Source organism: Rissa tridactyla, chromosome 1, assembly GCF_028500815.1.
Source record: "Rissa tridactyla isolate bRisTri1 chromosome 1, bRisTri1.patW.cur.20221130, whole genome shotgun sequence".
Classification (NCBI taxonomy): domain Eukaryota; kingdom Metazoa; phylum Chordata; class Aves; order Charadriiformes; family Laridae; genus Rissa; species Rissa tridactyla.
Genome location: NC_071466.1, coordinates 30,616,211 through 30,904,568, shown reverse-complemented (window position 1 = coordinate 30,904,568; position 288,358 = coordinate 30,616,211). Strand labels below are relative to the sequence as shown.

At 40.4% G+C, this 288,358-nt stretch overlaps 5 protein-coding genes across 14 annotated transcripts; 2 read left to right on the top strand and 3 right to left on the bottom strand.

Annotated features, from left to right (window-relative positions):
• Positions 1 to 7,737: 7,737 nt before the first annotated feature.
• On the bottom strand, positions 7,738 to 16,705 carry NHLRC3 (NHL repeat containing 3). Of its 2 annotated transcripts, none has more exons than XM_054194521.1 (7): positions 16,583 to 16,705; positions 15,319 to 15,471; positions 14,654 to 14,801; positions 13,883 to 14,083; positions 12,630 to 12,721; positions 10,952 to 11,064; positions 7,738 to 10,453 (listed from the first exon to the last, which is right to left on the bottom strand). In XM_054194521.1, exons 1-7 carry the CDS (start codon positions 16,664 to 16,666, stop codon positions 10,225 to 10,227), a joined length of 1,020 nt encoding a protein of 339 aa, XP_054050496.1. In that variant the 5' UTR covers positions 16,667 to 16,705; the 3' UTR covers positions 7,738 to 10,224. The 2 variants fall into 2 exon arrangements, with proteins under 2 accessions (XP_054050496.1, XP_054050505.1); XM_054194530.1 differs by lacking the exon at positions 16,583 to 16,705 and adding an exon at positions 16,287 to 16,427.
• Positions 16,706 to 16,755: 50 nt separating this feature from the next.
• On the top strand, positions 16,756 to 40,346 carry PROSER1 (proline and serine rich 1). Of its 9 annotated transcripts, XR_008465299.1 has the most exons (14): positions 16,756 to 17,682; positions 20,910 to 20,975; positions 21,723 to 21,791; positions 22,258 to 22,352; positions 24,209 to 24,302; positions 24,820 to 24,930; positions 25,648 to 25,731; positions 26,668 to 26,746; positions 29,057 to 29,152; positions 29,274 to 29,318; positions 31,622 to 33,383; positions 34,048 to 34,195; positions 35,474 to 38,448; positions 38,782 to 40,344. XR_008465299.1 is itself a non-coding variant. In XM_054194471.1 (13 exons), exons 1-13 carry the CDS (start codon positions 17,638 to 17,640, stop codon positions 38,839 to 38,841), a joined length of 2,727 nt encoding a protein of 908 aa, XP_054050446.1. In that variant the 5' UTR covers positions 16,756 to 17,637; the 3' UTR covers positions 38,842 to 40,342. The 9 variants fall into 9 exon arrangements, 4 of the variants coding, with proteins under 4 accessions (XP_054050446.1, XP_054050455.1, XP_054050436.1 ...); XM_054194471.1 differs by lacking the exon at positions 35,474 to 38,448 and having other exon boundaries at positions 38,809 to 40,342; XM_054194480.1 differs by lacking the exon at positions 35,474 to 38,448 and having other exon boundaries at positions 38,782 to 40,341.
• Positions 40,347 to 43,670: 3,324 nt separating this feature from the next.
• On the top strand, positions 43,671 to 54,004 carry STOML3 (stomatin like 3). Its single transcript, XM_054221982.1, has 7 exons — positions 43,671 to 44,124; positions 47,867 to 47,970; positions 48,862 to 48,934; positions 50,142 to 50,224; positions 51,834 to 52,037; positions 53,083 to 53,217; positions 53,365 to 54,004. Exons 1-7 carry the CDS (start codon positions 44,073 to 44,075, stop codon positions 53,563 to 53,565), a joined length of 852 nt encoding a protein of 283 aa, XP_054077957.1. The 5' UTR covers positions 43,671 to 44,072; the 3' UTR covers positions 53,566 to 54,004.
• Positions 54,005 to 54,188: 184 nt separating this feature from the next.
• On the bottom strand, positions 54,189 to 105,446 carry LOC128918091 (complement C4-like). The gene is made up of 41 exons (XM_054221974.1): positions 105,297 to 105,446; positions 101,949 to 102,141; positions 100,695 to 100,878; positions 99,884 to 99,954; positions 99,489 to 99,574; positions 98,014 to 98,096; positions 96,836 to 96,923; positions 91,839 to 91,944; positions 91,560 to 91,683; positions 89,148 to 89,263; positions 88,221 to 88,388; positions 87,328 to 87,525; positions 84,804 to 84,995; positions 83,310 to 83,459; positions 82,752 to 82,878; positions 82,315 to 82,386; positions 81,340 to 81,540; positions 80,446 to 80,557; positions 80,149 to 80,219; positions 79,219 to 79,358; positions 77,818 to 78,030; positions 76,779 to 76,830; positions 76,195 to 76,275; positions 74,920 to 75,123; positions 73,654 to 73,729; positions 73,088 to 73,244; positions 71,459 to 71,554; positions 70,981 to 71,149; positions 69,808 to 69,974; positions 69,200 to 69,358; positions 68,522 to 68,581; positions 67,959 to 68,052; positions 67,036 to 67,204; positions 65,538 to 65,625; positions 64,829 to 64,903; positions 62,220 to 62,328; positions 61,120 to 61,209; positions 60,635 to 60,727; positions 59,784 to 59,867; positions 55,984 to 56,116; positions 54,189 to 54,802 (listed from the first exon to the last, which is right to left on the bottom strand). Exons 1-41 carry the CDS (start codon positions 105,377 to 105,379, stop codon positions 54,664 to 54,666), a joined length of 5,073 nt encoding a protein of 1,690 aa, XP_054077949.1. The 5' UTR covers positions 105,380 to 105,446; the 3' UTR covers positions 54,189 to 54,663.
• Positions 105,447 to 125,262: 19,816 nt separating this feature from the next.
• Positions 125,263 to 263,958, bottom strand: FREM2 (FRAS1 related extracellular matrix 2). Its single transcript, XM_054181857.1, has 24 exons — positions 258,709 to 263,958; positions 255,238 to 255,327; positions 189,466 to 189,612; positions 186,223 to 186,453; positions 183,374 to 183,499; positions 182,252 to 182,503; positions 165,528 to 165,677; positions 163,269 to 163,478; positions 162,822 to 163,019; positions 160,668 to 160,832; positions 160,408 to 160,590; positions 157,908 to 158,038; positions 157,202 to 157,360; positions 156,013 to 156,316; positions 153,263 to 153,394; positions 152,354 to 152,685; positions 142,618 to 142,810; positions 140,141 to 140,245; positions 138,869 to 138,996; positions 138,647 to 138,781; positions 133,725 to 133,851; positions 131,914 to 132,101; positions 130,850 to 130,996; positions 125,263 to 129,196 (listed from the first exon to the last, which is right to left on the bottom strand). Exons 1-24 carry the CDS (start codon positions 263,855 to 263,857, stop codon positions 128,684 to 128,686), a joined length of 9,495 nt encoding a protein of 3,164 aa, XP_054037832.1. The 5' UTR covers positions 263,858 to 263,958; the 3' UTR covers positions 125,263 to 128,683.
• Positions 263,959 to 288,358: the final 24,400 nt, after the last annotated feature.

The following is a 288,358-nucleotide window of genomic DNA, read 5'->3' as shown; positions in this document are numbered from 1 at the left end:
CAAAAGCCTCTCGGGGCTGCAGAGGGGCAGCCGCGCTGCCGGCAGGCACAGGAGCAGCGGCCAGCTTCCCGTGCTGTTTCAGTCCCTTCCCTTGTGAAGCGAGTGGGAAAACAAAAAGTAAAGGACCAACACAAGGTTCCGGGTTTGCTTCCACCCACTTAAAAAACTAAGGCCAGGCAATTAAACCAACTGCAGCAGATAAAATAGTCTTATCCTGTGACAAGAATGAAGCGACCCAATCCCATTTGTCCCAGTTTCTGGGTTGCCAGTGTTGCTTCAATTTTACTTTCACTGCGCCTGATTATCTATATAAAAAGCTAATAAATTCTCTGCTGAATTTAAAAAGGCGGCAGCATTTGCATTTTGAACACCCGGCCATTCTGGATTCAGCCCATTTAATTATTACGCTTCAAAGGATGTACCCAGTTTTGCCACTCGCCCCCGCCAAGGAGGCACGGGCTGGCGAGGGATGAGCAGTGGGATTACTGGCCACTTGGCCTGCTGGTGTTTATTTAAATATCACCAATTGCCATTCCTTATTTGGAGCCTAATCTACACTTCAGATTTAAAACCACTATCTCAGGGATAGCTCTATCCCGGCTCTAGCTCTTTAAATGTATGCACTGGTGATCACATTTAATTTGACTAGGCTTGCATAAAGCTTTGTCTAAGAAAAAGGATATGTTTCCAGCCTGTCTCATGGACTCGTACTTTCATTAAATTCCACTGTGGTCTACTTAATTTTTGACTGCTTTGTTTACTTGGATTCACTTCTAACCACATTACAGTGAAAAATAAATCCTTCCACAGGCTAACAAATACGTTTATAATAAAACTTCTTAGAAGGTGCTCAGAATTTCCTATCTCTTAATTTTTCCACTGTTTCCATTATCTGTAATGTGCTTATGTCAAGCTCTCTTGGCAAGGCGCAGGCTTTCATCTCATGTATTGCATAGTGCCAAGCACTTTTTCTTCCTTTGAAATAATTATGGCATTTGAGATTTTTAGATCAAGCTGCAAATGTTTCTTCTCTGATAAAGATTTTGGGTCAAGCAGCTATTATTCCTTTCTTATCTCAGATGAAATTTCCCCCAAGCAGAACAATGAGAACTGAGGATGTCATAAAATCCATTAAAATTCATACACTGGAATTAACGCAGTGAGTTAGGACAAATGCAATAGCACTTCTTGGGACACCTGGGCTGATCTAACGGATCCCTCACACCAGAGTGAACCTCCTTTTGAAAGCACGAAGGTTTCAGGTTGGCTCATTTGTGTTACTGAAACATGTATTGCTTTTCTTCGACACCGGCCCATTTCCTTGGCAGTGGCCTCCAGGGCAGGGGCTTTGTTGCCTGTATGTACAGTGCAAACAGAGCAGGGAACCACTGCTGATACTGGGTGGCTTAGGCAGTTTCATTACAGCAGCATTTGCTACCACTCTTCTCTCCCAGCGTGCCTGTGACCCAGACTACATCAATAAAAATTAAATAAAAATAACAGGAAGATATATGAATGTTAGATTATATACACTGCATCTACTACATACACCTCGCCTGATATATTTATCTGTATACGTCTGTGTTCATGTTTAGGAGATGCAATACATACAACCTGAAATTTGTTACGTGACTCCTGTTTCTTGAGCCAGTCGAGATTTGCTGGGGGGAGGTGATATCCTTTTTTTATATCTAGTAAGACAGTTGTTTTAAAAAAAAAATAAATTACAGATAGCTTTGCATACCCAAAAGCTTGTCTCCCATTTTAAACTGCCACAATTGTGCTAACAAGAGATGCTATTTTTTCCCTTGCAAATGTTGCTGTGCTTGTGTCTGCAGATAGTTATGGGTTTTACAACGGCAGGGTGATTGCTTCCTCTGTTGGAGAAGGAAGGTGGTGCTCAGATAGCAGCCGTCAGGACTGAAGGGCCCTCGGGTTTGCTGCAGAACAGGAAGGGCACAGGGAGAAGAACAGGTGATGCACCAGACCTTAGGTGCTCTGGAGAGCTGCAGGGCTTTCACAGCACTTGGCAGCCTTCCTGGGACAGCCAGGTGGTCGGCTCCGCTTTAGAGGTGGCCTCTCCAAGATTGCCAGCAAGTCTGCCTTTTCAGATAAGCTGTGCCTTTCTTTGCAACGCTTGGTGAAGAAAAGAGACTTTTTTAACATAAGCCACTCCAGCGCTGTCAGGGTTTCCTGACTTGAGACCCATCCTCATCTCTGCCGGGGAGCTCTGTGCAGGGATGAAGGCTTGTGTGTTCCTCAGAACTGTGTGGGGATGGAGAAACAGTAACCAGAAAGCAGCAGGCCAGAGGGAAGATGAGTATGTGCTGGGGACTGCGTGTGGCAGCTCCCTGCAGCTGGGTGAGCTCTGGAGGTGGCTCCACACGGGGTGGCTGGGGACAGGGCTGACCAGCCATGGCTGGAGTCAGCAGTGGCCATGCCAGCTGGCCCCATCCAGGAGGCGGTGGCTGCCCTGCGCACGCAGGAACCGCAGGGGATGTCGGTACCGCACTAAGCGCTGGACCCCCACAAGGGGCTTCCTCGTCACCAGCACACCAGGGTGACCCTTCTCTCCTGGAAGAGCTGGGGTGTGCTTCCCAAACGGTGCTCCGGTGGGACAGTTGCCTGCCCGAGTGCCGGGAGCAGGGAGGTGGAGGCGCTGTAAAGTACTTATCTGCTATTAATAACAACAGCTTGACTGTTAACAGAAGCAGCTTGATTAATAAAAGGTGTTTAGTAAATATTGGCTGTGACCTGTTTTTCCTCCTGGCTCAATTGTCTGTGAGAAAGACACTTAGAACAACGAGACAGTGCAAAATGAAAATCAGGAGCGCTCTGCTGGGCCGTGCCTCCCCATAACAGCACAGGCCAGCGTTTTCAAAGGTGCCACCTTAAAAGTGATTCCAAATATTTTTAATTCCACCAGCTTGTTATCTGTTTTAGAGTTGATTCAAACTTTCTTTCTCCTGGTTTTGTTTGGTAGCATCATCCATCACAAAGTCCCATTAAGGCACCACCCTGGAGGCATGTCCTAGTAACCCTTAGGTATTGTATAATCTCCCACTCTTACAACATTTTTCTAGAGTTTTCATTCCCAAAAGCTCTGAAATTAGACTGAGCATGAAGTAAGATACTACAAGCCTTATTACAGAGCTGGTGTGGAATACACTAGGTAGAATCACTCCCCCCTCCTCCCCCTGACCTCCAGGTCTCCTCCTTAATTGATTAAATACACATTTCCACTGTAAGATTTATACACATGTTGAAGCACACGTCCCTGATATGATGATATCTTCCTTCCTTTCTCTTTTACAGCATCCCTGTAGAGATAAATATGGGTATTCACTTGCAGACGAGTCACCCACTACTATGAACATTGCAGCTGGGGCATATAAGGAGGCCCCATTGGGCAGCTAACAGTCACCTTTTGCACGTGAGAATGAACCAGCACAACTATGGGCATTGTGTCTTGGCTGGAAATTATTAAAACATTTGAAAGAGCACCCTCATTTTAATTCCAAGATTTTTCAAGTGGTCCGATCTTTGAACAAAAATTAGCCTGCGTTTGTGCTACTTCACATTTGTGTCAGACCCTGGGTGATGATGTGTTAGAAAAAATGTGTATTTTTTGCAATTTTGCTACCTGGTACAGCGAGTATACTGCTTTTCATCTTTGAGACAGAGGACAGGTGGCACAGGCCACCAGGGCATGCACCTTGGGGAGAACATCAAAGCTGGCCAAACTTTGGAAATAAAGGCAACGCCGGCCTCCTTTGCTGACACGTTTGATTTTCGGTAAGACCAGTGAACTGACTTGGTGACTGTATGTTCTATTCAAAAAAGCACCTTCTACACTAAAACCTTAGGATATTTGCAAACCCTTATCTTCCTTCCAAGCTAACTTCTCCTGGGTAAGATACCACACATCTCTGCCTATCTTTATTCTCCACCCTACCTTTGCACGCCAGCAGCCTCCACGTCCTCACCGCGTTCTGAAGCCATAGAGAAAAAGGCACGTTCATGCAGATGCTTGAAATGATAAAATGCTGCTGAGATAGCTGGATACAGTCAAGGATTTTTAACAGACTCTTCTTCCCCTTCTCTCTATTATTTCTAGTTCCACTGTAGCCTTCCTGAGGTTAGAAGAGGGAAGAAGAGCCAGAATTGCCTGCAGTATTCAAAATGAGCATGCATCAGAAATTCACATAATTACATTGCAATGCTTTCTGTTTGATCACCTGGTGCCTTCCCAGTACCTCCCATTATTCTCTTTGTTTTCTGACTGCTGCTGAGTTTGGAACCTCGTATTTTCATGGAACCATCTTTTATGAGCCTGAGATCACTTCCTAAATGGCAATATATATCAAAGCTATCATTGTGTATATAAAATTAGACTTCCTTTTACTAATTGTACCTGATTTTATACTTATCAATGTTATATTCCATTTGCCATTTTATTGCCCGTTCAATCTCATTGTATCCTTCTGCAACTCTTTGCAGCTTTTGTCTTTACTAGCCTGAGGAGCGCGGTGGTGTTGGTAAATTCTGTCCCTGACCTCCCAAGTCCATTCCCAGATTGTTTATCAATATATTGAGCAGCACAGAACTAGTTTTTAATCTACTTAATTTATAATATTTTAGTTAGTAATCCATTAATTCTTTCTTCTTCTACCAAATTTCTTTATGGACACTTGGCGAGAGATGCTGTTGAAAGCTTTTTGAAAATTTAAGTAAATTTATTAGCCAGATCATCCTAAATACATGGTTAGGGATTCTTCCAAAGACCTGTAATAGATTTAATGATTGTGTATCCAATACATATATTTTTTCATTAATGTTTATGTCAATTCACAAGGTACAGTCATCAGTTCTACTGATCTCTCCAGAATCCTCACACACAGGTGTGGGTTTGTGGGTTTTTTTGTTTGTTTTTTTTCTTTCTTTAAAGCATATTTGCCACTTTTTCTTTCCTCCTCTGCTAAGGCAGTTCTAAGCAAACGTTAGTATTTCAGAAGTCTTCTGAAAATACTGAATTACCTTAATGAAATGACCACCCTGCTAGCAACTTCTCCGTTTGTTTTAATAAGCCATTTACTGACACTTCAATTTCAGCCAGATCTTCTGATTAAGACCCTGTGAAAAAAAAACGTTAACAGCATGGAATGTTTGCTAAGGACTTTAACAGCAAGCACAGATTTTGAAAAGAAAGCAGTACCTGTTCTGGTCTTTTCTTCCAGAGGGGTTCCTTTACACCTTGACCACCTAGTCACCCAAATCCTTTGACAACTGTCAGAGACAGGACTGTACTGACAGTTAGGATCAGAAACAAATTCAGCCACATCAAATCACGGGGAGATGGTATCACCCCTGTACAGCACACAGATAGGTTTAGTGCTGGCAGTTCTAATAGCCAGACTTCCTGTCATGCCGTGAACATTCTTTTGGATTTGTTTGTTATTAATAATAAACGCAACGAAAACATTTTGAAATTAAAGCCTTACCAGTTTTCCACTGCAAGGCAAGTTTTCCGATCTTTACAGTTTAGATAAGGAGTGGAGCAAGAGATGAGTCAGTCATCATCTGTGAATGACTCCACGGGGGATAGGAAAAAAAATTCCCACATTAGACAGATCTCTAAGCTGTCTGAAAACATGAGGTTGAAGGCAAACAAATCCAGAGTGAACGTAAAGCCTTCCCTTTATAATGATGTTTATTGACTACTAAGAAGGATTAAAATATATAGACCTTAGTCATTCAAGAGTTAGATTTCTTCAGTCTTAATTTGTTTCTAAGAGATCCCGTCATAGCTCAGACAGAAATAATAGGTTAATTCCTGGTGTAACTGGGCAAAGGTTTTTACGTCTGTTTTGCAGATCCAGTTACACAATCAAATTTGTTTTGAGGCTGAGGAAAACATGCGATGATAAAGTGTGTCTATTCATATCTCATTTGTATCGGTGTTACTTTGGCTTTAATGCAGTAACAAATCATCCTCTGTGCCTAAATTAACGTGCTTCTACTTTCAAATTTCATACAAGCAATCCCCCAAAAGTAGAATAAAATAATAATACAAAAATCAGAGCAACGTTTTTAGACAAAGGCTGAGAAAGGAGAGGTGGAATAAAACTGGTGAATGAGATCCAGTAAACTTAGATCTAATCTCACTCTGGGTCACCTCTGTAGGGAAATATTACTCTTTTGGTATAATTATGCGGCTACAGTTATGCTATTATAAATTATTATGTTTCCAAAGCAACATATCAGGAGTAATTCCATTGCAATCAATGACATAAGGAATAGAAGAATCAATTCACCATACCCAGTTGTCTCTGGACACAGAATTACTGATTTTTTCTAGGAAAAACAATGGAAATAAAGAAAAGATGGACATAAATCCAGTAGTAATAAGCCAAAATGACTATAATACAATTATATGCTTATGTTTAAAGCAATCTATTTTGAAAAGAAAAAGAAAGGCTGCAGCAATTCATTATCTTTGTAGACATACTCCAAACGTTGAGAAATTACCAGCTGTTTATGTGTGGTAGTATATCACTACACTGAGCATGCCAAGCATCAGCAGGGGTTTGGTGCCCTCTCATGTTTTATACAAGCAACTTCAGTGACTGCGAACACTTCTTGGTGATAAATCGCTTATGAAGGCTTCTCAGGTAACAAATTGTTAAGAAAGTGTCAACTAAGATAAATAACTAATTAATGCTTCAAAAAAAGGTTAATAACCACTTTAAAGCCGTGAACTTACTAACAGTAATGAGCAGACCCACAGACATACCAGTACACCTTCCCCCTCAGCTTTTATTGAGGCAGTTCAGCCTCACTAAACTAATCTTGCAGGGCACAAACATGATTCAGGCTTCTTTTGTTTTGGCCAGACGGATATTGTTAATCAATTGCTCACTACAATAACACAAAAAAAAAATTAAAAAAAAAAAAAAAAGGCTGCTTAGCATCACAGCAAAGTCAAGAAGAACTACACTAATAGACCTGGTCTTATATCCTGGGAACGTCACCCTGTTAACAAGGTACTTAACCAAAGAAAAAGACGAATTAAAAAAAAAAAAAAAAAAGTAAAAGTCTGCGAAGTTGGAGACATCAAAACATGGAACATTGCTATTTCCTTGGCTTGGATACTCCAATGATTACTTCTCGCTCTTGGAAGTTGGCACCTGTTAACTAAAATCAGATTTTTGGGGGGTTCTAGCAACGACCTTACATTTTCTTTCTTGTCAAGTTAACACTGTAGTATGTTATTTTTCTTCTTGTGCAAGTATTTCTAACCCATAGAGAAATCCCTTCTTGATCTTCTAAAAACTAAACAGATTGCTTGGTAAATCTTTTCTGGAAATAAAACCTGATTCTACATTAAGAAGTGTTTTGTTAGTGTGTTTTTAATTTCCCTATTAGCGTCAAAAGGGTATACAGTTTAAATACCTTTTTTTATATGTGGCACTTATATAGCTCATCATCCCATTTTACTAATTACTCAGAGGAAAATATCTGGGAGACATTTATGTGTCTTTATGGATACATAAATTAGAATGCATGAGATGGGCCACAAAATAGTAATGTATAAAGATAACATGGAATTTTAGATTATAGTTGAATGTTGGTATCAGAAATTATTAAATACCTTATTAAAGTGCTGAGGACCCCATATTTAGAGAAGTAATCCAATGGAATGTATTGATATTAGTACAGAAATAAAGCACCTAAGCCTTTCATAATGGGAAATTCTCGATTTATTTTATCAAATTATCCTATTATGTGATTTTTCAGAAATCAGTTTCAAGATAATACATAAGAAAACCTTCAGAGAATTAGTAAGTTAGTGCACAAATCAATCATTTTCTCAGTCTAGCCATTAACACGGAGGTAAAAAGGAGTCTAAGCATCTCATACTAGTTAATAATGAGCATCCCTTCTTATCACAGATACCCAAATGCCGAGAGGCAAGGCACATTTTGGCTCCATGGCCTACTTCAGTAAAGCCAGACAAAACTGGATGAATGCTCCCCATTCCTAGGGGCTGCAAAAGCCCACGTAAGGAGAATTAAGAGCAGATCCAGGCAGTAAACAGAACCTCGTAGCAATAACTTATTCATCAACATCCAAAAGTGCACTACTCCTTTACTGAACACAGAAGCATGTTCCCAGAGAGCTTTGAGTCCAGTTTCAAATGGATGTGACAAAGGAAAAATAAATAGAGGATGCAGTGAGGGAGGATGGACATGTCTGGACCCCTTACACCACCAAGATAATATCATTAACTATGTTTGAGCGTAATTTTTTTTTTAAAGAAATACACCTCGTGTAAGTGAGAAGTAGCTAAATTGCACACAGAGCAGAGATCCCTGAGCTAGTGGAGACCTGGGTAGAAAATCCACACAACACACTGCAAAGCAATGTGGACCTATCCATCTAGGTCTAGAGGAAGTACTGCTACTTTTTCAGCTAATAAATATTGCTTACTGCCTCCCATTCAAAACCATGTGAATGATGGATCATACTTGTTAGTGTATAACCCTGAAGTCCTGGTTCTAAGGCTTGCACGAGGGCAGCCAAGTTAGATCCACTTTTGTTGTTGTGGATGTAGCCAACAACAAAACATTCATATTTAGTGTATTCATTTCAAACAGTACTGAAATCAGGCCATCAGGCTCCACAGCCCAGTTACTTTCCACAGAACATATGAATCTGACTTTTCTAGACAGTTTTCCCATCTGCTGACCCAGAAATTTGTGATCATAGGTTAAAGTCTGCCAAATTAAGATGCATTTGCTTTTGGTAACATTCACTGAAATGGGTATTTCCCATCAGAATAATTCAATTTCCCATATTCCCTTTCTAAGGAAGTTGAAAAAAAATTGCCTCTCTTAGCTGGTAATTAGCATTAAAATAGTCCACACAGTAGAATGAGTCTGTGGAAACAGCAAAGATCCTCCCAAATGTTTTGGAGAGCTAGGAGATAAATATGGAATGTGGGTCCGCAGCTTTACAGAGATAAACAGTTATTCACTGTCATTTCTGCTGTGCTGTTTTCCCCATGCCATTTTCCTATACCCACTTCCCTCTGTGCTAGGAAGTGAACTAATTTAAAAATCTTGTAGCAACATGTAAAGAAAACAGAACCACCCTGGACTGGGAATGGAAAGAGACAGCATTTTTTAAGGACAGAGCTTGGAGACAGCTGCTAGGATATAGCATAAGAAACTTAGTTCTAGACATTAACAGAGTTGATGATGTCTAAGTGCTGGATATAAAACGATTAAAAATCCCCAAATCAAAACAGATGCACTGCTGTTAACTGACAGAGTTTCAGTAAAAGTGGGAGAAGAATCATGTGTCTCCCAGTCCCTAATGCTGATTAAGACTTTCGTAGCAAACTGCAATTTGTTCATCTTGAGGAACTTAAATGAGTTGAACTTCAGTATGTTGCACTATGAAATCTTACAGAACAGAAAACTTACGCTGATGTAAACCAAATTAGGCTAAAAATTGATTTAGTTAAGAATCAGTACTTGGCTGCTGTGCACATACTTTTAATTTAGTTTGAAGTACCTGGTATCAATTTAACTTAAGCTCATTTGTCTTATTGACTTTACCACTTTAGCTAGAGCTGAAAACTTAGATTTCAATGCTTATGTCATTAAGCACCTAAGGCAGATGCCAGTATTGGCACTGACACCAGTATCCAGCAGCATCTCATTCAACATCATAACGCATCTTTGTATTCAGTGTTAGGCAGTATCAGCACAATGATTCTGAAAATCAAGTGAAGAAACATTAAAATGAAGTGCTCGCTTCCCAGGAAATCGTTTATACACCTCTTTCAGACAGTTCTGACCTTCATTTAACAACACACAGGCTAAGTAGAGGAGCCCCAAGATGACCCTATACATTTAAGAACAGCAGCTGTGTTTGTAGAGTTTTATATAATAAAATGAAGATGCATATCAAAGTCATTTTACAATTCCCAGCAACAAAAGCAAAAGTCACCATAGCATTACTAAAATGAGTAATGCCTCAAGACCAAGTACTTCTCCAGGACTGCAGAACAGCTAGGACAGATTCCTGGCTCTACAGTTCTGGGAGCACAATGTTCTGTGCTTGTCTAAGGAAAAACAAGCTACAGAAAACTCAAGAAAACGTGGTTGTAGGTCTTATATGTCACATAGCTTGTGCCACAGCAGTTGTGAGGAACCATCAGCTTAGGGGTATGTATTTTTGTACTTGCTGGGCTCCAATCTCTGCAACATAGACTGCTCCACTCTTCATGTCTACATCCACAAGGTGCGGTTTGGTTTCATCTGCCAGCTGGACTGTGTTGACCATAATACAGTCCCCAATGGAGCCAACCGGTGGTGCTGCCAAGATTGCTAACCGGTTGATATTCAGCTGAGCTACAATCAGGTATTTGTAATTGGCAGTAAATCTGTGAAAGACAGAAATATATTTTTTCAATTATGAACTCCATATGACATCTCATTTTAACACAACGGTGCACTTTAAAACAAACAAAACCTCCTTAATAGTCAAGGTTTTGCAGGCTACAAGAGAATAAAGGCAGTGAAACATTAAGAATTAACTTGTAAGCCTTGCTCTACATGTTGCTGTTCCTTGAGACAGATTATGCTACAGAAAACTCATTCAAGACAATCTGTCTTCCTGTAAAAGCTGCAACAGTAAGGTCAACAACACGCAACAACTTTAAAATGAAGTTTCCAGTTCTGCACTTAAATCCATGGGGCTCATTATAAAGCCAGGATTTCCCTGTCAAGATATAACTGTGCAGATCTTTTGGGTAGGGCCCAGCACCCTATTAGTTGAACTGGTTAACTCCTTGTTATCAGGCATTAAATACAACATTTTAATTCACCAGTACATGTTATTTATGTAATTGAGTGCTTCTAGAAGAACTGTTTAATAATACCTGACAGAATAGGGTCCATCTTCTGAAAAACAGCTGCTCCAAGACCCCAGCCATTCCCCTGTGACTTTATCAAAAACTTGGATTCTTTTGTTGTCTCTGTCTGCAACCCATACCTGTTAAGAACAAAAACCATGGCTGTTCACAAACAGAACAAATCAAACGCATTAGTTTCTTACACAAGCAACGTCTCCTGTAGTAAAAAAGTACACCTTGGAAGCACGTACCTCCACATTCAAAACCAAATAAGTAGATATGACTTCCAGATATAAAATAAAACCGCCACACAGTTAAGATACACAAATTATTTTATACAACTTCAAGAGAAATCAGTGCCTTCTCTTGATTTTTGCGGCCATGATATGGATATATTTAGTAGGACTCCCCTCCTTCCACCCCCCTCCCTCAGTGAGGACATGTTCCCATCTATTCAATTCTAAAGAAACTGGTCTGTCACCCGCTAACAATTTGGTTTTCAACAGTCGCCTCATTTCATGATCCAGGCCTATGATGACTGCATCTGCAAACACTCTGGTATGCCTAATACTACTATAAATATTGAGCAACTTAAACACTAAGAGCATTTTCAGTATGTTTAGTCTAATAAGTTTTGTGCTTATCTCTGTTCCATCCTGTGCTAACTGGGTTCACAAACACTGCAAGCTAACAATTTCCAGTGAAGGCCTCTCTTGTATAACAATCATTGAAATTTTACCTGGTAACAACTCAGTCTGATAAATGAACTTCATGACTATTCTGGGATATCACCCATAAGGGAGCAATAAACAAGCTGACCTGAGATCTTTCATCCTTATTTTTAAATGGAACGCTACTACACCAGTCTCTTATATTTCTTAGGAACTGACAATTATTTCTAACCTAGACTGATGATCAACACCATGTTGGCAATAAAATCGTAGCCCATCACAATTGCTGTCTTTGAATGTATATGCTCATAGTTACCCTTCAACACAAAGTGGCCATGTCCCTCCTCTTCTCCCTCCCACCCTGTCAGTTTTGGCAGAGAAGTGATTTTCATATACGCTTCTTATTCTGGTTCAGACGGCAGCAGCAAAATTAGCTCAAACCAGTGATTTAAGATGTCTTAGTCAAGTAATCTTATTTTCCCTGAAACGGATTAAGGAGCAACCGCACAATTCCTCTATAAGAGCAGAAGGACAAAAGCCAGACTACGATTAACATCTGGCAGAAGGAGACCCTTGAATGCCTTGAACTGCACGTAGAAAAGGACTTGACATTCACAGCTTAGCCAAAGCCTTACTATCACCTTAAACTTATTTGGAATTTCCAAGTAAGAAATTAAATTAAAGTCCCCTGAAGAAACTTAAGTGCTTGGGTAGATATTTATTACAGAACATAATTCTCCTGCACTTTCACAATGGCAATGTGTTAGAAACTGCAGGAGGAACAGTCTGTTGTTGCATGGACATTGATAATGTAACTGGTCAGAACCCTTGTGTTAACCTTGCAGCCAGCTACTTTAGTAGGATCTGCAGTGTGAAACTTCAGCTTATCACCACTACCATGCCGAAAACAGTAACCCATGTAAAAATGACCCACATCACAACAGTTCAATTAAAAAGAAATACAATTTGTTTTGTTCAAATACATGTAAACAAGTCTGTTGGAAGATTAAAAAAGTTCTCCGTTTATTCTTTACCCGTCCAAAAGGATCCACTGTTACACTGTGAGGAATATTGAACTGACCAATGCCGGTCCCATTTGTTCCAGTCAGCCATATCTCTTTGTAATCTAAACAGTGAGCACCATGAAAAATAAAAGTAAAAAAAGAAAAAATCAGAGTAAGAAAAACAACAAATAAAATAGCTCTACGTCATTCCCTTGAAAAGTTACTTTTCGTAATTTTTAAAAGGTGGAATTTCTAAACCCAAGTTTTTTAAACACAGTACTACTGATTCAAAAACCCAAGAAATACTGGAACTACTACAGTAACGACTGGATTTTTATTAGAGGATTCAGGATTATGGTTACAGAAATGTAGCCACACAAAAGCCATAGTCCAAGGCTCTGTTAAGCACGGTATTAAAAAAAAAAAAAAATAAAAAATATAGAAACAGTTGGCTAATTATGATATTCATTTGTTTACTAAATTGATTCTTTATGTTTGTTACCTGGCAGTTTTGAGTTTTAACAATTTACCATTTTGCAAATTAAATATTAGCAAACTGATTGTTTTATGACAGCACAAAGGAGAAATGGTAGCTCCTCCACTTTTCCCCAACTGCAGATGTGTGCAGACCCCTCACTCACTGCCCTAACCAACACTGACCATCTAACTGGGGAGTATGAGCAAGCTCATTAGAATAATGGAATATTTTAAGTATAAAATATCTCCAGACACCATTGGGTCCAACCTCCTTCTCAAAGCAGCACTAGCCTTAATAACAAATACAACTCTGAAGTTAAATCAGGTTGTTCATAACTCACCAAATTTTGAGCATCTCCAGGAGTGGAGAATGCACACCCTCTCTGGGAAAACTATTCACTGTCTGATCACCCTCACTGTGAAACTTTCCCCCCCCAAAATGAACTGGAATTCCCCCCTCTTGCATCTTTTGCTCAATGTTGCTCGTTCTTCACTGTGCATCTCCAAGAAATACACGGCTCGGTCTTCTCTATACCCTCCCATTACTGACTTGAAGACAGCAGTAAGAATCCTCCCTATCCTTCTCTCTTGAAGACTGAACAAACTCATTCTCTCAGTCTCTTGTCATAAATGATTAGGTTTCTCCTGAAGTGACAAGCAGTAAAACAGGACCTGATCCAAAAAAGTCTTCAAACTGACATTAAATGACAGCTCTACCTAGTCCTCGCATAAAAGCATTCTCAAGCTGTGTTATTTAAAATTCAATTTTCAATAGTCAACTACAGCAGAAGTTCATTTTTCCATACCGTTGGATAGTTTGAGCAATCTGTTATTCATTCCTCCGTCTCCATCCACAATATAGATATCTCCACTTTCCTCTACAAAGACCTCTGCTGGTTGATCAAATTGCAGGGGAATCAAACTTGAACCAGCATTACCTGGTGTGCCCAAGACCTGCATAAGTTTACCCGAAGGGCTGTATTGTTTCACGGTGTGACCATATTTCCCTGAATTAAGAAAAAAAAAGTGCAAAAACATCTTAACAAAACAAAACTTAAGTATTACAACTGATTACAAAGATTAAAAAAGAAAATCTCCTGATACTTACAAGTGATATTAATAAATCAAACAGACAAAATTCTATAGTAAGAATATGACTGTGGGTTAGTAAATCCAGAAGCTACAACAATATTCATCCATTGTATTAAGGCCACCAAACCTAGGACAGAAGATAAGTCTAGCCAGAAGATTTTTTTTCTCCCTGATACTTCTCCTGGGGAAAAAAAGGCAAAACAAACAAAAAGCTTTTTTTGTTTATTAACTTTTGTTTTACCATTGTTTTTTTTTGTTTTACTTTTGTTTACTAAGTTCAGAAGTTACAAGCAGATACACAGCTTAAATGATGAACCTTCAGAGTATTCAACGCAGCACCTGAGAAGTTTGTTCATGGCAGGAAAGGCACAAATCTGTCTCAGAATTGTTTGAGAGACTTAAATACATGAGTTGTTTAAAGTAATATCTGCAGTATTAGCATTTTCTTCCCCCCCTAATACGTCTCATATCAGCACCATGCATACCTGTTCCGACATCTGTGATCCATACTGAACTATCTGTTGCGGTGTTCAATACAAAGATACCATGAGGCATTTCAACTGTATTATTCCAGGAGTAAAGAAAATAGCCTTCCTCTGAGAATACAAGTACCTTCGGTACATTATCTCCCCTCTGAAAAGGCAAAAAAGGGTCTATTAAGAAAGCACATTAAGCAAGTAATCATATTTTTGAAAATTCCCGTTTGTAAGGTTCTTGCACTGTTTCATGAATCACGAGTCTCCTGAGACTGTCTGCTAGACCTCATTTTTTCCAGATAGAAAAGAGAGACAATGATCTAAGTTTAGCATGCAAAACCTTCCACTCGTTCTAGACTTTCAACTTAAATCACGTGAAATCCAATTTTAAAAGCAGCCAAGCTCCGGCAGCTATCTTGGTCTTCGTTTTCTATCACATTTTTATGTTCTTGCTGAAAAATACGCATAGCATAACACAAACATGAAAAACTACAACTGTACTTATTAGCTGCATGGCACTCAAGTACTCATATTGTGCTTTATAATTAAATCCCATCACTTTTCATGGAAAGAATGTCACACACAAACATATATAGGTCTTAATCTAAAACAGACACTTTAAAGGCAAAAATACACTAGGTTAACAAGGAGAGAAATATAGTATTCTCACTCACTTGTCCCACATAGACCAAACGATGAAGAGAGTCAACAGCAACACAAAATGTTTGACCAGTGAAGTATTCTGGAATTTTAGGCCAGCCTATGTCCAACTTGTACATCTGTTGCTGTCCCTTCCATGGAGAGGAGTAATCAAATGCTTTTAAAACCTGAAAGTACAAAAATAAATACCCCTTGGCAGTTAAATCCCATGATGGTGGGATCAGAAGAATCAGCAGTAGAAATTAACCTTTTTCTGAAACATCATAAATTGATTTATTCAGTTCAAATTAAGATAGATAAACACAAATAGGCTAGTAGCTAGGGCTTTGGGGTGCAAATGGGAAAATTTCAACAAACTGTAAACTAGCTAATGAAGTCCTTTGGATCGGGGAGTTCTGGATTTACACGGCAAAAAACACACTCTGAAATTTCTTACATTGAAGTTGCTATTACTATCTGTAAGTCACACTCCAAAATCAGGAAAACAGTAGAGAAGGTTCCAAATGCAAAACATAAATAACCACTTAAAGAAAATATGAAAATAAGAAAAAGAATAAAGGGAAAATACAGGTCAAGAAAGAAAACTACATCTTAGAAATGGGGAAATGTAAGATACCAGGCATGGCAAAATTCATGTCAATGTACACATTTTAAAGGATAGTGGAAGAAAATTATCTTCCATCTTTTTGTTCTAGTTTTCCAGCAAAAAAATGGAAGCTAAGCACAGCTACGCTGCAGCAAGTACTGGATGGAGATCTAAGCACTAAAACGGAAAAGATCAGGCTAGAACTAAGAAGTAACAAGTGGTAGCCCTGAAGGACCAGGGCCATCTAACATTTCTGTTAATTGCGTCACCAGAAGTAGGGGTTAAGTTGGTGACAGGGAAGTACAAACAGCGTAAGAAAGACTAGACTATCATGAAGGAAAAGTAACTAAGCAGGGCGAAAATCCGACAGTAAAAAGCGCAAAGTTATTGACCTACAGATTACGAAGTTTTTCCTCGTTTAAGCAGAGGGTATTGCTTGGAAACCCCTCAAAAAGAATCCCCCAGCGCCCGCGTTTATCTCAGCAGGGCGGTGAAGCCACATCACCAGACCTCCACCCGGAACGACCTGAGCCAGAGGAGGCGCGGGAAGGCACCAGGACGCACCGCCTGCCCGCCGACAGGCCGGCCCCGCCGCCCCCCTCCCCCGGTATCTGCCTTCGGGCGGGAAACCGTAACGGGAGGGTTTGCACAGAGGTCCCGCGCGTCGCCCCCTCCCTCAGACCACCGCCCACCTGGGCGCCCCAGAGCAGGGCGAGCAGGGCGAGCAGGCCGCCGGCCATCACTAGCCACGGCCCCTCCGGCCGCTTCCGCCTCATGGAGGCCGGAACGGGCGGGCCGCGTTGCCATGACAGCCACGTGACCCGCACTCCCCCCCCCCCCCCCCCCCCCACCCCTCAGTGTGGACCAGGGAACGGGGGCGATCTCGTCCCCCGTCACCGCCTCTCCCTGCGCCGGGCTGCCCTCAACCGTGCCGGCTCCGACCCGAGCGGTGGCAGCGCAGAGGCAGGCCAGACAGGGCGCGACAGCTTTGGGACAACACTGCAGCATCGCTCAGCATTTCAGCGCGACACCTGAGAACTGGAAGAGGGGCGAGTCTTTCTCGAGTTTCCGCTACTTCTGTTCAGGCACCTTTGTTGGCGACCAGCATGGGAAAGGGGCCTTCGGCTCCGCTCTTCTCTGTCACAGGAGCGCGACGGCAGAGAGGTAGGGCCGGCGGTGCCCTGTCGGTGGCTCCGGGCTGCTCGCCGCGCTCTCGTCTCCCGGCTCGCCTCGGCCCCGCCGCCCCGGCGGCCGCTCGGAAGCGCGCCGGCCTCTGACCGCCGGGATCAAAGCGGGTGGCGGCGCAGCGAGCTATGGGGTGCGGGAGCGCCCCGCGGGCGGGCGCGGGCCGGCCGGGCCTCGGCGCCGCGTGTTGAGGGGAGCGGAGCGGAGCGGCTCGGCGGGGTCGTTGGGTGGCCGCCCTCTCCCTGGCACTGCCTCCTCTTCTCTCTCTGCCGCGGACCCTTCTTTCTGCGCTAGGAGGAGAGCCGCGCAGTGAGCGGGCGCGGGTCCGCTCCGCGCCCGGCGGCCTGCCTTTGTCTCTTGCGCCCTGTCCGGCATTGCAGAGACGTCAGCCCTGAATTCCCAGTGGCCGAGAGAATCCCAGGCTGCCTTTTTTGCTTTCTTGCTTTTTAATATTTTTTTCCTATATACTTAAAGACTGTCAGTAAAGTCTTTGGCCTGGATATTATTTTTTTTATTTTTTTCTTCCATATTTTAAGTACCTGCATTGAATAAACTAATAAAGATGGATAAGAAATCATTTGAAACCGTGCTGGATGAAATTAGAAAGGTAACTTCTCATTTTGCGTGTTAGTTTAACCATTTGATGATAGAATATTCCTCTTAATGAACACACGAGGTTTGCATTCTGTAAGAATCACTTCAGGATTCAATAAGGACTAAATTTTACCTCAGTGTGGAAAAACTATAATCCTATGTTGCTGGTGTATCTATAGTATTTGTAAGTTGGGTGTAAAGGTGCTGTGACATGCTTGCTCTCTTTGAGGTATTTTTATTTTCTCAGAAAACTTGATATTGAATGTCCAGACTGCCACCACTTAGCTAACAACATGTGCAGGAAGAGTGCTCATTTGAAATTAGCACTTGAATAAGTTCATCGTAGTGTTTTCACTGTCAAGGAACAAGGGGGGGGAAAAAAGGCAAAATAGCCAAGTATCACTTACTTAGGAGGAGGGATAGCATTTGCTTGGCCTAACCAGAGATGGAAACTTCTAGTGTGAGGTATCCACCTTTTATATGGTGATTTAGGAGATAAAGCACACAAATATGGCGTGAGAGGGCTGATTTCCAAGCTGTGCTCTGCTGCTCTTGTTCAAAGCCACGTCTCCCACGGTTCAGGAGTGTGTGCACACCTTCCTCCAGGATGTGAAATCCTGGGGTTTGATGCATGCTCTGAACTGTGCTTGTGCATCTCCTGTTAAAAGCTCACTGAGCAAAATACCTCCTAGTTGCAGGAAGTGGAGATGCCAACCTGGGCTTCCTGGTGTCTGGCAGGTCCTGTTATTTCTTTCTGCACAGTGGCGTGCTTTTGACAGGAAAGCCAGAGGTTAGCGGTTGGGACAGTTCCCCAAATGCTGGAAGTGGAAAAGGGGTTAGGAAAATGTGTCTGGATCCTTCAGAACCTCTCAGGTTAGTGGAAGTATATAGTTTGTGTCTTGCATGAGAAGTACAAACCTGGTATGACGTATTTTGCTGTAGTTAAGCAGAGGTGATTTAAGTGTCACGGTAGAACAGCCGTGTGTCCTGTTAAAGCTGTTTTGGTGTGAAAATTAAGGGCTTGTTTTGGATAAAATTGTCTTATGGCAGAAAAGGAATCCTTAGCATTTTTGTGAAAGGTGTTTTTTTGTTATGATGGGTTGTCTGGAAGAGGTCATGTCCTTTATTTGGACTTGGGTGCTAGAGTTGAATTTCAGTTCAGCTTCTCTTTAGCGTGAGATACAGTGATGGCTGCAGTTGCAGTAGTATTATTTTGGAAGATTTCAAGGTATAAACTACTGTACACAAAAGCTCCGGCAAGGAGTCTTTGTTATCACAACATTTTTACATAAGGTCATGATCATAAATTCTTCTTTTTAAAATATATTCCATGTTCCGTGCTCTGTAACCAGCTAAAAGCGTGACAGCCAAACATATTTCAGTGTGTGGACTTCCTTCCCAATCTAAGAACTTTTACAAAAAATCTGTTGAAAAAAATCAAGGAACAAATTTCACATGAATACTTTCTCTGAGAATTGGTGGTGGGAGGGAATAATGTTTCAAATATTACTACCGCAGTGCGGCCCTTCAGAGTACGCTCTGTGATTACTAAAGACTTCAAACAAAAGGGTTTTTGACATGTGATTTTAGGCAGTTGTGTTTCTTGTATGCTGTCTGCCTGTATTCCTGTAAACCTAATTTACTGTTCATCTGAGGATCAGTGCTGTGCTGTGTTAACAATAGCTGTGCTGTTCCAGTCTAACATTCATTCTCCAAATGCTTATCTTGTGTCCTTGTTGCTAGGTTTTTGTTTAAACTTCATTTCTAGCTCTGTGGTAGAACCTTCTTTATTGTGTGATTTACAAGTCAGTTGTGTTGGCATGTTCCATTTTCAGTCCTACAATTAGCGGGAACAATTATTTAAATGTCTTAATGTGTAGCTTAGTTCTATCTTTACCCATATATATTTTTGATTATTAAAAAAATAATGTTTGGGGTGTGTTTTTTTTCATAAATATGCATAGAAATGTGTTCATATTATGAAGTCATTCAGTTGTTTTAAGGAGGAAAAGTGACATTTGTTTTGGTAAAGAAGCTGCTATATGACATATCAGGCTTTTTTCCAAAATACGGGAAGAAACGGAAGGGAGAGAAGAAAAAATGAGCGTGAAGAGAGAAGTTCTTTTTTCCCTGTGACTTCAGTGTGTCTGGTAGTGTTCGTCTCTTAATGAGGTACAGAAAGGAAGGGGGTTGCCTCAAAAAGTATTTGAGTGGGTTTCTGTGCACCTGTGCTACTCACAGTCAGGTTGCAGAGATGGAGAACCTCACATCTGTCTGTGTGCAGGGACAAGGACAAAAAAAGAAGGAACAGGGGTAGGTTTTAAGGTCATTGGGAAGAAGACAGAAATGGGTGTGTGAGTGAAGCTGGAGGTGATTTGAGAATAAGCGTGAGAGCTAGCAATCGATGGCGCCCTTGGAAACTGGGGAAGAAAGGTGTGTGCACTAGTTTGGGGCAGGAATTCAGCTGTTACCTATCTTCTTTACATCTTGTGTGTCTATCAGTGAGCTGGGCATGAGGAGAGGAAGGAATTAGGAAGGAGCGGAAGTATTAGGTAGCCCACATGGTTATCAACAAAGCTGTCTTGCCATGAGTCAAAAGCAGTGGCCAGTACTGTGTTAAACTGCTCTGCTTCCATTGCTTTGTATAATTGCATGTTGAAGTTTGAATTGTGGGAAGGTAATGATAAGACAGTATCACCCTCTGGAGCAGCCTTCCTTGTATACTTGGCTCTGTCTGTACAGACTTGTTACCCAGTCTCTTCATAAATTCACTGAAGTAACATGCTTTGCTAATTATTTTACAGGGAACATATAGAGAGTTTGTCTGAATAATCAACTGTATTATCTTGTTTAACGTAAAGTTAATGTAAACCTTAGAGATAAAATGAAGAGTGATGATGATGTTCTCTCAGTGCAGTTTTAAAAAACAAAAAAAAGCAAAATGAAATAAATAAAAAAGTGATTATTTTTTTTAACAGAAGAATTAAATTACGTCTGCTTTTCATTGTTCTGTCAATTATCTAAGGAGTATTCTGTTACTTAGGAATATTGCAGTGTAATTGATGCAAATGTCACTTTGTAAGGTGACAGAATAATTAATAATTTAATTAATTTTAATATTTGTTTATATTAATTATATTAATCTATTTTTAGATTAATGTATTATTCTAGCAGGTGATTGTGCTATAATTATCGTTTTTGAGGGACTAATTATATGGGTTTTTTCCCTATATCTTCTAGGCTGTATTGACGGAGTACAAATTAAAAGCCATTGAATATGTTCATGGATACTTTTCTAGCGAACAGGTAAAAGTCAACACTGTCATGGGTCTAATGGGAGCTATTGGTTTTGTGTATTTAGTAATACAGAAAGGCAATGTCTCCCATCATACTGAGGCTGATCATATTACCTTTTTTATTTATTAACTGAGGACATTTAATTCCCCATTATTATATCAGCATTAATCTGTTAAAAATAGTTCCAAGTTATTTTGTTATCAAAATCATTACAGTTTCGTTCCTATTGTGTGGGGAAAATTGGACAAATCGATCATCATGGAATGTAGGATTATTTTGCATGTATTTTCTAAACTGGCATGTAGTAAAAAATGTCCAACTTATTTTGGTACTATGTAGATTTTTTTTCCTGTTTCTTTTTCTTCTGTTGTTTTTTTTTTGGTGTGTGTGTGTATGTTTGGTGAATATGCTGTTTGAGATACTGAAGGTTTATAAGCTTTTTCAGAAAGATTTGATTTTTTTTTTATTCTAATGCTGTGGCAATCGCGCATATATGCAAATATATGGAGAGGAGTAAGTATTTTAAATATTTCCATAGAAAAACTTCATCTTACAACATAGAATTTTTAGGTGCCTACTTAGAAATACAAAGAACGTTAGATGCTGGTAGGTGTCGATGTTATCAGCCATCACAGGCAGGCACGTGTATTTTAGCAGTATACCAGTATACTCTAAAATCAGAAAGATCATATTGATGGTGTTAGCATAATTTTTTTAATCTATATAAAAGATCAATTGAAGGCTTTTCTGTTGCAGGTTGTTGAGTTACTGAGATACTTTTCCTGGGCTGAACCACAGCTCAAGGCAATAAAGGCTTTACAACATGTAAGTTCTTGTGGCATAATCTTGTAGAGTAAGTTTGCCCTCTTAATCTTATTTTAGTTTTGTGATGTCTACTTTTGCAATTGATGGGTCAGCCTACCCTTTAGTCTTCAAAGTTTCCTCTTCATCTCTTTCTTTTTCAATGGTATCATAATACAAAACGTCATACTTTTAACCAGGGTATCTTTTCTGACTGAAGTATCTCGTAGTTTCCTGTGTATCACAATAACAGATGTAGCCCTTTTTAACTATTGTTAACTTTCCTAATATCTCTGCTTTTGGCAAATGCTTTTTGCAGTTGCTTGTTCAGCATTTAGCGCATAGAGTCTCCTTCCCAGTAGGAGGTAGAGAAAATTAAACATTTATTGAAATACATGATATGAAGCTGTTACTGAGTAGCGTTCTGAGTTTAAAATAATTGTAGTGTCATATTTTATATACACTTTTTTCTTGCTTGCTTACTTGTCAGAAAATAGTGGCAGTTCCGGCATCGAAAATGGTTAATATTCTCAACTGCTTCACATTCAGTAAAGATAAACTTATTGCCCTTGAAATCTTAGCTTCGTAAGTATCTCTCATGTTGTATTTCCTTAAGTTGTATTGTTTTTACTAATATTTCAGTATATAAACCTTAAGATTCTTCTAGAAGGAAGCCCTGTGGCCAGTTAAGGTAAAACACAAATCCATTATTGATGGGGCCGTAAAAAGAAGAATTAGAAATAGACATTGTGCAAAATTCCATAGTTCGTCTGTGTCTTGAGCATGTGGGATTCTGCCTGCTGGAAAACTGACACTTTGCCGATATTTTTACAGTGTCTTCAAATCATATAGAGAACGAAGAGGGCCTTAAGCTTATTTCTGCTCACTGAAATGTAAAAGGCTTGAGACCAGAGTATTCTGGGCATTGACCCTTTTGTATTTGGAAAGCCCTGTAAATATTACATATGTAAAAATGAGTTAAGTAAATACATCTCTTAAATTGACACATTTGATTTACAAGTCTAATGCCTATAAAAGATGTGTATATATTCAAAGTGGATCTTTACACAGAAAGTTGGGGTTTTTTACTGAACACAGCTGCTTCAGGGGACCTATCTACCTTTTACATATGTTTATATTGGAACTCTTCTGCATGGTTTACGGGATTTATTATATGAAGTGTTGTTCTGGTTTTTTTCTTTTTTTTTTTTTTGGTGTTAAGTATGTCTGCCTTGCATGTGAATGCTATATATTGCAGCCAGCTTGAACGTTTTGGGGCATATAAATTCATTATATAAATATCCATAAAACAAATAAGACTGAGGACGTAGACATGATCTTGCTTTCAGAGTTGAGCTTTAAGAAACTGTATGAATGCTCCTAGTCTCTTTTAGACCAAGACAAAACAGGATAGCCTAAAGGAAGTTCAGTGGTGCATTAAACTAACCTGTTCTGCTTCTTGAAATGAGATTGGAGCTCACAGACTCTTTAGTTGCTACACTTCAGCTAGTGTGGGGGGAAAGTGTGGTCACTTCTTTAGCTGTTAAATTTCTACAGTGCAAGAACATAATAAGGGAGTCATGAAACATAAATCCTAACCCAAATCTGTGTACTTTGCTACTCAAAACTAGAGAACACAGCTGAAAGTTCATTCCCATTTTAATACCATTCTTTGAGGTGTTTTTCATGTCTTCATTCAACATTCTGCTGATTGCATTTGGGAAGCCCTCCTTTTTGGGGGCTGTATTGTAATTCCAGTAGTTTGCATGGGGAGGGTAATGTTTGACAGCGGTAAAGGTGCTGTGGTCAGCGTTTTAAAACAGGGTTTTTAATCAGGCACTAGGCTCCTTGTATTTGCACATTTTGTTGTTCTCTTTGCTGTGTCCAGTGTTATTTTTGGGAGAGGAGCAAGGAGAAAGGAAAGGTACTTTTTGGAACTGTGTGAAGGGTTTCACTAGCTCTGCAGAACATGGAGAGAATTGCCACGGGTTTCAACTTTTTCATTCTGGAGTAAAGATGACGAAAATTTGTTTCTCCACCAGTCTAGCAGGAAACAGTCGCAAACTGAGTAGCTGCTGGTTTTCTGCTGTGCTGGGAATTGTGTGCTAGTAGCAATTAAAGGTCTCTAATGAACTGTTGTGATGCAAAATTCATTTTCTCAACATAGTTATTTTTGCCATGAAGTTTAGCTATTGTTGTCCATTGTTCCGTATTGATATTTAATTCTAATACCATGTTTCATGTACGGGTATGAAGACCGTATTTAAGCCCAGAATTATTAATTGAATAATTATAGTAATATTATGATCTAAATGAATTGTGGTTTTCTTAGTGTACTGCTGGGAACTGGCTGAATAAGTGTTGATCACTTTTCAGTACTGCATTATTTCTGATAAGCATATGGAATGGCAGTAATCATCTGTCAATGTCTTTATTTATAGCAACATTGTTGATGCTCAGAATTATCGCCTTATTGAAGATCTGTTCAGAATTAATATGTCAGAGAAGAAAAGATGCAGAAGAATTCTTGAACAGGTAGTCAAGATACTCTAGTATCCTTGATTCTGCCAGATACAGTATTGTTTCTACCCTTATGGTCACTGTGGGGTCAGGACTTACCACGAGCACTGCTGGGAACTACTGGTGGAAGACAAGCTGAAAGAAGCAGCTGGAAAAAGATAAGAGCTATGTAATACATGCGGAAAAAAAAAAAAAAGGAAATTTCTGTCAGGCATTAGGATCATATGGAAAAAGGGGCACAGAGTTGCAAGCAATGCTGAAGGAAACAGTCTGCATGTGTTTTAGAGAACACCAAGTGCTTAACCCTAAGTTCAGTGGAAGCATAAGTGGTCTGAGTGGAGTTATTCAAAACAAAGGGGACTGTGTCAGAACCTCACACTATTTGGAGTATTTGGGAAGAAGATTTGAGGCAAAGCTTTGAATTGTTTCATGTAGGCTGATTCATGCAGTCCAAATGTAATGAAATAGTAAATAATTTCTTTAAAGCATTGAAATCGACAGCAAATAATGTCCTTTCTTGATTATTTTGCAGGCTTCAAAAACGGGTTGTAAGGCTCCTCATGCTATGATATCATCCTGTGGCATGATTCCAGGCAACCCTTATCCCAAGGGCAAACCAAGCCGCATAAATGGAATTTTCCCAGTAAGCATGATCCTATGCTTTTGCTTTTCACAGCGTACTGGATTTAGGATTTGTTATAGTACAAGCAAACCCAGGATTCATATATATGGAAGGAGGAGTGCAGTCAAACACAATGGTTTTGGGGTTGTTTTTTTTGGAACCCATTACACATTTATAGGGAACTTGCATTATTTTTATTTGCCCATTCTTTCTATGCCACTTCAAATAAAGATTACTGCATAAATAAGACATTGTTCATATAAGGAAAACATTGTAAACTCCAGCAGTATTTGGCAGAATCGGAAGAGGTATAAACAATCTTACTGGTAGGTTGATAAGATGAGCTAATATGGCCACTACAGTAACACTGCTAATTTTAGTGTAGTTCTTGAACAACCATGTGAAGTATTTCCTGTGAATACTTTAAAGGACTGCAAAATGTAAGTTATCATGTCCACAAATCAAAATGCAGAATTCTAATTATGTCAGAAACATGGACTGTTTAATATGTATCTCTTTACAAAAGCTTAGTGTTATAAACCAAGCTATTGGAATGCTGGTACTTATCATTTTACAAGCCTAGAACGCAGTTTCTTTTTCCCAACAAACATGGTTGAGTATCACTTTCAGAATATTCAAAAACTCAAATGTATTTTAGAAAAAAAATCAAATATGACGGAAATTGTATAGCAAGATTTACTTCTAAATACTTAAAAGTTTAATTTTCTTTTGTTTCAGGGAACCCCTATCAAAAAGGATACAGAAGAATGCACTAATGAAGGAAAGGGAATAGCAGCTCGTATACTTGGACCATCCAAACCAGTATGTCTGATAAATGAGTAAATAAATGAAACTTTAAGAAAAAAAATCCAACCACCAGCCAATTCAATGAGGCTTTTATATAAAATGCTATTATGTTCCAAGAAGACTGCAGGGCAGCAATTTAAACAAAGCTAAACTTCTATAATAAAGATAATATGACCTAGTATTTTTTTATTTAATTTGAAGAGAAGCTCTGGTTTATGTCTGTGGGGGATAAGGGTCTCTAGTGGATACAGTGTGTGTGCATTTGAAGGCAGAATTTAAATTACAGTAGCAGAAGACAAAACTAAAAACATTTTTAGTAGTTCATTATGATCTAGTGGAAGTTTTAAATAGAAATATATGCAATTTTTTATTACAATCTCTGAGGGATTCCCACATGAACACAAAAGTGCCTGCGTCTTGGAAACTTGAATTACAGCAGTGCCTGAGAAGGAGGTTCTTGTTTCTTAACAACGCAGCTGATTTGTATTTCAGGATTTTAAAGCATGTGGGACAAACTTTCAGTGAACCTGATACTACTTTGAAATATTGTCCAAATGTTTTATTTTCACTTTTATTAATTTTCTCACTAAGGTGTAGGGACATGTAACTTCATAAGTATTTGTTAGTTTTAAATGTGCTAAATCTTTAAAATGAGAAGTCAGTCCAAGACTGCAGAGTGTGAAAACTACGAGACAGAAAGGAGTTCCCTTTCCCACCTGTGTTCAGTATTATTTTAAAACCTAAATGTATATTAGTGATGTTTGTTTCATTCTTTTCAGAAAGAGTGAAATATTTGCAGTCACTATGGATATTATGAAGAAATTTGATATCACATATTTTTCCTGTGAAGAACAGCTGTCTGTTGTAGTATCTGAATGTTAACTTTTTGTCTGAGAAACATTAGGTAATGCTTCCACTATTGCTTCTTCTGATTGTTTTTTGTTTATGTAGGCTCCATCAACCTACAATCCACACAAACCAGTTCCATACCCCATCCCACCATGTCGGCCACACGCAACTATTGCACCAAGTAAGGCTTCTATGTGTTTTAGCTTGATGCTATTGTTTCATCCATTTGCCTTTTAAGTAATAAGCGTCAAGTGTCAGTTTCTCTGACCATGATCATATCTGAAATTGGCTTGTGCTCCCTAAGCTTGCTCTGGGTACTGGTTTCTGCCTCTTCCTGTCATGACTGCAGAGTTGATAAAAAGAGAAATACATTATATTCTTTTCCCAACATCTACATCATAAGGAAAATTTACAATCCTGTTCCAATGACAAAATATTTAATTTGTGGGAGGCATTGTACGCATCAGACAAGACTGGGCCTGTGCCTTTGTTGTAATGTTTGACCAACATTTGAGATTTGGCTCTACAGGTCTATTGGCTTGTTGCTGTCGTACCAAACTTAGGAAATGGTCAAGCACAGGCCTGAATTGGGTGGAAATATATAGGAACTTGCTCAAGGGGCTACTCTGTTTCTCAGTTGCCTTCAGCTTTACTTTCTCTCTGTCACAATGAAGATAAAACAGTTTCCTTAGAGAAAAGTTTAAGCATGTAAATTTCAGTCTCAGAAGGAACACAGTGATAGCTTTTTCCTGTGTTTGGCCTGACTGTTCCTAGCCTTGTGCCTCAGGTAAGGTTGCGTCTTTCTTCATAAACTCCTCTTGCTCTGCTACATCAGTAGTTTGATTCGAGCCATTTTTGGAAGGCAGCAAGGCAATTGCAGTTTCTTTGGAAGAAGAGGTTGGAGTACTTAGGTAGTCAGACTCTGGTCCTTTTGAGCAGCAGCTGAAAGCTTTTCCTAATCTTGCCATTCTGTACTGCAAAACAAGGAGTGCTCTGGTTAGGAAGCTTGCATTTCACTGATGGTAGGGATTTCAGGGAGTTTTTAAGGTAGTTGATAAGAAAGTGTGGTAGAGTTCTTCACATACGTGTTGAAGGGTGAGTCGTCTAACCAACTTGATGTCTGCAAGACTCTTCACAGTCAGTTTGGAAAAATTTGCACTACTAGTGGCTAAAGTCAGTCTGATGACTTGTGCCCTAGAAATTACTTGCTCCCCAGAAAGTGTACAGGAAACTTGTAGACTAGCTCAAATTTATATTAAATAAATCCTGTCTGAAGTAAGTTAGGGCACAAAATTTGGCCTGTGACTGGATGTAAATATTAGTATATTTTAGGGTATGAAATCGCTTTTGGGGTTTCAGGGCCTTAGTAGGCTGCAACATGGTTTTTAAAAAAACTCTTGTGACAATGGAACTCGTAACTGATGATAATTTTTTTTATATTTTTATATATATATAAAAAAATATATATATATAAATATAATGTGCTAAATGAGATTGCAGATACTGTCCTGAAGCTATTAAATGTGATGGTTTTCAACCAATGGTCAGAACGGTCAGAAAGATGTTTTGGTTTTTGCCTCTTATGTGTATTGGTTTAACATTTCCTTCCCGGGTGATGCAATGATTGTTAGTTACTTTTCTGATTTTCAGCCAACAGTTGTCACTCAAGAAATCTTAACATTAGGTAGAACTATTATGAAAGTGTGAAATCAGAAAGGAGTTATGTATGACAAATTACTGCACTTTGAGTAATGTTCAAGTGCTACCTTTTCCCACGAAGCATAAGTTCTCATGCTCTTAAAATACTCATTCAGGAACACTGCAAATTGTGTTTATATTCCTGTGATTTGAATTCTGATGTTCTTCATCAGAACTGTATACCACAGCTATGTAACAGTTTGAGTTGCTCCAAAGAATAAGGAAAAAAGGTATTTTTTTATATGTTAAGTACAATAGGTATTTTATATTAAAATAATTGCTAACCCACTTGAATTTATTAACATTTAAAGATATATTGAAGAATGATAAACTAAGTATTTGAGATGGGACATTTTTCTCTGAATTTTTTGACTAGTGTTGGAGGGCTGGTCATGGTCACTGGGGTATGTTTGAATCTTTTGTTTGTCAAAGCTTTAATGTTAAAAGTTGCAACAGTCTTTAAGTTAGGAGTAGAAAAAGAACAAAAGATGCTGCAGACAATCTGAATCTCGCCTTCCCTTTGAGTTTTTCAGGCAAAAAGGAACTGAAAGCAATTGAAATCTGACTTTTTCAGGCTCTTTCAAGAGAACTGCCCTTACTAAAATTTGGATCACGATGCATGTCACTCAGGCAGACATTAGCAAAAGCCAGCATCCAGCCTGGATGATTAACTGGTCTGGCTTTTTGGTCTTATGATTTTGAAAATGTTCTTTTAATGGAAAAGACGCTTACTGGTTCTTTTAAGTATGGGTTCTTCTGACCACTGAAATGTGTATTGCATTTGTTCTTTTAGGTGCTTACAACAATGCTGGCTTAGTTCCAATGGCTAATGTCATAGCTCCAGGCTTACCAGCTCCTCCCCCATACACTGCTAATCAGGTGGTATCAGGTAAAGCATGCATACCTTTAAAAATGTTGATGGTATTTTTTCTAATTCATTGTTGTGGATGGATCATTCACTGCTGGAGTGTCATTTGCTTTTAAATAACAAGCTGTTATTCTCCATTTAGAAAATGAGGACCTTTCCAGCCAGGCAAAACCTTCCCAAAATCAAGGTAAATTGCAGATCCACTGGGGGATTTCTGTGTTGATTGTATCATTGTTATTTGTTCAGAAAATATAAACAACTTCTTTGTTTAGTGGTATTTTCATAAGCCTCTAAGTATTTGACTACTGTTAGAGTAAGATCCCTTGAGGATTTTGGAAAAAAATCATATCAGGCATTTGACACTTAGAAGCATCGAAATGTTAAAATTCGGCCTTTTGTGTTAGCCCATTAAGGTTTTATATTCTTCAGCGTATAAGTATGTGAGAAACCATATAAAAAATTAAACCAAACATGCTTTGCAATGTAGTGCACTGAAGCACTTCATTAATATCTTTGCAGTTGTTAAAAGTTTGGACATCTATTTGAAAATTCATTCGCATTTTGATTTCATATATTAGTTGCAATGGGAAGCTAGGAATACAAGGGAGGCAGATTCTTTGTTTGTAGTTTGTTGAAATCCATGTGTAGAATGTCTTATCCTAGCCTGTTATATCCAACTGTGTCTACCTCCACTTTTATCTTACCCTTTAAATTCCGATTCTTTTTGCAGAAGAGAGAGTGGTCTTTTTGGTTTTTTTTTGGTCTCTAATCATGTGGTACTTCGTATGCTTTGTACAGCTAGTACAAATCATAATAACAAATCCCATTATGAACTACTTACACAAAGACTTTGATAATGCTTTGTTAGCTTTGACAATTAGAAACTGAGAATCTACTAACTATTGAGTCAGGCATATTAACAAATATCCAAAATAGATAAAATGACCATGATAAGTTTAGCTCCTGTAAATATTTCTGGGGGGGGGGAAGTTATGCTTTATCTTCTCTCCTCTATGCCCAGGGATGGGTTTACAGAAATGTTACTGTTTCAAAGAATCACTTTATTCACATATACCCCTTTAAGTGTGCCTGTATTTACAGGTAGTTTATACAGCCAAATGAATACAGTGTAAGGAATAAAATCTTCTCTTAGGAGGTGAAATTCAGTAACAGCTCTGGGTCATATTGCAGCTGTATTTCTCTGATGATAAACTTGGCTGTCAGGATTAACAACTGTGATCTTTAGGAGAGCCTTCAGCTTGGAAACAGGATGAGAAAAGGACAGAGTCCAGAGCCAAGCAATCTGGGTCTAGGTTTTTGGAAAAGAATATATGAAAGGAAATAGTTTGCAAACTTGCTAGTTGTAGAGTTTCAAGATACAGAAAACAGGAGTTTGCCATATCAACTTATGTCCAAGATTTTAAAGATTCTGGGTTTGTGTGTGTACATGTAGAATTTTGGCAAAAGAGAAATCTAAGCTGTCACGGAGTTATGGGTGATGAATTTGACTGGTTAGATCAGTGATTTGCTTACGGTTGAACAGATTATTTTGAAAGTAAAATAATGCACAAGGATTGTTTCAGGGGAATGATTATTGACACATATTCCAAAAGAAACTAGATAGAGGCATATCAAGGCTCTTGACATGCCAGTGTTCATAAATGCAGCTTCTTTCCATTAACCCCCACATTCCCATTCACAGTGTGCCTGCCTTTTTTTCCTTCAGCTTAACTGATGTGTCTTTGACTTACTTTGTAGGATTGATATAAGCTGATATTCCTAGTGGCAGGTGCTTGCCTCGATTATAGACACCTGACTTCAGACTTACAGAAATATTTGTTGATAAGGTCAAATGCCAATGTTAGTTTAATACTGTAGTGTGATACATGAATTTAAAAGTGTACCTTCTTAGAATCAAAATCTGAAGGAAACACAGTGAAGAGAATGACCTGATTTTGAAGGAAAGAAAAATACCAGCACCTGAAATCAGCTTTCTTCAGTTGTTGACTAAACTTCTCTGAAATCATGATACATTGAATTAACTGGTTCTGAAGGAAATTCTGACCTTCAGTGACAGTGGATGCAGAGGAGCCCAGGTGATCTGATGCCAATGGAATATTAGATCTGGTTTGGGTACTGCCAGATGTTAGGGACCAGAGGGAGGGTGTTTATCTGTATCACTTAGACATTCTTACCGAGCATATTTGAGTATCTAACTGTCTTGCATGAGATCATGAAGAGGTAGCAGATGTCACGAAGTGTTTTAAAGAGGAGTGGTAGTCTCCATGATGTACAACTTTGTGTGATGTGTTTGTACGTACCTTTTTGTTTTGTATTCATAGGCTCCAGTGTTCACTGTTTATATACAGACATTATATGTTAGCTATTGCCTGTGTATCATATTTTGAAATGCTGTATAAAATGTGTTTGTGTTGATTTCAAACATTTCTGACAGTTTCAAGTATTCTTACCAGTTTTGTTTCTTTGCAGCTTTTTCTGCACAAGCGAATCAGCTCTTTACTCCTCATGGTTCTAATCCTTCAACACCTGCTGCTACTCCAGTCCCTACCCCATCACCTGTCAAGGCAATAAGCCATCCATTAGCACCTGCAACTCCACTCATATCTGGGATGAACATGTCTACCCCTGTCCTTCCTGTTTTCCCAGGACAGGTCTCCTCTTCCATCCATACATCTCAGCCATCCACCCCAACCCCTACTGTCATCAAATCCCTTTCATTGCCTGGTGTTCCTGTCACATGTGTTCACAGTGCAACCTCTACCCCTATCCCTGCAGTTTTTTCTGGGCTGGCTTCTATACCCACTGCTACGCCAGCTCCGCAAGGTTCTTCCACACCATGCGCCACACCTGCGCCTAGTGAAGCTTTTGCATCTGCTGCTGCACCATTTGCTGGCCTCCCGTTCCCTGCAACCTCTTCAATTGCTTCCACTAATAATCCCACTCCATTGTCATCAGTTTTTGCTGGCCTCCCTTTGTCCTTGCCTCCCAACGCCCAAGGGATTTCTAGTCCCATTCCATCTACAATTGCTAATTCTCCTGCCTCTACCATTCCTGGTTCGCTTAGCTTGCCTAACCCAATTTTGTCTGTCTTAAAGGGATTTCTGACATCAAATGACACTTCATTAATCAATTCATCTGCTTTACCTTCTGCTATGACAAGTGAGCTTGCTTCTTTGTCTGCTCTTGCTAATCAAAACTCTGACCCTCCCACTTCCTCTGTCAACAAATGCTATACTCCATCAGCCACCCCCACCCCACAGCGTTCCTCCACACCTGGGTTGGCCATTTTTCCAGGTCTTCCATCCCCATCTGTGGCCAATTCTAGTTCCACTCCTCCAACATTGCCTGCACAGTCACCTTTAACCACTTCGCCATCGATTATGCCAGTCAACTGCGGCTCATCAGCCTCCCTCTTGCATGGCACAAGCCCTACTAATCCTGATCAGCAGCTGCCATCAGCCCCAGCTGCCACAAGTATCCCAGTTCTGGTCAAAACAGAACCCATAAGTCCTACCCTCTCGGCCTTCAAAGGTCCTTCTCATTCAGCTGGCCCTTCTCATGGCACTATAGGACTGTCAGCGCTGGGGCGTGCATACACCTCCGCAGCTTCAGTGCCAGTCAGTTTACCCAGTTCCCTGAATCCAGCACTGTCGGGTCTCTCCTCTTTGAGTGCTCCTCTAAACAATTCCAGTTCTCTGGCTTCCATTTCTCTCGCCCCACATGGCTCGTCTGCTCCCATTGCCCCTGTGTTCAATGGACTTCCTCCTTTTACGTCTCTAACCAGTAACTTTGCTTTTACTGGTAATCCAGCACTTACGCCACCCGTCACTCTCCCAGGGTCCTTGTTAGCTACTCCGTCTACAACCGCTTCAGCCGTGTCTGCCCCTCATGTGAGTTCCACCGCCGCCGTACTCTCAGGACTCGCCGCCTCAGCAACAGTCTCCGCTCCACCCTTCTCGCTTAACTTGTCCAGTGCCGTCCCTTCCCTTTTTTCTGTTGCCCAGGGACCTCTGGGATCATCAAACCCATCCTTCCCTGGTTTTCCTGTCTCTAACACACCCTCTGTCACTCCTGCTCTCCCTTCTTTCCCTGGCCTCCAGGCATCTTCTGCAGTAGCAGCAGTTGCACCGTTGCCGGCAGCTGCCACAGCCCCATCTCCGGCTCCGGTCCTGCCAGGGTTTGCCTCGGCCTTTAGCTCAAACTTCAACTCTGCACTTGTTGCGCAGGCTGGGTATGTTTCTGTTTCTGAAGGAGGTCAGAACCATTTCTTTTTCTCTTGAAAAACACTGATTTTACTTTAGGTGTAGACGTTATTTTCACTGATAGTTAGTAATTGCAGCTAATTTTTAAAGTTAGTTCACCAGTAGATTTCCACCTGTCTTTAGAAACTGATAGAGTAGTTACTAAATAGGTTGTCCTCAGTAGTCCCCTTTACAACAGTCTAATCCAGTGAGGTGCTTAGTGATCTTATTTCCCAGATGAGGATACTTGGCACCTCCTAGGCTTTTACAAGAATGGATTCCACGTGGGCATCCATTGACACATCCAGGTAATAGCAGACAATATCTTAGATGTTCCTATGTTTTAAGGAAGTACGCAACATTAACTTTTGTCTGTAAAGTTTTTTTTGTGTGCAAACTGTAGGCACAGCCGAGGTACAAAAATTTCTGAGTTCCCTTCTTAGGTGTGCTCCAGATAGTCTTGGTTTGTATGTGCATGAATAATTCGTAGGTGGGTAGAGACTGGGCTTCTGTTTGGAAATTCTGGCCTTTATGAGTTGTAGAAAAAGAGGTGCTTTTCTAATTTATATAGACATAAGCTTATAGAGAGAGAAACAAAGGATAAAACGTGATGCAGATATTCCTAATAATAGCCACATCTTAATATTCTTTCAGCTTGACTTCTGGACTACAGACACCGGGAAATGCAGTTTTTCCTGGTCTTTTATCTCTCCCTGGTATCCCTGGCTTTCCGCAGAGTGCCGCACAATCTTCCTTACAGGAATTGCAGCACAGTGCGGCTGCGCAGTCAGCACTACTACAGGTAACGTGCCTATTTGTTAATACTATTTTGCTTCCAGCAACCGTTTGAGCGTGTAGTTGCACGTTAACTTCTTGGGATTAGTTTAAGTCAGTAAATGGTTAAAATGCCTAACATGTTTGAGAACTGACTACAAGGATAATAATGAAGAACGACTCATATTAACTTGCCAATGTACTGTTCTTCTGGACATGATGAATGTGGAAAAGACATGCAAGTGAAATTTTTGCTAGGTTTGTGTTAAATCTAATGTAGTTGCAAAATCTGTGCTCAGTTCCAGTCTGATATTTTAATTCTTCACAATTTCTGTAGAAAACCAGTTTGTTGTGAGTTACGTGCCTCTTTACACACGCAATCAGACAGTCTTGAATTTGTGTTTGCTGTGGTTGTGCCTTTCTCTTGAAACTTCCCACAAATACAGTTGTTGTAATAGAAGCTTGAGGTGGCTTTAGGTAATGTGTATGTAGTTTCATCACCTATCTTGTCCGTGAAACAACTTGTTTCAGTCATCAGCCTACCTAATTTAACTGAAACTATCATTAGAGTTTGTATTTAGATGTTTAGTTTGTCTTTTGTTAAAAACAGCCTCTGTACAGATTAAGGATTCTGGTAGGAAATTTGTCCTTCTCAACAAAATACTGAAAGAGGCAGTTGAATGTCTCGAATTAATATTTTCTCTCTTCTGTGACACATCGGTTTTTGAAATGGAGAATGTGTCTAAGTACTGTTCAATATACAGAATATTGTCAGATATCTTTTGAATATCAAGGGAAATAGATCAGAAGGAGCAAATTACTTAATCTAGGCCATGCTGCTTTTGCAGCTCAGGAATTTATTTGTTCTGTAGAAATCTATGTACACAGATTGCATTGAGGAAACATCACCTTTCCTGTTTGCAAGTTTCAATCACTAAAATTAACACTTAGCTACTCGAGCAATGAAGATAAAGAAAGCTCAGAGTCAGTCAAATACTACAGCTCCTGATGAAGCTGTGCCTTCCAAATCAGCTGTGGCTTACTCCACTGGAAAGCAAATGCCATTAACGCTTCTTCATTTTTCCTCTTAATCCAACTGCTTTCCTTGTTCTCTGGTGTTTCAGAGCAATAGTTGCACTACAGTTTAACATCTGCATATGAGTGCATTGCTCATCTCTGTTCTTTGCATACTGCAGGTTTGTCTTGAGTCGGACTGGTATTGTGCCTGAAATTTTGCTTCATTTAGATTTTTGTTTGTTTCTTTGTTTTATCAGTGCTGTTTCCTAACTTCTTCTCTTCCTTGAAGGCACATTCTGCTTCTGCTCTGGAGAACTATACAGCTCAACCTGAAGGTTTTGCTAACTATCCGTCAACACCAGGAACACCATTTTCATTGCAGACAAGCCTGCCCCAGAGTGGATGGCAATAAATACCAGACATTTTTAAAGACTGCAGTGGTTGCTTGACAGAGCCTGATCCTATTCACTTTGAAGGCTGTCTCTGCGTTAGTGGGAGCATGGTCTGAATTGGGGAGAGAAGGGGAAAACATGAGGGTAAAATGATTCCTGGAGGCTGTGTCAGATGTCAAACCTAATTTGTGATTGCATTTAACTGATTCAGGGTCTGATCCTGTGAATTGCTGAGCATCCTTGACTCTCCTTTTAGCTTACGAGTTGAATGTTTGGTGTCTTACAGGATCAGGGACATTCAAACAGACGCTTATGTAAATAGAGCAATTGGCTGTCAAACTGAATGGGGAGAACAAGTATACTTAATAGTGTGTATAAACACCTATCCTGTTATATTTTATATGGTATATGTGGTTAATATAGAATGAGATCTAGACTGAAACTAGATACTTAAAGCTGTAGATGATCTTCCACCTAGATGCACACATCTTGTGTGTGCATAGATCGAGGTCAGTTTATGGTTCTTCGAATCTTTTCTTTGTACGTGTGAGGTTCTCCTGTTAGCGTCAGCAGTGTGTTAAGGGGAGGATAGATCAGAAGGGTGTGGGGGTTTTCTTACGCTTTGAAATATCGTCATGGGCTTGCTGCTGAATTGAGTACTCCTTTGCTTGAATCTGAACAGGAGAGCTAGGAAATGATGCTGTACTGTATTTGGGTAGACGTGGATTATGTTTTACTGGAGTATGGTTTAGCTACGTGAGAATATGTCTTTTCAAAGTATATAAAAGCATTTTAATTTGCCTCTAAAATAATGTTCCATAACATTCTCCCTGCCCTCACACCTCTCTGTGAATGAAATAATTGTACTGCGGATAGGCTGCCTATCCGGCACTTTTGACTGCAGACTTTTGTGAATGTTTACAGACATGGGTCAAGTTCTTCTCTCCCTTATACTCATGAACTCACTGGTCCTCTGTACCCCTTTCAGCTATAAACCATGACTTGATGGTGCTTATGTTATCCCGTGAATATAAGTGGGAGCAGAATTTGGACCATGGATTTTTTTAGTATTTTTCCTTGGAAAATGTACATGATTTTAAAGGCATATAGCTAAATTAACTGTATTGGTTAGGAAGGGTTATGACGCAGCATATAGAAAGGTCTTGCTTCTTAGTGAAATTCAGTTGTGCACTCTTCTACTAATGTTAGTACCTGTGGCAATGTGTAACACATCATTGAATATCATCTATTTAAGATAAACTCTTGGTCATGTTCTAGAGACAATAGAGATGAATGATATTCAATCCTGTGATTAAATTAAAACGTAGAGGATACTATACTGTAGAAAAGCTCTGCCTAGAGTTTTACTTTTTTAAAGATGAATTCTGCTGGGAGATGTTGGCTAATGTATTTTCTTTCAAGATGTGAACAAACTTTTTTAGAACATTAACGGAAATTCCTGTATTGGTTTTTAACACAATTTTTTTAAATAAAAAGTTTACAGTCATGGCAAAAAGGCTTTGATGACTATTTACATATTTGCCTAGAATACAGATGAATAAATTTGTTTTTACTTAGACACTTCCTAATGTTTGATCTTGCTTATGCTGTTTCTTTATGATGCACAATTATATACTGAATTATAGGATTGTTTTCTTAAAGAGTAGCAATAGAAATATCCTATGAAGTGTTCACATAAAAAATTTAAACAGTGTCCTCGGTACTGTGTCAGCAGTTGGGTAGTCTTGCATTTTAATAATTAAAATTACATATTACTTTAAGTGTAAAGATAAAAACATATTGCACTCTTACATATTTTTTTTTTTTATTTTGTGAAACCTGTTGAATTCTAATGATTCTCCACTCTGAACTGCTTTTAAAATCAGTGCCTTATATCTTGACTCAAGAAATTTGCAGAAAAAAATCTCTGCCATCTTTCAGTATGCACTGGTGAGGCCACAACTGGAGTACTATGTCCAGTTCTGGGCTCCCCAGTTCAAGAGGGACAGGGAACTGCTGGAGCGAGTCCAGTGAAGGGCAGCTAAGATGATTGAGGGACTGGAGCATCTCCCTTATGAGGAAAGGCTGAGAGAGCTGGGACTCTTTAGCCTGGAGAAGAGAAGGCTGAGGGGAGACCTTATTAATGTTTACAAGTATCTAAAGGGTGGGTTGAAGGAGGATGGTGCCAGACTCTTTTCAGTGGTTCCCAGTGACAGGATGAGGGGTAACAGGCACAAGCTGGAACATAGGAAGTTCCGATCAAATATGAGAAGAAACTTCTTTACGGTGAGGGTGACAGAGCACTGGAACAGGCTGCCCAGGGAGGTTGTGGAGTCCCCTTCTCTGGAGATTTTCAAGACCCGCCTGGATGCAGCCCTGAGGGATGTGCTCTAGGTAATCCTGCTCTAGCAGGGGAGTTGGACTAGATGATCTCTAGAGGTCCCTTCCAACTCTGAAAAATTCCGTGATTCCGAGTATACTTTTCTTCTAATTTGTAGATCAGTTAGAGAAGGAGAAAATAAAAATACAGTTACCTTCTCAAGAGCAAATTGGCTTTTGTTCTGTAGATGCGAATGTAAAGTAGTTCAGTGTTTTGTAACCTCCGAAGTTTCTGAGTTTGATCTGCGATTTGAGTCCTAGTTTCCCAATCAATCAATCAATCAAAGTTTAAACTAATTCACATTACCTTGTAGTCCAAAAGAAGTACCAGACATCAGCTGTTACAGAGTGTTTTAGCAAAAAGTAAGCAGTTTCTTTCTGAAAACATCTATTGAATGGTCATGGGGTGTGGGTTGTTTTTTTCTGACTGAACATGAAACAACTCAGAGGCACGCAAGAAACTGTGAAGCCCTGTTTCTCCAGATGAAAACAGGTGAGAAGTAGTGAATATCCACTGTATTAAATGCTGTTCTCCTGAAACAATGTACTTGCTAAGTGATGTCTAGCCACTTTACCCAGAAAAGAGTATTTCACACACAGCTGGTGTAGTTTTGCATAGAAGCTCATCATCAGTGTTAGACAAGTGAACAAAAAGGCTAAAAAGCATTAAACTGTCAAGTTTGGTTTTGTGTGGAATGGGATCTCTGGTTCTTACGGAATCATATTGAGCAGGATTTTGTAAATTGAACTTTACTAGTGGTTAGGATTAAGCTAAGTTTCAATTTCTTGATGTAAAATTGTTTTTTATTAATTTTTTTTTCTTCAGGAATAAAGTCTGTGTTCTGCATTGCAGCAAACTCCTGTGACCCAGCCTTGGAATTTCTGAAGGGGGTGATTTGTCCTGCGGTCTTTCATGCTTACATGAGCACCGCTTTTAAAAAGCCAAGGAAAAATCTGCTCCTGAGGCAAACCTTCTTACACTGAGCCTGTGCTGGGAAAGGGCTGTTGCTGTATGACTTAATTCTGGAGTAATTATGATTTTTTCATTGTTCAAGTTGCCTGTTACTGCTGTATTTCAGCTATGCTGACAGACTGCAAAGATAAGGTGTAGTGAAATGTCCTTTGAAATAAAATCTCTATTCAGAACAACTAAGAACACATTGGGATTGTGTTTGCAAATACAAGTTTGAATATTTCTTTCAAGTGCTTTAATTGCAGCTGTAGAGAATATGAGCAATTTTCTAACCTCCTCTTCCTCTGATTTGCAAGTGAGTGTTGTGAGTTTGGCTGGGCCTGGAAGGAAACTGGCCGTGGTGTGAATGTTCTTGCATCCTTGCAAATTGCCTTCCTTTCTGGATTGAGGTGGGAGCAAACCCTTTTGTTGACCGTCTCCCACATTTTCTCCTGCTCTAGCGAAGTGTAGCTAAAGGGCTGCCTCTTCTCATCCCCCCATCTTCAGCTATTGAAAGCTGATGCCATTTTCACAAGGAGGAGGAGCAATATGGGGACGTCCCTGCAAGCGATAGCATGGTACTGTCGATCTTCTCTATGCCCTGTCCCTTCTTCTAAATTTTGATCTGGGGGAAAGGAATGATGAGCCTGAAACAAACAGGCAAGTGTCTGTTCTGGGGGCAGAATTCAGGGCCAGGAAAGGACTACAATGAGAAATCTTTAGGGAGTGGCCAAAGCCCAGTGCATGGGAAGGAAAGTATTATGGGCCTAAAAAGGTCTGAAAAAAACTGAAACCTACAACTTTGTTATGTCCAAATCTCCTGTGAGGACTGCCTGATGACTTCTTCAGTACCTTTGGGGCTGTCAGTGTTTAGAAATGGCAGTGTGTAAGAATTCCTGATCTTGTTTTAACAAATTTTGAAGCAGGTGCTTGGTCTGTAGGATTAAGTCTCTGCAACTGGGTGATAAGTGGGAGCAACTGGACACTTTAGGGCGATTGTAAAGGACTGGTGCCATTTGACAATGAAGCAGTTGGTGCAGAGAACTGTTGGAGAATGGCCTGCTTACAGGTGAGCACCTCATCGTCATGCCTGACCTGAGCCTTTGTGCTACTTTCAGAATAGAACTTGAAAAGTTGAAGGTTTTAGCTATGTCAGTGCGCTGCAGGAACAGCTGAAACTGCCACCGAACCACATTCATCTGATGTTGCTTCTAAGTCAGAAACTCCTGCTAAAGTGGCTTTGGACTCAAACTGGTTTTCTTTGTGGCGCTGCTCTGTGACACAGGGCTGCGCCAGGCTCTATGTAAACTGCTTTGCCCCAGAGCCCTCATGTATTTTCTTCTCTGGGTGTTTTACAGCACTTCGGGACATGAGTTATCCACGTGCCCCAGTGCAGCCGCAAGGAGAAAGGATTAAGATTGCCCTGCCTTTGACTTCAAATTTTTGAAATGGGGAATAAAAGCGCAATGGAAGTTAACACAGAGAAACTAATACAGTGATGTTCCTGAACATAAGAGAAAAACACCATCTGCTTTAGTCACCTTTCAAGGGGTATATTTACAAGCACCTCAGGGAATTATCAATAAACAGCAGGGAGTGATTATTTCTGTTAGATTTTAATCCAGCTGGAGCTCAACTTGGCCACTAACATTAAGGACAACAAAAAAAGCTTTTATAAATACATCAACAAGAAGAAAGCCAGGGAGAATCTCCTTTCCTTACTGGATGCGGTGGAGAAAGTTGCAACCAATGACAAGGAGAAGGCTGAGATACTGAATGCCGCCTTTGCCTCTGTCTTCAATAGTCAGACCAGCTATCCCCAGGGTGTTCAGCCTCCTGAGCTGGAAGATAAGGCTGGACAGCAGAACAACCCACCCATAATCCAGGAGGAAGTAGTCAACGATCTGCTTCTGCACCTAGATGCGCATAAGTCTATGGGGCCGGATGGGATTCACCCAAGAGTGCTCAGGGAGCTGGCGGGAGAGCTCACCAAGCCTCTCTCCATCATTTGTCAACAATCCTGGTCAACAGGGCAGGTGCCAGATGACTGGAGGGTGGCTAATGTGATGCCCATCTACAAGAAGGGTCGGAAGGAGGATCCAGGGAACTACAGGCCTGTCAGCCTGACCTCAGTACCGGGAAAGATCATGGAGAGGATCATCTTGAGTGAGCTCCCACGGCAAGTGCAGGGCAGCCAAGGGATCAGGGCCAGCCAGCATGGGTTTAGGAAAGGCAGGTCCTGCTTAACAAACCTGATCTCTTTCTATGACCATGTGACCCGCCTTCTGGATGCGGGGAAGGCTGTGGACGTTGTCTATCTGGACTTTGGTAAGGCTTTTGACACCGTCCCCCACAGCATTCTCCTGGAGAAGCTGGCAAATCATGGCATAGACAAGTGTAGTCTTCGCTGGGTTAAAAACTGGCTGGATGGCCGTGCCCAGAGAGTTGTGATTAATGGGGTGAAATCCTCTTGGCGGCCGGTCACCAGTGGTGTCCCTCAGGGCTCAGTTTTGGGGCCGGTTTTGTTTAATAACTTTATCAATGATCTGGATGAGGGGATTGAGTGCACCCTCAGTAAGTTTGCAGATGACACCAAACCAGGTGGGAGTGTTGATCTGCTTGAGGGTAGGAAGGCTCTGCAGAGGGACCTGGACAGGCTGGATCAATGGGCCAAGGCCAACTCTATGAGGTTTAATAAGGCCAAGTGCCGGGTCCTGCATTTCGGTCACAACAACCCCAAGCAACGCTACAGGCTTGGGGAAGAGTGGCTGGAAAGCTGCCCAGCAGAAAAGGACCTGGGGGTGCTGGTGGCCGGCCAGCTTAACATGAGCCAGCAGTGTGCCCAGGTGGCCAAGAAGGCCAATGGCATTCTGGCTTGTATCAGGAATAGCGTGGCCAGCAGGAGCAGGGAAGTGATGGTGCCTCTGTACTCGGCACTGGGGAGGCCTCACCTCGAGTCCTGTGTTCAGTTCTGGGCCCCTCTGTACAAGAGGGACATTGAAGTGCTGGAGCGTGTCCAGAGGAGAGCTACCAGGCTGGTGAGGGGTCTGGAGACCAGGTCATATGAGGAGAGGCTGAGGGAGCTGGGCGTGTTTAGCTTGGAGAAGAGGAGGCTGAGGGGAGACCTCATTGCCCTCTACAACTACCTGAAAGGAGGTTGGAGAGAGGTGGGTGTTGGCCTCTTCTCCCAGGTGAATAATGACAGGACTAGAGGAAATGGTCTGAAGCTGCAGCAGGGGAGGTTTAGATTAGATATTAGGAAGAATTACTTTACTGCAAGAGTGGTCAGGCACTGGAACAGCCTGCCCAGGGAGGTGGTTGAGTCACCATCGCTAGAGGTATTTAAGAAACGTCTAGATGTGGCCCTTCAGGGCATGCTCTAGTGGCAGAGATTGTAGGTTGTTTGGTTGGACTCAATGATTTTAAGGGTCCTTTCTAACCATGAAGATTCTGTGATTCTGTGATTAATATGTTTTGATCATCTATCTGATGGTGTAAGTAGCTGTGTAGATTATGGCATTTAAATGGCTTGGAATAAAGTTATTTTCAATAAAACAATTGATCCAAAATGAAAAAAAAATGTTGGGGTATTTTTGCATATTATGTTTTTGCTTCTGAAATAATTAAAGCACGTTTTTCTTGTGACTGTTCACCCTTGCTGCCCTACTATTAGGCATCTGCCCTGAACAGGTTTGATCTTACATCTCAGCATGAGAAGCCAAATAATTAGGAAAACGCTGCAAATGACTTCAGATGGATATTACCACATATTTGGGAGGGCATTGCAATAAGCGTGTCAATCCCAGTTTCGCAAGCTGCTTGTGCTTATGGTTTTCACTGTGATTTAAAGCATCCATTCAATGGTGTAGCTTCCTCTCTGTGAGGCTGCAAAAGGATTCTCCGGGGAGCCATCAGCTTTGAGTGACCCATCTGGGACCAATGTGATTTCTGGCAGGGATGAAGACGTAAGTGAAATGAAGCTGGAACTAGAGCTTCACAAAGATACTCCAGGTGATGGATGCCCACAGAAAACAGCCATGTAATTAATGCAGCTATATGTCAAACTCATAAATTCCATATGAAAAGCCACCTCTCATTTTTTTCTCAAATAACAAGCAGCAGATTTGCGTCCTTTGAGAAGGCCGCTCCCTGCTGCTGCAGCCTTCAGAAAAGGCCTCGTCTGAAATGCTATGCTTGGTTCGATTGTCAAGATTAAAAAGTGCTTTGTGAAGAATTTTCTTATTTGGGGGAAAATTTTAAGCATCAAGATGAGCTATTCTGCACAGCACAGGGACCTCCCCTGGAGGATTATTTCTGTTGCTAGTGTTTGAGATATGAACGGTAGCTGAGCCCCATGATATCAAGAGGTGTACAGCAGAGGAGCAGTACTCAGTCTGCACCCTCACCCTCTGGCTCTATAGAATCACAGAATCATTTAGGTTGGAAGAAACCTTTAAGATCATTGAGTCCAGCTGTAAACCTAACACTGCCAAAACCATCACTGAACCATGTCCCCAGGTGCCACATCTACAAGTGTTTTAGATACCTCCAGGAATGGCGACTCAGCGACTTCCCCTGGGCAGCCTGTTCCAATGCTTGATAACCCTTTTGATGAAGAAATTTTTCCTAATATCCAACCTAAACCTCCCCTGGTGCAACTTGATGCTATTTCCTCTTGTCCTATCGCTTGTGACTTGGGAGAAGAGACCAACCCCCACCTCTCTACAACCTCCTCTCAGGTCTTTCTCCAGGATAAACAACCCCATCTCCCTCAGCCGCTCCTCATGGGACTTAAGCTATCTTTTCTTTCTGTCTTGTCTTGTTCTGTTTTTTTCTCTCTGGTGACAGGTATTACGGATGCATAGAAATAATTTCCATCTTGTATTTTATGGGGTGTAAAACCATCTGGGCCAAGTACTTCCTCAGCCAGAAGACGGCCACAGAAGACCATGGAGTTACATCAGAGACAACCCTGATCCACAAGACTTTGTTTTTGTAAACATCCCCCTCTCACCAGGGTAACTGACTCCCAGAGGGGTCTGCTACGAGTGGGGATTTCTCCTCTCTCACCCTTCTTCTCTCCTCAGCGCTTTGCGTGAGCACTGTTCAGCTTCAAGGTATGCGGCTGTCTCGTCTGTGAGGGGACCAGAGCTCCCCCAAACGGGATGGATCCCCAGAGAGAGACGCCCAAGAAAAACAAGACGGAGCATCTGATTGGTAAGCTTTGCTTTTTGTGTGTGTGTGTGTGTCTTTTTCTCAATAATAAAAAGGAGCAAAATTAACCAAACATCCAAAGTACATTTGAACCCAGGCATTCATCGTAAGTCTCCCACATAGGCTGGAGTTGCAAATTCAGACTGTGTCACTGTGGGTGACAGAGCAAATTACCTCATCCTGCCCCGCCAGCACGCGTCAGCATCTGCCTTCCGCCAGAACGACCCCAGGGGCGAACAGACTAACACGGCCAATTCAGCTACTGATAGGCTTCTCTGTGTAGGGATGGGGTGCAAAGGGGAAAATATGAGTTAGTTAGGGAAGGCAGAAGAATTTTTCAGTCCCAAAAGGACACTTGATGTGCTTGGACGTGTGTGGCGAGCACCTGGTGCTCTCTTCAAGCCAGGGAACTGATGCCAAAACAAGCTTGTTCCGAGCCATGTGTGCTGTTTTCACCGTTGTGTCTGGCCATTAGTGTGGGTAGTGCGGTGGGACAAGCGTGAGTCTTGGCGGGATTGATTTGGGTGCTTGTAGAAAGCAGGACAGTGCATAGTGTTTACAAAAGGCTGAGGCTACTCCATCTCTCTTTATTGCTGTAGGAGACTCAGGAGATTTTTGCCCGCAGATCTTTATATTCTTGACAAGACAACTTGGACGTGAGCTTTTCATTTGCTTTTCAAGTTTGACACCCACATCACGATCTTTTGTATCAAGTGTGTTCGTGATGTACCATGATGCATGTATCAAGAGAAAACAAAGTGTCCTGAACCTTCTCCACAACTGCTGATTGATGAGCTCTCACATTTTGCAGTGTATTGCAGCTTTTGGTTTTCTCTGGACTGCAGACCCAAGAGGGGGGTTTTGGTGGCTACAATTATTGGAGTCCATATACAGGCATGGCAAAAACCAGGTCACTGACATGTTGGGTTGTGACTGATCCTTATTCTTCACTATTATGTTTTTCTAGAGTCTTCCATTTGTCTTGTGATTAAATGGTTTGGAACTTCAGGGTAATCAGAGAACATTTGTGGTGGTTTTTGTGGAGCTAGCTCTAGATTCACTGTTAAGAAGGCATACTGTCATATCCTGCTTTTCTCATTGGAATCTACGTTGGCAACAGGATCTCTAGGACAGTTTTCATGGAGAAGGATTCACTTGTACTTTGTCAAGTTTTGGATGTGTGCTTCTTGTCCATCGCTGTGATAAGTGATATCTTGACCTACCTCTTCCCAGCTGCTCAAATATCAGTCTGCAGGTGTGGGCATTTGTTCTCTGCTGTTCTTCCCTGTCAGTGGATTGTGTCATTCCTACCAGGTATCTTCACAATCGTCTCAGGTGGATGATGTTACAGTCCAAAATTGCTTTTGAGGAGGTTCTTCATGACCAAGTTTGACACTGGAGAAAAAGATCTTCAGAAGTTTTTCTGTAAACTAATCACTTAGGTGAAATAAAGAGAGTGCAAAATGGTGAGTTCTGCTGAACAAAGCATCCCTTCATGATTAATTTCCCGAAGCTTCAGATAAAGAATTATGAATGATGCCCATCCCACGAGTTTCCTTGATCTCTTTTTGCTGATTAAAACATGCTTGACTGCTGGTACTTAATCTACCTCTTGCAGCCTGACACAATCACAGAACAGGAGGGTTGGAAGGGGCCTCTGGAGATCATCTAGTCCAACCCCCCTGCCAGAGCAGGGTCACCTAGAGCAGGTTGCACAGGAACGCATCCAGGTGGGGTTTGAATGTCTCCAGAGATGGAGACTCCACCACCTCTCTGGGCAGCCTGTTCCAGGGCTCTGCCACCTGCAAAGTAAAGAAGTTCCTCCTCATGTTGAGATGGAACTTCCTGTGTTCAAGTTTGTGCCTGTTACCTCTTGTCCTGTCCCCGGGCACCACTACTGTAATGTGAAGAACACTCTATGGCAAACAACCAGCAGTGAAAGCATTAAAGATTTTCACATTAGATCATAAAAGTCCTGTCTTCAAACACATGGCCTTAAGGTTTGCATGGTAATTTACTCAGGGGAGCTCCTCAAATCTTTCCTACCACTGATTGCAGCATGGCTGATGACACCTCATTAAACAACCAGGGATTTCAAACTACTGTTAGTTGGAAAGGGCCGGGAGGAAAGCCGGGCTCCCGGTGCAGCAGTTCTGTGCCCAGCTCTCGGGGCAAACAGTCCAAGGGAGGCCTGAAACTTGACCCTCTTGGACACAAACATATTTATGTGAGCGCTTAAATCTGCAGCGGGGACCTCAGAAGGAGGATGGGCAACACTGCAAGCAGCAAAGGGCTTGGTGGTAACACCCAGGTTTGCAGTTACCATGGCTCGCAGGTGCAGTCCAGCCACGCACAGAGGAACCCACGAGCAGAAGGAGCTGCAGGAGGGCTGTGTTGTGTCTCCTCCTCCTCCAGGGCTGCTGGGGGTTTTCTGACAAACCTGTTGGTCCCGCTCCGCTGGTCTGGTAGGTTGTACCTTACAGATCAGGTAGCCTCACGCTGCTTCACTGTTGTGACAAGGTTATTTTTTTCTCACAACGTGTACAATGCATTGTTTTCTTCTATATTTATCAGTTTCTATCTGCATATGAATTTTCTTTGATGTCAGAAATTCCCAGTGCTACCCTGTGCCTTTCCGGTAACATATCCAAAACACGCTGCATCTTTGCGTCAGTGTGGGGGAGGTTCTCTGAGGAGACCTCTGAGCCTTCATCGCGCTCTCCTGCCTCTTCCCATTGCATTGGGAAATGCAGGCTGTGGTGTTCATTCCCGTCTCCTTATGCTCATGCCTGCAAAGATCCTCTTCTGGCCCAAACCTGGCAGCTGGGCTGGCCTTAGGGCTATCCCAGCCTGCATCCCTCATGCTTCTGCTTTTCTCGTGACTCTCCTGATCCAAGGCATTTCTGCGTTTAGCAAAATTCAGTTGACCTTGCAGCACTCTGTCCTGGTGTCAGGGCTGGCGTGTTTCCTCCTTGGCCTCTTCTGTGCCTGTTCTGTGAGGACCTCCAGCTGCCCTTCAAAGACCAGCTGCTCCTTGCTCATCTTTCCCTTACAAAGAGCCTCCCAAACTTTTCATACTTGAACAACAACTCACCACTGCCTTCCCTTCAGGCAAATAATAATAATAATGAAATTATTTTGATATATTTTGATTTCATTATAATGAAATCTCATTATAATGAAATTTTGGGATGAGAAGAGCTGAATGCAGTGAGAGAACTGCTCAAAATGCATGGGTGTGGATTTTGACAAGTGCTGATTTTGAAGCTTCTGGTCCAGTGGATGAACCGGTCCGTCAATATTCTTCAAAACTTTCATCTAAAGACAGCAGGAATTCCCCTCATTTTCCTTATTACCTGTTTCATACAAACTAAATCTTTTGCCCCAGCTGCGGTTCACTGCATTTCCATGCATACTCCACCCAGTTATTTATTTCTCCTTCACAGGCCCCATCTTTGGCAATATTTTTAAATTTTTCCTCTTTTTTCTCTAATTTTTCCTCTTTCTTTCCTGTTGCAAAATGTACTTTCTGAACCTTTTCACCTTTGGGGCAGAAGGAACATAGGGTTGGATGTTTGGTGAGGTGTTTTACAGCTTCCCGTGAGCGATGGGAGGGAGGTAGGAGGGAACAAATCTCTATTGACTTTGCAGTCCCTCATGATTGCACTGGGCTAGATCTACATCCCTCAGATAACTCTTTTCAAAATTTGCATTTGCTGATTTTCTTCCTTATTTTTTTTTATAGCTGACAGGCGGGAAGGAATTGGTGTCTGTGGCTGGATCCTGGTTTCTCTTTCTTTCCTCCTGGTGCTGATTTCCTTTCCTATTTCCATCTGGGCGTGTATCAAGGTAAGCTAGTGGCATTTGAGGCACATAAAGAATGGTCTATGATCATCGTTATTACTTTATTGATTTATTGGTTTTGTTAAAACAAGGCACTTTAAATTCACTTTTTGGGAATTATAAGGGCTTGTGGAGAAGATGTGGTCTGGGACCAAGAGGTCCATGTTCTTCCACTGACTTTCTCTATCACCACAACTTACTCATTTAATTTCTTCCAATCTCAGCTTCCCTCATCAGTTAAGCTCCCCTGCTTTACAGCAACACTGTGAGGATAAATATACTTTTCTGAAGAACTCATATTTGATGCTGCCAGCAATAGTGATTGGCATGGGTACTGATGAAAAAAGAAGGAGGTCCCTGCATTGGGGAACTATACAACCTAAACCCACAGTCCCTTCAAGGCATGAGTGATGATTATGATACATGATTATATGATACGATATATGATTACGATATAGGATTAATTTAAATCAATCTTTAGGGGTGATTGCCCCGAACACCAGGCCTTGTCCTGATACACTGACTGAAGTAGTTAGCTAGATTGTCTGAGGTGAGTGATACTTTTCCTACAGCTCCTCTGAGCGTAGCACTGATGTTGAGAGAGTTGTGGGTAGCCGCATTAGATCAGTGGCAATTCTTTCATATTTGGTCCGGTTTGTAACCTATTTGCAGGGTATCTGTGTTTTCCCAGCAAAGGATGAGGTGAGGAAAAGACATAAAATACCTAGTGACTTGCAGCTTTGTTCGTTCCTATATTATTTGTACTTTTTTTTCTCACTTAATGCAAATGACAAAGATTTAAAAAATCAGTCTGGAAAGCAGGAATAGGAATATTCCTAGGAATAGGAAAAGGAATAGGGTTATTTGTAAAATTATAAATTTAAAATATTTTCCTAGGTTATCAGAGAATATGAACGTGCTGTTGTATTTCGACTGGGACGTATACTGTCTAAGAAGGCAAAGGGACCAGGTGAATGCATGCAATTTTATTCTGTTGAGATGCACTGTTTTTATTTTATTACGATCCACTCTAACCTCATAGAGAATTGCAAAGGTCCGTGAAACCCTTCTTCATAGCACAGGGCGGGGGTGTTTATTTTTCTGATGGGAAAATAAAGCCACTCCCCTGTCACAGCACAACACGGAAGGTTGAGAGCCTTCATACCAGGTACGGCTTTGCTGTTGAGTAGGTTGGACAACGGAAGGTTGAGTTCATGCTGCAGTGACAGAGGACCGGGGAGGTTTAAATGCAGTCTTCAGCTCTGCTGCAGACTTTTTTGGGTGACTGTGGCCTCTCTCCCTATACCTCACTTCCAACACTGCTCATTGCTGCCAGCTCTTTTGCTGTCTTCTGCTCTGAAAATGGTAAATGTGTCAGGGCAGGGACACTCTGCATCTATACAGCCTGTTACAGTCACCTAGGACCAGGTTAGAAATCAGAAATACAAACTAAGCCCAACAACATGAGGCATTTGCATTGGCGCAGTTACCACCTCTGTGCAATGAAACTGGGCAAACTGGAAGTTGAAATAAGAGGAAAAAGTCCTGCCCGGATGCTGTCTTTCCTCTTGAATAATAGGCATGTTGTCCAAGGAGCAGCTAGGGCAAGTGCAGAGCTCTTCTGCGTGGCTCTGGGCACCGAAGCAAGGTGCTGAGATTAGAAAGATAGTTATGTCAAGTCCTCCTCTCTAGTAAAGGGAGAGTGGGGACTCCTTCACAGGATGGGTCAGATCTTAGGACAACATTCCTACTATGGAGGCCTACAGGTGATGCAGGAATGCAGGTGCTGTCTTTCCTGGGGACACACATATTGTACCGTAAATGGTTTACGACCTAAGGAGGGGAAACTAAATAAAGTAATGGAAGGAGTTTTTGTTGAAAGTCTCATGGCAGATTTGAGACCAGAACTGCAATCTGCCCATTCCCAGTCCAGAGCCCTAGGCCATTAAGCTCTGATAAATTCACGTTATTTGCAGATATCTGTATTCCTCTCCATTATTTGAAAATGCAAAACCTAGTTGTTGGCAGCTCCTCTAGCAGTAAGGACAGCTGTAGTAATTAGGTGGAGTTGTTCCCCACCCTGTGGATATTTCCATCTGTTTGCTTTGTACAGGATACCTACCTCTAGACTTGGCTTTCAGAAACAAGCGTTTCATCTAATCATTTTTATTTTTCAGGTTTGATCCTCGTACTTCCATGTGCAGATACATTTATCAAGGTTGATCTCAGAACTGTTACCTGTAAGATTCCTCCACAAGAGGTAACTATTCTCTAGCAGCCACCTAAAACAGAAATAAAGCATAGAGCTGATTGGCACAATCAAAAATAATGCAAGTGCTTTATAGTCTTGCAGTTGTGAGCTACTGTATGGAATTGAGCTTATTTGCTGTACCTTCTGATTTCCAAATGGCTTACAAAACTTCTTCTACTTATGAAAACCCACATATGCATCGTTGCAGGCCAAGCAAACTCCTCTTGCTGATGTTCAGAACTGTGAGATGAAAGTTAAGGGAGGGGGGTAGAACTGCAAATGGGAGTCAGAGAGGACAAGAGAGGTGAGGCTAAAAAATTCCCAATTGTATTGTTGTTCCACACATGGAAATGAAGCAACAGACTAGTGTTAAGACCTCCAGAATAGAATGTCCTAATAAAATTGGATCTGACATGCAGCTCACCATTCAAAAAAGCCCTCAGTGATGTTGTAGTCACTGCTTGAATGTATGCACACCCTACGTTTTTCTTAAAAGGCAAATTACATTGGGATAACAAATCTCCTTAAATTAAAAGGAATTAGCAGACAATCATCCACAAAACTCAGATCCAAGCAGGAATGGAGAGGCGTATCATTAGGATTTTACTGACAAACATTGACCGAAGAATTTAGTCTGAAGAATCAGTTGCTGAGTGATTCCTGTCCTTCTGGAAACGTTTTGGCTCCGTGTGGCCCCAGCCCCACTGTGGTACAATGCTTCTGCTGGTGGAGTTGGCACTGCTGTCTCTTTTCTTATGTAAAGAGAAGAGCAGAGGGGGATGGAATGGCCCCAGGACCCCTTTGGCCCCTTGAATTGCCTGTTGTGTTCCTCATGAGCTGTTTCTTGGACCATTATCTTTCCATAATCGCAAAGAGCCTTTTCTCAGAGCACACGTTTGAGGGGTGCATGTGGTGGAATGAAAAATGGCTCCTGCAAAACGGGAGGCTGGAAGGAAGACGTTTGCAGTACTTGTGCTGTTTGAGGCTTAGCAGTTTTTGGCAAGGCTTCTGCAGCTGTTGGCAGGGCTTCTATGAAGCACTGGCTCACAGGCAAAAGGTGCTGAGGAAGGAAGAGACAGTGGAGCATCATCAGTGCGTTGCTGAGGCCAACGGCCTGCTGAGGCACAGGGGACTTGTCTGACCAAAGATGATACCACTCCTCTATGAACACTTAAATATTATTCAGAGGTTCTTCTCACAATTTCTTGCACTTTGCTTTTCACTTCTGTTTTAATTTGCTGGTGTTTCTTACAAATACATTGTTTAGGGGAAGTAACACAGACCTTCCAGTCCAGTAATGGCCCTTTGTACCAGAAAGGAAGGAGATAACCATGATTTAGTATGGCGAAGACATTCATGAAGATTAGGAGATTCACTTGCTGTTGAAACAGATGTCTAAAGGCTGGGTACAACATTTTGCCCTGGTTTAAACTATTGGTGATGCAGGATAACTTCCTTGAAGTTATTTCTCAGGGGAATAACAAGGAAACCAAACGAAATTTTTAGTTGCCTTGAATTATCAGGGCCTTTTCCTCACTAAGGGGAAAAAAAATTCCTTTCTTTGGCAAAGAGTGTGTTATTGGATCCTTCTCTAGTTCTGCACATTTCTGCAATGCAGATTCTCACAAAAGATGCCGTTACTACCCAAGTCGATGGGGTGGTGTACTACAGGATCCACAGTGCTGTCAGCGCCGTCGCTAACGTCACTGATGTTCACTTGGCTACTTTCCTCTTGGCACAGACAACCCTGAGAAACATTCTGGGTACGCAGAGCTTGTCTCAGCTCCTGGCAGGTCGGGAGGAGATTGCACACAGTATCCAGGTAACTCTGGCTCTCAAAATTCACTGACAAGCATGGAGATGTGTTCTGTGGAGTAGTAAATTAGAAATAATCTTTCCTTCTTTCTTCAACGATAGCAAAATTTTCCTTTATGTTTTTTTTCAATTATATATCTCTTAGAGTCAGAAAGAGCTATTCTAAAGCTATTTCCCCATATTCTTGTAGAAGAGTTATTTCCTGTCAAAAAACAATGAAGATTCTGAAATTTTCCAGTGAGTTGAGTAAATCAGTTTAGTCTTTACACAGGGGCTGCTGCAAGCAGCGAGAAAGAAGTCTGCTGCTCAGGGGAAGCTCTATCTTGAGCAGACCCTTGATTGAGATTAAATCAAGGCAGGGGCTGTATCTCCTGTCACAACAGCTAAGAGAACAGAAGCAAGTTGTTTTATGCTTTAAAGTGCCATCTGGTTTTTTTGTTGGTTTTTTTTTTTTTTCTTTTTTAATTTGGCAGCCAAGGAGGGAGCAGATAAGAAAACCAGGACCTGATTTACTCTTTTCAGTCAGCGAAGAGGCATAGTCAAATCGAAGAGAGATGGTACCCCTCCCCAGCCAGGGCAGCAGCAGTGGGCAGAGCAGGGGTGGGATGCTGATGTGGGTTGCAGCAGCACCCAGGAGCCTGAGCACAGAAGACCATGCCAGTGCTGCAGGGCTGTGCTGTGTCTTTCACCCCTAGTGTGCTTTTACAAATTTTTAGAGCATCGTGCCATTTTAGGAGATTGCTGTAGTATTACTTTGTAAAAGGAAGAAGTTTGGTAAGTGCCCACCTAAATATTGGATGGGGATCGTAATTTAGGAGGCAGTAGAGAAGCCGCGCAGGAGACACCAGTGTTGATCAGCAAGAGTTTAATAAGGTTGCAGTACCCGCCGTACGCACACCGCGTTGGGTGTTAGTGCCCCTGGAGGACTCCGTCTTTCTGTTGTGCAGGTTTGTACGCGGACGTTCCTTCTGTCCAGGCATCAGGGTACATCGTGTGGTTTTCTCTCTGCCATCACTGTGCTCCTCACAGTGGGTTGTGTGTTTGTCCCCGAGGCTATCCTCGACAGTGCCACGGAGCAGTGGGGAATCAAAGTGGCCCGAGTGGAGATTAAAGATGTCAGGATTCCCGTGGCCATGCAGAGGACAATGGCAGCCAAAGCAGAGGCTGCTCAAGAGGCAAGAGCTAAGGTGAGGCCCACAGCGATGTCTACCCCAAGCTCCTGTATCCTTGTCCTGGGCATCCAAATGCCTGTTTGTTTTCTCCTGACTGTAAAGGTGGATTTTCCCCACTATGGACAGGATCACAGTGCCATTTCCATTTCTCTTACTTTGCAGGTTGTGGCAGCAGAGGGAGAAATGAATGCTTCTAAAGCTCTCAAGCAGGCCTCTATGGTGCTGGTGGAGTCTCCAGCAGGTCTTCAGCTGCGCTACCTCCAAACATTAACAACTTTGGCAGCAGAGAATAATTCCACCATTGTCTTCCCTCTCCCTATAAATATGCTTGAGAGTTTGGGGCAGAAAAATAGAGGAGGATAGAGACTGTTCTGTGCTAGCCCCTTGGGCAGAGAGATTTAAAACAAGGGGCTCCACAGGGTTCCAGATTACCAGAATTCAAGTAGAAGCATGCTTGGGTCCCCTGTACCAAAAATAAGAGTAAAAATAGTTTAATAATCATACATAGCTCCCACCTTAGGAGAATGCATTTGCGAAGTTATAGGCACTAAGCAGTTTCAGTTTAGACTCATCTCCAAGTGAAATGGAAGAAACCATGTAAAATGCAATAAAATATATAAAATGCATGTTAGACCCAGTATGAAATTTTAATGATGCTTTCACCACATATTACAGAGTCTTGAGTGTAGCAGTTATTTGGGGATTTGTCTGCTAAGCAAGAACCTTTGAGCTCTTCATTTACTCCACACAGCAAAAGGGTCAGATACTGGTGCTTAACTCAAGTCCTGTGGAGTGGAAAGAAGGATTTGGCCCCTAAACTTAGAGGTATTCTTTCATAACTATTAGCAGAATTACTGGATAATTGGCATGTCAGTGGAACAGCCTATTCTTTATCTTATATGAGCAGAAATTAGTACTTGCTTTACTGACCTCAGCTGGATTTTGTCCATATCACTGACATTTCTATAAGCTCTGTAATAAAAAGAAGAGAATATATGTCCAGGCATTCCAGTCACACTTCCTAAATCTGAAAGCTGGGGCAAACCTCGGGGAAAACAAATTGTCATAGGATAATTTAGGTGTCTCTCTTTCACTTTCAGGAGGTTTCTTATCCTCCCACGTAGATGTCATGAAGCAGTGGTGCAGGTTTTCATACAATGAGCCTTCCCCACCCTCCGTCCATGCAGGATAATTGCGCTGTTGTATAATGGATCAGGGAGAAATTCCTGCTGTCTCTTCACCAGTGTCAGGGACAATAAACACAATAACTAGTTGTGTAACTGCAATTTTTGTTATATTATCCACACATGCATACATCTACAAGAAGATACCCTGATCAGCAAAACAGATAGCAACAGAAGCAGCTTGGCAATGTTTCTGATGCACAGACTTTGCAAGCAAAATTCCAGAAGGAGCCGAGTCGCAGTGACATGGATGGGATGTGGGGAGCAGAGCAATTGATCAGAAGAGGCACAGGCTGTCAGGCGTGTTCATGAAGTCCTGAAGTTGAGCACAGGCTTGCCGGTGCAGGGTGGTGTGGCACTCGCTGTCTTCTGGAATTTTCTCTATCCAGGCTTGTGCATCAAGGAAGTACTGCATCCTGAGAGCACGTGGGACAGGTAAAGGAGGAGAGTCATTACTGCTGACATTGAGCAATGGGAAAATGCAAACCCCACGACGCTCCATCTCTCCACGGAGGCATCTCTGACATCAGGAGGAGTTATACTAGCCAAGAAACTTGCCTGGAGCCTAGTTTCACCAGCAGGTTAACTGAGCTTTGAATAAAATTTGGGAAGTGGCAGTGCCAAGCTGGGATGAACCTGGCTGTACTTGTGTTTTGAGTGACACCAGGTAAGCTCGGGCCAGGTTTCTATTAGAGTTTTCTGGAGTGGCACAAAGAGCCCCAGTGCATACCAATAGGACACAGTGAAGGGGAATTTAATTTCAACAGAGTATCCCAAAATGTTTCCTAATTTTCTTAGGTGGTGAGAAGCTGCGTAGCTTCTGGCATTTTATGACTGGACTGGAGAAGACTTCAGAGGTTACACCTCTGCTGAGAGACTTCAGCCTTTAAGCAGGCTTCTATTGAAGCAGGCCCCTGACTTAATCACTCACTTTGGTGTCATGCAGAGATGGAGAGAAGGGACTTTTTAAGGTTTTAGGAAGCGGCGCTCACAATTTGATTAAGATTGTCTCCCTCCTAGAAGCTTTCAGAGGCACTACCTTTCTCCAGTTCTGCGCAGGGAAATGAAATATTTAAGATGCTTCCTCACTGAATATTTGATAGCGTCAGACCAAATTCCTCCTCAGATAAATTCCCTTTTTTTCATTAAAGTGTGACAATGAGAAATGAGAAGAATACACTATTTGCGTGCATGATATAACAGAAACTTTGAGAGCTGCTCTTAGCCACAGTCCCACCAATTTCTTTTGCAAACACAGGTGCTGCGTAAGGCATCTGCAGTAGATGGAACCATGTAGCTTTTCCCATTTTCCTTTTCTAGCTGTGAGTTTTAACCCAGTGGAGTCAGGGACAGATTTTGATTATGAGAAGAGTGGGAACCAGGCTCTGCACAGATATATCAGCCGATAGATTTGGGTGGCTCAGCTGCTTCCTACAGCTACCCTTTTGCCTACAGAGTGGTTCTCTTTACATTTTAGTAAAGCCAGCAGAATCAGTCCCTAAGAAATGTGGCCCTCCCTTTGCCTTCTGGAGGTATTCTAATAGATTGAGTATCCTCTGGGTTCACAGTCCACGACAGCAACTTCCATTGTACTTACTTGTTGTTGAAATCAACTGTTTTCCCATCTTTCCCCATGAGGAGGTACCGTTTGCCAGTGACCATGTTTAACTTGCACGTGGAGCGTATTAGGAATTGTCGGTTGACACCGACTTGGATGCTTTCGTCAGTAGCTGTGGCACAAGAAGAGAAAACCCCATGAACTTTTCTAATAATGAGTAGAACTGTAGCCCACAGAACACAGTCCCTTGTGTTTGTTTACTCCACTGCTAAGCCAAGGTAGTATTTCACTTGGGAGTTGTGGCTTGATGTGGGAATAAATGGTCATGATATTGTAGGATGTATTTCCCTTAACATTACCTGACAAAAAGTAAGCCATTTCTGTCTTAGCTGGTTGTCTTGGCCTCCTCAGTAATTCTTGAAGGATCTGTTTTGCTATAGAGAACTTTCGGGCCTTACAGCCTCAGAGATTGGAGAAAAAGCCAAAGGAAAAAGAAAACATGCTACCTTATATTTCAGATTGCTCAGACTCATAGTGGTGTTAAAAGGTAGCAAACTAAGTTCAAACATCTTGAGGCTCAACAATGCAGCAGGCAGTCTGAAAAACACTCTCTGTAGCACACCTGACCTGAACTTCACCGATGTACCCTTTATGCTGTTCCCTCTGAAGCTAATATGTAGGACATGCGCTTGGTGATCTCCACACTAAAATAACTTAGAAGATTCTGGTCTGGATTCTGTCCCAGAAGATTATTCATTCGAGAGCTGCACTGCTCATTACAGAAGTGGTCATCCAAGGCAGATGAGAAGGTTACTCAGGTACTGCAATGACGTGAGAGCTGGAAAGGATGCTTATTCATCAGCCTAACCACGGGTCATGAGGATACTGTGTTGTTTGGTTAGAACAACAAAGTCCAACCAAAGTCTTTGGTTAGAACAGAGTCCATTTGAAAAAAAATGCAAATAGCAGCATTATTCTGATTTCTTACTCTCTTTCTAAAGATAATGTGAAATGTCATGCACAACTGTGGTGACAAATTCAACATTAAACCAGCTTAAATTACAGTTAAGACACCACAGTCTTCCTATCAGTTAACAGAAGTTTGTGCAGCTTCTGCTCTGTAAAGTATTATAAGTATGAAAAGTCTAGTATTCAAAATAAAACCCTAAGAATAGAATAAAAACCCAAAGCAGATTTTAACGCTAATAAGATTTCAGAGAATTTGGTGTAGGGTGCTAATCTGTGAAACTTGGCACTGAGAACCTTATCTATTTCCCAGTTAAAACTTGCATTAATTTTACATGCAATACTTACGGGCCAGGGAAAATTCAGTCTTCAGTACTATATGCTGGTTTATATCTGCATTTTTCCAAAGAGTAATAGAGTACTGTAGGTTTTCTCATATAACCTGGCTATTGCTCCTATGCTATATGGTGTATTGAATTTTCATTTTGTTCAAGCAATGCAAAGATGAATCAGAACTACTAGAGAAAATGATGATGTTATGCCTCAGCTTCATTGTGCTTAAATTATCATGGTGTTTGTCGGTTCCTATGCTTCACAAATGGCCTAATACAGTTCAGACAGTGGGGATCATCAGGGGAGATTTAGGTTAGATATTAGGAAGAAATTCTTTATTGTGAGAGTGGTGGGACACCGGAACAGGTTGCCCAGGGAAGTTGTGGAGGCCCCATCCCTGGAAGTGTTCAAGGCCAGGCTGGATGGGGCTTTGAGCAGCCTGGTCTAGGGGGAGGTGTCCCTGCCCATGGCAGGGGGGTTGGAACTGGATGATCTTAAAGTCCCTTCCAACCCGAAGCATTCTATGATTCTATGATTTGACTTATTATTTTAACAGGTTATTATGTAATTTCCAATTCTAAATCTCCATTTTTTTAAAAAATAAAATAATTGTAATATAATGTTATAGAGTGTCAAAGCAGAACTTAAGGGAAACAATCCTTCAAGTTTCAGAATCTATAGCGGGAAATAAAAAAAACAGGGGGAAAAAAGAAAAAAAAGCAAAAGAGGATTCTGTGCTATTTTGCATGGACCATACTGTTCCCCTAAAGGACTCATAGGAAAACATAAATGTTAGCCATCCAAAACACATGCACTAATTCTATTAATAGTCAAATTAATCTGAGGAGAGCACACCTGCAAAATTCTCTTTTGCTGACTCCCAAGCCAAATAAGTGTCTCCATCTGTTTTCCGAACAAACCCTTTATTTGTGAGGATGAATACTGAAATAATGCCAGGGGTCCATGTCCAGAGAATGAGAATTCACCCTACTAATTCTCACCTACCCTTGGTCATGACAACAGAAACCAACCTCACTCAAAACAGCCACAGGAAATGCAGAAGATAACAACTCGAGTTCTGTCATGAGCTGACTTGGATGCAACATCTTGCTTTTTCTTCATCATTGTGAAGAATGCCTCTTCCCAGCCTTTCCCAAGCCTATTCAAAGCCTACTGATGCTGATGAGCTGCATCATACAGCGCAAACCAAAGGGGATTTTAAAGGCGTCAAAAACAAGGAGGTGGGAATGGGAGAGATCATCTCTTCGCTTCTACCTCACATTCAAAGGATGTTTCTCTCAGCTGCCAAGAAACAAAATCTTTGCACTGCTTGCCTGTGAGTTGTGAGTACAAATGAATTGAGTCCCAGAGCTCTAAATCCTTTAGATCCTATAGGTTTTCTGGAGGCGTTAATGAAACTTTCCATCCCATAGCCAGTGTTTTGATCACTAGGTACATTATAATTTCCCTGCATATGGAAAGCCCTGGGTATGACAGATGTTGTGTCTGGACTCAGACAGTGTGGACCTGATTTTCCGACAGGAACTGAACATTGGGCATGGATCACAAGTTGTGTGCCATAAAGTAGTGGGTGACTTTGCCGGTCTCCTGGGCAAAGACCGAAGGAGAGAGTTAATTATTCTGTTCCAGGCAGGGAAGACTTCAAAAACATTGAAGTTGCTTTTTAAAGGCATTCTGTGTCTGCCAAACTCAAAACTGACAGCCACATGATACCACAGTGGCTGAATTCTGAGATGTCATCTGATGCCCTCTCCAGAAATCGCTTTGAAGAGTATCAGTGTTTGCTGCTGCTGATAAAATTCATGTGGGATCATCTGGGATGGCAGGCCTGAACAAGGACGTTGTCTGAGAGCAGTGCAAATCTTTACACTGCACCAAAGGAAACAGAAAGGCTTCTTTGTTGTTATCACAATTATTAAATTGAAGATCTAGTTTTCCTGTGTTCACGGACTTCAGGCATGTCATTGTGGACAACTCCTAGCCTGTTCTGCAAGGGTTGCAAGTGCTTAATGATTAATTGAGTAACAAACACTTCAAATCTTCATCTAGTATCAAAATAGAGGTCAGCGGATATGTCTACAGTAGAAGAAAATGTGGATCAATAACAGCAGTCTATAAAGTGAATCAGTTGATGCAGAAGACCTAATATCTACACTATGCATGTTTTTGGAGGGTTTATCTTAGACTAGCTCCAGTTCAGAGTCATGGACTGAATGCAGCTGCAATGTGTCTTCTGGTTTAATTTCTTCTGAAAGGATTGAAGCTCATTTGCTCTGGGATTGCTGAACAATGTCAACCAAAGCAACCTGCCCCTGAGCTGAACTGAAGAGTGAGGTGGCTGCACCAATGAGCCTTGCAAGAAATCAGTCTTCTTGCAAGCCTAGTATAGAAGTATATCTGACCCTACTTTCTACATGGAGACAAGGCACCTACGTGGCTCATACTGGCTAACATTCAATCCTACAAATCCCTAGTTTTCCTGCAGGTGAATGAAAGGAGCCAACCGTTTTGATACTTACTGGCTTTAAGGATTCTGTGGATTTTGGCCTCATAGTAATCAAAAACATTCTTCCGTGTACTATTGAGGAGCTCCACCTCGTACGCTGCAACAGACAACAATTGTGTGAGGCCAGACGGAAACGTGAAGTTGCATCCAAAAACTGAAAAATAGGCATGCTTTTACCAGATGTCTGTACAGAGACCAGTGCGTCATCTACTCACAAATCATGGGGTGTGAAAGACAACAGGGTAGTAATTCTGTATGCCTAATATGCTTTTAGAAAGTCGGGTATTAATCAACAACCTTTAGATTTGTATTCCTTTTGTGTATTTTTTTAAAATAAGCCCCTATATGATTAGGTTTTCACTTTTTTCCTGTCCTCCTGTTAGCATCTAACTTATCAAAGCTGCTGAACCAGTTTTCCTTCAGTAGCTCTTCCAACTTCCCATCCAAAGAAGAGGCCAGAAAGGCAAATTAACAAAGGAGAAAATATTCGTCTAGCTCTGCAGAAGGAGCTGCTGAGCTATGGCATACCATGCAAAGCCTACTCTTTATCTCCATACTGTAATATTAGGGATGTAGGGGATGGTGGTGCTCACACCAGAGGTCTTCTCTAAACCATGTAACGTAATGTTGTCCATGCTTCCTTTCCCCAACATCCCACTGCATCTTTCTGAGGCCTTTACTTTTCCTTTTCACCCCCCTGATAACTGTGATAACACATGGCTTTGTTTCATCTCCTCAGCCTCTAGGCCAGATACAGAACTCCTACTCATTTCAGGAGAGGTCTGGGCACATAAAACTATAAATTTATCCTTATTAAAAAGAGCTATGTTTAAACTACATCAACAGTTGTCTTTCATGTCTTACCATAATCTGCAATAGGGTGGTAGCAGGCAAAACTAAAGCGTGTGGTTTGAGTTACGGGTTTACGGAAAGTTGACCTGTGTCTTGGGCAGGCACCTAGAGTGAAGAAAATAAATGATACATCTGTCTCTACAGGCATGGATATTTAGATAGATATAGTTTACGCATACTCATTCACTCAACATTATAGCCGAGAATAAAATAAAATGGTAGATTGACTTTCTTATAGGTGTGGTGGAGGAGTTTTACATACGTATGCACATGCATATATATATATATATATGTACTGCATTCAACTATCAAATCAGTCCTGGATATCTTTAAAAAAATTTTTCGACTTGGTACTGAACATACTAGAGGATGTTTTGTGTGCTGTATTATGCATTAGGATAATTGTAATGGTCCTTTCTGGGCTTAACAATTCTCACGTTAATGGTTCATAGAAGTAACTGTCTTCTTTTAGACCAGTCTATTTAGTAATTCCTTACCTTCTGCACAGTGGCAAACATTGCCCTGGCACACCATTGAAAGCATGGCGCTGTGCTTGGGAGCACTGTAGAACACGCTGCACTTTCTGTCTACAGAGAAAAAACAAAATGGCTTGTCTCAGAGAGCTCAGGTGGAAAAGCCTATGCAGTAGAAACCACATTTGCAGCCCGACTTTTCACTGGTCCAGAGAAATCAGAGCACTAAGGGGTTAGGTGCACATCAGCAGTCCCCAAAGACCTGTAGCTTAGGCATCATACAGGTATCACTTTGCCTTTCAGCTGAGTAACAAACTGGGTTGTTTCTTCTGGGATATTTTTTGTGGGTTGGTTCGTGGGTTTTTTTGGTTTGTTTTTCTTTTTTTTTTGGTATGGTTCAGTTTGGGTTAGTTTGGGTTAGTTTGGTGGTGTTTTTTTTTTTTTAAAGTTGTACTCTTCCCCTTTTTTTTTTTGTTCTTGTTTCCTCTGAAAAGCATCCATCTTAAAAGCATCTTTAGACCATGGAGCTACAGCGAGCCCTGGACTGTTTCAGAAGAAGGAGGTAGGATCACCAATAGTTAGTGGTTTAAACCTAGTGTAAACTGTCTTGGATCCCTCAGCTACAGGCAAAGTAGAGATTTGACCTCATTTTCAAATGTTGTTTACGTAACTCTGGCAAATGGGGAGGATTTGCATTTAACTTCTTTGAATGGGGAACGAGACTGGGTCCTCTAGCAAGCACAGTACATAAGCCAAAGCTCTAAAGTTGCCTATCTTAGATGCATAGAAAGACAGCCTCACCAAAAAGATAATGTGAGTGCAACATGCTTAAAAGCACCACAAGCAAGAGGAAATCAGGAAACCTGATTTAAAAATCCATGAGTGTAAAAGTTTGTCTTTTCATGCCATTTGCAATAATGGGCCCTTCCTGAGAGGATCTCTATTTAGATGGTCTTAAGCCATGGTAGTAGAAAACAGTATTCGAGGCAGGTTATTTTAACGCTCAGCAAAATCGCATGGTTTCAGACATTGACATTACATCAAAACCACCTTTCTATAGACTGGAGTTTGTTCTTGAGGGTATTTCTTTCAATCAGTATCGTATCATTTTTCTGCGCCCTTACCAGGGTTGTAAAAGTCATAAAGGATGGCATTTGCTGGCTGAATCAAGCCCATGGGATTGATTTGCTTTGCCCCAAATGATATACAATCTGGGTCTGGTCCGTTTGTGAGCTGGAGGAAAAAAGGAACAATAGTTATGACAAGTAAACTAACTCTTTCTTCCCAGTCAGTTCATTATTCTTTTGTCTGTACTAGCTGTTGACTGCTTGTTTCTGACGGCATAGGTGAGTTAATCCCAATAGCTGTAGCCTCAAATTGAAGAAGGCATTTCTTTCCATGATTTTATTGGGATATTTTGTGGATAAGCTAAGCCTGGTAAAGGTAGTTTTCTGAGATGCGTGCAGGCCTTCTCTGCCTGAAACTGTCTGACCGAGATTCATATCATCACTACTTTGGGACTTACTTTTCAGCTCTTGCCTAAAGCCACGTTGCACAGGGGTATCAGGTGTAATATATGTTCATAACTTATCCTCTACCACTGGGCACCAGTATAAACACTTTCCTTAGTAAAATGCTAAGGTCAGGAACAGTTTTTGACCTATGTTAAATATCTGGGACAGTCATAGCAGCAATAACATTTACGTTTAAAGGTCATGGGGAACAGGAGAGGTGCCTGAGGACTGGAGGAAGGCTGACATCACTCCAATCTTCAAAAAAGGCAAGAAGGAGGACCCAGGGAACTACAGACCGGTTAGTCTCACCTCTGTCCCTGGGAAGGTAATGGAGGGACTCATTCTGGATGTCATCTCCAAACACATTGAGGAACAGGAAGTCATTGGAAGTGGTCAACATGGATTTACCAAGGGTAAATGATGCTTGACCAATCTGATAGCTTTCTATGATGTTATAACGGGTTGGCTGGATGAGGGGAGAGCCGTAGATGTCATCTACCTTGACCTTAGCAAGGCTTTTGACACTGTCTCCCATAACATCCTCATTAGGAAGCTGAGGAAGTATGGGCTAGATGAGGTGACCGTGAGGTGGATCGAGAGCTGGCTGTGTGACAGAACTCAGAGGGTTGTGATCAGCGGCATAGAGTCTAGTTGGAGGCCTGTAACCAGTGGTGTCCCCCGGGGTCAATACTTGGTCCAATTTTGTTCAATATATTCATTAATGACCTAGATGAGGGGACAGAGTGTATCCTCAGCAAGTTTGCTGATGATACCAAGCTGGGAGGGGTGGCCGACACTCCAGAGGGCCGTGCTGCCATCCAGCGTGACCTGGACAGGCTGGAGAGCTGGGCAGAGAAGAACCTAATGAGGTTCAACAAAAGCAAGTGCAAGGTCCTGCACCTGGGAAGGAAGAATGCTAAGCACCAGTATAGGTTAGGGGTGGACCTGCTGGGAAGTAGTTCTGAGGAGAAGGATCTGGGGGTCCTGGTAGACAGTAAATTATCCATGAGCCAACAATGTGCCCTTGTCGCCAAGAAGGCCAATGGAATCCTGGGCTGCATAGCCAAGAGTGTGGCCAGTAGGTTGAAGGAGGTCATTCTCCCCCTCTACTCTGCACTGGTGAGGCCACAACTGGAGTACTGTGTCCAGTTTTGGGCTCCCCAGTTCAAGAGGGACAGGGAACTGCTGGAGAGAGTCCAGCGTAGGGCAACCAAGATGACTGAGGGACTGGAGCATCTCCCTTATGAGGAAAGGCTGAGAGAGCTGGGACTCTTTAGCCTGGAGAAGAGAAGGCTGAGGGGAGACCTTATTAATGTTTACAAGTATCTAAAGGGTGGGTTGAAGGAGGATGGTGCCAGACTCTTTTCAGTGGTTCCCAGTGACAGGACGAGGGGCAACGGGTACAAGCTGGAACATAGGAAGTTCCGTCAAATACACAGAAAAACTTCTTTACGGTGAGGGTGACAGAGCACTGGAACAGGCTGCCCAGGGAGGTTGTGGAGTCCCCTTCTCTGGAGACTTTCAAGACTTGCCTGGATGCAGTCCTGAGGGATGTGCTCTAGGCAATCCTGCTCTAGCAGGGGCGTTGGACTAGATGATCTATAGACGTCCCTTCGAACTCTGAAGATCCTGTGATTCTATGATTTTTTCATTTGTCTATTGCCTTATATTTAAAAAAAATCATTGCCCTGTGTGTGCTTTCTACAGGGATGCCACTGCTTTGGCTGTGGAGGTGAAGCAACTCAAGTGGATAATTGGGTCGGGTGGAGTCATTATCCAAAATATTGTGAAATATGCACACAAACTAGGGGTTTTGACATTTACATTTGTTCGTTACTATATGGATCTTGATCCAGAAATACTGAAATTCATATGCTAAGTGTTCATGTGGAATTTACATGACCACCAGTTATCACTTTGTTAATCTTGGATGAAAAGTGTCTATTCTGACTAGAGAGGATTTATCTTTTTTGGGGGGACTGAAGCCCACGTCTCAAACATGGACTACATCTCCTGGAACATAGAAAGGCAGAGGATGAAGGTGCACATTTCCCTTTTTCCCCTCCTCCACCCTCTTTCAACCGAGCTGTTCAATAATAATATATGACAAAAATCATATAGGTAATGGAGTGTGAAAACCAATAATGATTAGGTTTAAATAGAAGTCTATATATGCTATCTGAAATGACAGACATTACAAAATCATTGGGTTTGCTTACCTCGCCAAAGTAGAGCAAAACCTTTCCTTCCTTGTACTCATAGTGCTGAATGTACTGGTCTGAAGACATCACCAACTGCAGAAAAACACACAAACAAAAAAAATCAGAACAAAACCCTAAAACAACAGGAACACATTTGCTACCACCCTCTATATTTCGGTTTGCTTTGTTGAGCTGTGTGCTTTATTCTGCCCTCTTTCTTCCTCCTCAAAGGTGACAGTCCATGAGAGCATGAACCCGGGCAATCAGCCCTCAACCAAGCAGGCTCCAGAGCCTAAAACTTGGCAGCCACCTTTGCAGAGCGCTGTGCCCCATCTCCCCATCACTGTGCACTGCCAACAACCGCCTCTAAAAGATTTACCTCTCTTCTCCCCTGCCAGCACAGGACATGCTATCCTGGCATGTTGTGGGACAACAGTGCCAGTGGGAACAGCAACATGTGTTAAGGACAGGTATGTATTTAAGTGCCCTGCTGAGCCTTGCCCTAATTTCTATTACAAGGGACTAAGAAGGCTGAACTTTGTTCACCACAAGCTTTTCATTTCTTGTATATATTCAGCAAATACTTTATCGGATCAAGCATAATGAAAATATATCTATCCAAAATCTGTTTTCCCTTCTTTATTCTGTGGACTTTGGAAAGATTTTGAAAGACAAATTTTCTATAGAAAAGGCTATAAAAGATTGCACAGAAAAGTGTGTTCCTGACCTGTTCAAGATCCTTTGTGTCAGGCTCCAAGCCACTCAGCAGAGAGAGATCAACCAGGGACATCTTTGGTGGGTTGGAACCTGTGGACCTTTTTAAGGAAGACCATCAGCAGTCAACATCTGCACTGAACAGCCTGCTTACCACAAAAGCGCTGCTGAAGATAGGGAAGGTAAACAGCACTGACAAAGTGTCTGTTCTCTATTACCTAGAGATTGGAAATAGGAAAGGAGTTTATCCAAATTCTTCACGGACAAAGTCAAATTTACATCACCTTTGCTGTTCCAAGGCAAAAATTCTCATCACTCTAACTATCCATTAGGTATATATGTTGGACTTCCAATCTTTTCTAATTCCACCTTCTCAGAGATCAGGTAGTTGTGTCATTGCTGGAAAATGAAGTTTTTCTGCACTCATATAGGGCGCCTTGCCATAAGGTATTCTATACACCCTTAGTGGTACTTCAGGATCTTTTATTTTGTCATCCTTCTTTCCCCACAGGGAATGTACCACGGTGTAGGGAAGAAGTATGGCGATGTAGCCAGTGCCTTCAGTTTTTCTCTTGCGCCTTAAGTACAAAAAAGGGAGCTTCACAATATTGTTTAAGCCTCACCCTAACACTCAGCAATATCCTGCAGAACAGTGGATCTGATAGTTGATAAATGTTACGTAGCAATTAATGGGGAAAATGGTGCTTCAGACAGCACACAATTCACTGAATACCTGTTTAACTAGGGAGAGCGAAACCTGGGAATTAGGGTAACTCCGGTCCTCCCCTCCAATTGTTCATGCCGCTGCCTAGGAGGGGGAATCAAAAACACTACCTCTGAGGCGTTGGCAAAAGTCAGTGGAAAAGCTAAATTCTACTGGGGAGCAAAACCTGCTTCTGCCACCCTGCACCTCTCTGGAGTGGAACTCAGGACAGCCACCACTTTGTGCTTCTGCGACCCTTGCCAGACTGTGAAAGGGAGCAAAAGCAGATGTTTCAGTGTTATTCTGCCCAGGAGAATTTTTTTCTCAGTAGCTTTGCCCTTGCCTACTTCTTGATTGCTACAACAGGATGCCCCTTCTACCTCCTCTCCTCCCCCGAATATTAGTAGATGTCTTTTCTTTTTTATGAGGCCAGAGTGTGACCATGAAGGAAGTAACAGCATCTCTCCAGAAAGCAATAAATCTTTGTACTTGTGTTATTACTATATTCCAATTGTATCTACTTTATTTAAGAGAAGTCTTCTTCCAAATGATTAGCCGGACAGGCACTCTAAAGTCTTTGATGGGGCAGAATCTGCAATGGACATTTGAGATCTATGTAAATTGTCTAATACATTCTGTGGAAACCTTTTCTCCTGTCATGAGAGAAAGGATGCAGGCTCACCACGTAAGCATACTCACAGGTCAGCAGGCTGGATGCTGAGCTTGTGGATATGAAGAGGGTGACCAAGAAGAATTACAAACAAAAATGAATGCATTTTCTAATGAAGAGCTGATCTTGCGGACCTACCTGACACAGACTTTGTACTGCAGTGGTTGAACTTTATTGTGAATGATCACATCCCTTTTCCTTCTGCTGTGGATATCAAACCACTCTATTTCAGACAGTGGGTCCAAGTCAGTGTGTTCTGAAGCAATCACATCCTCATAATCATCTTCTTCATCAGAGTATGCAGCTTCTGGAGGTGACAGACATGATCAGCCATGCACAAATTTGACTGAGGACCTGGTACTTTGTCTCCTTTTTCTATAATGATAAATACCAGTGGGCAGTCATGACATGTCTATGGGGTTTATAAAAGTTTGCTGTACATCATCTCAGTGTTTCTAATTCATTCAGAGATAAAATTTTAGGGATAATTATAGTAAGAATAACCAACAGATCTAGCTAAGAGTTAGGTTTAAGCTATGCATAAATATGTAAAGGACAATCCCTGCCTCCAAAGGTCAGCTATTCAAACAGAAAAAAATGCAGACATAGGCAGAGAGGATGATGAATGCACACTTCAGGGGATGGAAAACACAGTCTTGCTCTTACGAAAAACCTACAACAGATCTGCCCCAAACAATGTTTAAGGCCACATGGTATGTCTCTTATTAGCCAGGAAACTGAGCTGGGCTTTCCCGTCACAGCAGCCAGGAACACCGTAAAGGGAGTTTACCTTGCTATCCTCCCAATAACAAAGAAGGGTTACTAATAGTACCTGTCTATCTGTTAGGTACCCACTGCACCTACAGTCACTCACATAGTTATTAAACCATTTAAGAGTATTAATAAGCTGAATGAAACAATAGCTAGGCAGAGTTCAGAGGCCTCTCTCTTTCTTTGTTTCATTCTGTTATTCCCACTTTCTGAGGCTGGAAAGGCATTAAGTATCAGTAGCTGGACAAATGCGCCACCTTCGAGACCCAGCCACCTCCTTTTTCACTCACCAGGGTGCTTAATGCTCCCTTCCATTTCCACCGTCAAAATCAAATCATTACATGTGTTGTTCTTCAGCTCAGAAGACCAGTACACTTTTAATATCTAAGACGAACACACAAACAGCAATCCACAGAAAATATAATTTAAATTACAAGGGATTTACTCATCCAGGACTTCAGCAAATGCTGATGGGATATGGGAGTGTGGAAAGAAACACTGGTCTCCCAGAGGCACAGACCAGTCGCAGAGGAGTCTCGTGGGTGTAAGTGGGAGAGGTCCCATATGCAAATCACAAAGGGCGTGAGACCTTTGAGATAACTCTCCATTCCCAACCACAAAGGGGTCTTTCAAACTCCATCCGCCTCTATCAGCATTGACATTTCATGGACTTGACAAAGTTAAAAACAGGAGAAACTGATTGCCCATCAGGGCAGTCTGTAGGCCCCTAATTTTAGAAACGTGGAGGTAGGAACACAAAGGATGAAGCCATGGCAAGTAATTTCTCACTCTGCTTTCAAAAAAGGATTAAAAGAAGTTCATTTGGACTCTGAATTTCTGATTTACAGCTTACACTCATTGTCCCATTTCCTCTTCCATGTACAGACACTTCAAGTTTTCTTCCAAGTTCAAGCTGCAAACCAAGGCAAAAAAAAAAAAAGAAAAAAAAGAGAAAAAAAAGACATTTAGTCTATGCTCAGCATTTGATCTATTGTTTTTCTGAAGTCTTGATGGCCTTCTATGTCTTTTCCCCTCTGAACTAGGGTAGGGAAAATCTTAACTATGGCAGGAGTTATGAGACCTCAAGTATCATAAGATTTTTTAGTGTGCTGTGTTGGTGCATCTTATTCTGTTGTTCTGGGGCCCAGGAGACATATTTTTCCAACTTCACTCTCTCCTCTGTAGCCTGGATTTGGCATTTTCACAGGTCCCAACACACTGAATATCACAATATTCCCCTTCTTCCTCATTCCCTAGCAAGACGTGGGCTCCTGGCTCCTCCTTGATATTGGAGGAGATTCATGTCACCAAAGTCCTTGAAGGGGCAGGAAAGGGCTTCTAAAGTGGGCTGCTAAGCATTTGTTGTTTTTTTTTCTTTAAAAAGATTCTGTTGTTTTACAGATTAAATTATTAAAAAAATGTTATAAACCAGCTACATCTTGATTGCTCAACATGAGAAAACCTAGGCCAGATGATCCAAAGTTTCTCCTGTTTGAGGAAAAAAACCTTGAAACAATGGACGGTTGCATACCTCTAGCTGCTTCTGAATCACTTCATCAGTATCAATCAGAGTAATACTGTAGTCTTCTTGTCTTCCAGGTGTTCCCAGTTTTACAGTCAGGTTGGTGGAAGCAGTGTTCTGGGTCTGTATGCTGTATGCTGACAAAGCTTCTAGGGCCACCACCGTGTCCTAGGGGAGAAAGAAATGCAAAAAAAGGTAACAATTATGCCAGGTTATTTCAACAATATGTAAGATGACATGATCAGTCACCTGGATCTATTCTTCAGTTTTATGGGTTTTGCTGCTTTGAAGTTCTCCTGTATCTGTCTGTTCCCACCTGCACAGACTATTCATTTAATTTCCTAGCTTCTTCTTTCAGCATTAAAATCCTAAAGCCATTGGATTTCTGATCTTTGATTATCATAAGTCTTCATAAAGACAAAAGAATCTTTGCTGGCTTATAAGCATTTTATCTTGGCCCATTTTTAATTAATGAGCCCAAATCTTTAATGCTTCGTACACCAAAGAAGTTCAGGATTAACTGTTATGATGCTTTCAAATCTAAATGAAAAATTCTTTATGGGGCTTCTGTTTTCTTCCCTACACCTGAAACTCCACCCGGACTGGTGGTCAGGCACCTGTGTAGAGCAGTATCCTCCACCGTAGTTCCTCCTTTCTGTCAGCCACGTAGCAATAGGCCTTGCGTACTCCATGTCTTTCAGGAGCAATGTTTGAAGCAATGCATAGGCAGTGGTTTCCACTGAGACTGCGTCGTTGCCATTTCCCCAGTAGCGCTGCTGCTTTGCTGCAAGAATGATTCAGTCTTGAACCCCCTTCATAAAGACATTTTCCAAAAATGACTATTGTTCTACACAGTAGATATTTCATGTCATAGCGCTGAGGAGCCACCAGACACAAATACTGTCGTGAGAACAACAAATCAGTTGGGAAGCAGAGATGGTGGAAAAGGAAACCCACAATTTTCAATTTTGACTTGTCCAATCATCACAGTCTAATGGTGCCATTGAACAGTGATGCCCATCTGACGGAGTGGTAGCATTGTGTCTGGTGTTCCCCAGAAGATAATAGTATTAATTATGCCCATAAATCCAGTCTTGACTAAGGAGAAGCATATTCCCTACACTTAAACTATGGCTATTAAACCATAATGTGTTCACAAAACGAATCGGGAGAAATTAATAGCGTGGCAGTGCAGCAACAAAATCAGTTGACTCAGCATTGACCACAGCCACACACTGTGGGGGGAAGAGGTGACATCCGTGTGGAGCTGGAACAAAGCTCTCAGAACTGGAGGGGGTCTTTGAAAACAGGTGGGCTGGAAAAGACACCTTCCCTCTTGATCACAAATCCAGTCTGAACTATTCCCATATGTAATTGTTCCTTCCTATTTACTCGTCAAAAGTTTCTTTCTCAGCTGGCTTGAGCTTTTTTAATGGACTTTAGGGATGTGGAAACTTGTTTGGCAGCAAGGGAAACAAAAAAGGTAAATGGCAATTTACTGTGGTTTTCCAATTCTGGTATCAAATACAGTCATGATCCAAACTTCACAATGCTAAGTTGTTACTTGATAGTGATATTAATTATACAAATTACATATTACAGTTTCAACAATGAAAAATTTAATTATGTAATTTAGATAATTAAGTATGTTACACATATACATAAAACATGTCTATACAATTAAATGATCTTAATTTACTTGAATTTGTTTTGCTCATATAGGAGTGCTCAAAGTGCTTTAATTAGGAAAAGTGCTTTCTAACTGAATTTTTAAGAATGGTTACCAGTACCTGCATCAAAAACTGAACAGGCCCTTAATTTTTCTTTCACAAACTGAGCTTCTTCACCATCAGACTGCACAAGCGTCAGAGCATAAGCAGTGATGGCTGTAGAATAGCAATTAGTATTTTTTGAAAGTTCATTTTTCATGTAAGCCACCGCTCTTCTAATCACTTGTGCCTGTGAAAACAGAATGGATTCATTTGAAAAGGTCATTGAGACTGTTACTGCTGGCAAGAGAACTAGGAAATTAGAATACTTCACTGTACTAATTTTTGACACAATTTTAATAATTTTTGCTAAAGCCATTGATGATGGAGTGGATAGCTTGAAACACCTTGTTGTATATTAGGCCACAGCACCTTTTCCTATCCACCACAGATGTAAACAGACTTTTAGCTCCTCATTTGCAGTACTATAAGATAGTAGAGTGGACATGCCGTGGTGTAATAGCCTTCAAACGTAAAGATAAATAGTCAGCTTTCCTACCACATCAGGTGACTGGTAAACCTGTAGAGTCTGTTGCAATGCTATAGTTACAAAGGCTGTCAAAGCCAAGTCCTCTTCTGCTGACCTAATGCCACCCTGAAAGATGAACATGAAAAGTTAAATGTACACGTGTATGCTTACAATTAAATTTAGAAAAATCACACTTCATGAAGTCAAGGACCTTCTTGTCAAACCATCTGACCACAGACCATATAGTTATACCCTTTAATTTTGTTCAATAACTTGTGTCTGCCTAAAGTATATCTTCTAAAATGGCAGTTTGCATTGAACGATGCTAAGAGATTAGGAACCCGCTACAGCTTTCAGCTACTAATCAAATATTTAATTATTTAACTTATAGTTAAAAATCTACAGTTTCTTATTGGGATACTCGTGACTTCAATTTCCAAGCCCTAGTGTGGTTTTTTTTTTCCTGTTTCTCTGCTAATCCCTATAGACTAAAGAGCCCTTTAACACCCAGAGCTTTTCTCCTGTAAAGGTATTTATACACCATTATTAGATCATTTCTTATTCCTCTTCTTGATAAAATAAACACAGTGCCCTCATTAGCTTTTTTTTCTGAAGTTCTGCATTTACATTCCTGTTGCTTGTGATCTCCTTTGACAACATCCTTCAACAACCTTTGACAACAATCTTGTCTTTCGCTTAGCCACAAATGTTTATCCTTAGGAGGATAGGTTGGTTGCTTGGAAAGACTCAAGTCTCTGTACAAAATTATCATGCACAGCTCCTGAAGCAAATATAAAATAGAATATAAGTATCTCAGCCTGAACACCAAAAAAACCTTTGGCCAGTTCTTGAGTTTTTTGGTTTTTTTTTCCCAAACAATGTTACATCAATGGTGGAACTGGCTTGGATGGCGAAAGCATCATTAATGAGATCATTAATAAATCATTAAATCATTAAATCATAGATCATTAATAAAATCAATACTTTTTTTGGTATAAGATCACTACAAAGGTATCTGCATTTTCAATGAATTTTGGAAGATACACACTATTTTCATATCCTAGATGCATGGACAGTGTAACAATTTTATGTTTCTGGACACCTCCAGGGGATGTGTAGATTAACATATTGAATTGGAAATTCTGATTAGGTATTAATATATTATTTTTTATTTCACCATGGGAGTGGTTAAATACTGAAACAGGTTACCCAGAGAGACTGTGGGATCCCCATCCTTGGACGTACTCAAGACATGTCTGGTCCTGTGCAATCTGATCTAACAAGACCTGTCCTGAGCAGGGGTTGGACTAGGTGATCTCTGGAGGTTCCTTCAAAACTAAATTATGATTCTATGGCTCTATTGCCTTTGACAATAAAAGGCATAAATTTGTACCAAGCACAAAGATCTCAGAATTCATTTTCTAAGTGCTCTGGAGGCATAGGTCATCTGCAAAATTATCTAAGACTGGATCAAAAGATAAAGGTGGTGAAGTGCTAGCTATGCATCTCTGACATAACAGACATTTTTACAAATTCATTTTACATTACAGATTTCTTTTCTTTAGATACATTTCTTGTTACTCAACAATTCACAATATAGCTTTCAATCCCTAGTAGCCCTAAATATGCAAAAGATTGTTCTAAATATGGATGACCTACCTGCATAGTCCTGTCCATTACTGGGTGATGGTCATGGAATGAATTGTCTGCCTGCTGTTGATTAATCAAGTAGGAAATGGAGTTGCGTATGTGACTGTCTTGGATACTAATGTATTCTCTGCACCTTGTGAGCACTTTAACAATGAATGCAGTCAACCTGCACAAAAGAAAATGTTCCCAACTTGTGCTGACATATATTTATAGAAGAGCATATTGACAAGAAAAAGAAACGTACTCATTTTCTACATAGACTTCTATTCAATACAGTGTGCCCACTGAAACCTAGTGAGTTATTGTTGGACATCAGCATGGATGTTTCTACTCTGTGGCAAATGCAAAATCATGAGGAGCTCAGTATAAATCTCCTTCACCAAGGACTAACTAAACCTGCTGGGAGTCTTATGTGGCTGACTGTCCATGACAAAAGTATATAGGCAACACCATGCCCACCAGATTTTGAAAATTCCCTCCCCGTCCCCGAAAAGCTTCTGATGCATCAAATAATAGTAGAGGTATTTTGGAAAAAAAAAAACAACCAACAAACAAACCCTGAAAAATACACTTACCATACGCTACTGGGGGTTGTTTTAAATGCTCCATAGGAGCCATCCTCCTTCTGAAACTCAAGCAGTCTAGTATAACCTGCATGAACAGGACAGCACATAACTGTTCAGAGAATACAGAAGAATACGCATATTTCTTGGGCATTTTCATACATTGCTTGTATTAACATAGACACATTCATTATTGACTGGGGGAAGAGTACATGGAGGTGTTCATTGGCATGTTAAGGAGGAAATGGCTGGGTCAGCAGGCCTTTGACAGAGTCTTGTTTGACTTGAATGAGCTATGAGAATAACCTGAAAACTGCAGGTATCTACAGCTACAAAGCATTTTCGGTGTAGTAGATCTTGTAAAACTTATTTTCCATTACTGACACCTTTGCAACTGTTGACTTTATAGTGCATGGAATCAAAAAATCTAAAAACATCATCTCTTGGATCAAACATAGAGGCCACAACTCATGATTTCTAAGCCTGATCTTCACTGCTATTATCTTGATAAAGTCTGTATCATAGCCACAAAACTAATTTTCTACCCCAGTGAACTTAGACAAGAATCAATAAAAGCATAATACAGGGACTAAATGCTGCTGATAATACCAAACACTCATCAGCAGGATCTCAATGTCCCTTTAGGCAACCTTAGATGAATCTTAGATAATCTTAGGCAACCTTAGATAAATAGGCGAAGACCTCCATTCAGCAACTGTTACCATGTTTTTAATCTCTATTTATACCCCCTTATTTTTTACTGATGAAACGTGTGTCAGATGTTGTCTGAAGATCATGAAGACAGGTGCACTGTATTGCTTTATCTGCAGCAGAGATGTCTACATCTCAGCTGGTTATCCTAAGCACTCAATATCTATGATCCAGGGGGAGAAATAAGCATTTTTAGGACATGATTCATCTTGATCTATCTTGCACATCTATGTTAGGGGGAAATGATAAACTGGCCTTTTCTGTCGATTTACTCAGAAAGAATTGAAATTGATCAGCTCAGATGTTAACTTTCTGCTTCTAAATTAGGCAAGAGAGAATGTGGACTGTGACTGTCAGTACTATGCCATGTCAGATGTAGGCAATTAGTCACCTAAATCCTCCTCACCAGTTCTGTTTCTTGTGTCTGTCTGCAGATTGTCAGAGGCATTTCTGCGTGGCGGTGTTAAAGGCAACACTCACGCCTTTGGCCAGTAGCGATGGTTCGTGTGCAATGTGAAGGGATAACAATGACCATGTCAGTTGGTCTTGGGGTTTTTTCCTGCATACCTTTTTCAATCATGCTAAGAGCTTCCTCCTTCTTTTCAGGATTAAAGTTCACCCACTGCTCACTGGCATCCAAGTACTCAATAGCGTAGGCTGCAGGGGCCATTTTCACCATTGTTTGCTCTGCACAGCCTGTAGGCACCTGAATAAGTTTCTCGACTCCAGTGAGGCTAAGACAATTTTCAACAGACTCGTCCATAAGATTCCCTGTTGTAAAAAACACAAGCCATATTACATATCATATTCAAAGCTGTCTGGTGTTAACAGGAGAAAGATGATACTAGCTATAGGTTGACATTTCAGCATGGCCTGACACTTCTCGTTATTAAACACTGTTTTCATCTACTTAAGACTTTGTAAAGCTGGAGAAGAACAAGGGTGAGGTGCCAGTCCCTGGGAAAGCTGAGAAAGGTGGCTGGGGCAGTGAAGGAGCATGGAGGCGAAACAGTCCTGAGGCTACTGGAGGCAGGGAAGCAAGGGAAAGGGGAAAGACTGGTCCTTCAGGTTCAGGCTGGAAAAGTCTTGTCAAACCAGACCTGGTCTTCCCACAGGGGGGCAAAAAGATCGTGCCTTAATCATGCCAAATATTTTGTGCAGAGTTTTGAGAGTTTTTTTCCTCTCTGTAATTTTCTCATTTGATAAATCGAAGCATTCCCATGCTTTACACCAGAGTTTTGAAATGGCAGGGTTTTGAAATATGGATTTGTGTCATGAATGCATAATTTTACATTTTCTGGAAAAAAATTTTTTATGATTAATAAGAGCACTTGTTAATAGATGTTTTTAAGTATGTATGCATGAGTGTGTATATATATATGTATATGATTATTTGATTAAATAAATATATGATTGTACATATCTTCTGTTTAGAAAAACAGAACTTTCCAGAAGTTGTGCATCAGAGTCTGGCATCCTTATTTCTGAAGACTAAAGCAGATTTCTACAGTTCTACATGCAGTGTGGGGTTATTAGAGAAGGTGAACTCTTCCCTTCTCCTCTGGCCTTCCCATAAAGTTACCCTGGGCACAGTGAGGCAGGATGGGCTGCATAAAGCTATTATATACAATACAAATGAGAAGGAGTAATTAGAAAGATGAAAAGTACTGGATCAGCCTTGGTTCTGTTTTGTTTTATGACCTGGGCACACACCACAGGTCATTTGAGTCACAGCAGAAAAACTACAAGGGAGTAGAGACTCGATGTTCAAGAATGAGCAGCAGGAAGGGACACATCTCTGGTCACCTAAGGAGAAGTTATTGACAAAAAAATTACATTTACCTTGCAAGCTAACGAACACGTGACTGTCAGAACCCGGTACCATATCAGATGGTCTGTTCAGGTCCAGTGTATGGGACTTTACTGTAAATAAATAGTAAATAGAGATCTACATCCAGACTCTTTAAACATGCGGTGTAATTTTAGAATGTGCTTTTCATTAAGCATCTCACAGTTGATGTCAATTATGACAGAAATGTTATCAGAAACTTTAAATGGAAATTTATTAAAAGAAATACGTTTATTTTTCTTAAATTGATTTCATTTCAATCATTAGCAATATTTTTTTTAATTGAAATGAGTCTTGGTTTTAATACTTTTTAAGACCCATTAGTAAATGAAATAGACGTCTACTTCATATTTAAAGAATGTTACGTTGAAGCACAGAAGTAATACAAATCAATTCTAAACTTTTAGAATTAAACAATTTTTCTTTCCTGAGTCTTTTTCTATGTATTGGATGAACAGATTTGTGACAAGTTCTGGTCAACCAAAGCAATGTTTGTACATTAAGAACTGGGTCACTGCACCCACCAGACATTCATGCCAGGCTTTACACCCCCAGAAAGTTCTTTTATGTAACTTACAGTCACTGTTAATGCAAATGGTCTTTTCTTCTCTCTGTAAAATACCTTCAGCCTGTACAATTGAGGAAAGAAAAGTCAAAATTTCTGCAAGCACCCACACATGAAATTAAGCTGCATGAAAGCTGCCATCTCTGACCTTGCACTAGACCAGCAGATGGCAGAAATAAATTATTTGGGAGAGATTTCTCTCCAGGTAAAACTGAAACTTCAAATCATAATTTCAGTCTCCCAGTTGAAATGCTAATGAACTCTACTGGCATTTTTTTGTTATTATTGACATATTTCCCTGGATGCAATTTTTTAAACCAAAATAACCCAGAAAAATTAAACTTTAATCTATTCTCAGCTTTATGAGCCATTCAAGTCAAGTTCACAGGTAGACTCCCTTTTATAAACCTCTCATCTATGAAATCCACCAAGTTCTGAGTTCATCTTGTTGGTTAAAACTTAAACTTTTTTCCTTTTGATTTCCACACATCTTCCTACAATTTGTATTTTAATAAAGCTATTTTTACAGACACTTTTAGTGTTTTGGCATAGCACTGAACTCTCAGACTGTGTCTGTCTCTAGAAAAATTATGGCCTGTAACGTCAGCAGGTTCCTGGCATCCCGTGCCTTATGTTTACCTACACGGCTATCCCCTGACATTAACGGTGCAAGGATTCGTATTTTGTGCTTTTTGTGTGGGTTGAAAATGGCCCTCAGTGCTCTACTTGAGTGCTGTAACGAGTCTGTGCCAGTCAGTGTTGACTCTTAAAAAGTCGTATTTTCTAAAAGGCTTCTCCTTTTCATCAATTTGAAAGAGAACTAAGCTATTAAATAATGAATACAACATCTTTGCCTGTATGTGTTTTACCTCAGAAGCCCACCACGGGGTTAAATTTCTTCCCCATGCTATAGTTCAATCCTTGCTGAGAAACAGGTTTCCTGACATTGCTTCCAGCCGTATGTTTCTATGATTTCACTCCCTCCACAAGAGCTTCACACTCAGTGAGTATTATATCTGAGGAGAGTCTGCCCTCAAATAGTTATACCTACCACAACATTGAGGTTCTTCCTAATGCTATCGGTGTGCCCAGAAATGGTGTCCAAAGCAGAAATAGTAATTGGAATTTCTCCCACAGTCAGAGGGACAACCACGAAGTAGGCTGGTGTTGCAGAGTTCCCCTTTGCCACCAGATTCATCTTCACAGCCTTCTCCATCGCCTCTGTGGTGCACAAGTCCTTCACTGCATCCATCGTCACTGTAACCTGTGGGGACAAGGCAATGCCTGCGATCAGGCTTAGTGCATCACCGCACAGGAAAAATACCCCAGCTCCACCATGTCTAGATAAGAATGGGAAATGAGAAACTGGTATAACAGGAGACTAGCTCTTGCTTAAAAAGAAAATAGCAATGCAGACATTTTGCAAGGCAGAAAGTGATATTCACTTTGCTCCCCTGAATTTACTATTCTCCATTTATAGAATGGGAAAACTTTTTTCACCAAGAAGTGATCAAATGCTGGCACAGCTTCTCCAAGGAGTTTGTGGAGTCTCCCTCCTTGGAGATATTCAATGTCTGACTGGACAAGATCCCAAACAACTGCTCTAACTGGACCTGCTCTGAGCAGCAGCTGAGACCAGAAACGTCTGGAGGTCCCTGCCAACCTAAATTGTTCTATGATCCTCTAGTCTGTTAACATTCATCTACGTTGACTAGGGCTGTGAAGGTAAATCAGCTAGTATTTCTTCATTACACCGAATTTGCAATATAGTTTTGGCCTACCCCTGAACTACAGGGAAGTAAGAAGGATAGTACATTTTTATACATCCCAGCTCTATACCATTCAAGACAGTTCAGAGATGCTGGTCAAGCAGAGCTGCCTGAGAGGTGGGAAGAGATGAAAAAAAGAACATCAGCCTGAGGATGATGGAGGCTTTAAGCCCAGTGACAACTGTGGCCATATGCAGAGCTGGGTGCGTGTCACATGCAGACAAAAAGTGGCTTTGCATTGTATGTACAATTAATTTTGTGGCTAATTTATTGGATTGTGGGCTCATAATTTACCCCTGTATCTTGTGTACTTGCTTTATCAGCAGCTGGATGTTGTCTAGACTGGCAGGCAGCAAAAAGTATCTGGTTGTTTCAATGAAGGGGGAGAAGGTGTACTCAAAGACAAGGAACTTGCCTGTGTAATATGGTAAATAAAATCTGTTTTATACAGTAAGTTTATACAGTAAGTATACAGTAAGTTTTACACAGTAAGTAAAAATCTGTTTTATACAATTAACAAGTAGAACTGGATCCTGTCCTTGGGGAGACTTTCAAAATGGGAGCACGATGTCTGGGCTGTAGGAGGGCATTGAAAGGTGATTGGGTTATTTACATTAAAATATTACATAGCTATACATCTAGCTAGCTAGATGTGTATAGCACAGCAGTTGTGGTAATACTACCTGGAGATCGTTGGGCAGATAGTTGTAAACCACTGCTTTTATTTCTACTTGTTCATGTCGTCTGACTGAGTACGGTAATCTCAGGGATACAAAAAAGTCTTTGAAAACTGCAAAGGTGTGGGGGTCAGCTACGCAAAATCCTGGGATGGGAAAAAAACAGAGTTAAGAATTACACACTTAACATCATCTGATAAAAAGTTAAATGTCTAATCAAAGCTCATTGCCTGGGCTCCCTTGAGGTCAAAGGCAGGAGATGGAGACAGGCACCTTCAGGGAGCATTTCAACTCACTTGTACTAGAGACCTGTCGCAGGGGTAGATGAGTTGCCTTCTGGAGTCACTGCTACGGTATTTGATAGATTAAATTTGGGAGGAGTATCTGTAGTTTTTGTCAGTGAAATGTGGCCCAGCTTTCCTGCAAGGCCACACAAAAGCAGCACCTGGGAACCTGGGGTCACTGGTATCCAGCCCTTGCTGATCCTCTGCTAGTCTCCTGGAGCTCTTCTCTTCTCTGGCTTTCCAGAGACCAAAGACTTTCACGCTTCTCTGAGATGGCCATAACTTGCTCCCAGAATTATTCAAATAAAAGTGGTGTTATTACTGCCAGCTTTCTTGTGGTTTCCTGGCCATGTGGAACATAAAGTGAGATGGTTTCTAGATTTGAAAGAATGGGGGACAATTTTGATTGTGTAATCCACCCTCCTTCAGAGCCCATTATGTCATTTTTATAAATATATATCTATCCCTTAAATTCTAGCTGGACTTTAATATGGCATAAAAGAAAGGTGTAAATGCCACGATCAAAACACTTTGTGTATTTTAGTACACCCTGTCTCACTCTGTCAACATAACATTGTATCTCTGTTTTAAAAAATATACATTCTCTATTTATCCATACAAAGAAACCCAATAAAATAAACAATACTTATACCTTTTTGGGGAGATATGCTTATTGCCTGAACTTCCCAGGTAGTTATAGAGTCAGGAGCAAAGTTTTCCACACTAAGAAACAGAAAATAAAATATATTAGGAAGGTTGTATAAATCACAAACATTGTCATTTGTTGAAGTTTGAATATTGTAAGGGAAAAAATATTCCCTTGGTTGTGGAGACAAAGCACTTGCAAATATTCTGAAGTCCTTTGTATCAGAAAACACATAAAGATGATATTTATATACATTTTACTGTACTAATTTAGACATATTAATCCAGTCAGGTAATACAGTACCTATGGTTTCCAGGGTTTTTCACTTCTTCAAAATTCCACCACCAGCTCTCAGGAAAATAACTGCGCAAGTTGACAGAGATGTGATCAAACACTTCTTCATGATCATCATAGTCTGTAAAATAAGAGTGGGGTTTCTGTTCTGAAGTCTTTGGCTGCTGACCTTACACTGTCACGCAGGGAGCCAGTTTGTGAGAGAGTTCAATAACTATATGCTGCCAAACAAGAAAATATTCCTTTTTAATAGTGTGTAGCAAAGATGTTCCCACCCTCTCATATTTGTGATAGACAGAGCATGAAAGGCGAGCTCTGGGAAAAATGGTAGCAGAAATTATACTTTGAATATGGTCATTTTCAACATGTAATATTTTTTTGTGTGTGTGACATGAGCTCCCGTGTGATCAGAGATAGACTTTGGGGAGAAGAAAGGAAGAAAGAGACAAAATTGTCCCTGGCTGAAGTGACCTCTTCTCATCAGTTAGTGTTTTGGAAGTACTTGAGTGTTATAACAGTAGTACCACTAATAAAATAGTTATGAATCAGAGATCACTCAGAGCCCTGAACAGAGACAGCCACCCCCTTCTCTGCTCGGCTGTTTGCAGCCTCCCAGGGTGCAGGCAGGGCCAGCAGCTCCTCCATAAGGCTGCACTGGGTCCAAAGGGGGCTAAAGTGATTCCTTTTCTCACCCCAAGAAGTTACCCCATCCCAGTCCCGCTTTTGCAGCGTACGGGTGTGAAGATGCAACAGCGTGTGGGTCCCACCCTATAGCGGGGCTTACTGAAATGGTGATGTGAAAACTCCCCCCCTGGCCCCACAGCATTAAATGCCCATTAACCCTCCCTTGCCACCATATGAAGGGTATTTTTCTTTAGACAGTTGCATGCCACCGTTCTTTACATCGTGCCAAGCCCACTCTGATCCTCCGCTTCGCCTTGTTCCTGAGGGCTGTGGCTTTCTCACAGCAGTCCCGGAAGGCTTTTCTGCATTCAGGAGAGCCAGGCACCTTTGTTAGCCTTTTCTCACAAGAAAACCTCATGGGATTTAATCTCATGCCATCTTCACAGCATTTTAGTAGCTCAGTGTTTTGATATTTGCTGGCTGCAATATAATTAAAGCCCAGAATTAGTGCTGTGGAATTAGCAATAAAAGCAAAGGTGTTCATCATGCTCATTCCTGTCATTCTTTGCAGTTAATGTTAGTCAACATTGCAACAGTCTACCTGCAGCCGGGGACCTGTTCTCCATCCTAAAAACAGTTTATGAAGACAGGAGGAAATCATAGGCCCTGTGTCATCCTAGATATTCTATTCCAAGCTTTCTTTTCAAATTCAGACTGTGAATTAAAAATATCTCCTTGGCAGGCTGGAATTAGACATCTTAATAGAAATAGCCAGTGTTGTCGTTCTTGAATAAAGAGACCGATTTCAAAAGTAAGGAAGATCCCAGCTTCAAGCCTTCATGTCTTCTGGCAAGGAAATATCAATTTATGTAAACTTTTGTTTTTTTTAAATTTACACCAAATATTATACTATCATCTCTCTTAATTGGAGCACAAAGTACCAAAGCTGGCACAACTTCAGAGTAGAATGTCAAGAAAAAGAATCTATATAACATTTTCTGGCCATACAAATAATTTTGAAAAGCTTTAAAGCCATGACTGATTCCATGACGTGGTATCGGGATAGATGATCCATCAGATCACACGCTATCGTATACACACTTGTGCTGGGTTATGGCACTTAATGCAAGAACTGAGACTATGAATATGTTAGTATCCTTTATTATCCTATCAATTCTTAACCCCTAGGTCCAAGCCAGTTCCCTTTGCCTCCCCCTGCTAAGCCTTTCAGGCCACCCCGATGAGCCGACATACCAATTCCTGACATTTTCTGCTGAAAATCCAAAAATCTCTTCTGCCTTCTGGTAACCTGGGGGCATTTATAGCCTGGGAAAGCAGAACAGAAGAGCTTGGTCATCATACTATGACAGTAACGCTCTGATCATTCAGGCCATTCGTGGAAGACCCATCTTAGGACTCATTCACAGAAGATCCTCATTTTGCCGAGTTACCTTACAGCCCTAGCCAACTGCTGCCTGCCCCAGCTGAGCTGGGCACCAAAGGACCAGCAGCCAAGACCGGGGCTGTCTGTGCTGCCAGCACCCAGTGGAAAAACAGAAGGAGAAAAATCCACAGGCAAGGGAGACCTTACAATATCATGAAAAAACGTTCCTGATTTTTAAGCAATCGGCCTCCCCAGATGTGTAGTGGTCTTGTACAAACATCTAAAGTAAAGGGCAGATTGCACTTACCTTCCCGAACGTCGGATTTAATTGTGTCTGATAAAAAGGCCAGACCAACATCAGTAAAAACTTGAACACTATTTGCACCACCCCCTGCAGAACATCCAAGATCATACGAATTCATAGCATTAAATACCTGCCAAATAAAATAGCATAGATGGACTATACATATCTGCAAAATCTTGATTGTTTATTTGTTTGTTTGGTTTTTTGTATTAAAAAAATAATTGCTGCCTTTTACTTGCAGAAGTAACACAAACTGGTGGCACAAGCTGCACTTGGAAACTGAGATTAAAGCTGAGGGATGTTTTAGTCGGGAAATACTTTCAGTTTGTTTTTTTTGTTTTTTTTTTTTAAATTACAAGCTTGTCTACTGTAGCATGGCAATCTCCATTTAAATATATAGTTCATCCTGAATATATCCTAAATCGTAAAAGCAAAAACATTTTCAAGTTTAGCAAAGCTATGATTGAACAATTAATAGCCGTTAATTACATTTTAATCGTCTCATTAGTCATGGAAAATTTTGCTTGATTAGTGGATATTTTCTTTTTACAGATATCTCACTTTTTTGGCTGTAAGCTTATTTTTCTTGTTGAGAATAAAAACTGCTTTATCAACCACAGCTAAGGCAACTGTTCCAGCATGGTCCGTTTCAATCAGTAAATTGATGTTGTCTGTCGGTTCGTATTTTTCTTGTTCTGTTCTCACTTTAATCTAAATAGAAAATATTGAAACAAAAAATGTCACAGTTGTTAATAAAAAGTAAAGACTCGCTGAATACTGTCAGCTATGTCTGTCAGCAGTTAGAGGCTGGGGAATGATCCTGTTTTGCTGTGTTTCTGCCTGGGATCCTCTGTTCTGGAAGATGTAGATGCAGATATCTCCCACAATGTGGGGGGCTAAAAGAAGTGTCTGTGCAGGGTATTGGTTGCTGCCTTTCAATGACACTTAAGCACCAATGGAAATTAAAAGCCTGTGTAAGGGGTTTGCTGAACTAGGGCCTTCAACATCATTTTGTTGTTTTCCAGTGGAAACAAAATCGCCAAGAAATACAGCAAAAGACTAAATAATGTACAAAATTAACTGACTTAAACCACTCTGCAATAGTACTACCTCCTTTCTATTTCACACTTGAATTTTTTGACTGGGTTCAGATCTGGTGCATATCTGATGTAGACACTTTTGTGGTTTAAGAGGCAGTAGCCATGATGATTATGAAATTCATACGGAATTATTAATAGAAATGCCAACTTGAACGTAACTGGGTATTGTCATCATATGAATGAAGAATTGGCTTGTGTATTAGAGATGGATAATTTCTCTTGAAAACTTTTTTCCCAATGGACTATCACATTCTTTTTCCAAAATAAATACTTTTTAGGAAAAAAAATATTTAGATGACTGATACTTTTCGTATTGTGTTTCAGTTGTGTTTCATGCTTTTGGGAAAAATTATCTTGTCTTATTTTTTTGTTTTACATTATGGTACCAAAAAGGAGGAGAAGAAAGGTGAAAGAAAGGCTTAGAGGGACTCCTATTTTGTCCACACTTCATTTTCTAATGTGAACATTTTTTAAGTGCTTTTGAAGTGCTACAGAATCTCAGGAAATTACTTTTATCAGGAATGAAAAAGCTTGAAAAATCATGTCAAATTCCTTTCCCCCCCCCAAATAAATTGCTTTGCTTTCTCTCATGTGACACACCTCACTACAAAAAGAAAAAGTTGTGAAGACATTCTGCCCCTCAATGATTCTATTGGTGTTTCCCTGTGGATTTCTAATATATAGACACTTGCAGAGGGTGATTTATCTGTATGAAACTATATTTTTCATCTCCTTGAGGTGCAACCTGTCCTATGGAGGAAGGCTATCTCTGCCATCACTCCTGGGAGCCTTTACCAGCTCTATCTTTTAGCAAGAATCCTGACAACTTCCTTTTTCAGTAAAAATGAAATGTCTTTCAGTTTCTAACCCCAGGCCTGCACTTGCTCTGCTGATGCCCCATGTTGTTGCTTTTATTTTGGAATACAATAACAGAAGCTACTTGCTTTGAAAGTACCTTTCCTTCACAGACATCCGTAACGTCCACCCATACCGAATCAGCAACAATCTCTTGACGGCCCTCGTTTGCAATGAAGTAGTAAGCTAAAAAGCGAAAGGCAGGCACCATCTTCTCAGTGATTTTAAGGCTTATTATTTTGTTTGAGGAGGGGACCCTTCCCAAAAGCACAGCTTGCCCCTTGGCTACCACCTGCAAGGCAGAAACAAACAGAAATAAAATCTTGTGAATACGCCCTAGACAGGGCATTAAGTTGTATAATTTTATATAGATATATAGAATTTTCTGAGGTCATTTCCATTTAAAATTTATTCTTTTCTAATGGCATTTAATAGTTTTAATTCCCGACCTGCATGCCAGTAGCCTGGAGGAGACCGGCACGCAGTGCCTCTAGCACAGGAGTGTGGTGGTAAGCCTGTGTTGCACGGGTCCTGTGGCCCAGGTTTGAACACAAATCTACCACTCTCCACCCAGTCCTACAGCTTGAAAAGGTGGTCCCAGGTGTCAGTCTTATTTTTGTCTTCTACAGTAGCAGGTCATCAGCTTTATGGAACCTGTAATCGCTACTGAATCTTTCAGACGATATGGAAGGGTTGGAGCAGGACGTTTCACCCAGAAAGTATCATTCAGGACGAAGTATCAGACTGGACCTTTAATGATTTTAGCCCATCTTTCACTATGTAATTCCTTTCTTCCCATGTTATGTTAATTATATTCATGGGTTGTCAGAGGAGTGGAAAACAGACACAGCGGCAGGACTGAGAGTGTTCTTCCCTGAAAAAAAATACATGCAGCTTTCCTAAACGCACAGTGAATGGGCTTCAGGAAGAAACAAAGACGTGCTGCAGCCTGGACTGAAAACCTCACTGCCTTCATTTAGGTGACCAAAGTCTGGGAGAGAGCCCCACTGCTGAGCTCCAGCAGCGTGTCCCACCACCCCTCCCACACACCCTGCCTGCCCAGCACTGCGTCTTCCCAGAGCCTGGCAGCGGCAATTCCAATCCTGTGCTAAGTCATCCAATGAAAATAAATCCCCAAGCCTAAATTTGACTCCTAGTGATACAATTATTGCAATATATCAGAGTCCTATTAAAAATAAATGGGAACTGGTGCCTGTGGTACTTATCATCCTGGGAAATTTAAGCTGCCAAGGGAAATTAGGATGAAGAAAGGGAGAAGGGGATTAAACACATTTGACATTCAACAGATTCACTCCTGGGATGTATCCATGAACACACTTGTCTCCTTCAACAAAATAAATACTTTGCATTCCTGGTCCCAGGCTGAGCAGGATTGTTTCCTCACTTTTCCATCTATAGAACTGTTTTTCAGACCCAATTTCAGTATGCTATTTAGGGCCACAACAGACAATGCCTTCAATGATCCTTCATGATATTATTTGTTGGAGATAACACTGACCTATCTGTTAACTAACATCATGTGCATATAATATGGAGCCATGTTAGTATAAGAATTATGTTTTATTCATGAAATAAACAATGGTTAACTATAAAAGGCATTTTCTGGGATATTCAAGGCCCCTAAAATATGACTAGGTTTTCTAGTTGCAGGGACAAAATCTTATGTATATGTATGATCTACCCACAGCAAAGTGGGCAGTTCTGTAATAGCTGAAATAAAGGATGAAATAATATTGGCTTGTTACGAGGAAAGAACACGGATTGGAAGGAGTGGGAAAAAACGAGGTCTGGATTAAGAGAAATCAAATTGTCATAGATAGAAATTATCTGTCTAGGATTTCAGCCTTCAAGGCTGTCAGTTTAGTATCTTTCAAAAATATCCACATAATTATGCAGACAAACATATGGACCTATTTGCTCTAGACTGTATTAGAAACTACAGATTAAAATTTGTACTTATGTGTCCTTCTTCAAAACAAAAATTTACGAAGATTTGTATATTCCATATCCAAAAATATATGCAAATATATCAAAATAACAGAATCACAGAACAGTTTCTGGAAGGGACCTATGGACATCTCTACTTCAACTGCCTGCTCTAAGATGAGCCATCACCAGTGTAATCATAGAATCATAGATTCTTAATCTTAATTGTAAAATTAGATCAGACGTGGTTTTCTCTAGTTGAGTGTTGAATGCTTCTGAGGATGGCAATTCCTTAAACTCCCCGGGGAACCTTTTCCAGTATTCCATTCATCACTAGTGAAAAGATTTTTCCGAAATGAACCTGCCAGGGCATAACTTGCAGCCTTTGTCCCTTGTTATACTGTGTGGCACCAACTAGGAAAGTTTGCCTCCATTATGTCTGTAATTCCTCTTCAAGTAATTTTAGGTTGCTATTAACTCAGTCTTAGCCCCTTCACCAAACTGTACACGCCCAGTTCCCTCAGCTTCTCTTGGTAGGTCAGATGTGCTAGGACACAGATCATCTCGGTTGCCCTTTGTTAGACCTCCTCCGGTTTCCCATGTATTAGTAAATAGGTAGATGTTCTGGGTTATATAATGCCTAAAAGAAATTACTGATATGCTACTATATGCTTTACCATATAATAGAAATAGTCAATCTTTCCACTGCCGGACTGATGAATATCATTCAAGGTGATGTGTAAGGTATCTCCAGGTGCCACAACAGTATGCGGGATGCTGATGCTGAGGTAGTTCGGGGAAGCAGACTGGTATCTTTCAGCTCTGATACTGGTTTCAGGAGATTCTAATTTTTCTTTTCCCTCTTCAGCCTTTACCTGTCGGGGAAGAAGAGGACAGGGTGAGTAAAGTGTCCCTCGGGAGTCAGTATAGTCATCCTTAATTCATATCTTCCTAGGTTATTCAAAAAATGCTGGGAAATGAGATGAGTCACTGCTGAGACCTCATTAGCATAACCTGGCATCAAACCCCATGAATTTAATTACTTCATTCTCTCACCCTATTTTTTCTTTTGCTGTATTTGCTCTTGGTTTTTTTTCAGCCTTGGCTTTTTTTCTATCAGGGTTCACTTTGACAGCTTTTTCCTGTTTTATATTGTGAACAAAACTGAACCCTCTAAGTGTCCAGATGTAGCCTGTTCTTTGCATTTCTTAGGACCTTTTCCTTCACTTTCTTCTCATAATTTTCTGTCACTTCTCATGTTGATATTCCTTACAGTCCCATCCTCCATGCCAAGAAAATGCACATCCGAACCACAGAACAAGCACCGCTACCACCAACGCATGGACCCCCAAAGCTCTGATGTCCTTCACTTCAGTGAGACATCCCCCAGGCCCTTGGTCTCTCTAACATACCTTACACAGTCTGGGCAAAGCTGTGCAGGTGGTGTAAGAAATCATGTTCCACCCTCTGTGCTAGTTTAATGAAAACTGATCGTCCTCACAGTTGTTTGTAGTCATCTTATGAGTTTCAGCAATATATTTTTAAACATGGATGTTTGGTTTCTCTTTACCATTATTTGAAGCATCTGAGCATCTCCAGGGATGTCGAATGTAAACGGGATTAGACCATCTTTATTAGAAAGTGCGGTCTTCTTCATTGGGGGTTTTCCGGGCAAGGTAACAGTAGCAGTGACAGGTAGAGAGGCAGCAGGAGAGCCATCAATCAAAGTGACAGATGCCTAATGGAAAAACATGTTTTTCTGTTACTTCAAGGAAATGCCTGGGTTTAAAAGATGCCCATGAAAAAGAAGCAATTATTTTTATAAACTGAGAAGAAATACAAAACTGTGCACATTAGTGTGTGAAAATATGAGCTTTGAGAGAAGGGCATAGCAATTGATTGGGTCTGGACTCCAGCTAAGGCAAAAGTCTGTGAACACAGATTAACAGCTGCACCAGATTTTCACTTAGAATCTACTAGATCTCATCTAATCCCAGAGATATTTGTCTTTAACTATTATAAGGTAAATACCTAACTTCAACTCTATGTAGAAAACTCCATAAAAAACCTCAAAGGTGTGAAGTTTAAGAACTCAAAAACTTAAATGCATTTTTTTTAAAACAGACAATACTGTGTTTTAGTTTTCAGAATTTTAATTTGATACAGGCTTAATTTGATACAACACTATTATTTTAATATTTTGATAAGGAAGTGAGGAAAAGACTGCTACGTGTTTTATAAACCCTTGTAGTGCAACAGGGCACAGGTGACTTCCAGAACAGAAACGCAGCTTTTTCTGGCTTCAGTTTCCCTCCTCAGGCCCTGTGTGTACAGGAACAGGATCAGACACACAAACAGTAGCTCTGTATTGGACTTATTCCTGAAGGACTCCGTCCTACAGTGCTCCCACTGAATTAGATAAGGATTTTATAAACAGGGCAGATATAAATCCCTTGCTATGGAGACAAACAGACACAGTCAGCTAAATGCTACGTACCACAACAGAGAAGGGGGCTCCAGGCACAAAAAACTTTTTGGTGTTAGACAAATCAACAACATAAGGAGATTTCACAAACTTCACATTGCTGAGTTCCTCTTCCCTCATCTCACCACCTGTTAATACCAAACAGTATGTGTTGCTATGGGAGCAATAGCGATGTATTTGCACGTTGCCACATCATTTCTGTTTTCAAGATTAATTGCATTTTTATCAGTGTATATAAAGAAAACTGAAATACGATCCCTCCCCAAAGAGCTTCAGTCCTGAGAAGAGGAAGAGATGGGTACAGGCGGTTGGGGACACATGCTGAGAGACAGGGCAGCACCAGCAACGTGCGACGTGTGTGGTGCTCCAGCGAGCCGGCACTGGCAGGTGTGCACCCTCAAGAGCTCAGAAATGGAGCCCTGCGAAGTGGTTTGTTACTCATAAGACAAAAACTCCCCTCTAACACATCGATCAGAACAAGGTGTCTGCAACCACAGAGTACACTGGTGCCACAGGAGCCACCGCAGCTATGCATCTCCCTTTCGAGCTGTCGGGGCTTCGTTCCTGGGGGAAGGCTACATCGAAGTCCAACATAAAAGTCTCTCATAATCAGGAGGGGGATGTGTACCTTAGATCTCTAATTTTCTGAAAGAAAGTGTGTTTTTTTTCATTTTTGGGAGTTAATATCACCTAATAGTCTTTTCTGCAACTTCGCATCCACAAGACAAGCTTGAGCATCTGCTTCCCATCTAAGTTTCTTCTAGTTCAACCACTCATTCATCTAGTTAACTTCTAGTCACGCCACTACCCATAACTACTCCTAAAAAACTCAGCTACACAGCTTGCTTTAAAATAAGTGCATTAGAGATGTACTTTCAACGTCCTTATTTTCCACTTTATTGACACTTCAAGGTTGAGAGGTGTCAATAAAGCCCACTAGCCTTGCCCTGTCATGCATATAATTAATACCAAACCCAGCAAGTACACAGGTGTGGAGGCAGCCTGCTTCTCTGGTAGAGAGCACACCACACCATGAGATCTTACACCCAGCATGCTGGTGTGGTAAAGGAAGGTCTTTCAGCCCCTTTTGCTCTTACAATAAATACTGCGACACTAGTGCATGTAAGTACCTATAGTACATTGTATTGAAGAACTGCACAGCTGCAATGCATTTGACTTAATTTTGGGATTCTAAGGAATCCTAATTAATATTCAGGATTTTTAGTATTCTAGTAATTCTAAGCAAAGTAACTAGACCCCTTCTATAGCCAATGGGAACAGACATCTCTGGCGTGCAGTTTAACCCATCCATTCTCTAGACTGACTGTACAAAGTGCTTGAGCTCTGACTAGTTACCTTACTTTTAGATACCTAAAATAGAAGGCATCAATCTCTCTACAAACAACAAGAAAAATCTTGCCCATGTTGGAAAGGTCATCTTCATTGCAGGTTCAATTTCAGAGGTCAGCACTGAAGTTGCGTCTCTCACCTCAGCCTCGTGTGGCTAACAATAGCACTTGTTACAACCCAAATAACCCATCAACCACTGCATCCAATTCAATGCAGTGCTCACTTTTGGGTACTCTAAGGTATCTGGAACCTACTCGATGTGCTTAGCACTGCTGCAAGCAAATATCAACACAAATCCCTTGTAATGAACTGTGGAAATAATTATCTGTCCTCTAGGAAAACAAAGGCAAACAGCCACTGAAAAACTTCTGGATAGGCATGCTCCAGGCTCATGTCCCACATGAACAGCAAGAACAAGCTATTTGGACTATATTGTACTTGTGCATATGCCAAGTATCACAGTCTGATAAAGCTGTGGGAGGGCATAAAAGGACAAGCAGGACTCACAAGGGCTAGATCCTCCTCTGCATCGCACTGCAGCTGTGGTACATATGCCTTACCTTTAGACTGACGGCTTAGCCAGCTGAGGTACAGAGCAAGCTAGGATACCAAGACCAAGTAATAACTTTGTATGTATGGAAGGAGTAGATACGACTGAGGCAAGTCCTCAAGGGGAGCAATTTATTTGCGTTCATACAGGTGTCTGGTGCAGCTTCAGACAGACAGGGTATCTTAGATACCCTCACAGGACTGTTTAATATGAGACGGACCCTATAGGTGAGTACTTACAGGAGACCTGAGGACTTCTGGAGCAGCAATGGAAGACCACACGGGACTACATAGGGCATTTAAAGCAGTACTGGACATTTGTGTTCAGACAAGTGAATCCCACCTGAGATGAAGTTTGTGCACAGAAGGGGGTCAGATGAAAGAGACTGTCGTGGACTACAGCAAGAGCAAGCTTTGCAGTGGAGATTGGTCCAGTGGGACAAGATTTCCCACACAAAGAATTACACTAGAGAAAGATCAATGTAAATATTGCAGACTTTATCAGCTAAGGCATAGTGTACTCACTTGCAGTTTCTACAGTGGTAACAGCAACATATAAATGAAACCCTTCCAGAGTGGAAATACTCTTTCTTAATTTCTCTTCCAAAAGTGGTGTATTTAAGGTAACTTTTACTTTTCCATTTTGAATCTAAAACATAAGTGAAAAAAAAAAAAGACAACCCTTTACTGGTTTGTTGCATTAGAATTAAAAAATTGTTGCTTATAGCATGACTACAGTATTACAGGGATCTATATTTCAATAATTTCTGACTATATTCAGAAATATTGAACTCCAGTACTTACTGGTAGCTGTTGTTCCAGGCCTGGAATAAAGACTTTTTTGTCATTTTCATCGATTATGCCAAATCGTACATACACTACACCTTGAATTCCTTTCCCATAAGAGTGTCTTTGGAAGGAAGAAAAGTGAGGAGATGAATCATTACATTAATAAAAAGCAAGCATAAATAAGGCTAATAATTTTATGCTGAAATAAAATTGATCTATCTGTAGGTGTCCCATCTGTAACTAATAGCTCAAAACCAAAAAGCAGTCCCATTCACTGGTAACTCAAACTTGAAGACTTTTACTGGTCTGTGTACAAACTATTGCTTTCAAATGCGGGGAAATATATGGAGTAAATTACATTGGCAGAATCACATGTGGAGACGTGATCTGACAAAATTTACACCAGAGTAATTTAAACATATTTTTTTAACAAATTAATGAGAACTTTAGGGAGCTCTCACACAACTCACCCCCTTCACAGGGAGCAAGGGAGGTATCCAGTCCACTTAGCTTGGATGAACAGCTAATTCCTTTTTATGAGACACCTCACGAGCAGAGCATTCAAAATAGGGAGCCAGATAATCATCTCAGGGACCGATATTTGGTACCTCTGAAGACCTCCAGAAACAGATCCTACCTGCTGACATTTTAATGCCTACATTAGGTAGAGTAGACACCCTCCGCCCCACATCTCTCCTATAGATTTAGGTAGTATAGCATAGGGACCTTTCGTAAATGAAATATTTGCTAGATAGCTATCTGGCCAGAACACCCCTGAACTCTCCATGTAGGTCATGGAGACTGAGGATAGGACATGTTGTTGCACCTGGCAGACTCCTTACTGAAGGAAAGCCTGTCAGATGGCATCCTCCTGCGGCACAGCATGCAATGTGCTACATGGGACCTGTCATGGCCATGGCGGTGTCTTCTGCTTGTGGAAATCCTGCTACATCTCAATTCTTTAATGGCTTTTTTTGTTTAACCAAAGATTCTTTCAAATTGACCTGAGCAGCAGCACTGATCTATAGCAGTGAAACTAAAATTTCTCAGAGGACTGAGAGGCCGTTCTTACGAAAACTGCTTAAAATGCCAAACCTAATAACTGCAGGAAACAACAGTCAATATATGAAATAACTGTTAATTGCATGCATGGCCAGTTCAGACAAATAAGATCAATTATCGGGAGTTCCATATGTTGATTCTGAGGAAAGTCAGGCAGGCCTTTGTAGCACCACTAGGACCTTTTCCAATAGACAAAAGAACAGTATTGAGTTTTTCAACCCCTTTTTCCTCTTAAATAATCATGATATTAATGGTAGTGGAGTTGCACAGTCCATAAACTCAAAATTGAGTGCTGCAATAACATAAAGAGAAAATTCCAGAAAGCATTAAAATATTGAAGACGGTTATCTGATATCACTTTGTATCAAAATATCAAATAATCATGATAAAAGCTAATAATTATTCAACAGAACCAAATAAAGAATTGAAGGTGACAAAGACGAGATTAGAAAACTTGAGTTTGTTCAGCCAAGCAAAAGAAGGTCGATGCAGGGATCCGTCTGCTCTCTCAAGGTGCAGTGGGGAAAGGAGGGATCAGCACGGTGAAGGTGAGGAGCTCAAGGACAGCGGGCAGAAGACCAAGAGGGTACAAGCTGGCCAGGAATGAATTTAGACCAGAAATAGAGCTTACCAGAACTGTGGGGGGAGAATCAATATTCCACTTGGACACAGGGCTGAGGTCCAGGCAGCACATCTAGCGACTGCACCCTGCTTGTGTCAGTGTGATGAAATGAAATTAAATGAGTGCGGTGCTGCCTCGGAGACTGAGGCTGGCTGGCACAGCACAGTTCACGGCTGCTCTACTAAATCCCCCATCTTCTACGGCAGGGTGGCCACGTGCAGACCTGAGGTGGACCTTGGTCCATGCTTCCTCCTGAAGTTTCCAGGAATTATCTGGGGAGGGGGTCTATGGCTGAGGCCGAGCCTGTGCCATGCACCATCCGAACCATCGTCCGCTGAGCTCTGGGGCTCAGGAATCTTTCCTGCAACTGGTTGATTTTCTACCTAGGTGAGTCAAATCTCTTTTCTGGTATCACATTGAAATGCAACCAAAGTTCCTACTGTATGAGAATAGTTCTTCTTATAAGGAAAGCATCTAAGAAATTATATATCTCAAAGGATATTAAATAATGTTTGAATATAATAATAATAGTTTGTTTGCTGCTCTCAATTTGGAGGGTTTTCCAGAGTCAAAGACAAGATGAAACACAAATGTTCACAGTAGTGATGACACTTTAGTTACATGCACTCACATACTTCAATACTAATATTTAATGCCTGTTTAACTAAAGGCTACTGTAAGCCAAGTTACTCACATGGTTACTGTCAGTGCTCAACAAAGTCATGAACTTTAGTTGTATAGACCAAACTTTTTTATTCTTGTCTGTATATCACATTAGCAATTTTTATACCTGGATCTTTCCTCCCTTTTGTATGGACTGTCTCCTCCCTGCCATCCCCTTCACTATCAAGATAGACTATCTCAAATGAACTACTGTCCAACAGTGACTTATCAATAAGATACTCTTATACTATTCAATTATGTGTATGTTTGCAAAAGGCAACGCTCACATGGGCTTTGCCTAGGAAGCTTAATGAAATACCCTGTTAAAATTGTATGTTATTCTGTAGAATCAGTAAGTTATTAGAATCTAACCTCACCTGATAACTCCCAACATTGCCGCCTGTATATTTTTATATTATTCAAAAATAATTGTGAATAATTAACAATCAAAATACTAAAAGCGAATGGATAAAACAAGCCTTCTTAGGCTTCAAAACTACTGTTTGTTTAATAAATATACCCAGTTCACTTTCCACTATCTTGGCTATCATTGCTGCTCAGAAAATTTGCCCACTGTTTAACACTAACTACATTTAACAATACGAGCTACAATAACTTTGAATGATCCTATTTGTGGTTCTGTGTTAAAGAGTCTTAAGGAACATGGTGAATCAACCTCAAAAAGCCACGAGGTGCTGACTTATTTTTTAAGGAGCTGCTCTTGGTGAAGGTCTGACATTACTTGACGATACTGTGTGTTCAGCTCTCTGCTGACACATCAGAATTAGTGAAATAATTCTGAGGTTTTGTCTAGATAGGGAGAAATAAACAGAATAACTATTCCAGCATTATTTAGATAATGCAGAGTATCTTATTTCAGAAAATATATTTCTTCCATATCAACCAACTATCTATCTGGTGTGTTTGGCAATATTATAGACATATTATAGACGCCTACTCAATTTGATAGTAGTTGCTAATATTATTTTCTGATCTTTAAAGATATATAAAATTAGGAATACACCAAACCAAAGAAAATAAAACTTGAGCAAAAAGGTGGTCAGTGTCCTCACTCCTTTGAAACTGAAAAGATTTCTTCCAACTATGAGAGAAGGCCAGCTGCCTCCATCTGCCTGCTCTCATTTCATTAAATTGATTGCTCTCCAAAAAAAGAAAAAAAATAAAGGTATCGAGTTCTAATTTAGTCACCATAGAGACACTAATTCAGACATCTGACTTTTCACACAGAGGTTCTTTGGCTTCAGAAAACATTAACTTCTGTTCAAGTGCAGTATCAAGTTTGGTTTTGCCTATTTCTAGCATTTTGGCTTTCATGAAGGAACTTCACATACTCTTTCATCAAAATTATGCCATTTTTGTGCCAGGATTTTAAATTTTTTTGCACTGAGTCATCTTTAAAATAACTTTAAAATCTAACTTTAAATCAAATTTATAACATCTGAATCAATGCCACATCGAACCACTTCACTTAAATGACTGGCACGTAGATCCTGGAGTTAAAAATCTCATAAAAATATGTCCTACGGAAGTCATCAGTTTTAGTTGCATGAGGGATGATTTTAGTGAAAAGGGAATACATCATCAGTTCTCCAGACAACTATCTGATTTCTTTCTCCACCTTCCCAAAGTACAAGGTGGCCAAGATATTCCAATCATTTTGGATTCCAGCTAAGCGGTAAATAAAAGACGAACATTCTCCTAGCAGGCAGTGGTTTAGTATTTCCACTCCTAAGAACCCTGAAAATTCAACAGCCAAGAGGGCTTGGTATGTACTTATAATCCATTTTTAGACCATACAGCAAATTTAGATTTAGACCTGTCAGTGTGGGATCAAAAATAGCAGAGCCACACAGCACGAAACATTCAATCCAGGTTCAGTCTGATTCTTCAAAAGTATTCAAAATATTTTGATGGGTTAAATTTTCACTGCCTGACTTTCTAAGAGATAAGGTACTGTATGTTTGATGCCATCCTGATTTGATATGGGATCAGGTGTAAGTCATTCTCCACAGAGCACTGCCTTGTGGTTTGGCCAGTTTGAGAGCTTTGTAGCCATGTCTGATTCAGACTAGTGTTGTCCTACTGTGCGTCAATGCACATGTCCATAGACATGGAAACTCCTGTGATCAACTGTATTAATTCACCTGGAAGCATTTCTACATAAAAACATTACTCTCAAATAAGCACTAGCTTATTACTTCCAAACTTCACCAAGTTTTGAGAAAATTTCATACCCAAACTTGAATCCGTCTCTACTTGGATTACATTGAATAGCAACATCTGAGGCTTTAGAATGTTTCTAAATGTTTAAACCAAAAAAGTATAAGGAAAACCAGGTTGTTGGTTTTCATGGAACCTTACCTAGCAACACAGAGGAGAGATCTAATCCATCACCTTTTTACTATTAAACTAAAATATTCAGAAAATAGTGTACCATTTTGATTACCACCACTTGGACCCAGGCACCGCTTTACACTGATGTCTCAAGTTAGTAGTGGAAACAGAGAGTATATAAAGTTAAAGTCAGATTCCAGTAAAGCCAGAAAATGACCAACTGTTAATGACAAGGAGAAGAAGAAGAAGCTGCAAAGTTCATTATCTACTTATCTGCCTCCTAAACCAGCCTCCATCTGAGCACACCTACTTTGCCTCAATATCAAACACAAATTTTTCACTCCAGATGTGGTAGTATGGCTGAACTGGGATGAGTTTGACTTCAAAAGATGGAAGTTCTGCATGAAAAAAAAAAGACTACAAGTCATGACATGTCAGTTTCAAACATACCTTAAACTTCTGGCACATGGCAACACCCACTGAGAGGGTGCAGTTGCATTAGCGTTTTAGGTTGAATCACCAGTGCACTTCTGAAGCATATTTCCTGATCATCTTCCCTTAGTCTGGTTTGCTTCAGTAGTGGAGCAGTCTTTGAGCACACAAAATGGATTTCCAATGAAAATAAGTCAGAAGATGAGCTCCCAACGCTAAGGGGCATTAAGTACCCTGGACTAGAAGCAGTCTGAAATAAACCCACCCTGAAACGGGTTGAGTGTGGACACGAGGTCCTCAGCATCATGTGTCACTCTGCAATTTCCTCCTATAAAGCCAAACTATTTGCTACCATAGATACAGCCACAGTAACTTGGTCCTGGCTGTAGGTGTTTGCAGAGGATGCAGTAGTCTCCACTATTCTGTTACATCCACTAGATAACGCAAAACCAGTTTGGTTAAACAGATTTTTCATTTTCTTTTGCCTTTAAGAAAAAAACCAAACCCACACTACATTTTACAAGAAAGCATAAATATTCAGCGTAAATAAATCAAGCCATTTCTTACACCAAATTGTTAAATTTCTACATTTTTACTTTTTCCACAGTGTCCTTACTTTTCTTTAAAAAAGATTCTCTGAGTACAGGAACAACTCTAATCAACTTCCAAAGTGAATTCTACTGAGAGAAAATAGGTAGCTTTTTTTCTTTCATTCCAGACTTTACTGAAAACTTCAGCCAGAATTGCAATGATTTTAAAATGGATCTCATGCCCATTTTTTTCTTCAGTAGGAGAGCACTTCCAAAAAAGGATGTTTTGTGAAAGGTGTTGAAGTTACTAAGTCTGTATAAAAATAAAGTTTTTTTTCAAATATAAGTGGAAGGCACACAAAACCAGAGTTCTCCTTCTGTGCATCAGAGATAGCAATGAGGCACTGAAACACTGTGAATCTTGTTCTTAGTAGCTAACTACAGACAGGTTTAATTACTGCAGTATATCTTTTAACACATAGTGATGACTTCATATATTTATAATGCAAATTAAACATTCTCTTACCATAATTTTTAACTTCAAATTCAGCAGAAACATTAGACATCTCATATTGATGAAACCAGGCTTTGATTGTCCACGTTCCAGGCCTAAAGTTCAGATTCAGCAGAAAATTGTTAATTAGGATTACTCAGATGTTTTACGATGCTAATATATTTAAATTATCACTAAATGCCACTATTTTCCTTGCTTTGATCTCATCCCAAACTAATTTATTAATGGCTTTCTCTTTGCTGGGAGGAACCAACAATGTATTTCCAGATGTCATAGGAAACACTCAAAAAGACTTTATGAGTCTAATATCATATAGATACCACAAGATACCATATTGGCAAACCACACATAACACGCACTGCCTTTGAAAATCCCACAGAAATAGAGAACTCATCATATATTTCCTACAGCGTATCTTCACTGTGATGTCAAAATCAATCTAGCACGCAAGAACACACAATATTAAGTAAAAAACACTTCACAAACTGAGCCCTTACAGAAGTGCTGTTCTGAATATAGTCATATGGTTGAGCAGATATGCAAGTAGTTTGCTAAATTGTGCCTTACCAGGATGAATGTTGCTAATTGCAGCACATTAACATGTCTCCAAGATGAGGTGCATAAAGGTAGAAAGGTACTAACTGTAGGCTCAACCTCTACTCCATGGTGAGAGACAATTTTGACAAGAGAATAGAAGAGACAGAGACAGAGACAGAGACAGAGACAGAGACAGAGACAGAGACAGAGACAGAGACGAGGAGAAGGGAAGGGAAGGGAAGGGAAGGGAAGGGAAGGGAAGGGAGGGGAAGGGAGGGGAAGGGAGGGGAAGGGAAGGGAAGGGAAGGGAAGAGGAGAAGTAATTCAAGCAACTCAGCAGTTAAAAAATCTTAAGTACTGAAGTACTTCAACAGGTAAGGGGGATGCATCTTGGTGGGGTTAGTCCCCCTCACTTTAGATGTTACACTGTGAGGTCTTCGATATGTGTAAGTCCCCTCTGTCTACTCTACAGCCAATGGAGAGCACAATGCTTCTTTCCAGTGCTGAGGCACGATACATCTCATCCTGACACAGGCATTTAAAACAGGTGAGATGAATTGCAACCTAGATAGGTGAATTTCTGTCCAGTGTCAGAGAAGGGAGTGGAGGGTAACCAGCTTGGGTGTAGACCCCAGCACAGCAGGAGGTTCCAGGGCTGGTTCCAGAGCAACCATGCATGGTTCCCTGCTCTCGTGTGCCGACAGTGCACCGTGGTACTCCCCAGGTGTAATCAAAGCAAGACAGCTTTAGTATACTTTGTGTCTCTCTGCTGTTTGAAATAAAGCAGACAATACAGAGCAAGAAAAAAAGCGGAGACGAAAACAGGGGGGCAGAGCAGGAAGAAGGGAAGGGAGGGGCAGGACTCTTTTTTTAGCTTGAAGATAGTTCTGCTGCAAGAGGCATTTTGACACATGAACTGTTTTAATGCACAAAGCACAGCAGTAACGTACTCGGCAACGTCAGGTATTTCAAAGTTTTCACTGAACGCTGTTTTTATTTTCCGGTCTGACCTTTTAACCACCATTCCTTTTGAATTCTGTTGAGAGAGAGAAAACAAACGTAAAGTTACATACCAGGTATCAAACATTTACGTCCGAAAGCTCAAGTTCATATACTAGTCCTAAGGAAGAGAAAATGCTCTGCTTGCTTTCCTACTTTCACATGTTATGTTTCCCTCCATCCTCCTGATTTTGGCCAAAAATGAGTAGATATATCTCACAATGTATAAATACTGATTTCTGGAGAGGAGTCATAGCTATAGTTTTACTCTTGGAACTTTTGTGGAAGATTTTCATAGTTCCTGTGCTGAAGAAGAACTCATTAACAGTGTTTTTTGTATACTTACTAGCACAGCAACTGTAACTGTGTCCTCTGTTGGCCTCATAGCATTGTCCAAAATGAAGATCCTGTATTTTACTGTTTAAGAGGAGAATAAATGTGTTCACACATATATTTCATGCCTTTCTAGACAGTAATTATTACAAGCTCTAGACTGAGTTACTGAATTTAGGATAAACCACTTTCTTTTAATGAAAAGAAGCCTGAGAAATTACAAAAAAGAATTGCATTTTTCCGTAGGTTTTGCATGTTACTTGACCAACCACATTTTTTTTTTAAAGAAATAAATTCTGAAAAATCCTCAGGGAGCTTCACTCACTTTTGTATTCCTTCTGTAGTAAAGGCCTGCAACCAAACTCAAGACCTTTTTTGACTTCCCTCTCTAGTTACTTAATTAAATTGTTAAGTAACAAAACATTTGTGGTCTTAAAGTGAAAAGGATACTTATTGCTGGTGTTACATGCAGAAGCAATAGGAGGTTTTAGGTTTTTTGCAGGTTTCTCACAGTTTTGTTTTCCAAAGGAAAGTCATTTGTAAGATTTTTGAACAAAAAGGAACCGATTTTGTCTGGCTCCTGCTAGAAGAAAGAATGACTTTTTGACTCCAGTGGCATTTCCCCATGATTTGCTGCAATGTGCAGTGCAGACCCTGGCTGCAGAAGGTGAGTTTAAAATCTGGACTGGTTGGTCAGCACAGAGGTAGGTGGGGTTAAACAAGAAGGATTAACATTAGGAAGGATCAAATCATTATTACTTTTTCTAATCATGCCCTTGTAACATCTGTATTCCACATCTGAAATGCTGCATTTGTATTTTAACCTTTGGAATTTGGTGTGTATATAGGCTTATCTGTCTGAATGAAAATGTAGCCTTTCTTGGAAGACAGGAGGATGCGAGTGCTTTGAACGGTCTCCTTATGAAGGTCCCTGCTTTCGGTGACTAGCAGAACATGCGGCCGATTACTCTTCTTGAACAGATCCCGTTGCAGAGGCCCCGGCTTGACCTGAAGAGAACAAAAGGAAAAAGCCCACAGAGTCAGATGTGAACCTGGTACCTTCGGAGACACACAGCTGAGGACCAAAAAGAGCTGAAGTGCTTAAATAATTTTATTAGCACTATTGAACAGAAGATACTCAATTATATCTTTCTTATTAGGTGTTACATCTTTCTTACTGGGTGAACATTTCTCTTTAAGTAGAAATACTATCTAATCCCCCATTTTCTGCCATAGAAATACACATTCTTCTGTCCAATGGCAATAACTCAAGCCCAGTGACTTTTCTTTAGTCTACATGCACATTAAACTCCACTTACCATGTCATTTGGAAGCTGTAGCAGCATCCTGTAATCCTTCACTTGCTAAAATCTTGGCTATGAGATTAGAGCTTTATCTCATGCAGGCTAATATGATGTTTCTAAACATCATGCTCAAGAGAAACCTGATTTGAAAGCTCAGTTTTTTGCTTTGGGAGTAATCAATCAGAGCTAAACTGAGTCTTGTTGTGTGCTGTTTTCCAACCAAATAGCTCAAACTAGTACTCCTGGACTAAATGCTGCCAGACTTCACAGAGTCATGTCAGAAGCAAATGATGCAAATCAGGATGTAAAGAAGAATTAATCAACTTACAGGTTTGCAGAAACATCACAGGCTTTGGTTTGAGAGACCGCACATTTTTAAAGGTTTCTCCTATTTTGTACAAATGGCCAGTATGCCAAAGGCATGAATGCAGTCTTAGTTTAAGTGATGCAGAACAACAGTGACAAAACAACTAAATGTTTTTAAATTTAATTTCATCGCTGATCTACAGCGATGAAAAGATCTTTCATCAGCACGTGACAAAACTTTGAGCTTGCTTGTTGGGCACAAAAGAGCACTCAATCACCACTGAAATTATATTAAGCGATGTTTTATTAGCTGGTTGGGTGAATAAGGTGCTGCTGTCATTGGAATTGGTGTTTTGTCATCTGTCTCTAGGGATCAGAGTTGTCTCTGTTCCAACATATTCGTAGTACAGATTTTGTGTTTTTTATCACCAGATGAAAACATTAACATCGCTATAATGGTAGACTCACCATTACTCTTTTCATCTCTTGGTAGTTGTTATTTTCATTAAGATTAAAGATGATCCTCTCTGACAGGAGCTGATTTTTTGTCTCATCTTTGAAGTACGCAGTAACTTGCACAGGGCGCTGTGCTCCGTGGACCTGAACTGTTATTGTCTCATGTGTGCCCAAATGCACCACATTTGGGGCAGTAATAAGAAATCTAAAACAACATAGAAACAGATTGTCCAGAATGTATGTTGATTTTCATATAACACGAGAATGTCCAACCAATACAAATTTTAAAGAAAAAAACCTCAGACTCTCACAGAATAGTTGAGTTTGGGACTTGTGGAGATCATCTAGTTCACCCCCCCTGTTAGTCAAAGTAGAGGTTAAAAGAGAACAGTTTCTCTCTGACTGATGAACAAATTCTGGACCATCAGATTTAGGTCCTACAAAAGATCAGTCCCTATAGATAGAAGAGAAAAAACCTGCAATAGGTCCCAGGAACTGCCAATGCCATTTATAGCCTGGTTTAACTCAGAGAAAGTTCTATAAACTCAACTTTCTGGAAACAAAACCAGGCCATGCATTGAGACAATGAATAGATATTAATAAATACATATTTGATACTACAAAGTCATGTATCTTCATGTACTAGCACCCACATTACACCGGTTTATGTTTCAATATGTTAGGAGTAATCAATTTCCTATATAACCATATGTATGGGGTTTCAAGTGAGACCACAGCCCTGGAAAGGGCTGAGTTGGAGGCTAAACTGGTTGAGATTTAGCTTTTTCTTTTTATTACTTTCCTTTATTCTTAACTCTGCTCTGATTATTTTCTGCTTCTTGGTAATTCATTTTGTGACCTTTAAAATGTACACCATCATTCTTGCCCTCTTTTTTTCAAGTATCTTTTACACACAAAAATCAGAGCACTATGTGAGGAGCTATGTCTTAATCATAGAATCGTAGAATGGTTAGAGTTGGAAGGGACCTTAAAGATCATCTAGTTCCAACCCCCTGCCATGGGCAGGGACACCTCCCACTAGACCAGGCTGCTCAAAGCCCCATCCAGCCTGGCCTTGAACATCTCCAGGGATGGGGCATCCACAACTTCTCTAGGCAACCTGTTGCAGTGTCTCACCACCCTCACAGTAAAGAATTTCTTCCTAATATCTAATCTAAATCTACCCTCTTCCAGTTTGAAGCCATTACCCCTCATCCTATTGCTCCACTCCCTGATAAAGAATCCCTCCCCGTCTTTCTTGTAGGCCCCCTTTAGGTACTGGAAGGACACTGTAAGGTTCCCCCAGAGACTTCTCTTCTCCAGGCTGAACAACCCCAACTCAGCCTGTCCTCATAGCATAGGTGCTCCAGCCCTCTGATCATCTTCATGGCCCTCCTCTGGACTTGCTCCAACAGGTCCATGTCCTCCTTATGATATAATGGCACATACAGAAACAACAGTTCGGAGGTCAAAAAAGCTGCTTTTGGAAAATGATTATTCTGAAGAAAGGTAAATGGTTTTACCATTAACAGAATGGCTTGGCTGAACTCTCTTCACTTTTTTTTTAATGTTTCTGCTTTCTTAAATTTATAAAATGAAAGGTGAGGTTTAGAAATAAAGGAATAAAGCTGATATGGTTTTTTTTCAAATGAAACTCAAATTCACTTCTCTTTTTTTTTCTGATTAAAAAACGGTGCACTGTGAAAACAGAATAAAAAGTATCTCTCTCCTTCCATATGATTAGTGAAATGCATCATAGGTGGTCTGAGTCTTCACACTAACATAGGGATCTTGGGAAAGAAAAACAGAACAGCCTTCAATAAACATTAAAAAGTTTTATCATTTTTACCTATATATTTGTGACAATACTTTGTAATGTTTCAAGTTTACAATGAATGATGAAACTTGTCTTTCAGTTACATCTACCCTCATACAATGCTTGATCCTGATCTTTCTTGTTTTCATTTGCCTAATTGTCTTTTCTAATTCATTAATCAGGCAGGTTTGGCATCTATATACATTCCAATGCTTGAAATTTGAGAAGAAATTTTTCATTTTCAGCTGTGATCATTGCATTTTCTCAAAGGCATTGAAGCGGTTTTATTCTAAAAGTGTCACTGCATCATCCACTCAGAGTCTGTTGGCTTTAGCAAAAGGTGAGTGAACTTGTATACAAGTCCTGTCCTTGCATAGGGAAAAGAGATCACAACGCTTGCCCTCTGCCATAGTCCACAGAAATTTAGGGTCTTTTCTTTACAGCAGTATAGTTAGTTGTTTAGAAGTTTACCTATGCAATACCTCGGGCAGACATGGTCAGTAGCCTGCACTACCCATAATCTCAGGCAGGCAGACACAAGCCTTGTCTCGAAGTGTCACAATATTTTCCTGACATAATGTTCAGTATCATATACCTAATACATTCATCATCTTGTGTTTCCCACATCCAATTACCTCAGAAAAAAACTATCTCAGTCCCCATTTCCACTAAGATTTTATCACACAAAGCACACAAAGCCTGTGCTTTACTGAAGATGAAGTGTCCCTCAAGATGCACCATAGATACCCCAATACCAAGTTTCTGTGGGGCTGTAGTTTTTCTGCTGATGTGGACACTGGAGGTCAACACCAGACTGTAGGCAGAAGTCTACATCTGGCTAAAACCAGAAGAGAAAGAAGTATTTGGGGCTGGAGATAACCTCAAAGGTGGGCTGACACGGAAGGGGAGGAGAGCTTGGCCTGACTGTGCAAGTCCGGCTGTGTTAAGTACATGAATGCACTTGATCATGGTGGGAACAAGCAAGAGTCTCTTCTCCTATACCTGCCCTACAGATAAAGGTCAATATGAAGGACTGTTAACTTGATCCATAGGTTTTCTCAAAGAGTTACATCTATTTCCCAAACGCAGGAATTTGTCCAACTAGAAGAACCAGTATCAACATACATAAATCTCCACTAAAATAGAGGATAAGTACAGAAAAAACCTGAAGCTCTCCTAAATGTGAAATCTTTGCTTTCTTCAATGTATAAACCAATTACAGAAAGGAGAGTTCTTTCCCAAGATTTTCCAATCTGGTAAATGCCATGAACTAAAGATGAACAAGCATCAATAACAGCATGAAAAGCATGTTTTAGTAGGACATTTTAAATTATTTGTTACTGAATGGAGATCTCTCCCCTTAAAATTGCCTTATAAAGGGGAGTTTTAAGCTTTTTACTTTCTACCTATTTATAGCTTGCACAATTTTTTCAGTGGTCCAGGAAACATGCTTTGTTGATTCTCTATCAAGACAATCATCATTTCCTACTTTCTCTTTCAAGGGATCTGTTTGGAGTGAAGAATTAATAATGAAATGTACTTACGATGGCGCTTGCTGTGTATTGGACAACAGCGAACAAAAGCTCACCAAAAATACCAGCCTTTCCATTGGAAAACTCCACAACATCTGCAAAACAGAAATAACAAACAGCCACCGTCAATCTACCCTTGAGGTCCAGGTTTTAAGGAATGGGCTGATGGCACACTGCAGCAAAGAACATTACCTATCCTGGTTATTTATTAATAACTTGCAAAACCGTGCAACCAATAATGAAGGACATGCTGGTGATGCACAAATTAATAGCCTGGGGAGAGACACTCTGGACTAAGCCACAATTTTACGTTTGATTATTCATTCATTCTCTTTCCAACTTCAATATATTTTAGTTTCTGGCAACTAAAAGTCATGCGCAGAGAGAAGTTTTCACAACACTGCATAGGCAATCCCAAAATCAAACAAGGCACCATGGCTAAAAGAGTGGCTGTAAAGCACTTTTAAATGGGGACAAATGCAAGTGACAGGTCCCTTCGCTATGGTGTTACTTAGCTCCAGGCATCTCCGTGGTCCAGCAAAGGTGAGAGAAAGCTCCTTCTGGTTTAGATAGCACCAAAGGAACAGCGCTGGAAATCTGCCTGTACAACTCAGTGCCAGTCTGTAGTTCTTGAAGGCGTTCATCTGCTTTAACTTAAGTGGAAACAAAATGGATGTCTCTGTCTGAGCTACTCAGCCCAGTTTTCCTTTATGGTCAAGACTGAGAGCTTTTTCACAGGGTAATTAGCCTCAATTTAGCATAAGCACATACGAAGATCCATCAGCTGAAAGCATTCCAGACTGCAGGAAAGACACATTATGGCTTAAAAGGCAGGATACTCAAAAACAAGGGAAAAAAAAAAATCTGATGAATAACCTTTTGTGCAGGAATCAGTTTTGATCAGAGGCAAATGAAAGAACAAATTGAAACTCTCATCAGGTCTCATTTTTGCAAGCTTTTACTGGATCGTTGTCTCCCAAACATGATTTTGTTGACTCATGAGAATGGAAAAATGCCCATCTGATCTACAGGCAAGTCAAATCCCATAAATGATCACATGGCTGCCCACAAGCTCTGGGGATAAACTGCCCTTTAATACACCACATTTAAGTCCGTGTCTTTAATTCTTAGCAACGGATGTCTTAAATCAACACTCCATTATTTGCGAGGTGAATTCACACTCACAGCAAGGGCTCACTGCCCACAGTCATGTTGCAGTGTGAGGGTGAAGGGATGTCCACCTCCCCTTGCCTAAGAGACATCCCTTGCCTCGCTCTTCAGACATAAGCAGCTCCAGTAGGAGCTGCCTCAAGACAAGGAGGTAAGGGAAGTGAAGAAGGTCTAAGGTGTCAACAAACTCATTTGCTATTTTACACTGAGCGTCTCACAAGTGTGGTAGCTCCCTCTGAGACAAAAACAGATGGATGGCAAGTACTTTCTGTCTGTTGGTGGTCACAGAAAGTACCAGCAGCAGTAGCAACAAGAATGTTTCTGGCTTCATACTCATATCAGCAAAAGCTAAGTTTTGCCTGTTCCAGGTATAGGTTTTTTCCAAGAGACAGGCAGTTGCCTTCACTCTTCCTCTTCTGGCTTCCACTCTCACTTCAGCTGTCAGTCAAGAGGGATGAGGTGAGGAAAGGTACTTGTGGGTCCTTAGCACCCAAATCCATTCTCTTTGGGCGATGTTTACAGGAGATCAGAAATGGGAACTGTTAAGACCAAAATGATTTTCACTCTGCGTCCCCTCTCCACCCTCTCGTTCCCTCTGCAGTTATGTACTGACAAAACTGATTTATTTCCATGCCAAAAGCACATCGTCTTCCTCAGGGCCTCTGGCCTCCCAAACCCAGGCTAGCTGGTGAGCAAGAGATTTCCACCACGAAGCTGATCTGTGCTCAGGACAAAGACAAAGGTTTAATGGAAGACGTTATTTTGGGAACAGGGTTCATGCTCTCCCCGGGGAGCAGAAGACTCTTGTTGAACTTCCAGTGGGTAAAATAAGGACTTCTCACTCTTGCATGAACAAAGAGAAGATAACGGGGGAAGTTAATTAAGAGCAGCACTAGCTGTGGAGCATGCGAAGGCTCCTGCCATTTTCAGAGGCAGTTCTACTGCTAGGTCTTACATGGCTGCCATCCAAAGTTGGGGCTGACGCAATCACTGAGCAATCTCAGTCACTAAAACAGAACAAGAAAGGAGTATGAGTGGCTCCTTTATTTTTGCTTCAGACAAATAAAAAATAAGGAGAAAAAATAACCAACATCCGCAAGGTCAATGCCCTTTCCTTGAGGAACACATATGGAGTTCTCCCAGCTGAAAAGTCAACAACTTGCAGAAGACTGCAACACAACCAGCATGGATTTCCTACTCCTGAAGTCACAGGAAAGGCAACTCTGCACTGTGGGGTCACACCAAAATCCCCTGTTGTGCCGGTTTTTATCAGAGGGCAGGAGAGGGGCTTTCCATTGTCCGTTCTGACTTGTTTGTCAGGGGACCGAGGTCTATTTGCACAGCTATACAAATAGCCATGTATGAACTCACAGTAAGATATTTTCACAGACGTTTTTTTAAAGGGGACCTTGCAAAAGCCTTTTTTTTTTGCTTTCACTTCTTTTTAATTGGATTTGCACGCTTTTGCTTCCTTGTGAAGTATGAATACATATATGAAGATGGGTAGATGTGGTGCTTAGGGACATAGTCTAGTGGTGGTTTTGGCAGTGTTCGGTTAATGGTTGGATTAGATGATCTTAAAGTTTCATTCTAACATAGATGATTCTATGATTCTATGAGTGTACATAACGGCTATCCATAGCAATATGTTGCATAACCATTTTATGCTTGAATTTAAGGAGGTGTTCTGTCTCTTAATAAAGGCAGTTTTAGCCCAAAATACAAACCAATAACTGTAATTAAATAGGGATTTTTCTCATTGTCTCTTACATACATAGAAGTGCAAGTGTATATATAACCATTTATAGACTTCAAATTCCTTATGCTTTATTTGTCTGTCTCTATGTTTGTATGAAATGATTGTTACACTGGTTGTCTAGTACCACAGATTCTTCAGACTGGCTGGGATTGGGATTTCTAATACAAAGTAAAATATTCCAGTCCAAAGCCACATTAAAACATGACATAATATAATGAAATTAAATGAAATGAATAAAATAAAATGAAATAAAATAACATAAATTATCTTGGTTGAAGGTCTCCAGCACATGCATGAAAGACAGAACACAGAAAACTCACCCTAAAATAATGTGTGCATCTGTTTTTTTTCTGAAGGCAAAGTCCTTTCCTATTTACTCATCAGCCACTTTTCACCAGGTACAATATTGATTCTTCAGTTGACCCCCAGTCCAGTACAGCATGTGGAAAGGACAGTCTGGGATTGATGTATGTGTAAGACAGAACTCAGGGAGACAAATTTGCTTTATTTTGAATATAAACTATCTCTCCTTTCAGTAACTTCATTTGAACTTTGTAGGTTTTCGCAGTGTTTTGAGCGCCAGCAGCAGTGTTTGGTTTTTGTCTTGAAGCGCATCCAAAAGCCTTTTTCCCCTTAATCTGCCTAAATACTAACAAGACCAAACCCTCCTTTCACTTTCCTCTTGCACTTTTTCAACTCTGCCTGGCAGAAGGGTACAAAGGACCGCTTCACAAAGCATATTTTACAAATAAGCGCCACGGTGATATCCTCTTTTCTGGGTTACAGGGAACTGTGACAAACACAAAAGGCAATATTTTACTTCTGACACTTCAGAAAATTAGATTTTAAAATCCTTTTTTAACAGCAGACCATGAAGTGTGGGCCTAATTTCAAAAGTTCCTTTTAACAGCAGCATAACATCTCTTTAGCATGAATACAAATTGAAAATGTAAATTGAAACTATACTTTTTTTTTTTTTACCGTAATCTAGGTTATGAATTAAAAAGTTAATCTAGGCTCTAGTTGCTTTTGCCGTGAAAAATTGTCTTTTTCATCTATATTTTCTTCAAATGTTCGGCATTTAGTGCTCCTAAGTGTATCTGCTGAAAATAAAATAAAATAATTCTATTTAAAAGAGGAAAACCTATATATGCGTGAGCTTTTCTGCTCTCACTGAGGAGTCTGGGTTTTGGGGGGATTAAGCAATGAGCTTTAATTTTTCCTCATGGGTTCCTCCATCATTTTCCCAATGGGTAGGCTCAATTCTGTGATTTTCTTAACATAGTGTCAAAAAAAAAATTAGGCTTTTTTAAAAATGTAAAAAACAGCACTTTTTTTTTTTAATCAAGCAATAATTGCATTATACTACTGACATAATATTACCCCCTACTGTAATAATGCATCCTGGGTTTTTTGCCAGATACCTTTTTTAGAATATCAGAGCTTTTGGCATCTTTAAGAAATGTAGGTCAAATTTAATAAATATACCAATCAGAGCCTTGCTAAGAGAAAAAGCCATTGGATGGGTCATGGTCAGGAGAGGAGGAGATGTCTGAGCATGCAGGTGGCTCTCTCACTTCAGGAGAAAGCAAAGAACTGCTGGAAATGAGGAAGAAAACACTGGCCTGGATAACACAAGGCTTTTTTGGTACTGCCATTGCACCCGAACACCCTGACACTCTGTCTGGAGTCTTAGTCTCAAATCCATCCTTGGTGCTTTGTTTGTTGGTTTTTTTCCTTTCAATTTCATTATAAAACCCCCAAACTACCCAATTTTTCTTTGTTACCAACTGTAACAAATACACATTACCTACAAAATTTAACATATTTCAAATATTTTTGTCTTTCCCAGCTTCTCCATTCTTCTGGAATGTAATGAATATAATTGTCTTTTTAGGGGATTTTTTTCTTCTCCTTTTCATGGGAGCAAAAGATAAGAATAAGTTAAAAAAGCAAACAGCATCTTGAAAGTATCAGTGGCAAAAGCTAAAATTTTAACTAGCTGAGAAGAAGAATAGTAAAAGTTCTGTGGTTTTGGGAGCATACAATGAAATCAAGGAAAACCAGCCTTCTACGCAGGCAAAATTTAGAGAAGTAATTTATAACCATCAGTGACCCTCATTCTCTGTATTTCCTGACTTGTTAAATCAATGTTTCAGATGATAGAACAATTGTACTAAAAAATACTTCACAAACAAAAGGAGAAAAAAAATCACTTACCATGTAGAACCACAGCCAGCCACGTGCCTATCTGCCACTGGCAGCTTTCTTTCCTTGTTCCGATCTGCAAATTAAATCTAAGGCATTCGCTTCACCCCGTAACTCAGAGAAACATGAGACACAAGAAAGCTTCTCCTTTCCCAAGCCTGGGACAAGGCTCTGCTGTGACCTCCGTTGCACTCGAGCCAAGTTTAGGTCAGGTCCACTGGCAGCTCAGAAGCTGTCCTACTTTTTTTGATCCCTTGACTTGAATGCTCAAGGATGAAATTCAAAGAGAAAGGGGAAAAGGAGACAGGATATGAGTGTCAGGAGAGTTTTATTTTTTATTGTAAAGGAGAAGCTGCTTAGTTACACCACGTTTTGGTGTCAGGAGCTGCAGTACCTCCCCAGGCAGCAGGCAGAGCATTTGCTCTCCTGTTATAGAGGAGTAAAATCTGTATGACTTTTGTAGCAGCTCAGTGGGTCAGTTATTCAGGTAACGTCTGCTGATCTCTGCTTTCTGCAGAAATTTAGCCATGGAGCTCGGACCCTTTGCAGCCATCAGCTTTTTAGGCAGTTATTTGGATAAACATTGTGCCTTTTTGTACTGTCAGGGATAGGTGCCATACCCAGTCTGGACACAGTGGTCGTAGCAACAATCTTCCCTCTTGCTAATCCAATTTTGCCTCCAGCAAAATAATGCAAAAGAAGACGACTCAGCTGCCCTCTCAGTGGCTTAGGTGCAGAGGGGAATATTGATGCCTTCAGAAGGGGACTGGCTGGAAGTCCCCAATGCCCTACTGATGGTATGTGGGTCAGACACACTCTGCCCAGATTATATAGTTTACATATTGAACCTACAGAAGAAATGTGACCACAAAGGATGTTTTCATTTATTTAGTCAACACGTCTTGGAAGAAGCATGAATCTGCCCTTGCTAATATGTGAGCGCATGTCCTGCTATGTATTTTTATGATGTGGGTCTCATTTTCAGGCCATTCATGCTCGATTTTGACTTGACTCCTGAATGACGAACGTGAATTTTCAGTTTTATCGGGATGCGGTTAAAAAACATCTCCGCACTGTTTTGGTTCAGCCTGTAGTCTCAGCAGTGACCTTGCTGCCATCTCTGACAGAAGCCCAGCCTGCAAACCTGCTGTGAAAGCCAAGGCTGGGGCTGTACCTCGTTGGGGTGGTGGAGTAGAGAGCTTTGGCAGCTGGTGCCACCCACGTCTGGGTATCTCTCTTAGTTTTCCGTCTTCTATGTGGCTGTCACCGGCTTGATGGCGTAGAAGAAATAAATACCCAGTTTGAAAGAACCAGTGCCCATGTCACTCCAAGCTTCAGATGGAATTCCAGGTTTGAGACCTAATTCCCTCCCTGCTCATGCTGTCCTGGGCTTGGATACTGAATAGTCCTGCACCTGGAGTCCACTGGCCTCTGCCATCCAAATGGTGAGGCAGGTTCCTCCTCAAGGTTATATACAGCATGAGGGTGCCAAGGCTGGCCCCTACCAAACATCTCATTATTGGGCTGTTGTGCTCTGTCTTACAGGTTTTCCCTCATTTCTTGTTGCCACCAGCAGCAGTTTCTTAAGAGAATTTGGGGCTGGCTCCCATTTCACAGGCTTTAACATTTCTACCTGAGCAGTGACAAATACATAAATAAACAGTCATGAGAGTTCCTTAAGAATTGCAATGTGATGTACTGGAATGTTAAATTTCCAAACACCTCCCCTTTCTTTGGTGACTTTAGTAAAGCTTGTTGGCTTCAGTAGGTACACTGCAGGTGTACATTTAAGCAGCAAGCCCAGCTTCAGTTTCTGTGGAGAAGAATATTAACAGCATGTACTTGTACGTTGTTCTATAAATATCTGCCATCGGTTTGCTGCATGGATTCTCCACTGAGATACCAAAAAGTGTTAACTCACTGTGGCAGCACCAACGCCTCTGACCTGGGTCACATGAGGGATGTTACTATACTCTAAGACACAGAATCTTGCAGATAGAATCTACCGAACCTCTCGCATCTATATACTGCTGCTCCTGTAGCTTGAAGGAAGCTTTGGAACAACTCAGTTTGTGGAAAAAAACCATGTTTTTCCCACTATCCTACAGTTAGAAAAGGTATATACGAGTGCAGACGGTCCCTTTGGCAGTACCACTAAGCTGTTTCACTTCTCTCTGTTCCCCAAGGTGAGAACATACACAGCAACCGGCCCCGACAGGAGAGTCCCCATAGCTGCCAACAGCAGTGGTGCTCTGACATGTCAGAGTTGCGCTCCAGAAAGCCCCAGGAGCCATTGCTGGGCTTTGCAGGGGCCTTTGCAGGGCACTAATTATTCCCCAGAGTGCCCCAGGGCCTTATCCAGGATTTACTGGGGCCCGCTGGAGGCCGCTGCTGCACTCCAGAGATCCCCCCATTCTAACAAATCTAAAAGTCTAAACCAAACCCCTTTTAAGTATAAATTAACTTCTGCAGATATTCTGGAAGGTTATATAAGCTACGTTTATTACTATCTGTTGTTTCTGTGGTTTTTATCCCCCAACACCCACATCTAGATCCTCTTCATCTTCCTCCAAAATAGGCGAGAGACAGCAATGATAACAATGAAGATCATTCCAGTTTTTGTTTTCCAGGTCATCACCTGAAGCTTCTTCAACACAATTCAAGGGCATGAATACACTTCTGCCATCCAGCAGCTCTTCCACATACCAACCGTATTCGTCCACCTGTCCAAAGACATAAACATATTGTCCAGCAGTTAGAGGAAGCTCTATGCTGCTGACTGGCACCATCAAAAGGATCGTAGCTATATCGAGCTATGAATGTTCAAAGCTTTCCTGTTTGTGGTCCCAGATCCTTCAGGATGATGGACAGTTTCTCTGCCTCACCTGCGGAGTCCTCTGAAAGAAGGCAGGACCCAAGGCTGTCCTCTGCCCAAGCTGACTTTGAAGGACTCTGAAACTGATTCTCCAGCTCACTCACCTGGTTTTGAAACAGCTGCATGGCTTCTTGATGTTCCCTTTTTCCGTCTGTCTGAGCACGCTGCAAAAACTCGTCTTGCTTTTCTTTCCTCTGCAGCTCTGCCTTTGTCTCCTCGCCTTCCTTCTCCAGCTGTTGCCACCTTTCTGCCATTTCTCTCAGGGCTTTCAGTTCGCACTCAGCATCTTCCGGTTTGGTTTGAAGACAGCTGATGTCTTGTCTGGCAGAATTTTCCTTCTCTGCCACTTTCCTAAGTTGTCCCTTCAGGTTAACATTTTCAGCTTCAACCTTTTCTGCCCACTGCATCTGCTCACAGAGGCGAGAATTTTCTTCCACCGGTCTGATGTTTTCATCTGCCATCTCCATAAGCTGCACCTTTAACTCCTCATACCTTTGTCTGAGGGTGCTCACATAATATGAGCCCTCTTCGTCTGCATCCATTTGGCTCTGAAGTTCCTCAGCCACTTCCTGCGAGGCTTCATTCTCCTTCTGTTCCAGCAATGCTCTGGCAGGCTCTTTCCTTTCTCCAGCGCTTTGCTGAAGCAGGGATTTCATGCCCGGTTCATCAGCGGTGCTTTGGATGGGCAGTGACACTGGAGGACTAGTCAGGTGGTCGATGATCTCCTGCAGTTGCCTCTCCAGGCCTTCAAGGGCATGCTGCAGGTGGGCCTTCTGCTCCAGCAGATGGCTGTGTGCGCTGCCGTGGAGCACCGAGCCATCCCCCGCAGGCCCTGGCACCTAGAGCAGACCATCGGCCGCAGCCTGGCATGACAAACGTCCCAGGTGACCCACTGGCAGTTCAGAATCAAACACGTGTTATCTTCTGAGGCACCTCTGGTGGGATTTGCTTTGGGATACTGAGAGACGCTCACCTCTTGACATCGCTGTCTCCAAAAACAACTGGTCTAGATACAAGTCCATTTTTCTATCCAGATTTTTAACATACTGCCTAGCAAAGGAGTGGTGTTCAAGCCATAATTTAAGGGTAAGTTTTTATAAAGTCAGTGCATTCTCAGTTGGCAGAACCGTTGAGAGCTTGTCACGAGCACCTTGCTCTACCCAGCTACGCCAGCCTCATGGCATTAACCCTGGAAGGCAAGATGAAGTGTTTTGTGCTGACCACCACAGTTTGTTGCCAAGAACAAGGCTTATCTCATTGCATCCTTTCTGAAGTGATTATTGTGGTCAGAAGCCTGACCCCACTCCATGCCTTAGGGACTTTCTGATTTACTGCGACACACTTTTCTCTTCCCACTCCCTGTGAGTCGAGTTTATCTGGGAAAAGAGATATCTTGAAAACATGGGAATCCTATTCTCTGTTCCAGCTAAATTCCACTTACGACTAGAAGGGAGGGGGAAGATTACTTTAAATCATCTTTAAGTTCCCCATATGTCATGGTAGGCAGAGGGCTAGCTTCACTTCTAACAGGAATTAAAGCGCCTTGAGGTATTGTGATATAAGGCCAGCTGTTCAGGAATGCTAACACCTTTCTGGCACACAGGAATAGGCAGAAAGTGTCTTTTTCTTCTCTGTTGTAACCCGTATCTCTGAGGTTAAAAAAAACAGAGAAAAAAATACAACTTCTAAGGATAATTATTTTACTCTAGTTACTTGTTCCTCTTTACAGGCTGCAGATAGCCCTTCTACCATGGAGGTTATAGTCGAAATAAAGGCTGGCTTAATTGTATTTACAGTGCTCTTAAGGAATAAATCACCCTATCTGCAACTCAGATATCTGAAAGTGCCCTCTCTAAGGAGTCAGACAGGCAGGATCCTCTACACTGAGCCGTCCAAGACCATATAAAAGCAAGATAATATGTATAAGGTACAGAAGAATGCAGCTATGAACTTGGGAAAACACTCCTCAGGCAATGCAGATAAAGAATAAGACATTCCTTTTCTGCAGCCCTGAGAGATGTAACCTGACCACGTCCTTATCTGCCTGCAAAGGCAACCCACAAACATTCAGTGGCTATGTACATCCCCTGCCCTCACTTATGTACTACTCTTCTTCCCCACTAGCTAACACAGAAATATCTCCTGCCCGCATAGTCTTCCCCTGCAAAGTCCTTAGTGAAAAGAAGCTAAGAGCTCTGAACACCTCCCTAGCTTCTTAGAAAGAAGAATGCTACTTGTTAGTGTTCAGAGAAAAGAAAATAAAGCATTTCCCGTACCTCGGAGTTTGGAGAGCCAAACAGAACTTGCCAAAGTTCGAGTTTATCTGTAGTTATAGTGACTCCTTCAGTGGCAAGAGGAAATATGGGTAGGAAAATATATGCAGAGGAATCTGCTCATACCCATATTGTGCTTTATTTGGGATAGCAGAAGACTAATATACTGGGATAAATTTGTGGAGGGGTAGTGGTGTAAGAAATGTCCCTTGTGGTTTTTTTGTGGGAAAAGGAATCACCAGGTTAAGAGTCACGAAACACAAAAGCAAAACTTTGGGGCTGGAGCTGTGCTTTGATCTCCCCATCCTACTGCTTTTTTTGGCAGTGTGCAAGCGGGGATGTGGCCTGGCAGAAGCTCTTCAGCATCCCTGCATCAGTGAAAGGAGAGGAGGGAGATTTTCCCAGAGCAGCTCTGAAGGGAAGGGTGTTGGGTGTACTTGTGGACGTGAGGAGCCGAGGATAATAAGAAAAAATAAGGAGATACAGATCTTTTTCCATTGCACTCGTTAAAGAGAGACTGGATGAAGAATCACTTTCCTCTTCCCTCTTTGCTTTCCAGAAACAGCGGTCGGAGTTGGCCTAATTTCTGGTTTCCTTGGAAACCTTTTATGGAGCATGTTTATTGTAACAGCTTGAGTGCAAATTGTGTAACTAAAGAAAAGCCTGTGAATAAAGTGATTTTGACATTTCAGAGGGATTTAAGAGATATGTGTGTATTAGGTTTATATGTATGTGCGTGTGCCTACATGTATCTGTGCACAGATGCGCACTCATTTTACGGAGGTTTCCAGAGGTTAGTTTTCTTGGAACTGTGCAATAGCTGAACAGAACAGAAGGTGGCACGTTTTCAACATTTTCATGCAGTAAAGGAAATGCAGGAAGGAGCTATATTAAAAGGAAATTAAGAAGGTCATAAACTAAAAGGATACAGAAGGAAGAAGAAGACAGCTAAGCCCAGACCATATCTAATTTGATATACCTGTGCTGTTAATGATTGTATTAACAGTGAAGGCTATTTATTTTCCCTATTTTTGTAATGTAATTCACTGATGGCATGATTTCAGTACACTCTGAAAAATGCCTGGTCAGTTGTGATGCATTTCATTTTCAGTACTTTAATATTTTCTGAAAATTGTAAAATGCAGCTGGGTATCTTCTTCTGTTTTGTTGTTCTTGCCGTTGTTGTTGTTTGGGGTTTTTTTTGTTTGTTTTTGCTTTTTGTTTGTTTGTGTTTTGTTGTTGTTGGTTTTTTTTAATAAAAATCTCACTGTGTGACCAGTTTATCAAGATCTGTATCAGGGAGGTAAACATGGCCCTGACAGTTTCCCTTTAAAGTGCAGATATGTGAGAGATGGCACCAGGTGAAAATGGAGAATGAATTTACATTTCCCAGAAAATTATGAAGCAAAAACTCCAAAGAAATAAATTAGAGATGATAACAGAACTGTTTGTTCTCAAGTCATTAAATTAAGATCTTTCCGAATATTCCACCTGGCTTTCTGAGACTGTTACCACAAAGAGGTGCCTTTCAATCTGCAGGCACCCTCTTGGCCTGCCTACTTTTCTTTAAAGCATACATTTATCTCCTTTTTCTTACCTCCCAATCTATTTTAAGCAGCAGTTTCACCTCACACTGTGTGACAGCGGCACGAAAAAGACCCGTTTGCAGCCCATGTTGGTGACTCACCGGGTAGGATGATCCTTGCCTCTTGAGCTCTCCTTTTCACTTTGTTTTAGGAGTAATTGTCCCAGGTTGTTTAATGAGAAGCAAACTGGAAGTTAGGTTTGAGTGCTCCAGAGAGACGGCGAGGGCTGGTCTGAGCTGGACCAAAGTGACCTGGCCTGCCCCATCCGAGGGTGCCAGGAGCCACTGAGGAGTTAAAGCCCACATCCATGGGCACTCGTGTGGGAATAAAGCGTCACTTTTGTTGGCCCTTTGAGATATCTTGGACTGCGTCCGACAGCAGACGGCTCTTCTTTGTTTAGCAGCCAAATTCCCTCATTCCCTGGGCAGCTAATTAGCTTTTGATTTCATACCTTCACCAAACGAAAAGGACTCTCTTAAAACGTCTGGGGACCGGGGAGAGAGGACTCACGTGGCCCAGACGCTAGCAGCACCCCCTCTCTCTGGCCCTTGAAGGCACAAGCTCATTGACAGAGCCTGCTGCCTGCCCCCTGTCTGGGGGCTTTTCCAGGCCCCCAAACTAATAAGTGACCAAAACCAGCTCACAGCAGTCGCAGAAGGGGAGCTGAGAGACCAGCAGCCCAGGAGAGGGGCATAAGAAGAAGCTGATACCATGGCTGTCGTTTTCCAGCCCTCAAGCTGTGGGGGCTCGGGAGGGGGAAATACAGCTACTGCAGCATCTTGACATAAAATGGAAAAAGGAGGCACTGATACATGGACTTTTGGAGAACTTCTGTCATGTAACTTCTCTTTTTCTCAATACGTTTACTTGCTGCTCTCCAAACACTGCATCCCTATCTCCAAATCTCTGCATCCCTAAGAGAAAGAAATCAGGCAAGGGACACAGGAGACCTGCATGGTTGAGTGGGGAGCTTCTGAAAAACCTCAAGTGGAAGAAGGAAGTCTCCAATAAGTGGAAGAAGGGACTGACCCCTTGGGAGGATTACAAGAATGCCACCAGAGCGTGCAGGGATGAAACAAGGAAAGCCAAGGCCGCCCTGGAATTAAACCTGGCCAGGGATGTCAAGCTCAACAGTAAGGGCTTCTACAAGTATATTGGAAGCAAAAGGAAGACCAGAGAAGTTGTGGGCCCACTGTTGAATGAGACAGGAACCATGGTGACGGAGGATGCGGAGAAGGCAGAGTTACTGAATGCCTTCTTTGCTTTGGTCTTTACTGCTTGGCCCAACCCTCAGGAGTCCCAGGCATTGGGGGAACTAACGGGGAAAGAAGAAGACTTCCCTTGCGTTGAGGAGGATTGAGTGAGGGATCAGTTAGATCAATTAGATATTCACAAGTCCATGGGCCCCGATGGGATGCACCTGAGAGTGCTGAGGGAGCTGGTGGAAGTCATTGCTGGGCAGCTCTCCATTATCTTTGAAAGGTCCTGGAGAACAGGCAAGGTGCCTGAGGACTGGAGGAAAGCCAACGTCACTCCAGTCTTCAAAAAGGGCAAGAAGGAGGAGCTGGGGAACTACAGGCTGGTCAGCCTCACCTCCATCCCTGGAAAGATGATGGAACAGCTCATTCTGGGTGTCATCTCAAGGCACGTGGAGGAAAGGAAAGCTATCGTAAGTAGTCAACAGGGATTCACCAAGGGGAAATCATGTCTGACTAATCTGATAGCCTTCTATGATGGCATGACTGGGTGGATAGATGAGGGGAGGGTGGTAGATGTGGTCTACCTTGACTTAAGCAGGGCGTTCGACACGGTCTCCCACAGCATCCTCATAGGGAAGCTTAGGAAGAGTGGGCTAGATGAATGGACAGTGGGGTGGATAGAAAACTGGTTGAAAGACAGAGCTCAGAGGGTCGTGATTAGGGGCACAGAGTCTAGTTGGAGACCAGTGATGAGTGGTGTTCCCCAGGGGTCAGTACTGGGTCCAGTCCTCTTCAATATATTCATCAATGACCTGGACGAGGGGATAGAGTGCACCCTCAGCAAGTTTGCTGATGACACAAAGCTGGCGGGGGTGGCTGACACACCAGAAGGCTGTGCTGCCATACAGAGAGCCCTGGACAGGCTGGAGAGTTGGGCAAAGAGGAACCTTATGAAATTCAATAAGGGCAAGTGTAGGGTGCTGCACCTGGGGAGGAATAACCCCATGCACCAGTACAGGTTGGGGGCTGACCTGCTGGAGAGCAGCTCTGTGGAAAGAGACCTGGGAGTCCTGGTGGACAACAGGATGACCATGAGCCAGCAATGTGCCCTTGTGGCCAAAAAGGCCAATGGCATCCTGGGGTGCATCAAGAAGAGTGTGGCCAGCAGGTCGAGGGAGGTCATCCTCCCCCTCTACTCTGCCTTGGTGAGGCCGCACCTGGAGTACTGTGTCCAGTTCTGGGCTCCCCGGTTCAAGAGGGACAGGGAACTGCTGGAGAGGGTGCAGCAGAGAGCTACCAAGATGATTAGGGGACTCGAACACCTCTCTTATGAGGAAAGGCTGAGGGACTTGGGTCTCTTCAGTCTGGAAGAAAGACGGCTGAGGGGGGATCTTGTCAACACTTATAAATACTTAAAGGGTGGGTGTCAGGAGGATGGGGCCAGGCTCTTTTCAGTGGTGCCCAGGGACAGGACAAGAGGTAATGGGCACAAACTTGAACATAGGAAGTTCCACCTCAACATGAGGAGGAACTTCTTTACCCTGAGGGTGGCAGAGTACTGGAACAGGCTGCCCGGAGAGGTGGTGGAGTCTCCATCTCTGGAGACATTCAAAACCCGCCTGGACGCATTCCTGTGCAACCTGCTCTGGGTGACCCTGCTCTGGCAGGGGGGTTGGACTAGATGATCTCCAGAGGTCCCTTCCAACCATATGATTCTATGATTCTGTGATTCTATGAAACAGAAGGTATTTTGCAGGAATGGTGGTGCGGCTCCCTGGCATCCTGCAACAGACCAGGACTGAAAAGCTCAAGCTGGTCCCAGGAGCTGTGACCACTGAAGTCACCATCTGGAATGAGTCCTAAATGCCACCCATTTGCTTATTTTGGACTCCAGCAGAGTGTATCAAATCAATCTTCCTGACCCCGAGGGCTGGGAGGTGCATTCTCAGGTTTTGGCTGTGAGTCTGGCTGCTGTGATTCCTTCTGGGCAAATACACCTTGAATTCTGCTTCCCAGCTTGTAACACTTCATCCTTGTAATCTTATCTGAGGAATTACATATAAATAAAAAATTGTATCATCTAATACTAAAATATAAAAACACACATAAAATATGTACTATTTACATACATTGATATCTATGACTTACTATATAAAATGCACATACTATAAATATACGGAAAGTTTATCATATATGTTACATAATAAAAAGATATAAAATTTATATAATAATAAACACATACTCTTTGTGTGTGTGCACACACGTGCACTTGCTGCCCTCATGCTTTGAAGCCAATCATTTTGTTGGAGAATAAAACTTCTCAGCCACTTCATGAGGAGACTGGGGTAACGCATATTACCACAGCTGACAGCTCCAGATGGGAACTACAGGCAACGCCAAAATGCTGCAAGAATTTTTTTGAATTGTCGGCATCACGCTTACCATTCATAATGATGTTACGGATGTCAAATGCACGGTTCCTGAGGAAACTGAAATTTCCTGGGGGAGAAATATCTCCCCAGCACCTTCATTTTGAGAGCCAAATTGGGAAGGGAAATCCAAGCTGCAGTGCACCAAGCCAAAAGAGCTCAGACAGAAGCTGTTATTGATGGTCCTGTTCTGAGCGCAGTGTTGCAGGTGGGAAAATCACCACAGCTGAGGAAATAGTAATAAATGGGTGCAGCGACTGCTGCAGGAGGTGTGTGCACAAACCTCTTCAGGCTAACGCCTGATAACAGAAGGTGAATTTCCTGGACGAGCTGTCTAGCTATACAACTAACGCAGAAAAAACCCGTCAGGAAGAGAAAACTGTTTCTGAATTGTCCACATTTAACCTGGCTACATGAAAGCAAGAAGCAGGTTCTGCCTCTGAAACTCATCTTTTTTGAGATGCCACTTGGGTTAAAAACATTTAAGTTAGCAAAGAAACAATTGCAACCACCCACCCCTCCTGCAGGCGGGTTTAGGTGCCAGTGCACAGCCTGCTGTGCTGAGAATCTCTGCCGACCCACCAAGCTTTTCCCATAACCGAACGCGGCATGTAGACTCTTAATCAGCAGTGAGAATTGCGCTCCTCTGTGGCACTTCTGTTCAGCCACTCTGAGGTGTCTGTGCCCCTCATGATACAGTCCATAAATGTGTTTTTTTTTTTTTGACCTTGTTACTACAGTTCATCTAAATTAGGATCTGAGTGGCATTTAGGTGAAGTGAACACAGTCTGCTGAGACTTTTGCCTCTGAAGTCTTGGAAGATGTGACATAAATGAGCGCATCCCCTGTGTGGCATGGTGAGTTAGTGGTTGACATTACAACCTGAGATGGAAGAAGCCTCCTGGGGTACAGAAGATCCCAGAGGATGCCTCTGCTGGACTCCACGCTCTGGTGCATTATTGAGGGCATCATGTGGCACCTCTGCGAAGTCCTGGGAACATGAAAGTTGCTGCACGTGTGATGCATGGGCAGCTGCTGGTGCCCACGAAGCCATTACAAATCTCTCTCCAGCTGATGCTCTTTGAGAGTGGATACAAATCTTTCCTTTCCTCCTACTGGGAGAGGGTGTTTCAAGACCCTGACAATAGGAGGCCAGGAATCCTGTCTCTGGGAGACTGTGTAAGGCACACGGCTGATGAGGCGGTCTGTGGCACTGTTGTGTGATGCTGCCATGAGATGTGGGCATAGGAGGACACCTCGTATGAAGTCAGCCTCCTGATATATCAACATCATTTTGTCCCCAAAGACAAACACAGGCTTCTGTTGTTCTGAACGAAGAGCCAGATCCTACTCCAGCCTCTGTTTCACAGACTTGACAATACTGGGGACCAGTCCCTGTGGGGCACAGCGCAGCTGGCTGTATTGAAATCCAAGTCTCCCGCCAAGAAATGGAAGAGAAGTCCAGCCACATCCCCATGAGATACTAGTACTTAAAGAATTTGGTATTTATGTTTCTTTCTTGCCAGGATCATTTTGGTGCCATTAGAAACATAAGAAAAAAATGCATCAGTGAAAGAGACACTCGATAGCCCAAGAAATATTCTTTTAACTTTTTGTTAAAAACAGCAGAGAATAAATGGAGCATGTTTATAAGGTAAATAAAATAATCAAGAGTATCTTTCACCTCTGTGCCCACTTTCCCCTCTCCAGATGCTTTACCTCATTCTGTCCAGATCACTTGCCTGCACAGGATGTGGGCCAGGAAAAGGCTATTGACTCAGGCTACCGTTTCAAGCAATCCTCAGCGGGACCAGGCAGCTGTGAGCTGCAGGTAAACCAGCTGCCAGAGACCCAGGGTGCTGACAAATTAGAAATTTCGTTGCCTCTTACCCCAAGAAAAAAAACCCACCACTTTATGTGTTTTGTACTTTATATTATCAATTCCAAGAGTGTAACTGGCAGCTCATTGTACAACTGTTAGGGCACGAGAGTGGCTCTTCTGGGTTGGGTGATCCACCGCTGGCAGTGCAGTAGTGGAGCTGGAGGGAAGAGAAAGGCAAGCGAAGACAAACAGCTTGATCCTTCTCCCGAATTCTCACAACTTTTTCTCGTCCAGGCTTTCAGAACTAGCTGTTGAAACAATAGCTGATGTCAATGGACTTTTCTTCCATTAATTTAACTTCTTTTTTAGTTTGGGATACACATCTTCTTTCAGTAATGAGTCTTGAAATTTTAATTTTGGGTCGTATGACTAAGTATTGCCTACTTTGCTTCATCCTTGTAGCCAGCAAATTTTTTTGGGTGGAACCTCTCTAAAATATTACATGAAATAGTGAATCATTGCTCCCTACTCACTGTCTCTGTAACATTCAGGATTTAATGCACCTCTATAACACTCTCCCTTGGGTATTACCTTCTGAGGGTGAAGAGTGGAAGAGAATCTTATCTAGCTAATCTCTACTTATGTGGGAGACATTCTTTACCTTTTACAAGTCTTTTTGTCATTTGCTGTCTCATTTAGTTCCATTACGTATTTCCTTGGAAGTGAATGCAAGAGGGAGGAAAGCAGAAATTCTATTATTAAAGAGGTGGATACATCATGCACTTATCCAGAATGCCTCCTCTTGTCTTCCATGGTAACTGAGTTAGAGGTTTTGCTACAAAAATGGTCAAAAAGACACTACAGACGACAATTGTTACACCTGATCTTCCAGTTGCACCAGTTTACCTGGAGCACTTCAACTAGTGCAGCTGCAGATTCATGCTTTACATGTAAAGTTACACTCAGGAAAAGACGCATCATGAAAATGCAACTAAGAGGAGACAGCAGGAATCCAGCGCACGCTTCAGCATTGGCCATGAAATGAAACAGATGCATCCTTTAAGCATCTTCCAGCTGTTCCCTTCATTTTTACTGGAAGTCAATGGTTACTTACCAAAGCAACAGCAGTGCAAGGTAAATTCTGAATGGATCATGTCTTGAGACAAATAATAAGAAAACCAAAACTCAAACAGCCAATCACTTGAGAGTAATTTACTGAACAGCTTTCAAAGCTAAAGCACTCTGTGGTGGGAGCAGAATTCTTTCAGGGTAGGAGCTGAGTCTTTCTTTCAAAAGACAGTGAGGATGCATTAAAAACCCCTGACTCCTATAAATGCTGAAAGGTAACCATGCTTGGGCTGTGAAGAGAATGTCATCCTGGACCCGCTAGTGTCCAAGTCACCTTAGTAGTATCAGAATTCTACTAAGTGCCAAAACAAATGTGGACATTATAGCAGCCTTCCACTACCTAGAGGGGGCTTACAGGAGAGATGGGGAGGGATTCTTTATCAGGGAGTGTAGTGATAGGATGCGGGGTAATAGTTTCAAACTGAAGGAGGGTAGATCCAGATTGGATATTAGGAAGAAATTCTTTACTGTGAGGGTGGTGAGACACTGGAACAGGTTGCCCAGGGAAGTTGTCAGTGCCCCATCCCTGGAAGTGTTCAAGGCCAGGCTGGATGAGGCTTTGAGCAGCCTGGTCTAGTGGGAGGTGTCCCTGCCCATGGCAGGGGGGTTGGAACTAGATGATCTTTAAGGTCCCTTCCAACCCGAACCATTCTATGATTCTATGATTTGGCCACTGTGGTCCATCTCGGAGTGGGAAATTAGTGCCCTTTGATTTATTGACAGTGCTATAGTCCTGTGACCAGAGTATTTATTCATTTACATCATATATAGCTATTTATAGTGGAGCAGGGCAGAAACCCTTCCAATCTGATTTGCCCTGGCAGAAATCACAACACAGAGCTCATAGATATGACATTGGATGGCTCAGCTCAGTCTGAGGAACTGCTAAGGGTATAATCCCCAGGAGCAAGTTTAGGTAGCAGGAGGTAACAGACGTAGCAATGCAGGAATCCCTGCCTTGCTAGTTTATCCCTCCTTACAGCACTTAGTAAATATACTGTGTGTGTTACTTGTGTAACTAGGCATGAAGTATTACCTTTCTGACAGCGAAGGAGGTGGGTGGACACTTAAATTCACAGAGAAATCAGAGGTCGGTGCTGGCCAGTTTAGAAAGGGTGGGGTGGAAGGGAAAAGGTTCAGAGCTGCCTTTTCTTTCTGCATCATAGTGTATATATAACAGATTCACCCTAAGTGTCTACATCTCGTATTTCCTAACCTGATATTTTTGCCACTGGGAAAGAAATCTAACAAGCCGACACAAGAAACAACTGACAGCAACATCGGCGCTGCAGGAGCAAGAGAACGGCCGGCTGCAGACCCACCTTCACCTGTCAATGAGTATAGTTCAATAAACCCTGCCAGCACCCAGGATCACGGCAATCCAACCTACAGAGGACTTGTAGATATCTAGAGATTTTTGATGTTCTGGAATTGAAAGAAAAATCCCTCTCTGAGCCACGCGTGCAACCACAATGATTAAAAAACCCCTGAGCTGACCACTTCATGACCAGAAGACAATCACTTCGGGAACAAAGCAGTGAGATTTACTGCAAACACAGTAGTAAGTTTATATTCTTCCGTCCATTTGGCAGATCAGTTTTTCTTAACACTGACACTTAACATTACCGACCCCTCTCCACAGAGTGATATTTATACACAATTTTTAGTTCAGTAACCGAACGAGAAGCAGTTTTATTTTTCTTCTTGTTACAAATGCCAAATATCACAGCCATAGACATAAGCAAAAAATTGTTCCAAATAAATATGCATGGAAAAGATTTTTGACAGCTTGATAACAGATTTAAACACAGTAATTATTGTATAAAGGGTTTAACAAATGGTATTACTGACAGCAGAATAAGCAACTCCAGTGAAAAGAGGATTGAATACATAACCTGGAAATAGATTAAATATATATATATAAAATATACTCAGTTTATTGCATGGGTAGATAAATATTAACATATTTGTGCACATAATTGGGAATGAGGCACTTATTCAGGTTAGTACAAACAAGGCCACTTGCTAAGTAGAAGGGAAAATGTTAATAAGCCGCCAAAAAGTCTTGCCGAAATCTAAAACCTTGAAGCCACAATAAAAAAGGCATGCTGTCACAGATGTATTTATAGTTCACTGAATTGCAAGAAATCCAATTTCTGAAGAATGGGACAAATCCGGCAGGCCTTACTGAAAACACTGGGATTTTTTTTCCCAGGCAGAGGACTTTGAAATCTGACTCATGAATCTTACTCAGGCTTGTCCAGCTTTTCCGTGTTTGCTTTGTGTTTTCCTTTGTTATCACCAGTTTGCACTATTATTTTATATATTGTTAGAAAACCATTAGTCTGATAATCCCCATCGACCTAAACATTTGAGTTTTAATCAGACGCTATTCAAAGCAGAGATCAAGTTGTTTACTGGGCTAAATATTTGGCTTGTGGAACACATGGGTTTTGATGTGATTTTATAAAAAGAAGTAATAATTAAAAAAAGATTTTGCCTGCAAGCAGCTTTAATGATATTTCAGTCTGTTAAAATTCAAAAGCAGAAAAATAGCTCTACTGATAAACACCTAATTTCTGTATTTTATATATATATCTTTAAAAAGATCTTCTCTGCTTATACAAAACAGGCATTTTATAAATATTAAAATGTTCTATTATTTACATGTGTCCCATTTTACTGTGGAATCTTTGACTGCTATTATCCAAACATGCAGTTTCTAGGAGACAAATTCTGCATTTCTCATTATCACAGCGATTTCACATAGAGGCACAACAGCAAATTTGATCTTAGGTTACATTTGCAACTTAGTTGTGAACTGAAATACGAAAAGTATCTGTGGGTTAAGTCTTTGATCAATCTTGCACACATAATACATGGATCACAAAACCAGGAACTTCATTAAAAGAGTAAATTAATGTCAGGTGACTAGGGAAAAGGCCTAATGCGCTGGGCACGTCTTGTGGATAATTGTTTCAGGCTAGAACTCAGATTAATTAAAATAAAAGATGACTGCATGGTTTTAGTAATGGAGTTTGACCCTTAGGTTGCTGCAAACATCCTTCAATTACACAGTCTGAATCAGAGTCTTCAGAAAACCTAGAAAAGGTATGACAGATTCTCACCTGATTCTTTTGGTGAAAAACCAATGAAATTTCGTTAAATCAGTGAAGTTATAACAACATAAATCCAGAGCAAGAGATATCAGTGTGAGTCCTCTGTGGGCATATTCACACCATACCATGAATCGTAACACAGATATTCCCAGGCTGGTAGACCTCAACGTTTCTGAGTCTTTATGGCTCAGAGGACGATTGTGCAGAATTACTAGGTCAGGAAGCGTTTTGGGTACATTTTTTAGTTGAGAAGCAGCATTGTGTGCTTGCGGCCGGGCTGCTTTCAAGTCAGATCCTGTTCCGCTAACTCAGATCTCGGCAGCGTGGTCCCCAGAATACCGAATGCCAAGTGTGTTGCAGCTGAAGATAGTCTGGGGGCTGCCCGCACCCACCACCACCAGATGGTGGAAGGGAACAGGTATTTTAGCAACAGCCTCAACAGCCTGATTCAGATTTTATATAGTTTATATAGTTTATATAGTTTAACTCCGTTGACTTGAAATGACTTATTGGTGTATAATGCTAGCGTGACAAATGGCACAATCTGTCCTGAAGGTTAACGTATATTTCATGGCCAAGCATTTGGCAGGATATCTTTGGGAAAGAACAGGTCCCGTCTGGATAAGAACTGACATGGGACACTGCTGATCCAAACTTCCGTGGAACATCATGCTGTCACGTTACCTAAACTGAGAACACTGACAGAAAATTAGAATTACTCTTGCAAAAGTAGTCACTTGTTAAAAAATGCCCAACGATGACCCAGCACGTTTGTCAAGATGTGCTATGATTATACAGTAATAAATGCTACTTGATTCAATCAAATGTTAATTTTTTCTTCACCTTCTTGCCATTTAATATGGCAACTGACAATCACACGCTGGATTCAGCATCGTGATTCCTCGGCTCAGTTCAGGCAGAACCTTGTCCTCTGCATTTTGAATCTAACTCTAGGTACTGAAATACTAATGCTTGCATTTCCCAGCAGTGGATATGCACTAACAAATATAATTTACCTTACAACACTTCCATGATCCATTATAAACTTAAGAGGACATAAGCGTCCAGTTTCAGTGAAAAACAAAATTCTTTCTGGATTTGTTGTATTCTTTGGCTTTATAAAATCATAAATAAGGAAAAAAATTCTCAGATTAAATAGCTGAATAAAAAGTATGTATTGCATCCTGTGACATGCAACTGATTATAATGTTATACTGGCTAATCTAGCTGTCTTTTGAAAAACTTCAGTTACACATAAGTAAAAAAAATAAAAAATAAATCACTGGTATAGCTAAGTGAAGTCAAAAGCTTATAGGAGGGAGGATTCATGCCCGAGGCACTTCATCACCTTTCGGACTAATTGCAGACACTGAGTTCTTTGTGAAAAACAGTACAACATTTAACTGAAGAGTGTAAGAATTCCTCCTCTCAAGTATTCTGTGTTTCCGAAGAAACAGATTTCCTTTCTTATTGCAGACGGGATATATAGCACCTTTGGATAGTTTCTTCTACATTTTTAAACGTCAGAAAATACAAAAACAAAACAAAAACCTCTCCCTTACAATGCAGTTCCTTGAATTGCTGCTTAAGCTTAGTGCATGATATCCGGACGCCAGGATTACCTGTCGTGCAAAGTGGGAGATTCGATATGGACTCTTCTACTGTTGATAATGGCAGCAGGAGTTCAGGGTAAAAAATTTCAAGTACACCTAGAAGCATATGAACCTTTTATTCCTCATGAATCACCATGATCTGCTGCAAACAAAGTGCAGTTCAAGTTTTTTTTTTTAGGCACTCTGGAGACTCTGGCTTGAATCCTGAGGTCTTGGAATCAAACCTCCGAGCTGTCGCTGGTGTAATTATACGGTAGCATCATTGGTTCATTGCTCCCCGACTCCTTCGTGGTTTCCTTCTTCTCAGAATTTTGTTTCCGTTTTAGCAGCAAAATGATGATTGCAATTAAGCAGATGGCAAGGAAAACGGCAGCAGCTCCACCAATGACTGTGACTACGCTGACCCCTGCACTTTGGTTATTCAGTTCCCTGGGGAGAACGCCATTGACTGCAACCTCTCTTTGGGGAACCTGTTTCTTGCTGGCGCGATCTAGTGCTATGTGCTGTATGTTTGTTCCTCGGTTGTTTTCCACTCCAATGTCTTTTGCAAGTTCTGGGGCCTGCTCAGCTCCCCTCTTCTGACGTCTCTGTGCGGATGCTCCTGAGCTCCCACCACTAGAGAGTGAGTGGTACTGGTGCTCCACGCTTCTTTTGCCGATTCCACGATTAGCGTTCTCTTTTGAACGTACAGTGTAGATTGTATGGACATACCACTCCCTACCCAAAGACACCTAGAAAGACACAATTGTTTTGTATTTAAACACACAGGCACACAATCTGGAGAGCACTACACACAGAGGAAACCAATCACTGTTCTGAATTGATTGCCTGGACAAGTATTTTCAAAATGATGCACAGATAACCCCCACTATGTGCCAATGTGCCACAGAGGAGTCTTGTTTTCTGCCAAAATTTTAAGAGGGGGTAGTCTCTATTCTTCTCCATGGCCAGACTCTATGGCTATCAGGTGCAGATGAAGAAGCATGACCTTAGCATTTTTTTGGTACTGTTAGCACCAATGGCCATACAAAGAATCTCAGCTGTAGACAGGAGGCAGTAGAGGACCTTGCAGGACCAACTTGACAGCTTACTAGGCCCTGGCTGTGGCTTTCTTTCCATCTTAACACAAGAAAAGAATTTTGAACTGTGAGGATGACTGAGCATCGGAAAAGTGTGGCTGTGGAATCTCGACCACTGGAGATATTCAAAATCTAACTGGACACAGTCTGTGTCAACCTGCTCTATGTGACCCTGCTCTGAGCAGGGGGTTGGAATAGACAGTCTCCAGAGGTTTCTGACAACCTCATCCATTCTGTGATTCCATGATCCCCTGCAGTTTGCTTGAGATGATGCTATCTTCTCTGAATTTGTCTTGTCTTTCCTGGATACATAATAAATTTGGACTCCACAAGGTCTGGTAGGATTGCCTGAATACTTTCTTAAAGCTACTGGCTGATAATTTCAGTGGTTGCATCCAAGTTCTGTTATTGTGAGAAATAACACATTTTCCATCTCACTCTTGTTTTTCTAAGTCTTTCTCAGGACATACTATTGCTTCATATTTTCATTCTTTTGACAGAATAGGGACAAAAAATTACTGCATTATTGGAAACGGATTCTTTATCTCAAAAATGAGATTTCATTTTCGTGGGGAGAGATGATGAAACCCTTTTTATGCTGATAAGTAGGCTATTCTCTTAAATATTCCATTGCCTACAATGGGACCCTTAATACTGAAGTGGCCAGGAGTAAGATTAAAGTCTCCTCAATATTTTTTCTACTAATTTATACACTTGAGGTTTTGCATGCAGTTTTGCAAATACTCAAAAGAGAACTCCTGGCTGGGTTATATAGATCAAAGGGATCAATGCACACAGCTGAAGGATTATATTAAATTAAGGACCAGTTGCACCCTTCAGATGTTAATTTCTAGGCTTTCCAGTGCTTAGGTATTTCATAATGTGCTAGTCTGTGAGGAGAGACTTGCACAGAAAACGCTTATTATCAATTAGATTTTGATGACGTTCACTATAAATGCTTATGATGCATTTATTTTTTGTCTTTGACAGGCCATAAAACAATACCACGTAACAAGAAACTTAACAAGTTCTTAGAAGAAATGCATAACAGTAATTTGTATAATTTCTGGTTAGACTATAGAATTAGGCAAGAGAAACGCATAGTAACCCCACAAGTATCTTTTAATAAGTGCTCCATATTTTAAATCTAGAAATTTTTAAGCATTTATAATCCTGTTTGACTGTCACTGAAATCAGAATAAATCCTTCTACTGGCTTCAATATGACTTTCTGTTAACTGCACTTCTTGTGCAAGTGTTTCTTTCTTGGTTCAGTATTCTTGCTAATGAGCTACAGAAATCATACCTGAAATAGAGGAGTTGAGTCTACTTTAAACCCATCAGAACCTGGCTGTTTAACTAACGGAATTGCTTCAGGATCATCTATTGCAAGTTTTGCATTAAAAAGCACACTTCCAAAGCTTGTGGCTTGCGTCTCCGGCTGAGCTTTGTCCTACATGGTCACACAGGAGGAAAAAAAAGTTTTTAAAACACAGACTCATTTATTCTAGGAAAAACAGTTCTAATATTTATAGGAAATGTATAAATTGTGTAATTTACATATGCTATTTTATGCAGTCCAGTGTAATACCAAAAGAAAAGACATGAGAAGCAATTGTGGTGACATCTGACTTGTACTAACTTCTATTTAATCTCATGCCTGAAGACTTTTTTGTTGAAATACAATGTGGAAACACTAGAGAAAAACTACAGCTACTTTTCTAAAACAAAAAAGATACATAAACGCATTCTGAAATAAAAGTAAGGAGTCTGTTTCCCAGTTTAATGAGGCTACCTTTCATTACTATTAACAGACATTCATATAGATTAGTTTAGATAATTAACCACCTTATTTAAAGTTAACTCTCTAGAAGTTGGGCATCGGGTCAGTAGTCATCTAGGCTTACTCTATAATTATTTTCAGAAGGGAAATAATCTTGGATATTCTATGACAGCTTTAGAGGTATCTCTCTTTATTGACTACAGAGGCAACTAACTGGATGACTAACTTTACATTATACACTAAATTTTGGATGGCTTAAGATCATACAAATTCCAGTCCTTAACTTGCTTGTCTCCTAAGACTCCCTTTATTGTTAATGGATATAGACGATGCAGAGAAAAAGCCTATCTTGGGATTCTAACTTACGTCAAACTCTAAATGATGAGAGTCCCCAGAAAGATTAAGAATAGAACCAGGAGGGAGAAAGGTAAGATACTGCCTTCATCAATTCATGTTAGCCTGGAGCTCAAGTCAAAAATCTGGTGCTGTTGAGAACATTTTAAAGAACAATTGGTTTTGGATAAAAAATAAGTTAGAGAAAAAATAAAAAATATATATGTGCATCCTCCCAGAACTAGAACACTTACCACAATCTTAAATCTGTACAGAAGGGATGGAGAATCAGCAAGGCACCCATATTCAGTGTTGGATGGATTATATTTGGGTACATATCCATCAGCTCCTGTGCACAGGAAAACCTTCTCGATGCTACAGTAGAAGGAATCACCCAAATTCTGCACTGGATCCACCATCACCCGACCATAAATGATATCACCTGTAAACAGTGCACACAGTTCACGTCCCATTGCAGTGGAACATTTAGCGCAGTACTGGGCTGAGTTAATAAGCCCAGTCAAGAAGCTCAGTGCAGTGTAATGTGACTGCAGTTTCTGGTTGTGTTAAAGGTCCGAGCTGAAGATTCTCAATCTGCCTATAGTTATATCCAAAGTCTACTTGAGGAACACTTGCTACCCAGCTTCCCCCATAGGGGGTTGACAAAGGCCACAAGCAGAGTGGACACTCTTCTGTGCACTGCGGTTTACACAATAGCAGTAGGAGGCCATTTGCTGCTGCTATAACCTGAAACAGTTCAGGGGCTGCTTTAAATTCTGGGCTATACTGGGCTCTTCATTCAAAAAGTGAGTTAAAGAAACTTTATCATAGAATCACAGAATTGTCTGGGTTTGAAAGGACCTTTAAGATATAGAGTCCAGCCATTAACTTAGCTCTGACAAAACCACCACTAAACCAGGTCCCTAAGCACCATGTCTACCCATCTTTTAAATACCTCCAGGGATGGTGATTCCAGCACTTCCCTGAGCAGCCTGTTCCAATGTAATCCCGTACACCAGACCAGGGTGTAGGTTTTGGCCTCCTGACAATGCACTTTGTTAAAAAGATGTGGTTTTTTGTCAGTAGAATCCTGTTCAGGCTGCATAAGGGTTATACTTGGTCAGACTGGCATACTGTACAAGTGGAATGAACATTATGAAAAGTCACAGAGACATTTTCTGAGACTTGGCTCCCTACAGCGTAATTGCATTTCAGCTGTCTGATAATGTTTAAGATAAGAAATGCCAGGCCTGTACAAATAACCTGGGCCATTGCTATGCACGCAAGAAAAGTATACTATGTGCAGTGGTCAGATACATATGACAGAAAGTGGTTAGGAAGGTCCAGAATCTGAAGAAGGAAAGGAGAAATGTCATGTTGCTTCTACATCAATTTGTAGCAATTGCAGACTTTGAGAGAGAGAGAACAGGCACCTGCTGTTCGAGAGGCTGCAAATATATCTCAAAAGGCAGTCATGTATTCAAGGTACGGGCACTCCAATAAATAGGTAAAAGAGGCACATGATGAAAGCAGAGGAATGAAGCGACTGCTTAGGTCCACTGGCAGATGTATCAATGGAATCAATCTTCCCACCCCCAGCCTACTCGGTGGAAGGCGGGGGAAGGGAGGAAGCCTTGATGCTGTGCAAGTACTGCTCAGCAATAGCCAAAACATTGGCATGATATCAACAGCGTTTTAGCCACAGATGCAAAGCACAGCACCATAGCGGCTGCTATTAAGAGAGTTAACTCCATCCCAGCCAGACCCAGTACACTCACCCACAACAAAAACTCTGTAATACTCACTTATCAACTGGGAATGTTCTTAATATCAGCCAATGTTTATAAAGTGCTCAGCTTATGAGAAATGGCACCAGTACTGTAACCCCCAGGCATAATACTTTCTGTGCACATTGGACAACAGCTCTGATGTAAACTGCCAGGTAGGAAAGGCAAATGCAAAAGAACACAAGCAACAAGTCCAAACCCTCACTCCTCTCTTGTTTTGACTGATCCTCATAGCGTGGAACATATATTGAACGTGCATGATCTGTGTACAATAATACCTTCTGAGAAAGCAACATCACTTTCTTGCCCAAAGCCCATTGAGCCATCGGATAGCCACAGTGTCTTTTTGGAGAGCAGGAACATCTGGGTGTTCAAGCTGAACTCAGCAGCCACTGGGTCACTGACCTAAAACACAACAGCATTAAGGCTCTTCAACAAGCATTCTTTAATGACTCCTAAAAGACAGCACGATCTTCTCCCAAGGTACATTATTTATAAGCTCCACACATCTACATGCAATAATACAGTTTAACCAAAAAGATTTCTTTGTAGTAGACATATCTTGCTATATATTTTACACACAAACAACCTCTGGGTTATCTGCCTCTGTGATATCTGACAGGATTCTCAGTTAGCTTCTTCCCACCACATTTTTCCAAATCCCAGCCAAGAAGGTGCCCAAGGCACGTGTGGGGGTAACGTGAGGAAAATACTTCCCTCAATAACTTGGCTCCCTCTGACTCACCACAGTCTGTTTTCTTTATCCCATTTTCATTCTTACACGCACGTCCCACCTCTGCTTCTGATCCTCTGCCAATTATTTGAAAGTACACATTGCTGAGGATTTATTTGCAAGTATCAGTTCTTCTGATGTGCTGCAGGACATCAGATCACGCATGTGAAAATGCACCAAACAATTTGAGCATCTTTTTATGCTAATATTTATCTTTATATATTTGACACAGTTATCTATGGTTCTTCCTTGATTACATTACAAGAATAAAATAAATCAATACTATCAGCAGCAGGTTTCATTGGGCCATCAGTTGGAAGGCAAACTACACAGGGACATAGAATAACGAAAGGGGAAAAAATACAGTGAACAGAAGAACTGGGAAGAGCACAAAGTTCAAAAAGATGCAGTGTACCTGAGGAAACAATCTAGAAGATGCACACATTCAAAAAAGAAAAAGATAAAAGAAGAAGAGGCCACTAAACAAATAAAAAAATGCTAACGTGTATACGTATATTTATGTATATATATGTGTATGCGTGTGGAAAGGAAGGGAGGAAAACAGGAAAGAAAACATTCTTGCTGGCTCATGGACAAGGGGCTGATGGAATGAGATATAACGATATCAACAGAAACTACTGCTGCAAGTTATACAGCTGACACATTTATTCTTCAAATCCCCTTTTCACAATAGAGTCCCCAAACTATCAAAGCAACAGGATTTGGCAAAAAGAATGTATAACTGCAGTATTTTTATAAACCCACTGCCACCCTTTAGAAAGAGGAACCCTACTCCCATAGCCTTTTCACAGAAATAATAATTAAAAATATCATTTCCATTCTCTTCGGAATTCTTTTTTCTAAATGCCTGGGATTCAGGCTATTGGATTGCAGTGCCACAGCTTCAAATACCTGACTGACACAACTGGTTTCCAGCTGTGGTCCTGAAAGAGAATAAAACACGGTGTCATCAAGCTCTTCCTGGGCAGACTAAATGTCCACTGAATAGGTAACAAGAAGTGTGTGCTCAGCTACAGGCACTGGACGTCAGCCACACAGTGTACAACAATGGTCAGAGCAATGGCCTGGGGAAGTACTATGCATACAGCTGCGAATACATCTCTTAGGCATCCTGTTTTAAGTTACTGTTTTTATTTCAGTTCTATGTGTAAGTCTCAGTGCAGCCAGTGGCTAACCCATAGCTATAATTTATGACAGTAGTTTAAATGTAATTATTTTCACCTTCATTTGAGGCATTTTAAACCAGAGTGCTTAGAAAAATTATCTGTGAGGGTCTGCTGGGTGAGAAGAGTACTGTCAATTTTTTTGTGCCTATTTGCCATGCCCATCAACTATTTGTTGATCACTTTATTCTGCCTATTTGCCATGCCCATATGGATGATTTGGGGACAATGAAGATCACTCATGGTAGACATCCTCACCTCTGTGGGACCAAAGCCCATGAAATACTTGGTACCTCAAGAAGCAGAGAGCTCTTGAGACCGGTCCATCCCAAGGCAGCAAGTAACCTGATTATGGAAGTGCTTCTTTCAGGAAATAGTCATGCACATTTAAAGAAAGGAGACACTGAAAACGCTGGGATAAAACAGAGCTTGGAGGCTGAATGCTGTTCATGTACAGGAAATCCCAGAGTGAGATAGTGGTAATACAATACTCATTATTGTTCCAGGCTACCTGCCTCCCTTGTCAGGGGCCACAGAGAGAGGAAAAAGGAGATGGGCAGATACATGTTAAAGAAGGAAATGTTGAACAAAAATCACCAGAGGGGAGATACCAAATATATTGTCTTTTTGATGTTTGATTCTTAAAATGGGCCCTCACTCATGAACAGTGAAAACAATTGTGAAGGAAATCAGAAAAAAAAGTTTCCAAGAAAATGAAAAGCCTCATATTAAAAAGCCCAAGATGATAATTCAGCACAGCAGCTGGGGCACTAAACTAAGAATTGGGAGAAACAACTCCTGTCCCGTCATTTCACCATTAGACTTTATAGGCAAAGTCATTTTGGTCCGGATATGACACTTTGACACACTGACTTCGCAGAATCATAGAAAGGTTTGGGTTGGAGGGACCTTTAAAGATCATCTAGCCCAACCTCCTGCCACGCATATGGACATCTTCCACTAGATCAGGCTGCTCAAAGCCCCATCCAACCCGGCCCTGAACACTTCCAGGGATGGGGCATCCACAATTTTTCTAGGCAACTTGTTCCACTGTCTCACCACCCTCATCCTAAAAAAGGTATTCCTTATGTCCAATCTAAATCTACCCTCTACTAGTTGTCCCTTGACCTGTCACCTTGGCCTCGGTAAAAAGCCTCTCTCTGTCTTTCTTATAAGCCCCCTTAATATATTGAGAGGCTGCAATAAAGTCTCCCTGGAGCCTTCTCTTCTCCAGCCTGAACAACCCCAGCTCTCTCAGCCTGTCTTCAAAGGAGAGGTGTTTCATCCCTCTGACCATTTTTGTCGCCCTCCTCTGGACCTGCTCCAACAGGTCCATGTCTTTTTTGTACTGGGGACCCCACAACTGGATGCAGTGGGCTTGTGCAAGGTATCAGGTGTTTCCTAGTCTAAGGACCAGTGTCACAGTCTGACCTTTTATGCTCACTTCTCTGTCTTTTGTTTCTTATATTTACAACATGGATACTAATGCTCTTTCAGTTTTGCAGGATGCCTAGAAATCTTAGAGGTAAAGTGCTAGATACTGCCTAGTGAATTTGTGCTACTGTGCTGCTGCTAACTGCTGCTTTTTTGGGACCTTCTTTATGTTCACATAGTATTTCAATCTGTGATCAAAGGGAATAATATCATGGTGCACAGAATTTTCTCAATTCCTTTTACTATGAGTATCTCACGAAAAAGAGCTGGTCTTGGTTTGAAAATTGCTGGGGATGGGGGACTGATTGGCCACAGTCCTCGGTGATTATGATACTGTTGCAATTTTGCACCTTATCTCTATTTTGAATTGATGTACCTGAAACTTCCATATACTGTATTATTAAAGCTTTATCTGATATAATGACCCCTATAGTATCCATTTATTTTTTCCAAGGCAGTTCTTAGTCTTAGTCATAGTTCTTAGTCATACATTCCTTCCAGGAGTTAGGTCTCTCCCCAGGCTACTTTGCCCATTTTGCAATGATTTTTGCAGGTCTTTTGAATTCTCTTCAAATTATCAACATCTTCTCGTTCATATTAGGACCAGACACAAGCTGTGGTTCAGCATTGCTGTGAATTGCTTTAGAGCTCCTAGAAGATTAGAAATGCCAGACAAAAGCCAAAGTGCTGAACTTGCATAAACTCCCCCTACCTCCCTCCATTCAAACTTTTAAAAACTGTTTTGCTGGGTTAACTCTGAGAAGGCTGGTTTCACGTCAGTTCATGTATCATCTCTTTGCTTTGCCAGGACTCACTTAATGCCATATCAGGAATCATCTGTTCTCCCATAGCTGGCATAACACCAAATCAAAGCATAAAGACTGCATACATTCCCTCGTGTACTCTGGCTAATTCAATAATTGTGTATCCCTGACTGATCCGGATCGGATTTATACTGTAAGATGATTAATAGCATACATCTATACTATTAATGAGCATGAAACCACAGCTACACTGTTCCAGTGTTAATGGTATTGGCTTCAAATACCAGAAATGATAAAACTTCCTCCTTACGCATCCCAAGGTGACACTAGGTCGGTTGGTAACACTGAAAACTAGCAGTTTATGTTCTGTTAACTACGCAACATGACCCCCAGATATTTTTTAATCAATGCTTTCTACAGCAGAGTCCATTTCTCCATATTTTGTTCCCAGCAACAGAGCTTTACAGCTGGGCTTTGTGAAAGGTATGCGCTTTGCCTGTTCCCACATTACCATATGTTCCATATCACTATGGGTGGGATTTCTCTCAGTCACTCTCGTGAGTCTTTAAAGCTAAGCATTTTACCAATGTTGGCAATCTACACTTCCTCTATAGTCAGTGAAGGAAGTCCTACCTTAGGACTGAATGAGTCTTCCTCTGGAGGTCCCACTTTTTATGCCAGAGACCTAGCTCTGATTTTTGTGTCAGATGAAAACCTTCTGATAATAGGTTTATATTTTCCTAATTATCCGATAAAACTAATTCGTGCCAAAGCCAACAGATAGGTAAAGAATTCCCAAAGGTTAGCTCGTATCACAGTATCTATCACCCAAACCAATCTCAATGAGTTTCCTACCGGCTATGAAAGATCAGCCATGCATTGAGGACAAAAAATATTTGTGCTCCCAGTTGGGTAAAACTGGTTAAATAGCAGGAGAGGAGTGTGTGCTGTCCAACCAATTTAGAAATTGGTTTGTTGATAAGCAAGTAAATTCAGTTTCTATCACCACCATTACAAGACCAAAAAAGGCAATTTGGGAATCAAAATAGAAAGGAAACATGATGAAGGTATCACTGGGGTGTTACCTGCTGGAATCGTATATCCAGATCAAATGTGATCGGCTCTCTAGGATTGCAGACCACTGGTAGGCTGTACTCCTGATGTGGAGCAGTGGTACAAGCTATCAGCTTCACAGTGTATGTTCCAGAATAGTCTCGAACCTGAAAAGAGAGAGAGTGAGCTGTTCCATCAACATCCTAACTACCAGGCTAGGGCAAGAGAAGACACAGTGAAGGCTGGGGTTTTACCGCAAAATCTGAAACAAAGCTCCACTGCTGTACTGGCTGGTTGTACGTTGGCTCACTTCGGATAAGGCTGAGACTAAACGTCAGGCTTGGGTGATCAGCTGACATAACCATGGAAGTTAGAGATGAAGCTAGAAACATGCCAAGAGACAGATTTGTCACCTTTAGTATTTCACTGTGAGCTCTCAGAGCCTGAAAAACTTTCACAATAATTCATAAACCATGATGCCATGGTTGATGTTAATACCTTTACAGTGCACTGGGTTTTATTAACTGAAACTAACAAAACCAATTACAGTCAACACAGCTGGGCCCCCTTGATTCTTGTTCAAGTGTCTATTAAACAGTTGCTTTTGGGCTACACAACCAGAACTGTATGAAGATTAAATTTAACAGACAGGCAAAACAGTGAGAGTGGAATGGCAAAGATCTATAATCCCTCCTGTTTTAAACTTGGAATGTCAGCCCAGGGAACACAAAATAACTTCTCTTAGCAGTGTAACTCTTTCGGCTCTGCATGATGTGCACAACTTAACATGCTAGAGGAACTGCTGAGAAAAAGCAGAAGCACTATGAAGGAGTTTTACAGGTTAATAAAACTGAGTTAAACTAAAAAAGATTTCTTAATTTTTTTTTTCCCTTTTCATTATTGTTCATCAGATTTAATTTAGCTAGATAATCTTTTCCATGGCTGGCATTCATGCTCAGATTTATGTCTGTAGACAGTCTTACACCTGTGATTATTCTGAACAAAGGCAGTGGGGTTTAAACAGATTAAATTGCAGGATCACATCCTTAGCAATGACTAATTGAATGGCAGTGAGAATGTTTTATTAACAGAGTGATACGATGCTCATAGAAGACCTTTACTTACTCTCTGAAAAAGGTCTAAATAACCTAGGAAGTCTTCAAGTTAGACAAGAAATGTTAACGCTATGTAAGTTCCTAGGGCAACATAAGTAAATAGCTAATCATAGCTTTTGGATTAAAAACATATATTTATAGATCCCTAGTTCTTCATCTTTCATAAATGAGGCTCTTGATCAAGGGGAACTATCTGCTTTCCCTCAGATTCATCCATATTTCATTGTTTGACAATCTGAATACAGTCATCAATGACAAAAAAATCCCAAGTAGATGAAAAATCCTTATCTGAAGAGCACAGTACAGCAAAATATCAGATATCAGTAGCAGAAATAAGAAAAAAGAACAGTATGAAGTTTTGGAGGGATGTCTTTGTTTTTATAGTACTGATAAAGTGTAGATTAAACTTACCAGGATGGGACATCACAAAGACACCATGAAACCGGGCTTCAGTCTTGAAGTTGACAACCAATCGCCCGTCTTCACTAATACGCATGCTGGTTGGGTACAGGGAACCTGGCAGCAGAAGCCAATTCACAAAGTTTATTCCACTTGCAGATGACAAATAAATCACACTCCTACAAAACACTAATTCCTCTCTCATTTCCCCTTGTCATGTCAGCTGTTTGGGAGAGGGCCTGCTGGAACCTTTTGGGTTGACTTGAGATTCTTCTCAAACAACAGTTTACACAGTGGGGCCTAGAGTTTTCACAATGCTTCAGCTTTCCAAAGCACATACAGAACTTCCCAGCGAAGTCATGGCTTTACAAGTTATCATGGACCCACACAGCCACTCTACTAAAACGAGGAAAGTCCACAGCACAGGCCGTGCTTGTGTTCAGGCAACAGCATGGTCAGCTGCCAGGCGGGTCTGTAGAAGGAAGGATACTTTTGTTTTCACCGGTACTCAAGCTGACCCTACTGATGAAAGCTGGTTCGGAGACACTTTTCCAGTGCCTCCCTATCCATCGTCCCAAGGCAGCACCCACCAGCATTTAGTTGTAGCAGTTGGTTGTGGCTGCCACGGCAACCCGCTTGTGGGTGCTTGAATCTGTGAAACTCATTCTGACAGGCTTTGCAATGCTGTTGATTTCTGGCACGAATCTGGCCCAAAACACAGGCCTAATGTTTCCTAATTTCAGGTTACAAGGTCTTGTGTATATGTCAGAAATGGTTTCTTGCCGTAGCTTGCAGCCAAGTCCCTTTTTCTCTAGAGCTCTGCAAAGCTTCACAGTTCAAGTGTTTCCTTCAGTGCTCCCTTACAGAGAGCCGGTGATGTGCCACCATTCTGCCTGCCAGGGGCAAGAAGGAAACAGAAATGTTCCTTCATGAACGTGTCAGAATGTGAATGTATACCACCTGTACAAAATCACCTGTATTTGTACCACATTTTTATCACATTTGTATCACATTTATTGGTACATTAGAAATATATATATATGTGTGCATGAATTATGGCATTAGAAGACCTTGACGGCTTTACAGTTCTATGTTGAATTTGCGTAGAACAATTATATGTATCTGGAGGTATGGAAATAAACTGGGAACTAGTTAATCCCTCCCTGCTCAGAAAAACAGCTGCTCATTGTGCAAAGCACAATGTGAGAAAATACTGCCCAGATCAGATCGGGATAGGTTGGGGCTCTACCCTCCACTACCTCACTGTGTTTATCATGTGTTTTGTGCTGGCTGTTTTGAAAGGGACCTGCCAGTGTTAAGTATCTCCAAAGACCTGGCCATCAGCTTCTTAAACAGAGAAAAAAAACATTAAAGCATCAACAACAGGGAAATGGTGCCATAGACGTGCCACATCACTGCTGAGACTGAGGATTAGATCTAGTTGTTATACAGTGACTAGTACATCATATGATTTGTGGCCTGTGGCTTATTCTTTAGGCATGGCATGACATGTGCTTCATTGTTGATGCACTGTAGATTCCCCCTGCCACTCCTCATTTCCTGCCTTTAACATGAGGACAGGAATTGCACAGCAATGACTTCTGTAGTTCACATACAGAGTCTGCAGAAACCAAAAATGGTTTTATGTTCACTGGAGTCCTAAGATTGACATGTGTTTATACATAATTATAGCTGGTGCCTGTATTCTACCTTAGGTTGAGACAGACATGGAACACCTGAAGTTTAATGCTGGGAAATACTAAGTGAATTTGCATAAATAGAACAAAGCAGCATATAGGTGTAACTATACATTTTAATCTTTCACAGACACCTTCATGTCACGATTTTTTTAAAAATAATTTAACTTTTTGCCAAGATAAATTCTGTAATGATAGAGTTTGATTTGTTGACTAATTATAGTCATAAACATTTATTGACAGTATCAATCACATTTAAAGAATGTTTTACAGTTTACTACTCTAACACATAGCACAGGCTATTATACCCATTATATATTTCTGTATCTTTTGAATGTTTCACAATTAGTGTTTTCAAAATATCAAAAGTTTCTGAAACTGTACATTCATGGCCAGAAAAAAACAATATTGCAGAAAAGTTTCAATTTTTTTTTTCATTGAAGTGCAAGTATCTTGTGTGGTAACAGAAGATGAATACATAGTGAACCTTGAAGTCATTTTTACCTGAGTAGAAATAAACGTGCTAAATTTTGCACATGTACTTCAAACATAAGGTAGCAGTTACCTTTCTTTGCAATAAAATAACTGATGTCAACTTTACACGGATTTCATGAACACCCCAGCAGAGAGCTGTGAGTGCCAGGAAATGACAGGTTATTTGCAACTGATAATAAATGATATACAGGTTTGGTTTTTTTTAGTATTAGAATGATTTAAAAATTATCCACTGTGTATATTATTGTACTCTTAGTAACAGAACATGAGTTCGATGCAAAGAAATCAAACACTCACCTTGCAGCTCTGCTTCAGGCGGGCTACCGATCCCATCCTTCCACAGGATGGCAGTGTCATACACAAAAGTCAGACGGAGCTCTGACTGTAAGTCGAAATGCTGCCAGCCTCCTACACCCACCGGAGAGTGGAAAACATACGAGACGTACAAGGGGACTCTCAGCGTGACATAGGACTGTACTAGGTTGAGAACCTATAAAAACCAAAATTATGTCTTTGGGTTAGTGGTCATGAAAGGCAGCACTGTACAGGTAAACCTAATGCAAGAGAAAGAGAAGACAGAACTTGAAATAAATATTGTGACTGAATCAATTTATCTCAGTTTGCAAATTACAGATGAAGTGCAAAACTCCACATTTCAATGGATTTCAGCTGAGCTTAAATCCTTTCAAGTTGCATTTTGGTATTTCAAACTGAACATGCGTTCTGATAAAACATAACCCCTCAATTTTGACTCATTTTTGTTTAGGCTTTTCAAGTACATAAACAACATGGCTACAATTGAAGGCTTTAGAAATCTTTCAAATATCATTTTGCATTTTCTCTACCCTTACGCCTTAACCAACTCTTTTGTTTATATTCTTATGTTACTATCCTGTAAGAAGCTCTTGTGGAAGACCCTGAATCTGCTCAGATGTCATCGCAAGACTGAATCCTTGGACTGTACTTAATCCGTCTCTGGAACTATTTCTTCCCTTGGGCATGGATAGTAGCTAACATATTGCATGCAAACATGCAAATCATACCGTTTATCACTCTCTGGAAGAACTAAAAATAGTATGCAGGTTGATATAGTTTTAAAAGTAGATCCTTTATGCATATGTTGTACAAAAATAGCACTGCATTTCATTATTATCTTTCAGGGAATTACATATTCTGTACATACATTCTAATGAAAAAAGGCAAGAAGAACAGTATCAGTAAACTGTCACCTCTTAAGATAGATCTTACATGATGCACGGATCCAAACCTCTCTGAAATGACTTTGCATTTATGCTTTGTTACAAATAATTTTTCATTCACACCTCTCTGATTAGAAATGTGCAATCCAGATCCTTTTGGAACACTCTGGATTTTCTTTCAAAGACGCAGAAGGAAAGGCATTGACATCATCTCCCAATGGGAAACTTTTCAAAGGCACAAATGCTGTTGAACACCCATTTACTTCCAATAGAAATTGCATAGGTAAATTTGTACATCTGAACATTTCCCTAGAGCGATTACCTTACAAGCTTTTAAATAGTGTTTTGCTCTACTAAAAAACCCGAACAGTCAAAGATCTTTACAAGCTGTGTAAAAACCAAACTGTTTCTGGGCTCACCCAATGACATGTCAGGGGCCTGAATGTCCATTACCTTACAGCTGCTTTACATTTCCAAATGCCAGACAAAAATTTTAGCCGTACTATGAAACCACAAATTTACTGCCTGCACTGGCTAAATTCGCTGAACTAATTAAGGAGTTCATTATGGCAAATGTTCATAGTTGTTGCCACAACCCACTTTCACGTAGGATGCTTCTTGATCTACACACTATGCTCCAAAAACCCTTTCCACTTATGTTGTTCGCACCGTTCCATAAAATGTGCAAGCATTTAGACAGCAGACAGTCTGTAAACACACACGGTATCATGCAGTAAAGCAGCCTAGCAGACAATATGAGATGCTACAGTTATAGATTATTTTATATCAATGCTTCTTTGTTGGTTTTACATAAATACAACGAAGAACTACTATTTGGAATAAAAAAAAAAGGATTTTCTTCTCTGTATGTATTGGATGACAAATTGAAGTTAGACAAAAATATTATTTTTTAGTCCTATTTAATTTGCAAGTTTATCTTTGGGATACCTGCATGGATATCTGAGCAATTATTTCAGACACAGATTTGCTAAATTGTTCCAAATAACAACACAGAATTCTCACTTCTACAAAAAAAAAGAAATATATATAGCTGTGATGCAACTCTACAGTGTATCATGGTTTGCCTTTGATTCAGGAGTAACCTTGAACGTTTATCATTTCTGGAACAGTATCAAGAACTGAATACATTTGGTAGCACAACAAATATGTTACTATTGAAAAGTCATCTCAGACAGACTATGCTGGCTTTTCTGTGTGTGTTTTCGTTCTACACCTGCATGTTGTACACTAAGAATTAGACATTGAGGTCGAAGATCTGAAATTCAGTTTGCCTGTGAGGAAGAGACAAAGAAGATGATTTAACGTATGTCCATTATCCTCTTGAAAAGCAGCATACACAATGCTTATTGATAACGTAGAGGAGGACTGGAATATCACACAGGGAGAATGTAATGACCTTGAGGACTAGAACAACAGAAGTGAGATTAAATTTTATAGCATAAAGTAGAATGTAATAGAAACTAGTGACAGGGATTTTTGGTAGAAATTAAAGACATTGGTTAGAAACGACAGAGGGGAAAAAAGATTTTGGTATGTGAGTTGATCACATCATAGCTATGACCTTCCTACCCTTTCCATGCCATATGATCCTAAGATAAACTAAGGAATGGGGTGGAAATTAGAAGCATGCATGCCATTATACAGAGCACTAGTGAGAGCTTATCTGGAATAGCTTTGATCATCCATGCTTGAAAAAGCCTGATTTGCATTGTAGACTGTAGAGAAAGAAATAACATAATCACAGGAATGGCAAAACTATCTGATGAGAAGAGACTAAAATAGCCAGGTTGTTTAGCCTAGTACAACAAAGGCTGAGGCAAGAATGCTATCTATACATGTCAGGAGATGAACAGCGGAGACGGGCCACTGATGATGAAGGACGGAGCTGACATGGGAACAAACGGGCATAACATGGCCATGACAAATACAGCCTAGAAATCAGAAGAATTTCAAGCCCTCATTGTGGTGGCATTCAACAAGAGAAGTGAGGCCATGAAATCCTATTAGTCTTTCGATTAAGTTTACTAGTGTTGGAACCACATTATAGAGAGAGTTAAGACAGTGGCCTGGACTGGGTGATCCACAAAACCCCTTCTAGTTCACTATCTTATGCCACTTCAGTTAAAAAAACCCAACAACTTCTTTCAAAGCTTTTCTTGATTTTTAAGTACAAGATAGCATCAGCTCTTCGGGTACCCTGTACACAAAGTAATCCATTAATGGTGTTTGTAAACCACATTCTAGCGTTTTCTTGTGTCCTTTCAATGGGAGCATAGTGTTAGTGAGCTTGACTCATTTGTGCTGGTGGAAATCTAGTAGGATCCCTTCTGGAGATGAAACACTACTCCTTTGCCATACACTACCACTGCTCTGTGGGAAAATCTGAAACCATAGCGCTAAAGAATTGTCTTCATTTCTAGGACCCTAGAATTTAGAAGTTTCTTCTCTTTCAGCGAAACCCATAACAGATGTCAGGGCAGTAGGGCTGAGTGCCCCAGCCTGGGAATTTATTCACGTACTTATGAATATCTATGTGCTTCCACCAGTATAGCTGCCCCTATGTGTGATTCATGGCACGTAAGGAGAGGAAGGAGTTCTTGCTAAACCAGCTGATGGAGTTTTTATGCACACAAACCCTTCCTCAGGCACTCACGGTCTTGCAGGTGTGGAGGAAAACCTACAGTACTGATAGCCAAAGAATTACTGAATAAATACTTCTATCTCTCCTAACAGTAAATTAAAACTTACAAGGATCTCTTATTTCTTGCTGAGAACGAAAATGCCACAAGGGGAAAATTACTCTTCAGTAGGCAGAACAGAAAAATCTCAAGGCATATGAGGGGATCTTTTTGATATAATAAAAATTAGAAAAAAAAAAAAAGAGGACATTAACTGCAGAGGAAAACTGTGTCTGAGTAAGCGAGCAGAACCCCCCAACAAAAGAATCAATGCAATGTGTAACACAGATGGAAGAGTCTTCTCTAGCCCTCTTAATAATCCCATTTAGGCAAACATAAGAAAACATTCTTTCCATTGAGTTATCTTTATTTCCCAGCACTGACTGCAAAGCCTATTGAAAGTAGCCAGCTGTTCATATTTTATCTCAATGTGACACTGATGAAACCAAACCAGTAACTTAGAGCTGTGTTAAGTGTAGGATCAGCTTAACTGCTGCGGAGAGACAGAACAGGTGCACTACGTGTCTATGCATCCAACACACAGGAAATTTTAGCAGTTGTATTGAACAACTTATATTCATTAACATTAGTTTTATACAACAATAAATGTAGGATCATACACAAGGTGTGACTTTTAGCTTTGTGATACCAGGAGAGAAATACAGACTGGAGCCACACCTGAGCTGAATTGGGGAAATTGTGTCTAATAGTCTGTGGCAATGCCAGGTCTGGAGAACCTGAGAAGTTGGAAGACAAAAATTGTTTCAAGCAGGGGACAGACTTACAGTTAGTATCTGAAAAAAATTTAGATCACATGTCATTCCAACAGTGCATCTAAAAATTCATGTGTGTGAGGGAAGAACACAATTTATACTAGACATTGATATAAGAAGGAGAGGTTCATACATTTTCTTTGCAAGACAAATTATCACAGAGCATAAGTTCTATTTTTGAACACTGGCAATTCCCATTTAGAGACTTAGGAAATATTAATGGGAGTTTCTATAGGTGTTCTTCTTTTGTTCCCTTTTCTGATGCAAACTGTCAAACTTCATTAAGTAAAAAAAAATAAATAATTAGTTTGAGAATCTGTCATGTAACGAGTGAGAATATTGAAAAAAAATATTTTCAGTTAAGGCTTTCCGGTATGGACTCTGTTCTACATTTATACTGTATTTTATTTATCTGGCTTACATTTCCAGAGGGCAGAACTTGGCAATGTGTGTGTCTGCACTGTTAGCAGTGATAAAATCAGAATTAGAAATAACACAAGTTCATGTTTCATATTGCATCTCCCAATGAAACAAACTTTTCATGAAAACTGCATTTTTGTTCTCCAAAATACCCTAAGCCTCATTTTCTACTGCATTTACTCACTCTGCCTGCGAATTTGAGTCACACAAGCTTCACAATGTTATCTATTAACTATTTACACAATAACAATATGGTAAAGCTACGATTTGGCCCCCAGAAGGCATGCAGCCAGGTAGGTCACAGGTGAAATGCAAAGCAGGTTTGTTTAAAGAAGTCTGAATGGAGAGGAGAATGCAATACAGCCTTGAAATGCCAGCTCCTTGAAATGTTTAACTTCTGAGTTTGTTACACAGCTGCTGCATTAACTTTATAGTACAGTTTTTTCTTCACAGCACTCACTAAATGCATGTGTTTGCAGCTGGAGAAAAAAAAAGGTTTGAATGTTAGTGAGCTTCCATGTCACAGGAATACAAGTTGCAGGGTTTTCTTAAACTTAATTGTGGCTGCTGAACTGAACATAAAAATCTGAAAATAGACCTTTCTGTCTATTTGCATTTTAGAGCATCTAATGAGATATTCAGAAAAGCTGCATTTTCCCCTTAAAGTATGATTTTGGTAAAAATTTAACGAGTAAAGCTGGAAATATGCTGTTTCTGTGTAAGAAAAAACCTCTGCAAGCTGCCTCATATAAGCTGTGGCAATACATTAGTGGTTTTAAAACCTCTTTTCAGGTGGGATTTCCAAACACCTCACTGCCATAACATGTGTAGCATAAGTGTCAACTGAAGAGAGACATTTTCAGTTTTGGCCAGAAATAACAGTTTTTGATAGAGAACAAAACAAACTGTTCAGCTGTACTCAATTACAGTAGCTTCAAGGTATCAATCCATACTTTCAAGTATTTTAATACATGTTCTTCACCTTCTTGTTTCTGTCAAAGACTTGCTTAACTACTTGTTGTTAATAAAATTTGTTTGAATGGTAATTTCCTTGCTTCCCTGTGCCAAGTCTGGCAACGGACTGGAACTAAGGAAAGCAACATCCACATATAAATACTCGGCCAGAACCACACAGAAGCCTTCAGATGCCAAACTGTCTGGCTACAGCAAACAGTTGTAACAGCAGGAAATGAGACCAAATGATACTTCACCGTCTATCAAGTAAGTCTAGGCCAACACTTCAATATATACTTTATTAAAGGATAGTCACTTGCTTGGTTTTCACTGTTTCACCTCTTAACTTCAAGAGTATCTGTCATTGTTCTAGCACCTGCATCTTGAGAACACGAGATGTCTGTACTACTTGACTCTCACAATGAGTAACATCCAGGAAGTAAAGTCCAACCTTTGTTACTTACCTGAAAATACAGGAAGACAGCCCTCAGGTAAGTGAGTTCCACCTTTTTAAGGCCTATACATATCCAAAGACAGATATTTAATTTTAGGCTATGACTGCATGTTGTCCAGAAGAAAACCATTGCTGCTAATCATCAAAGCTGACCTTAACTTTAACCAGAACAGAGCTATAATCTAAATGAATTAGCTCAATATAAAGAGGAGCAGGTCTTTATTTTTAAATATAAGTTCCTTAATCTGCATATCTAAATCCATATTTAGATACATAAATGCCTGATTTTTCAGATGTGATGAATATAGGCAGACCCCAGGAACAAAGCGTCAAGCTGTATACTGAAAGGAGGGCTGCATCTAACTCACGCAGGGTTTGCTCATGCACAGAGTAATTGAGAAAGAGAATGGGTCACAAGCAAAAGGCCTCAAAGGAGAAAAAAAAAAAAAGAAAAGAAAACTAAGACCTTCTCTGTATGTATTATGATAGTTCATGAGTTCATGGGAACTGGCTAAGACAGCTGCAGCCTGCAGCAAACGCTAGGAGCACTGCCAGAAGAACTACACCAGCTGCAGGTCTCCCACCTCACTTCTTGCTGACTGAAGCTCATCTTCTTCCCCTACCCTAGGAGGAGCTCCCATAAAGCAAAGGTCCACATCATGCAAGATATTGTCAGTTGAGTTTGTGAAATCTCTCTGTCTGAATCAACAGTGCTATCTTTGTTTGACCATACAGGTACTAGAGAGCTAGAATCAAGAAACAGAATTTTGAGCTTAAAGATCTAGCCAAAATATCTGGTAAATTCAAGCTATTAAATTTGCAGCGGTAGCAGGATGTGGTAAGAGTGTTTTTGTTACTTATCTGTTCTGTCTGTATAATAGAACTTAAGCTTCCTTTGTGTGCTAAAAAACATGGTGAAAACCATAGCTGCCAGCTTTCCTCTCACAGTAGAGGATTATTAATTGTTCACTGAAGGAGAAAAAACCAACAATGGTGACAACCACAGAGGTAGGGCACTGACTGCCTCCCCTCTCAGCTGGAGGGGGTCATGTGAAGATAAAGACCAAACTTGGAGAAGAATTAAATGGAGGTGGGGGAAACAGGGAGGGCAGTGAAGCGCATACTGGCTATGGGGCGATGCTTCACTGCTAGAAGTAATTCAGCTTGATATTTCACTTAACACACTGTAACCTTTTAGCCACAACCTATGAGGCACTAAAGGATGACTTCAGCTGCAGTTTCATAGCTCTCATAGCTCATGTTCATTCCTCTCTGCCTTTAAATGAGGGTTCTTACCTAAAGTACATAAGGGTTCCGGAGCTTAAGGCAAGTACAGCTCTCTTCCTCGGCCACATTACCGTTTACGCACGTCCTCCACAACCGAACATGCAGGTTCTTTTCATTCATTAAAATATAGGAATACTGCTCATTTTCTCTTCTGTTTATGTCCATATAGAAATATATAGGTTTTATTTAGACACACATTTGTCTAAACTAGCTATTCAGCCTTTTCTCTGAAGGACACAGAAGTATTTAAAATGGAAAGGATCCAAACCAGCTCTTTCTTCATCTTCACTGTGGGAGAAGTGGCTTGCACTGGTCAGAGGATCAGAGGACAGCTGCTTGGCAGCTGCGTGGGATTGTGTGCTTATGATCGCGTTGTGTGCGAAATAATATATGGTCGCATATTGCATGGGCACAAGGAGATAATCAAAGGAATGATGAGTTGAAGAAATGAAATCATTCTAAGAACAGTGAAGACTGCTGTCATTTTTATCTTGTGGGAATGTGCAAGGTTTACATCCCACACTCGCATGCCTTCCCCTTCCCTCTGACAGGTTCATGGTTCCAGTGGAATGTACCTGTAGGAGGATCTGCTTGTAGCAGAGGGGCAACCTTAAGCAGATGCACTGACAGTGAGCTCTCAACATCAAGGCAGAGACCTTGAACCGGTCCCTGTAACAGACAAGGAACCAGGACAGATGACAGAGCATTGAGACAACATATCCATCAAGGTCTTTGTATCTAAGAAGGCCAGAAGCTCCATTTTGTTCTGGTCTTAGACTTTACAAAGTATATAATCTCTAGTTAAAATGGCCAGAATGTCAGGAAGTTAACCAAAGGATAAAGAGAACCTGGTGCTATTTCTTGTCCTGTATGTCCATCCTGACTGTATGATCACCTGCGAAAACCCACAGAGTAAAGTGGACTTTAGGCATGTAAGTATTAAAAAAAAATAAAAAATCAGCTTATCTGATTAGGAATCTATACATCCATTGGCACCCATGCTTTTAGTAGTGAAATAGCTTTGGTTTTGCACATGCCCATACATTTCTTTGGGCAACAGCACACTTTTTTCTCATCTGTTAAGGCCTCATGTCGTTTGGGACTGACAAAGTAAGAACTCGTGCATACAAGACTACTGAGGTCTGATAAGCAGATGGGTCCCTGGCAAAACGAACCTGTTAGAAAGCAGCGCAATTATGGCCATTTCACGCAGTGGCCTCATCGCTTCCACAGAGGCTCAATAGGTAAGGCTACTAAGGTGGAAAGAGGGTTAGCTTTACCACACAGTTATCATGCCATGGATGGACTTCTCTGATATGAGGTACTGCATTTCCAGTCCTTTTTCCAGCCTATAGGATTACTCCCCAAAGGGACTTTTCTGTGTCATAAAAGATCACTCTTCATAGCTACACCTTTTGTACTCCAGAGCCTGAGTGGGATCAGACAAGTTTATGCAGTAATTATACAAAGAAGACCTACAGTTTAACTTCACTGCCATTGCACCAGCAGAAATGCTGCACACTTTTGCTTCCACATTATTAAAGATCTCCAGAAATAATTTTCCAAAGGACACCTGAAGATCTCTCCAACCTCTTTGTTTTGACCCCCAACCACTTCTACATCTCTGTTCTTCAGCCATCCCATACTGGCAGCTTCTCTTTGCTTCCTGACCAAGGAATTTTCTTCTGGGTAATGCGAGACCATTATGCTGTCTGCACTGGCAGGTCTTGTTACACAGTGAGCAAGAGATCAGCAGAGCCAAGCAGCTGGTAGGACAGTGCAGTCCATTGTTATCAGCAGGAAGGCTCTTCACAGTTTTTTTAAACTCGATTTTAAGATACACCATGATTAATACTAAATAGCCCAGTACTACCAATGCGCTAAAAGCAATCCTTTAGAAGGCTTTGATTCTAAGAAAAGACTAAGGCGGCTCACGGTATAGTAAAAGTGTGATTGGTTTGTCCTACAATACTTCAAAACTGCATTGGGAGAAAATCACAGCAATTTTAATTCAAACTAAATCGTTCCCTTAATTTCAACCTGATAAGGATTTCACATGCAGCCTTCCAGTACTTAATGGACATTGACAGCTTTAAGGAATAAGCTGGCCTTAGGGGAAGCCTAAGAAAAAACCCAACACTTTTCAACTAAATTAATTCTAAACCCACTTATTTCTAGCATAGATGCATTATAAGGGAAATCTTTCATTTTAAGAACACAGTACAAAATCAAGTTACAGTTTCGTACCTGTCCATCTGTCCCAATGGTGCCTCCACAATCTGTAAGGAGCTCAGACATGTCATAATAGCTAACAAACTCCCATAGACAGGCTTCCAGATTCAGATTGCGGTAGAAGCGTAAGGTTTTGAAGCCTCTAATTGTTGGGCTGTATTGATAGGGAATGGTCTCTCCAATCACATCTGGATTTTTGGTAGCATCAGTCAAGAAACCATGGTGGGTCTTCACTTCGGTGTAATCCAACAGGTTGGAGCATTTATGGTTTCCAACTCTAGTTCCATCAGGGCTAAGTGTCAGCTCAAAGTTGGAGAGCTCTCTTGTAGAAATAACAGGCAGCATGCCTAAAAAAAATTATTTTCCATCACTATCATTAAATTTCAGTGGTTAGAGTTGCTTAATTTAGACAAAGTTTGTTAAACATTAAGCATGTTATGCAGTGCTTCTGTATTTTGTACTTACAGTAATTAATGTAGTTTAGAATTCAAAGAAAGATGATATGCTAAGTGTGTATGAGAATGTTATCCACAATAATTATGCCTTTATACTATGAAATGCCAAATAAAATACTTCTGAATCTTCAACGTGTTTTTCAATCATGATTTTTTGTGGATTTTTTTTCAGAAGCAGATAGTAATTAAATGGCTTTATATTTTTTAAATAAATAAATTCTTCCTTGGTGTATTTGTATGGGCTCCAAAGGAGTTTTACAAAGTGTAGGTCCAGCCCAATTTATGTAAACTATGCAATTAATGTGGAAACAATCTTTGCATCAAAGACTATGTATGAATACAGTATTTTATGCACCTTATTGCAAACCGCCTTGTACATTCATCACATTGTTCACTGGTCCCACGTTTTAAAAGACTATATTATGATTTTGGATATTTAAAATAACATTAAAAAAAATAGCTCAGATACCATCAATATGTGGCATTGTAACTGTCAATTTGATGAGATTGGTATAATCGGGATCTTCTGGGCCAGTATAGCGCAATTTGGCAGAGAATGGTTCTGCTCCAACTACTCCTGACATACGAGGTTGACAAAGACCTAATGGAAAAAAGAGAAAGAAATTTACTTTATGTCCAGAGTAAGTAATCTATACTTTCCCTTGCACTATTTTTAGATGCAGTTCTTTCCACTATCTAAGTTTCCAAAACCAGAAGAATTTTCTGGAATGACGAGTAAGTGCTTTGGGCAGCATTTATGAGAGTTCATGTTTGAATAGGAATTTATGCAGAAGAGGAATCAAACAGAAATCATTACTTGATCAACTGGATCACATTTTAAAACCAGGTGATGATACTGCACCTGTACATTTGCAGTTGTATGTGTCAACCATACTCACAGAGTTGAGTGTGAAGTGCCATACTTTCTTATAGAGGTCCTTAGAGATACTCTTTAATTCTTCCCACCCCCTTAAACACATCCATAGCTTTACAGAAGGTATCTGATCAGTGTTCAGGTGGTTTTGGCACTGTATGGAGGTGTGGACCTATATATGCTTTCACAGGACTCTATGAGCCTCCTGTTCCATTAGTGACCAAAATGTAATTAGAGTAATTGTGTCATGAACTACTTTTAGTTGGAAAGGAGCTCTAGAAATACTGTGCTCAAAGCAGAGGCAGCTTCAAAGTTACATCAGGTTGCTCAGGGCCTTGTTCAGCTGGGTTTTTAATTTCTCCAGGAATGGAGAATCTATAACTTCTTGCGGCAACCCATTCCACGGTTAGTTCAACCTGTTCCAGTAATAGACCCGGTTTGTAAAATCAGAAGATTAGATTTGTAATCATATATAATCTGAGAGATATGCAACTTCCAGTTGTGTGGTTCAGTGCAGACGTGTCTGCATTCTGTCCACAAAAATCATAGCACATTGTCATGTGATGGCCAAAGGATCACAAGACCCTCTGAGAAAGAAACCAGCAGAAGTGGAAAATCAGAACAGTTCCCTTTGCCCGTGTTCAGCTCTTTGCTCATTCCTGGGGATTACAAGAAAAGAGCAGGCAGGGCCCTCCTCTTGGAGAATTTATTGGTTCTGGTGGACCTCATCTGGCTCAATGGCTCCAAGTTGGAAACTTCTGGCATGACACGATAGTTTTGTCTTTTTCTCCTCAAATGCAAGTAAGATGTGCTGAAGAGGCTACATACAATTTTTTGCACAATCTGACTTTTGAAAATTTGGTCTATGCATTGGAGGTAAGCATCCTCGAAGTTGAAAATATTTAGGATTTTGGCAGGTTACTCTGATCACTGAACTTCATTCAAAATAGCATCAAACAATTCCCTTTATGTTGTACATGATCATCAGCATTATTGGCTTCCACACCGCAAGTCAGCTCAGGTACTGGAAGTAATACATGCATGATCATCAGTCCTGAGCTTCAGCTAATTAGCCCTGCTGATTTCTAAAGTGTAATACAAATAACGCGTAACAACACTAACATAGCCAGCCCGTTTCACACAACCAGACTAGCTCACCCAGCACAAGGTTGTCTGCTTCCAACAAGCACTAAACTGCACCTTGTAGACAATACCCTTAGACAGAGTCCTCTTCAGGGTGCAGGATTCCTGATAGTGCAAACAAAGGCGACTAGAGCCTACAGTCAAAATGTGCAATAAAGGACAGGGGCAAACAGAAATTCCATTCGTTAAGCTTCCTAAAGCCCTAACTTAGTTTTAACTAAAATATTTAGTTGAAAAGGCCACGGAAATTAAAATGATATTGCAAATTACTAATCATGTAATTTATTATCTACTGTAAGATCTCATAAAAACCAGAAGAGTTAACATAGCTACAAAAGCAGCAGAGATGACACAAAGAATGCAAAATGGCTGCATAAGGGTAATAAAATACAATGTTTTGTAATCTACCTTGATTGTTATTAATTACCCATTCTCTATATTATAAAATAAACAAAAGTATCTGTGATTTCATCAGACTGTATGTGTGTGCATGTCAGTTCTCCACCTCTGCTTCCTAACGATATCCAGTATGAGTTTCACAAAGAGTTGGCTGGGCAAAGGAGGCAGACTACAGTAACTCTGCTGGCTGAGAGAATACAGCATCAGTGCGGTATTGATTAGATATCAGAGAATCAGAGATCAACAAAGGGAGCATCAGAGAAAGAAGAAGGATGAATATTATGAATATCTCAACCATGAAAAATATTGCCTATGCCTTGTTATTGGACACCAGTTGCTTTAGTCAAGGAAGAAACTGATTCTCAGGTGTCCAGTGAGGCCTGAATGCCAAATTAAGCTTTTCTTCTGGCTAGGCATTTGTAATAGCACTCCTATGTCGATTCTCCAATGTGTAATAGGAGCTGAGATTGTACTACAACATTACTACAGTTGAATTCAAAAGCCAACAGAAACCAGGTTTCATTATTTCCAATGCACATCATATACTGTTCTCCTGAACATACAAGTTTGCTACGTGGGTAACTATTTAAAGACGTGGAGAACTAACAAAGATGAAAACCATTTTCTTTATACAATTCTCTTCTGTGTTAAACATAAGAGTTTTTGCACCATCTCTATGAACAACAGAAGAAAAACTGAGACACTATTATTAAAACACCCGATCTTGTCACCAGATTTTGTTAGGATGGAATTTGGGATCCAAAGGAGGTCTGAGGTTTTTGCAATAGGTGATGATGTCTTACCTTCTGATGTGCTTATGGTTACAATAGGGCTCATAAGCTCAAGACCCTCATTCCCATCTGAATTCACAGCACGAGCTGCACACTGGACACGAGAACCAGCTTGAAAGTAAATGGAGTCAAGCGTAATCATCTTGGAGGAAGTGAAGAAGGTATCGAAGTCAACCTCCTTCATGGGGCTAGTCACACCATCAGGACCAGTGGGTGCACTCACTAGCCACCGGTATCGTGTCAGAGTATTATTGATGTTCTCGCTGGCACATATCGAACCAGTCTTTTCAAAATCTTCATATTTAGGATTGCAAGCCTGCAAAACAAGGCAGATGTGTTGAAAATGTATTTGCTTCATGGCAAAGGAATTTGAATTTATCATGAGTCGCAAAATCACAGAACTGACCACCCCCGTAAATCTCTTAAATTACCTTATTTTGACAGGTGTGCTTTCAGCATTGCTATAGTAGATTTAAAAGGCAGGTCTAATTATGCTTATTGAATTAAAAAATATTATTTTAAAATACGGTTTATGGGTGAAAACCTAGCATAGTTATGAAGGCATAAACTACACTTCCACATGCTACTTTAACTTGAATTTCACCCTTTGATCTAATTCTGCAAGTATACTTTCCATTTCAAGATTTCTTTTGGGTTTATATTTAGGAGAACCATTCAAGACCTGATCCATTCCTGTGCATAACGAACGGTGTGAGAAATAAACTGAAGATGCAGGTGGATCAAAACCTTCCTGAATGCATATGCATATGCATATTCATATTCATGCAAACCTTTCAGTTGCAAAATTACAATGAAAGAAGCCTGTAGTACTTGAACAAACAGGACTCATTTTTCAGTCTGTGACACTCATTGAAAACAATGGCTCATCTGTTGTCTCCAGTGATTTTAACTCTGCAAATTAAGGCAAGACAATGCAGGAAATAGTAAGGTAATGAAATCACAGATATTGTGCGAGTATTAAACTGTTCTTAGTGATGAACACACGAAACATCTTTTTATACTTTTTGTCCTCCTGAAAACTGATTTGCTATCCAGACAAATCAGACTAGCTCTTCGGACAGTTCTAGTTTAAACTCACGTGTGACTCACAACAATATGGATTGAGTGCCTAAAATCCAATTGCTCCTTTGAAAAACATTCTTCTACTGATTTTTTTTCATCTTTCCATAGAGATACTTACTGTGATACAGATGACAGGATAGCCAGCTATGGGACTGGTTCTGTCTTTGGCTCTAGAAATATCATCATATATCAAAAGGGATGCAACTTGAGGAACAGAGGGAAAGGTGACATCTGCCATGCTGTTCATTTCCTCAATGTAAACAATGGCCTTGGCTGTCTGACAAAGAAAAGTTCTCTGTGAACATTTAAATAAACAAGAGGGTTCAAGCTGGACCTTGAATACGTCTAGATTTGAAACATTGTCCCAAAATAAGTTCTGAAATCTCAGCTGTATGAGCTATTGAGAAGGGGTTGAAGCACTGGAAAATATATTGCAGACTACAAAAGTAAGAGCTAAAATGATTTTTTTCTTTTCAGAACACTGATGATACCAGACCCTATAATCTCTTGTGTCCCAGCTTTTTTGACCACTTCAGTATTCTGACAGAATGTGCACTGTATGCTTTAATGCCCGATGGAAATGGGGTGTTTGTCATAAGCAAAGGCTGTGTCTCTGCTGTCTGGCTACCTGGAGTCAGACTATATACGGTGTGATACTAATGAAGGGGCCAAAGAAGAGTTTGAAGAACATTTTATGCAGAATGAGACGAATATACTGTTTATATTAGAAGTGTGTATGATATGTTATAATGAGCTATGAGCCAGAAAGCAAAAAGGTCTGTTTGCCAGATTTTGTTGCTGAGGACTTTGCATGAGTTTGTTACCTGTATTTCTGCGACCATGTTTTCATCAGGCTTCAGGTGAACAGTGAAGGCTTCTCTCATCTCCCTTACTCCATCAAAGAGAACTTCAATCTCCACAAAATGCTGTGTTTCACCCTCCTTAAACTCAATTTCTAAAAACATAATGAGACACTTAAAAATAAATCTGCTGTTCATAACAAGTTGTAATTCTAGGCCCAGCCATGAAAGACTGCAGTTAATACTTTTCCAATTACAGATGCTTATATTTAAACCTATTTGATGCTAAAAATAAGAATAACGAATAGCAGTGGACACAGGTAGAAATCACTGAAAATGAGGCATTAGCATCATCAAAAGAGATTTGCAAAGACCAGGACATAGTCTAATAGAACTTTATATTTTGAAAATGAGCTGGACTAATTCTTACATAAATGTTGGTAACATATGTGAATGACTAAAAGACTGAAGAATTCTAAATAAAAAGTATTGTCAGTGATTACTAAAACAAAATGCATTTTAATACAATGGTGTATACTAAAAAAAAGGCACGAAGCCAGAGTTATGCAAAATTGGTTTGTATTTTGAAAAGCATCGTCTCTGAAAAAGCTTCTAAGGTCATTGGCAAAAGTTCAATCGTATCTGACAGAGTTAGAAGAGTACTGGGATTCTTGAATGTGGTAAATACTAAAGGAAGCAGAAGTACAGAAACTATTTAACATTTGTGCATGGAATGGGTAAGAGTGATACTAAAATAGTAAGTGCATTTCTACTCTCTTTACTTTTTAAAGGATGTCAAATTAACTGAGGATAGCACAGAAAAGACTAACAGAAACTGAGGACCAGGAGACAAAAAAAGACTTGCAGGAAAAGATGTTCTGATTAGTATATTGAAACACCATCATAGAAAAAAAATACCAGGTGCTAAAGAGCTCTGCATTCTAAAGGGACAGGTACAATAAGCAGTGGTGGATGAGAGATGAAATAAGGCACAGATGATAAGAAGCAATAGGGACTGATCGGTGAAGCAAAACACTATGAAACACTCGTCCTCTCCAGTGCCTTCCAATCAAGACTGGATGCCCTTTAGAAAGAATATACTTTCTCTAAGCAAAAGTTATTTGGCTCAATACAGAAGTAACTGGGGGAAACTGGTAGAATCTTGCAATACACAGCGATTCTGATTAAGTATTCTAATGATCCTTCCAGCCTTAAGTGTTATTAAGCCATGAAAATATTCTTTGTGGTAATAAACACACTGTGTAAGAGCTAAGAATTTTACTGAATTCCAGTTTGTCACACTTCCTTCAGACAACCCAGTTAAGGATGTGGGGTTTGTGCCCATGGTTGAATAGGCAGGATCCCTAAACCCACAGATGTTCTGAAACCGGCGGGCAACTCCTGCAGATCACAGACCTTTCTCAAAGCCCAGAGCTGCTTCTTCTGCACTACCATGTTTCCCTTGAAAACTCTGCTCCCATGCCCTGTTGGTGCATAGCAGGGAGAGGGTAAGCAAGGCAATGTGTATAGGTAAAGTGTATAGGATAAGGATTAGCTGACACTAAAAACTCCTGTGGTTTTCAGGAGGAAAGAGCAAAACTCTGAAATGCAGGAGGCAAAGTGACTGGACTTAGAAAGATGTGGGCTGATAATTCTCTAATTGCAAACAATTTTTCTCTTCAAATATCACTAGTGGGAAATGCCTCTTCTCTGGAATTTGGAGATGGCCCAATGTTGTTGCTGGATGTTCAAAAATAAGTCTTCTCTTTCAGCTGGACACCAAAATAATTTATCCAAAACTGATAACACTTCCAAACTGTGAAAACACTCCAGCAATGAATGACTAATCTAAAAACACAGATTAGTATCATGCATTATCATATACTTTAGAAGAAAAAAAATGCATAGTGCTACAAACTCTATTAGTCATTCACTAAACCATGTGGGTGGGCTATTAATGGAAAGAAGTTTATCAACTAAGAAATTTCTCATTCTGTTGCACAACCTCTCTCCTCATCCATTACTAGTGAGGAGCAGTGGGCAGCGACTTGCTGAGATATAGAAAGAAAGCTTAATTATTATGAAAGTAGAAAAATAAACATAAATAGACATTAATTCCTACATAGAGCAAAAGCCATTAGCTTAATGAATCGCTTGGGAAACAACTACACAATGATATCCTATGAGTAAATGCTTCTGCAGAGTACTGGTATTACACTTTGCAAATGTTACTAAAGGTGGCACTCACAATTCTTCCGCAGTTACTTGAGCTACAGATATTTTTACAAGAGTCACAATTCTTTTGTAAATATCTTCACTGGTATCTAGAATTCCAAGAGCAATTTGGCAGTTGCATACCACATGGGATCATGTCCATACTGAATCTCAGTAGCAAAATGCATTAATGGATGTGGTTGCAAAGTATTCTATTCATAAAGTTATTTCATTTTTCAAACATTATCATATGTTACAGTCATGAATAAAAACAAAAAGTAGGATGCGATAATCATCCGAATGATCCCACCTTCTGATATAGGATGATAGTCTTCTCCAGAAGTAGCAGATCCATCCTTTGTATGAACTCTCACAACAGAAACCTTGGAAGTGTCTCCCAGACGAAGCACTGGGATTTTTACAACTGCTACTTGCCTCACGTCCTTTGGTTCACTCACACTAAATTTTGTCTCACCAAACTTAATAATAGCCTCTGTAATTAGAAGAGAAATGTTTTTAGAGGACAGAAATGGGCTTCCAAAAGCCAATAACAACAAAATAATTTCTTACTGTCTGCATCATCCTGAATCTTTATCAGGGTCTCATTTTGTTCACCAATAGAGGCACCAAAGGAAGAATCACTTCTTGGAGTGCCAAGAACCAGACGTAGTTCTTCCTCTTCTTCATGGAAAGTATCATCCATAAGCACCAGTGTGCAAGGCTTCTCCGTTTCACCTGCAATCATTCTGAAGGTAATATCATGCAGAACTTAGGTGTTCTTTGCTCTATTACAGCACTTCTCCTAGCTCGAGGGACCACATGTGGCTGCTTCTGGCCAAGGCATCCACCTCGACACCATGTAAGTTAATGAGTAATGACAATAGTGAAAGCAGAATTAGTAATCATTACCTTTCTATGGAAGCTCACGACTTAAGTGAAATGTGCCATTACGGGACTTCTTTAAGACAGGTTTCTATTTGGTATAGCCACTTCACATGCATTGTTCCTTTTGTTTTATCAAATGCTCCTTTTCAGTGACCTCCCACAGCATCTATTTTAGAAATACATACTTGCACGAGGAAGCAGTGTAATAAAACTTTCACTAATACTGATGGTAATTTTGTCCTAGAGTTTTTTATTTAAGAATTTCAGGCCTTTTTGAGACACTGTCCAACTGTGTGGACCTTCACTTGTATGATTCCATGTGATTCTAACGTCTTTTAAACTCCCACTGGAGTATCGCCTTAGAAATGCTTTGGAGTTGCAAAATGCTCACTGAGCACTCATAAATCAACGTGCCTAGACTTACGAGATATTCTGAGACTCTGGGAAAAAGGCCTTGTCTTTGGCCTTCTATCAGAGCAGCAAGTTATGAGTGGTCTCCAGAGCGTCTGGCTCCCAGCGTCAGACTCAGTGAGCTCATCATCATGACAATGACTCCTACGTCCCTTACAAAAGGAACAGCACAGGATATGAGAGAGATGAGGTCAATTTACAGTATTTTTTAAATATTATGCATGCAAAAATGATCAAGGCTCAAGATGAAGAACCAGATCAGGATGATGACTACGTTCATTTTCTGAGGTATTTTTTTTCCCCCATAGAAAATAAATTATCCATTAGGAGGAGAAAAAAGAATCAAAATATTCATTCTGTTCATTGTTACACAGGAAATGTGAAAACTTTACTGAAACTGCTGCATCTTAAAGAGGCCTAAGAAGCTTATGGAAACAAGATATGATCCAAGTAGACCGTTTTGCTACTTGTGTTCATGGAGCAATGGTAGTGTGACACTCAAAAAAAAGAAGAAAGTCACTTCCTAAGGGGCCCAGATCCACTAATCCTAACAAGTTGGATTCTCTTTCCTGGTTGCATAGAAGCAATGGCAAAGGCGTGGAGTAGATGACTGCACTAAAAGCTGAGGTCAGCTCTAAATAAAGATAAACTGGACAACTCACTTTACCAGAGGACTGTGATACATGTACATAGAAATATGAATCTTGTCATTTTCTGTGATAAGGGCATACCAAGGGTTTCTTACTGATGACACAGCTTGTTTAGGGCTTGTAAAAAATATTATGTGTATGTAAACTGAAAAGACTAAAAGATTAAACTGTCTTCTGCACAAACAGAGGGAATCAGGCAATCTTCTTTTAAGGTAGTAACACCTGATTTATTTGTGATATGAGATAAGTACGTGATACTGGTGAACTACCTTAGGAAAGCCTCCCTGGGAAAAAATTCAAACAGAAATTAGAGTTATATACCTGTTGAAAGGTCTATTACTCATTTCAGTGCAAGTCAAATGTATTTATCAGAAATCCGCCTAACAAAGAGCAGAGCTTCTGAAGTTCCCTTTCTGACAGCAGGTCTGTGCTTCTGTTACTGTGTTACTCTGAACCTGCTTTTCCTACCATGGATCAAAAAGACTCTGGCACTCAGGCTGGACCTATGTGAAGATACGTCCCTTTAACTGCTATTGATTATCCTTCTAGATCAGAAGTGAAGTAAAAAGAGACATCATCTGTGTGCACTCTACTCACTGCATATGGAAAAAAATCATTGGTTTTTTGGTTGGTTGGCAGTCTTTTTGGCACTACTTTATGAAAAGACACAAATAAAACAAAACAACCAAAGCAAAGAAAGGCAAAACAAAACAAAACAAAACAAAACAAAACAAAACATAGTAGACTAAAGACTTCTAAAATAAGATCAAGAGCTTACCAGGAAGGAATGTGATGATGGAACTGTCAGTGTTAGGACGCTCTTCAAAGTCCATCATTACCTGAGCTGAACCTTGCCTTGTATAGCACCTCACAGTGGATGTGTATCGGATATCCCCACTCCTGTATATCATGGCAGAAATCTGTCCATCATTTTCATTGCCTATATATACAGATTCTTTAAACTGCATCTTAGGCACTGGGCAGAAAAACATAAAAAGCATGTGTAAAGTATAATTGCAAAAGTTACTGTATTTTCCCTCCGCTATTTCAAATTCAGTGATGTTACATTGCACCAGATATATAACATAAGCAACTAAGCAGCAAATGATTTAACAGATTGTCTATAGATAAAACATGTGTGATTCAAAAGGAGAAGTGCTGGCTGTGTATTGCAGTCATCCATCTCCTGCACAAATCTGAAAAGGCACAAAAAATTGTTACTCACAGTCAGAGACTGAGTCATTAATGAAGATGGTGGCCTTGCTGGGTTCTCCAAGAGCAGCATTCATGGGCATCCTTAGCACAAGCTCAAACTTCTCAGTTCCTTCTAATACTGGCTGCCCAAGGTCATCCAGAATTACCACACGAAATGTCTGCATATTGACTCCAGGGGAAAAATCCAAATTACGACTGATGCCTACATAATCTATTCCAGCTACCAATGAAAAGGAGAAAAAAAATATCAACTGAATAAACAGCATTACGTGCAATTAGAAATGAAAACATCTATCATTAGGCAGTTAATTTTAGGTAAATCTATTTTTTAAAATATAATTTTAAAATTTCCTAAATTTTGGCAGTCATGTAAAGCAAAAATATCTTTTGACCATCTAAGTTGAACTATACAATAAAACAAGTCGATATTAAGTCACTTTTTGTTTAGTGACACAAGTCACAAAATGGGGCTGAGTCTAGTCTGTTGTAAACCTACAGTTATTCCACTAAAACTAATAAAGTTTGTTGTAAGTAGGAAATGAAACTAAGTACAAAGCTTTGAGAGACACTCTAGAGAAGAAGCAACACTTTTTTTGGAAAGAAACTTCATATTATTCTGTAACTGAAGTTGGAAGCTTTGAGACTATTATGTAAAAAGGGAAGGAGAAAAGGCCAGTGTGGTGAGTGTTAAGGCAGAACTGCAATCAGAGGAGTTGTGTAAAACAGAATGAATGGAAACCAAAAGGATCAAATTCGTCTCAGACCAGTTTAGCTGGGGTCTGGCACCTTACTGTTAGAGACAGACTGCTCTGGCTTTGGCTTGCTTTTATGTTTTGGTTTTTTGTTTGTTTTAAGCAAAGCAAGCCAAGCCTTAACAAACTAATGAGAAGGAAGCAAACAAAACAAGTTACTGACTGAAACATGACACTGTGTCTTGGAACCAAAGCATTAAAGATATCTAAGACTTCAGTAAAGGACTGAGTTTAAATGTTTATTTTTTGGGGGGGAATAAGCAGCAGAGCTGTTGAAACAAAGCTTCGGGGGAAACCGCTTCATTGAAATTGAAATAGGGTTTGGAATTCAGTGAATTTGACAACATTTGTCAAGATTAAAGGCCATTATCAGATGGGTACTTGGCTAGAGTCCCTGCTGTGCTACGCCAGAGCTAAGCCTCAATGCAGGATGTCAGGACTGCTCAGAGCAGCAGATCCACCACTGCACTGTGTAAGACCAAGAACCAGGTTCATGGCTTTGCAGGCAGCCACACATGTCAGAGCTTCCAGGCTGTTGCAAAGAGAATAGAGAGTCCAAGAGCTGTGCCATTCCCAGTGTTGAATCCTAGAGATGCTGGCACAATGATTTAAGATTCTTACTGTAGGGAAATATGTTTTTTCCCCCCAGAAATAAAATAACTTAAATATTCAGGATGAGATAAAGACATCAGATCATATAAAGCAAGTTCGGAAATTAAGTAACCATGTATTCTTTTCAAACTTTGTAATTTTCTTTTTCATGAGAAATATGATGTTTATTATATATGTTTTATATGATACAAATTAAGTAATTATATATTTTTTCAAACTTCATAATTTTCTTTTTCATGAAAAATATGATGTTCATTATATACGTTTTATATGGTACACACAGACGATGTTTAGATACTCTTAAAATGACAGAGAAGTTTTACACAACTTTGCCTCACTGAAAATCAGGTGCAAAGATAAACTCTACTGTCCAGTTAGACTCAGGATAAGCATCTAAGGAAGACAATTTTTATGTTGTCTCTATATGAATGTGGCTTGTGAAAAAAAATAATAGAGTACGCTAACACTCAATTCTGCAGACAAAGGTTCTGTCAAAGCATCACTGAATCACACAGCTGTAGCAATCCTCTTGCTGAACAGGATACTAGATAATAATTTCTCATTGTCTACGGTAAAAATGACAGGAGCAAACTCTTCATGCTGTTAGTGATTATAACTCTGTGCCCAGAGTACGCTGTTGAGGCAGTAATCAGCTGCCTTTGTGGGACAGTGTTTTATATGAGTATCTGAAGGTATTTCTCTTAGTGCTGGACTTCACAGTTGTTCCTACTCCTGTTTTTTTGAGAGAAATTCTGTAGCTACTTAATTTGTCCTAAGAAGAAAGATCTGCTAAGAGCAAAAGACGTATAAATTTCACCTTATGTAGCTGAATCTATAACAAGACCAAATGTACCAGCGTTTGTTGTTGAGATGTATCATGAAACTAGAAAAAAACAATAACTTACCCTCTGCAGTTATTGGTTCTGATTTGCGAGACCTCACTGTAACAGATGCAGCTTTAGACAGATCAGTTCCAGTCCTCCAGACACGTACTTCAACATAGCCAGCACTCTCGTCAACATAGTATTCATCGTTTCCAAAGTAGAATGCTGGTTCTGGTGAAAGAGGAATAATGCCCATAAATGCATCTTTACTTTACGTTGAAGGTAACGAGAGAGCATAAAATCCACGTTAGACAATGGAGAGCACTTCGCTCTTCTCAGTAAGTGAAATAAAGCTTTTTTTTTTAAGGTTTAGAATTTTTCTAGGTATTTTTGGCTTCTTTTAAGTATTGGTTTGCCTATTTTGGGACAGAAATTGTTACATATCAGCACTGTGCCCTTTTCCTTGCCTTCTACGTTTTCAACTTTGTGTGTCAGCAGGTATGAGTCTGTGTGCAAAACCAAATGTGTTATCTCATTAAACTTATTTCAGCTGGGTCCTGTGCACAAGCCAGAAAATTCCTTGCATTTTTCACTTTGGTGCAAACAGACAAAGGTGAATATAGATAATGAAACCTTAACTTGAATGTTCTCACAGATTCCTGTTGCTAAAACCAGACTGAAACATGATATATAACTGAAGCTGCTTTTGGAAATGTTTTCCAGCTGACCAAAACTTAATTTTAGTTCCCCTGCATTTAGCATTTAAAACAAAATCAATCTTATTTCATGTAAACTGGGAGATGAATAGTCTTTTATCTTAATTTTTAAGTTCCACAGTTTATAAGAAAGAAGAGCAAAAAGCAAAGGAGGTTAAGTATTATCCCACTTAACAAACATATTTTTTATCCTCATTTTTTCCTCCCCTTTTCAGTTTTTCTACCCACAGTAATTTCACAAAGTAAACAGGCTTAAGAACACAGCCCAGCTTCATCCTGGATGTGTATCAGCTCCCCTTTGCTATCCCTTCCGTTCCTGTTTCAAACATACTAGGGTAAGCACACACAGCCAGTGCCTCAGTTTTCCCATTGCGTGGCAGAAATCATACCAACCTTTCCCAATGTCTGGGACGTAACTGGAAGACCTACACAAATTCTCCTTCCGTTTCATCACAATTTTCTTACGTTGCCTAGTGACAATTTATTATAATCGTGAGGTTACGATATCACAAATGTGCTTGAAAATACCATACAGCATATGGTCAACTCAAATTAAGTTGACAAAGACCAGAGTAATTAATCAGTGCTCTACCAGTGGCACTATGAATAGTTCCCCTTCATCAAGCACAGAAAAAAAGAAAACAAAATCAAAGGAAATTACTGGAAAAGTTTATAGTTCTACAGAGCTGTGTCAAGCATGTAGAAAAGGTACAACTTACTCAATGGAGGAGACATAAATCCTTTTTAATGGTAAGCGGAAGTTGGGCCCATCATTTCCATGATTCAGCCAAATTTGTTTAAGAGTATATGCAAAATCTATGACTTCTATTACAGTGGAATAAATGTCTGGGAATTGAAGAACCTGTTTTGGACCACAGCTGAGCTCAATAAAGCCAAATATTGTGAAGACATTGTGTTATGAAGGTTTTGGAGAGGCTTGTAGAATAACCAGACAGGGAAAATGTTTATGTTTTTCTGAAGTACTTGAGGACAATCTGACCAACAACACAGCGTGTGGCAACAATCTCCTCTGTGGTGAATTGCTTATTTCTTTTTATAGAAAGCTGAACAATGTAAAATAGGATTTTAATTAAAACTAACCAGAAATAACATAAGTAGTTATTTAGTTATTACTAAGACAAACTTTTATCTGAGAAGACAGAGGTTCCTATGTATTTTGGAATCATATACATAAATTGCATTAATTGCACATTAGGTGTATTTAAATATGTGTGTGTTTGTGTGCACAGACAGACACGCATCAATCTTACATTATTTGCCTACAGGCACTGAGTTATCGGTAGTTGCATTTATGTTTGGGGCCGCAAAGCTCTTTTCTGAAACATTTTTAATAGGTGAACAGGATACACTCTCTGGACCTTCTTGTATAACTACTAATAACTTTGATGAGAGTTCTACTAACAGGGATACTGCAGAACTGGATATTAGATCTGCAAAGAAATGTGCCATTTCAGACATACAATGATCTTAAATTTTCAAGACAGACAAAGGCTCACACAACCTCCAGAAGTTAAAAATACAGAATGTCTACTAAGAACAAATGGTTACAAATATGTCAATGGTAAAATCAAGGTATTATCAAATCTAATACATGTCATTTCTTAAACAAGTATTTTTAAAGTTTAGCACACTTTCCCAAATCTAATCTTGGTTTTATAATCCTGTTCTCTCTATAATGACGTCCTGGTAGTTCCAGAATTAGATGTGGACTTGGTCCCACCTCATTTTAAGCATGTAAGTGAGAGTTACTCACATTCACAGCCTGCTTGCTCTCAGTTTTCAAAGACAAGGACAGGCAATTCCAGGAGGTTTCCCAGCATAACCAGCATATAGAAAGAGAGGTGGAATGGCTCATCCACTACAGTGAGTAAAATCTGAGGAGACCTGGAAGCATTCCCTTCTACTCACTGGCTCTACAGGGAACCTAGATGACCTGCCTTAAACTAGATGGAAGATGTAAAAGAAAATGTTGTTGGTTTCTTGTAGTGTTATCCTACTGCTTGCTTTACTGCTGCTGAAGAAGAATCCTCATGCACTGTTTGTTCCTGTAGTCACAGCCAAACATAAAAATGCCTGAACCCTCAGTTAGCCTGCCTTGTATTCCAGAGTGAGTTTTTCACACTTTCTGAGGCATGTATCTTCAATGAAAGACACATTCTGCATGGTTACCCATCCTAGGAAACAAATCCTTACAAATGTTTTGTAAGCTCATTTCCTGTAAGCTGTGTTAGCAGCTCCCCAGGGGAAGCAGCAAAGCCAAGCTACTAACAGGGAAAGCATTGTCTTTCTCAGGTCACGGCTGGAAAACACTCTGCTCAATGACTGCAGGCTCACTTACAGCAGGTCTTTAATCTAGTAATCACTCTGGAGAGAGACCACTGCAAATTTAATGGTTCTTCTTACAGAAATAAGAGGAAGTTTAAAAAGAGGATTTTTTGTTCAGACCCACAGATTTCACTGGCATGAAGTTACAATAATCAGAGGAGAAAGGTTAGGAGCTTTAGTCACAGGTTTCTTGGCACAGACATGAAATCTTTGTCTTGCCGTTGCACTTACAGAGTCAGGAGCGTATATCAACTACAGCACTAGTCAGTCATCAAGCAGGAAAACAAACACACTTCTCATGCTGTTAGAAATACGTCTACTTTTGAATGTATATCAGAAAATCAGAGATAACAGGGAAATATTTATTTCCAAAGAGGCTTTTGTTTTTATAATGATATCCTTGCAATCTGCTTTAGAGGGACACGGCAAAAGAGTAGGTTGGTTGTAAGATATGCAAGGTGCCACAATCAGTTTGGGCTGACAGTAAAGCAGGATAGTTTAGGACAAACACAAAAGAACAGACTCCTCTGTGATGACACCTCAAAAAGCCTTAATACTAAAGTGATTTTCAGTGATATACGCTTCCAGTGAGAGATATATATATACACACACACACATACACAAACATACGTATATGTATGTATATGTATATATGTATGTATGTATATATTTTCAGGAGGAGGGAAATAATGGAAGAAAACAAGACCTGCCACTATGACATATTTAGATATTGGAATGAGGAGAAGCAGTCATTACAGCTGAACTCATGCTTGATCTTTTCCAACGGTGTTAAACCGTTTATTCCTAAAAGCTTTTGCCTTCCTTCTTTCCAGGCACAGTACAAACAAGGCTATGACATGAACGTTACGAGTTGCCAGAGCTAGCAGAAATCTGTTGCGGTCATGAAGAAGGTGCAAAACAGTGCTTTGTACACTTACCAGCCTGTTCTGGTACAGTTTAGACGTGCTAGTGCAACGCTGAGTCCAAAGTAATGAGCCCTGATGGCTGATACAGCCAATCAGCTTGGACATAACAACAGAAAAACATGGCCAGATTTCCTCTGGACCTGATTTGGCTCATACCCAGACAACATATACATCCCTACACAATGCTTACTCGCATTTCAGTATCACAGATAGCATTAAATGACTGAGCTGCTGAGTCTATACTTAACACAAGAGACTCCACCCTTCCGAACGTGAAGTGGGTGAGTTGTAGATAGACCAGTTAAGAACAAGAGTTCCATTAGACTGGAGAAAGAATCGGCATTTACTGTTTAATAGCATGGTAATGGGAGCAACAGAAAAGCTCAGAAAAACTGTCCATTACAAAAAGTTTATATTATGATATTATCAAAGAGGACTTTAACATCTGAAACTAGGTAGCACCATTCTACATCTATTTACACATACTTAAAGCTATGCAAGCAACTGAGCTTGCATTTAGCACAATGAATTTAATTTGCCAAGTCATTCATTTTTTCTGAATGCTGTAGAAGCAGGGGTCAAGATTACAGTCAGAGCTCAGTTCTGCAGCAGGTACCTATTGTGCAAATGCCAATAGCTTTTTATTTGATGTGGTCAAAACAGATTACTTTTCAAATTCATATGTTGTAATCTTAACAGCTTTCATCTTCTTAGCACTGTTGTCATAACTTTTGCAATCAAAAAGTAAATTCACCTCAGGATCAAAATTACTCGTTGCAGCCAAATTGCCACGCACATTATCTCAAGCAAGTAATGTCTGCATTTCCATTTGTCTCAATAGCCCATTTCTGTCTCACAACTTACAATGATTTTTTAAAGGATGCTGCAAACATTGTAACAGGTAAAAGGACAGACTCAAATTAATGCAAACTTTACCAAACCCAGTTCTATTTGTAAGAAGAACACGCCTTTTTTTTTTTTTAATCTACAAAAGCAATGCCATGCATTGACTGGACTGGTTCATCGCTGAATTACTCTCATTTGATGCAATTTAACCCAGTAGAGTAACACAGTGTGAATGGAGATCAATAACTGCTATGAAATCAATGACATTATATATGATTCACATTTAATTAATTTATGATGCACACTAATTCAGTATAGACTTTTACATTTTAACTCACCCTTTATGTTAAAGTGCATCCACGCTTCAGTTTCTCTACACACAGTACCATCACAAGCAGCACATGCCTAGCAGGTCTGGAATGCACATCTAACATCTCTGCTACATGAATAAGTAAAACTCAAATGTCAGCAAAGTAGCACAGTAAAGGAAGTAGACTAGAGCCCCAGCTGCAAGACTGAGGGTGGCAGTAAGATGGTTACAGTGATATCCCATCTCTGGTCACCTCCTCTTTCCTTTTCTTGTCAGTCCCAACCCTGCTGCAAGGATAGCCTGCAGCCTACTTTACAGCCTGAAGAACTGAGCTAATTCTGGTTGTGCTTAATGGCAGGTTGCAATTCATAATGGTTCAGTAATAACTAGATGAACCACAGAGTATGCCTGAATCAAATCACAGAGAGCAGAGCCATCTGAGTGCATGAAGCCATGCTGTACTCAACTCATTCAAGACATGTGCCTTTAAACCGAAGACGAATTTTTCAACAATTACTTAACTATTATGTCCAAGATGGTAATGAAGTCTTAAGTTGTCTCCTAGCTACAACTGGCATTTCAGGAGAAAGGATAATGTGTGAGGTTGACTATCGTATGTGACTTTCTCTTGGACCCACTTCATTTACCTTCGTTGATTTGCGGAGAAACATTGTTACCTTTCCAAAAAACCAAATTCATATATATGTGAACTAACATATAAGTGAAAATATGTATTAGCAGTAGTATTATTATGATGATTGCATGCACTCCTAGGATATAACCTACAGACCTTGACATTACTGGAACTATCACAGGTGTCAGAGGAGCTTTTCCTACGTTCAGATGCAGTGGACAGGGCCAAAAGATTTTTCCTGCTGCAAGTACATCAAGCTTCAATCTCTTGCTCAAATTGTCCCATAATGCAGATAATTGCCTCATTTACCAATGTAAATAAAAATATAAAGACTAATAGCTGAAGAAACAAACACTTTGGAATTTGGGGACACACCCAAACGTGATGGTATAACCTGCAGCAACCATCTGATTTTCACATATCATTTTCCTACTGGCGAGACCTCCCACAGAGCATGAAACCAACTCACAATCTTCTAAACATTCTATTTTTAAAAAGAATGAGATGATTTTTATGTAAGAGGCCCAGGAAATGGCAGCAGTAACAAATTCTCAATGAACTGATGAAACAGAGGCAGGCAGATAAACGGGAAGGCTTGGCAGTAATATTTAAATATACCACACACAAGGTACCTCACAAGGAGACCAGGCATGAAGGAGCTCACAGTCAGTGACTCATACATGAGATAACAAATGAGGACGCTTACAAACCGAAATGGTATTAGGAGAAGCTGAACAGCATTTTAAATATAGCACGTAGCCATTTCTAAGCATGTTTTTCACATTTTAATTGAAAAATCATTTAATGCAGGGCCTTGCAGAAAAAACCAGTCTATAGAAAGGGTCTCAGTGCAATAAGTACATTTGCAAAAACAGGTTTTCTGAGATTAAAATTGTCAATTTTTCTCTTCTAAAGTGTGTTCCTCACACCTACACTCGTATCAAGAAACATAACCATAAAATTGTAACAACTCATTCTACAAACGCTTTCTTTATAATACCTTGTAACATCATCCACTTAAATCATGACCCTGATCTCTAAGATTTTAAAGCCCGAAGTCATAGTGATGACAATTATGTTTTCTCCCCACCTGAGACTTCCACTGGTTGGCCAGCAGTACTATTAGGGCTTTTGAATGATAAACAAGCATTTCGTTGTTTGGTAATGAGAGCTGACAGGAAGATGGCGAGAAAATTGTGGAGGCTCAATAGCAAAGACAGAATTCCTGGACCTCCATAAAACTAAATGCATGCTGAAAATGGGTGAGCTCCTTATGTAGTGAAAGCTATTAGACTTTGAGAAAATATTCTAAAGATAGAATAAATCCAAATTGTGCATTTTCTGAGAGTAATTTCTCATAGAATCGCAGAATGGTTTGGGTCAGAAGGGACCTTTAAAGATCATCTAGTCCACGGGCAGGGACACCTCCCACTAGATCAGGTTACACGAAGCCCCATCCAACCTGACCTTGAACACATCCAACGATGGGGCACCCACAAGTTCTCTGGGCAACATGTTCCACTGTCTCACAGCCCTCAATGTAAAAACTCTCTTCCTTATGTCCAATCTAAATCTTTCAGTTTAAAACTTGCCTCTTGCCGTATCACTACTGGCACTGGTAAAAAGTCTCTATCTTTTTTATTAGCCCCCTTTATATATTAAAAGGCCGCAATAAGGTCTCCAAGGAGCCTTCTCTTCTCCAGGCTCAACAACCCCAACTCCCTCAGCTTGTCTTCATAGGAGAGGTGCTCCAGCCCCCTGATCATTTTTGTCACCCTTCTCTGGAACCGCTCCAGCAGGTCCATGTCTGTCTTGTGCTGAGGGCTCCAGAGCTGGACACACCACTCTAGGTGTGGTTTCACAAGAGTGGAAAAGAGGGGCAGAATCACCTCCCTTGACCTCCTGGCCACACTTCTTTTGATGCAGCCCAAGATACGATTGGCTTTCTGGGCTGCAAAGAGCACATTTCTGGCTAATGTCCAATTTTTCATCCATCAATATCCCCAAGTCCTGCACAAGAGAGGGGATACTCTTCATCCCCTAGTCTGTACTGATATTGAGGATGGTCCCAACCTTGCACTTGGCCTTCCTGAACTTAGTGGGCCATAAAGTTTGCATGGGCCCACTCCTCGAGCCTGACAAGATCCCTCTTGATGGCACCCTTTACCTCAAGCCTATCAACTATAACACTCAGCTTGGTGTCACTTGCAAACTTGCTGACGGTGCACGAAATCCCACTATGTCATTGATGAAGATATTAAAGAGTATCGGTCCCAATATGGACCCTTAAGTCCTTGAGTGTAACTATTTGGATGTGGCCACCCAGCTAATTTCTTATCCATCTAACAGTCCATCCATCAAACCCATATCTCTCCAATTTAGAGGTACATATGTTGGGGGGGATTGTGTCAAAGGCCTTGAATTCTCGGTAGATGACATCTGTAGCATAGAATCATTTAGGTTGGAAAAGATCTTTTAAGATCATCAAGTCCAACTGTTAACCTAGCACTGCCAAGTCCACCACTAAACTATGCCCCTAAGCACCACATCGACATGTATTTTAAATACCTGCAGGGACGGCGACTCAGCCACTTCCCTGGACAGCCTGTTCCAATGCTTGACGACCCTTTTGATGAAGAAATTTTTCCTAATATGCAATCTAAACCTCCACTTCCTTTGTCCGTTGATGCAGTCACTCCATCATAGAAGGCCACTAGATTAGCGAGGCATGATTTGCCCTTGGTGAAGCCATGTTGGCTGTCTCTAATTGTCTTCTGTATGTTTCTACATATCTTCCAGAAGGATCTGTTCCGTGATCTTACCAGGCACAGAGGTAAGGCTGTTAAATTCACCTTAACTAGATGAATTACAAATCTGCATGTTATCAATGCAGCAAATGTGTTTGGTTTCACTGAAAAATAAATTAAGAAGAAGGGAGACACTATTATTATAACTATCCTTACTACAAATGGTGCATAGAAGAGGAACAGCACAACCAAGAAAGGTAAAATACTTTGTTTTCCCAATGGCTGTTGGTATTTGTAAATAATTTCTGGCACAGCTTCCACCACATTTTTTAAAGAAAATTATGATCCTATTAATCCTTGTGGATATTTATTAAATCTATTCTTCTGCCTCTATGTATATACAGACTTTTCTGGATAGGAGACACCTTGACCATATGACAGGCTAAGAAAGACCCTGCTGCAATTCTGACTTTGGATTTTTGCACTTCTACTATTCAGTTGCAATGCTAGGTATGTTCAGTTTGCTGGCAGAAGGAATTTCTTACAGGCTTTGCTGCCCACATACAATGAGAACACATTTGGCCCACTGAGGTCGGATAAGAACAATATGCAAGAGATCTTCCACACTCCCGTTACAGGAGCTAATGTTGGGGATGGGACTCAGCAGAGAAGACAGAACAGAACTGAACACAGAACAACAGCCAGACTCACCAGACCACAAAAGCACAGCTCTAATGACAGAAAATATGCTCTGCTGTATGTTAAAAGTTCTTGAATTCTCTCTTTTGGACTTCTGACCCCATTGGTGACAGAGGGAAGAGAAAAGAGTTGCCTGACAAACAGTAATGTGAGGTAATAACTGAGTTAATCCCTTATTGATTTACACATTTAACAGGAGAATCAACATCATTAAAACCCAACGGGGTACGCTGGTTACTCTGTTGTTCAGTATTGTTTGGGTCTTCAAAGACTGATGAGCAAAGTGGTGAAGTCTCAGTATAAGAAGCTTCAGAAGAAGCAAGATGATCTAACGAAACCTTATGAAAACTGAATGCACCAAGATGTTGAATACAACTTGATTATCCAAATCTTAAACACACAAAGCACTGACTATATCATTAAATGAATTCCCCATGATCGAAAGCAACCAAGAATAAATGGTTAATTTAGAATGGCTTGCTAGACATTCATTACATTTTCAAGCAGTCTATAATAAATGTAAGATCTGTAGTACAAAGACAAAAGCTTTTGAAAGAGAAAGATTTTCAATGCACTCTTGAGTGAACTATCACAAAACAATGACCCATTAGGCTCTGGAAAACAACATCAGTACACGTAAGACTATAATCTCATTTAACTCATTCTAGATTTAACAAAAAGTATCAATTTTCTACAGTTGATGTAATTTCATACCTTCTGCTTACCAACTATTTTTTGTGCTTTGAGCACAAAACTCAAAAGCTATTTTCTATATTTCAACACTCTCCTAGAAATACTACTATAATTCACATAGGACTGTAACAATGCATACATAAACTAACCATTTAAGAACCTGCAGCAGTGAGGGCTTAGAGACATGCTGCTCCACCAGCTGAGTAAGAGTCATCTGAAATAGATGTGACAAAATACTGTCTGGAGGTCACGGTCTGTCCTCCTTACCAATTAAAGAAGCCTATATACTTAGTTATTAAGCAGCTAAGTGAAGATGAGATTAATCCAACTTCTGGAGTTCGTATAAATATAATGTGTGTGTACCTGGACACACACACATATAATAAACTGTCAGTAACAGATAATACTATAAAAGCAAATCATAAATGCGCCTGGTTGCCTCTATAGAATGTCCTACTGTAAGCTATGACATTAATTTATTTCTGTGATAGACAGAAAACAGGGACTTTCCAAAATCTTTAAGGCTATCATCATAAATTGAACATTTTTCACTCTTTTGAACTGGTGATAATAAGAAACTGTAAGTAAAGAAAACTGGGAGTATAACATGTGTCATAAATTGGCTGTCTTCCACTTTTTCCCTTGATTAGTTGCCGAACTGGCCACCTGCCACAGACTGGAGAAAGGGGAGGGGTCACATAGAGATTTTACCTAATGAGAGGACAAAAGAAATTAAAAGTTGCACAGAAGTGCTGGAGGCATCCGACCTACAGGCACTGCAAAAATAGAAAAGGGAGAAAGTAGCCAAAGATGGCTGCACAGAGGGAAAAAGAACAACTAGTTTGTTATTTTAGTCATCTTCAGAGAATGATGAAGGATACTTGGCCAAATCATGACCCCAGTCATGACCCCAGTCATCTAACACTGGGCATGCTCTGCCTATAGTGTTCAGGTTGTAACTACAACTGGACAAATAGATCGTCAGATATTAACTACCAAGATCAATCAGCCACTCATTCAGTTTAACGTTAGGGCACATCTATTGTTGAAAAGAAATCTGATTGTCTGCCTTGAAGATCAGTGGAAATAAGGAGATTCCAGATAGTCTTGTGAGATAAGGGTGTCCCTTTGACAAACCATGTTACTAATAGAATATTTAATTATCATCAGCTGAAAATGTGGCTCAGTACACACACCGAAAGTTAGTTGAAACTGTATGCCCACTGGGACACTTAATGCAAAGCATATCTTTATAATGTAGCATTGCAGAGCTAATTTTCTGCCTCTTTTCAGGCTATCGATAGTAAATGTTGATACGGACTTTACCACTCCGAGCAAGCTGGACTAGTCCTAGTGGCCACTGATTTACAGAACATGGTCTAAGGATTTCCAAAGTTTGATTAACTGTAGTGAAGAAATCTCCAGAAGACTAAAGAATTAATCTGTTCTGTTTGACCTCTAACATCAGCTTTTTGCATTATCATGCCATGATGATACCGTTGTCCAGTTTACTCAGCTGTAAAATATTCCCAGACAGTGCTATCTTCTATCATGTGAATGATACCAGTGACCGATTCTGTTGAGCAGGTATAAAGAAAATGGTAAGCAAACCTCTGACATAAACCCGAGTCCTTTGCTTTCCCAGCCTTGATGTAGAAATGTCGAGAAGAAATCTGAACGGCTGCTTGCCCATCTAATGTGAATGAAGTGGAACAAATGTATTTAATGTACTTCCTGCTGTGAACAGCATGAGGCTTCAACAATTCCACTAAGGCAAGATGACTGTTTGTCAGCCTGGCTGTTAAGGCTGTGTGCTCTCATGGCAACACTAAATACAGTAGCATAGAATTAAAATCACATGGGAAGACAGACCCTGACAAAAAACTTGAAGCAAACAAAATAACCGTAAGCATTCTCCTCTTAGCCAGAAACTTCCAGCTCTGCATTCATCACACCTCTTCTCTTCTGGTTTCCAATTTCAAACCAAGAGTTTAAAAATTGCCCACAACACAAAACAGAATAAGTAAAAAAGAGTCCAAACCAACAGCCTGGCAACCAAAACTCTTGACTATGAGAGCGCAGAGATTTGACTGCAAGTCTCGTTGCAAGGACTATAGCATTTTCTATCAGACTTGTTGCACACAACACGGCAATGCTGTTAGTGTTGGAACCAAATTACAGGCTCCTCATTCCTCGATGAATCCTAACAAAAGAGTTTCATCTCATTTTTTCTCTATGTATAGGAAACTACTTCAGAGTCACAGCTTCAGCTGGAAAAAGAGAGTGCTTCCAGGCTGATCTTGCTTAGTTGCTAAGTGCCTGGGGATTAAGGCATTTCCATGGAAGACTGGGATCTGAGTGTTTTCAGGGTCTGAGGCTAAACTCCAGGACTCCTCTCTCTAAGGGGAACAAAAATTGCACAGCCACCTTATCTTTCTTTTCCCAGATGCATAATATTCACCTATTTTATGTAAAGTGCCTCCTCTGACTAAGCTTCATGCTGAACTCTCTGCTCTCCATGCAGGATAGGTATGCCCTGAGCCCATCAACTGAGCTCAAATTCTTCAGGGATTTATGTTCATACCCCAAATCCTTGAGATGCATGAAGACAAGAAGTTCAGTCCATCAATTCTGGCTAGATTTAGTAACACAGGTTCACATTTATATGGAAAATGGTTTTTTGTTTGGTTTTGGATTTTATCTTGAACATCTAAATACCTATTGAAACACTCTTCAGCATTCATTTCTTTAGATTTCAACTAGATTCTTTTAGATTTTTCTTTAGAAATCGTAATTATTTTGTGAAGCAGGAATAGCTATGTATCTCTTTGTTGTTTGATGGCATTTCATAGTAGGAGCTCTTTTAACACAAAATTAGAAAAAACTCCTTCCTTCATGCCCAGCAGAGATTAATACTTTGGGCTGAATGGCAAATTAAATTTCTAAGGGTAGGGTTTATACCTACTGTCAGAAATCAATGTATTCAGATGCACCAGGTACCCATGGTGACTGACCTCAACAGTTCAGATACTTCTCCTAGGATGGCATGGTTCCTGGGAGTACACCTCTCTTTTCATTAACTCTAGACGGATCCTGGCATAGCCTGCTTGAATGAGATGTCTAGAATTTGTAGATGGCTAATATCAAGTGAGATTACTGTCCCCCTCAAAGTGGATGATTTGCATAGGTCTTTCCCCTGAATGCTTTTCTTCCAGTGGTTCATGGTTAGTAACTACCACCTCGGACTCAAACAGATCCATGTTTTTATTTTTTAGTGTTTAAACGGTAGTGACACGTGTAACTTTGAACCCGAGTTCCATGCACAACTTACTTACTTTCCTGTGTATTTCATTAACTTAATCCTTTTCTTCTTTTCTATTTGTCTCCAACTTCAGGACCTATCAGGAAAAGTCCCTTCCAAATTAAGAAATGTCCCAACAGCAGCACCAATTTTAAAATCACCTTTCACAATATCTAAATATACCTGTGCATGTTCTACAAACTATGATTTTTTTTCAGATTTTGCTTTGGCAGCACAGCACAACTGTATAATCCCCAATTAAAGTATTCAGTTGCCAGGAATTTCTTTAATATACTCTGGTTCACTAGAAAGTTGAGCACACCTCTTTTACTTTTTGTTTATTCTCATGACTGTATAGCAACTCAGCTATTTTAGTTAGACCCTAAGGGCCTCCTCTAGAAATAAAAGAAGAAGAAAAGACTTTGATGATAGGTGCTGAAGGTGAATGTTTCCTAATTAACTTGCATTGAATGCCAGAGGAGATAAGGTAATGTTGCTAGTGCTGACTTGACTTCCATAGGAAAGATCTCATGTAAGTATTATTAAACTTTGACCTTTGCTGTTTGTATCTTTTGACCTGAAGAAGTCAAGGCATAATGTTAATCCAGTCACAGTACTTGGAGAAATCACAACTTAATGACATGCTGTGACATTCGTCCAAAGAAACTTTGTGAAGTAGAGGATGAATTTAAACAAATAGTGAGAAAAATACATCAGTAGATGTGAAGTAAGAGACTGAAGTGGACTACACGTTTTAGTACAACAACATTACTATAGCTCGTAGGCTATTATGTATGTGCTAAAGCTTTTATCCACCTCTGTTTTAGGCATTTTCTGAATTAAATGTTATTGTTAAAAGCTAAAGAAAGTGCTTTTTATTTCACACAGCATACTGTTTCAACATACTAAAATTAATTTTGTGCACTGCAAATAATAATAATCAATGCTGCTTAAAATCCCCTGCTTATTTATGCAGAATTTCAATCGTGACTGCCAGGATGTTAAATTGCTCACGTTACATAAATATGTGTGTATCTATACAATCTGAAATAAGCATATATATATATTTATATGTGTGTGTGGTTACATAAATAAATAAGGTATAACTTATAATTTATCTACTCTGTAGTCTGTACTCTGCTTTTTATAGAACATATGGCACAACAGATCTCAGATGAAACAAAAATGCATATAGACTTTTCTGTTACCATGCACTATGTTTTTGTGCAAACTAAAAGCATGTGGTGGAAAATTTTACTGGTAAGTGAATTGTCAGTAAGTTTTTGAATGCTCTGGAATTTTTTGTGGGAGTGTTTTCACTGATACCAAAGCAAAAAAGTTGTTCTGTCACACTATTTCAAATATGATGTATGCAACATTTTGGGCACAAAAGACAAGTGAATGTTTGTAAAAAAACAATCCAAACCTTTCCTTCAAAGCCCCTTTATCTTTCAATACACAAAATATTGTTTACTCTTACCAACAAATGTAGATGTTTCAGTTGTTGCATAGTGAAAATGTTCTACTCAAATGTCCCAAACACTTCCCCATGTCAGCTTTTTTAATAAATTCCATAAGATTATTATTATTTGCTAAATAATTCCTGTTTAAAAGTTTGTAGCATTGAGGCAAGCTGTGCTCATAAATGCAGGAAATACTGGACTTAAAACTGAGCACTGGTATACAAATCAAATTGCTTCTCATGTTTTCTAATGGCAGTGTTAAGGGAGATTTCTTGTTAACTTCCCTAATATCTTGTGGGAGTTCATAAACAGTTACGTTCTGTACTATGTTGTGATTGATTAACTTTCATCACTTCTTACTCCAAGTCACTCTACATTATTGTTAAAATGACTGTATAAGCCTATGAATGACAATATCTTATTTTAAATGCCAAAACCAGTATATAAAAGTGTCCCCTCCCAGTGAGGTTCTCACTGAAGTTAGGTGCTCTAATTTCAGCTCATCTCTGTTTCAAATCATCTCTTGGAGCAACATTCTCCCCATCTTAAACTTTCAGTATACATTTTAAGCAGTCAGAACACCTTCAAAAGCTGCGCAATCAGCTTCTTCATGGATATGGTTTTATATAGCTACTCTCTCAATATTCTATGCTATGCTATCTACAAACTGTAAAATTCAAGAATTCATCAAAATTATTCAAAAAATCAAATTGTTGTAAAAACCCTACACAAATGAACCTGTATTCACTGTCACAGCCAAGTCAGACAAATGTATTTCTATTTCAGCTTGCATTTGATATATGATCTGTTACCTTACAAGAAGTATTATTTCAAAATGTTGTGTTCATTAATGCTATATGATTACCCAAATGCTCCACCGAGAAAACAGCCACCTCTGTCACTGGATTACACAAGAGAAATTTCACTGAATATTTACGATGCAATTAGATGGGTGTCAACTTCCTGCGTTTAAGAGCCGCCTTTTATATCCTTAACTAGGGAGTAATCACTGTGCTGATAATAACCGTCTGTCTTGGCAGCAGACTTTCAAAGCGTACTGTACTATATCATTCCTCGCATTAGTCTTTAGGAAAGATGACAGTGTCACAATAGATGGTTTATGGCCTCATAGAGAGGACTAAAATAGTTTATCAGTATTCCTTTCACAGAATTTACAGCCGAGGTGTCAGCCTCCAAACTGCATGCATAAATGAGGGCATGCAGTTTGTACTCCATGCCAGGAAACCTTTTTCCTACCACTCCTAGAAGGAGAGTTGCCACACCAATGCTAGGGACACTGAAGGAGAGGCTTTAAGTCACAATAATATTTACATGTATTTTCAAAAGCAGTTGGTGGTACAGTGTGCTGATTCTACTCTTCCTTAGTCATAGTCTCTCTATCACCACCAGAAATGTCCCTTTTAATGCAATATATCAAAGCTATTGACCACTTGAACAAAGGACATCATTCTGTCAGCGCTTTCTTACTGAGGCGGTTTCTAAAGCAACATTACAGTCTTTTGATTATTTGTTAAAAAGACAAAGGAAGCATACAGGGACACTTCTAGGCAGAAATTTAAATCCAGCATCAAATCAGATGGAATATAGCTTGCTTCTTAGCAGCTGTTAGGGGGCTTCTAGTCCATCAGGAACCTCTAATATGGCCCTTTGGAGCATAATGCAAATGGGTCTGAAGGCTTTGTGGACACAACCTCAGAATACAAGGGTGCCCATGAAGGGTGACATCATGTGCTTTAGGCAATCCTGCTCTAGCAGGGGAGTTGGACTAGATGATCTCTAGAGGTCCCTTCCAACTCTGAAGATTCCGTGATTCCATGATTCCGTGATTTTGGATTACACTTGTTACTGTGGTAGAATGGAAAAGTGCATCTCCTTACTCCCAATCACTGCTCATGTGATTTTCTCAAACCATAAAATATCAATACTTTAAAAACCCCACATAGCTGTCTAATAGTATTTTCCAACCTCAAGATGGAAGCAGCATGTGTTTTAACGACCAGGAAGAAGTGCAAAAATCCAGCTTCTACATGCTGATTTCCGGGTGATGCTACCTGCAGTTTCTGTCCTGGACTGGGAATACCACTTTATTACATGATGTCTTACCATCATCCTTGTCAGGTACAATGGTAATTCGAGTGCTCGGGAATTCTGCACCAATTCTTCCACCCATCGGCATGCTCAGCAAAACATCAAAGGTCTCAGCCTCTTCATATAAGGAATCATCTATGATGACTATCCGACACATTTTTTCTCGTTCGTCTTTGTCAAAACGTAGAATGCTGTTGTGATCCTCAGGCCTGGATATGTAGTCAGAGTAAGAAAGTACAGAGGTTGGGGCAGTGCCAGATGCTGTTCCTGTGGCATAAAAGGAAAACAGTCACTATACATACCATGGTTATAATGATCCCCTCACAGAGGCTGAATTTTATTTTCATTATCTTTTAATTTCTGTTTACTTTTAGGTGATAAAATGGGCTGAAACCTCTGAACAGGTTACATTTCTGAGGTCCCTGGACAAACTACTTCTGTATAGGATGCAATGCAAGCACATGTCTCCTCAAATTCATTTGCAGTTTTTCAGTCAGAAGGAATATTGTAGTCTATCACAAGAGACACAGCTTGACAAAGGAGACCCTTTGAGGACTACAAATTAACTCCTTTAGTATATTTTGTCAGTTGAAGATATCAGTGGACCAGAAATTAGCTATAAACAGATAGAATTTGATGAAAACAAATAATTTTTATTCCAGATCACCTCACCAAAAAAGTTGCTTCATCTCTCCAGGTGAAAAATAACAATAACAGCACAGGTGTGGAGACCCCATGCTCTGTGTGGATACAATCAATAAAAATCTGTGTGGATACAATTTTTTCAAGGTACAGCAAGTAAAGGAAACCCTGGGCAATCGCTGCAGTGCATTCAGTTCTGATCACTTTCAGATATATGGGGCTGCATAAAAAAATCTTACATAAAGAACACAGATCTTCATCTCTTAACAAATAGCAGAAATTTGGAACATGATAATTTTTCTGCTGTATTCAATATGCTTTAAGACAGATTGCAATGATGAATACATTTCCAATTGAGACTGAAGATATTTAGATGAAAAAGCAGTTATCAGAGTTATAAATAATTTTATTATGTGATAGATGGCACAATCCTTTTTGCTTTTCTGTCTCTTCCATTTTTGATTTTCTTTTTTTTTTTACAGTAGATTCTGTTACCTTGTTGTGTGTAGCAGATAACCATCAGTTCCTGGCTCACATCTCCACTTCTTCTGACTGGAATAAATAATTCACCAACATCTTCTTCAATACTATAGGTGGACTGAGGAATAAAGACAGTTGATTCTGCAATGACAGACACATTTGTTTATGTAGATTTATGGTCTCATAAACTCACCTGTAAAACACCTAGGAGCATTTTAGCGTATTCTAAAGTGCAACAAATAACTCATATTTATCAGCAATAATACTAAAGTTAAGGGTGAGAGAAGTCTTTCAGAAATGGAAAATAAAATCAGATTATCATTAGGTCTGAATTCAGAAGTCCTTACTAAGTAGTCTCTAATAAGACAAATTTACTTATCTAGTGTTAATGGTGCAAGATATTGTTTGGAGAATTTGTCCACGAGGTCTATATTTTAATTATTTCCATAGTATTTCATTATTAACTGTTAACCACAGAAGTATCAATAGCATAGCTCACACACAGGCAATGGTTCTGCAAGGTTATTCTTTAACTTACTATATCAAGATAAATATGAAAATGATTTGGCACTGAGGATGCAAGATTGAGCTCTTGCTATCTTACTCTGACTTGGAGATTTGATTTGATTTGATTTGGCTAAATGTCTACACTCCTGTTGTACTCTAAGGAGACAGCCAATACAGTCAGTGAAGTCTGGAGAGCAATCTCAGGAGAGCAATCCATTTTTCATCTAAAAAAACACTACAACGCATTTTAAACCCCTTCATTATTTTATACCCATATAAACAGAATGCTGAGTCTTATGCCGTTACTAGGATTCAGGATCAAATTTGTTCTTGTTCCTTCAAAAATGCAAAAACAAAAGGTGGTTATGCATATAATTATAAAACACCTTTACAGTTTCATTAATATGACTGCAATCCTAAGAGAATGTAACTTTGTGTAATACTAAATCAAGTGGTATCACCTGACTGCACAAAGCAAATTTTTTCATTATTTCAGAGTACTTCGTCAAACAGTGTTCTGAAAATTGTCACGTAACTTCTTTGAAAACATGGTCCAGGTTTTATTTCTCCAGCTGGAAAATACTACTAGCATGAGTTAAGGGTCAAAAGCCTGCCTTAAAAATGCTGTAATTCAGGTTTGATAAGATCTAGACACTTTCACGATTCCAGCAAGTACAAAATTCAATGTGAAAACCACCAAATCCCTACCCTTTTGTTTCAAAGTAAAACAGAAGGTAACACACACACACACACACACACACACAAATGTTCCTTTTATTTCCCCCTTTAGAATTAAGTTGACAAAATGACAAAATTGACAACTCTATTCTTAAAAAAAAATGCAGGAATCTGATTTGTTCTGTTTCCTGGTTCTCATATAATCACCCAACTAGGAGTAAAATGACAATATAAGAGTTTAACAGACCTTACGAACAACATAAAAGCTCAGAGGAGAACGATCTCCATCACCTCAGCTAGTACAAGGAAACATATCCTTATGCACTCTCTTTTTGGAATAAAACATTAACTAATGTCCCATACCTGAGGGGCTGGTAGAGCTTTCCAAACAAGCTCAGTATTTTGGTGCTAAGACTACACCATTCAAATCAATGAATTTTAAAATAATTTTCACCAGAAGCTGAATAAAACTTTTGATGGTTCCTATTCAGTTAGAGTCTGAACTTGTTATACTCTGTGCTTTAAAAGATGATTAGGAAACCCAGTCCTCCCCCACAAAGCTTTCTCTATATTTTCCTATAGATGTTCCTTGATTTGCAGTTGTGCATTTGATTTTCTCCTATGCAGCTTCACTTTATGTATAATTACTACAAATTCTCTGGGACTGTAAAAATTTTATCTTAATATAGGAAATGGAAAAAACTACACTTGGCATTAAGAAAACTCAGATGATTATCTTGAGTTGTGCTATGTCACTGATTACAGGAAGGATAGATTTAACACACTTTCAAGTAATTTCTCTGTCTTATACATACTACTTTTCCAGTTAAGCACTATTTTTCCCAGTGACTAAATAAGAATGTCAGATAACCTCTGGTTTAACTTACATTTGTAACTAGGAACTAAGAAACCTCTGACAGTTTTTGTGCCCAGTCCTCTTCAAATGTTAATTAGGGGAGACTGCATAGAACAAGCTATTACAGTCATCCAATACTTGAAAGATTCCTCAAGGACAGTTTTGTGTGACCGTGGCCCATGGCTTCAAGTGTCTGGATGCAGCTGAAAAGCAAAGCAACCAGGGCACATTCTATTTTTTTTTTTTTTTTTTTAATCAGCATCTTCCTTCATTTACATTTAACCATAATTATATTTGTTCTTGACACAGCTTGCGCTGTACTTGGTCTAGTGAACCTTACCCTTACTGAGCTTCTCAACTTGATATTAAGGCCTAACTGATGCAACCAGTCTGCTCCAAGACCCAAACTTGTTTGGACCAACCAGCCCGGACTTTCCTGTACCATCCTCTCCCACATGAATTATCATGTCAGAGTGAATCAAGTCAGCCTCCGGCCACCTGTGCAGATATACTCTGCAAACACATTGAACCAAAAACCTATTATACCTAAAATGAAAACAAAACAAAACAAAACAAAAAACCTAGAAATAATACATCACAGGAAAAATGCAGGTATTTCATCAAAGCATGCTACCTTAGTTACATATTCATGAATCACTTACAGTGACAGAAGACAAAGAGCTACCCCATGCCCAAGTCTGTCTTCAGAAATACTCTGAGTAAAGGTAAGCTTTACTATCCGCTGTCACTGATAGCATTTGTCCTCCAGTTTTTCTTTAGGTATATGCACATATTGGTAGGACATTTATGGAAAGGTTCTTACCATCTCCTGGGTCAATAATTTCCACTGTGGATACACCAGGAAATTCCAGAACTGCCATGACAGGCTCAGAAAGAACAATTTGAAAAGACTCAGACTGTTCATGTTCACCATCACTCAAAATCCGTACTCGCCATGTAGCTAAGGTCTGGCCAGGATTAAACTGCACCTGCTTCTGGGCTTTTCCTCTGAAGTCTTTGTCTTTCTTGGCAGTACCATCTTTGGTGCTAATACCTGTCAAAATCAGAAATTCAGGTCATTGAAAACTTCCCTCGTAATTTTTCCCTCATTATGTCATCTTTAAAAAAAGATGTTTTAGAAAAATACACTTTTCACAACTCGAGAGTGTTCAAGCAAACTTTTGATCAATTTTCACACATAGAGGTCGAAGCACATCAATTAACATTATGAAAGACAGTTTGGACAGAATTAGCCAAAGCAAAAGTAACTACTAGAAAAACTCTGCATTCTCTGAGGTTACAGTCAAATTTCCATTTCTCTGTAATTCAACTATGGATGCCCAAAAGGCCCAACAGATTTTTTCCCCCCTTTAACATCCTTGGTTCTCTTCTGTTCAAGAACAACTAAATAAAATGCTGTCTGAAACACTCAAAAATATTTATTTTTCTTAGAAAAAATAAAAACACACCTGGAAAGTTCAGCCTTCAAGGAGAAAGCTAAGGAAAACACAGAGACACAAACGGGTAAAACATATGGAATAAGGATGAAAGAAGATGTAAAATCTGAAACACTGTGGCCATTCCCACACAATAAGCATTTTTAAAAAAATTATTATCCTCTTATTTTAATGTTTGCATAATGACAATCATTAAACTCAAATCAAGTTGAAACTGCAAAGCCAAGGGATAAAATCCAATAGAGCTCATCCCACTGAGACAGCATAGACCTTACATCCTCAGACCCAGGCTGCTCTAAAATAATAGAATCATAGAATCTTCATGGTTGGAAGGACCTTTGAGATCATCAAGTCCAACCACCCCCACACAAAAAACCAACCAAACAAACAAAAAAACCCCCACAAAACAAACAACAACAACAACAAAAAAACCCAACCTACAATCTCTGCCACTAGAGCATGCCCTGAAGTGCCACATCTAGACATTTCTTCAGTACCTCTAGGGATGGTGACTCCACCACCTCCCTGGGCAGGCTGTTCCAGTGCCTGACCACTCTTGCAGTAACATAATTCTTCCTAATATCTAACCTAAACCTCCCCTGCCACAACTTCAGACCATTTCCTCTGGTCCTGTCATTATTCACCTGGGAGAAGAGGCCAACACCCACCTCTCTCCACCCTCCTTTCAGGTAGTTGTAGAGGGCAATGAGGTCTCCCCTCAGCCTCCTCTTCTCCAAGCTAAACATGCCCAGCTCCCTCAGCCTCTCCTCATATGACCTGGTCTCCAGACCCCTCACCAGCCTGGTAGCTCTCCTCTGGACACGCTCCAGCACCTCAATGTCCCTCTTGTACAGAGGGGCCCAGAACTGAACACAGGACTCGAGGTGAGGCCTCCCCAGTGCCGAGTACAGAGGCACCATCACTTCCCTGCTCCTGCTGGCCACGCTATTCCTGATACAAGCCAGAATGCTGTTGGCCTTCTTGGCCACCTGGGCACACTGCTGGCTCATGTTAAGCTGGCCAGCCACCAGCACCCCCAGGTCCTTTTGGTGTTTCCCTTCCTGTTAAAGGCTGTCTGACAGGCCCTCAGGGAAATTAGACAGTCCTTCAGAACTACCTCCAACTCACGTGTTTGGCGTCTGTTTGAACCCCACAGTACCTTAAAGGTACTTAAGCGTCTTTCTCATGTTTTCAGAAACAAATTTAAAACTTCTCCCTTCTCTGCCTGTTTCTTCCAACAGTGTTGTTTAATGTATTAAAATATATCCCCTTTCCCTACTAACCTTGCCTTTCTTGCTTCCTGCTTGTGCCTCCCACTAAGTCATAGCCAATATTTTATACAACTTCTATAACCCTTCAGCCCCTTTGGCGCTGCATGTGGATCAGAAAGGCCAGTAAACATCTTAACCAATATCTTTTGTGTTCTTTCCAACTCTAGAATTCCATTTTGCCAGGTTAAGATAGTCAGAAGCAAGTTATTCAAACTGCTGTTGCTGGATTTTGAGCCAGCTCAATTCAGAAACTGAACTTGAATCCATAGGTAGAAAATTTTGTAAACAGTCTATTTGAAGAATCAGAAGTCAAATCAGTATCCGTTAATTAGTACCAGTAACTAATTTAAACTACACATCCTTAACTTTGTATTTCAGTAATCTCTTTTATTCTTTTACTTTCTTTAAAAGAACTACATTATCAAAGTTATTTCACTGTTCTAAACAGAGCCTTTTAAGTTAGATCCAGTTAGTGCCTATATGCCTTAAGTTATGCCAAAACAGGCGTCCTAACTCTATCTCAATACCTGAAACTCAGATACTTAAGAAAGAGACTTAAACAGAAATCTGATTTCTAATCATGAGCTTGTGCTCCATGCCAGGTAAATGTTTACATATCTCTGCAAAACTAGCTTTAAATTGAGTGCCTTTTCTAAGTAGCGTGAGCTTACCATAGGTTTCGACACAAAACAGTACAAAGATAATGCTCCCTGGTCCAAATGCATCACTAGGAAGACAATGGGAACAGATCCAGAAGCTAGAGACAGGTGTGAGGTTGAAGAATGTGATAACACAAGCTTTTTTCACCTTTTCACTCCCCAGACACTGCAAACAGCTTTCAACACCTCCTGTATCAGCCTCAGTTGACTGCCAACATTGACTGAAGAAAACTAGCCTAATGCTCGTAGCTGCTAATCAGACCAACTCACAATAGCCTTCCTGGGAAATGGTGTGTGTTTATTGTTGTCTTTCCAATTGCTATAACTGTATTTTCTCATTATAAGAAAAATAAAATTTGGACAGGAACTGTATTCTGCGAAACAAATGCAACAGTGGCATCAATCAAATCAAGAAAGAAGGACTGGGTCTTGGGTTATTAAGCTAAAAATTAATTACAGAAGACCAAACAAAAATAAGTGAAAATTTCATCATGTAACTAAAGAAATCATACACTTAATGTAATAAAAGATACTTGCTTTAATCAATAAACATAATCCTTTGAATCTAGCTTGCTTAGTATCGAACACCAGTAAAAGGATATAGCTGTATTAATATATTTTATCAACCAGCTGGCCAGTGATTTATAGAAGCAATTGATAAGGTTAAAATTGAACTTACTTATAAAAGAGGTTTCCCCCAGGTAACCTCTCCGCTTAAGAACAACATCAAGATATTTGGAGTCTTCATTTACTAAATAATACTCCTTTTCTAGCGAGATCCATGCCCAGTTTAGGCGAAAATGTTGATTCTTCAGCTTATTGCCTCCTGCAAAACAAAATCAGAAAGATGTATTTATTAATTTTTCTTTTTTCTTAAATACTAAATTGTTTTTTTATGTTAATGTAACCTGTATCCTGGGTAAGATGTGTATCTTATCTGGACATTACAATCCAAATGTTTTAAAGATTTAAAAAGAAGAGATAACAAGTAAAGAACTCAACCATGATACATTTGGTACATATAGGAATAAATTTTATCCTAGATGCATACAAACTAGTCACATTCATTCCAGAGTATGCCGTTTTTCTTCTTTTTCAAGGGAAAAAGGACAAGAATTAATCAAAACATATTTGGGATGCCTTTTTTAGAAATTACAAAAATTGTGGATGATCCAAGTTTCTGCAGAAATGTATTGGTATTTCCAAAAAACATACAACGTAGGACATCCTGCAGATGTAGGACATCATGCAGAACTTCCTCAATATGATCAGACTGACAGAATCACTGAAAGACCCTTAGTATCCTGAGAGACTGGAGATGATACCTACCATCTTTTAGACTGCATTTACCCATGCAGTCTGCTTCGAAAACTCCGTATTTTGTTCACTGAGTCTAACAATTTCTGCTCTTACTGTTTTAGAATTTATACATCAGCACAGTATAATTTTAGGAACAGCTTTCACATCTTCCTAGGAAATGGTTTCAATAAGATTAAGTATCCCCGATACATGCCACAGTTTATAGCTATGCTGATGCCCTCCTAAGCCGACATGCTTGTAACTGCTGGATTAAGTATGATTGCTTGTCACCTAAGATTTAGAGAGATACAAATGCCTATTGGAATTCTCTTAAACTATTTTGCAATGACCTATCTGCACGATACGACGAATGCCCCTAAGTGAGCAAACTGCTGAGATGTGTTTTGAGAGTCAGCGTTCAATAGACCAAAAGATGTCCTCACAGTTCTTTTTACACAGGCACTACTGTAGCAAGGCACTCATGCTGAAGAAAGCTGACTCCTGGGATCCTTTCCACGGTCTCTACCATAGCAGTAGCACAACAGCTTCCCCGCAGCCTCACTGAACACAGATGGTTACTGTGCCCTCAAACACTGGGAACAGAAAGCACAGGACAGCAAGCGGTACACTCGGTGAGGGGAAATTAATGGTTAACATGGACCAAGTCAGCATCTCTGTCTGGTAGGATTGTCCTGAAGTTGAAGACTGTATTTCCTCTTACAATAATGGGAAGAACCTTCACAGTCTTCCTCGAACAAAAATGCAGAAATAGGGGTCCATTTTTTGAAGACAAAGCAATGCAGGAATACAGGAAACATCCCTCAAAGTTTTGGACAGGATGATATCCTGTACACTTGCAGCCCAGAAAGCCAACCGCATCCTGGGCTGCATCAACACAAGCACAGCCAGCAGGTCAAGGGAGGTGATTCTGCCCCTCTACTCCATTCCAGTGAGACCCCACCTGGAGTACTGCGTCCAGCTCTGGAGTCCTCAGCACAAGAAGGACATGGACCTGTTGGAACGGGTCCAGAGGAGGGCCACGAAGATGATCAAAGGGCTGGAGCACCTCTGCCATGAGGACAGGCTGAGAGAGTTATTCAGCCTGGAGAAGAGAAGGCTCTGGGGAGACCTTATATCAGCCTTCCAGTACCTAAAGGGGGCTACAGGAAGGATGGGGAGGGACTCTTTATCAGGGAGTGTTATGGTAGGACACAGGGTAACGGCCTCAAACTGAAAGAGGGTAGATTTAGATTAGATATCAGGAAGAAATTCTTTACGGTAAGGGTGGTGAGCCACGGGAACAGGTTGCCCAGGGAAATTGTGAATGACCCATCCCTGGAAGTGTTCAGGACCAGGCTGGATGGGGCTTTGAGCAACCTGGTCTAGTGGGAGGTGTCCCTGCCCATGGCAGGGGGTTGGAACTAGATGATCTTTAAGGTCCCTTCCAACCTGAACCATTCTGTGATTGTGTGTGTGATTCTGTAATACGGATGCCATTAAACTCCATCTGCAAAGCACTAAGCACCAGCCTAAAATCTGAGCATGCCTCAGCCTAATCCCTTGCTCTCAGCAGAAACAAAGCTGTTGTGTCTACAATTAATGGGATTTGTAGAACTGTAAACCAGCAGGAAGTGTCGATTGAAATGGCAGGCTTCACGGAGTTTTTCTCAGTCTAAATAAGTAATCGAGAAACAACAAATGCAAACAGATGGCACTCTAAGGTCCAGTTAAAAATGCTACTTTTTTTTTTTTTCAGTTGGAGAGGTAATAGCTGAAAAGAGCTCTAAACCAAGTATTTGTACAACGGACTGAATATCTCAAATTAGAATAACACATTGCTGATAAAATATAGCATAGCTTTACTTTCTCATGTACAGTTTACCTCCATCTGTTCACTGATTTTCCACAGTAAAAAGGCATTTCTTGTCATTGTAGGGATTCTGGATGCCACAGATAAAAGGGCATGACAAATCAAGTTCTGTATAGCATCCTATTGGGTGTGTTTGCTATCAATCAGGAGAATTCTCTAATTTCCATAGCAAGAATAAAATAACCTGTTCAGCTCACTGAAGGCAGATGCTCACTTAGCAACTGTCTTCTGGGAATGCTGGCTTGTATGAGAGGCTGTAGTCTGATTTCCTTCCCACAAGGTGCTGCTACAGAACAAGGTTTGCTCAGGTAACAACCGTCTGAAATGTGCATGGAATTCCCTTTAGAAATTAACACTTCTGTACACGAGCCAGTGAATACAGTAATTCTTCTGAACAGCTGAGAAACATATCTAAGTATTTCAGTTCGCTCATGGCTTTACTACTGGAGGAGGAGCTAAATGGAGCCTGGTTTTCCCCTTTCAGTACCTTCTGTTCTGTTCCCTGAAAAAATAGGCTTCCGCTCTGCTTCAAAGATAAGCCTCTATATTTTTTATTGACCTGTCTACTAGAAAAAAACCAAAAAACTTACTTGTGTAATCTAACATAAAGGCAATGGTACTGTGTAAACAAAATGGTTACTGGAATATCTTGCTGCACTCCTTGCCTTGCTTCTTTCTGCTCTTTTGATCTCCACTGTTCCTAACAAAGGGGAAGGCTACAAACACACATACCAAAAACTGTAATGAGCACCACAAGAAAACCAGTAACTATAGAGTTAGCTATACCAGCACTTACATTAGGTTAGCCGTATGTTAAATCTTCCCGTTAGTTTCTTAGGACAAACGCAAAAGCATATGTCTTGTTCTTTCATCTAGTGAGAAAAGCCATTTGTGTGCCGCCTCTGAACACACTGCCCAATTGAAACATAATTTGACAGAGGAATAAAAGTTTCTAAGACATAGAAGGAACAAAAATTTACTGCCAATCAGAGGAGAGAGAAGCCATTAGTATCACTACTGAGAAAAAATACTGCTGTGTGAGCTTACTAGAAACAAAAATGTCAAGACATTGGAAACCCCCCAGCTAAAGGAAAAGCTTCTGGCAGAGTTTGTATCTTTTTAGGCAGAAGAGATTCCAACCAGAGGATGGAAAGCAATAGGACATCCAGCATCATTTGTTCTACTGTCCAAAGAACTAATGGTTTAAACATGTTGTGGACACAGGCACACTATCTACAGCTTGCTTACACACAGCTCTCTTACATTTTGTCTCTAGTGTCTTAAATATTTCAACCTTAAATGTAATCTATATTTGCACATAATTACTGAACATATCAAAATTACTACACAAGAGAAAAAATTCCCGCTATTAAAAAGGAACAGTCGTATGGAGAAATTTCAGTAGCCAACTACCAAACCAGTTCGTTCCTGTCATTGATGCTATGGAAAATGTTGAAGTATACCGACTTAAAAATCTGATGAGAGGATGAAGTTTAGGAGGCAAAAAGCACAAGAAAGGCAATATGAACGATTGAATATTGTCTTAATTCCACCTATTTCTTGCTTTCATCAGTTTCTATTTTTTCTTAAAGTAAAAAAAACGCCAACCCAAATTACTATTTCTAGGGGGCTTACAGCAAGCCTCCATTTCTACAGGCCTATTTCTGTCTCTGAAATATATATTGTTCACCTTTTAGAATGTGCAGCACTTAAACCATTTAAGGAAAGAATATACCTATTTCAGATCTTGCTTTCTTCACTTTGTGCTTTTTGTGTTCAGAAGAAATGTTTTCTAAATTATACAAGCCATTTCATGGTCCAGTGTCCCCAAAGAACAACACCAATGTTGTTGTTGTTGCTACTATTGTTATTATTATTGTTAGGGACCTCTGACACAATAGAGCAGGAAGAACATAATACATCTCATCTAATTTCAGGTATTTATTTTGGGGGTAGAAATGAAGGTCTTTAGAGCCAAAACTGGGAAAGAGGCATTTTGTAAGGCCATGACTTATTGTAGGAATCTGTTTTTGAATGAGATTAGCTGTGGCTCAAAATATGCAGAAATATGCGCATTTTTCCTCAGCAGCTGTTAAAGATGTCTGTTGCAATCAGTTAGGTTATAGACATTTTTATTTTAGTCATGTAATGCCGAGTCAGATGAATTCCACCATGCCTGAACTAGATGAAACTGGGCGTTTTCTACAATATAGTAGAGCCAAGCATCACGCAAACATAAGGTCTGTAAAGAATATTAAGAGAAATTATATCAGAAATTTTATCAGAAATAAAATTGCACATGCCACCTGAATTTGGCTCACAATTAAATTAATTATCTGCCCTACAACAATATTTCTATAGGCAAATGAATTTTGCATTGCTCACTAGAGCTCCCCTCGGGCTTAGTCAAACATTAGCTGCTAGGCAAATAATAATGGTACTATACCTCAACGACAGTTTTGCTTTTGTTCCTCTCCCAGACAAGTGCTTGTAATACAAATACATCAGAAGTTTGGAGAGGGAAGCCATTACTACAGTGCTTTTAAAACTAAACAAAAGGAAGGAGGGCAGTGTTACAATGAGATAAATCCAAAGTAACTTCCAAAGTAACTTTGCTTATACATCAACGAGACATGGTTGGGAAGACGTTGCTATAGTGATGCATGAAAACCTGTTTCTTGAATTTGCCAGAGATCAGAGCGCAGCAGTGCTAAATCAGAAGATGTCAGAGAAATGAGATGGCAAGAGCTGAGAGAGACAGTCAAAAACTTTGTAAGGAGCTAAAGCTAAGGATCTAGAGTAAGCTGGGTCACAAAGTGACTTCGTGACTGTGACTTCATGACTGACTGAGGCTGCTAAGGACAATAACTTCTGAAAAGGTCTGCCTGAATATGACGAGTCAAAGGTGGATGTTACCTAGAATCGGTCTTTACAGAAGCCCTGACAGCAAATTGGTGACCTGTCAGAAAACAATGATATATTATTTTTGTACAGATCATCAAACCAGAAATTCCTAGAAAGATCAAATAATCCGGAAACTCCAGTTTCAGTTACTCAACATGAATAAAAGAGGAGGGGGAAGAGGACTTGGTCAGTAAACTGGTTAAGGGGAAAAATATTAAAATTAATATTCCCATTTAGGCATTTATCTTTCTAATCATGCTGCTCAGATATGTTTAAAAAGATATAAAACTTCAATGAGAAATATAGATTAGATTGTCAGAACTTTCTATCGTGATGCGAAGAGCTCAGACAAGGACAGAATTGGTTCTAGTTCTCTGTATAGACCACTGGGCTATGTGAAGATAGTATAAAATATATTTCTATCATTAAATCATGTCCCTTGAGCATTGGCAACCTGAAGGGCATTCTGTAAAGAATGTTTGATTGTAGCTTTGCTGCCATTAGGAGCTACCCCAGAACCCTAATTCATAAACAAAAGCATACAACCACACCACAGTGGTCAGTTATTGACACAACAGAAATGGATATATCTTCATAGAGATATTGGCTTCCTTACACAGTATCCATGGCATAATCAGTCAGGGGTGAATCAGTTAACGAGCGCCTAACTTGTATAACCGTAGCCACACAGTCCCACGGTGTCCACAAGATATAAGTCTGTACAAACACAGCTGTCTGCTACTTGTAGAGCTTTACGGTGCAACATATCTGCTCTCTTTAGTCATTAGGTGAGGTTGTTTAATAGGGAAAAAATAATTCTAGAAATTCTTCCAGAGTAAAGAACATACAGCAATCACAAGAAAGATAGAAAGAACGAAAAAGAAAAAGAAAGGTAAATAAAGCACTAAGAAAGAAGAGTTCCTTTAAAAGTTTTACTTTTTACTTTACTTTTCTCCCTTTTTTTTTTTTTTTTTAATCTGGCTTCCTAAACAGACTGCAAAAGGAAGTTAATAAGGAGAACCAGAGAAAACTGCAAAATGTTAACAACCACACCTACAGTTCAGGAATCATTGTATAGCATAATTAGAAGCATAGCAAGACATTTTAATAAATCCTATGTTTCCTCCCTCTTCCTTCTGTTCTTTCCAGGTCCTGCTACCGCTTTCTGATTTGTTTGCATGTCTGCAAGAGCTGCAGTCTTTCTTCTTTGGTTCAAAATATTTGACCCTACTGGGTGCCTCATTCAGACAGGGTCCCTGAAGTCGGCACTACTCTACCCTCCTTCCTATAGATCTCTTCATTCCAGCAGGTACATGAAGCATCTGAAAAAGGAAACCCACTCCTGAACTTGTGTTCAACCTGCTGAGAAAACAAAGACACAGAGAGGGTAAAGAAAAGAGAGTCATCCGTCTTTAGACATCTGTTCCATTTTTTCACCCTCCGATTAGCTTCCTTTTGTGCCAAGCCAACTTAGTTAATATGTACAAGGATAAAGTTACCTCAACAGTTTTATTAGAATTTAAATCTGATGTGAAATGCAGAAATCTTTACCCCAACCATCATGATTCCCCATTTAGCCATGGAGCTCCCTGTCTCCAATCTTAGCATTTCCCACATTTTTTGATCCCTACACTATTTGCTAGTCATTAGTCATTGTTTGTATGAACATGGTTTTTGCCAGACTAGAGAAGAAACATATAATCTTAAGTAATTCTGCTAGTTAGAATAAATAGAGAAGATATTATATGTTCAGCTCAAGACACATAACTTCAAGTACTCTGACCTGCTGTACCGTGTCATAGTCCCAGTACATTCTAGCTCCAGGTTAAAAAGGCAAAGATCTCAAGTAAATCTTGTCTGCCAAACTATTAAAAATACCGTGCCTCTAAAATAGATAATAATTGTTCTTTATTCAGTGCACTGGGGCAGCACATCATCTGCTATTCCCTCTGCTATGAAAGATCATCAGAAAAGGCTTATCCTGTAAAAATGCCTTAATTTCATACAGAAAAACTATTTGCAGAAGTGAAACGCATAAGCAAACCCAGCACATAAAATATGCCATTAGAATGTTTTGAATTTACTTCAACAATGCATAAGATAACCTAATAATTTTACCCAATTAGAAACGCATTAAAATGCTTCAACTTTATAAGTCTTTTTCAAATGTACTACAATGGGCTCCAATCACTAAAATAACTTGCTGAACTCTGCACCCTTCTGCACTCTCTCTGCCACTGTAACTCAATATATTTGCAGAACAACCAAAACCAACCCCCTAAACTAGCCCCTAGTGATTAGGGACTAAAACAATGCTTTCTCTGACTTCTCATGAGAAAACACACACTTCCCAGCATTACGGACTTGGCTTGCCTGGAGTGTAATTGCTGGTATCCAATGAACTGCAGACAGTTTCCGTCTTTCAGTAGTTTCTGTAACTCTTTTTTGCTTCTGTTTTATGTCTACCCCCAAGAAACAAGTTGGAATGGCCGCATTTGCCAGGGCTCAGACTAAGCAAATGCTTGAAGTCACGTAGCAGAAAAAATACCTGAAGAATACTATGTAGTTGCTTTGTTACAAAAAGAGAAGGGTAAGTGAGAGAAGAGACATGAAAGTAAAGGCTAGCTAGTGCATATTAAATTTTGATCCTAGTAAAATTCAACTAGGCATAACTAAGGATGTCTCCAAGCACAGTCTGGAGATTCACGCTGGGTTAATTTGAGGAATTCCAATTTCAAGTCTATGCCCAGCTCTTCTGCAGGAGATCAACCAGATTCTGATTAAGAGATTAACCCGATTTTCATTTACAGAAGCTGTGGAAGCAAACATGCACTGGCTCTTCAGCTACTGCATTTCATAGTTTTTAATTAATTTCAGTTTAAAGCAGCTCAGTATAAATTAGTTAACCAACAGCCAGGACACCTTCACTCTACTGGCTACACAAAGAGGCTGTGAGCTTTCAAGGAAAAGACCAAAGCAAATAAAGAGAAACCCAGTTTGAATCACCAAAGAAAGATGCTGGAGCACTGTGTGTGTTTGAAAGCCTTTATAGATATTAAGTGGTGAGCTTTGTAACTGATTTCGAGGGAATCCAAAAGATTCGTTTGCTGGTTTGGGATTCTGTGGGGGATTCAGTCCCTAGCAAGGAATTAGAGCTGCAGAAACAGAATGCTTCCTACTTCTACAGTTCCAATGGAGAATATGTAAATAATTTCATGGATTCAGGGTACTACTGAAGTGCTGCTACTAATTGAAATACTTAAGCACATACCTTTATGTGTTGCTGAATCATTGTCTGTAACAGAAGAGAAAGACGTTGAGCAACCCAAATGGGAGAGGGTTCAACCCACCAGTCTGGATGGCTAAGTGCCACAAGTATTAGTTCCATAAGAAGTATATTTTCTAATTAACACAGTTCTGTTCTCATTACAAATCAGAACTGACAGTGGTTTCTTTCCAGAAATACTTTGTCTCACTGAATGTCAACAGGAGCAAGGCATTCATCACAGAATCTGCTCAAAACAATTCCTAAACAGACTCTACCCTCTGAGCCTACATGCACTATTGGGGGGAAAAAAAACAACAAACAAACAAACAACAACAAAACATCTAAAAATGATGAAAGCGAGCATTTTAAAGGATCGGGATACACTACAAATAATAACCTGAAGCTATGCTGAATGCACCTGATTTTGGCCAGTATTTGAGTTTAAGTAGTCACCCACAGGCTGGTGTTTGGCAGGCAGACCTCTAAGAAACTCCAGTGCAGTAGGCACGTGCAAAAGTTGATGTTGTACTGAATTTAAGAGGTGACAGCTAACGAAGCAGAAGAAAGACTTTATTTTGCTCTGTCACGGTTTCTAAGGTGATAAACTGGTAAAAAAAAAAGAGTGCCACCTGTCTCTTGGTTGATATTGCTTTATTTCCTAGGCACTTATCAGGGCTGATTTTAAACTAATCAGAAGGTAGCAATCACTGCTGATCGCCTTTATTTGAAAGTAGTAAAAGAGAAGGAAGAGAGTAAAATGTTCGTGAGTTTACCCTCCCTTCTGGAAAACTAACTCATATAAACAGATTCAAGAGAAGCAGGACAAAAGCAAAAGCAAGGGGATGGACAGGACAGGAAGCATTTGAAAGGGGACAATTGACAGCTATTGAACATAATGTCTCACTAGACCCAGAAAAGGCAAGGTAGCAGGAGGCAGAGCTGCCTGCAGACTGCTCCATTAGCAGCACTTTGTTCTCAGAAGTCTTTGTTCTTATTGTAGAGATAAATCCCTATTTTGAAATGATGCTTTATGTTATTGCATATTGGAAAAATAGTGACCATTGTTTCTCAGCACAAAAAAATGTCAGAGCAGACAAAGTCGTCAGTTCCAGTGAATAACCACTACTGGCAAAACACAGAATCTTTTTGCTCAGGTCCCAGGGCACAGGGACATAATCAACTGGCTCCTGTTCCACAAAAGCTGAAGAGAGACTTACGGGTAGGATTTGTAATTTTATCATGTAAAAGACTTATATTTAATTTAAGCTAGCTGTCTAGGCACAATGAATGGAAAGAATTGCATCTTCATGAACTGCAGGTACAGCTGGTATGAACAGCTGGATTACCCTCTGGAAAGATTTGTCCCACTTCACTGAATGTAATGGGAGAGGGTTTAACCCACCAGTCTGGATGGCTAATTAAAGTCCAATTATGTCATTTTCCTGCATGCACAAAGGATAGTCCTGAGAAAACTCGAAGATGCAACTAGTCCTGAACTGTAATACGGTAAACTTGTAAATTCAAACACTTTAAAAGTAATCTTTTGACTATTTAAAAATAACAACAAAATATATATTTAGATTAGAAAAATTATTCTCTTATTATAAAGTTATTTTCACGTTATCGTTAAACTAATTGGCACTTTGTCTAGTCACAAACTAACTTTGCATCAGAAAAATAATTTAAACTTCCTTGTGAGTAGTAACAGACAAAACCCAAACATACCTCTCAAGCTGTCACGTCTATCATTAAACAATGCCCATATTACCTAAAGCAGAATACCTTTTTTTCCTAAGGATCCACACCCTGCACCTCCCTCTGAAGGAAAAACCCAGCACCTGGATTAGTAAGGCTTCATGCATGCATGGCCTGCAGCAGTAAGTAAATTTATTAGATCTCTGGCAACACATTCTTAAAATAAACTTAATAAGTCTTCAGGTCTCTGCTTACTCATTTGTTTTGTGGCGCCAGACAACTTCTTCCAAAAAACAGGCTCCAGCTGAATTGAAGCAAAGGGTTTATTTTCTTGCCTCATGGAATAACGGGTTTACCTCCACTTGCTTCGTTACTGTCCCATATGGCACATTCTTTTGATTTATACCTTTATACCTTAAAACACACATATTAGCTTGTAGGAAAACTTCTGTCATTTAAAGCCTAACCAGAGAAAGCATTGATTTTAAGGGTCATGGGGTATCCACAGCCTCAGTCTTGAAACTAATGAGTAATAACAGAAAAGCGTATTGCGACCTCACAAATGAAAGACATTCCAATAGAACAGGAGCCAGGAGAAATATATTTACAATAAAAATACTATCTCGTTTAATATTGTACTATTTTAAAAAATTCCTTTATTCTGTGAAAAGAGTACACCAACTTCCCTTTCTTTAAATGATATTTTAATTTAGAGCCCATTACTGCAAACTCCCTTATACATGCCTAATATTTCACTGCTTGCAATATCATTCCCGTGCTTAAAACCAGAGCATATGAGTGGGTGCCATCTGAAATTAAGGCCTCTATTTTTTCATAATGAATTTGAAATTGGTATTTGTGTCAAATTGGCAAATTTCTCTTGAAGAAGTAGTTGAACTTTTTCACTTTAACTGTTGAATGCTGTCTTTGCAAAGAATTCCCCTCCGTTTCAGATGACAATCCAGGCTCATAAATCTCACATTTTACAGCCTAAATGGGAAAATGTACGCAAAAGGGATTAAAGAGGTTGCTGTTATTTACAAAACCTACTCTGAACAAAATGGAACAGCTTTTCCATTTTATCAACTGCATGTCTTGCTGTAACTGACTGAGCACCTATAGGAAAACTGTTCTTTTAATTCCATGCCGGAGTGATTGAACTGTTTTTCTTTACTAAGAATTCATTTCCACTTGAAGTGGACTTGAATTTTTGTTCCTTTTCTGTTCTGGCAATGCAACAAATAAAATGCCCGACTGACTGGAAGAGAACAAATGTCAGGCTGGTTCATTTAACATTTACTTTTAATTCATTTCTGAGTAATTGTACCAGGTAATCTCAAACACTTAACTTTTAATATTATTTGACCAGAGAAACTCCTTTGTGGTGCTTTTGATTCTTTTTAAGGTATGCCAAACCTATAACCTTCTGCAGGTGATTTAGTCCTGCTCAGGGAGGGCAGAGTAAAAAACTGAAAACATACAAAATTGTTTATACAGACAAGGGCTTCTTTTTAAATCACTGCAATTTTGCCTTGTAAGACAAGACAAGCCTTGTAAAGAAGTATTCAAAGATATTAGTTCTGCTGAGGAAAGAAATATTTTTGCATTAACATGTTATTTTTTTTATATCATGACAAGTTTTTCAGTTTTACTTGAGGCATATCCTACGGAACTATGTTTCTAAGGCAGCAATTAAATTATATCCCTGTATTCTTATTTTATCTCAAATTCCTATGTTCCTAATGTTGCAATCACAATGTACGTTGCAAGATGAAAACATAAATAAATTGGGAGAAGCCAAAAATTCCATAGAAGATTTAAGTCAAGATGTGAGAAATCTGTTTAAATATCAAAATTAAGTACAGGAAAGTACTTCTGAAATGAAGAGCAGAATTGAAACTCCAGAATAATATGACCACTGTGAGTTTCCCAACAGAGAAGCTCAACAGACATAAAACAGAGGGACAGGGGACAGAAGTGACCACGAAATCACGACAACTCAACCTTGATAGCATGTTGCTTCCAACACATTATTTCTCTCTCCCTCTTTCTCTCTAGATATGCATGTAATCTTCACTTATGCTTTGAGATAAGCAGTTAAATGAAATGAAAACTGTCGGTAGAAAAATTGCATCTTTAATATTCTGTTTTTAGCATACAAGAGATTTTAACAACTGATTTATTTATGTATGGTTCACGTGCTACTCATCTTGAAAAGAGATTACTGTTTTAGATATTATTCCCTGTCTTAATGTACTAATGGAATACTGCAATGTCTTGATAAGTGAAGAAGCATATTTACATAGAAATCCCTTTATTTATAATAGGTTTGGCAAGACTCTTTCTGAAAATTACATATTGACCTTCAAATACCAAAGTGTGTTTTTTGACATGCCAAGTTGAAGTTTATTTGGCATCACTCAGGCTTTTGAAAAATCCTTGATCAGGATTTCCATGACCATTCTCCCACATGTATTCAGAAATGAAAATCCTTCAGCTTTCTCCCAAGGGCCGGGGAGGCAATGTTTTCGTCAACTCAAGTCCAGCTCCCACCGAATCTGCTGGCTATTGCATACAGGCAGGTGGAGGCCTGGGTATCTGCGGTCTCAAGTTTACATTTTTTTGCCTTGGATTTTGTGCAGAAACGAGTGGAGGTGCGGCCACAGCAGTTTTAACATGCCAGCTAGCACGAATGTTTCTCAGTTTTAAAGAAAGGTGTTTCCCACCCTTTTTACGAAAGGTTGCTGCATAGCGCTCGCCTGTCGGGACACGACCTCATCCTCCCGCGTGTTGCCTGACGCAGCTGATAACATCGCTGACACACACACCAGAGCGGTTCCCCGGGCTCCACCGCAACTGGAGGCGCTTGGGACGTCGCTGGGAAAACTCCTCTCGCCTCAGCCTGCAGCAATCCTAACGATGTTGATGACACGGTGCCGAGCTGTCATCGCCTACCTCCTCCTTTTGGCTGGGGGTGTTACACTTGTTATTTTTAACTGATTTAATGGCTGTTCAAAATATTTATTTTCTTTCCCCCACTAAATCTGACAGGGCCCTGTTAGGGATCTGTTAGGATCCCTACTCCTTGTAGGGTGCAGCGACTTGCTGGAGACTGAGGCCCACGGGTTCAGGAGGCCCATTCCAGGAACGCCAGAGAAGCCCCAGGGACTGTAAGGCCATGAAGACCAGTGGATACGACAGCGGTGGGAGCACAAGGCGGAGGTGACAAGGTGACAAAGCTCACCAGTTGCTCAGTGAGATTAATAGGACATCCCAGATCGAATCAGCCTGGGCAACCCTCCTGACAGATAAGTACAGATGGCTACTGAAATCCTTCTAGCTAAATGACTGCCATTGAGCTACCTGTGAAAGCCTCATTGTTTAGGAAGATGAACTCTCTCCTGGATGTCTTGCAAGGATACTTCTTTCGCTTCTTACCTTAATTATAGAAGAAAATTAAGGACTTACTTAGCAGGATTGATTAGTGAGAGGTGCATAAGAGTTAGATGCATAAATTACACTGACTGGATTTTTTTCTGTGTTCTATAGGACTGAACAGGTGTGGATGTCAATTGACTTAACAACAGAAGATGGGATGGCAGAAGTATTAGTCTTCACATGGATAACTGCAATATACAAAATGTCACTGATCGCTGGGCCATTGTGTGAAACCTCTGGAAAGACATGCCTTTGAGCGCATCCATGAAAGCTGAGTGACCAGTTACATTTGCACATGTAACTTTAGTCATACAAATGCCCACACCCTTGCTAAACCAGATCCTTGACTTCCTACTTGCTAAAGGCTTGTCTGTGATAGAGAAACTTTCCTGCTTTAACCTTGGTCTACTGGTCAGTCCTATCTTGCCACTTGGAAGGGTGAACTCTAGCCTCAAGCTTTCTAAATAAGTACCTACTATGTTACCTATTTAAGAAAATAATTTGTCTATTTACACCTCAGTCTCCTGCTTTTTCCAAGAGGGAAAATATTACTAATCTTGTTTTTAAAGTCCAACAGATAAAAATGGTATTAAATCTCAATACATAAAACCTGGCCTTTATTTTTAAATTGCAATTCTGTCCCACTCTCTGCCCCAGGCTAGCAAGTGCAGTTATATCAGTAAAAGTGCTTATCGGTTCAGGTTATTGACAGTAGTAGTTCCGCCTATTCTTGTATAACCATTTACCTTTTAATTATTCCAGTTATTCTTTAGGTATCTTTCTAATCAGAAGAGAGGGGAATGCAGTAGTAGGGTAACCTTACTGTCTCTCACCTTGCTCAGGGTGAGTCCAAACTCACGCTGTCTTCTCCAGCAAGTTTCACACCAGGAATGATCTGTGATCTCTCTTCTGCTGTTTAACTCTATAGGAAATCTAACTGAAAAGGATCTTCCAGATCGCTGCCTCCTGTCCCCTATTGTGACAGAAAGCCTCATTAATCTCCACCTACAAAGCAGAAGGTTCTTGCCCTTCTCTCCACCTCCTATGGTGGAGCCCTTCAAAAACTGTTGACTAGAACTGGGCGCTGCAGTCCAGAGGAGGTCTCACAGTAAGTCTTTTTTAAGCACTTTGACTTAAACATTTCAAGAGAACATATTCTGACCTTGAAAAGTCTTTTCCAAACATATTTCTAACCCTTTGAACATGATTCTGATCTCATCTTATCAAATTCACACATGTTATAGGTTCCCTAGTTGCTGAAATATGAGCAATAGCTCTGTTCTTAACCTCTTCACATACTCACTGAGTAGCTTCTTGGAAGGATAGTGAACCTAATGTAGTCTAACATAACCATGGGAAAGCACTCTCTTTTCACTTTCTAGTTAATGAGCAACTTTGAGGATAAGTTTGATAAAAGTCCTTATGTTAAAGAACATGGGAGGTAACAGTGAAATGAAACTTGAGAGCGTACTGCCTCAAAAATTACTTGTTGAATGCAGACACCTTTGCTCTATTCTATGCTTACATTAAAGAGGCCTATAATGTAGTCTTGTTCTTTTATTGACAGATATTTCAACCTGTGATCACCAAGATACCTTAATGCGCCCTGGCACGTCAACACAGGGGCAAGACACAGTACATGCATCCTGTTAGAGCCAATGCAAATGAGCTCCAGTTGAGCTGGTACATCTCCATGGCACAAATGGCAATGCCACAAGGCTGAGCTCTGCCAGAGTCAAAGCTTTACCTGTTTGATACTCTGCTAAGCCTATTTAGCCCTCATGATTGCCAATTCATGAGTTCATTAAGCTCTGTCTTGAGTAGCTCAGTAAGGGACCATGTTGCTCTGTAGATGGAAAAAGGTTTATTTTTGGCGAGTGGGAAATAAGTAAGGAGGATTCATTTTATCTTGTGTTCTCTCAGTGTTTTTCCACAGTGCACTCTACGGGTTGTTGGATACACTTGTTTCTTTCTTTCTAACCATTTCTACCCATAGAAACCATTTTCTCTCTGCTCTGTGATGACATGTCCTTCTTGTGGTAAATACAGTTACTGCTTAAACAGAGATCCAATACAGGCCAAGTCTTCCAACCTTTATTTTAGTTTCCTTTAATGTTATTCAACAACTACAGAAAAGGAGTGGTGCCAGTAATATGTGTCAGACAGATTTCACAGCTAGTTTTCACATGAGTGTCCGCTTTCTCTGAGTTACATTTTGACAAGCAGAACAGCAGTTATTTAAATGTATTGGAGAACAGGATTGCAAACCTCGTGGCATGAAAGTGGGCCTGGAATTACACTCAGACTATGGTTAAACCTTTTCTTCCTGAGAGATCTCGGAGCAGAGACACTCAAAAATTGCCAGAGAATGAGATTTGAACAGCATACTGTATGGGAAAATTATAACCTTTTAGGTTAATTCTTTGCTCCCTTACCAAGTATGCAACAAGATCTCAAGAAGAAATGTTATGTAGAAGTGCATGAAAGTTCTGCATAGCAACATATTGATTTGCACTACATGTAAGTATTTCTCACAGATAGATAGATATATAATGCTGGAACTATTCCAGAAAAACATTTGAAGTGTGAGCATATCCATTTATGGCAATACTATATTTCAACTTCAAAGTAAACGTGTGGAGTCTTCTTATATCCTATAGTGCTGAGCAAAGCTGGCTTTGTAACACCAGCCTTCCATTATCTGAGTACTAATATATATACTGACTATAAAAGTCTTCTTCGAGAAAAAGCCTAGAATATCTAGAGAAGAGTATCGTGTAGACATAACGTATGAAGCCAGACTTGGCTTGGGCAAGTCCCTAAGCAGGCAGACTGGAATATACCAGCAAGGAAGTCCTTGGCTGATCGTGTGATTCTGCCATCTATGCTGTCGTGTACGCTAAAAGAGATGGTGAAAAGAAGATCCCTGATGGTGGAATCAGGGATCAGTGACAAAATAATTAAGGGATTTCATTAATAACACTGATTTGGCACAACAGGCATTTTTAATGAGTTCTGAAATAGATTTGTTTGTTTGTTTGTTTTAACTAGGTAGCTGTTTAATGTTCATCTTCTGGCAAGCAGGTAGGTTGACTTCATTTTAGCAAAGGAATATCACTGTACATTTCAGATCTAACCAAATCTTCAAATGAATGTTTCCTCTGCTCAGCGTTTACCAAAAATGGCATAGTTTGATGTTACACAGAAAATAATTTCATCTCGCTGATGATCATACCTGCTACTTTTCAATATAAAACAACTACTCTGCAAGGAACTATTAAGACCGTTCACCTCATTTGTGCACACACTGTACCATACTTACAGTTTTAATACTCCCTCTCTTTAGAACTTTTTCATATCTCACATATTTGACTGCCTTTCAGACTGACTTTAAATTTTACTTTCCTCCATAATTCTAACTGTCTTAGTGTTGATCTGATAGAGTTGATTTGGACTTGATTTAAAATGCAGCTTCCTCAGTAGCTTTCAACAGTATGCCAGAAGATCATATTTTCAGAGCAGTAAATCACAATAAAATGTGACACAAGAAAGGAGTGTTAGGGGTGAAAAGAAAACCATTTGAAATAACAGAATACATCTGAACAGGAATTGAAATAGTTGTTTCCTATATCAGTTTTGGTATCAAAAGAAATGAAGGAGCAGCAGCTAATACACTTTTGCCAAATCTAAAGTTCTGCTTACACCAAATCAAATTTGATGATAAAATCTGTCCCTTCACTTAGTGTTCTAGCAAACCCACTGTTTGCAAAATAAAAAAACCCCAAACAAGTCATATTAATACAAATAGTGCAAAACTTACTGTGAATTATTCCTGTGAATTCTGGAATGGTCTTTGCAATCTAATATTTAATGTTTTGGATAAGAATTTTTTTCTGTGGTTAGCACACAAGAGAACCCTTATAATCACCTACAAAGTCAGTAGTAGCGAAGTATCCTGCAGAAATTTTGTAAAAAGGTTTTAAAGAAAGAATCATAATGTAGCATGATGGAAAGAGAACTAAGTCTGATATGATGGTTAGATAAAAGGAAACACATTTTAACAATGTTTTGAATGCTATGTCATTTACACAATCTAAAGATATTTTTATAAGGTATATACACAAACCTAAAGTATTTCTGAAATCAAAATGAATGTAATTTTTTTTTTAAAATGTTATTATCAATTCTACCAAAACAGTGTAACATCTCTGAAACAAAAACTAAATAACAGTGTATATTCAAGTGAGCATCATATATCAATGAAAAAACATGACCAATGAGTACAATGTGTAAAAGAAATTACTGAGATATTATTTATAGCTTCAAATACCCATAAGATTTTTTATCATCTCCTCCCATATAACGAGAATCTTTCAAGATGAAATTTGAAGTCTAGATAGCAGGTTTTATGTGTTAAATATACTGAATTCAGCATGGCAAAATGATCAGCCCCTCATAATGGGAAAAATATTTTTCATCCTTTTATATCTCTTAGGAGCTATGCCCAAACATTTAATCCCCCTCTTCACCATGAAGACACAACACGAGTGACAGGCAGCGGGAGGCATAGTGTCAGGAGATTTGCTTGAGCACTCTTCCCTTTGCTGCAGAATTTGATCTCAGAAATGTTTAGGAAAGTTATATTTGAGTCAATACAGAAAAAGTTTTGACACTTTACAGTCAAGAAATTTAGAGCATTCGGGTCAATAAGAGAACAGTATGTGAAAACTTCCATTATCTCCCTATGAAATCTAAATGGTGTGTCAAGCAAACAGCTTACAGTACTTAGAGCTCTTTCAGAGACATACTCAACAAGGTATAAATCTTTTGACTGTAGAAAGTATAATATTTATATGCTTTAACCTTTGCCAGAATATTATTATTAACAGGAGATGAAAAATTATAAACATTGATGTTTTAGAGAATATAATTTCTACAGTTCCCTCCATTCCTGGTCTTTTGGCACAATATTTCAAACACCAACAGCGAACTCAAGTTCAGCATTCTTTTCTGTGGCTTGAATCTGCCCAACAGGCAGTGTGAAGTGCAATTATCTGCAAACAATGCAGTATGACCACTAATGTTAACACCAATATATTAAGGATGATTTGTGTGGAATATAGGGAATATTATTGATGCTACAGAATTTTACATATGATATGTACAAAAGATTGACATTAAATTTTTTTTACCATTCAGATTTACAGTTTTCATTTAAGTTTTGGGAAGAATCTGGATTTCTTCCCAACAGCTATGTATCCTATATTTTTAAGAAGGCACATGTATTTCACCTGATGAATTTAAGCCAGCTTTCTCTGTACATTGTTAAAGAAAATTGAGAAACATTATTTCATGGAATACTCTTTAATATGAGATCCAACAGATGTGGGACATAAATATGTCCCTACACTGCAAGTCTCTTTCTCTGTCTTTCTCTCTGTATATAACTTAAACGAGAGAATTACATATGTATATTTAAGTCCCTATAAATACACACACATACACAAAGACTAATGTAGGAATGCACAGGGCCTGAACGCTTAGTTCATTCAGTACACTGCATTCACTCCGTATTCAAAATCAGTCTCATTCTGCAACTTAACTGAAGCAAATGGAGCAATGACTGCTCAATAAGATGAAGACCTCCATATTTTTTTGCTGCTCTGTCACCACAGCATGGATATCTATACCAGATGCTCACCAATGAGATGCACTTCATATCTGCAACATAAATGTGAATAAATATGCTCACAATACCACACCCACACAAGTAGATAATTTTTTTTAATGCTCACATTATGCATCAGGGTGTATTTTTCATCTTACAGAAAATTCAAGTCTTTATTCAGATTGGAAGAACCGATGTAAAAGACTGAGGATTAATTCTCTTTAGTTGTCTGAAATAAATGAATAATATGGATGATAATACTACTATTATGGATAATAATAATATGGATAATAACAATATTTCACTGTATGAAGCAAGGTGAAATATACTGCAGCTCTCCAAAAGTCATGTTTTATATGTTAATGGTTCCATTCTACCTGCCTCCCACTACAATCCCTATAGGGAACGTTTCCAAGAGTGATTCCCCATGAACCTTATCCAGAACTGCAGCATACTCCCACAGCCCACACAAGAGAAATCAGTTCATACGGTTTCCCAAGACACACAATTAAGACTTCCCATTCTGCCACTAAATCAAGACCAAGCACACAGTTCTTGAGTGAAAAAGGTATACTGTTCCCTTCCCGAGACAGCAACGTCAGACAATCTCTCCTACCTTCAATAATGCAGTTTAAGTTGCTATAACACACTGAGCGGTCATCTCCCATTACTCAGACTTTCACCTGGAGAACGTCAAGCCTTTGGGCTGGACACTATTAAGCCCCTGCTGGTTCCATACGGCTTGACTCACTAGAAACACCCCAGTAAGTAAAGAGACGGTGGAGAGCAATGATCTGGTAAAAAATGTGGTGGTTATCCCAAGCAGAAAACTCTTTTTGGTGCCTATGGCATTCCTTTATCGGTTCTCTCCACTGAACTTATATACTCATGCAACCCTTTAGTGGAATGACAACACTTATGCCTCACCACAGGGGGCTTTGCTGGGTGAGTATATGTAGCTTATAGTTGTAACCACAGCCCATATCCTTGCCCTTTTACAAATGATCTAGGCTGTAAAACTGCTGCTCTAGTCACTCCAGGTCCTTCACTGTTCTTGCCAGTAGCAGCTGGAAGCTTTCTTCCACTTCCTCTCCAGGACTCTCTATGTAAGGAGACATTACTGCATTGAATTACATCATGCTACATTAGACAGGTTTTTTTGAAAAGCCTTTATTGGGATTCGTTTCGTCTAACTTTGGACACTGTAGATGTCTGTATCCTAAGTTAGTTATCCTAAGCATCCATTATAGACAGTGAAAGTCTAGTCAGTGGATTAGGATTCTGTTGCCTAAAGATAGGTATTCAGGGCCATTTGAGATGCTTTAAGGTATCTGGGACATCTGCAGAGTGCTGGCAAATATAACCCAGGACCGACAGAAATCCATGCCTTTCTGTGGGGTTGGACAGAGGTCAGGCAGGTTGGCTGGAGCCCCTCACACTGCACTCAGTCCTATGCTGAGGGAACTCAATCCTGCCCAATGGTGCCTTGAAAGCTATTCAGCACATCCTAAAGAAGACACCTGCATCAGCTGAATAGATTTCTAATTCCCAACTGCACCATCTAGGTCTTCTAGACCACAATGGGACCTTAGACAACTAGACACTTTCAGAAACCTGCATTTAGACATCCAACTTTGTGTATCTTCAATCTAGCACAAACTCCCACACGTAACATTTAAACCTTCTTTTTTTTCGGGGAGGGGAGTGTGCAGATGGAAAAACAAATCTCACGTTGCACGGCAGCCGACTCTACTGCTAAAAGAGCGATTTGCAAGCCCTACCTCTTGGCACTATATCTTTGAGATGACTGTGTGGATCTTTGCCTGTGTCAAGCAGGCAGCCTGAAGCAATATGCAAACAGGGTAGGACAGAAACATATCACTGAGAGCAGGGAAGTGAAGGAGGTGGTATCCATTTTAGTGTCAGTCTCAGATTGGCTTAAACTGACTGAAAATGCATCCCTGCGTCATGGCTTCATCTATGCATTCAGCAAGTACCGAGTAAGCACTGCCTAAGAAATCAGGAACTCCCTGTTCCTCCGTGGGCTCTCAGTCCCAGTCTTTGCTCTGTCCCCTCCCCGGAGCTGGCACAACTGGTGGTGTGGCCATGTAAGGAACCGCTCTTGGGAACTGAGCTGTAGTAGAACCAAATGCGGAAAGAAATTGTGTCATTTTAGTTTGGGTGATTTCCCTGACCCAGAGTTCACGGCACAGCGGTAAGAATGTGTGTGCCAGCACACAGGAGGCAGCAGCGCAGTGGCACGTATCCGGGTGGAGAGAGAGCAGAACTGCAGTGTTTGGTCGCAGTGCTGTCTCTTGATGCTAGAAGTAAGACCTTATGCTCATTCCTTGCTGGTATAAATCAGTGTGTTAAGAGTGTAAATCTGGCCACTATTCCAAAAAGTGGGTTTTCCGTGTTATTTCCACTAAGAAACAACTTCATGCCCGAGTCTTATACCTAATGTAGAGTGTAACCGAGGAACACACACTTTGATGAGGACATGAATCACATCAGTTTTAACAACATGAAAATGATTCCTGATAGAAGGCAGGAGTTGTTGTGGCAACCATTTAAAGAGGTCATAAAGGTTCCAGCCTTACAATGCTTCCCAAGAAAAACAAAAGCCTATGGACACCCAAGCTTTCTGTTAAGGCTCCTTTCCATCAGACCCACCGGCCAGGACACTAATGTGACTGAAGGACAGAGCTTTATGAAATGTTGCAACCTGCTCCTTTTGATCATTTGTGAGGCACTACCTTGCAATGAATCGCCCACCAGCCACCCACTTTAAAGGTAGGAAGTCACTCCGCAAAACAGACATTTGATGTCCTAACAGGAAAAGCACACCAAAAAAAATCTAACCCTTTAAAAATTAATTCCCTTAAACTCATACTTTACATACACACTCACAGATACCTAGCTACAACACGCAGACACGTAGCATCTATAGCACCCACAATAATGAATTATAAAGTGAATATATGATTTAAAAAAGAAATTAAATGAAGAGAAGCCTAGTTTGTTTGCTTTCCAGAAGATTAAAAAAAAAAAAGAAAAACGGAATTTCTGTGATTAATAGGGTATTGTAACAATGTGCTAAATATGAAAATCTAGATCAGTATTTGGAAATAAAAAATATACTTTTTTGCTGGTTTGGCAACCCTCATTAGCTTGAGAAATGTGTTAAGAGAGTCACTATTGCCTGTATCCATAATTGTATTTTATTTATTAAACCATTCAACATCTTGAGCTCACAAAAAATCGAGATCTGTGTATTAGTGAGTGCCCCTTCTATACATACTAGCCCTGCAAACACTTACATAAGTGACTTTTTTCAGCCTAGTACTCTTGTGGATATTAAAGGTATTCATATACATGAATATGTGAACGATTGAGCCAGTAACAGCTATTTGCTGGAAAATCCTTTTTTTGTTGCTTACTTACATATTAGAGAATAAACAGATCTGTCTGACTGTGACAGACATCAAGGCAAAAGCAGTGAAGAAACTACTCTAAGTTAAAGATGAATCTGAACAATGTTCTTTAGTTTTCTTTGTTCCTCTTGGTCGTGTTACAGTGCATGTAACACACACACACACAAAATAAACTTCACATTAACCTCTGGCACCAATTAAACTATCTCAGCATTTCATGTTTGTTCAAGTTCGTTTTAAATGCACTGATGTTTTAATAGTACATGACAGCGCATGCAAGAGAATCACCATATTTTCTTGCACGAAGGTCATGGAGGATATGGAAAGAACTTCAGATCTGACTCAGTTTCACTGCTTTTTAGATTAATCTGAGCCTACAATAAAGCAAGGCTTGCTTCCTGCTTACACAGTGATGGTAGGAGAACATAAAAATCCATGTTTAAAACATGTACAATTTGCACACAAAGATGATGGTAATCATTCCAGACACACAGAAAAATAGGTCCGTGAATGAAAAAAAAAAAAGCAATAAAATTGAAGATTTATTCATGCACTACATAAGGGGCCCCAGCATGACATTTCCGTGCCTCACTATAAGAAACATAATAATCAACACCTAGAATTTATTATTTTATCATCTCACTGGCTGTTTTACTTGCAAGAACTTTACAAGGCATTTATCAGTTTCTCTGTTCACTAGTTACAGATAAATTTTATGAAGCCTGCATAGTAGTTTCCAGTACCATTTTTTGCTTTTGGTTTCTTTCACACACACTAAAATAAACTAGTTTGTGTTTTCAAATACAAGAAACCCTGTAAAAAATTTTCTGGTTTATATTAAAATATCCAAATATTAAGCACAAAATACAATTAGCTAACAACGCCAAGCACTCTACAAAAGGCTTCTTTTTGTTCCCTTTCTACTTTAAATGGGGAATTTTCTACTTGTTTTTGGCAAATGTCAGACTACACAAATGGGCCTTGTCTCATACAACAGCCTTGTGATGGGAGTACAACAGTAGGAATCTCAGATGCCCCTCAAACAAGGACAGAGGGAGAATGAAAAAACCTTGCTTCCAGCAGCCCAAGGGCTGCAGTCACATGTAATTAACATCATATCCATCAAATGGGTAGGATCTCAATATAACACTGTATGCAAAGTACAGCTTTCAAAATCGGCATCACATACATGTTAACCTAAAGGTACAAAGAAGTTGTGAGAGTTTTTTGCTGTAGTGTCATTACGTGCTTTCAGGGATTAGCAGTACTGAGTAATAAGGCTTTACTTTGCTTTCTCATCAGCATTTTCTAATTTGTTTAACGTATTTTCAAGCAGAATTTCACAGTCTACATTACAAAGTCATTTCTATCGTCAAGGAAGGTAAGAAGGTAAGTGGAGAACTGCAGGCAGGTCAGCCTCTCTTTAATCGCTAGGAAGGTGATGGAACTGGAAGTAATCCTGGAAACTGTTTCCAAACACATGAATGACAAGATGACAGGGAGGAGTAAGTATGGAGTTATGAAGATGAAATCATGCCTGATGAATTATGGACTTAGATAAGCTGGCAGTGTGATGGATTGAAAACTGGGTGAATGACCGTATTTAAAGTTGTGATCCATCATGAAGTCCATCTGGAGGACAGTCACTAATGGTATACCCCAAGGGTACACTCATACTGGGCCAATACTCTTTAACCTGGATCATTAAAGACCTGGGTGCTGGGACAGAGTGTACCCTTGGCAAGTTTGTAGATGATACAAAACTGGGAGGGGTGTCCGATACGCCAGATGGTTGTGCTGCCATTCAGAGAGACTTTGACAGACTAGAGAAATGGGCTGACAGAAAGCAAATAAAGTTCAACTAAGTCCTGCTCCTGGGGAGAAATAACCCCATGCAAAAGTACAGATTGGGGGCTGACTGCCTGGAAAGCAGTTTTCAAAAAAAGATCTGGGAGTACTGGTGGGCAACAAAAGGCCAACCCTTACAGCAAAAAAGGCCAACGAACAACATCACAGGCTGCACTAGGAAGAGCATTGCCAGCAGATAAAGGGATAAGATCCTTCCCTCTACTCAGCGCTAGTGAGATAGATGTGGACTGCTGCGTCTAGCTCTGGATTCCCCAGTGCAGGAGAAACATGGACATAGGGGACCAAGTCCAGTGAAGGGCCACAAAGACAGTGAAGGAACTGGAGCATCTGATGGATGAGGAGAGGCTGAGAGAGATGGGGTTGTTCAGCCTGGAGAAGAAAAGGCTCAGGTGGGAAACTTCCCAACGCGTATAAATACCTGATGGGAGGGTGTAATGAGAGGGAGCCAGTCCCTTCTCAGAGGTGCCTAGTGAAAGGACAAGAAACAATGGGGACAAATTCAATTAAAAGATGTATGAAAAGGACCTGGGGGTGGTGGTTGCCAGCTGGCTGAATATGAGCCAGCAGTGTGCCCAGGTGGCCAAGAAAGCCAATAGCATCCTGGCCTGTATCAGGAATTATGTGGTCAGTAAGACTAGGGAAGTGATCATCCCCCTGTATTCCGTACTGGTGAGGCCACACCTCGAATACTGTGTTCAGTTTGGGGCCCCTCATTACAAGACGGACATTGAGGTGCTGGAGTGTGTCCAAAGAAAAGCAACAAAGCTGGTGAAAGGCCTAGAGCACAAGTCTTATGAGGAGCGGCTGAGGGAGCTGGGGTTATTTAGCCTGGAGAAGAGGAGGCTGAGGGGAGACCTTATCGCTCTCTACAACTACCTGAAAGGAGGCTGTAGAGAGGTGGGGGTCGGTCTCTTCTCCCAAGTAACGGGTGATAGGACAAGAGAAAATGGCCTCAAGTTATGCCAAGGGAGGCTTAGATGGGATAGTAGGAAAAATTTTTACACTGAAAGGGTTATCAAGCATTGGAACAGGCTGCCTAGAGAAGTGGTTGAATCACCATCCCTGGAGGTATTTAAAAGATGCGTAGACGTGGTGCTTAGGGACATGTTTTAGTGGTGGACTTGGCAGAATTAGGTTTACAGTTGGACTTAATGATCTTAAGGGTCTTTTCCAACCTAAATGATTTGCAATTCTATGATTCTATGTTTGAAGGCAAAAGGAAGGATTATGTCACTGAGCAAGGCATTGCTTTTATCAGTACTTGCAGAAGAAATGGTTATACTTGTTTTTATCACTTCTGTCATGGGCACAGTGATGTGATCCATCTTTAACATATGGCCTTCAGCCCAGTGAGAACGCCAAATGATACCAAACACTTGCATTCATCTGACCAACACAGACTTTCAAGGGTACATCTAGCCTTTATGTTAAACAGTGTTTGATGACTTCCCACTGAACTTTGACTTAAGTTTAAATAAAAAAGTCACTCCTTACCTTCAAGGGGCTCATTATTCTGGACCAAGAATATTTAAAACACTGCTTAAATCTCCAGTTCAACTGGCTAGTCAATACTTCTCGGGCATAAGAGATTTTTTTCCTCCCAAAGGGAAAGCCTGTCTGTGCAGGAAACACAGCTTGCTTGGGAGCTGGTCTGAGTCTGTGAAATGAACTCCCCTGGGAATGAAGAACCATCACAAATCTTCCAATTTGAGTCAGGGTACACACCTTTGATTTCTCTTTAACAAACATGTAACGTACACATTTAAAAAAAAAACAGTGCTAGGTTACACTACACACACAATTCTGCCCCAAGGAAAGGATGAAAGAAAGAACATTTTGTGACAGATGCTAATCGTGTTCGTTCATGTACTACTGAAAGGTGTTTGGATACTACAGGATGAGGGTGGGGGAAGCGCAGTAAGAACCAGCAGAGAAGAGAATAGCCTCGCCATCACTCATGCCCTGACATGTTCTCTAGGACTGTTTCCCTGTCCCACCGCACAGCTCTGTGCTTTATCAGGAACACATTCTCTTTGCCATCTCCACAAGCTCACATCTTAAGTAAATGAAGTTGACAGTTTATTCATCAAGGCAGCTTCCCAAACCTAACACCATTACAATAAACCCTGTAACTGTTAAGTGTGATTCTCAATAAACAAGAAATCTGAATGTAAAATAATACTGACTGCACAGAGAGTTATCAATAAACTCAGTCTTAAACATGAAGTTCCACAAATTTCCACACGCGCTTTCTATTAGGCATCTGTGGTTTTCAAGCTTTGTTTCCCAGTCCAGAATACATTTCTGTAGGTTTATCAATTCCTCCATTCTTATTTCAAGTCATCTGAATACCATATTGGACATCTGTTCAGATGTAAATCCTTTTAATGCCCTTGATGGGTTTTCAAAATCATGTAATCAGTAAAACTTTCAGATACCCTTCCCTATTTAATAGCACATTATTACATTAATCCTCAGCCAGAAAACTGATCCTAAAATGCAGTCTCCATTCTTCACTCTAACTCGCCTTGTGCTGACAGTTGCATGATTTTACCACAAGCAACTTCTGTGTACTCCTTATCCAACTGCAGGCATAAAACAAGGGAAGGAAGGAGACTAGTTGACTTGATTTGATTGATGAGTGAAACTAAATACAGTGTGCAAATACTGCGTGTCTTTCAAAATGGTCATGAAGCAGTTTTACACACCGAACAAACTGACAATAAAATTTTATGCTGGACGCTTTATTGTGTCACATATGTTTTCGTTTAACAAAGCATCTGTCATGATTGACCTTGTAATCTTATCACATTTCTCAAAGTGACAGTTTCAATAGCAATAACCTGCACTTTAAAGAGATTTGCTGGTTATGTTTGTACATTTAGGACCAAAGTCTTTACCAAATAGTCAAGTCAGGCACTGAAATCAATGTGGACTTTGCAAAACTTCAGTAATGATGTCAAAACTGGTCTCTGGTAATAAAAATGTAATCCCTGCAAAAAAATCCAGAAGCATTATGACACAAAACAATTCTTTATACATGAGAAAGACTTCTCACCAGTAGGTATTATCAGGTAGCCTAAAAGATCTGGAAGAAAGACCACCATGAAAACAATTCACAGTAAGTAACCAGTAAGTTCACATTTTATTGCAGCATTTATACAAGCAGTACTCTCTACTACTATAATGAGTTCCCCCTCACAACTGATACTTTCCTCCTACCAGGAGACTTTCCTTCCTCTTGCTGAATTGTCCTTAGCGCAACACTAGTCTTAGCCCTTTCTCAGATTGCCTCAGGTAACACAAGCAGTACACAAGCAGTCATCTCGCTACTGTGGAGTGGATGCCCTTTAAGTCCTTGCCCTCTTGTGAAGGGAATGACTGGCACCACAGAGCAGAGGATCACAAAATGAACACGGAGACAAGGCGGTTCCTGCCTGCCCTCCCCATAGCTGGCAAAGTTGGCCAGACAAGCATTCATGCCAGGAAGCTATCGGAGGGTATTCTCTTTTTCTCTGAGCCAGAATCTCTCTGGCAGCTCTCCATGGGCCCTGCTGCTTTCCATGGACAAATGTCAGTAAGCAAAATGTTGCACACTCCAAGGGAAACTGAACCCAGATGCTGTAGGCAGGTCCCGAATTACTACAGACAGGTGGAACTTCCACAGCAGGTGCAGCTACAGGTCAAAAGTCAGAAGGCGTTCTTGGTTTCAGGTAAACCCCGGTGAGAATCGATACAATTCCTGTTTTATAAGGCTATGCTGCAAAACACAGAGTATTTAATGTTGCCTCTGCATTTTTGGTTTTAGGGCACTAAAGTAACACTCCAGTACACATGTATTTATCAGACAGGGGCAGCTGGGAATGCCAAGAGATGAGCAAATGGCAAGCCAGAGATTTTGGTGTCCAGTTAGCCTTGGATAGGGCCAATACTGTAAAATACTGGAGTGAGCATATGAAGGAGATTAGCTATATCACTGCAGCTATTTAAATTGTTATACTTAGTTTTAAGCTGCAGCCAGACATTCGCTAAAGAAATGAACGAGATGGTATTAGAAGCTAATATACCTTGACTGCTCCTCTGCTGGAGGCTGTCATCCCTCTAACAATGTAAATAAATAGATCTCGTGAGCCTCTCTCATCTACTCCAGCACAAATTAACCAGCTTAGTTTAAACACCCTTCATCAGCAAGTTAAGGTAACTCAGATGACATTATGCTGAAACAGAGAAAGATAGAGTTCTATTGTCTCTTCTGTGAGGTTGCAGACCTTAGCAGAGGTTTAGTAATGAACAGCTGAAGGACACTAATATCTTAAACCACCACAGCTGCTTCTGTGACGATTGTCTGAGAGGGCCTCCGTGTTAACTTACTGAGATGCATACATGGGGAAGGTCATACACATGCTAACTGCTGCAGCATGCTTATAGATTCCAGAAGAAAAAAATACCGTACTGATGTGATTCAGATGCCTAAGCACTGACATGTAGTGCAATTTAAGATGGTTATGGAAACCAGACATCAGTACAGGCTGGGAGGTATGATTTGGGACCTATGGAAAACCTGCCTTGTTGTGAAGGGGCAGCTAGAGGCCAAAAGGCTACCTCATGGTTTTACCCTACTTGCACTATTGCAAGACAAGTACGTTCAGGCAACCCATTCTTAAAACACTTCTCTTGATCATAAGAACTGGGAACGTGTTTTTAAAATTAAAAATTCAGGAAAGGATGTTTGTTTAAATCCTTTTGCTTTTTTTTTTTTTTTCCTGATAAGATCAATGGTAAATTTACTACTGCTATTCAGCAAAGACAGAATTACGTTAACGCTGGATGCTTTTGCAGATCATACTTTTCCATTCTGGAATACAAGATATAGGCTGGATTCTGCAGCTGTAGGCGTATGGAATATCTGGAGCCTTACCTCTAAGACACTAGTGAGCCCTTACATTATTGAGTACATTGTCATTACTATTTCCTAATTCCCACAGGCATTGTTGTTACCTTCCTGTCTTGAAAACAGCCTTTCAAACACTTCTTGTGTGTTGCCAGCAGAGCTCAAGGAGAACCAGTTCTTCATCAGAAAGGTGTTTCAGCAAGTGGCACTTCCTCTGTACGATGACTTATACTTTGAACCACTTTGTTAGCCTACATGTGCTGCCAGCCAGAAAATACATGCTCAAGTGCTGCAGTGTAGTTTCTGCCAGTCATGAGCTGGCAAGGGTGTGAAGGATTAGGGAAACGTTCTGCACAGCTCCAGGACAAAGAGGCTCAGTCTTGTGATGACATCTGCTGGCTAACCAGAAAGGCACTAACCCACCTGTAGGGAAGCTCATTCCAACATTTTCCATTCCTGAACATTTTAAGTACGTGATGCATCTAACCTCGGAAAGAGGAGGTTAAAACAGCAAGGAAAATAAGTGCCCACTGAGAAACTCTACCTCTGCTGCTGATGCTTATTCTATGTATCTTCTCCCACAGAAGAGAAATGCAAAATAGATACAAGTGCTGAGCTGTATTTGGAATGTATTTCAGGTAAAGATTTCCCTACTGTAGCAGCTTTCCAGCTTTGCTTTTTTTCAGTCCTAGCTTCTTCTCTTTTGTAAGCATGAATCCCTTCTAAAGGGTCTGTGATCGCCCCTCTCCATGAATGCTTTCGTATTAACTTCCATCTCTAACGTGCCAAATGAGTACAAGCCAAACTGTCCTCTTATCTGATAGCTTTAGAAAAGTAGACTTAGATGCTTCTTTTACTCTTAAGTCCTCATCTGCTAAACTATTTAGAGATCCCTTTCACAGTCTAGCCAGTCCTCTCCCTAACTCATCTCCAAATGTTTCATCTTAGTTCCCAGCCGGTGTTTCACAGCACCCACTTTGTACCAGCACTGTAAGCTAAAGGCCTCATAAAACTGACTCAAAGTGTCACCAGAATACCCCGGTCCTTGTGTGACTCTGGCATAAAGTGGGAAATCTGCTTCTTGCCACCACAACCCAATTCCTTGCAGCTTTTCCCCTTGCATCGAACCCGCTCTCTCCTCCCTTACCAGTCCAACTCCAAAAGAGCCCAGCCTGCTCTGTGTCTTGGTTCAGACACGGTGCAACCCCTGGATCAGTTCAGTCTCCACTGTACAAGGATGCAGAAAGACAGTACCCCTCCAGCCAGCTGACCACCCTTGAAGAACGTACTGGAGCGTAAGATATCAGCCCCTCTTCTCTATCAATTCAGCTGGGATGATGCACTGCAAAGGAGGTGGAATGCAAATCCTCAATAATTTTCCTTAAGTTCACTATCTGTAGCATGAGTTAAAGAGGTTGTTTGTAGCCTTCATCCTAGCATTTTCACTACAGCAGAAGGAATTCAGAAATAATACCAAGGAGAGTAAGAAAGTGAAAAATGTTATATGGACAGGATGTGAAAAAAACCAAGTCTGCTTTTGCCAATCAAGCTATGCGAAGTATAAAACACAAACAAATTACATAAAGGAAAAAGGTTAAGATTTTTCAAATGCTCTTATTTCTACTTATCTTGGAGTTTATTAACTTCAGAGGAGCAACATAAGAATGTCACTCAAAGGATTGACCAAACATTCCTTTTAAAATGTACATATTAAGCCTTCCAAAAGCATCATTCCTTACAGTCGTAAGATTATTTTCTCCCTTGACACAGCATTCACATTATAATTGAGTTCACTCCATTCAAGTGAGTTTAGGCTAAGTGAAAATGGACAAAACCAAAGGTGCTCTAGAATGACTCTCCAGGACAGAGGCATTGTGTTAGTAGACGATGAGTTCTACTAAATGGAGCTGGAATCGACTCCCCTGCCAAGGCAGCCAGCTCAAGGTAAAAGCACTAACCTGCTGGATTTAGCAGATTTTGTACATAGGCAAGACACAAACTAAAGACAACTCTACAGTCCTAACTTGCAGGAGAAATATTTAGGTAATGTAACTAAAGGGCAAACTTTGCAATTAGCAGTCTGGTATACCTGTATATAATAAAGTTCAGAAAATTAAATCTCTCCTGCACACATGTTTTCATTTACTGACAGTCCATTAACATTTTGTCCACAACATGAACACTAAGATTAAAGATTCAGCCCACTAGCTTATCAATAGTCCTGCTTTTCAACAATGACCTTTTAAAAGCTTAAGGTAGGAGACGTGCCTGGGTAACATAAAAGGTATTTCAAGCTATGTCACATGAACAGGAGCATTGCTAGAAGCCAACTGTTACTCTGGAAGCACCCTTCAGTGGTCATTCAGTCAGTTTGTGTGGTTTCATTCTTTTCTTCCCCCTAGGTAGAACCAATTACTGGTCACAGATCTGAAAGCACACAGGCAGCTCGCTCTGAGGTCAGGAAACAACTACTTAATGTATCCTGCTTTCAACTTTGCTAATGAATGGGTAACTCCTAGGTTAAAAATTATCTTTCAAGGTTTATGTACTTTATGCCAGAAAGGGCAGGGGAAAGAAAAGAAAAAAAAAAAAAAGAAGAGTGAATTAAAATCACTGCTTGCTGTATGTTTAACCTATGCTCACCACAACAAATGCGTGAAATAGTGGTAACCACAAAATATCTGTCAGTTTGCTAACAAATATTTTTGATGCTTATGCAAATGCCATCACCTAGAAAAAAACAGTATTAATGTTAACGTAGCTCGTAAGAGGATTTTTAAGTATAATTTTTATTACAAAGCCAACAAGCTTTCATGTCATTTCTGTTTCAGTGCTTTCCAAGTTTCACTCCACATATCTGACACTGAGAAAAAAAAGGTGGCTATGCTCAAGTTTTTAAAAATCAGGTGATTGTCTCCTTCACTTTACCTCATTGCCTAAAAATATGGCCCAAATATAGTAAACATCCCATACTAGATTCTGAACACAGCCCAGTGCTGTGAGTTTAAAGTTCCCTTTTCCAGTGGCCACAGACATACACACCAAATAAAACAAAATATGGGGAGGGGAAGAGACAGTGCAAAAGTATATTGTTAATGTGCCAGACATGGTGCAAAAATAACACAATCTCTTATGCTGCAGCGTCACTTCAGGAGGCTGTTGGGAGCTTCCTAGCTAATTAGGGAGGTGTTTGTTTATTGTGAGCACAGACCCTGTCAAGCGAGCAAAACGTAAACACATGTAAATCCCATCCCACGATGCCCATGGCTGAGCCTGTACCTTGAACACTTGCAGTACCATGCCCTGTCTTTTTCTGCTTCACAGCACTGTGTCCCAGGGGCGAGTGGCAATCAAGGACTGAATTTGGCTTTTTTTGTCAGAGCAAGAGAGAGGCTGTTATGTTACGTAGCCACAAGAATACAACCTACAAGTCAGCCATGATCAACAGAGCCCTGTTAAAATGTATGTTCTCCAGCAACAGCTTAGTGTCACAGCCTAGCTTTTATCATAGGACTTGGCATATCCCATCAAGCGACATGACACAGCCCACTGGCAAACAGTGTATTAAGCTGTGAGCAGGCATCGTGAGTGCTTCACATACCTCAGAGCTTTGCAGGTATTAACCCTCTGCCAGTTCCCCAAACCACTCCTGGATTCCAAATAAAATGAGAATTCCTTTGCAAGGCCTGCCAGTAATAAACGGCACAAACGTGTTCATCACAGCCCTTAAGAGTTCCATTTAGCAAATCAAACACGTATTCCTGATGCCATTCCTTGGGGCAGTCCTGTGCAAGAGTACAAAGGTGAGGTTTCTCTGGCTCAGTGCCATGTGGGCTTCCCTCCAGATTCGGTAAAGCACTGTTCTTCAGATCCCCTACACACACCTCACCCCATTTCGGTCATCTTTTCTGAACCCCTCCGTGTAACTCATCTGCTTGTCATGGCCACCTCTGTTTCCCCTCCTAGCTAACAAATCGCAGCTTTCCAGTCTGTGGACCATTGTTATCAGACCTCATCTGTTTTTCTTTCTATAGCTCCTATCAGTATTGTCAACTCCATGATTTTTATGTATACAAATTTATAATACAAGTCAAAGATACTGAAGACGGCAGTCTAGTCAAATTTAAGGCATGGCACTGCAAGCAGCCTGAGGAATATTACGCTAAATTTTACAATAATTACTTTTTCTGGGTTGTTTTTTTTCCACCATTGGATTACGTTGGATTGAATAATCAATCTCACACACCCAGCAAATCTCAAAAGGCAAATCTTTTATCCATGTAAATATGGTTTGCATACATGCTATCAGTCTCTATTTGTGATGTATTTATTAGCCATATTCTAAAACCCAAGTAATTTTATTCTCAGATACACCAGCACGTTTTATATTAAGGATGAGAACAAAGGCAGAAATCTGCAGTATAAACATCGTGTTTCAGTTCCTTAAAGGTGTGTCTTTAGTCAACAGAGAGAAAGGGTAGGATTCATCTAATCCCAAAACAGATAGCTAAAATAAATCTCAGTTTTAATTTTTATGAAATAAATCCCCTCCTTGAAAGACAGTTTAAAGATGTTGTAAGCTAAATAAGGACAACTAAAAGGAAACAGAGGGTTTTTTTCCCACCAGCGTGAACTGTGACCGAGAGACTCAGGGTTATACCCAAGATTACCAGCCAGCTGAGACATGACTGAAAAACTGAATAGAGATTTCAATCTCAGCCTGGTCTAGTGCCCTACTGCAACTCCTTATTTTCTTCTCAAGCACAGTAGATAAAGATCTTCTGAAGTGAAGACAGAAGGAGATGAGAAGAGAGGTTTACAACAAAATATTTTTATATGTGTCTCTGTGACCATGTTTAAGGGTCTTGAGAATAAATTAATTTCTCAGGCAAAGTTATTTTGATTGTGATTTTTGAAAGTAGGATCAGTTTTCTATTAAAATGCAAAATACATTTTTAAATACCTCCTTAATCAAGACACTGAAAAAATCATATCCTACAAAGGACACATGTAACTGTATACACTCTTGTGACAAAAGACCAGTCTGCTGACATTTCTCTCACCAGGAGAAAAATCAGATGGTGTAAAGTTTTAAGACTTAGGACTGGGTATAACCAGCACTGTATTCTCTCTTGTAAATTTTGAAGTGCAGTTCTAGCAATACAGAATTACACTTAACTCTGTATTATCCAGGGTTAAGGTTAAGGGGCCTGGGAAAACCCAGAAAATGGAAAAATAATAACAAGGGAACTATGAGACATGCTGGGGAGGATGATGTGCAGCTCTGTAGGGCATCAGGTCAAGTTTAGCACAGGGTGGAAGCAATTAGTTCAGCCCTCAAATAACTGTGAGTTTGCTCATATAATTAATCCTGAATTCCTCTCTGAAGTTCTCCCGTACCAGATAAAATTTTCAAAAACATTTGAATGACTCAGGAGCCACTGATTTTTGTGAAACTTCACATGTATCTCCAGTACAAAGAGAATAGGAGAACAGCATTGAGATCTCCAGTTATACAGCAAGGTGTCAATTCCACTTGATGAGGCAGAGAGGTGACAAGCCCAGCAGAGATGACTGCTTCCCTGGCAGAACTCAAGTGGCATAAAGACAAAAAGATAATTTATCTTTGTAGGACAATGAAGAACTATACCTGTCTTGCAAGGGGTTGCACAATTCCCGGGTTTTATGTCTACTGTCATATTTTACTTTCCCTCAGCTTAATTTCATAATTTCAGTGCAGCACTTTTAGTCCCAACAGCATTTTATTTGCTAGCAAGACTTGGAGAGCTTTTTTTTTTTTTTTCTCTTGAGTTGTTCATTGTACGGACATAAGATGGAAAAAAAACCCAAGAAGATTTTATTCTAAATTTTCATGAATTATCATAATTTCTTCTAATCCTGTAAACCCAAAAGCACCTAAATGGCCAAGTGTTTTATAGCATCACACATCTCCACTGTAACAGCTTTTCTTCTTCCTACTATGCAGAGATGTGGAAGTACAAAGCATTCCTTATTTTCCTTGTTTGCTTGGAAGTAGTCAAAGTGATGACAACAGTACTTTCCTAACCCTCTGTTACAGCCATAGAAATCAGCAGTGCCCTTAAAATTGCATAAGAAAAGCTCTAGGCCTCACGCTTAGTGACTGCAGCATATGCCAAAGAACACAGCACCCAAAAGAGCAAATGCCTCCCAAACCCTCAACTCCGTACAGAACACCTATGTTTTACTTGATGATACCAATCTGATCAACCACAGCTCTTGGCAGACTAGTGCAAACTAGCATTCATGGCAGATTCTCAAAAAGCTACAGTTAGATCTACTTCCTTATATATAATTTCTAATTATCACGGTTTATTTGTTGCAGGAATGCCTAATACTGTAATCACTTGGTAGAGCGCAAACAATAGGACAGTCTGGGGAACTGATCTGGTTAAGCAGCCATCCATCTGAATACAAAGCTTAAACCTCTTCAGAAAGAGGTATAGAATCATAGAATCATAGAATGGTTCAGGTTGGAAGAGACCTTAAAGGTCATCTAGTTCCAGCTGCCCTGCCATGGACATGGACACCTCCAACTAGACCAGGCTGCTCAAAGCCTCACCCTGCCTGGCCTTGAACGCTTCCAGGCTGAACAGTAATAGTCATGAACAGAGGCAATATGAGACTGGTCAGAATATCAGTATTGCAATCTGCACTAGAAGCTCAGTTCCCCATGTAGAGAACCTGCAGTCATTGCTTCATGCAATATCTGTCTCCACCTTGATGCATTTTCACCCAAATTATATGACCATCTTGCCAAAACTTGCTCCATCTTCTGAGGGTCCTGTACCACTATGCTTCCATGTCTTTCTGGCTGCAGTGACAGGATGGCCAGAAGCAGAAAACAGTCATCGGAGTGTGTTGGGTGCTGGCACCGCTGGAATGGACAGAGTACCACACTCCTGTGTAAGCCAAGAACAGCACTTCAACACCAGTTTGCTCAGAGACTCTCACAACTTGGAAGAAAAAACATCCCAGAGCAGCTCAGTTCAGTGAGGCCGTAAGAACCTCTACCTGTGCTTCAGAAAAGCCATCTGCAAACCCAGCTCTGGCGGTCTAAGCGTGGATGGCTACGTGCTGTGAGTGGACTGCTGCCCTGCCATATGAATGTTCCCAAGCAGACTTGGATCACTTGCAGGCTGAGATCAGCTCTTGGATCCAGGTCACAACTGCAGCGGTAACATACCTTCAGGGACTTCTAATGGGCAGTCTGCACTTCAGCAAATCTTCCAGTCAACTTCATGGAAACCCCACTAGCTTCATCAAACGAAGGACTTCTTGATATACCAAACACATACGTAATAGAAGTGATTTAGGTCCTCCTACATTCTTACAGTTTGTGACATATTTCTGATGGTGAAAATGGAAGGCAAAGGATACTCAGTTACACATTGGATAGATTTGCTTCAAAGACCCCACAAAAAGGCATTTTTCCTTTTAAAGTAAAACTGTCAAGAACATATTTCTGCCTGAGCTCAGAAATCTCTCATTAAAACACATAAGGAGAAAAAAAGACATTTATAAAAAGTAACCAAATCGTAAAGCGTGACATTTCGTCCTGATATTCCAAACTAAGCCCCTATATTTAAAGAAAAGCGAATGCCCAGTTCAGCAATGTAAGTTAAGGAAGAGATGTGTATATATAACTTAAAGCTCCAGCTGGCAATGAAAGAGCAGCACGAAAAGACAAATTACATAGAAATCCTCACATCAGATTCACTTCCCATTTTGATTACTTTAATTCTGTAGAATTCAAATCATTACCCTTTTTTCTGCAGTGCCACAGAAAGCACTGCGATTTCTTGTTGCTCCAGGGAAAATTCCTTCTATTACTTCAATAAATTTCATAACAATTTAAAACCCCCAGTTTTTTCTAAGTGGTTTTTGGATGTATGGCACCTTCCTTTCAGTCTCTATTTCTCTATTAATATCCTTTGCCTTTGTTCTTTCTCTACAACTGTTGAAAAGTGAAAGTCAAGCTTTGTCACAGGTACAGTTGCACCTACACCAACACACGTCCCATTTTCTCCAAGCCACTGGCTCACAGTTTTCTTATTTTACACTGCATGTTACTTCCTCTTGTATTCCCCCTTCACCTTCACAATTTTACCTGGCAATCGCTATGTCCAAATTTAGATTCTCTCTCAACAAAGCATTCCCTGATTGCTTACATGTTAGCATTTTCATATATCCTGTATTTGATATGACAGATACAGGTAATACAAATACTTCTGCGATAAAACTAATTTCTCGCTCTGTAATGCTCATGATATCATCTTTTACAGCAGTATTTCTCTAAAGCACGAAAATCTGACTGCATCTACATCAAGCCCAGAGACCAAAGAAGGCAGACTTGAGAACAATCCATTCATAGGTAAACCTGAACTCATTTTACTTCGTTATAACTACATATTTTTAAAATCCAGTTAAAAAAAATTAATTTTTCTGTGTATACCTATTAAAACACAGGATTGCTTTTCATAAAATGCTGTTGATGATCTGTATTGTACTAACATGTGAATGTCCATAATTGCAATGAAAAATACAGAAACAGTACAATTAAGAGGGCGGTAGATTCAATGACAATTAGACTGTCAATGTGGTGTTTTAAACCTGTGTGCAATCAGGATAGTTTCTAGGCAGCAGGTACTAACTTGGACATGCCAGAAACACCAACATATACTTCAAATGAGCAGTAAATAAAGGTTATTAATGAATTGTATGATGCTGCACATTCTGATACAAATCTTGACCTCATGGCCATATCTGACAGGCAAGCCCTGGCAAATCTTGCCGTAGCAGCTTTAAGACACCACCCCCCACAGCTGTCCACCCCCTTCCTACATTACTGGCAGACCTCTAGCAGCACGAGTAAAGCAGAGCACGTGCCCCTGCCCCTAAAACACCCATTCACAGTTCAGCATCGTAGCTTGCACTGCTACAGAGCTGGACTAATGCTGGAGTTACTAACGTATGCATACCACTCTGCTGACTCTGTAAAAAGGCAGCTACCTCTGGCAGAGGGGGATTTAGTAATATATTAAACCACCACACCTGTTTCCTCAGTAAGTGACACTCAAAACTTGTTTTTTCAAATGTGGTCATTACTCCATCAACCCTCCCACTATCTTTAAGAAGAGCTTAGGGACAAAACTCGTGATGACTAGAGTCAGCAAGCTTAGATACACTTGATTAAAGGCAAAAATGTTAGCTTTTTACCCAAAAAGAGGCTAACCTAACAAAATAATGTCCTTGCCCTCACAAAGGTTCCTTTGCTTTGCTCATGCCCCGGACGGTACACTGGAGCAGAACGCTCCCATGTTGCAGGGGAACAGCAGTTTCTACACCATACCCTACCCTCAGCATAGAGAAAGTGAGGGTGGCTCTATCCATCAACAGTTCCCAACTTTTGGTGCCATGCATTGGCATCATGCACTGCAATCCAAATAACCAATTGCAGCATACACGGACACAGGACACCTGGCTTTAAACGCATTAGGTGAAAGATGTATGGCAGTGGCAATGCAGAACTCGGCATGAACAGCTGCTCCTAGGACTCCAAATTGCTTCTGAAGATCAATCATAGAATCACAGAATCATAGAATAGTTTGTGTTGGAGTGGACTTTTAAAGGTCATCTAGTCCAAACCCCCCTGCAAGAAGCAGGGACATCTTCAACTAGATCAGGTTGCTCAGAGCCCCGTTCAACCTGTCCTTGAATGTTTCCAGGGATGGGGCATCTACTACCTCTCTGGGCAACCTGTTCTTGTGTTTCACCAGCCTCATTGTAAAAAAATTTTGGCTATATTTCTAGTCTGAATCTACCCTCTTTTAGTTTAAAGCCATTAGCCCTTGTCCTATCACAACAGGCTCTGCTGAAAAGTTTGTCCCCGTTTTTCTTGTAAGCTCCCTTTAAGTACTGAAAGGCTGTAATAAGGTCTCCCCAGAGCCTTCTCTTCTCCAGGGGGAACAATGCCAAATCTCTCAGCCTGCTGTCATAGGAGGGTGCTCCAGTGCTCTGATCATTTTTGCGGCCCTCCTCTGCACCCGCTCCAACAGGTCCATCCATACCTTTCCAGTGCTGAGGGCTCCAGAGTTGGAGTCAGTATTGAATGCCAAGCTGAATCCCAAGCTGCTGTAGCTACAGTGTTATTGGTATTTGGTCCAGATGGTACAGTAAATTCAGGTACCTCTCTACAGTCATTATTCTGCTGTATGATTAGCCTGCTGTGATTTACACGCAGCATCCATCATGAGTAGAGGCCTTAAGTATCCTTTGATGCAGCCCCGAATCATCATAAATATTCAAAACAGCTTTAAATTCAGTTTACCGCATCACCTTATCTAGAAGTGCAAAAAGATTACATTTTATTTCCATGCAAAAATAACCTGGTTAACTGCAAAACTGACGTAGTGTTTTCAGATGCTCTGTTCATCAAAATTATCTCTATTAAGCTGTAAGATAGCTCATTACTACACTATTTGGGAGATTAGAAACACCTCATCACTGTTGCATATGAAAATGTAAAGTACAGTGATTTGCTGTGCAGTATGAAATTATGTTAGATTAAAGAAATTGCGACACCAAGCGCAAACACAAATAGGAAATTCGGCATGCGCCTGCATGCACTGTTGTTGAACAGAGACGTCCTCAGAAAGAAATCTCCGGAGGCAACGTTTTCTTTGTTACGCAAAAGGGATAGTAAAATATCAGGGTAAGCTGGCATCTCTACAGACACTGCACATCTGAACAAACATGCTTCAATTTCTTCTTTTATTATAGCAACATCTCTGGATTTTTCCTAGTAGTGTCAGCGACAGGAATGTGACTGAAAAGGGGGTCACCCGAGAACAGCAGATGACAACAGAAGATGCAAAATAAGACTGCTCAGAGCTTCTGTTATCAACCATTTTCCTTGGTCATTGAATTCTTCACTTTAAAATAAAAAATATATTTTGATAAATGTGAGTAATATTGATTCCCTTACTTAAGTTTACGTGGATCTCTGGGACAAGGCTAAACCCTGCCCCTCCTCTGTGAAGCTGCTTGAACAGCCTAACTTGGGCAAGGAAGTCAAGGTGCCTTGATAGGAGACCTATCTCCCTAACTTCCCTTGAAGTCCCTGCAAGGAGAAAAGGGATTCTTAAGTGCAAACACAGGGCAGCAGCTGAGTACTCCCAACTGCTTTCTGAAGAAGCCCTTCTTCCCTGGGCACAGGCCTACAAGCATTTGTTCCTGCCTTCATCCCCAGCACTAGAAAGCCACTTACTCTGTACGAGCCGGGAAATTACTTTGTCCTGACACGCACAATACTAATAATTAGTTACACAATGTTTTCAAAGCAATAGAGAACATGTATGCATTCTGGAATTCACAAGAAACTTTCTCTTACAATGAAGAAGATGCACCTTTTTTTTAATTTATTTTTAAAAGAGGAAAACAACTACAACGAACAAACTTTTGAAAAATCCTGTGACGCTCTACTTCTCCACTAGCCTCTACTCAATCAAAGACTGAAGTGTTTGCCTGATGACTTTGTTCATCATTCACTGTATAGTTTTGTCGTCTTAGAAGCAGATATGGTTTCAATAATCTATTCATTGCATGGGTGCCATATTCAACCCGATAATCAAATAGTATGTAAGGGATGCCATTTATTATGGTAGAAGGCAAGATACAGCCAGCTGGATCCTTCTATTGCACAAGTTTTATAGGATTATAATGCCAAAACATATAGGTGCATGACCCATCATTTCAATAATCAAACTGCATGTCTCCTACAATACCCAAACCACCATCTTGTGTAATGTACTTAAGATCTTTAATCCACTTTTGGTCTAGTGATAATCAATTTGCAGCACAATGCACCACAAGAGCAATTAAGTTATATTTTCATCACTTGTTACCTCAATTCCAAGCTAAATCCATCACCAACATTGATGCAACATTCTAAAGAAAATCAGAAGTTTCCTTTATTGAACAAGTAAAATGATTTGAAGATTTAATAAAAGTGTTTAGAATATTAGAAATTAGAAGACACAAAACTTACCTTATTTTATGAAGTGTGCAATGATATACGTAACATGTATTTTTCCTTATGTTCAGTTAAGATTTTTTTCTCATATCAGAGATATCGGTGTAATTTTCCACCTTGGGGTTTTTTTTTTCCTTCTTATTCATGATTTTCTTCTTTTTATTTTTATGTTATTATGCAAAAATACACCATCTTTTATGGCCCATTCAAACCTCCAAGAAAAATTTGGCTAGGTGCTAATGGAGATGTCATGCTGGAATGCCATTCTACAAACTAAATGGATTTATAACATTTTATAAACTGTCTTTTCTCTGCTGTTAAGCCACCAGTCAGTAAAATCCATAATAAAACTTTTATAACAGTAGCTAGAGAGATGTTTATTCATTGAACTACTAAATCTTCTTAGCTTAAGGAGCCCAAGAGCGTGGTTGCAAGACAGTCTTGAACTGATTAATTATGGGATGCTGTGGATAGGGGGAATCCATGCCTTTGTGTGCGGCTGCATCATTGCCAGCGCCAGCACAGAGAGAACAGGGACAGCCAGATGCATAGGGGAGGTGGGACTTCCCCTTTGGTAGGCAGCACAGTTTCAGGTTGCCTCAAGCAGTCTGTGAAGCCCCATCTGAATTGAGCGTGAAGCAGAGCAGTTAGACAACTGAGCTGAACCAATCCAACAGCTCAAAGCCCTCCACTGGGGAAACCCCATTTCTCTCTCACCTCCGCTGGTGCCCCCATTCCGAGCTGTGTGGTCTCCCTGCTGCTCATCGCTGCCTGCCTGGTAAACCAGTTCAATGCCCTACCACTCAGTTCGCCTAGAAAGCTACTGGCCTTCTGCCAAGGCAGTTAGTTGAATCAACTTAGCATGCTATAAACTGGTGTAAGATGAGATAGGAAAGGATGGGAGAGGCAGAGGGGCTCTCTTTTGGCAGCAGCAAGTCATCAAGTCAATTTGTCTGTATCATTGAACCACATTTTATGGGAGGAACCCACCTGCTCTAAACTCCATAAATAGATTGTGGAGAGAATCGAGTAACTCCAGAGGGCTACTCGGCCTGCGTAAGACCTGAAATGTCCTCTAGAGGTACCTACATTTCCTAAATAAAGCTCTGGAGGCATTACTTCTAAGTCTTAAGAAGTAAATGGCATAGATTCTGGATTCCCTCTCCCCCTCACAGTCCCCTTATCCAACAACATCTGATTCATTAACCTAAATTAAAAAGTAGGGACGTAATTCATTCCAGCTGTAAAACAGTACACTTTTATCATAGTTCAGACACTTTCAGAATATCCTTTCATATTCCTTACATGATTATTTTTATGTCCCCCAATTTTAGGCAGTTAAATTGAAAGAAAAATTAATACTGTCAAGTTTTCCTCCCAACTCTGGATTCTTCTAATTCTACCAGTCACTCTGGATAGGAATGTCTATGCTCCAGCATATAATGCTCATCTCATACAAAGAAGGAAAAGAAAGGACAGCTTGCAGGTGCTTCACCATGAGCCAAGGTAATAAACAGTAATAAATCCTGTGAGTTGCTGATGCAGCCTTTTATGTGATTTCCCCACAATCCCACTATGAGATGTACTTTATTCTGTACCTTATTCTTACAGTTTGTGGTTACTAACCATGCTCTTTTTTCACGTTGAATATGGAAACCAGTTGCTAGCCCCATCTCAGCTATTAGTGATTCAGGCTAATTTGGAAATACTTCTTGCAAATGGACCTGTTGGAGTGGGTCCAGAGGAGGGCCACGAAGATGATCAAAAGGCTGGAGTACCTCTCCTACGAAGACAGGCTGAGAAAGTTGGGGTTTTTCAGCCTGGAGAACAGAAGGCTCCGAGAAGACCTCATAGCGGCCTTCCAGTACCTGAAGGGGGCCTATAAGAAAGCTGGGGAGGGGCTGTTTGCGAGGGCATGTAGCAATAGCATGAGGGGCAATGGTTTTCAATTAGAGCAGGGTAGGTTTAGATCAGACATTAGGATGAAGTTCTTTACAATGAGGGTGGTGAAACACTGGAACAGGTTGCCCAGAGAGGTGGTGCAGGCCCCATCCCTGGAGAAATTCGAGGCCAGGCTGGATGAAGCTCTGAGCAACCTGATCTAGTTGAAGATGTCCCTGCTTACTGCAGGGGGGTTGGACTAGATGACCTTGAAAAGTCCCTTCCAACCCAACACGTTCTATGATTCTATGACTCTATGAAATAAAATTTGTAATCCACTCACATTCATGATAGTTTGCATACTTGAAATATTAGAGTCTGGCTTCTTCACAGCTGAATGAAGTAACAGGGAATCGAGTTTTTTCTTACTGGCACAATACAAGCCTTGCGTTTATCTAGATTGATGCATGTTAGTATGAACATCAACAACATCCTGGGCTGCATTAGGATGCCCTGCCAGCAGGTCCAAGTAGGTGATGCTTCCCTTCTACTCAGCACTGGTGAGACACACGTGGGGTGTTGGGCCAGCTCTGAGCTTCCCAGTACAAGAGAAACATGGACATACTGGAGCAAGTTGAGCAAAGGGCAACGAAGATGATTAAGGAACTGAAGCACCTAATGAACAAGGAGAGATTGAGAGAGGGGGGATTTTCAGCCTGGAGAAGAGAAGGTTCAGGTGGGAAACTTCCCAATGCATATAAATACCTGATGGGAGAGTGTAATGAGAGGAAGCCTGTCCCTTCTCAGAGGTGGCCAGTGAAAGGACAAGAAACAATGGAGATGAGTTGGAAGATGTATTCGAACATGAGAAAAAACTTTACTGTAAGGGCGTTCAAACACTGGATCAGATTGTCTGGAGATGTTGAGGAGTCTCCAACCTTGGAGATATTCAAAACCTGACTGGGCTCATTCCTGGGCAACCTGCTCTAGTTGATGCTGCTCTGAGCAGAGATATTGGACTATATGATCTCCAGAGATGCCTTCAAACCACTGTTATTCTGTGATTCTATGGCTTATCACCATATCATATGTCAAGTCAAAAGAATTAGGAATAAAATTAATTTTAACAACTTCATCTCAAAGCCATCCTTTCTCCACTTAGAGACATAAAAAGACTGGGAAAGTACTAGATTTTTTTTCTAATCATATTATTTATTTGAGAATATTCAGAATATTCAATATAAACTAATGTCTTTGTTTCCTTAACTTCACAGTTGATAGTTTCACTGCATTTCTTGCATGCACATGTGCATAAACATACGTGATCAGGACACTCTGTACTCACACAAATATTTGGAAAAATGTAGCTAAATATTTATAAAGAAGTGTTTCCAGTATTTTAGTTTCAATTTTGTAATCTTCAGTGTTCAACTCCCTATTTTCTCTAATCACTCGGTGTATGAAAGGATTATGTATAGTAGATCAAAATTTTACTTGCATCTCTAAGCATTTTCTTTTATCTGAATCACAACTTCTTGGTATTTCACTCCAGCAAAAATTATCTCTGTATTCTTCCTCAACTGTTTAGATAAAAGGAACGGCCACTGCAAATGAAAGTGGTTTGCCAAATTTACAGTGGAGAAAAAGATAACACAACCTTACTTCTAGTAATTCCATCAACTCATTAAAACTGTTCTCAGTATCTACTGCATATGTTCCAGTAATTAACTTTATAGAGAAATAAAGTGGAACCATGACCATGTGCAAGCACCAGGAAAGGTGAAATGCAGAACTTGAATTTTGGTTTTATGAATAACACATATTTAAACTTTAAACAAATTACTATGGAAACCAATTAGGCGAGAGTAATTTAAAGACACATTGGATTGCCTGTAGAGTCCTTGGCCTTTGATAAACTTTGATAAACAGACACTTTGATATGCTCTGAAATTCAAAGCACACTATGATAAAAATACTACAAAGGTGAAAAGAATTGCAGAGTTTACTTAGCTAGGGAAAGATTATAAAATTTTACCGATGCCCCAGTACGTGCAATTTTAATGTACCCAGTGTCTAAATCAGACAAGTCTGCATGTCTACATTTAGCTCCACTCAGTTTTATTCCTCTTTTTAAATAGGATTTCAACTATTGGGTCCAATCCTTAGGGTTTTTTTATGTGATTCATGCCTAAATTTTTCCACAACATTAATTTCAGTGAAGGAAACTGTGTGGGAGTTATGGAACTGTATGCATTGAAGCAACATTTTTTCTAATTTCCACCGATGACCAAGGTGTACCATGGCTTCATGGAGGATTTCTCAGTTTACACCTGTGTCACAGTTTCAGTTGGGACAGAGTTACCTTTTTTATTAGCAGCTGGTATAGTGCTATGTTTTGATTTGGGATGAGAAATACTTTTGATAGCACACTGGTGTTTTTAGTTGTTGCTAAGCTCTCAAGACCTTTTCTGCTCCTCACACCACCCCACCAGTGAGTAGGCATGGAGTGCAGAAGAAGTTGGGAAGGGGACACAGCCGGGACAGCTGACCCCAACTGGCCAAAGGGATAGTCCAGACCACGTGACATCATGTTCATCAACAAAAAGCTGTAGGAAGAAGAAGCGGGGGAGCATTCAGAGTGATGGTGCTTGTCTTCCCAAGTAACCATTACACATCATGGAGCCCTGCTTTCCTGGAGATGGCTGAATACTTGCTTGCTGATGGGAAGCAGTGAATTAATTCCTTGTTTTGCTTTGCTTGCGTGCACAGCTTTTGCTCTACCTATTAAACTGTCTTTATCTCAACCCATGAGTTTTTCCTCACTTTTACTCTTCTGATTCTCTCCCCCATTGCAACTGAGAGGGGGTGTGAGTGAGCAACTGCATAGTGGGGGTTAAACCACTACAACCTGTTTTATTATTAAAAAAAAAAGAAAGTATCCTAGATCATTAGTTTTCGATTAACGTCCTTATAACTTCTAGCCTTAAATATTAAAAATAATTGATAACTTCATTGCGAAATGTGTAAAACAGTGTTGTTCTCATGTTTTTAAAATATTTTCTTAATTTATTTCTCATTGCATAAGGAAAAATGGTATATGAGGATCCCTAGTAAACCTTCACAACAATCACTGTTTTTTACAGCCACCATATTATTTTGTTGTCTCTTTTATAAAACAAACATCTCAATGACAGTCCATAGGGATGTTCAAGAGCTATATATTTTGCAGGAACTCAGCAACTCAGGTGAACAACTCCACCGCACATCCAGGCATCCTGTAGACTTCTTCCACAGGGGGACACTGTGGTGTCACAGTCCTCCTCTATCCTTGATCAAGCACTTGTTGAGAATAGGCTGTACACCAATGCCTGCAGGTTCCTACCTATGATGCTCAACAAGGTCTCACACTCATACGGTGTAAGAACATGGGCATGAGGCACCTGGTAGATTGTAACTGAACAATACCTACTGTCATGGATGTTCACTTCTCGGGTTTTTTTGGACCCCCTGCAGTTCCCTGGTTTTCTCTAGGCCTAGGAACTCTGGGTTTTGTCATTTGTAAAGATGCCTCCTTGCTGCTCACTCACACTTAACAGATTACCACAAACTTCTCATGAAGAAACTGCAGCATCCACATTACTACTCATTAATAAAATCCTGTTAACAACAGTTAGTTAAAAGTTAAGCTCTACTAATGTTTACTGTTGCCTAACTCACATCTAAAGCACAAAACCATCTGATCTCACTGATGTACAATGACAATTTAGCTCCTGTAACAACTATTTGGGAAGGGCTTTGAGGAAGACTGATTTTGATATACCTGATTTGGAATTCCAATGAATTTAGTATTTTTTCTAATACCAGGAGTACCCCAGTGGATTAAGGAATTTCGGCTTATTTGTTTTAATACAATATAAAAACATTCAATGTTTTAAACACTCTACTGATTCAATACCTATTACAGTAAGCTTTACTGTACATTGTTTTCCAGAGAACAGCAATATACTTCCTGCAATCAAAAGACAGTTTTAACTTTTAGCAACCTCCAGGTTATTTTCTCATTATTTAAGTTAAGTGTCCACGCTGCAGGGAAGCTCAACCACTTGTTTTTTTAATTTATATTTTTGATTTACATTAATTTTAATTTAACAGTATAATTCATGAGACTTGCTTCTTCAGTGATGACTTTGTTTCAGTACTTTTCGTGTAATGGGTATCTTTTGATACTATGACATTTTCTTTATATAATCTGAGTACAGATCGCCCAAACTATGCCTCTCTCAGCTTTGCCTTCTGCATCTCCAGTCTCTCTTTCTTGCTCCAAACAAAAATTCAACTGAAGGCTAGCATCTAGAGCCTCAAACATCTAAAGCAGGGAACTGTACATGCAAAGTTTCTTGTGGTTACTGTCAGCAGAAATGTACATCTGAGTTGGAGAAAAAAACATTCAAATGAACTGTTTAATTACAAATGTTCATACTTTTAAGAACTACACAACGTTGCAACATAGGAAGTAAAAACTTGCAAAGTGGGGAAAGGATCTGGGTCATTTTGGCACTTCAACAAACAAGTGCCTGAAACTAGACCCTAAATCAGTACAAGTTAAAGACAATGAGTTAATTCCTGAGACGTTCACTGACAAACTAGAACATATCAAGGACACACACGTTTATACCCCTAGACTACAGAATTAAAGAGTTAGCTTTTCACAATGTCCATGACCAAGAGCACTGACAGACTGATCATTAATCATTAGTAGGCAAGCTGACAAACAGTTTTATGCTAGCTACGATACTATCAAGTGATAAGGTCACATTGATATCAATGTAATCAGACACTTCACAATAGAATGCACGGACACAATTATATTGTAAAGGAAAATTACTAAAGCAATCCTATTATACTCCAGTAGCGCTTACACTGGTTTGAGCAAGTACTTCAAATATTTAAAGACAGATGCTTCCAACTATATATACTATGTAGTTAAAAAACAATTAAATAGCTTATCCTTCTATGATATTTTTATCCAAACTCAGATGATAGTTTAGAATCTGGTTTTAAATGTTATTTTTACAACCTGCACCCACAGATAAAATCGAAGAGGAGTATGACTCATCTTTTTCACCTTCAGAAGTCTAAATTTTTTCTAGTTGTACCAGGCCCCCCTTTGCCATACATGCAGAAATTAGCACCCCAGAGAGAAATTCAACTAATCTATTAGCTCTTCTCTTAGTTTGAAATGAATCACCCTCATTTAATCAGATGAACAAATCTATTAATTATAAAAGGATCCAAAAATTATCATTAGATTTGGAACCAGTATTTTGGACATCTATGTTAAAACAAATGACTCCCATCCTTTTTATCTTCTGCCTGAATTTAAAAGAGCAAAATTTGGATGTACACTGAGGGGAATAATTTTTTTATTATGATGTAACAAATGAGCAGACTACTAAAATATATTGCCTTTTTAGACCTTCTATTTTTACAAAAAAAATGCCCAGGGAAGTATGCTACAACCCCCCCCCCCTCCAAACTTGGCCAAATCTTGCTAAATAGAAGACATGCCTACAAAGCAAAAGTAAGATACTAGTACAAGTACATGATAGTGTACCTGTGCTAGCTTGATCTAGCTAACATGCAAACATTAGCAATTAAGGGATTGTTATGTGGTTTTTAGCAATGCTTATTATTTACTTAGCAAGTATATCCAGAACATATAGAGTTTGTGCTTGGATTAACGTATGCTAGAATTCATGCTGTGGCTTCTGCTTCTACTCTAAGCTATGCAGCTAACTTGAAGTAAAACAAATATGTTAGCACATACAATTAATCATACCTTTGTTCCCCCTGTGTATCCTATTCAATGCCATTTAGCACACAGCCTTGTATTTTGGAATGGAGCTGAACAACGCTGCCCAAAGGGGAATTCACAGAGGAAATGTATTTACGAAGGGGAAAATAAGTGATTTTTTTACCTTAGCAAGGAATAAGGCATGCGCTATTAAGCTACACAATAAGTAATTAAAAGATTTTAAAATAAACCCCGAGAAAGAGCTACTTAAAAAAAATAATACAAAATTCTGAATTTACTCATGGACACCACTGTGTACTGAAAACCCATCCCAAATATTTCATTTTACTCTTAATCCTTAAACTTGTATTTGTCAGCTTCTTGATGATCTCTTATCAATTCTACAGTGGAAAGGTGGGTTGGGCCTGAGAAATGTTGTTCTGAATACTGTAAGCAGTGAGAGCTAAAAGTTGACCTAAAAAGTATTCTGTACGAGTTTGAAAATATTTCCTTACAATCTTCCTCCCCCAGCCCCCCGAATAATTCTTTTTCATCAAAATTGGAGTCGTTCCTATGCAGAAGAAATGCACATTTTTTTATATATTTTAAAACTGACTGCTGCTTGAAACAGTGTGCTCCGTCTCCTTCCAGTGTAGCTAGCTGACTGGATAACAATATCTATAAGCAAAGGTCAGGGTAAAGACCTGTTTACGCGAAGCTAAGCACTGAAAGAGGAATACTTGCTTTTCTTCAGGTAGAAAGCCAGTTCAGGCATGCCAAGAATTCAAAGTTCAAGACTTAACTGTGAACCAGGCTACTCACCAAAGCAACCTCAGCCTAATATGGGAAAAAATAGGAGCAAAGCATGAAAGAAAGATATCCCATTAGAATACGTACTTGATATATAAACTCAAAGAGGCTAGCTGGCTTAAGAACTATATACAGTCCTTTATATATATATACACACATATATATAGTCCTTTTATAGTAGACTATAAAATATTTAGCTTACAGACCATCAGTTCAAGTCAGCGTAGTTAAGCAAAAGTAAAATAACTACGCACATGCCACTGGAGAGCTACAGGAGTCGGTAGTTACGTGATCTGGTCATAGCAGTATATAATCCATATCCCCCCCCTGATTTGGCATCATGTGGCAGCACATCCACAGGGACACCAGCAGCGTGATGAACACAAAATCTCACTCTCATACGTTGGAACTTTTCTGAGCAACACGCTAATTGGGCAGGACATATGTTGAATAACCTCTACAGTAATCGTTTTGTAGGGCAGGAAGGGAGGAAGGCTGGCTAGTCTTGTTCTACTTTCATCTACATAAGGATGGAGTTATTTCACTTGATTATGTCAGAATAACCCTGACCTAGCCAAGAAGAAAAGGATAAACAGTGGAATTCTAAAGAATATTGCACCTATATTTATATATTATATTATATAGAAAAAACTGGCACGTGATGTGGTTTTGAACATAAAAAATAAAATACAATTTGGCAAATTTCAGCTTTTTTAATTGTTAGATGTAAAAGGTTTTGGTTTGTTTTTTTTTTAAATTCATTAAGACATGGTAAAATTTTTTAGGTTTGGGTGTTCTTTTTGGTTGTATTTTGGAGTGCTGCTTACTTTTAGATTTTTTTGTAAAACCTTCCCTGGGGTGAAAAATGTTAAGATAACATTAAGATTAACAAGATATACTTATACAAGAATGTGTGTGGGTGGGAGAGGGAGAAGACCGTATGTTAACATACTAAGCAAATAATGTTACTAGTGACTATATGAAAAAACATAACAATCCACAGACTTTGAGGGTGGTACCATTCAGCTTTCCTTCTGTCTTCTTTAAATTCCTGACTTCTCAGCTATGTGATTTAAAGGTCCATCTACCAGCTTCACAACAGCACTTCTTAATTTCCTTAAGGATCTTGGAGAGGGGTCAGGGAGGAGTAAGGATTTTTTCTTAAATATACGATTTGGAAGAACGGCACTGACAAGGCTGTACTGCAAATGATATATTCTCTTTACAGTTTTTCCTCACTGACCTCCACGTGAGCTTTGTTGTATGCAAAATCAGTAATAGTTGAGTTTCTATAAATTCATGCTCCATAGATTTCAAGGCCAAAAGAAGCATTTATACTTGTTTAGCTTGATCTTCTGTATTAAGAAAACATAAAATTACATCCAGTAACTTTGTCTTGGATGTAGTTTGACAGGTTTGTGGGGGTTTTTTCAGTAAGATATCTGTTCTTGAAGACACCAGGAGAATTCACCACCTGCCTGAAAAATCTGCTAACAGCTAAGAGTATTATTCTGTTTTAAACATTCCCATCTGTAATCTGAATTGTTACGCATTCAGCTACCAACCACTGACCTTTGTTATGCCACTTCCTACTATAGCTGAATATAGAAATCAAGCATCCAAAAACTGCCAGCGGGCCAGAAGCAGCTTAGACTCGTTGTTTAGCAAAATCACCATTATTGTTAAGTTTGATGAAACACGGCCTCTCAAGAAAGAAACTACCTTTCACAGCTTTTGTGAAAGTTGACAAAGTCCATGATCCTTCAAACACTTCAAGCTGTCCAAACTGTCATTTTAGGAAACTCAGTGCGGGCTAAATGTTGAAGATCATGTTGTCCTGTGTTGCTATGTCAAATGCTGTGAAAGAAAGCCTATATTAACTCTTTGTGATTATCTTCATAACTAAATACTCAATCCCACCATAGCTATACTTACTCTGGAGTCACTAAACAGACGGGGCGGGGGGGAAAAAGCAGAAGTGGACTTAAACTAGAGGTATTTGCAACTCAGTTCACTGAATGAATCTGAAGAACTAAGCTACGTGGACAGCATTCTGTAAAAACCTCACAAGTCAAAACAAGTACTATGAAGAAAAATCTAGACTAAAATTATTATTTTACAGTAGTATTCAAAAAATATAAAAACATGGCATTTAACTAAGGAATCTATAGATATATTTTTGTACCAATGTGCACAGAACAAAATAGAAGTACTGCAGGAAAACAATAGCATGAAAGCTATTTTTTGATCAAAATAATACATTGCCTATTGATGACAGGATAATCGAACAAAGGCATGTATGGCCAATTCAGGTTACATACGCATTCGAAAAAGTATGTCCCAGCTAAGAAATGCAGCTCTGTCACAAAGAGGTAACATACATTTGCACAAACTCTTTCTTAAAACGTAAGTCAAATTCACCTAAGATCTAGATTTATTCTCTTTCAGTTGTGGAGACCAAGGGAAGACTGCAATAAAATTATATCAGATCAATAAAGAACAGATTCTTCGCACGTAAGAGCAACCTCTGAGGTTCTTCAGTGAGGTTTCCTTATAAGCAGGCAGCTCCAGAAGGTAATGCAGGCACTTGAGATCTCAACAATTCAGTAATTAGAAGTAGTTCCAGGGCTGGCTAATAAGTTACACTCCTCAGATGCTTAGATGAATCTGGGACTTCAAAACAATGAATAAGGTTTACACGTGTAATTAAAGGAAGTGTAAAGAACCGTGAAAGATCAGAAGTTACATATTTAGAATTGTTTGCTTTAATAGTCAGCAATAGTAGTAATCAAGAGGAGGAAATAATTTTATTGTATGATTTCAAGCAGAATTCCTATGAGTGATGAATATCAAACTACTATAAATAACAGCAGTAACTACATGGAGACTAACAGACCAAAACTAGTTTTGCTTATTACTCAACATGTTGAAATTACTACAACTTTAAGATGAAGATTTCAATTAATGGATGTGTATTCCTCAACTGTAGATTCTTTTGAGGCCTCTTTCAATTTGCAAGCACTCTAAGAGTAGCAAAGAGCGTTTCCTCACAAACAACTCTCTTGGATGACAGAAAAGGGGGATTAGTAAATCTAGGCTGTTTCAGGGGATGTAGTGGGGAAACTCAATAAAGAAGAAAAAAAAGGACTGATAAAAAAGTATTTCCCTTCCCTTTCTCATCCTCTTTCCTAAAATGTTAGTAAACATTTGCTTGTCATTAACTGAAATATGATGCAGATATATTTTCGTGAGCTGATCAAAATATATCATCTTGAATTTACTTGTGCAATGAACGTACAGCTCAGAAAAGGAGTTCAAGTTGCAGTGTAATTCAGGGTAGGGGAGACATGACACAGGAATCACTGCAGGCTCACTGCCTTGATGTGGAGATGTGGGTCGGTGAGTGTGTGTGCTGAACAGGGAACAGGTACACATATGATAAGATACTTGAGAGGCAGAAAATGCATTAGTACTGAGATTTTTTTTTCTGAAAAGAGATGTTTTCCCTTAAATAAATAAATAAAACATTTTTCTGTTGTGCTCTGTTTCTCTATTCTTCATAAGCAGAAATCCAAGAATTATGCATTTTACAGCAGATGTACTGCTGGAAAATTTGTCCTCCTTATTTGAATCTATCTCAGTTATGATCCTTCTATAGATCTGAAGCAGTATATTTAAAAACAAGCACAAATCATATAGTAACTGTGCATCTTAAAACGACACACAGGACTCTGCTATGCTATTGCTACAATACCTGTATGAAATACTACTAAACGACCATATGCCTGTCTTCAAGTGGGGGAAAAAAGGAGAGCTATATAGAAATATGGGCTCATGGTCTGTCTGATATGTCCCAATGCTAAGAATTGAAATCCCTTACTTTTAGGCCCATTAAGCCACTGCAGTCCATAGCTTCAATTTAATGCCTAAGGTCTGTCTATTCCAGCTACTCTGAAGGGTGAAGGATTCTTCCCCTCAGAATACATTCAGGAGAGTCGAGCATAACTCTTTCTTTTCTTTTGCCCAAGTTTTTTCACTGGTGGCAAAACAGTGCCAAAAACAACGCTTCGCTTTGTCTCGTTCCAACTTCCCACTGGCGTACAAACAACAGGACCCTGCAGGAACACAGGTTAATTCAACTATTGCCGGTCCCCGCCAGGAAAAGGCATCCCTCTGTCCCTAGCAGAAATAGTCATCTGATGATAACCATCTGATTAGCTCTCAATGATTCTTGGCACAGCCAGGCTATCGCAGGAAGCAGGATGTAGAAAAAGGACAGGGGAAGGGAAAAAAAAAGTTTGATTGGATGGAAGTGAAGGGCAGAGAGCTGAGAACTTAACTGGACAATTCCCCACACAGGCATAAGTGGAAACTCCTAGTGGCCAGGGAAAATAGGGAGTGAGGCTTTCACGTGAGGGAATATTATTAAGGAAAAGAAGAAACTTTTCCATCATGCTGGATGGAGCAAAGAACTCACGACAGTTCAGCAGCAGCCCAAAAGGGCCTGGTTTTGATGCAGTGGGACAGGAAGCCTGACCTGTGCTCGACAGCGAAGAGTTACTCATTCCACACAAAATGACTCTGCTTCAATGAGAAGGTTTCACCTCACATTTCCTATAGCCTAAAGGCTACAACATTTGTGTAGGAAAAATTTATTTAAGCTTCCCCAGGCAGCAGAGAAAATTGAGCACGTCTCAAGTATCAGGAATGAATATAGTATGCAGTGACTTACTAAGTAAAAGTGAGACACTGGCCATCTCATGTCTATTTTATGTTTAGCATAACTCCCAAATCAGTCAACAAGGTTGAAAATGTCCACTTCACCAAATGACCTATAAATCTTGCCAGTGCTGAAAACTGCCCTGTTTAAGACTCACAGGATTTATGCAATTCTAAGTACACCTGAAAAGGGAAATATGGGCAAAACTGGATTAGAATTCAGAGCAATTGCTCCTGTGCCATATCTAAATCTACTCACACTCGAGGTGTCTGTCATTTTGTCACTGGTTATAGACGGAACCTAAATTTATCATTACTATAAATTCAGCACTTTAAGGAACTCCACTTGATTAGGATGAATCCAGGGTATAAGCCTACACAAAGTGGCCACTAGAGAAGTTCTGCCATTTGGATCTTAAATGTACATTATTGCACCACCTACCCCTGAGGAAGAAGCTGAGTAATGTATTTGTGCATCTGCCAGAAAAAAAAAAAAAGGTAATATGACTAGGTTCCTCTTCATTAGGACCTTATATCTCTATCCAAAAGACTCTCAGGGAAGTTGTCTCAGGAGGGATGTATTTGAGCACACGGTACTACAAATCCTCTACTGTAATGATGAGCCAGTTTAAACAGCATTACTGAGATTAAACAGTGTAGACAGTGAATGAATTCAGCACAAAGCCCAGGAAAGTCTTAAAATAACATAGAGAGTACTCCAGTGTTTGTTTTTTTTTTTTTAACTGGTTACAGTGTCTCAGGCTCTTGAGCTTGCAAGCTCTGCCTAAAGAGGTGACATCAGAGTAAGAAATCCAACACTTTGAGGGCCCTAAAATAAAAAAAAAACCTTTATGGCAGAATAGTTTTAGGGACAACAAATAATAGCATGCTGTAAGTTCTGGGAATCTTCTACGACCTGCTCTTGAACATCACAGTAGTAAGTGAAAAAAATATTCTCACAGGTTTCACTAATGCAGGATCAAACCACAAACCTTTCGATGCAAAGAGCCTCACTGGAGGCACTGGGCTTTGAATGAGGCTTCGAATGTTTCTTTAAAGATACCCTTACAATTCCCTCTCTAATTATTATGTTCCACCCTAACTACAAAGCTATAAAGAGGCAGCAAGGTGTGTGGTAACAGCATTCCTACAGTCTTGAAGAAAATGCACATTATACAGCAGAGTGACAGAAGTGCTATGCTGGTACTTAAGTTAAAAGTTACTGAGATTGGAATCCTGGCAAACATTCAGGGCAACGCTGTATCAAGCTGAATGAATTAATGTTTTACTAATGACTTGAACTTAAACAAGCTAAAATCCTTCTTCAGAAAGGGGAAAAAAAAGAAAAATTCTGTCTTTTCAAAGAGCTTCCTAAGGGCCTACTGCTAAATGAAATTCTTTCTACTACTAAAACCAAAAACTAATTAGTTAAATCTGTAAAAGAAAGATTAACCGAAGAAAACCCCAGAGGAAACAAGCCACAATATACTGATTTCAGAAATTCTCATCTAGGCCAAACCCAAGCAAAAACCAACACAGGTCAAATTAATTCATTAATTTACTCTAACAGGATTTTCACTCTGGTTGTATTATTCCTGGCTCTTAACTTCCTCTTCTTAAATTCTTCAATGCCAATTATAAAGAACAGGTCATACAACTTCAGGGAAAATTTGAATATCCTCCAAACACAGTTTGGGCTTATGAAATAAAACTAATGTCTTCCTTTTCCCAGAAAGTACACCAAGACATTGATAAGGCAAGAATGGTCCTTATATTGTAAGATTTAGCAAGGGAAACAGAATAAATTACTATAACTCTCTTTTCCAGCAGACTTGCTTTTCAGCCTGCGCAATCTTATGCATGTTATGCTTTGCAAGACTAGCTCAGAAAAGATATTTCCAAGTACACTGCAATTTTTAAGAGTAAGAGAATTCTATCTTTCACAGGAAAACTCCAAAGAAAGTTGATTGCTTTGAACTAGCTCCCCTGAAGTGATGCTAAACCAGTTGTTACGGCCGCTCTTCATCATAACTGCTTGAAAGTAGAAAGGCTACATAAGCATATTGGATCCCTTTTCTTCAAGCAGGCTTCTAATTCCCCATCACTCAACGGTTATATAAAGTTTCAGTTTCGGCACACTCCCAATGCCTACCAGCACACAGTAACAATTTGGCAAATGGAAGTAAATTACATAATGTAATACAAATAAGGTTATTATTTATCCTCAACAGGCAATAAAATCCACCATGTGTTTGCTGATACATGGTTATACTGCTACAGAGAATGTTTCTTACAATAGTGAGAATGTTGTAAAATAAGATGCATAAATTGCAAAAAATTGGTGACAATGCATGACTTCATTACCTTTTCTCCATTTTTAATTTAACTTGATTCTTAGTGAATTTCCATAGTTTAAGACTCACTAACTTTTCTTGGTGGAAAACTGTCACGTATCTGTAGTTTGTTTCAGATGTGTTTATTCCTTTTGTATAAATAGTAATCTAATTTTTAAAGAAATCAAGCAACATGCCAGAAACATTTCATCTACTGATAAACGAACCTTTATGGGAACTTTTGGGACTCTACGTTGTTAACTGGCAAGTGGAGTGAAAAATGCTAAACTCATCCTGAGGGCTATTTAGAATCCCTCAGTGAAACCAGGTTGGGAAATCAAACAATCTGAGCTGCTGTGAGCAGGGTTCCTCGACAGCAGCCAGTGTCCCTTCTCTCATTTCATTCTTCTCTAGACCTCTTTAGTCTGGCTGGATCAAAAATATTTGCAACCAACATCCAATATCATTTCACAAGCTTATTATAGCTCACTTTAGGAATTAGCGTCTTTCTACAGGTTCTCATGTCACTGGCAATCAGCGTTACTCCTGAGAGTTCTCAATTCTTCCACTTAAGCCTAGCGTGTCTCCTTAATCCCTTTAATTCTTGCATTTTGACCTAATTTTACTGTTCATTGTCTTGCTTCTTTTGCCGCTAGCTGGGCCTTATTGCGTATCATAAGAATATAAAAGCTAAATTGTGGATTACTTTTAAGTAAACAGCCTGCGAAATACTCATAGTGCTTTCTTGAGCATTATCTTCCTCTCACCAGACCACGTCAAATGAAATCAATGGCACTATTCAGCTCACTAAAGCAGGCAGGATTCAGCTCCAGGAGCTGAGCTGATCAATTTTGTTGCAAATACATTGTTCTTTGTATGATTATTCAGCAAGCAATCTCAACTTAAAACTAGAAAAATATCTATCACCAGGTGATGGTGTGGAGAGATTTCCCTTCTATCCAACCAACCCAGCAGTCGGGATGCTCATTCTACATGGAAGACAAAGACTATTGGCCCTGACTTCAAAGAGAACTGGAACCAAAATCTCCCCACCTTAAACCCCAACCTAAACCACCTGCCTAAAGCCTAATCCGTCTGTTCAAGATGTTTTATTCTGTGGAACACAGTAGGTATTAGCACAAAAGGAAAAATATAATGGAAAAAAAGAGGGAGGAGCACACACAAAAAATGAGAATTTGTTCGCCTCGTGGTAACAGTACTTAGTTGGAGAGCGGAACATAAGAATCCAGGTTATATTCAAAAAAGTATTTAAGAATTCATATACACAGGAGGCAAACAGAAAATGAATAAAAAACTGGCCAGAATATAAGTGAGAGCACATTATGGGGAACATGGGTTCAAAGCCTCTGAAATAAAGGAAGGAACTGCATCCGAGTCTTTCACATTTGGACAAAGTACCCTAACTTCTGTAGAAAAGGCAATTCAAAACACAGTTGCCTCTCCTTTCCTAATCCAGAACAGTAGTAAACCCACCCCTTCAATTACACTGCTTTGCTTTTGTCAAAAATGACTAATAATCCAGGATGGGGAGCAGAGGAAAGCTTTGCTTTTGGCTAAAACCACCATTTGAACCCAAATAATTAAAAACAAACAAAAATTCTCTTGCCAAACTAAACAACTAGCTTCTTTCCTCGGCAAAAAAAATTTTGGTTTATCTGGAAAAAGCAGACCTTCTTTTCTATGTATGTATCTGGAGGATAAGGTAATGCTCCAGTTCAAAACAGAAAATTCAGTCATTTCCAGTGGTCAGTCTAAAATGTCAGTATAAAGAAACCAATATAACTGGTATAGAAGACTATGAAAGTCTTTCCATTGAGATTAGCAAGACCTGTTCTAGACTTTCTATATGCCCCATATAATCATCTCTACACAAAATACACAGCTACTCCTGTATGCTTTAATAGATATTAATTTTGCTGTGACCTTGCAGCCACATTCACAACAATGCCTCCAAGAACTAATTTTTTATTTACAGAAAGGTTTATTTTGAGGTTTTTTTTTTTGTTTGGGTTGTTTGTTTGGTTTTTTTTTTTTATAAACTGTAGTGTCAAACTACTATTTAAATCCCTTGGTAATAGTTACAGTAAGAAGTGTGACATGTGGAAAATTGTTTAGGCACCAACATAGAGTATATCAAAACAGCAGCAACAAGCCTGGCAACAGACCAGAATCCAATACAGTACTTGGCAAGTGATGGCAAAAGTACCGCCAACATGTGATGCCCTCATTTTTAAGCCAAAGATAACTGTAGTTGATGTTTCTTGCCAACACTGGTGTGCCCAAATGCCACATGTGAGGTCAAGCAAGGATGCTGCAAATAAGTCTGCTTTAAGAACTATCAGATACTGAGTCAAAAATGTCTGTTCCTACACTATTATTACAGCTCATCCAAGAAAACACATCAGTGTTATGGCTTTGAAAAGCAACACTGACAACTGTTTTAGTTTAATAATTATACTCAGGAGTGTAATATTATTCTCTCAAAAATTAATAAAGCCTACCAGAATGATGAAATTCCTCAAAATATATTCTTATTTGTAAAATGAAGGATGACAGATGAAATAATTATATTTCACAAAGTTAATGGAAGCTTTCTCTAAGCAGCAGAACAGTCCTTCTTTAATTAACAGAATTTCTTGCATAAATATATTTGGGAAAAGTCTATGAAGTTTTCCCAAAAATTAGGTTTAAAGGCTAACTTCAGAGAATTCTTTTTGAAAGATTCTTGCTTCATTGGGGATTTAACCAAATGTTAGTACAGGAAAATACAGTGCTGTGTTAAGGCATTTAGAGATCTGTAATGAAAAGTTTAAATAAGATTTAGCTAATGATGTAAATCACCAGTTTCGGTGAGCCTTGGCTTTGCAATGCTTTGGCTTTCAGTCAGAAAAGCTGCCCAAAGAGCCTGAATTAAAAAAAAAAAAAAAAAAAAAATCTTGTTTCTTTCCTTCCATAGTGATCCTCACATTCCTAAAACAGCCACGAGAATCTGTCATTACCTCCCCTTTGCAACCATTCTACCCTTGAGGCTCTGTACTGCAAGATACCACTTAGTAGCCCTAAAGAAGCAGTTTGGAGGACTCCAGTTAAGCACTGAGCAGAGAAGGGAGTTAGGTAAGGGATGCACAGGTTATGGTTCAAATTAAGGCTGAACAGGAAATGGGCTTCCCCCTTGCACAATCTCTTTTTTTTTTTTTCCCCAGAATGCTCCGAGGCCCAAAAGAGCATTATCTCATTTTTTTCCTCAAAATGGGAAAATTTAATGGAAGTGACTCTGTAATGCAAAACATTACTAGTATGGTACAAGCCTCTTGCAACAAAAAATACTGAGGCACATAACATGAATTTTTTTCATGGGTGCTGCAGTCCTGGTTGACGATTCCCCAAGCTTCAGAAGACAGACAGGGTAGGAAGAGGAGCAAGCCAGGCAGACTACTGTGATGAGAGCACAAGCAACAAGCGGGTCAAAAACAAGGTCATATTTTAAAAATATTTGGGGGCAGATAACTGTAGAAGAGATGAACATTCCTTCACTGACTTTACACATGCAGAACTTGAATGTTTCAGAGTTATTCATAACACTTAAATAGAATAAAGACTATTTCTTATGTGAAGCAAAAATAAAGACAACAATAGTCCTTTATAGAGAAGCTCTGCTCTTCATCTGGCATTCCTGCTACCCCAGAACCAATAACCATTGCTGGGCAAAGGAATGTATTTGACTGATACTGCCTCTGGAGGTATGGGGTCTCAGCTGGGGTTTGAGTTTAGTGCCAGCTTTGGGGTATGTTTGTTTTATTATACACAATCAGCAGAATCTGGCCAAAAATTTGCCTTAAACAAGTTCAACCAGTTTCACATTATTTGAAACTGCACATTTAACGAGAAAATACCTTCTACAGATTGGATAGGTGGGAATTTTGATCCATATTCTTTTTCAATTAATACGACTTACTGCAGTGACATTAAAAAAAACAGACAAGGAGAACATAAATTGAAGGTAAATGATGGACTTAAGTTTTAACTGTGCATTCTTAGTGCTAGTTTTTCGTGTAAGGAGTAAAAATGCCTCAGACAACTCACACAGGATGTAGTGTGAAATTGCAGAGTGCAGTTTTCTGAAACAGGCACAAGAGCTCAACGCGCTGGAGCTAATTTCTGTGTCAACTTTCATTCCGTGCGGATTAGTGCCATTTTGCATAGCTGAAGCACCAACTCTATGCATGTATTGGGCAGTGCCATACATATCCAGTTTCCCTGAGGTTTCAGCAATATGAAGTTGCCGCAGACATGACAGTTTTTCACTAAGTCTATCAGATTTAAGCTACTCTGTGAGTCTGTTTTTCACTAATTAAAAGGCTCAAATGTTTTCAGCTGGATCTTTTTCTTCAGTCTAGTGACTCTCTCAATAGTGTGTACATTTGCATACCACAAATACATCCAGGACTTCAACTATTGGTCTAGATTTCCAGGAAAAAAATAAATCCATCTTTCCCTGCCTTTAATAATCATTGAATTAAGAATTTAATAATATAAACATCAGGGTTCACCACTGTCACAGGCTTGCACTTTCTAAGAAGAGCTTTTTTCTCCACATTGTTAATGGAATGTGGAGGCCATTTCTGAGGAAAGAAATTCAACCGAGACTATTTTGCAATCTTTGTGAAAAACAAAATTGCTTACTTTCTTCAACGTTTTGTTAAAATGGACTCTTTTTACAGTACAGACTCTTTTTTACAGGATACACTTTTTCAGTATCAACAGATCTCCACTTGATCGTTTTAAGATCAAAATTTGAAACAAAACAGAAAGCAAATTCCTATGGTAGTTTCTTTCAATACATCACACAGCTAACTCAGCAGCTTCTAATATCCTTCAGTATCTTCTAAGTATGTTTTAAGCATAATAGAAATGCTAGGGCTCGCCCACTTTATAGTAGATCATCTTGAGGCTAAATCCCTAAGCATGAAGAATTAAAACCTTTTCTACCTTTAAAAATATTAGTGCTGATAAATAGCAGTATTGTGTTCAGTTTATTTCACTTTCTAATTACTCTTATGAAACATGCCATTTAAAGCCGGAAAAGCACTACAGCCATACATATGCAGGTAATTGATGGTGATAATAAGACTCTTTCAGAACTTGAAACCTCAACCAGTTCTTTCTGGTGAAACCTCTAATTTTGGTTTGAATACAGCAGGCACATGCTCTCGCTTGTGAATTACAGTCCTGAGGGCTTTCTCTCCTTTTATTCTTAAATGGCCTTCCTTTCTCTTCATATTGAGCAGATTTCTACTCTCTTTAGTTATACTTGGAAAGTTATCACAAGACAGCCATAATCCCTGAGCAATTCTCCATTTGCCTAGGAGGCAGGTTTCTCCCTTAGCCACTATGCAAAGTTTGTCCCAGTACCATATTTCATGCTTTCAGACCCTAGGTGACGATTTGGTACGTAGTATGGCACTCACTTTACTCCTGCTGGGAGAAACAGAGCAGGCGAGGGGCCAAAAGCTGGCAGAGTGCTGACTTGGCTCTTTTCCCCTCACTTACCCACCTGGTCTGCCATTGCCCTAACTTGCTTACTGCAAATGCTAGCCACATTTAAGAAGATAAACAAAATTCCAGATCCACAACAAAACTCACACCGGAGCAGTTTGATGACTCCTTATAGCTGGCCTCCGTGCAATTGCCTGAGATAACAGACTTGGGCCCCAATCAGACTATCATCGTTTAAGAGGCCAACAAAAGAGCTTCTGCATTTGTTCTCCTAAGTCACAGTATAATGACGGGGGGGGGGAGATCGATCATCAAAAGATGGAGCTAGAGAAAGTCATGGTCATCTTGTCCTATTTGCAGTTCATAGACAATGAACAAATATTCCGAAACAACACAGAAGAGTATTTTACAGGGAACACTAGAGGTATGGGGCAAAATCAGCTTTCTAATTCATGTTATTTGAAGAGAGCAGGGATTGGTGTCATAGGTTCCCCTCACTGAGGCATGAGACAACTGGAAGATATAAAATACTTGGGCCACAAGATCTGCCTTATTAGTTTGGGGTTTTTTTACTTATTCAAAATAACATTACCTGAATAATAAAAACAAATATCCATTTTTTGAATCACATTTTGAAATCCCTCCTGATTTCAACTCGATCAGTTATGGACTATGGCACAATTCAGCTTCAGTGAAGTACCACTTAGTTAATTTAAAGCATTAGGAGGCACTGTGTGGTAGCCATCACAAACCTGTTACTACTGCAAAATTCCTAATACAGGAGAAGTCTAAAGCGTGCCATTCTACTGCGGATGTTGGTAGTCTGTGGATATTTCACTCAAATCTTGTGTTTAGTCTCCTAGAATGATCTGGCTTAAAATCAAAACCAGTAAAACAATAGTCTTGGTACAACTGAAATTCTGCCAAAATATACCTGAGCTGCAGAACACTGGCTTTGATGTCTTTCTGAAGAGGGAGGAAATATACCTAGGTTAAATTGTTGTATTTTTCATCCTTGTTACAGATTCTAAAGACACTGCTAATAAATTTGAGTTATTTTAGACAGACAAATATTAATGTTTTCATCACAACTTCATCTCTCTTAAATACAGTTTTACCATCTTCAGTCAAGTAGAAAATCAGAAATATTCTGAAATGCAGCACAGCTCATTTTTCACTGTGTCAACAAATACCCTCAGGAAGGCAAAGACCATCTTACCATCTAGCTAAGTAGTCTGCAAGATGATAACGTTGTCACAAGTTCCAAAGGCTCTAAAAAATCAGCAAGCACCTTGTTATCATAATGATTCTTTGTATTATGAAAAATAGCATGCTGTTACAATTGACAGGCTGTTATAACCCTGCCAAGTAGAAGCAGATGTGGCAGGTCAGCTTTCCAGGCAAAGAAAAATTCTTGATATAGTGTTGGAATATATTAAGTGCCATTTGCTGTAACTACACATTTGCCACTAGAAAGCGTTCAAATAGCATGGAGCTGGAAGTCTCACAAACGTTGGATTCTCAGGAAGCAACTCAGTTTTAAGAACTGTTGTTAATCGGTTCGCTGAGAGTAAACTTTCTTCAGTTTTAATTACTCCCATCACATGAAAAATTGAAATATCTCAGGACTGAGTATTTGTTCACCTACCAGAAGAACAACTTGAAAATCATTAACAATGTCACCATGTGGTGACACCTGTCATAAGAAAATGGTGGTATTACTAAGAAAATATAGCACCCTGTACTCCATTATCTTTATTTAGTTTTAAATTTCTCTAACCTATATCTCAGTTTGAAGAAAAGATTTAAGGAAAATAAGTCAAATGTAACAAACTCTTATCTCACTACTTGTTCTCTGATGTAGCAAAGATTTGCAAAGACATTTTCAAAAGTCTGAAGAGGTACTGTCTCTTCTGTGCTTGTCCAGCACAATGAACAGGAGAACGTGCTTTAATATTCCACTCCCAGCAATGGCAGATGGTGACAAAACTGTTCAATCTCTGACAGACAGGACAAATCCCTGTTCACTGATCTTAACACCATTAATTGGCTGTGCTTCTTGTGAAGCAGTAACATGAGCTGAGTGCACATGAGCTGAAAATAAGTTAACTTGAAGCATTTTTTCTAAGAAGTTTATTATTAAATCAACTAATAAAATTCATTGCCAATTACTCATAGAGCTATATATCACATATTAAAAAAGGTATTAAAGTAACATAATCTAGCCACCTGTTACCACACACAGGAATGTCTACATTTAGGAACATCCATATTAAGTACAGACCTTTGGATAGGAAAAAAAAAAGGCCTGTTAATGTTTTTTGTTTACCCCTTAAAAACTGTTCTTTGTTTTTTAAAAACAACCAAAAAACCCACGACATATTTTTTCCCTCAAGCGAGTATATGCTAGTATTCTCAATTTGGTTTTATTCTTTCCTTTTGCATCCTCCACAATCCTACAAAATAATATTAGTTAGAAGAATTGACAACAGTCACCCAACAAAGCTCTTTCACAAGCCATTGAGGATTCTGTTAAGCAGGTAGAATCAGAACTTGAACTCTACACAATGTGCACATCAGAGACAATGCGTCCATATGAATAGTCTTATAACTGGAACCTTTAAAGAGGCAGACAACCATAACTGTAAATCAAAATTTATAATGTTTCTCAAGATAAAAGGCTTGTAAGAATTTATGCGTAAAGAGCCTGGACAGGGACTACAAAGACAAAACTATGGAAAAACCAGGTATCTGAGGAGACTTAGAGAATTTCACTTTCTTGCTAGAGTAGTGTTTTTTCATTAGATGCAATTCTCATATCGACATCTCTCTTTGTAATCACCAGAAATAGTACACAATATGGGAAAGTCATAACAAAAATCATATTCCAGGAGATAAGATGGACTTCCCTCAATTAAGGTCCCCAAAGTATACTTAAACTCTTTCTCTTTCAAGAACGACAAAAGCACAGATACTGTGAGTACTCACCGCCGTCTTCAACCATGAAATGAAAAATGTCACTGGTGGCATTGTCACCCCCTCGTAAAACATAGCATATCTTCATATCATCAATATCAGCTGGAAAGAGTCAGGAGAAATAGATCTTATTTTAAATGCTGAAGGTATGAAACTTTTTATAGAAAAACTTGACATGTATTAAATAGTTTCGCTTCAACAGAGAGAGGTCAAGGTTCTCCAGCAGAGCTCAGGAATTTCAGTATTAGCAGTGCTTAAATTTTACAGATATCATTCATTCTCCCTCTCTTTACTTCCCCCTCCCCAGTGCCCTCTTTCTTTTAAGATGTATTTACAAAAAGAACTAAAAGGAAATGTAAAAACATGGGCCAACAGTCAGAACTATTTCATATTTTTAGTGGTGCATTTTCTTAAACGGAGGTGTATCTCTACTAAGATACTGATTCTGCCATTCTTCATCCTGAGAAGTAGAGGTCACAGAAAATCTGTGGCTGAGACGGGACCAAAGCCCAACGTATTTTCTATGTGAAGTTCTACCCTCCATTCTAGAGGCAAGACAAATTAGTCCACATGAACTCCCACCACCACCTCTAGAACTAGGTTACTTCTGGCATGTGGTCCACCTCTAGGATAGGATATCTCTACACATTCTGCAGTAGAGAGATCTCAATCTCTTTAGTCCCCTACAAAAATACCCTCTCCACCAGACCATCCCTCCTATCACCATGTTTTCAAAGGATATGGCATATAATCTATATGAATTGTCATAAACAGTGCTCAAACACTTACAGTGATTGACTGTTTTAAGAACCCGAAGAGATGCAATTAAAGTAGACAGACAAAACTAAATTAAGAAAAAATTTAATGCACAATTTTGAATCATCAATTGCAATAAAGAAAGTATGTAAAAGGCAAAAAATTATTTATTAATATTGTGGGGTTTGGATTCCTTGAGCAGTGATGAGAAACGTGTAATACATAAAAACTAATTTCTGTCACTTTCTTTGTAAGATTGCTGTTGTTAAAAATCCACGTCTGATTTTTTTTGTTTTAAGAAAAAGTTTTAGAAATTAATAGCATTAAAGTGGAGCTCAAGTACCACCCAAGTTCTCCCCCCACATTGGGGCATATGCATTAGTAAAAAGAAGCCAAAAGCACTTCTGTTACAGCTCCTCAAAATCCTCAGTTCCAAAAGTAGCCAGACATCATCTAGGGCAAACAAGTTAAGAACCTTATCAGCAAATATATGTCACTGAAGAATCTCTTCCATAAATGTTTGAAAGTTAAAGATCAAAAATTCATGGGCCTGTAAAGAGGATGCAAACAAATACCTCTTCATGCCAGTGGAGAAAATAAATCTTTCACCCTGCAAACACTTACGCAAGTACTCAGCTCTGCCTCTGTGGGTAGCCTCACCAAAACCCATGGTTCAAAATATATAAAGATAAGCACTTGAGCCAGTGTTTGCAGGACCAGGACCACCTCATCAAAAAACCCACTTGCCATCCAAACATAATTTTGTCAACAGAATTCCAAAGGAATGTCCTGTTTTCTGTTCATTAAGAACATGTTCAGAGTCACCTGAGCAATTCCACACTTTCCTTCCACAGTTGATTAGGTTATGCTAGTTATGTTAAAGCTTGCCTAGTTGTAAGCACTATTTATTACTGCATAACTACAGTATCTGCTAAATATTAATGTGATATTGGAATTCTTCAACATAATTTTGAAATCCAACATAATTTTCTATTAAAAAAAAATATAATTGTTTCCACTAGATCAAGGCACTGATTTCCCATTTATAATTCCGCAAAACTGATGTGGTTATTAAAGGTTACATATATTAATATGTATTCTTTAAGAAACAAAAACACTTTACAACATCATTAACTCGTCTGTCTGAAAACACTCGCCTGAAGAAGAAGACAAAAAGCATTATCGGGGTGAATGTTGAATAAAATCATTGCTTACAAAGTGCTGCGTATTTGGCTGGAGTAGCCATGTGGATATCTGTGGCCTCAGGAGGTTACATGGAATGCTGAGACATCAACGAAGCTATATTATTGCCAAGCCAAGTAACAACTGCATTTTGGTCATCCAACAAACGCACACCTGGCCACTTGGCATGAAAAAAAATGGAATATGTACCTATCCTGAATGCCCCCCTCCTCAAAAAAATGGGATATCACTGTGCTATGCAGTGGTCTGCTTTCAAGGAACATCCACTTAGTAATTCTACATTCTCCAATGTAAATGAAAACCCACTAAAAAAGTGATAATCTGTTTATTTGCTCACTCCTGTTCCTCACTTGTTCTGACAACAATACTCTTAATACTACTCACAGTTCACTACTGAAGCCTTTAAATGTAAGGAGATGTAGTGGTTCCCAAAGCTTAGACATGGTTTGGTCCCTCCTCATCCTCTTTTTTTGCACTAACACCGCAAAACTTAGGGCACCCCCGCCATTCAAAAGTTCATTAGGCCTGTTTGCAAGATTTGGTCTACCTGACAGGAACATCACTACAGCCAACACTTTAAAACGGGAGACATACCGGTATGGGCTCTGTGAAATGAAATACCGACAACTACAAGCATTAATCTCTAGCCTTACCACCTCCACAGCCCAGCCTGTCTGGGACCCCGTAACTTTGAGTCTCCATGAAATTGTGCTGTCTGATCACTCAACAGCTGCAGGAGGCTCCAAGAAACCTCATTTCATTTTTAATTAACCAGCTATTAAAACTCATTGCAAAGTAACATGGAAAATTCTCTGGAGAATAGCTAATGCTCCCCTTTCAATTAAAGTTACTTCATAGCCCTGTGTTGAGGCTTTATTTCAGAACATACAGCACATGTGGTTTTCATCCTATTTATACCATCTAGTATTCTAGTTCCATGTAAAAAGTATCACTGACATAATTTTAGAACACTTACATTACCTTTTAATTTACCACAAACACTTTGTGGTTAAGACTTGTGTAATTAGGGCAACAGATGCACTCATACTATATTATTTCCCCATGTTTGGGAAATTATTTTGCTTCTACAGTTAAGTGCACTCAGACTGTATAGCAACTGATATAGCCATGGTATGACCATTAGTTAATAATAGCTTGGCCACTCCCATAGCATTTTCTAAATAAAACTGTTTAAAGGTGGCACTCAGCCTCTAAGGATCTGGCACCATGTGCAGCCCAAATCTGTTATCCAAATTTCTATCACTAACAGAAAGTCCAAATCACAGTTATTTGGACGGTAAGCTCTCCAAAGCAAAGATGATCCTTTATTCAGTGTTTATCCAGTAGACACCCTTTCCTGTTTAAAGCTGTCACAGATGCAATAAATAAAAAAGAGAACTAAAAAATATAAAGCCATTATAAATAAGCTCGCTGTTGGAAAGTTTCTCTAATCAATTATTATAGAGTTTAGTGGGAACAAGACCATTTTCAGTGATCTAAAGAAAGCATGGAGTATTGTAATACCTTGAGTGAACTGGCTGATGCTATGGTTGCCTTTCCCCAGGTGAATCAGGAAGCCATGGCGTGGACCCTCTGTGATTCTGATCTTGAGAGTAGCATGTAAACTGTCCCTGTCTTCCACTTTGAGCACCTTGTTGGTAATCAGAAACCCAATGTGACCTGTGGCTAGAATACGGAGAGTCTGAGCACCCTTATTTATTACAATTTGAGGTACACTGTTGTCCACAGCCATTATTCGAATCTTCATAGTCTGAGGTTTCTTTGTTTCAAACACAGTGTTGGGGAAGACGTAGAAATCAGTGTGAGTGCCATCCGTAACAGTGAAAGAGAAGCTATCCTCAACTGATTCTGTGCCATCATGTTTGTAGCTGATTAGATTTTCATTTAGATCTTGTTTAGTGAAGGTGGTGACTGGTTTGGAGTTATTGAACATGATCTGACCATGAACTGGTATTTGAGTGAGGATAAATTTTAGCAATGAGTCAGGTGTATCTCTGTCTTCAGCAGTCAGTTCAAATGGGGTTATCAGTTTGTATTCATTTTCACTCACCACCAGGTTATGGATTGTGACAACAGGTTTCTTATTGTCCACATCACTGATAGAAATTCTGAAAGTACGAAAAACAGGGTTATAGCCATCAGTCACCTCAAACTCAAAGCTGTCCATTTTCACCTCATCTTCTGAAGTGTGAATGTAATAGACTTTATTGCCTGCTAACAAGAGTTGAGTAAAAGTGGAGATGGGTACCCCAGGCTGATCTGTGCATTCAAGATGACCACGAACAGGTGCTCTGGTTATAGTGAAAACTAAGTTCTCATCTGGACTATTCAGGTCACTGGTGCTAAGCAAATCAGTAGTAAGGGTTACCTTCCCTCCTTCCTTCAAAGAAACTCCTTTGCTGATTACATCTGGGAAGACAATATCAATGCTACCTATTGTCACATAAAAGTAGCGGTCAATGAGAGGATTTATTCCATCTGTCACATCAAACTTGATAAGATCACGAACTCCTTCTTGGCCAAAATGCATATATTGAATTAAGTTTCTATCCACTTCATCTTGGGTGAAGTTCATCCCCAGGGTAATATTCTCAACTCCACCCGAAGGCTTTATTCTCTGCAAGAGGCCTTGTCCTGGTCCATATCTTATAATGTATGTCAAGGTTTTGTCTTCAGAATCTAGATCAGTAGCCTTCAATATTCTGTTATGAATAGTTCTAGTTTCCCCTATTTCAATCTCCAAACCATCATTGATGGCCATTCTGGGTGTCTCATCATCTACAGGAATAACCATGATGAGTACCATTTTTCTAACGGTATGTTTACCATCTGTGAGTTTCACCTCAAAACTGTCCTCCTTTGTCTCAGAGTCATCATGTTCATAGAGTATGTTGGAGCTCTCTGTTATCTGGTCCAAGGTGAAGCTCTCCACTAGGACAGTTCCATTGACCAGCTGGTTCACAATGTGGCCATGGCTGGGAAGTCTGGTGATTGTGAACATTAACTCATCAGCAGGGACGTCTGCATCAGCTGCGTTGAGGATAGGGGTATCAATAACCAGGCTCATGCCTTCCATCACAACAAACTCTCGTATAAAGATTTCAGGCTCTTCATCATTGATTGGTATAATGACAATGGGGAAAAAGTGCCTTTGGGAAAAGTTAATGCCATCAGAACAGCGGAAAGCAAATCTGTCTTCAACAGGCTCCACACCCTTATGTATACTTTGGACGTAAAAAATATGCCCTTGACGGAGGTCTTTCAAGGTAAAAGCACTTATAGCTACACCTGCTCTGGATTTTTCAGATCCTGGGGCTGGGGAGATGTTCTCTACATACCCAGATGTAGGCTGAGCAACAATGGTGCAGAGTATATCATCATTAGGAGTATCCACATCTTCAGCCCTGAGGTGAGCTGGAGTAATGACCCGTCTGTCACCTTCCGTTACCATGAACTGCTCCCCCACAAAAATCTCTGGAGCTTGACTGTCAACAGGAAGAATGGTCACCAAGACTGAAACTCCTTGTACAACATTGCCCCTGACGCTCCACTCCTCAGACAGGTCAGACAAGGTAAGGTTGAAGGTATCTTCTTTGGGCAGGCGGCCTATTTCCCCACCAGTGTGAGCATATACCACAACACCATCCAGCACATCTCTCTGTGAAAATCTCTCTGCAGGCACCCCTTGGACCAGGATGTTTCCATGCTGAGGAGGATCCTCTACAATGAAGGTCAACATTAAGTCATCTGTATCCTCATCTGTGCCCTGAATAACATTAGCGGTGATTTCAGCTGCACCATTCTCCAGCACATCCAGGTAGGAACCAAGAGTGCCTGGGGGCAACCGTAGCATAGGAACCTCATCATCAACTGGGTGCACATTCATTTTCAGTGTGATGGGCACAAAATGGACGCCATCACTCACATCAAGCCTGCAGGTATCACTGTTGGTTTCAGCTCCACTGTGCACATACACCACCCTCCCTTGTCTGATATCCTCCAGGCCAAAGACAGCTCCTGGAATCAAACTGTACCCAGAAAGCTGCAACTGGCCATACCGAGGAGCCTGGGTCAGGATAAATCTGAGATGGGCAAGCTCAGTGTCCGTGTCACTGGCATCCAGCTCAGTTGGACTGAGGACATGGCTGCCTCCCTCAGGCAAAGTGAAGCCAGTGTTAGTGATTTCAGGAGGCTGGTTATCCACAGGCTGCAGGTAGATGGTGAAAGTCCCTTCGGCTGTGTTGCCAGCTGCATCTTGCACTTGATACTGAAACTGAATCAAATGAGGAGCCACCCCCAGTTCTTCCTGTGGGGGACGGTACGATATCTTGTGATGGTTGATCTGGGCTTGGGTGAAGTGGGTAACTTCCACAGAGTGATCCTCAGTCAGCACGAGGGATCCAAGGCGGGACCCATATACATCTGGAGGATGGTTAGTGTCAGTGGGGGGCTGTGTTATTGTATAGCGGAGTTCACGGTCCCCTGAATCCTGATCTGTGTAACACAAGTGTTTCCTCCGCAGTGGGGTCACCTGCTGTTCTGCAACTATTAAGTGCAGGCTGCTGCTACTATGCAGCTCTGGGGCTAATCTGTCTACGGGATGTACCCGGATTACAAAAGTCTGTGGTCCGGAGCGGTTGGGTGGGTCATTGTCATCCTGGACTCTGAAGACGAACTGGTCCAAAACAACCCCAGGGCCAGGACTGTGAGGCCCAAAGTGGTGGTAATAGAGACGCCCTTCTACAATGTCCTGCTGCAGCCACTCTCTCACTGGCTTTTCATAGATTAGGGAGCTCCCTGCTAAACCCGGCACCCTCCTCCAAGAAAAGCCCTCATCTTCTTCCTCCTCTTCCCATCCAGGAGGCGGCTGTGCTTGACGAAGGAGGAGCTGCCCAGCAGTGGGGCCAGACTCCACTGTGAAGAGCAGGATGGCATCCTGCGAGTCAATGTCAGTGGCACTAAGAGCACGGGTGGTGATGGGCACCGTTTCACCCTCAGCCATGGCCAGCCCTGTGTTAGCATTGAGTAGGGGCGGCTGGTCATCAGTGGGCACCAAGGTAATGGGGAAAAGAAACTCAACACGGTGTCGAGAGCCACCATCTTCCAGACGCAGCACCAGGTTGTCACTAAGTGGAGACTCACTGCCATCATGCTGGTAAATGACCCGGCCTGCTGCCAGCTCAGCCACGGTGAAGTGTTTACGAGGGGCGGCAGGTACTGGGGAGTCCTCCAGCAAAGTAAGGTGGCCGTGTCTCAGCCCTGCCACCACACTCACCCGCACTTGCTCAAGGTCATCCTCATCACTGATCACCAGGTTGGGGCTGGGACCAGGGCCTGAGAGAGGCCGTGACTGCCCCTCATAGAGCACGAGGCCAGTGTTGCGGGTCACCACAGGTGCCAGGGTGTTCATGGGCTTCACCACAATGACAAACGCAAAGGGCTCTGAGGCAGCACCCTCGGGGTCCAACACTTCCAGCTCCAGCTCAAAGAGCCGCTCCCGATCCGAGTCCTCTGTGGGTGGCTGGTAGGCGATGCGCAGCTCCCTCACATCCCGCTGGCTGAAAGAGGAGACAGGCAAGCTCCGGTCATCTGTGCTGACCATGTGCCCCTGGCCAGGGCCAAAGGACGAGGTGATGTTGAAGAGCAGCAGGTCTGGTGGTGACTCAGCATCCTCAGCCGCAAGCATGTCAGGCGTGAGGGCAGTGAGGACAAACTGGTCCACCTCCATCATGAGCATGGCCAAGAAGCTGGGTTTGGGGGCCACGTTCTCAGTCCCGGCCCGGATCCGCACCAGCACCTGGAAGTACTCGCGCTTCAGCAGCGCCCCACTGCCCGACGCCTCCCGCAGCTCGGCCACCAGCGGCACCAGGTCACGGTTGGGGGAGCCGCCGGCTGCCGTGTGCCGGTAGCGCAGCCCCAGGCGCAGGAACTCCTCGCAGTCCCACATGGAGGCGGGCACCGGGCCGCCCCCCGCCGCCTCTCCACCCGCGGCCACCGGCGCCGCCGCCGCCGGGGGGTAGTTGAGGATCTCTCCGTAGCGGGGCAGCCCGGCGAGCGGCGGCAGCAGGCCCACCCGGCAGCGCTGCCGTCCCGGCTCGAAGGCGAACTCCAGGCTGCGGGCGTCCAGCGGGTTGCTGGTGCCCCGCAGGCGCTCGACGGTGAGGGGCAGGTTGCGGGTGACGATCTCCAGCTGGGTGAAGAGCACCTCCACCTCCAGCACCAGGGGCAGCACCAGGGCGCGGCTGGGCGAGTCGTAGCGCAGCTGGAGGCGGACGCGGTCCCGCGCGGGGCTGCGTCCGCCCAGGTGGGAGTACTGCACCTCGCCGGGCCCGAAGTCGCAGGGGAAGCGCCTGGGGCTCAGGCGGCCCGGGCGCTGCCACAGCGGGTCCTCGTCCAGCACGGTGAGGTGGCACCGGTCCCCCGGCTGCACCTGCAGCACCAGGTCCCGCGCGGGGTCCAGCCAGGCGGAGCGGCCCAGGGGCACCCGCAGACCGCGGTTGGCCACCACGACGGGGGCCGCCTCCGGCGCCCAGGGCGAGGAGACCGCGGCGGTGCCCGGCGGCGGCTCCGGCGCCCCCACCCAAACGCAGCCGGCCAGCAGCAGCAAGCCGGCCAGCAGCCGCCGCGGCGCGGCGGGGAGAACCTGCATCATCCTTGCCGACGGGGCGAAGCGCCGGGAGCCCCCCGACAGCGGCGGCTGCGCTCCGCAGAGGGGCCGAGTGGCGGCCCCGCTCCTGCCGCCGGCGCGGCCCGTCGCCACCCGCTCGCCCCACGCACACGCTGCGCTCTGAGGGGAGCGCTCCCCGCTCCGGAGGGGAGCCCCGCGAGCCGCCAAGCCCCGCCCTGCGCCTCCCAGCGGCCAATAGGCACCCGAGAGGGGGCGAGGCCGTCTAGCGCGATTGGACAGAACTGTATGCCAATCTTGAGAGCCACAGTCACGGGGGGGCAGCATCCCCCCCCTTCTCCCGGCCCCTCAACAGGTTGCTGAGGGGAAGGCGCCGAGGGAGCAGCGGGGCGAGCCTTGGCCGTAGGGGAGGAAGGGGGGAGCAGGCGGGGAAAGGCTCCACGGGCCGACCGGAGCCCCCGTGTCGGGGAGGAGGGCTTGCCCCACCGTGGAGGAGCGCACCTCAGCCAGCGTCGGGAGCGCACCGCCGCCCCCCGCCTTCCCCTGCCCCGAGCCTCCCCGCTCCCGCCGTACATCCTGGCCCCCCGGGGCAGGATTAGAGCGGGGCTGTCCCCGAGCCGCCGCTGGGGAGGGCTCGGGGTTTCCCTTCCCCTGGGGGTACGGGGCGGCAGGTGAGCGCCGGGCGGCGGGCGGAACGGAGGTGGAGGGGGAGAGGAAGGTGCCTGAGGGAAACCGGGGCGGGCCACGGGAGAAGAAGCGCCCCGGGGTGTGTGAGGGCTGTGTGTGGAGACCTGCCGGCCGGCACCGCCTTTCTCTGCGCCAGAAAGAGAAGGGAGAAACATCTCCGGGGCAAAACCCATTAGTTAATATCCAGTTTCATTCCTCGGAGGTGACTCGTCGCAGCGGTGGGGGAATAGAAGCTTCACGGTACTTCTGCCACCTCGTGTCTGCAGTTAAAAGCATATTAAGAGGCGTCTGAGCTTGCCGGAGTTATTTGCCTTTTAATATTCCCAGTGGCAGGCTCTGGCTTTTTATTCATCTTCTCTCACAGCTGCTGAAATTCTTTCTTGTCAATGAAATGTGATCCAGTCTGTTTTTAAAAGAAAGAGGTTCTAACAATGGAAACGTGAAAAATACGAAGGAGGGGCAGATTCAAAGACGACCTAAAGGTGTTTGGAAGTGACTGTGTAAATTTGTCGTGCTGCCTTATTTTAAAATCTTTGAAGTTATCCTTCAGTGGCAGAGCAACATTATGGCATGCAATCTTGTTGTCTGCATGGAAAACCTGAATTTGGAATTTCAGGTGTGGGAACCATCAGACATGTTTACACATAGGCATTCATTCCAACAAATAATTCAGCTTGGTTTGGGATAGAGGGACATCAGTGGACATCTGTTTTACAACACTGGATTATTGTAATTTGTGAGATACTTTTATGTTCTATTGTTGACATACCTGTGGAAAACTGCAGAAAGCTGTTTTGCTAAACAAGTCTATACTGAATTATGGACTTGGATGCTGCTGCAGGAGGTAGTGATTAGTGGTAGTCAGATATCTAGTGAAGCAACACTAATACCATTTTTCTACCTTTATGAGGCATTCACCTTGCATTTCAGGAAGTTAATGTCCTATTTCTAAGCCTCAAAGGAAGATAATTCACTAGAAAAAGTTGAGTCCCAGGAACAAAGATCTCCCATAGTTTCACAAACACGGTGTTCATATCTCTTTTTGTCAGAGACGACAGTATTCAGGGTGGAGTGATTGGAATTGGCGAGATATAATGGTCTAGTGTCAAATCCTTGGTTCTGTTTGAAAGCAAACAAATAAATAAATTTTTAAAAAAACAAACAACAAACAAACAAAAAAAACCCCACCAAAACCCAACCAAACCCAAATGATCCAGCACAGAGATTTGAGGTAGCATTGGGGTGATCTGAAGGCATGTCTGCCTGCATGGGCATGAATAGCTTAACTTATTAAAGAAATGTGTGCTTTCTAAGTTTGATTACAAATTTAGGCTGTAGTAAAATGAAGTTTTGCAGAACGAATTTTCATAGAAATCTTCATGTTTATTTACTTCGAGGGAGAAAGATTTTCCTCTTTTCAAAATAAACTCCCTTTTGCAGAGTTTGCCATGCAAACCATGTGTGTATGTGCATATATGCATATGTGTGTAGAGAAATTTAGCGAAAAAGGGTAATAAACGTCTTACAAGCAGCATCTAGCAGAAGAAAAAAACAGGTATCTAATGAAAAGTGCACTATTTTTTCAGGTTTTAATATTCTTAGACTGTTAGGGATGGCAGGTAAACATGTACCTTAAAAATATTTTGTCTTTAATGATGATGTGTTTTCAGCCATATTTGTAATAGAGCAATCTCTTCTGTGTTAAAGTCAGACCAGTATTTGTTGTGATGTTTATCAAGAGATCATATCTGGGACATCTCTTTTAAATTGGTAAAGAGAGTTAGAGAAATCCAGTACATGAAGGAATAGCTTTTGAAATAACCTGTGAAAGTGAACGGAGAAAAGCATTGCAACAAATACATTTTTGAGAGATTTAGCTTATTAACTGAAAAAAAAAAAAAGAGAAAAGTATTGAAGGGATGGGATTGACCCATCTCTGATACAGAAATTTCTTATTTTCAGTGGATTACAGTGTCAGGTTCTTTGATCTCTATTATCTCCATCATCAAGTAGTAAAACTCCATGTACAAACGGCAGAAGTCCTCTTTATTTTTAGCAGTTGGTGTCTTGTCAAATAAGTCTATGAGCTCTTGTGCCACAGTCCAAGTACAAAGTGCAAGACATGGTGGTTTTTTTTTCTTTTCACAGCACAACATAAAATAAAAACTGCTTCAGATTACAGAGTTGATATAAGAATTCTGAAAGGATTTTTCTTGGCTTGCTGACTGGTGTTCAAATCGTAAATTCGTCTTGGCTAAATTCTGACCTAATGTCATAGCTGTAAGTCAAAGTGTTTTCCTGCCAATTGTCTCTGAAGTCAGTGTAACAAATCAGGACTGGGCCCAATAAGAACTCCATTGATGTTTTAAAATAAACATTTTGTCAATAAAGTGATGGGTATTTGACCAGGGAAAAGAAGAGTCTATATATCCTTGTATGAAAGCTTGCTGCTCAGGTACAATGCTACACTGTATTTCTGAGTCTAAACAGAAACAGAAAGCTTTATGACAAAGAGGACCTGCTCGTAACAGAGTATTAATAAATAAAAGCATGCTCATGGAAATCTAGTGATGAACATATTTTCTGAAATAAATTACATGTGAGGTTTGGCAGGATAAATTTATATTTTGAGACGTTTATTTCAAAAAGAATGTTTATTTCAAAAAGAATATTCTTATTTTAGATGTAACCCTTTCTAAGGGCATCTGACTTCTGCTTTTGATGATGGATCACAGATTTATATTCCTTATTGAAACCTACACAACTCCCAGTTCCTGTGTAAGACAAACAGGAGTTCACTGTTCACCAAGTCTACATATAAATTTATAGTTATCAAAGACTGCCCTCTGTTGATATGGTATAATCTTAACATCTTAATGGTAGCGAAGCCTGATTCTTGTTATTACATTACTTTTCTTAGGAGTTTTGATCTTAATGATGGAATTAATTCCAGAGATGCTCTTCAAATAAATTAGTAAAAATGAAATAATTTTGATGATTAAATACTGTGAAAGGAAACTAAATATGATGTACAAATGTCATGCGTTTTTAACATTTTCCAAATAGATAGCCCGAGTATTTCATAAGTTAAAAGTGCAAAAAGATTTGCCAACTCTTGCCAACGTGTATTAACTATCTTGCCAAGGAAATTAGGAGAGCAGGGGGAGAGGACAGAAAGAGCAAATGAGATTGATGGAAGCATTCGGACACTTACTGGTTGTGTAAGTAATTACTGCTATTATAATTCAAATCTGATGGCCATGTAAAAGCAAGGTGTACAGTACCTACTGCGGCACAGAGAAAATGTTCATCATTCACAGTATGTCAGGTGATTTGGTGTACAAAGACCAAAGACCAATCCTATATAAATAGTATACAGAGTAAAACAGAGTAAAAGTTTGAAAATGTTAAATTGTACAGATGAGAGGGTGTCTGAGTTTCCTGTGTGTAGCTGTACTTAACCAACAACCTTTCTGTTGCTTCCATACTCACTTTTTCTTATTTCATTAAGGAATTATTATGCAAGTGGCTATTAATAAACTATCATCGGGCATAGTTTTTTGCTTGAATATATATGCAAGAGTATTGCTAAACTGGGCTTCAGTCATCCTTTTTCTCCCAAGTATTTCTAGAGGCAGATAGCTGACTCAAGAATCCTCTCTCTTCCTCCCGAGTTGTCTTCTTTACTGTCACACTCTGTAAATGAGGCGTTGTCTTGAACCTGTTCTCCATTTCTTTCATGACTTCTGTTTCAGTCCAAGTATCTGTTGCCCTGCAGGCGGAGATGTTCCTGAAAAGTCAAACACCACTAGATCTTGAATCCATAGTTTTATTTCCCTTTGCCTCAGGTAAATCTTAGCCTTGTAGTATAAAGAAATGTCACTGGCTTCTGTCAGGATAAGGTTTCATTTCTTGACTAGTGAAACTCTCATACAGCCTGTTCTCAAAATTATTTTCTGTTGCTACTGAGATGACTGTGGTGCTGGTTTCTACGTTTCATGGACCTATGGTAAATGTGACCACACGACCCAGCTAACATTCACTCCAAAACCCAATCCAAAATCACCCTACCATGTTTCTAAAGCTCTTCTTAGACCTTTGCCTTAGTACCTTGTGATGTTTCTTTTCCTGCTGCCCCAGTAATTGTTTTCACCTGCCTAGGATTGGCGCCCTGCCCACCCTCCATGTCTCTAGTGCTATTTTTACTTCAACCTTGGCTCTTTCAAAACCTACTTTTCAAGTCAACTTTCTTCAATCTCCTTCCCACTTTAGATCTCAACAGAAGCAATGTGTTTTCCTTTAGATTTTTTCTCCTCTGCCTTTTGATCACTCTTACTCTTTGTTTCAAAGCCAAAATACAACTTCTTGATCTGCTGTTAACAATGAGAAAAGGCTTGGTAATTTACTCGAGTAAATAAGTAGTTCCATCAAGCTTCCTTACCTATGGTTTATGTTTTGTGTTTGGACTCTTTGAAGTTTTTTTACTGTGATTGTGGAATTTATAACATTATTTTTAAATGTACACTGGTACACACACACGTGTTCTTTGATGTGTAATGATGGCAACATTAAGGACACCATAAGCAACATATCTGTTTCAAAAAAATATTTAGGGATGAGGACTTTTTGAGTCCTCTCTCAGATTTCCCCTGGATGAAACTGGTGAGTGGTTGGAAATGTTCCTGGCAGGAACTGGCCAAATGCTGTCACCAATGACAATGACAAGTTCATCTCAGCGTGCAGTCCAGAATAGGTACATGTTGGTATGGGTATGAATTGTGTTAGACTATGTTTATGTAAATTATAATTGTAACTGAAATCGTGTATCAACAGGGAATTATTGATAAGACATTTATTACTTATAGGTAAATACTTAATAGCTGGTGGAGGTCAACACAGTCAAATCTTCCATGTTTATACATTTATCTGAAGTGCCAATTTTTTTATTTTATTTTATTTTATTTTATTTTATTTTATTTTATTTTATTTTATTTTATTTTATTTTGTTTTATTAACTTTAAACTGTGTATATACTGGTTATCTACTCTAATTTATATTGCAGATCACTGAAATTCCAGTACAGTCAAGTGCTTATATATTTTGTTAATGAAATAAGGAAAGAAACATTCCCGACATCACTTTATTTGAAAAAGATAACAGAATGGAAGCTACGTAGTGGATAAAAGATCAAATCCAGCTTAAATTATTTAACTCCTACTGTCCCACAAATGCTGTAGAAATACATATGTTCTTGGTAGGACACACATTTATGTTCTTTTCCTGGTAACACATGCCTGTTGTTACAAAAAATTGCAACAGAGATTTATTTCCATTCCTCTCCCTTCCTATTCTTATACTTTCTGAGAGGATGAATGGTGGCTTCTCAGTAAAGGTGTTTTGCGCTATGGCTTGTGTGCGTTTTGAGATTTGCAATACAGGCACTTTATTAGTGTAGCCAGCAGAAAACATCAATGGCTGAAAGAGCAGAGATCATTTGGTTGGTGCTAGAGTTAAGGTTATTCGGCTGATGGTGCAATGTTCTGAGATGTATAGAAAGTGAGAGAAAATCCAATTCTAGTTTTCACGACAGAGTTGTTTATGTTTGATTTCCATATTAACAACTATGAGTTTTAAAAGTAGGAATTCAAATTAATTTCATTCTAGCACCAAGCTAGAAGGTGGCCAAGGTGAAACTTTTGGAGTAGTCCGTTCCTCTCTATTGACTACAGTTTAGGATATTTGACTGGTAATTGCGGTGTTCTGGCTATTGTGATTTAAGTGTTATCCCCTTAAATAAACAAAGGAAGACATGTACATAAAGGTAATATCTTTGAATAAGCGAAATAGAAATTATTGGGTAAAAATAGAAAAGCCTTTGACCACATAAGCCTATCATCTGCTGGCCTGCCATAGAAGCAGAGAATTAAGAATATTTGCCCAAAATTAACTTTCTTATGATAAGTTTATGAATTAACTTGAGAGAGAAGTTGGGCGGTTCCCATAGAATGAAGCCGTGCATGCTGAAATTTGGTTCAGAGGATGATCTTCCTCCATCATGGGTTACAACGGTGAATCATTTTCTGCATATATTTCGTATTAACTGAACCATCAGTTAGGGGAGATCCTATTGCACCAAGTCCTTACATCATATTAAGGTAGCCCATTGAAAGATCCAGTCCATTTTTCTCTAAAGGAGTGATCTCAGTGGTTGAGAACCTTTTCTAACATGAGCGTGATATTGTTCTTCTCAAAACAGTTGCAGCAATATCTAGATATATGTTACTATCTTTTTCATGTATTTTGGATGGCTGCTGGTCTTTTGGAAGGAGGAATGTTTGCCTGTGGGTGAATAAGTTGAATTGTTGGTAACAGTGCAGTAATTCTGCAGCTGACAGAGAATTAATATTTAGTAATAATATTTAAAATTATTTGAATTTATCTGAGCCAAGATGTTGATTTTTGACTATTAACAGAACTATTTTCTATCAACTAAATATTTTTTATACACACCTACACTATAAACATGACATACTGCGCATTTTATATAGCATACAGTCATGATCCACGAGAAAGATTGTTAAACTAGGTCCGGAACTTCAGTCAAACAAGCTGTCAGGTATCCCCAAATTGAATGCTTTTAATGATTCAGGACACTACGGTATGTGTCAAAAAATGAAACAAATTCTTTTGAAGGATGATCCTGCCATCTCTGTGTTGACCTCAGATAACTATTAAAATTGCATATCAAAGGGTGAAGAAACTGCTGTTTACACACTTAAGATGCCCTTCAGTGTAATTTTCTCTCTCCCGCTTTATAAGAGAAATTTTACCTAATCTTTGTAGCTTCAGTTGTCATAACAAAACCACCCCGCACAGGCAGTTTCATCGTATTATAATTCAAACACTGTCAGTGCCAAATACACATTTTCCTGTGGCTATAAACTACTGGCCTTTATGCTAAGACAGACACAGGCTGGAAAGTAAATGAGAGCTAAGCCTTAAGATTGCGAAGAGGATGAAAACCAACATCCACCCTCCCTTTTCATATTCAGGTAGTGATGGCAACCACTTACGATGTTTCCTTTCCCCATAGAGATTTCCCTAAATTAGCCACTGTTAACTTTACTCCCATTTTGCACACAACCAGGGTGAATACACAGATGTCTTAACCTTTTGGGTCTGATACTGTGGCTTCCACTCAAGCAAGCCTCGTATTCTCTTCAATGAGTTTTGCCAAGATAAGAATCACAGGCAGCTTGAAATATGTCAGGTGAGGATCTTGTTAATATGTAAGTCGTATCGATGTAGGTGTCTGTTTCACCTCCATACCTATTAAAATTAGGCATTTGTAACCTTACAAATTGAACTCCAGGCACTTCTGTAAATTTGTTTCAAACCAGTTCTCCAGACTTCTACTCACATTCAAATGAACCATCAATTACTGTCAGCATATACTATGAAAGAGGAGCTATTCTGGAGCAACAACCTCTGGATCAAACTGATTTTACCTTACCAATAATGCAGAAGGTGTTCATCACAGACAAAACCCAGCAGTTGACAAGCAAGAATCCCAATTTCAGGTTACAGTTCATTTTTGAGGGAAGATTTTTGAAAGCACGGATAAGAACTTGATGCCTAACTTCATCTTTCAAGCAACATAGACATTAACTGGCAGTCAGAGAACAGCCAGGACTTGTGTTTGGAGAAGGATATCTGCAGCACCCCTGGGTACAAGTGTCTCTGAGAAAGGGGGCACCATGTACTCCCCACAGAGCTGGGACATGGCAACTGGCTGTCCTTAAACAGAAACCCAAAACTTGGGCAAGGCAGTTTCAGATTTCCCATCTTGTTATGTACGTGGAGAGTGCAAGAGGCAGAATATGACTGCCTAAGCTGCAAGATCCTTTGGTCCTTTCCCCTTTTTAACATAAATTTGGGAGTAAAATGAGTTTGTGGCATTTCAGTAAGGAGACAGTCTTTCAAATATGCATTCAATAACCTGATATGAAACCAGTGTTCTATGCCATTCATCACCCCCGTGGACATAAAAAACCTGTATTCAGGCCATTTATTTTAGGTGTCTGACTTAGATCTTGCACCTTTACTTCCTCCATTGACAGCATGTTAAACCAGGGTCTATCAGCCCCAGCAGGAGGAGATGTGAATGACTTATTGCTGTCTTCATGTTAGAAATTAAGAAATTTTGGCAACTGCCAGACAGACACCATGCCATAGAGAGACTCCTCCTATAAACAGTGAAGAGAGATGGAGGTTAGAGGCACCTCATCCTGTGAAAGATGTTTGAGAAGTGCTTGTGTCCTTCCATCCCTGCTATGGGGAGGCTTCAATTCCTGGTTTAGACTAGGTGCTTAACTCCTAGACTTTCAAATGTAGGTGTGATAAATGCCACTCCAGGTTATCAGGCGTTCAAAAGCCCTAAGCCTATAGGCTCCAGGGCTTCTGTTATTAATTCATTTAAAAAAAAAATGTTTTAAAATGCATTTCCACAAGTTCTGCCGTTTCATATGTACTCATATTCCTGAAGAAGCCAAATCTCTTCTTAAGCATCCTCAGGCTTGCATGTGATGCAGCTCTCTTTAGCGCTCTGACACCGATCGGAATCCAAAGCGCAGGTGTTGCAGCATGTTCAAAGGCTGGTGCTGCGACCTTGGGGATTTCTGAGTGGCTTGTTTGCAAGAAAGCAAAAATAGTTCACTATCAGTTTCAAATCATTGCCCACCGTTGTGACGTCCCTGTATTACGTGACTTGGAAAGCCAAATTCATCCCTGACAAGTACACTGAAATCAAAGATGCTCCAATGGGAATCTATTTGGCCAAACAGGCACAAAATAGAGAGAGCAAATAGTATTTTGCAGTAAGAGTTTCTGGACCCACCTAATGACAGAACACACATGTGCAGCTGCCTTCCCCACTCTTAAAAGTAGGTAGCTATAAAACTTCTTTTCCTTAAAAAAACCCCAACAGTATTTGCCATTAACAGCTCAATTAGCAAACATACGCTCACCAAATAATGAGGGATGAGGTCAGAGGCCACCAGTATCTGACCCACCATAAAGATTACTCTTATTACAGCACGTAAATCTGCAGCGAAGCAGGTAAATCAAGATCTCTAATAGGGGCTACGCAACAGCATCTCGAGAGATCTTGCCAATTGCCTTAGATAGCTGAATAAGTATTTGCAGTCAAATATTAGTATTTACAGTATTTATGGTATTTCCAACTGTATTCAGGGAAGTAACATTGTCTGTTTTATTTGAAAGGCTCCCAGCTGGGAGGTGAGATGTACGCAGTTGGTGTATGTGCTTGATCCACAGAGCGCAGAGGTTTTTGAGCTGGGTCACCGTCAGGCCTTCTGTGCTCCCTATATTTTTATAAACAATGCTGGGACCCTTATTGGGGGGGGGCTCCTTGAAATGCAGCCTGTGATTACCCTGTGCCCAAATAAGCACGTTTGTATCTTTGCACCGTTTCCAGACTGGCAGATTTCCCCGTTAGTCTTTAAACCCTTGGTCTTTTGTATGTGCTCGTAGGCCTTAAGAAACCTCGTAGCTTTTTTGTTTTGTAAGTGGTCCGTTCAGAGCCCGTTGTGGATTAAATCCCACACTGAAGGCCCAAACTAACAGTAAACACATCATATATATCCATAGGAGAATTCTCCCTCCTTTAGGTCTCTCATCTATGAAATTATTTGAACTAAGCAAAATCTTCACAAAGCAAGTCACCGTTTCTGCATGCGGTATTCCAGGCCGTTCATTTATATAACAGTCTTAATCTCTGTGATGTGTTACTCTCCATTACGTGTCTAGGTTTAGATTTGCTTTTCTGCCCCTTACTATAGACTGATAAGAGGTCGGTAAAGAACATAACGCAGTGTTGCCCTGAGCGGTCACTCTTAGTTCAGAACCCATTTAAATGCCCCAGAAAGTTTACATTATTTCATCTAATGAAATATTTTGGATTTGTGGGAGTGATTCCATCACTTTAGCTTATCACATTTCTTAAGTTTGTAACTGCCTGAGGATTTTCTTATATATCTGTTTTTCTGTGAATACACCAGGACTTCTCAGCTTCAGCAGTGAATTTTTCATCTGAGAAGACAATATCTTTCTTTCTCAGATCTGAAACCAGCCAGTCCAGAATATTGTAAAACAATGGAAGCAATAACATAAATAAACAGGCCAAAAACACATAAAGAAAAAGCACGTGTGTATATCTCGTGAAGAATCTCCCAAAGCATATAAACAGATAACGAAATCCCTACAGAACTCTACGAAATGAAATGCCGCAGATCATGGATCATCCCCCGTGACTTCCTTGTTGTTACTGCTGTTGTTTAAAGGTGTGAGGAACAGACAGTGAGTGACATCGTGAGTCTTTTTTGTCAGTTTGTTTTCAGGAAGAAGTAGACCAGTTGATAAACTAGTGGTTAGACCAGGAAATAAATTAGTGGTTAGAGCACCATCTCAGGAAGCACACGAGGTGGATTTTAGGCTTTTGATAGTCAAAGAGAATTTAAAATGTCTCTTCCACTTACTGAACTGCCAGGCTACAGAACAGTTTTGAGACACCTTCTGTCCTTCTCAGTAATGTAAGGTTAGCAAAGGGGCTGATGAAAGGAAGAACTTGTTACTGGTCCAATCTAATGGCTGCAGACTCAGGTCCCTTGGCCTCAGCCCTGGAAATTAGACAAGTCACAGGAAGGAAAAAAGAAATACTTTGGGGAGCTTTTCTAACTGTTCATTTCACAAAACCCATCAATCCTCTTCTAGTGAGCACGGTCCCACAGGATAGCCCTGAATCTGAAGTAAATGAAAGCATCTCATTACACCTAAATTCAGGTGCCTACAGTGAAGGTACTTCAGTGCTCATCACTCCAGGCTCCTTTTGTTATCAGTGGAAAGAAAAGGTGCTTTCATTTGCAATTCATCTGAGCTACCTTAGACACTATTTCAGAATAAGATCAATAATGCTCTGAAAGCCTCTCCATCTCCATTTACTACAAGAAAAGCCTGGGCGAGTAGGTCAGTTGCAGCATAGGGATGAAAATAGACAGAGACCGTTAAAAGAGCATCCTTTCCATCCTAATGATGGGATCATTGAAGACATGAGGACTGAATTGCCCTTTATCAGTGCCTCACTTATATCAGATGCCTAATGTAAGATCAAATTTGAGCCCTAAGCATATACTTTGAATAAAGAAGCAAAAGCCTTGTTATACATGTATTTCACATGAATATTTAACTGGAGAAAATGCTCAGAAATTAGATATCGGAGATCTCAGCATGAGACAGCCCTGGACACTGGTAAATTATTTCAGAGTTATTTGTAAATACGCAGTAAAATTGCACTGCAACTTTTCTGAATACTTGAAATATATTTTCTGACTTAGTGAACTTCAGCAGTTTAAATGTTATGTAGAACATTTACATGAATCCCTCTAAATGGTCAGATCTTCATATTAAAAGCATTTCACTTTTTTATATCAAAGCTTCTTTGATAAGGACTTTATTTACCGAGCACTGAAGCTTAGAACCTATGATGTAGGTCTCCTCCCATGCCAGGTGACTGTGAATGTGAAGTGACCTTGGGAGGACCCAGTTTCAAGGGCCGGCAGCAGTCCAAAGTGTGCTAATTCATTGATAGAATGGCATTCAGTCTGAAATCAGTCCTTCAGGAAACTTTCCCTATTTCTGAATCAACAGCGAAGGAAACCCAGTGGGTTGTAACTCCTTTCATAGTATTCTGTAGAAATATGATCATTCAGGTAGCTTGCTGCCAGACATAACTCTCCTTTGTAGATTATAACGTACACCTTAAACTGCAGATGTAATATTCAGAGGTCGAAGCCTGCAAGTACTATTCAGGAAATATTGCCTACCTCTGCACAATTTGTGGTCCAGCCTTACCTCAGATAATTGAGTTTTCTGCACCTTTTTGCAAGTTATGGCATCGTTGTACCAAAAGGACAAGGATAAAATAAAGGGAATTCTAATAGTGACAATACAGGATATATGAAATGACTTATAGGAAAGTACTAAAAGGGCAAATTAGGTAGCTCTTGACAACCTTTGGGATCATGGGCTAAAACACAGGATATAGTATCATTGTGGAGTGTAAACACTTTATCAAGGAAAAGGAAGGATTAATTAATAAAAATAAATATAGTTTGAAAACATGGAGGAAAATGTCCTAAATATGACATATTTCCTGTGAAATAATACACCAATAGGTAGATTGAAAGAATTATTGAAAGGATTAGGTTCTAAACCTGTGGAAAGGAAAAACCATTAAACAGTAGAGATGAATTAATAGCTGTAAGTAGAAAAGATACAGATATTTAATGCAAGCATTTATGGTACTCAGGCTTAAGGGAGTAATATGTCACTTAGTCTACCCACTGTTCAGAGCCACCCAGACAGGAGATATGGTGGCGATGGCCAAGGTAGGCACCTACAACGGGTAGTTTCTAAAACTTGGACAGCTTCAGTAGTAGCTGAAATCTTTGTTTCAATAAAAGGTGAATCAGTCATGACACAGAGACTATGTACTGATGGATCTGGTAGGATATTAAGCAATGAATTAAATTGGCAAAGGATGGACACCTTTAGGAAAAGGATCTTGCACAAATCTTAGGATAGTTAAGGGATCCTAACATGAAGTTATCTTTTGTCTTTTTATGTTGCTTTTATTTTGCCTAGGATAATGTGATAGTTTTGGGCTCTGTCTGTGGTCTACAGAAGTATTTAGGATCTCAGCTTCCATGGAAATAAGTGAAGTTTAAGCTCCTGAATACATTTACAGGTTCAGCCTCCGGTCCTCATCTTTTTCCAGTGCCTAACCTTGTGAAGAGCCCAGCAGCTTACTTGTCAGGAAAGAATCAGAAAATTGTAGGAAAAAATAGGACTAAAAAGGATGTCAGGTGGTCAGGTAGTCCACCTTCCTGCCCCAGGGTGGGATTAACTCAACCTAGACCAAATACCTATTTGTCTAATTTAACAAAGGAGATTGCCTGGGGAGGCCATGCACTCTCTGCTAGTCAATCATAAATAGAGACAGTGCAGATCAAAACCTCTTACTCTGCCTCCAAGCAACCAAGCAGACATGGTGCACTCAAGGAAGGACAAGCTAAATCCCAGAAGATCTTTAATGATACAGTCTAAAGGCTGAGATGTCAGTTAAAGTCTCTTTGATGGGAACAGATCCACCTGACATGGCACAGGAGACACTGCAGCAATTCAGAAGGCTGCCTGTGCTAAAACATGGATCTCTACCGTAAACTCTTAAAGGACATTTCTTTGCATAGGAGACAGAGCCAAGGCAAAAATAATGTGCTTTTCCAGCACTCACTTTTAAAATGGTTGATCCATCTGAAAATAAGAGAGTTAATAGAACACGTGCTGCTTTGGGAGTGGCTCCTATAATATTCTGGTTTTGTATGTGTGCATGAAGGATCAATGTTGCCCTCTAACTGGATTTTGCAGAAATCAGAATACATCTGTGTTGCCACTAGCTAAACTGTTTTGCTGTCTTTTATTCACTGCTGTTTCTAGTTATTGGTACGTTTTCCCATTTGCTACATTTCATACCCACTCTCATTGCTTTCCAAACAGGACTAACTGGACAATTAGCAATCTGGCTTGCTCCTTGGGTGGTTTTAAACGGGTGTCTTGTACTAATAAAGGGCCTTTGCACAGGAAAAAAAAAATAAATGGCAAAATACAGGATCTGAAGATGCAAAAAAAATAGAACACATAAGAAATGAAATCTGTTTCATATGAAACATTACTTTTATGAACAGTGGATATACAGGACCCACAACACGCGTGGAGTTAGATTCATTAGCAAGCGGATTTTTGTTATTTTTTCCTTCAAATTCTAAATATGGTTATCTATATCAGTGTTTCCCACTGAAAAAGCACTAGAGATAGAAGAGTAAACAAAGGTTTCCCAATCTTGCTGAGCTTCAGTGCAAATATGTGGTTCAAGCTGTATTCCAGAAGTGCTGTTTAAAGCTCTTAGATGCATATCTTGGCAATCCTTGCTAAACTCTTGCATTACATGCCAACTAAACAATAGCATCCTGCTTTTTGGCTGGAGGGGTCATAGACTGTCCTGGAGTCATTCCAGGGCTGTACTGCCTGATTTCCCTGTAAAGCATCCGAAGTGTGACAAATATATGGCCAAAAGGCATAAATTTGGGGCTTTTTTTTGCCTGGTTGCACACCACCGCCAACATGCACACGCCCATGTCACAAGACTGATTATTTTAGTCCCCTCAGAAAAGAGGATTGCTAATGCAGTTCATCTTGTCTCCATAGTTGAAGAAAAGAGTGTGTCCAGGAAAGAGGTGATGGCTGAAATAGAATATTTTCTTTGCTGAACCCTACCTTGGTACTCAAGTCCTCCTTTTGCTTTGATTTTGAGCAAAAGGACATACTGTTGCTAGAAGAATCGCACAAGCTCAAGCCAGCATGATCAGTAGACTACAGGGCTCAGGAGAGAACTGATTAAACTCCTTTCCTCTTTTCCCTTTCACCCGAAGGCACATACATAGAAACATCCCCCACTCTGCCAATTTGATCTACTTTTACTTCAAGCAGTAAATTCTGCCCTAACAAGCAGCCAGAGAGAGTGAATGGTGATATCGGAGGCTGATCAGACCACCCTCAGTTATCTCTCAGGAGCGGGTCTATCTGTTAGACATTGGTCGTACTTGTGAAGCATGTCATGCTGGTAGTATATGATCTCTCCGTAAATGTTGATATAAAATCTAGTTTACTTTAAAAAAGAAAAAAAGTAAAAATGCTGGAAAATTAGCTATTTTTGCACTTCATATCTTGACTCCATGTCCCCTCTCCCCTAGACATTTTGATTAGAGACCTTAAGAGTGATTCAAGTGCCTAAGCATAGGTGTCTAGTGCTATCTTAGGTGCCGCATGGTATCTGAGACATCACACCGGGCTAGTAAATATGACACAGGACCTATGGAAGAGCAGCTACCGCCTTACAGAGCAGCAGAGGCAAGATAAAATACACAAAGGCATCTGAAAAAATGTTACTGGGCATGTTTAGGCACCTGAATCCCACCCTTTATATTCTCTCAGATCCTCCTTTCCTGTGTCAAATATAAGTGAACTATTAGCAGCCCCCTCCTAAATGCGTGCATGCCAGCCTTCTCAGGTGGTGAACATTCATTAGCAAAGCTCGGGCCAGGGACTAAACTCGTCATCTTCACTACTACCCGATTCAGGAGCCAGCAATATCAGCTGCCTGTCCCTCCTGTCTCTGTTTATTAAAAAAAATCACTCTAAGGACTCTCCCCCCTTTACAGTTAAAGCAAAGAAACAGCTCAGCTGCCACCTTGCCCTGCGGTTCCTTCTCCTTTCCCTGGTGTTTAACTTGCTGCAAGTGGTTGTTGCTCTCATGGTCTTACCCTTCTTTCTGTTCTTCACTCTTACACTGCTATGGGCTTCAGCTACTCTGCTGTGTCTCTAGCACAGTGAAGTAAGAGCTGCAAGCATTCCCAACTGTAAGAAGCAGAGAAGTGAGCACCACAGGCATTTCCACCCTCAGTCTAGCTCAAGCCTTATCAGTGGGCTCAAACACCTGAATTCTTATGCCAGGAGGACACAAAGAAACCCTTCTCACATGGGAAACAGTCCCAAGGACAAAATGTGAAATTCACTCTGCAGTTTTAGGATAAGCCTGCTTGGGCTTGATGAAGTTCAGAGAAATAGTAGAGAAGTATTGTAGGTAACTTCAGCAGGATCTAGGATTTGGTAGCACCAGGAATGACTAAAGATGCCTGACACTTTATTAGAAACAGCTGGAAAGGATTGAAATAACTCATTCAGATTTGACTGGATCATGGTCTTTTGATAAATCACACATGTGCATGCTCAGCAGAGATGTGTGGGGCTTCTGAAGGCTGCCAAACAAGGACTGCAAAACATAGACCTGAGCATTGTCTGAAGAAAGTCATATCTTCAGAGCTGCGACAAGACAAGCATGAGGTGAGGAGAGGCTACCCAGTAGGGACAAGCATATCCTACCTTCTGCTGTTGCTCTCAAGGAACATTTGGGTCTGTGGAGCAGAGCAAACGGGAGGAGGTAGAGGGATAAACAGCAGGACCGGTGGATGGATAAGATGGAAATCAGCGTTGGGCACCCTAAAAGTTAACAGCTTATGTTTCCCTTAGTCTTGTCTATGAAATGTTGAAAGTTCTTAAAATTAGGGGGGGAAAAGGAGAGAGAGGGGAAAAAAAATCCCAAACACAACAGTCGCTAAGAATGGCCAAAGAAACTAATAGAAGGTAGCTCTTTTCCTGGAAAAAGAGTTGCAGTGTAGGTGGTATGAGATTATGATTTGAATCTTAAGTGACCATTTGTATACTCAGATTGCTTTTACAGCAATTTTTTGTGTTAAGTTAAAAATGTCTATTTTAGAAAAAATCTTGCCAGCAGAGGGCTCAAAAATAGCAGTTACAATGAAAAGTAAGACTGGGCTTGTTTTGAGTGGGTTTTCTTTTGTTTGCTTGGTTGTTTTTTTATATGCAAGGGCCACTACAGCCATTATAGTTGCTCACTAAAGCTGAGGGCTTGCACTTTTACATTTGCAAGCCAAGTGAAGATAAGGGAGCTTTATTTTTACACGCAATTTGACAGAATGAGCATTAGTAGCATAGTGTTTTAGTGCTTTAAACCAATTTGGCAAAATGGTTTGGCTGTTCCTGCCCACGCTATTACTCCCAACTATCCTCTTCAGAAATTCTTTAGTAGTTGGGATCATACAGTAACTAAAAGTTACAGTCTATTTATGGGCACAAGAACAAGTGGAAGGGCTGATAACCTTAGCAGTGCCTTTACAGTAGAGTGAAGCTCTGTTCTTTCTCATATGCACACACATGTTGGCATGCAGCCAGCCCTAAATATGTTGACTTTTTCACGAGCACAGACGCAAATATCCAGTGACATTGACAACAGTGAACTGAGATAGGCTTTTAGAGTTTTTCATTCCATTTGGAGAGGGAACAGACAGGTCATCTAGTTGTGATCCTATAGGTATTAAAAAGGCATTACAAATCTTTTTACCACCTCTAAAATACTTAATTTATTATTCTCAGAAAATATAATTTCAGCACTTGAGAAGCTTGTTATTTTAGACAAATATATTAACCTTTTGTAGTTTGCCAAGTCTTTTCATTTTTGTTGGTGTTTTTGTAACTTATTTGCATGTGAATTGTATTTTAAAATTCAAAAGCTTTAACCTTGGAGCAAGCGAATTTACATTCATTTCATTTAACAGGAGACAGGTTTCATAGAATCATGGAATCTTCATGGTTGGAAGGGACCTTTGAGATCATTGAGTCCAACCATGCACACACAAAAAAACCCCTACAATCTCTGCCCCTAGAGCATGCCCTGAAGGGCCAAATCCAGAGGTTTCTTAAATACCTCTAGGGATGGTGACTCAACCACCTCCCTGGGCAGGCTGTTCCAGTGCCTGACCACTCTTTCAGTAAAGTAATTCTTCCTAATATCTAATCTAAACCTCCCCTGCTGCAGCTTCAGACCATTTCCTCTGGTCCTGTCATTATTCACCTGGGAGAAGAGGCCAACACCCACCTCTCTCCAACCTCCTTTCAGGTAGTTGTAGAGGGCAATGAGGTCTCCCCTCAGCCTCCTCTTCTCCAAGCTAAACATGCCCAGCTCCCTCAGCCTCTCCTCATACGACCTGGTCTTCAGACCCCTCACCAGCCTGGTAGCTCTCCTCTGGACACGCTCCAGCACTTCAATGTCCCTCTTGTACAGAGGGGCCCAGAACTGAACACAGGACTCGAGGTGAGGCCTCCCCAGTGCCGAGTACAGAGGCACCATCACTTCCCTGCTCCTGCTGGCCACGCTATTCCTGATACAAGCCAGAATGCTGTTGGCCTTCTCAGCTACCTGGGCACACTGCTGGCTCATGTTAAGCTGGCCGGCCACCAGCACCCCCAGGTCCTTTTCTGCCGGGCAGCTTTCCAGCCACTCTTCCCCAAGCCTGTAGTGTTGCTTGGGGTTGTTGTGACCAAAATGAAGGACCCGGCACTTGGCCTTATTAAACCTCATACAGTTGGCCTTGGCCCATCGATCCAGCCTGTCCAGGTCCCTATGTAGAGCCTTCCTACCCTCAAGCAGATCAACACTCCCTCCTAGTTTGGTGTCATCTGCAAACTTACTGAGGGTGCACTCAATCCCCTCATCCAGATCATCAATAAAGATATTAAACAAAACTGGCACCAAAACTGAGCCCTGAGGGACACCACTGGTGACCGGCTGCCAAGAGGATTTCACCCCATTAATCACAGCTCTCTGGGCACGGCCATCCAGCCAGTTTTTAACCCAGTGAAGAGTACACTTGTCTATGCCATGATTCGCCAGCTTCTCCAGGAGAATGCTGCGGGGGATGGTGTCAAAGGCCTTACCAAAGTCCAGATAGACAACCTCCACAGCCTTCCCCGCATCCAGAAGGCGGGTCACGTGGTCATAGAAAGAGATCAGGTTGGTTAAGCAGGACCTCCCTTTCCTAAACCCATGCTGGCTGGCCCTGATCCTTTGGCTGCCCTGCACTTGCTGTGAGAGCTCACTCAAGATGATCCTCTCCATGATCTTTCCTGGTACCAAGGTCAGGCTGACAGGCCTGTAGTTCCCTGGATCCTTCTTTCATCTGCTTTGGACCAGCACCACAGAGGAAGACAGAGATCCACCTCTCCACATGCTATCTAGTGGAACTGCTCCATGGAGAGCTTCCTTCCTTTACCCTGGGCGTGATGAGAAGGCAGAGAACTGGCAGATGCTTTCCGACGTGCCGGCACCATTGCCCACGCATGGCATGTACTCTCAAGAACAGCATCAGTTTGATTTATCCCATTCCTGGCACCACAAAGGAATTGGGAGGGTATCATAATTCTCAGTATATATCTAAAGCATGCATCAGCAAGCAATAAGGAGTTATTTGTGCCATTGCAACAAAGCAACCTTTACAGCTGGCACACCAACTAGTGTCCTCATGGTCACTGTCCTGTCATTAAGCAGAGTTAATTCTCTCAGTTAGATAGCGAGCTTTATTTTGCCACAGTAAAACACTAATGGTGCTTGTGGACCTGAGCTAGCATTTCCACAGAACTCTGTGCTATACACCACCATCCTCTGCTCAGGATTTATTCCACTGAAATTTAGCCATTTACTTGAGGTGATTAAATTAAGAATGTAATAATCCTAAACTCTTTCTGCTTAATGAAAGAGGATTGATACCTCCAGGGGGCAATTCATTCCACCTGTTTCCAATCCTTAGGATAGGATTAACTGCTTATCAAAAGTATCTGTCCTTCTCTATTAGCTGTGCAGGAACCTGTGAATCTAGCTTAGATGGGAAATATAAGTTTTTAGAAAGCTAACGTTTGATAAAAATGAATCCAAATGATTTTCAGACAAGTTTCTACAGATAAAATAAGACAGGTGCCTGTCTTCAACATTGCAATGATTTCTCTCCATGCCTATTCAGGGAGTCAGTGTCTTTTGAGGTGGAAAGCAACAATTGTGTACAGAAAGCAATTCAGATCTTAACTGCATTGATTTGGTCTTTGGAAATACCTAGCACTCTTAATTACTTATGGAGAGACTAAATTAATTTTATTCTTTTAGTTTAGGTTGTGTTAAGTCCCTCAAATTAAGAAGTATCAATACAAACCACAGTGCCAAATCAAGGACCGTGCACTGCCCCGTGCACTGGTGTGTGTCAGATCCCCCCCTCAGATATCACCTTTCTTCTCAGCCACACCAGCACCATTCTCCTATTTCACCAGTGCTGTGAGCTAGATATCCTGCTGCTAACAGGGAAAATAACAGTTGGGACGATATAAAATATGTGGCTTGTCTGTTGGCCTGTGCAGCTGGCTCTCGGGGAACCCTGCAGGGCGCAGCCCTTGTGCCTTCTGCTTACCTGTGTGTGTCTGTGCAGCTCTCTGATTTATACATAGATACACTTTAGATATGTGTATTTAAATATGTGTATATACTGCATTTACACACACACATATAAAGATACATAAATTAATTATAATAAAGAAATAAGCACAGTAAGGAGAAGCCTCAAAAGGTTTCCCAAAAAAGACAGCACAAACAAGAACAACCAGCTAATGGGTTCATGAATCAGAATTTTTTAATTTATAAACTTTTTTTGTTCTGTGATAATTTTCACAAAAAGCAGGTGAGTGCTGCAGGGCTCCTTTTGTCCACAGCTGTGGTCACCTTTCAGCTCCCTGTAGGACCATGATGCTATCTATTGCAGGATACAAGATAAGGTGTAGAGGTACAGGATAAGGTGTTTCTTTATCCTTAGGTCAATATCCTTGTAGAAAGTTGCAACACTCCTTGGCTGAGTGGCAGAGGAGGAAGGGGACAGAAGTGTGCCAGGACCTACTCATATTCCTGTCCAGAGCTGTAGCTGTCAAAGACAGGAGAAACACCAACTGAAGCAGCCAAGCCCTGTTGCCACAGGCAGCCCCTGCCTCCCTGGCCAGGGCTTCACACCAAGGCTGTCTATTCTGTGCCTCCCTGGTGGCCAGGAGTGATTGTCCCCCTGCACTGGTGAGGCCCCACCTCGAATACTGTGTTCAGTTTTGGGCTCCTCACTACAAGAAAGACATTGAGGTGCTGGAGCATGTCCAAAGAACGGCAACAAACCTGGTGAGGGGTCTAGAGAACAAGTCTTGTGAGGGGCGGCTGAGGGATTGGTTAGCCTGGAGAAAAGGAGGCTGAGGGGAGACCTTATCACTCTCTACAACTACCTAAACTGAGGTTGTAGAGAGGTGGGGGTTGGTCTCTTCTCCCAGATAACAAGTGATAGAACAAGAGCAAGTGGTCTCAAATTGCACCAGGGGAGGTTTAGATTGGATATAAGGAAAAATTTCTACACTGAAATGTTGTCAAGCATTGGAACAGGCTTCCCAGGGAAGTAGTTGAGTCACCATCACTGAGGTATTTAAAAGACTTGTAGATGTGGCGCTTAGGGATATGATTTAGTGGTGGACTTGATAGTGTTAGGTTTAAAGTTGGACTCGATGATCTTAAGGGTCTTTTCCAACCTCAATGGTTCTATTCTTCTAATATGTGCAGGCTGTTCTACCTGCAAGTATGAAGCAAGTAATGAACGAGGTGCAGATCCTATTTAGGGAGCCCAGTCTGAAGCAACAGGAGTCGGGGCCAGAAACAATCTACATATGATGGGCTGACCTAGGAGACAAGCTGTGTATAGCATAGGTGTAAGGTTCATCCATGAGACAAGAACAGGGAGAGGCACACTGTGAAGCTCCTGGGTCAGCAGGCAGAGGGTGCAGGGATTGAGGTTCCATGTGAGGCTGGACAGGGCAAGTGAGACCTGTTGGTGCCCCCAGGCCCCTGGTAGAAGCTGACAGATAACTTTTCTGAAGATTGCCTGAAGAAGCATTGAACTTGCACTGTTCTACATGAGACAGGATGGCAAGAGGTGGGAGAATTTGTCTTCTTAAAGACCATGAACTGAGCCGAGCTTGCTCTACAAATCATTCCCTGTCTGCTAAAGGCCCTTGTGGCACCAGAGCCATGAAAAGACTGTCTCTCATTTGCTCTCAGCTGAAAAGAAGGAGCAAAGTGACTAAAGTAGAAAGCAGTGAAGACTGAGACGAGAGCAAGTATTGCCTGCAGGTCATAGAATAAAACTATAGTGTGGAAAGAGCAGAGATTTCCATCCTGTCTGGAAAAGAGAGGAAATGGAGCAAAATGTGGATGTGGTCGGAAGGGTCTCCAGCAAATGGAGCCTGGAACTGATTCAGGATTCCTGACTCTCCTCTATTGTCAGCTTTAAACACTGCTGGCAAAATGTGTCTCTCCTCCTTCCTCTTGATTTATGCAGAAGTTGACAAATGTGCTACTATTAACTCAAAAGGATATAAAAAGCTAAACTTGATGATGAACCATATGGGTCACTCTACTGCTACATAATGGATTTCCTGAAGGGGGTCAGTTTCCTTTTTAAAAAACTCAAGATTTTCCATTAACATTCCCTCTCTCCTCCCTTTACTCCTTCTCCTGCTAGATTAATAGATGAATAAATCTGCAAAGTCAAACATTCACATGTAAGTAAATGCCAAGATGGTTACTTTAGCAGGAGAGGAGAAAACCCTCTGCTGATCTTGCCACCTGCCCACGTACTCAAAGGCAGAGAGTTTGCTTGTTCCCCTAACCAGTGGGAAACAGCTCCGGCCAGTCCCAATGTGGCCCATATGGAAGGCTGCCCTTACTCCCACAGAACATCCTCACGTACAGGCCAAACACGGATTCATCCGAGATAACAAGGGGGAACATATAAAATGTTTATAGCCCAAATGATCTCTGTTTCAGCTCTTTTTCTTCTTTCCTTCCATTTTCCTCAATTGTCCTTGTATGAATCCAATAACTCCAAAAGGCTAATGCCGTGCTCTTTGATAGATGTGTTTCAATACTTAAAATATACTGGTCAAACCCCCCAAAGTCACTTTCTGAAAGTGATGGCAAGCAAAACCTCTTCTTTTTTACTTTCTTCATGACTGGTTTTCTAGTACATAATTTTAAGCATGTTTTGGTATCAGGTTATATATTTCTGAAAAGAGCAGAGGTAAAATGCATCATAAAATGGATGGGATGCATATCTATGTGTGAGGGGGAACCTTTTTTGTATCTTTCTGAATATACCAACTGCCTGTATAAATGTATGCTACAAATCTTGTCAAGCAGGACTGCAGGCTCAAATAAACTTTCTGATTTCTGATCTCAAATGGAATGTTTTAGGGTGGCACTACATGTTAATTTGTGACTAAATATTTAGCAAAGTCATAAATTGGGAGGCCCAATTTCCTAGGCAGAAGGATGTTACTCCTATCCAAAGTTTCCAAGTCATTGAAGCAAATTTCACTTAGTAGTTTGATGTAACTGGCCTGTGGGTGGCTTGATGCTTTTAGTCTAGACTACAAGTATTTAAGTTAAATGTCTTCTGGGAAGGATTCAGTATGTACAATCCTAGCTAAAGAGTTAATGGGAAGTGCTGAGCCTCTCAGAAGTGGGAGTTAACAGTTTGAGGGACTGGATCTTTATCTCTCAGTAAAACTGGAAATCATTTTTACTGGCTACTTTTGTGGACTTCCTTATTTTAATCCCCAAATGAAATCACCCGTCCCCAGAAGTTTTTCCTCTGTTCTCATCAACAAATTATTAAATTACTTGGGAATCTGGAAACAGTTAATTGGTACTCAGAAATGAAGTGGTTTTATGGTATAGGAAATGTTCTTCTTCATTGTGGATGTAACGAAATTAAATGCATAAACACAAGGGTTTGATCTGTCCTCTTCAAATGTGGATTTCTGCAGCACAAATAGCCACATCCAAACCAGTTGTGCAAGTTCCTTTGATAGTCAGAGGAAACAAAGCCTATCAATGAAGCTGAGGGTGAGATTCATCTCCTCTTAAAGCAGCAGCCTACATTTGGGTAGATGAACCTCATTTCAATGGTTACATCTCCATTGGCTGCATTAGGAACTTAAATGTATCAGATAGACACCCATAATTAGTTAGATGGATCCCATGCGCGCTGTCTTTAAAACATTGTCCTACATAAGCGGTGGTATCTCAGGGATTTCTCTTTCTCAGAAGACATTGCTGAATCAAGGCTTTATGGATATGCAAATGTATACATTACTGATGGAAGTGAAAGAGGGAAGCTTCCCACTGTGTTTAGGTGCATCTATAGACAGAAGACAGGATACATC

What these genes read in the sequence shown, in the direction of transcription:
- PROSER1 (XM_054194461.1), top strand. Translation starts at nt 17,638, where the DNA reads ATGGATAAGAAATCATTTGAAACCGTGCTGGATGAAATTAGAAAG. An exon ending in GATACTTTTCTAGCGAACAG is followed by an intron (nt 20,976 to 21,722) that starts GTAAAAGTCAAC and finishes TTTCTGTTGCAG; the next exon opens with GTTGTTGAGTTACTGAGATA. An exon ending in GCACTTGTTGCGCAGGCTGG is followed by an intron (nt 33,384 to 34,047) that starts GTATGTTTCTGT and finishes ATATTCTTTCAG; the next exon opens with CTTGACTTCTGGACTACAGA.
- NHLRC3 (XM_054194521.1), bottom strand. Translation starts at nt 16,666, where the DNA reads ATGAGGCGGAAGCGGCCGGAGGGGCCGTGGCTAGTGATGGCCGGCGGC. An exon ending in GATCACAGATGTCGGAACAG is followed by an intron (nt 14,084 to 14,653) that starts GTATGCATGGTG and finishes TTCTTAATTCAG; the next exon opens with GGAAATATGGTCACACCGTG. An exon ending in ATTGCTCAAACTATCCAACG is followed by an intron (nt 12,722 to 13,882) that starts GTATGGAAAAAT and finishes CTCACTGTTTAG; the next exon opens with ATTACAAAGAGATATGGCTG.
- STOML3 (XM_054221982.1), top strand. Translation starts at nt 44,073, where the DNA reads ATGGATCCCCAGAGAGAGACGCCCAAGAAAAACAAGACGGAGCATCTG. An exon ending in TAAGAAGGCAAAGGGACCAG is followed by an intron (nt 48,935 to 50,141) that starts GTGAATGCATGC and finishes TTTATTTTTCAG; the next exon opens with GTTTGATCCTCGTACTTCCA. An exon ending in GTAAGATTCCTCCACAAGAG is followed by an intron (nt 50,225 to 51,833) that starts GTAACTATTCTC and finishes TCTGCAATGCAG; the next exon opens with ATTCTCACAAAAGATGCCGT.
- LOC128918091 (XM_054221974.1), bottom strand. Translation starts at nt 105,379, where the DNA reads ATGTTGTGGAGTTTTCCAATGGAAAGGCTGGTATTTTTGGTGAGCTTT. An exon ending in ACAACCCCCAGTAGCGTATG is followed by an intron (nt 73,245 to 73,653) that starts GTAAGTGTATTT and finishes TCTTTTGTGCAG; the next exon opens with GTTGACTGCATTCATTGTTA. An exon ending in CAGTACAAAGTCTGTGTCAG is followed by an intron (nt 65,626 to 67,035) that starts GTAGGTCCGCAA and finishes TTCCTTAAAAAG; the next exon opens with GTCCACAGGTTCCAACCCAC.
- FREM2 (XM_054181857.1), bottom strand. Translation starts at nt 263,857, where the DNA reads ATGATGCAGGTTCTCCCCGCCGCGCCGCGGCGGCTGCTGGCCGGCTTG. An exon ending in CATCAGCCAGTTCACTCAAG is followed by an intron (nt 255,328 to 258,708) that starts GTATTACAATAC and finishes GACTCTTTCCAG; the next exon opens with CTGATATTGATGATATGAAG. An exon ending in GATTCAGGATGATGCAGACA is followed by an intron (nt 160,591 to 160,667) that starts GTAAGAAATTAT and finishes TTCTAATTACAG; the next exon opens with AGGCTATTATTAAGTTTGGT.